Genomic DNA, 284,963 nt, shown 5'->3' with positions numbered 1-284,963 from the left:
ACTAGGGGTAACATTTCCTGGAAAAAGCTGGGAATAGACACAATATAGAATATACAAACAAATCACCCTTGGGTCAGGGGGCACTTGAGTTCTCTAGAGGTTACTACCTATGATTGTATATTGAGAATGAAAAAGAAAAATAGTTTAGACACCTGGCTTGGCCACTACTAGGTTGGCCCTGGGCCCTAGTTGTTCTTTATTTTATTTCATTTTATTTTATTTTATTTTTTGTGGTACGCCGGCCTCTCACTGTTGTGGCCTCTCCCGTTGCGGAGCACAGGCTCCAGACGCGCAGGCTCAGCAACCATGGCTCACGGGCCCAGCCGCTCCGCGGCATGTGGGATCTTCCCGGACCGGGGCACGAATCCATGTCCCCTGCATCGGCAGGCGGACTCTCAACCACTGCGCCACCAGGGAAGCCCCCTAGTTGTTCTTGTTGAAATAAACAACTTCACACACTATCAGCATCAGACAAGGCCTCTCTGTGACCGTGATAAACACAAGCATGTTATGCAAAGGATGCGCGGATATCCTTTCCTTTCAGCGGACCAAGATGACTCCTCTTTCTTTACCACTGACAGCTCTGGCCTTGCTTTATTCCTGTTGTCTCCTAGATAAGAATGACGATGATATCCAACTGGCAAAATGCTCCTACTTCCTGACAGCACCCACTCAAGGACAACCCTTGTTTCCTCAACCCTCTCTAAAATCATGCAAAACAAACCCTACAACGGCCTCTTCCTGAGGCTGCTCCGCGGTTGCCCATGGCCCACGCTCTACCTCGTGTCAGCAAGTTCAGAAACCAAACTTTATTTGACTCTGTGAGGGATCCTGGTGATCTCTGGGCAACAGGCTTTATCAACGTATTTATCGGTATTGAAACATGAATGAGCAAAGTGGAGAAAGAAGTGTCAGGTGATGAGGCGGGAAGGGGGAGAAACACAAGAAAGCCAAACCCTGAGTCCTATGGAGAATCAGATGCTTTAAATGTGATGCGTGGCTCATTAAGGTGGGCCCTGCCGTGAGCAGTATTTCATTTTCTCCTCTTAATAACCCTGGTGGAATATTAACATTCCAGACCAGAATATGGAGGCTTCTAGCAGCCAGCAAGGAGACAAGGTCCTGGGCTGGGAACGCGCTGGTCTCAGGTGCCTGGATAGACAGAAGGGTCCCCAAAGCTTGTGTCTGGACGGGAGGAGGCTGGCCTCAGTCTCTGCTCTTCCCACCTGTGTTTGCCAGACCCAGGCAGTAGAGAGAAATCCCTTCCTGGATAATCAGATAAGTTGCTTTTCTGCATCTCCGTTTCCTCATTTATAAAATGGGCTCCTCTGGGGAATTTGGCGAGCTAGTATATGCATGCATGAAATACCAGACCCGAAGCAGTTTCTTGATAAGGGTTAATTGCTAACCGTGTGATGAAAATTATGACTGATTCCTACAAGACCACTGAGGGCGGGACAGGGACCTTTATGCCCCCTTCATGGGGGGCAGGGGAGGGGGTGTGGAACCCAGGCACAGGGAGAGGAAATGGTTTGCCCAGAGTTTCAGGAAGAGTGAGGCAGAGCCCAGGTCGTCTGGTTGAGGCCTCCCCTCCCCCACCCCTCCAATCAATCCCGGCCCTGGTCCTCATTTGTTTTCTCTGGTGTGTGGAGCTTCCGGTCTGTGTTTGTGAGTTTTCGGCATCTGTAAGTACACACAGCCGCACAGAACTCGCTGGCACAGACATTTGTCAGAGATGACAAGCCAGTCATCCATGGCACCGGAGACAGGGACAGATGTGCTCTCTGGTGCCGCTGTCCAGGAAGCCGAGGGTGGATGGGGTCCCGGCACCCGTTCAGTCCGCCTGTGCAGGGAGCCGCAGACCAGGCCAGCGACAAATTGCAGCCTGGTCGGCGGTTGGGCGAGGAGGTTCAGAGCCTGCCTCCCCTCTCTGCTCCGAGCCAGAAACCCTTCCGGGCCCTCCCTGCTCTCTCCCTGATCCTCCCGCACCGCACGCACACGCCTGTCAGACCTGACACGCACTTAGGACTTGTGTGGGGTCGTAGAGAAGGAGGAGGATGCTCATGAGATTTTGGTCCTTTTCATAATAATTATAATAGTAGCCTGCACTCATATATGCTGCACTGTCCTAAATCTGAACATTTGTCCTCAGCCATCCCCTAGTGCAGGTATAGGACACTGAGACCAGAAAGGTTAGGAGACTCCTCCAAGGTCACACAGCACATGGCAGAGGCAGGATATGAATCCAGATAGTCTGGCTCCACCGTCCCCTGCCCCTCGGGACTTCTATTTGAGGGTCTAGGGTGGAGGGGAACTCACTGTGGGCCCAGGACAGACAACAGGAAGAAGAGACAAAGGATCCAGCTGCCCCGCCAGGCTCACCGCTAACCTGCTGAGCAGTCAGGAACTACCATCCTGTCTCAGGTTTCCACCTGCAAAATAAGCAGCTGCTGCTGCTGCCCCTGCAGGGCCTTGTGGAGCCAGAGCAGCTTTGAGGCTGGCCCCTCTCTTCTTCTGGGAACCCCAGGCCCTGGTTCCTCTGCCTCCACACTCTTGCTACTGCCGCCCCATAACTTCAACCCCGATTCCCCCCGCAATACCATCTTACAGCTCTTTAAACTGTCACCTCTGTGTCCCTGAGGCAAGCTCACAGTCCCCTGAGATTTTATAGGGATATTTATGGCTAGTGACGGCAAAAGGGAACAGACCACATAAAACAAAAAGAAGAGAAACAGAAGAGAGCTCTAAACAACTGTCCAAGGTCTTGCTCTACATCTCCCCATGGGAATTTCATACACACAGGATGACCAGCTTCCTTCTCCTTCTGGATGACGTTTAGAAAGACCACAATCTGGGGTCTGGTTCAGACCATCCCTTGCTGTGGGGCCTTGCAGAAGCACCTTCCTTTCTCTGAGCCTTAGTTTCCTCATCTGTAAAATGGGGACAATGATAGCACCTATCTCATGAAAATGATTGCAAGGATTATAACCCCCAAAATACTGAGAACAAAGCCTGATACAGAGTGAGCGCTCAACAAATGCCAACTGTTGTTATTCCCCGGTTTTCAGTTTCCTCAATGGGAAAATGAGGGTGGTGGGTATCACGCTGGGTATGGACTTCCGGCTGGAACTTTCTGTGATTTAGTGACACACCTGTGATGCTTCCTTATCTCCTCCTACTCACAGTTCTACTTGGTATCTATTGAGCCCCAGGCAACTGCTTGACATAAATGAAAGGCATTACACTCTTATTCACGGTGGGAAATTGTTCCAACTGCAACTTTGCCATCAGATGAGCCACCTCCATGGGTTGACGCAGCTGGGGAATCTGAGCTATGTGGCCAGGTCCCTGCTGACCACACCCTGCAACGACGGACCACAGGACCTGTCCCAAAGCTGTGGGGAAAGAGTCCCCACCATCCCGCCTGTGTAGACCCGGCCCCATCAGCACAATGTTTGCAGAAATAAGTAGTTACAGTTTCCCTGGGATTCATGCAGAGGACACCCGAGCTGGGAGAGAATTTCTCTTGCTGTTCAAGCTCCGTAAAAACTTGAAGAGTCATTTTATTTTTCAATCTGTGGGCAGGATGCCACCAAACCAGGAAGCATCACTGAAGGATTTTTTTTCAACGTTTTTGGGGGGATGGGGTGGGGTTTGGTGATGGTTTTCTTTCTCGCTGATGCTTTTTGGATAACACATAAATCAGCATCATCTATATTTATTAGATAACGTGGCTTGTTCAATACGAAATTACCCCTGTTTTGCATGATTCCCCCCCACCTTGTGATTAATATAAATGACTTAAGTTAATTATGTTTCTCTTCACGGAAAAATGTATTTGTCAAAGTGCTGAAACATCAATAAAAAATAAGCAGTGTCGTTTGAAGAAGGGCAGGATTGCAAACGAGCAGTCAGGGTGTGGGGAAGGGAACGAACTCGCTGTCTGGGGAGTGTCATTCTGATTGAGTGGGCACACTTTATATTTACTAATAGTGACATAAGCATTTTTCTTAGTTAAGCACTTGGGGGTCTGATGAGGTAGATTGATGTCATCATTATTAACAATAATGACACTTCAGATGTAGAGAAAACGGCTTTCTCCAGGTTCCCAATGAATGCTGCATTGATTAAGCCTCACCTCTCATTACCAGGGACAGCTAAAGCTGGGTATCTTACCAGCCAGCCCCCCAAAACTGGCCCAGCATGCGGACTTAGAGAGAGAGAGACAGGGAGGCAAATGCAGATGATTAAAATGAATGAGGGGGAGAGAAATGAAGAAAAGCAAACCATGAGGCTGGAGTCCCAGAGCAAGAAGGAAGCTTCAGCCCAACCATTTCTTTGGGCCAGTGACCAGACTAAGGTCCAGAGAGGGAAAGGGACTTTGCCAAGGGCACACAGCATGTTAGTAGCAGATCTGAGACAGAGCCCAGGACCCTTGACACCCGGACTTTTGCCTTTTCCCTGCATTCTGCTGCTCCCTGCCCCACCCCCAACTCTACCTCCCCACCAGGGATCAAGGGCAATGGTGCCAGCAGATTGCTGGAGAGTCAGGACCACAGGAAAATCTCTGGGTTACCTACTTTTTCTATAGTATTGGAAATGCCTCTATCCCACCCTGCCTACCTTGGTTTTGGTTTCCTGAAAGCAGACCCAGAGACCAGATCGTGGGTGCTGGAGGTCTATTTGAGAGGTGATTCCAAGACACCAAGTGAGGCAGAGGGGAAATGAGATGAGGAGGGGAAGAAAACCCACCGTGGCTGGGGGCAGGGGCTGCTAATGAGGGGGTTACTGCTGCAGGTACCTGCGCTCATAGCTCATACCCACCAGGAGACACTGTAGAGAATTATGCCGCCCAGTGCTGAACAGGAAGGCAGAAAAATACGCATTCACTCACTCCCGGGGGCTTTCACCTCCAGCCCCGCCGGGTCACTCTGTACCCAGGCTGAGCGAGCTCCCATGGTACCTGAAAAACCCAGAGAAGTGGACTGGGCGTGTGAGAAGGGAGAGCCAGTGTGCACGGTCACTGTCTACCCCAAATGCAGGTGAAATGTATCTAACCAAAACAGCACCGGCAGGAGATAGTAACATTTACAAATTAAGGACACTTTGAACTTTCATGGGCCAGATAGTAACATTTTCAAATTAAGGACACTTTGAAGTTGCACAGCATTAACTCACAGCACAGGCCGTTTGGACATCAGAAGTTTCAAGTGGGGCTTCCCTGGTGGCGCAGTGGTTAAAAATCCACCTTCCAATGCAGGGGATACAGGTTTGAGCCCTGGTCCGGGAAGATCCCACATGCCGTGGAGCAACTAAGCCGGTGTACCACAACTACTGAGCCTGTGTGCCACAACTACTGAAGTCCATGCGCCTAGAGCCTGTGCTCCGCAACAAGAGAAGCCACCGCAATGAGAAGCCCAGGCACTGCAACGAAGAGTAGCCCCCGCTCGCCACAACTAGAGAAAGCCCGTGTGCAGCAACGGAGACCCAATGCAGCCAAAAATAAATAAATAAATTTTTTTAAAAAGAAGGTTCAAAGAGAGCTCTTAAAAACTTGTTTGTTTTAAATAGATGAGTTGTGCATGTACACACGCACAGACACACACACACACATACAGACACACACACACACACACCTGAGAGCGCTCGGCTCTCACACAGTCCTCTGCCTCTGGTGCTGACTCCTTTATCACCATCTGTCCTTTTCGGTGCCAGAAAGCCTTCGGATGCTGTTGCTGGGGCAACAGGAAATCTTGGGTACGAGCTGCATCGTTAGCCTGGCCCCAGCCTCCCCTCCTCCTGATTAACCCCAGCTGACAGAACATGCCCTTCTCCATCTTCCTCACCTTACTGGATTCCAACTCCCTTTTCACTTTCTAGCTCAGGTTACTTGCTGCCTGCCTCTGGCCATTTTCCAAGTGTGGGAACTCACTCTCCATCCAAATGCACTCCAAGCTCCCCACAGTGGGAGGGACCAGGTCTCTCATTTCTTGTGTCTGAGCCGCTTTCTTGTAGCTCTTCATTCCGTGGGTGAGCTCATCCAATCCCATGGGTTAAGTCCCACCTGTGTGAGGACAGTTCCCACATTTCCATCTGTAGCCAGAGCCTCTCTGCTGAGCTCTGTTATCACAGAGCCAGAGGCCTGGTTGGCTGACCACGTCTCTCTCAAGCTTCACATGGCCAGAATGCAGCTCTGGTCCTCCGTGTCCTGCTGTATCCCTCAGGTCTTAACTTAGGCATCACTTCCCCAGAATTTTATATATATTTTTATATATATTTTAAGTATCATATTTTATTTGTATAAAGGAGGGGTCCTTTTATATCTACATCAAGGAGTAGTATATATATACTCTCTTTTATAAACACCCCAGATTTTCCTTCACAAACCTTGTCACCCATCATCAGGGTATCTTTTCCATATGGATATTTCATTAACAGTTACCTGTCTTGCTGGAATTTAAGTCCCACGGGGCCTAGATCAGCCCCATTTGCTCACCACTGTCTCCTGAATGCTCAGCACTGGGCCCTGTATACAGTAGACCCTCAGTAAATATTTGCTAAGGGCAGGAATGGCTTCCCCCCAACCCATCCTGGTGCGGGGTCTGTCTGTGCGTACACTCGGCGTACAATGTACGGCAAGGGGGCTGCATGGTGACGAAAGCGTGAACACTTTCTTCATGTCAGGTTCTGAGTTAAGCCCTTTTCTCACATTACATCGTCTAATTCTTGCTACCACCTGGGAAGGTAGGTTTTATTGCTGCTCCTATTGAAAATTTGACCGGAGGGAAGCCACTTGTCCGAGATCACACACACATCCTGGGCCGGGGGGTGGGGGGCGGCGGGGAGGGAGGGCAAAATGCTAACCAGCCCCTCACTTCACAAAGGACACCCAGGGTGCTAATACTGAGGGACTCTCAGCAAAAGGCCCCTGGCCTGGTGTCAGAAAACCTGAGGTGAGTCTCAGCCCTGTGTTGCATACGTAGCTTTGGACCTTAAGCCACCTCCCGATTCCTCCAAGCCTCAGCTCCCTCGTTCTTGTCATTCTACTTCCACAACCAGGTGTGAGATGCTACAGGTAAAAGCCCCTGGAACTGCTTAAAGAAGAACAATTCTACAAACAGGGGCCGATGGCTGCTGCCCTGGGCTGCCTCATCTGAACTTGAACTACCTCCCTACCTTCTGGCAGAATCAGATAGTAGAGGCTGCAGACCGAATGGGGACACAGAGGTATTTTGTTTGACTTGCAGAGCGCTTACAACACGTTTTCCATTTGTTGTGTGAACATTACGAGGTTCCATCTAAGAGTCCAGATGTCTACCTTCTCTGGAAAAATCGGAAGCTCCTGCCGTGTTGGTCCCACGGTTCTGTGCAGTATCCGCTGGCATCAGTTGGCTGGAGCTGCCATACTCTCCAGGGTGCCAACCCTGCGAGGCTGGGAGCCAGGCGTCAGGTGTTGCCTTTGTTCTTCCAACAGTGAGGACACGTGTTTCTGTGTCGGTGTCTGTATCAGCACCAGGAACACCAAGCCTGGACCACAGGACAGCACAGTATGAGATCATATGAGTGAGTGCAGTTCTTGGTGGAAGAGAAGGATAATTGCAGGGGTTTAATAGGCTATATGTGTTTCAAAACAATACAGGCCAAATAAGGGTCAGCAAAAATACAACCCCTCCCCCAGCACTACCCTTTATGTTACCTCTCCGGCCCTTAGGAGATTTTGTGTTTCAAATGCCTGCTTTGGTTAAACAAGGAGTTTTCTGACCAAAAGTATGCACTTAGTCTGCAATACTCTGCCACGGCCTCTTCTCTCTCAACTGATCTATGTGTTCAAGACCTTGCCCAGTGACTACTAGTGGATGGTCCCAAGACCCTAAACATCTTGACAGAAAGCATCAGATCAATGAACCAGACCCAAGGTGTTCTGTACCCTCCCGTTTCTGAGCTACAGGAGACTCCCCGAAAGAAACTGAGAGAGGACAACTAGTAATAGATAATAATTCTGCCAGACTCCTGGGTTGCAGTTATCAGTTTGCAAAGCACTCTCATTCACTCAACATTTACTTGATAAATATATGTTAAAGCTCTGTTACAGACCAGGCACAGAGGTAGGCACCGCAGTCATGATGTTATACCAGGTAGTCGAGATCCTGCCCTGAGAAATCTTCCAGTCTGGCAAAGAAACATTTTTAGAACCAACATTTCCATAGCATTTTACCATGAACCAGTTGCTGTTCTAGGTGCTTTACCTAGAGTAACTCATTTACTCTTCAGAGTGATTCTATGAGGTAAGTACTGCTTTTGTCCCTATTTCACAGATGTGGAAACTGAGGCTACAGAACTTAAGTACCTTGTTCAAGGTTAGTGATGGAGCCAGCTGTCTGATTCACAGCAGCACGTTGGTAGAGGTAGCCTTTTGTGACCATAGATTGGGAAGCTGAGACCCTCACTAGTGGAGATTGCCAAGGCCAAGACCACAAGGCTGGATCACCCCACCCCATGGCCCTGGACACTCCTCCCACTCCACTGCAAAACTCCGAGACACCTATTCATAGGAGAAGAAATCACCACACTGGTTGGTCTGGTCTGAGAATGCCAGGGCTGTGCTAGCAGGATTTGTAGGTCCCGAAGCAATTTGCATCTCCTGTTGGAAGTTTTCCTCATCAAAGCAGCAGAAATCAGTGCAATAAATATAGTTAGAATGAAGTGGCCTTCTCACACTCCCCGCGTCTTCCTAAGGAAGAGAATCGTGAGAGACGCATATTGGCTCCCGCTCTATCACATCCTTCCCACCTCGCCCAGTCCTCCCACTGGGGATCTTCCTTGCTCCTGTCGACAGCATCTGAGATGTTGGGGGGCTTTTACTGGATGTTCTTTGTCACTGCATCTGTGAGGATTCAGCACAGCTAAGATTTAAGAGCCAGAAAGAGTTTAACTTCTTCCAAGCATCAAAAGGGAAAAAGTTCTGTCTCATAAGCAATCAGAGAAATGTAAAACAAAGCCGTGAGATTTTGGTTCTCATCCATAATATTAACTATGAGTTTGAAATATAATATTCAATGTTAGCAAGGGTGTGGTAAGATAGACACAAATGCATACTTCTTGTTGGAATAAAAGCTGGTGCATCTGTGGAATGCAGTTGAACAATATGCTCTTTAGCCCAGCCGTTCCACCCTCATGCTTAGAACAGAGCCTCAGACAGGTGTTTATGGTATAAAGTTGTCCATTTAACGTTTTTTGTATGCGCCAAAAATGGAAACAACTTCCAGGTCCTTGAAGAGGGGAATTGTTACATAAATTATGGTATAGCCATAGGCTAGAATACATTTTTTTTTTTTTTTTTTTTTTGCGGTACACAGGCCTCTCACTGCTGTGGCCTCTCCCGTTGCGGAGCACAGGCTCTGGACACACAGGCTTAGCGGCCATGGCTCACGGGTCCAGCCGCTCCGCCGCATGTGGGATCCTCCCGGACCGGGGCACGAACCCGTGTCCCCTGCAAGGGCAGGCGGACTCTCAACCACTGCGCCACCAGGGAAGCTCTAGAATACATTTTGAAATAGTTGACTGGTGTGGGAAAATGCTCACAATCTGTTACAATTAAAAATCAGAGTGCAACATCAAGATGTAGTTAGTTTCTAATTATATAGTCTTTACCAATTCATAGAAATATGGCTGGAAAGAAATACCACGAGTGCTGTCAGTAGTAGTTTCTAGACTAGGCTGGCCAGTAATGTATGTTTCCTTCTTTATTCTTTCCTAGAATTTCCAAATTTCCTCAAATGGTCACGGATTGGGTTTTTTTTTCTTTTTGCAGTATGATTATAAAAAAAGAAAGCAGTCAAAGACATTAAGTCACCCTGAATCCTGTTTATTACCAGCCAAGTTTTCAGAGGCTTGGTTTGTAAAATGAGGACAACTGTACCTAAACGGCTTCACAGAATTGCTGTGAAGATAAAATAAGAAAACATATGTGACATGCTTTGTAAATTGTAAAGCGCTGTACAAATGTTAGCTGTTGTTAACACAAAATTAACTCCAACAATGTAAGAGAAAAGAAATCCATAATAAGATACCTCGGGCTTTGACAGAGGAACGAGGAAAATACAAGAATGAGCTAAGAATGGAAAGAAGGAAAAGGCCACAGGAATCCTGAATAATGTTCACCAACATCTCTCGGGAAGCCCAGGGAAAAAGTTTAACAAGAAGCCAAAAAAAAACCCTTACAAGGCAACCAAATGCTAACAGCACTGCTTGACTAGCAAGCCACATAAGATGTTCTTTCTGTCTTCATTTAAAAAAAAAAAAAAATGAAAACAGAGAAATGTTCCAATCAGGAGAATTGGGGAGCTCACTCATTGTGACAGGCAGGTGAAAATCAGAATTGACTCAGGTCACAATGTATTGGAAAAGTGTCTTGCAGGATCTGACTTAACTTCAAAAGTAAAAATAAGCACCCCAAGGGAGAAAACTGGAGAGAGGGAGAGGAGACTTAATTATCACAGGGCCAGGGCTGGATGCAGAAATGACAAGGACCCAGAGAAAGGACTCAAATTCTTTACCTTGTGAAGGAAGACACTTGGGGTCTGCCACTACCGGCCATTCCCTCCTGTTTGAAACACTCTCCTCTTCTAGTTTCTGAGCCCCTTGACATGTCCTGTAGCTCCTTCTCCGACTTTCCTTCCTCTTCCCGACCTCCACACAGCGCCTGCTCCAAGGGTCCCTTATTTCTCTCTGCTCTTTCCTACCCACACTTTCTCCCCATTCCCAGCTAACACCTACAAAGTTCCACCTCCACAGGGGGTCTTTCCTCAACTCTCACTCCATCTCTCCCACTGCCTCGTGGACGCACCTCTGAGTAGAAGCCCTTCCTACCAAGATGGCCTAAAGCCAAATGCAGCTTCTTAAAAACCAAACAAACAAACATTGTTTCGGTGGATCCTCATCTGCTGTTCCTGATAATATATCTGAATATATCTGCTAGAAACACTGGCTTCCTCTTGTGCTTCTTCCTCTCTTCCCAAACTAATTCATCATGTCTCAAATCCTACTGACACACCCTTTCATATTTTTCTTTTATCCAACCGTTCCCCTGCCCCCACCCAGTCCAGATCTTTATAGGCTACTCCAGCAGCCTCCTGACTGTTCTTGTCATCCTTGTATCTCCTCTCCCCAATCCCTTCTAAATGCCACTGTCAAAGAGAGCTTCCCAAGACCACACCCCCTCCTGACTTGGATTCTCCCAACTGAGGTTCTCAATGACTACCTTGTGTCTATTACATAAAGAGCAAATGCTTTGCCTGAAATTCAAAGCTCTTGAGCCCTCGCGAAGGGCTGGATGAACGGCTGGGCCAAGTCCAGTTGAACGGTTGGGCCAAGATGGTGGCCAAGATAGATTTCAAGCGTGAAGTTAGGTTACCAGTTGCCAAGAGGTAACTGAGTGTGGGCAGGGTTTTCAATGGTCAAAAAATGTTGAGACTGAGGAAGGAATGTAATTGCCAACATCTGAGCACAAGGGGCAACATCCCAAAGTGGGTCAAGACAACAAAATTATTCTAGAGATAGAAAGTAGTACCGAGAGGAGACAAGAGACTGGGTCCCAGAAACAAGGACCACATGGGCAGAAGTGCTGGAGTTGGAGCCCAAAAGGCCCTTTGGCATGAGCTGTGAGAAGCGTGTTTACTCCGAGCCCAAGAGGCTGATGCTGGGCAACACGACGTATCTGAAGCCAGCTTTGCTGGGCACTTGCTCCCCACGCAGTGCTTACTCTTCTCCATGCGTGTAAGGCAAGCTGCAGCCTCTGACAAAGGCAAGAGTGCAGCTCCTTGAAAATTAACCAAAATTAGTTCTTTTGGTATGTTCTCCTCTACATGAGCCCACCATTCCATGCTCACTGCCCTTCAAAACAACTATGTATCCCCATCTCTAGTCCTTTCCGTCATTTCCCCAGCCTAGAATGTCCTTGACCCAACCATGTTTAATTCTCATCCAACCTTTCTGGCACAGCTCAAGTCCCACGTCTACACCCAGTTCACGAGAAATTTCTTTCTTTCTGAATTCCATGTAAAAAAGAAACCAGGGGAATAAAGGATTTGCTGGATCTGGGTCTGTGCTACTCCTTTGTCAGTGAAACTGCCTTAGGTTGTCAGTGACCTTTGAATGTTTTTGGCTTCCCTTCTGAGGCAGATGCTGTCAGCTGGCTAACTACCACCCATTTCCAACCTTGTCTACCTCCACCACAGAGGCCAGAAAGCCTAAACATTCATGTTCCCAGCCTCTTTTAATGCTAGGATGTCCATGTGACCCTGTTGTAGCCAATGATAGATAATCTCAAGTCTTACACCATGGGGTTGGTGGGAGTGGGATAGGTAGGGGTAAGGGGTGCTTCTGAAAAGCATTTTTCCCAATGAAAGAGACAGGAAAATTTGGTATCCTACCTTTCCTTTCTGTTCTTGCCTCAAACATTGGCATGATGCTTGGGGCTGCAGCAGCAATTTTGTGACCATGAGGAAACAAGCACAAGGATGAGAAGCCAGTTGCTACAAATGGACCTATAGGGCCTGGTCCCTAAGGACATTGGTAAGCAGCTAAACCAACATCAACATTCACTCACCTTCAGACTACTTATTATAAAAAAAAAAATTTTAGGGGCTTCCTTGGTGGCGCAGTGGTTGAGAGTCCTCCTGCCATTGCAGGGGACGTGGGTTCGTGCCCCGGTCCGGGAAGATCCCACATGCCGCGGAGCGGCTGGGCCCGTGAGCCATGGCCGCTGAGCCTGCGCGTCTGGAGCCTGTGCTCCGCAACAGGAGAGGCCACAGCAGTGAGAGGCCTGCGTACCACACAAAAAAAAAGAAAAACAATTTAATCTTACTTGTTTAATCTACTTTTAGTTAATTTTTCTGTTACTTGCATCTAAAAAGCATTCCTAACTCAAATCATCTTCCTTACCAGACTGAGAGCTTTCTAGTGGCAGGGGCCATATCTTCTACATCTTTGCTTCCTCCAGCATGTAATATAGGGCGTAGCCTATAATCAACCTTAATAACCATCTGCTAGCAGTTGGGAAAGGACCGAGGGAGTTTTCTACCCCTCAAAGTGTCTATTGAAGCAGACAAGACATGGGATGAAATAGATGAAATAGTGGTAAACTAATGAGATGCTCTAGACCTAACTGAAAATTTTGATGTAAATAAATCCTGCCTACCAGATGGCATCCACCCAAGAGCTCTGAAGGATGTAATTGCAGAAATGTTGGCCAGAATGTGTGACCTATTAATATAAAAGGCCTCAGGTCCCAGAAGCCTGGAGGATGGTTAAAGTCCTTCCCACCTACAGAACTGCCTGCAGAGAAGCCTGAGAACCAGAGAGCAATGGGTCTGCATTCTATTCCAAACATGCTGATAGAATCTGTAAGCGAGATCACAGGACACCTATAGAACATGAACTTGGTGGAAAGCTGGCAGGGTTCTTCCTAAAGGAGACTCAGAAAAGGCTAATCTGCAAATTCTCTTTTCAAAGGGAGCAGTTAGAGAGGCCTGACGGGAGGGAGAAGGAGGGGACCAGTGGACAGGTCATATGTGGAATCCCAAAAAATCTGTGGTGTGGTTTTAAAACACAGGCTCATAAACATGGGATTGGTGAGACTGTGGCCTCAAAACTGGAGGTAAGATTAAATACGCACATGACTTAATAGAGACTTGCTGATGGTGGGCTCCCTCAGTAATGTCACTGAGACCAACAGGAAGTGAACAGTTCGGGCACTATTTAGAAGAGGAGGTATTCACAGCAGCAACCCTTCATCTACATACGACCCCAGCCCAAAGCTCAGAAAACAGGGATAGGGTTGCCAGAGAAAACACAGGACTGCCAGTTATATCTGCATTTCAGAGAGACAACAGACCGTTGTGTCGTATAAGTAGATCTCAAGTATAAGTATGCCCCATGCAACAGTGGGGACATACTTACACTACAGAAGTATTCACTGGTTCTCTGAAATGGAACTGATACTGGGTGTTCTGGTTTTCTGTGGGTTTTGTTTGTTTGCTTTGATGTTTTTTTGTGTATCTTTAATTTTGTTTTTTGCTAAGTCTTATAACCTGAGACAGGGAGATACAGAGGGAAGCTGGAAGAGCCATGTGAGAAGGCCGAGGGGCGGCAGAGAGGGACACTGGAGGAGGAGGAATCTCACCCAAATCTATGAGACAACGTGCCCTGGGTCCTCAAGACTTTGGGGGGTGGGGCGGGGGCGGTGGGCAGAGAGCAGGGAACAACAGTGAAGAGACAACAGTACAGCCTAGCAGCGAAAAGCACCAACTCTGGAACCAGACTGTCTAGGTTCCAATTCCTCGCTCTGGCATTTACCAGCCAGGTATTTTGGAGCAGTTGCTTAACCACCCTGTGCCTCAGTATCCTCGTCTGCAAACTAGCATGAAAAGAGAATCCACCTCGTATGTTACTGAGGATTAAATGGATGGACACACGTAAGGTGCCTAGCAGAGTGCCTGGCACCTACGAATGTCAGTTCCCATCTTGTGCAGCAGTGAGCCAGATGGGGTCCGCATGTTGGTGTTTACCTTTATCTAGTGGCTTCTCAAAGGCCAGGCTGGCCGGAGCCACGGGGTTTGCCACTTCTCTGTCAGTCGGTGTCCTATTGGAGAGCCACATAGCACGCCTGGGGGCTGATTGCCTGGGGCGGAGGTGCGGGAATGTGGCATGGGGTCTCTTGGGGACAAGCATTCTCCCCAGCAGTCACACTTCTCCATCCCCAGCACCCCAGGTCCCCTCCCTCTGCCCCTGCCAGTAGCAACAAGAGGCTTTCTTCCCAACATCTGCATCCCCAAACCCAGCAGCCCACAGCTGGGTGTTTAATCAAGTCGGGCTCCAGGGCCAGCAGCCTCTGTGAAGTACTCTGCTGGGGCGGCACGGGCCTGCCCGACCTCCCCGGTGTAGACCATGGCCTGACCTTGCTCTTTCCTGGCTCCAGGTTTCTGGCTTGCTGCTGACCACAGGGCAGCACATCCTTTGGCCCCTCCAGACACTGCCTGGCCTCCATGTCTGTCCTGGCTTGACCTTGAATGATTACGATGTCCTCAACCTTCTGCTTGCCTGCCCAGTTCACCCTCTCCTGCCCACTGGACTCACCCAGAGTGGACTCTGTCTACCATTGAGCAAGAAGAAACTAGTCACTCCTCTGGGGTCAAAGAGGAAGCTCAGTGCAGCTACTGAACAGCCCCCACCTCCCTTTCTCTGCTTTCTAAGATCTTTCCTTCTGCTCTCCAGAAGTGAGTACGGGCGTGGTGGCCTGTGGCTGACACATTTAAAGTTTAAAAATAGACACATTTTAAGAATTCTGTCCAGGCCCGCTACCGGACAAGTAGCAGCTGAGGCCTGGGTGACTTCAGGAGGATCACAAGTCCACGGGCAGCAGAGTGATGAGCTAAGTGGGTGATTCCAGGATGAGCATCTTGGGGGGAAAGTCTAATTTTAAAAGCAGGAAGATGAGAAATTGAAGCCCTCGTACACTGCTGGTAGGATTGTCAAATGGTGCAGTCACTGTGGAAAACGATTTGGTGGTTCCTTAATAAGTTAAATATAGAATTAGCATATGACTCAGCAAGTCCACTCCCAGGTAGATACCCAAAGGAATTAAAGACAAGTTTTCAAACAAAATCCCGTACATGAATGTTTGCAGCAGCTCTGTTCACAATAGTCAAAACATGGAAACCACCCAAATGTCATCAACGGATGAATGGATAAGCAAAATGTGGTGTATCCACACAATGGAATATTATCTGGCCATAAAAAGAGAGGAAGTACTGATCTGTGTTACAACATGGATAAACCTTGAAAACATCATGTGGAATGAAAGGAGCCATACGCAAAAGGTCACATATTGTATGATTCCATTTAAATGAAATGTTTGGAATAGACAAATCTATAGAGACAGAAAGTAGATTAGTCACTGCCAGGGGCTAAGAGGATGGGGACATTGGTGAGTGGCAACTAAGAGGTGTGAAGTTTCCCTCTGGGATAATGAAAATGTTCTAAAATTGATTATGATGTTAATGCACAACTCTATGAATATACGAAAAGATATTGAACTGTACACTTTAAATGGTGAATTGTGTGGTATGTGAATTATATCTCAATAAAGCTCTTTTTTTAAAAAAGTTGGCAGATTGTCCAATATGGACTTCGAATCTTTGAGACCAGGCTAATAGAAAGAATCAAAAAATAACTCACTAAGGAAGAAGTGAATTCTATAATACCCCCATCCTCGTGGGTGTGGACTGCTAAAAAGGTGGCTTATGGACCCTTTTTTGTCTCCACTGCTAGGTTATCTCCTTCTCTCCACCCCTTGGTGTTACCGCCGCACCCCACACATATCTCTATTTCTCCTTTAATAAAACCAGATTATAACTGCTGGCCCACCTGGCTGCTCCCCTGCTAGACCGTGGGATCTCAGAGAGCTGAGACCATGCCCATTGGTTTTCCTATCCCCAGCGCTTGGCATCTAACTGATGCTCAATAAAGAACTGTTGAATTGATATACATTTTATAACTCCTGGTCCCGTTTATGTAAAGATTTTACTATTGCCTAAGAAACTGGTAGCGCTAATTGTCTGGGGGAGAAAAACCAGGTGGTTGGGGAAAGGGATGGCAGAGACATTTTTCACATGCCCTTTAGTACCTTTTTGTTTTTTGAATGTTACACATGCCAACACATCACCCATTCCTAACAGCTATAATTTGAAAAGAAATTAATTTGATTTTTAAACCTTGTTTTAAATTGCAACATCTTTTAGCAAAGACACAGAATTCAAGCATTTGACAAAATGGGGAAGAGTAGAATATGACAGAGGTCTCAGGTGAGCAGGATCAGGCAGCAAACCCCTTAGTGGGAGGTTCAGGGGAGGGGCTCAAAGCCCCTGGGAGAGAGTAGTGTGAGATTTCTGGTTCCCTTCCCATAACTCTAAGGAGGCCATCGTATCTCTTCATTTCCTCTTGGAAATGACATAAGGTCTCCCTGGGCACTGCCAGTCTCAGCCAGCAGACCACTGTCAGTCCCAGTGTCAGCAAAGGTTTACTAGGATCGTGTGGCGTTCACAGACTCACCATCACACCCTCCTGCCCACTTGGGAGACCCACCAGAGCTGCAGTGGCCAGAAACCAGGAGAGAAGACCTCACCACTGCGCCTATTATTACCCAACCAGTACAGGATGTGAGGTCCAGCCCTCATCACCCCAGGGGACCTTGGGACAGAAGCAAACCTCATCTCTCATGCCCTCCCCACCTTCCCTTGTAGGTTTTGCCCCTCTCTCAGGCCCCCTCCCACACAAAGCTCCTGGACCCTCATGCTACACCCCCTTAGACCTGGGCAGTGACCCCTGTGGCTGTGGGAAATTAAGAAACAATGAGACTCTGATATCCCGAAGGACCCCAGTCCTCACGGTGCGCCAGCACCTGGTCAAGGGATGCTTTGAAGGGGCCTGTCAATGTCCCAGCCTCCCTGCCTTCCCAATAAGTGCTCTTGAGGCGGGTGGGTGTCTCTGAATCATCCGTCACCAGCACAGACCTGTGTTAAAAGACAAACTGATATGAAAACTTCAGAAATGTATTTGAGCAAAAATCGATTCAAGTAGGGCAACGCCAAGCTGGAAGTAGTTAGAAGTACTCTGTTGGGGGAAGCTGGGGGAAAACTTAATTTAGAGAAAAGGTGGGAGAAAAGTAGGAAATTACTGATAGCCTAGAGCTTAAATCCTAGCTGGCTATTTGTGATTGGCTCTGCCTGGGTTTCAGTTTCATAGCCCTAAGGTATTGACAGGCTTAGATTTTTGGTTTGCTTATGTAGATGCCAGGGCATCGGAGCCACCTCAGTCCAAGGGCCTCCTTGTTTGATTAACAATTCCCCCCTTTTGGTCATCCTCTCGTACATGAAAGATTGACCAAAAATGTGGTATTTATGCCACTCTCGGTCACTATGAGAGTCAAATGCTCTCGTTTCATTGTGAAACTCATAGGTTATGATGTCAGACCTGTGGAAGAATTGCTTGCGCTGTTTATCCCATTGTTCATCTTCTTTCTGTTTCTCCAAGTGCAGTGAGACCATCTGATGTGCTGCTGATGGCCACAAACGTGCATTTAGGATCTTTGAGAGAACACAGCACACCAGGGAGACTCTAATGATGACTATTAGAAGGATAAAACCAAGAAACAGAAGTATACTCCTTAGCCAGGCCCCCATGAACCAAATCAGCTGGTATCAAAGAAATCAAAGGGTGCCCCTGATGAGGTATCAACCTGTTTTAGCCAAGTAGCTTGTGTGTTAGTTTCTTGTATTTGAGTGTCTGCAATACCAAGGTGCTGATCCAGGTAGAGCAGGGAGTCTTTGCTATGGCAAGACTCTTCCTTGTTCAGCCAACAAGGAATCTAAAGCACTTCTGTGATCTACAGCCATCTTAGCAGGAGAGCTTAGGGACTTTTGTTGTGCAGCCATGGCCTTAGCAGTAGATTCAGCAATGGTTGCCAGAGTTAAGGATAAGTTTCCAGTCATACGTTCATCTGTACTAACTCCAAGCCAGGGAAGAAGGGATGGTCCAAATGACACCCATCCAGAGATGTTATCATCTGCTGGTAAACTTCTTATTAATTGATAGTGTACATTCAAGGGATTGGACTAATGTTGAGTTTCTGAGGTAGTGTGAAGGGACAACGGAACAGTAAATACAGCAAGAGCACATTGTCCTTTCATCCTCTAGCTGTCAAGACAATGAGTTGCCCAAGCGTAGGAACCATTGCCAAACCCTCCGCATAGAAAGGAGTAGCCAGGAGGTGTACAGAGGGCTCCCTCATAAATATTACATTCATGGACCCATCCATTGGTATAGAATTCTTAGCATCATTCAATCCAAACTTAAATACTGTGTTGTTACATATTGAAAAACCACCTAAATATATGAGCCTGACAGCAAGCCTACGAATGGTCTGATCTGCACTGCCTGCTCTACAGTGTCTTTTATATATATATTCAGTGGATCTCGTTTTCCCATCCCAGGGGTGGGTTAAATTGAGGCAAGGAACGGGGATATGAGGGTTTAGTATTTGAACTTTACAAAAGGAAACTATGGAACAATTTAGGCATACTAAATGGCATTTGGTATTCCAGTGAAATTGGAATTACTTATAGGGTGAACCATGAGGTCTCTCCATTCACATACTGACTTTGGTCTAGCATGACAAATCCAGCAGTTAAGTTTCCTGCAGCAGCTATTGTTTGTAAAATCCTAATTATAGCGTGGTCTTCCTATGCAGTAACAGAGAGAAAAAGCAGCTAGCAAATAGGCTAAAGAGGTAAAGATTTCATATTAGAGATGATCTCGATTCATCGTCTTGGGAGAACTGTTCACCTCAAGATGTTGCCTGCTTCTGGGGCGGAATCTCCCTGGTCAGTCTTAACTTTAGATCTCCAGCAGGTGTGCAATTCCAAGAATTTAGAGGAACCCTTTCAATTGGAAGATATGGACCCAAAGTTCAGGTCCTTAAAGTTTTGCTGCCTCCTGGGTAGTGAGGAGAGCATGGTATGGTCCCTTCCAAAGAGATTTCAGGGATAGCCTTTCTTAAGTGTCATTTCAGAAGACTCACTCTCCAGGTTCTAAGTTGTGGAAGGTTCGACCATCTGCAGGAGGGTCACAGAAAGATTCCTTTACCTGGTGGAAATACACTTTGGCATAATGCATTAAAGCTTTACAAAACTTTGCAATGAGTACAGGAGACACATGTGACTCTATCGTCAAAGGCATAGGTCTTCCTGTTACTATTTCATAAGGTGTTAATTTATGCTTTCTCATAAACGTTGATCTACGCTTTCCCCTAAGTGGTGATCTGTCATCAAAACCAAAGGTAGAACTTTTGGCCTTCGCAGTCCAGTTGATTCTTTTAATTTAGATAGCTTTAGTTTTAAGTTACCATTTGTCCATTTGACTTTACCAGATGACTGAGGATGGTAAAGACAATGGTAATGCCATTGTGTCAGCAGCACCTTATTTAATTGCTTAATTATTTGTCCAGTGAAATGAGTTCCCTTATCACTGGAGATTTCTCTGGGGATGTCCCATAAAGGAAATATATTTTCTAAAAGTTCTTTAGCCATGACTGTGGCGTCAGTCTTTCCACACGGGAAGGCTTCAATCCATCCTGAGAACACACAATTACAAGAACGTATCGGTAACCCATTGCAGGAGGAAATTGAATGAAATCTGTTTGTAAGTGTTCAAATGACCCAGTAGGTGGTGGGAATGCTCCATCGAACACCTTACTGGTCTTTCCAGGGTTATGGGCTTGACAAATCGGACATTGGTCATAAACCAATTCTGCAACCTTGAAGCAGTCACTGCACCAATACTTTTTCATAATTTGGATGATTTTATCTGTGCCGTGATGCACTGCAGAAGAGAGAGCTTTTAGTAGTCGCATTTTTAAGGACTCAGGAAGAACCAGGTGGCTGTCTGGGCCTTCGGTGTCTCCATTTAATATTAAATTTCCACCCTCACTGGTCTCAATATTGTTGCTCCAGCTAGGCTGCCTGATTTTGTCTTTTATATAAAAGACCATAAATAATTTGATTAGAATCAGTCTTATGGAATTCACTCAAGTTGCATATTGGAACAGTTTAAGTGCTGGCTGATTTAGCATGAAAGTCTGCTACAGCATCTCCCTGATGCTCGGGTTTTGTCTTTCTAGTATGAGCTTCCATTTTAATAATTGCAATTCAGTTAGGCAATAGAGTGGCAGAGGGCTATTCATTTATTTGTGGCCCATTTTTGATTTGGGTCCTGTCAGAAGTGAGGAGCCCTCTCTGTTTCCACAGCATACCAAAGTCATGGACCCACCCAAAGGCAGATCTGCTATCGGTATAAATGTTTACTGAGTTTGCTTTGGATAGCTGACAAGCCCAAGTGAGGGCATGTAGTTCCGCGGGTTGAACAGTCTTAAACTGGGGAAGGAGTCCCCTTTCCAATAGTTCATATTGAGCTGTAACCTCACATCCTGTCTGATATTTCCCTTCTGCATTCCTAGCATCAACTAAGAGTATCACATCTGGGTTTTCTAATAGTGTCTCCTATAAGTCAATGCTGGGGGTCAATAGCCATGACACCACGTCTATAAAGTTACAGTGATCCGTACCATCATCAGGCTAGGGCAGCAGGGTTGAGCACGTTGCAGCGCTTAAGATGAAGGTTAACTGGTGAAAGAAGGATCTCATAAGATGTTGGTCTGTTTGCTGAAAAATGTTGGGTCTGATCAGAATTTAATGGACTCAACAGTATGAGGTACGTGTAAATATAAGTCATATCCTAATAACCAATTCAGCTGAGGCGTCCACCAGTTTAGCTGTTGCAGCTACTGCTTTCAAACAGTTTGGATGTGCTCTGGCTACTGGGTCTAACTGTAAGCTACACGAATAAGCAATAGGTCTATGCTTTCCTCCACGCTCCTCTGGTACAATTCCTAGAGCCTGGTTACCACGCATGTGGACAAATAAGGTGAAAGGCTGAGTGTATTTTGGGAGCCCTAGGGCTGGAGTTTGTTGCAGGGCAGCTGAAGGCTGGCCTATGATTATCTTCCCAGGGTAAAGGCTCTGGAATTGAGTTCCTTGTAAGTTCATACAGGGGAGTTACAATCAGAGAACAATTTGGAACTCACGATCTACAACGTCTTGCAAGTCCAAGATAACTCCTTAGTTATTATCTAGTTGTAGGTCTGTGGAAGTTTTGGATTGTCTTTCTTCTTTCAGGTGAGAGGGAAATGCCTTCTGCAGTCAAATCATGTCCTAAGCATTCTTTTTTGAAAATTAAAGTGTTTCCTTGGAGGCCTTATGGCCTTTACAAGCTAATAGCTAGAATAGATAAATCACATCTACTTCTGAGTCCTACCCTGTAGGGGAACATAGAAATAAGTCATCTACATATTGAATGAGTAGAGAGTCCTTAGGGAACTGTAAGTTTGCCAAGTCTTGATGTAAAATCTGTGAAGAATAGGATGGGGCTTCAGTGAACCCTTGTGGCTTTGGAGCCAGGTATATTGTTGGTTTTTCCAAGTGGAAGTGAATAAATATTGATTCTCCTTGTCAACTGGAATACTAAAGAAAGCAAAGATCCCCCACTGTGAGTCCTTTTGAGTCTGTAGGTACATCAGATAACAAAGTAGTGGGATTTGGACCTACAGGGAAACTTGGTATCACAATTTTCTTTTTTTCTTTCTTTCTTTCTTTTTTTTTTTTGGGGGGGGGCAGCCTTTCGTGGCACGTGGGATCTTAGTTCCCCAGCCAGGGATGGAACCCAAACCCCCTGCAGTGGAAGCACAGCGTCTTAAACACTGGACCACCAGGGAAGTTCCAGTATCACAATTTTCTTAATTGTGCTTAGATCGTGGACAAATCTACAACCTCATTCATTTGGTTTTATCATGGGTAAGATCAGAGTGTTATAGGGACTAGTGCATGGGATTATAAGTCCTTGCTTAATTAAGTCAACTAAGTCTTCTACAGTTGGTAGCTTCTGGAGAGTGGATTGGTAACTTCTAGTGTAGCTTATGGTCTTAGTGGATATTAAGGCAATTTAGGCTGGAGTTTGCAATGATCTATTTGGATTTTTATGCATTCAGCACTCATACTTTCCTATGTCAGATGAGGAAGAAGCCCATAGGCATTCAGGACCCTTGGAGAGATTAGGGCTTTCATGCATTAGAGCCTCAATTTCATCAAGTCCTGTTTGCTGAGAGCAGAGCAGCTCAGGTTCGGGAGGGTCAGGAAATTCTACTCCTGACCTGTTGACACAGTGGTTGAGAATCCTCCTGCCAATTCAGGGGACCCGGGTTCGAGCCCTGGTCTGGGAAGATCCCACATGCTGCAGAGCAGCTAAGCTCATGTACCACAACTACTGAGCCTGTGCTCTAGAGCCTGTGAGCCACAACTACTGAGCCCGTGTACCACAACTACTGAAGCCCGCGTGCCTAGAGCCCGTGCTCTGCAACAAGAGAAGCCACTGCAATAAGAAGCCCTCACACCGCAACGGAGTAGCCCCCGCTCGCTGCAACTAGAGAAAAAGCCCACGCGCAGCAACGAAGACCCAACACAGCCAAAAATAAATAAATAAATTTACTTATTACAAAAAAAATACAGGAAATTTAACTCAGATAATTTTCCCTCTGAGTTAAATTTTATATGACTCCTCAATTTAGAAAGCAAACCTCATCCTCACAGGTTTACTGGGGCAGGGTCACACAGAAGGAAAGTACAGTTTCCCCAAAATGGCCCTCGTGTCATCCTGACTGGTTTAGACACAGGTACACTCAAAATGCCGTTAGAGACCCGCCCCCCCACTACAGAAACATTCTCTTTACTCTTAGGGATTTGCTATTTTATGAAAATGGGGCTTAAAGTAGATAAATTGGCTCCAGTATTCACCAATACGGTACAGGATCCCCTATGGGTTGTTTTTTTGTTTGTTTGTTTTTGCGGTACGCGGGCCTCTCACTGTTGTGGCCTCTCCCGTTGCGGGGCACAGGCTCCGGACGCGCAGGCTCAGCGGCCATGGCTCACGGGCCCAGCCGCTCCGCGGCATGTGGGATCTTCCCGGACCAGGGCACGAACCTGTGTCCCCTGCATCGGCAGGCGGACTCTCAACCACTGTGCCACCAGGGAAGCCCCCCTATGGTTTTTTTTTAAGTATTCTTTTTATATTTATTTATTTATTTATTTATTCGTTCATTCATTCATTTATTTATTTTTGGCTGTGTTGGGTCTTCGTTGTGGTGCGCGGGCCTCTCGCTGCGGTGGCCTCTCTCATTGCAGAGCAGGGGCTCCAGGAACGCAGGCTCAGTATTTGTGGCGCACGGGCTTAGTTACACCACGGCGTGTGGGATCCTCCCGGACCAGGGCCCGAACCCACGTCCCCTGAATTGGCAGGCAGATTCTCAACCACTGCGCCACCAGGGAAGTCCCCCTATTATTTTTTATTGTAGTTTCCCTCTGCTCCTTTAGAGATATCATGAGGAGCAATTTACCAGAGGATCCCTGAGTCCCAGCAATGCTTCTTATCATTTCAGTAATCAAATTTTTTAAGACTTCCCCCCAGAGACAAACAGTCTGGATTAGTAGGTGGAAGTCTAGTAATGTCCCATTCAGCAGGGGGCGTTCCTTTTTTCCAGTGCCCTAGTTGTTTACAGTGAAGGCAGACATTTCAGGGTGCAGGATTCCTGATTGGAGGACCTCTGTGTTCTGGGTGGAAAAGTGTACCTGAAGGTCCTCCCAGCTCTTAGAGCTGCTAGAACTGCAGAGCCATATGTTTGTTGGCTTTTGAATTTTATCTTGCTCCAAAGTTTTTTCAACATGCTCAGCTAGGGCTATTAATTCAGCAAGAGGGGTGGCTTCCCAGCCCTGCGTTTCACTTTATCAGGCTCCTTATTTTGGTCCAGAGGCCACTCATGAATAAGGACTTCAGGGCATTTTCTGCGCCCGCACCTAATAAAGAAAGCCTAGAATGTTTCACAAAAAGGGTTTCCGACCTCGTCTTACAGTCTGACTGGTTGGTCCTTTTTCTGTTTGCAAGATTGAAGGATAGACCAGTCAGTCTTTTGAGGAAATGCCTTATCAATACTTTCAAGTAGATGTTGGGCTACTTTTTCTAGTGCACTTTGGGCCATCCTCGGCAGAGCGATTATTATGTGGGTCGTTAATATCATTCCCTGGATCTTCCCATTTGGCTTCAGCCATCGGTGTACAGGCATCACCAGATCCTAACGCCGTATGAATACATTGGGAAAGATCCAGGAGCCCCGGATCACAAGCTCCAATTAGAATTCTAAATTCCTCATAAAATCTTTGAGGATTCTCTTTAGGGTTTGAAAAATATCAGATTGAACCTAAGATCAGCCTTTGACCATGGAGAAGAGATGGTTACATCTGACATTCCAGGCTCATCGAAGGGCCTCACTTTAAAAGCCATTTGTTTAACATCTGGCTCATCTTCAGCATGAAAGGCAGTGAGTAAAGGGGTTAGTAGATTCTGAATATTTTAGGGAGAGGAAAGGAAGGAGCAGTCGTCGGAGTGAAGTTGGTCTGTGTACATGTCTTTTTAGATTCACCATGGTAAGCTTTTCATTTGCCTTTTGTAAAGAATCTTTAAAGAGGCAATTTTTAATTCATTTGGTTTCTTAGAAGCTTTTGCATACCAATAAAAAATGCATCCCGGGCTTCCCTGGTGGCGCAGTGGTTGAGAGTCTGCCTGCCGATGCAGGGGACACGGGTTCGTGCCCCGGTCCGGGAAGATCCTACATGCCGCAGAGCGGCTGTGCCCGTGAGCCATGGCCGCTGAACCTGTGCGTCTGGAGCCTGTTGCTCCGCAACAGGAGAGGCCACAACAGTGAGAGGCCCCCGTACTGCAAAACAAAAAAAGGATCCCATTGTTTTGGGGAAATTCAGGATGGTTTTCTTTTCTAGAACACCTCATAAATAGATAAGCTTATCTAGGTTAAAAACTTCCCCACTGTGGCCACTGTAATTCAAGGTTATCTTTGGTGAAGGTGGGCAGGGGTAGAAGAAAGATAGAGAAAGAGGAAGAAAAAAATGGAAGGAGGGATGGAAGGTGGAGGGAATACAGAAGGTCCCTAGGTCCCAGGCATTGCTCTCCACTTGGAAAGGCAGCAGCTCTATCTGGTCAGTGCCTTAGAGGTCAGAGGTCTGAGACTGACCCAGGCTGTGTAAACTCTCAACAGACTGATGAATAAGTCAGAACATCATTTCATTAGTTCCAGAGAAAACCATAACTTCTGAGAAAACCAGAACCTCGTGTCCACTGGTGGGAGGCCAACGTACAAGAGAAATGAATTATTCTCATCAGAAGTCTGCATGGTAAGCAAGGACTTCACGCCTAACGGCAGTGAGATGATCTTAATGGCTCGTGTCTGTGAGTTATGATTGCCTGATGCTCCCGGCATCTCTCGGGCCCGCCTGTCAAGCAGAGTGGATGTTTCTGTCAGCCAGACGGGCACCCTTGCTCTGAACCACGCTGGAAAAACACTGACAAATCACTGTTCCTTAGGGTCCTCTTCCTCGAGACAATGCACAGACCACCCCCCCTTTAGTTAACACATTTGTTTCCCAGACAAGGCACATTGTGATCGATTATATTTCACAGTTGGTTAGGTTTCACAATCACACATGCTAAACTCTATTATGCGTGGATTCTTCTTACTAGTTTTTCACTCAGAGGACAACCAAGTTCTGAGAGAGAAAAAAAAGAGAGAGAGGAAAAAAAAAAAGAGAAAAAAAAAAAACACTACTCTGACCTATGGGTTGATTATACCTTATTCTCAGTCCTGTCACTGCTTTTGGCCCCCAAGTAAGCTGTGACTCCCCGTCCCAGAAAAAGGTCTCATTTGTGTCCTCACAGTGTGAATATACTAGCCCTGGTTGGAAGTGGAGTGTAATGGGATGGGGTCGAAACCGTGCCCGGAGTGAACAGGCAGGTGCTGATTCCAGTGCAAAAGAATGAACTGTAATTTAAAATATATAAATGACTCCACTTAAGCAAGTCTGATTTAATCTCGGCTGCACATGAAGGCCATTGATCGTCTGCCTAGCTTAGAGATTTTCTATGTATAGGACAAGACCCCCTTACCAATGGCAGAATTTTCCGATACCACTGCTAAGAGTAATATTTAAATTTACTGAGCATCTTCTATATTCTAGATGCCGTGTCAAGCTGTGCATGCATGTGTTTGTTATCCATTTCCGTGTAACAAATTACCCAAGGACTTAGCAACTTAAAACAAAACACATTTATTGTCTCACAGTTTCTGTGGGTCCAGGCACAATTTCGCTGGGTCCACTAGCTCTCATAAGCCTGCAGTCTCATCTCAAGCCTCGACTGGATGGACCTACTGCCAAGCTCACTCACGTGGTTGTCATCAAGACTTTACTTCTTCTTGAGCTGTTGGATCCCGTTCCTCCTGGAGCTCTCACAGCTGGGATCCCCACAGTTCTTTACCATGTGGACCTCTCCATAAAACATCTCATAACATGGCAGCTTGTTTCATCAGAACAAGCAAGTGAGAGGGCAGGAGAGAGCCCTAGCATGATGGAAGTCACAGCCTTTTATAATCGGATCATGGAAGTGAGGTCCTATCACTTTGCCATATTCTATTGGTTAGAATCATGTCACACGCTCAAAAGGAGGGGATACACAAAGATGAACACCCAGAGGCAGGGATAATTGGGAGCTCTGTCAGAAGCACATGATCTCTTAAAGACATGGTCTCAATACATGATCTCCTATGGTAACCCTATGAGATAAATGCTATTGTTACTCGCTGCATTTCACAGATGGCAGAAGCTGAAACTCAGAAAGGTTAAGGAAGTTGTCCAAAGTTATACAGCTCATTGACGGTGGAAGCAGAATTCAAACACAAGCATATTTCTAGAACCATTCACTGGAATTCAGCACAGTCAGGGAGGTTTCTGGAGTGAAGTGATTTGCTTATAGTGGTCCCAAGATCCTGCCCTGCAAGAAGACCAGCCATTCTATCATTGGGTAAAGTTGGTTGCCTCTAATTTGAAGGGAACACAAATATTAGTGGCTATAGCATCAAGACCATCTGAACCTTTCCCATTCTAGGCTTTTTACCCCAGGCTTGCTGCAGAGACAGCTCATGCTCTTTCACCCCAGCTTTGTCGGCACAAGGCAACACCTCAGTTTTGGTCACCGCCTGGTTCCCCTAGCCTGTCATTATAGCTTGTGATTGTTTATCAGTTTATTGTCGTTGGCAACCTGTCCAATGACCTGACTTAGCTCAATAATATTTCATAAACATTTATTAAACACTACTCTGTGCCAAGTATTGAGTGACGCAGAGAAAAATCAGACACTGTGCGATGCATATCCTCCAGAAGTTCACAGAATCTCTTGAACCTAGCGCCGCGCTGTTCAGGACAGTAGCTACTGGCCACATATAGCAACTGAGCACTTGAGTTGTGATTAGTCTAAAATAAGATGTGCTCTTACTATAAAATAACAGTGGGTTTCAAATGCTTATATGAAAAAAATAAAAATAGCTCATTAATAATTTGTATATTGATTAAATGTTAGAAGATATTTGGAGTATATTGAATTAAATAGAACATACTATTGAAATTAACTTCACTTCTTTTTACCTTTTTAATGTGGCCATAAGAAAATTAAAAATGGCATCTGCGGCTCACTTTTGTGGCTTGTGTTCTGTTTCCATTGGGCAGTGCTGGTCTAGAGATAGCAAGTCAGATGATAATAACTACCACGCGTGTAGCATGCTCTACGCATGGTCTACGCTGGACACACATCATTTCATTCAATCCTCATAATAAACTCACGCAGTGGGTATCATTATCCCTTTTACAGCTAAGGCGGTGACCCACAGGACTGAAGCAACCTGCCCGAAGTCTCACGGTAAGTGAGTGAGCAAAGTCCCGGAGAGAGAGGAATACATATCTGTACCATTGGTGATGGGGGCTGTAAGGGCAGAACAGGACCAGGTGAGGACGCCCAAGAGAAAGCACTCACTCCACCCTGGAAGGCCGAGGAGACCCTCCAGATGGAGATGAGCTCTTAGGCTGAGTGAGCCTGGAATAAAGACATCCAAGTAACCAACAAGCAGAAGGGGCTTCCCGAGCACAGCAAGAGCGGGTGTGAAGTCGTAGAAGCATGAAACTGCATGGAGTGTTCAGGGATTGGCAGAGGAGGAGACGGCTTGAGCTCCGGGAGCAAGCAGGGGGAGATAAGTCAGGTGAGATAAACAGGAGCTTTGCAGGGAGAGAGGCCTGCACTCCATGCGCAAGAGTTTGGACTTCATCCTGTGGGTCGGCAGTCTCAACTCTGGCCACACACCGGAAGCGTGTTTTAAAGATAACCAATGCTCTCCTGGGTCCGGAAGGAGAGTTCAAACAAGTGGTTCCCTGATGCCTCTTAATCTCATCCCATTCTTCACCCTGCCTCTGACTTATACGTCCCTGTACTATCCCTGGGCAGTCTACACACTCTTCCTGTTTCCTGGCCTACAAGGTTTTCTCCACCCCATTTGTTGTTTTTGCCCCTTTAGCCTTTAACCCATATTCCTCATCGGGCCTGGAATGCACTCTTCCAGCCCTCTCTACTCCTGGGGAAACCCTGTCCCTCCCTCAGGCCCATGTGAAATGACACGACTTTGGAGGAACTTTGGAGGATTCTCTCTCAGCTGGACAGACGCTGTGCCTCCTTTCAACCCCACAGGGGCTGTGAACCTCTCTTCCAGTTCTCATCTTTCTGGCCTTCTGTTACCGTTCTCCCAGGCTTGTCTGGTCCCTGCTACTAGAATAAAAGCTCACAAAAGCAGGGACCACCTGAGACTCCCTTTTGTCTCCCTTTCAGACCCGAGCTCTGTTACTCTCTGTAACCATCATGATGGTTTTCCGCCCCCTAAATGTATTTGAACATCCCGGACTGCTTTTTCCAGGCCAAGGAAGATGAGCTGGCCCTGCTGTGAACTGCACCACCACCCAGCTATTCCATTTTGTTGCTATCTTAGATGCCAGAAGAAGAATGAGGTTTTCATGTCACTGGAACGGATGTCATTTGTTGAATCAGCCAAAGGGCAGATAGGCAACACACAACTCTACCGGGAGCACATGTTTGATTGGGAGTGTGCAAAATCCTGTAGTCCTTTGCAGAACCTCCAAAGCAGAGTTCTGAGGATGGATTTCAGCTTTGCCTGGATACCTTGGTCCATGGGGTAGTTAGGTTGGTGCCTGGATCAGGCTGGAGCTCTCGACCCTAACGGGCAGTACAAATATCATTTTCTATGTATTCACAACAATAAAGGGCTGAAATGCCCTGCTTTAGGGATGTCAAATTCCTAGACCCCTAAGGTCTAGTGTCTTGAGACTTTGATCCTATAAAGGCTTAGACTGTCATAGGGATGAGCGCCTAATAAAGAGATTTGTGAACGAAATGAGAGAGGATGAAAAGGAGTCGAGATGGGAATGGGCTGGTTGAAAATTGGGATGAAAGGTTGTGCTGGATTGGGACTCGGTGGCATGGATGAGAGGGGATGAGCATGGAGGCAGGTCCAGCATGAATTGTGCCGAGAACAGGGGGCGATGGGTTAGAGAGAGTGTGGATGGGATTCGTGTGTGCTAAGAACAGGGTGGATGGGGTAGGGAAGCCAGGCTCTTTCCAAAAGCCCCTGTGGCTTCCTCGGTGTTTCCTTTCCTCCATCCTCCCAGCATCCATCTGTGGCCAAGCACAAATGAGCCTTATTCCAGGTCAATGTTTAAACAACATGACAAAATCAGTCCTGGCCGGTTGACTCTGTTTAAGGCCATGTTTGTGACGGAGCCAGCTCTGGGAAAGCCCATTTATCATGAAGAGTCAATGCTTCATGGCCTACTCTCTATTTTCTTTTTTTTTTTTTTGCTTTATTCCCCAGCACTAAATATGACTCCAGGCTCCCTCTGCTTTGAAATGCCCAATGTCCTGTTATATTTCCACACACTGAGTTTGTCCCTGCTCTCTCAGCCTTCCTAGGCTGCAGGGAGCCACGTGGCTCTTTTTGTCAGTTCTTTTTTTTTTTTTTTTTTTTGGGTTTTTTTTTTTTTTTGCGATACGCGGGCCTCTCACCGCGTGGCCTCTCCCGTTGCGGAGCACAGGCTCCGGACGCGCAGGCCCAGCGGCCACGGCTCACGGGCCCAGCCACCCCGCGGCACGCGGGATCCTCCCAGACCGGGGCACGAACCCGCGCCCCCCGCATCGGCAGGCGGACCCCCAACCACTGCGCCACCAGGGAAGCCCTGTCAGTTCTTTTTTTGTTCCTGTTACCATGGGCCCTTCTGCCTTCCCATCTCCCTCTCTCAGCAGCTCAACGTCCTTTCCAATTTAAGCTGAAATCAGACTCCTTCTCCCCTGCCTTTGCTTCCCCACCTCCAGTGGCCTCTCTTGTCATTTATTATTTAACTCAATCACCTTATTATATATGCACAGAAGCCATTTCTGAATACGGCTGCTATGAAAAAAATTAGGATCCAAACCGGAAGCAAACTCACCTCTTTTCTCAACCTTCCTCCTAATTCCACTGTCATTCTGCACCAGTCCTGGGCCAAGGCCCCGAGAGGGGGCAACCAGTGAGCATGGACCTGGCAGATAAACCTTCACGCCCAGTTAACAACTACTCAGATTGGACACAATGGAAAATTTCCACACGGCTACTTAACAGATATCCCTCAGTTTATGTAAGTGATGTCTTCCTGAAGGTGGTTATTTGAATGAAATTTCATACATAATTCCAAATATAATAAGGTAAGTGAAAAGCACACAGGATGATTGGCTCAGGGGCCCAGGTTCTATTCTTTAGTTAATGTCCATCATTATATTACTCCTGGACCTTTAGCCTCTCTAAACCTCAGTTTCCCTAGCTGTAAAACAAGGGAGTTAGACCAAGGTTCCTCAAGTTTCCATCAGTGTGAAAATTCTAACGATCATGTCTACCCAGTGACTCACATGATTCAATTGGAGATCCATTCCTATAATTAAAATTCAGCTCACTCAGAATCAATAGATAACAAGGAGCACTTGCTCTGCTGCTGCTCCTCATGAGAAGGGACTTTAGAGTCACCTGGAGAACCCTTCCCAGTGTATAGATGAAGAAGCCAGAGCACAGAGAGGAGAAGCAGCTAACCCAAGGTCATACAGCAAGTGAGGGGCAGAGTCAGACAAGAAGTTAGAAATCTTAGCTCCTTGTATGGTGATTTCAGCATGACTGCAAATATTTTGACCCTCTTTCCCTTGAGAGGTGGGTCTATGTCCCCTACTCTTCATCGGGTGGGTCCTTGATGCAGAGGGTGTTTGGAAGTGATGCTATGTGACTCCCAAGGCGAGGGCAAAGAAGGCCATGCAGTTTCTGCCTCGCCCTCAGAGACCATCTACTTGCTCTTAGAGCCCTGAGCCTCCAATCCAACAATCCTGAGAACTCCATGCTGAAGAGGCCACATGGAGACATTAGCCCAGTCCAGTCCAGCTGCCAGATGTATGAGTGAAGAAACTAGATTCGAAGTGGTCCAGCCCCCGCAGTTGAAGGTACCCCCCAACCATTCAAGTCCTCACCCGAGGCTCCAGACACCATGGAGCAAAGAAGAGCCTCCGCCTGCACTCTTCCGACTGCTGACCCACAGAATCCAAGAGCACGATGAAATGGCGGGATTTTATACCCTTAAGCTTTGGGGTGGTTTTTTTACAGAGCCATAGGCAACGCCAAGAGTCAGTCGGCCCTCACACCAGCTAATAACTGAGCTTGGGGCTTCCTGCCCCTGAGCGGCCAATGCCAGGAGTTTGGGAGTTCGGGACTCACAGCACACTTGCTGCAGGTGGAGAGAGGTAGCCCCCGTCTCCTCACCCTCCCCACCCCCCATCCTGCCTCCAGTGCAGTCACTCACGTGGGCTTTCACCCCACTCCCAGGCCAAGTTCTCTTCTGTCCTCCAGGAGTCCTTGTTTATATCGTGAATGTCAGACTGAGCACACTGGATGGTAAGTGATTTATTGATGTCTCTTCACTAGACTGTGAGCTCTACAGGGCACGGCTGTGTTCTGTGCATTTCTCCAGCCAGTGCCTCACAAATACTGGGCACGAAATCAATGTGTGTGGAGTGAAACTGGAGAAGACCACGTGATCAGTCGCGCTAGGGACCTCCTCCACCTTGTCCTCCTCCAGGGAGGGCATGGTCGTTTCCTCTCCAGGCAGTCTCCATCTGCTTCACATCAGCCCAGGAGCAGAAATGGGGAAATGCCTTGCACTGCAGCAGAGGATAAAGAGAACTCAGCCAGCTGGGACTGGGACCAGGGGAGACGTTCCGGAGAGCCCGACGTGTGTTTCGTCAGTTGTCGCCTTAAGGAACGTACATGTCCTGAAACCCCGGTTAATTTTCTTGTTCAAACATTGGTTTAACATAGTTGGCTCTGGGAGAGATACTGTCCTTCAGCAGGTTCTGCTATAAACTTTGCAACTCCAAGGTCTGATTCAGGGGCGAGCTGGAAAAGTTCCTGGTTGCTAAGAGACCAGAGAACAAATTACCAGCTCACAAAAGACCCAGCTAAGGCCGGTAAGACAAGACAAAACAAAGTAGGAAATAGACCTCCTCAAATCAAACATAAGGTAAATATACTGGCTGGGGAAATGTCTGATTGGAAAAGACAATTATAAATATTCTTCACGCTGAAATGTAACGGGGCACTGTTGGTTATGCTTTTTGTGTTTTGTCACTTCAAGGAAACAGCAGGGGAGCCCCTTTCCAGTCCTGAAATTCTGAATCTTTGAGTCAGAGGGAAAAACAAACTCTCCCAGCTGATAAGGAGGCAAAGAAAAACATGAATAAGACTGTCTTTTTCATGAGCTCTCCCAACTAGGTGGGTGAACGGGCTGCCTGTGGCCGTGGTCCAGAAACAGCTCTGCAAGAAAACAAAACCTTCCCCCCGGGAGAGCTTTCTGGTCACTGCTGGTGAAGGGTCCCAGAGTCACGACACAGGCTGGCCCCTCGGGAGTAGGACAGACACTTGAGGATTCAATCTGGGCGGACATCCAGGGTGGGCGTTAGATGGGACTGGCCCAAAGAACAGTGACGAAACACCAAACGGGTCCCAGGTATTTCTTTCCTTAAGGTGCTTTGACAACTATGATTTTTAGTCATTGCTTTTCTGACCAGATGATTTAATAAAATATTAAAATTGTTGGTAATGATGATGAAGAGCAAAAAGCATGCTAATCTCTCTCAGTGAATCACGTCTATAGTGGAAATTCAGCTCCTCAGACAGAAAGACTTCCTAAGACTCCACTGCTCTGCTGGACAAATAGTAGGAAAATCCCGTAAGTGGAAATTACCAGCCTCTTGAGAGAGGAGTTTGAAAATCTTAGGTGATCTCAGAGGAGTCACAGTCATCTAGGTTTTGGAGCTCAGAGAAGACATAAAGTGGGCCAAAAAGGTAGGGGATCAGGGAGATAGAAATTTCAGCCAGCCAGTAAATGTATGTCAGGGAGTTCTGGAGAGATATGGCTAATAGCTGTGTGACCAAACAGTTTCTACTTATCAATGCTTGTTGGACGACAAAAGAATTTCAGAATATGATGGATCCAACAAGCATGAAATAATCTTTAGGGAGAAAAAATACAATTCCCCACATGGCAGCCTCCTTCAGATCTTTTCTGACAATCTTTTTTGTCAGATTTCAAACGGCATGCAACTGCTGTTTTAGGCAGAATTGATAGCCTCCCATGAAAGACTGTATTATTCTCCCAAATACTCAGTGCCCCACCCTGTGGGAGAAACATACACCTCCACTCTGTTGTACATAGACGTGACCATATGACTTGTAGCCCAGGAAGTGTGAGCAGAAGTCCCATGTGTCAATTTTGGGTACGTTTTAAGAGCTAGCATGTGGCCATCTGTCTTTGCTTTGCTTTCCCCTGCTATCATGATGACCATTAATATTCTAGAAAGGGCCTTATCCAAAAGCCATGGTCCCCAAGAGGAGAAAACATGGAACAGAGCTGCAACTGGATTGCAGTGGACATGTAGTACTGGTGAGAAAATAAGGCTCCATCGTAAGCCACAGAGTTGTGGTTATTTGTGCTGTGATTCCAGCAATACTTAGTCTATCTGACTAATGCGTCTTCCATGGGACTAACATGTGGCAGAGTCTTCCTTACCCAGACTTTCTCACTACAGGGACGCAGTCTTACCAGGAGGAGAAAGTCATTGGGAATTCCCCAGTGGTCCAGTGGTTAGGACTCAGCTTTCATTGCCGAGGGCGTGGGTTTGATGCCTAAGATCCCGCAAGCTGCGTGGTGTGACCAAAAAAAAAAAAGTCATCACACTCCTGATAGCCCACTTAGAGTTCAGACATGGTAACCCAGCTGATTCTCTTTTTCTAGGGAGTCAGGGCTGGAGGCTTTGAGACCCTAATGCTTAACGTGATTCAGAAACCACACTGTGCCCAGAAAACGGCACGGTGTCTGGAGCCAAGCGGGAAGAACATGAACTTCATGTCTCAAAATGCCACATTGGAGCAGGCTCTCTAGTTCCAGTTTAACCCAAAACTAAACGAAACAACAAAATTAGACCTTCTTGTTCATCTACCTTTAGGACTCTAGAGGTTCCTGATTTAAAAAAAAAAAAAAGTCTGGCTCCCAAAGACATAGGAAATAACAAAAGGTTTTATTGAAGAAACTTGGATTCTTCCCCGAAAGCCTCTTCATCCCTCCATAGCCCACAACATCCCACTCATCAGGGCTGCTCTCCTTGCCCAAGCTCTCTCTTCTCTCTCTTTCCCCAGAACTCCATCCTATGTCTCAAACCCCCAGCATCTATTTTCCCAGCTCGTTTCATGTCATTCTCTCCCGTAAGATACTACATTCACCTTCTTCCCATCCTCCTCACCTATCCTCCCAATCAGCAGGTGAGGTCGCAGGAACTGGGCTGTTCCAACATACATCCCCCTTAGAGGGCACCAGAGAGGATAAGCTCTGAACTCTTCTAGAATTTTGCTCCTAACAAACTTGGTAGGCACAGGAAAATGGGGAAACCCAGGTAGGAAATTTTCCTTAATAGCAGCAGAGAGGGAGTGATGAGAGACGCTTCCTGAGAAACTGTGGAAAGGCAGGGTCTGGAGCAATCCTTAACCCCGGGAGCAGCCGTGGCCACAGCTCTTTATCTGGTTCCTGTGGCCACTGGAGAGGGCTGTCCTGAGCCAGGGGTTGGCCTTGGCCTTGTTATGGTTATGCCTTGGCAAGCAGGTCCTGGGTTCCCCCAGCCAAAGAGGAAGTTTGAACACTTAGTGGGGTGTTGAATGGGAATTTTCCCACACTAGGAATTTCTGCTAACACCCCAGCGAGGAGTTAGCAGAAGGCAAAAGTGCTCCCACATTCTAAAGAGGAAGTGATCTGAACATACCTGAGGGGTTTTTTCAAGGGTGCATCAGGCAGCCCTGTCACCTCCACCTCCAGCACCCCAAGAAGAGTTGAGGAGTGTAGGGAGAGTCCCCTGAACTAGGGGCATTTCTAAGAGTAGGGAGTCATCAGCCTAGCAGTGAGAAAGGCTGGGATGTTTCCCCATCCCTCCCCTCCCCATGAGGCTTCTGCCAGCCTTCAGGAGAGGAAAGGGGGTCCAGGAGAGCAGCTCGGATGCTGGGACGCCTTCAAAGCAGAGAGAGTGAGTCCAACACCGAAGTGGATGCTGGTTGAGCCACAGAAACCATTAGTCTGACACAGTGTTCCCACTGGACAGGACTTGGGGAGCATCCTTGTCCTTGCCCTCCAGGCTCTGGAACAGGGAGGCTGGCAGCCGCTTTGTGCCCAGAGAGCTATGAAGGGATTGGGGGGCGGGGGGGGGGGCTGGCCAGAGTGACCTGCGGTGGCAGAGATGCAGAGAGGACATGGGGGCGGCTCTCCTCTGATCATTTGTTGTGACACCTGGGCCACGTGGCCTCTGCAGAATGTATCCCTCCTCCGGGAGTGTGATGCGTCCTCCACCCAAAGGGGAAGCCCAGAAGGTGGGGAACAGGGTGGTAAAAAGCAGACTATCCTGCCTCTCCAAGGCAGGTCCCCAGCTCGGGCACGAGCTGAAGGATGGGGAGGGGAGAAGCCTTGAGCTGGGTGTGAGACTGAAGTTTTTATTTAGCCTGGGCTGAAACTTTCAATGCCTGAGAGAAAGTTGAAACAGCCAAAATAAGGCTAGTTATTATAACTGAAGGTGGCCAAAAAGTTGTAGCCTCTGCCTGAGACTATATCAAGGGCTGAGGAAGGGAACTGCAACAGAAAGCTTGAAAACAGGAGGTGGGGAAGAAAAACAAACAAACAAAAAATGAAGCCATTTCCTAATTGTACCTCATTGAGTCAAACTGGTAAAAAAAAAAAAAAAAAAAAAACAGGGCTTCCCTGGTGGCACAGTGGTTGAGAGTCCGCCTGCCGATGCAGGGGACGCGGGTTCGTGCCCCAGTCCAGGAAGATCTCACATGCCGCAGAGCGGCTGGGCCCATGAGCCATGGCCGCTGAGCCTGCGCATCCGGAGCCTGTGCTCCGCAACGGGAGAGGCAACAACAGTGAGAGGGCTGCGTACCGAAAAAAAAAAAACACCACCAGGAGGGGAAATGCACCTAAGAGAAACACCTTGAGCAATTATTACTGAGGAGAACTGCCATAGGGCATGCCATCCTCCATCCCATTAGAGCACGCATTCTCAGGAACAGTAGAACACCCCCAAGAGGGTGAAAATTGGCTCTTAGAGGGGGACACCAAAAAAACTTAGATATTTAAAAGTTTTATGATTCTCCAAAGGTCAATTCTACCCAGCAAAAAGTTTTTGAAACATTGAATTTGAGAGATAGACTGCATCCCACCCCAATTCAGAGTTGGCGCTTAGACATTTTTCTGACCCCGAGTAGAATTGCTTTCACTGAATTTGCTTTGATACCCTGGCTTTTTGAGGTCTTCATCCCCTGCTTCATAAGGCGTTCTTTTCGTAAGCACCCAGGGGAGAACTTTCTTTCAGGTTTCGTTATAAAGAAAAGCAGTGCTTCTACTGGATAAATGGTTTCTATGTCCTTTACGTATACTAAAAAATCTCAAATTAGATCAAGTTTCCCTGTTTGCTTCAGCCACAAGGGAGCTCAGGGGCCCTCTTGTGACATCTGCGGAACTGGGTGATACACATGTTTCGGATTTCATCCTAACTGTGCTGTAAGTATTTTTCTACTTTTAATTCTGCCTCAATTCTCTCAGCTATGTTTTAACTCTTTTCCACTTCACGAAATTTTATAATCCCCCTGAAATCCTTTGTGGAATAAGTGAGGTATAAATATAGAAGGAGGAATACTTTTTCCGTCTTCTTCCAAAGTGTTTTCTCCACCCACTGGCATTTTTTTCTTAACTCAAGGTAGAACTGATGTATTTCAATAAGTTTTATTTTCATCCTAGTTTTCCAGGATATCAAGATCCTCTTGCAAACTGATTCTGTGACCTGATGCATTTTCCAGCCCTCTCAGCTTTGTGTTTTCCACAGCGTCAAGAAGCACACCTTCTATGTTTTCGTCCAAGTCATTGATAACAATGTTGAGTGGACAGAGCTAACGCAGATCCCTGTGGTATGCCACTAGAGTCACCTTTTTCCTTTGATGTGGTCGAATCCGTGGAGAGTCCATCACATTCCTGACATCTGTCCACTGGAATAGCCAAGAGACTTGATCAAATGCCTCTCTGGACTCCAAAGAATCTCTGCCCACAACATTCCTCAGACCTGTCACTCTTAATGCCTTCCCACAAAAGGAAATAGATGGGTACTGAACGCCAGGAACCCAACTCTCCTGCAGCTGTGTTATTGCCACCTATGCCTTAAGAATTTGACATTGTACCCCAAAAGCGAGAAGCCTAGGCTGCCAGCAACACCAGTAAAGCAATGCCCCCCCCCGCAGAGCTTTGTGTTTGTTTCTCAGTGGAAGTCTCGTGTAGGTTCTCCTGACTGGTGCAGCCTGAGTCGCATGCCTGGCCCCAGCTACAAGGGATGCTAGAATTCCCAGTTCTCTGGGTTCTGCCTTGGGAATTCCAGCAAGCATTAGAACAGTATTCGATAGGTGCCACGTGGTCAGACAACATGACAAATGTCCCTGGAGCCCAAATAGTGGAGCATGGCTGTCGCACAGAGCCTAGGCTCCACCCTGCAGATCTCAGGCTCTGCTCCAAGTTCCCAGGAGAGGGAAGCTGATTGGCTGAACCTGGCTGACCTTGGATGGGTGCTCTCCCCAGGCTCGGCTCGTCCAGCCAGGGCTGTGGGGTCAGGCAGTGTGTGAAGGCTGTCGGCGCCCCACCCACGTCCCCTCAGAACCCTTGTCCAGCTCCTGGCATGCAGCCACCTGAGTCAGCCAGCACCTGAGTCTCAGTCAGGGGCTGATCTCAAGCCGCCTCATGCCTGGGAATTTACATCCTCCTGGGGCATCCCTTCATCACTAAGTGACGATATGAGGAGTAAGCATACTGCTGCCTCCTTCCCAATAAAGACAACTCCAAAGTGAGACTTTCACTGTCCAAAGTTACCCTTGGGACTTGCTGTATACTGCCTTCTCTTCCCCGTCCCCTTCCCCACACCTTTACTGATTTTTCCTGGGGACACTTCCTGACACTTTTACACAAACCCTCATCTCAGGGTCTGCTTCTGGGGAACCCAGACTGAGACAGACAAACATGGCTGCCAGAGGTCCACAGTGGTAAGTCAGGCATCACTAAAGAAGGAGCAGTGAGAAAACCTCAAAGCATCCACCTCCCCCCTGGTTTGACCCTTTCCAGACCATCCTGGTCCTGTTCTTTTTTTTTTTTTTGGTCCATGCTGCGCGGTTTGCAGGATCTTAGTTCCCAACAAGGGATTGAACCTGCACCCTCGGCAGTGAAAGCATGGAGTCCTAACCACTGGACCGCCAGGGAATTCCCCCATCCTCGTCCTAAACGTGGGGATATAACCTCCAAATTTCTTCCCCAGCCCTGCCCTAGGCCAGAAGCAGAGCTGGAACTCAAAACCAACTCTCTGGAAGGCACACACATCTTCTCATAACCCTGAGGTGAGAACGTCCCAGCCCACGTGCTATGACTTCCAGAATCCACTCTTTTCCACTTCTCGAATGTCAAGAGCACATATGCCCATCTCTTGTCTTTGAGCACAAATCTCCTCCTCTATAATTTATCAAAGATTAATGACAGTGGCTCTGAAATTGCTTGTCAAGTCCCTCCAGGACCGCAGGACATAATTCACCAGGCTCAGAGCCCCGAGTTCATCACAGCTGCTGTGCCCGGCTTTCCAGCCTCCTCACCTATCCTTGATTTCAATCCCCTCTTTGCAATGTTTTTCCCACCCTTTCCGATTGGAAGACTTCTTTCCCCCCTGGAGAAAGAGGAGGTCAAATAGGAAGTCAGCAGCACAGCACTCACTTTGTCTTCAGCCCCAAACATTACATCATTTTCTCTAAGCAACGCCTGCCCTTAATCTTTGCATGCTCAACAGAGATAAATAGGATTCTTCATAGAGTTCATAACTCTTAGCTCATTCAAGGCATCAGAATTCCCACCTTGGTTCTTACAGATGGGGATGCACTGCTGGATTCAGCCCTCCCCCTGTGTCATCAGGGGACCCTGTGGACCCTTTTCCACAAACCTAACCTCCATGGCCACTTCTGAATCCCAGGCCAACTGTTTTGGGACCCAGACTGCTGCTGCTTTTGCTGACAGCTGTTCCTCCTCCTTTATTCCTTGTCATCTCCCTCCTTAAGAGCCTGACTAAAAAGTTCTCAGTCATCTTCCTTGGCCCATACTTCCAATCTTTTTCTTTTATTCCTGAGGGCAGAGCTCATGACATTGCCCCCTTCTATCACTTTGAGAGGAGACCCATGTGACCTGCCCTCAGGAAGCACGCACTTCTTGCAAGGCTGGCCCCCAGGCAATTGTCTTTAGGGTCCTCTGAATGTTTGAGATTCTCTAGCCCGAGTGACCCCCTGGTTCCCAGCTTCTGCCTTATGAGTTCCCCCATTTCCTACTACTATTTTTCCTTCCATTTTTGTACTATTCTCTTTTAACCTAGACACTAAGAGATTCACCTAGTTCTTTAGCTAAAGTCCCCTTTTCCTCTTCAGCTGGATCATTGCTATTTTAAAACAACGATGCCAGGAAGAGTAAATGAGAATCTAACGAAAACAGTTATCTCCAGGAAGTGGGTAGAAATGCAGTGGAACTGGTAAGGATGAGGCTTCACCACATTTACGCTTCTTTATGTATTTTTGAGTTTTCAATTAGTTAAATGTTTTACATGTTTCAAAAATAAAATTAAAAATCAACAACTAACTCTATATTAAGTCATATAGGAACAAAACATAATTCAAGTAATTTTGGACACAGTATTCTGACTATACATCCTTAGTGGGTTATATTCTAAAGAGAAAAAGAACTACACAGGAGCCTCAAACCTAGGCCGATTTGGTAGGTTTGTTGTTAATAGTATTTCTGTGGTAGTAATTCTAAAATGACTTTGTGGGTATTTTAGAATAGAGAAAATTAGTAAATAAATATATTGATATTGCTGAGAAGCAGGTTCTCACTGTGAGAGAAAGGAAACATCAATATGGAATGCAGGAAGCGGAGGAAGAGCCCGTGGTGTTGGATTTGATTGGAAATATCAAAGTTAATTCAAGATTTGTTTTAGAAAAACAAGAGTATTTCCTAGCACTGAAAAGGCCTAGAAATAACAATACCCCCAACAATAATGAGCATACCAAGTCCCCAGATCTTGGTTTTTAAATACCATTCTCCATTAAAAGAAAGCAGACAGGGCTCTTTGGAGAAATGACTAATTCAATTCTGCAGCAGAGTACAAGGTGAGCCTAGAATATCAGGTTATACTAGAAATCAAGAAAGTGCTTAAATTCTAATTTAAGACATGTCACAGGAACACAGGAACCAATCTGAAAGGGGCTCCCATTGGCCAAATTTGGGACAATTTGAGCTTTAATATTTGCAATGAATTATGACACACTGAATTTTTTTTTAAGTCCTTGAGTTCATGGTGATATTCAAAAGAGCGGAGAAACTCTACAGAAGAAAGTCTGTTAATGAAGTAGAAGGAATAATCAAATTAGGAAGATTACCATTCACCCTATCACAGTGTAGTAATCACTCCACTAGCGGTCATCAGTGTACTGTCTTACGACCGGGTAAGAGGTTGGTAGGATATTCAGACAATCTAAGTACAAGTCCCTCAGATTAATTATTAATTAGAAAGGTACAATGGAGAAATATGATGGATACCACTTGACCAAAGGATCATCTAAGCATGACTAAGGGCAGGACCAACTGACATGAAGCGGCCCCCAATGTGCTACAGTGGGAAGCACACCCCATCCTGGCAGTGTTCTTACCCAAGTTTTCACCTGAATTCAATCAGAGGAAACAATCAGAGAAACCCATACTGAGGGACACTCCACAATAGAAGTTACGTGGATTCTTCAAAAACGTCAATGTCAAGAAGGACCAGAAAGTTGGAGGAAACTATTCTCTATTCAAGAATAATAAAAAAAAAAATCCACGATCCTTGCTTTGGCAGGAAAAGGCTATAGAGGACACTCTGGGGACAATAGGGGAAACATGAATATGGATGATATATTAAATAATGTTATATCAATATTACATTTCTTGGGTGTAATAGGGTATTGTGGTTTAGAGTATCTTTAGGAGACATGCTGAAGTATTTAAGAGGAAGTATTATGATGTCTACAACTTATACTCAACGATTCCGATTTTTTTCAGTACATATATAGGAAGTATATATGTAGATATATGTATATAAAAATATATGTGCATATAAGTGAAAGGTACTAAGTGTTCATTGTACTCATCTTTCAACTTATCTACAGATTTGAAGTTTTTGAAAGTTACAAGTTGAAGTAGGGGTTGCCTGGGTCCCACCTCAAACCGTTTAAATCACAATCTAGTTCTGCAGAAGCTTTTACTGTGTGGCCATGGTTGAGGACCTGCTGACCTACATGATTCCTGATGGCATCTTTCACCCCCACCATCTGCCCTCAGCCTCCAAGGACTCTAGAAATAAGGTCACAGGGGCATCTTAAGGACCTTAAAGTTCACAGGGGCATCTCAGTCTCCAGCTGGCCTCGGCAGCTCTGACTCAGAAGCTCAGTCGGAAGAGGAGAGAGTGAAGAAGTAGAACTTCCTTCAATTTTGTTGAAGTTTCCACTTAACACAGGAACCCTGACCACTTTTAGGTCCTTCTGGTTCCCTCTAGCAGGACGGCCTATCCCGTCTAGGGCCCCCTGCCCAGCACCTCTGCCCTCTGAGGCACAGGCTCACCCTGCCCTTCAGCTCTGCCTTCGAGAACCCCTAGGCCAGAGGCCATGTCTTCCGACGCTGTGCTCCCGTGGCCTCCAGCAAGGGCTTTGCCTCCTGGTTACAGCTTCTGCCAACATCTGCCAGGTGGGCTCACTCACACTGCGTCCCCCACAGTCACCCTCAGTGGGAGAGATGAAAAAGCACATGATCTCAAAGAAAGGATTTCCCTTTGCCGAGAAAAGCCCAGAGGCAGAAGATCAAAGAAGAAAAGAGAGGAAGCGGGAAGGAAGACGGTCTTTCACAGAGAGCAGGGTCACACTCGCTCACACTGGGCCTTTCTAGGGGCAGGCGCTGCAGTCGTGCTGCACCCACTGTATCTCATGAAATCCACCCAACAGCCCAGCCTCGTGAGGCAGGTGCTACCGTTGTCCTCATTTTATGCCATGACATATGAGGCCCAGAAAGGTTGATTAACTTGTCCAGTATCACACAGCTTGAACCCTAGTAATCTGGGATCAAAGCCCACAGTCTTAACCACTGTGCTGTACCTTACTGCCTACTTGGGGGCTCGAAGGAAAGGGAAGGGAAGCAAGAGCTAATATTTATCAAGTACCTACAAAGATGTTATCTTGTTGAATTCTTTCTGCAGCCCCATGAAGTAGATCTTATCTTCTCCTCTAGACGAAGCTCAGCAAATGGACTCTGAGATAAAGTGATTCTGTTCCGTCATGTTGTCCAAGGCTCAAAGGCACACCATCTGCCTTGTGTTCTGTGTGAATGGCGCCCAGAGTCTGTTGAGACCGAGACCCCCCACACACAGAGTTATGCAATATAGGACCCGGAGTGACGTGCCCAGGGTTATACTGCCAGGACGTGATGGCCCCAGGATTTGAAACCGGAGACTCTCAGACCAGAGCCCCTTTCCACTGCACTGCCTCCCCGGGAAAGCCCTGCTGCCCCCCAGCCTCCAAGGAGGCCAGACATCTCCTGGCAAGAAACAGAGCCTCCCTTTGTGCAAGGAGAACAGTACGCGCCCCCCAGGGTGGTGTCAGCGGCCCGAGGTCTTCTACACAGATCTCTGCTGCAGAGGCAGAGGCTTCCTGAACTAACACCTGACTGTGTCAGTAGCCTCTCAGACAAGCTTCTCACAGTGGCAGCTGCTCAGTGTGATTTAGGAGGACAGAAAACACACACACACACACACACAGAATCACAAAACGACCTCTCCCCAACCCACTGGCTCATCTCAGTACCTGAAATTCCCCAGGCTTAAGTCCAGTGGAGACCTATGCCGTTGTTATTATTTGTATCAATAGAAACATGGCCCCTCTGGGAAGCTGGGGGCTGGGACAAAGAAGAGATCAATTGTGCTGGAAAAGGGAGAGGGAGGTGGGAAGCTGAGTCTTGCCAGAGAAGAGGCAGCCTTGGGGAGGGTGGAGTGTCTCTTGAAAAGATGGAAACTAAGCATGGAAGAGGGGAAGATTCCGAAAGGTCATCCTCTGCTCTCCTGCGTTGTGCTTTGGGGCAGTGATTGAGAGTGAAATCAAACAACCAGGGCTCAAACCCCAGCGGTGTCATTGCTAACTATGTGGTCTTGGGAAACGTACTCAATCCCGTTTTCTCCATTTAGTTATCCTTAAAACAGGGATGATGACAGTACCGTCTTGCAGTGTTATCTGGAGGCTTCAACGAGGTAATCCATGTAAGGTGTTTCGCACAGTTCCCAGCCCTGAATTAAGGCACAGTAAATGTTTAATATTATTATTAATATTTAAATTAAGCCTGTAGCCTACCTCCACCACCAGCGTCTCTAGCCGTGAGCTTCCTTTGGAGTTGGCCAAGGGTCTTAGGGTTCACTGATACTCTGGGTGTGAATCGCTTGTAAACTGCAACTGTAGAAAAATAAGAAGAAATTTCTATAAATTGATTGCGAAAAGGTCTCAAGATCCATTGTCAAGTGAAAAAGAAAAGCGGAGTATGGAAGAATATGGGAAAAGTGAGAAAAAGTAATATACTCCCATATCTAGTTAACATGCTTAGAATAACTCTGGAAGAAAACTCAAGAAATGCTAATATTTTCTCTGAGGAAGCAAACCAAGGGTCCAAAAGACAAGACAGTCACTGAGTTCCCTTTTACACATTTTGAATTTTAAACTGTTAAAAATATATAGACTTTTGCTTAAGAGCACTGGACTTGGAGTCAGACAGACCTGCGTTCAGACAAACCCAAATCCACTGGTTGTGTGATGTTGGGCAGGTCGCTTCAATCTCTGAGCCTTGGTTTCCCCATATGTAAAGCAAGGGTGAGAATAATACCTATATGGCAGGGTTATTGTTAGCACTCACTGAGAATGTGTTAAAAAAAAAAAAACAGTGTGGAAGTGGCTACAACAAAGGCGGTTTTCAATCATGTACGGTGAATCTGAATGTATTTCTTCCTGTGTGCCTAGGAGAGCATTGCAGGTGAGGTTAGGGACAGGAGATAGAATAAAAGCGTTGTAAAAGTAGGGAGTGTCTCTCCTACAAGTAGTGGAGGATGGCAGGTCCCTTCACGCATGCATCCTGTTCACTGTGCCATGGTTTGCTGTGGGCTGTTCCCAACACCTGTCATTGGATCCTCACTTAGGGTCCTGTGACATAAACAAGACAGAGACGCATAGCACCATTTCACAGACGTCACTTTCCAAGGAAGCTGCGTGAGGAGTTTCACATTATTAATCAAGCAGACATGGAGGGAGAGGCAGCCTGTCAAAGTGGAGAGTGCATCGGTTCTGGGGAGAAAACAGAACAAGCTCTGGCTGGTCATTGAATCATGCTGAGCCTCAGTTTCTGCATCCACAGAATGGAGATCATCCCCATACCTACTTTGCAGGATGTTAAATGAATTAGAACTTTAAGCACCATGACAAGGACGTAGTAGGGGTTCAATCAATGGAAGCTACCGTTATTTGTGTGGGATTATTATTTGGGAGGTTAGTGTTCATGGGCGCCTGATATGTGCCTGAAGAACTCAAAGAATCTTTGCCTTCAAAGAGCTCACATCCTAATGAGAGTGAGAGAGAGAGAGAGAGAGAGAGAGAGATCCATATGGGTATAGTAATCTCTCTCCAGCCAAGTTCCCCTTAAATAAAATCCTGGTTTGCATATGTGTATTTCTATATGTGATGTCTCATAAATACAATGTAAGTTGCTCCCATTGGCCGTGATTTAAAAATCAGGAGGTGAGGGTAAGGATGGGGGAAAAGGTAGTAAGGCAGATGCAAAGCAGAGGAGAGGTTTTGCAAAGATACTTGGAAAGATAAAGGAAGATGGGGGAGAGTCAAACAGGGCTTCTGAGGAGCTTCCCTTATGAGGCATCTGTGAGGAGGGGGTAGAGTGGGATGTGTGACAGTGAGGCTGATGCCAGGGACCCTGGCATAGGGTTGTCACAGGCAAGAGTCTTAAGGAGGGGATTTGAGAAGTGTAGCCCCAGTGGGCTCAATATGTCACGTGCAGCTTTAATTTTCTTTTTTTTTTTTTTTTGTCTTATGAACTAAATTATTCTAGAAGCTGAGTCAACAGCCCTGCGTCATAAAGTCAAAAGACATTGACACCGGGATACTGATAATAGAAGAACATATACATGTGCTCTGCTGGGAATGATCTCATTTCATCTTTAAGACAATCCAGAGAGCAGGTACTATTTTTATTATCCCCATTCTACAGATGGGAAAACAGGCTCAGGAAGATTGAGTTACCACCCCTGCCCGAGGTCGCACAGCTGCCCAGTGGAGAAGCCAGGATTCGAAATCATGTCTGTCTGTTGACAAAACTCCTGCTGTTCCTCACTGCATTGTAGGTTTTTAACATACCTGTTGCTGCTATGAAGCAAAAGGTATTTAGATGTGGCGGTGGTGGTCTAGGAATCTATACATGTGATAAACTAACATAGAATTATGCCCAAAGACATACCCAAAACATGCGTACTTGCAAAAACTGGTGAAATCTGGGGAAGGTCTGTTATCTAATACATCTGTGGGTTGTACTGTGCCAATGTTAGTTTTCTAATTTTAATGATGCCCGATAATTAGTAACATGCCACCATTGGGGGGAGTGGGTGATGACTTTATTGGAGTTTTCTGGACTCTTTATGCAACTTCTGATAAGTCTATAATTTGTTAAAAGTGAAAGTCTAAAAACATGTATACATATATAGAAACATCCTCTTGAAGATATAGGGCCAGGGTGGGGGTGGGGAAATTCTAAATAGCTCCTAGCAAGTAAAAAACAGCCCAAGAATATTAAGAGTGCAGTACTGGCCCTCATTCTAAACACAAGTATAAAACATGATAGCTTCCCCTTTACTTAGCAGACTCTTTCATTTTAGGGTAATTTTATTTTAGGGTAACCCAAGTTTTCCAGTCTTACCTGTCTACCCAGGGACTCACAATTATGTATGTTGCCTGTGTTTCACCAGTTTTTGCCCCTACTTACTATTACAGAGCTTCTACCCCAAGCCAGATCTCACCCGGTCATTGCTGGGAATCTCTGGAGGTTCTCCCACGAGCCCACTAGTCTTCCACCGTCTTCTGCTTCTCACTCCCATCCCATCTGCAGCTGTGCCTCATTGGGGCCCCTCTAGCAGGCATAGAGGTCACCAGGGCCTGGGTTCAAGAAGCTACCTCCTGATATCAGCAAACCCAGCTAAGTTCACTGGACTCCCCTTGCCTGAAGCCTCTCAATGTTCCACGTGGTATGAAGGAAGATGCCACTCCAGGCCACATTTGGTCACCTGGGCACTAGCGCAGGGCAGCCAGGTCCAGCAGAGCCCTTGTGAAAACCACTCCTGAATTCTCCACTCAGAGACTCAGAGATGAATGCAAAGTTCTAAAACTCAAATAGCGTCACAGGCAGAGCTAACATTTACTATGTTCCGGGCCCCATGCCAAGCATTTCATGTGGGTAAACACATTTAATTCTGACAGATAGGTAGGCTGCTGTAACAAAGAGATCCAACGATAACCCAGTGGCTTAAAAAAGTTAGACGTTCATTTCTCTTTCACGTAACATCTGAGGGAGTCTTCCTGGTCAGCGGGATGTTCTGCTTCAGTCAGAGAGTCAGTGACCCTGGCCCTTTCCGACTCGTTTCTCTGACATCCCTCAAGACATGGTCATCCTCCCAGTGGAAGCTGGCTCATTGCCAGGTCTGTCTGCAGCCAGTGGGGAGGAGAAAGGGGGCACGGAAGAGGCATGCTGATTGCCCCAAGGACCCGGGTCTGGGAGTCTCATGCCCCACCCCACTCACATTCTGCTGGTGAGAACTTTGTCACCCAGCCTCACCTAATTGCAGGGAGGCTGGGAAGTGTGTGCCCAGGGCAATTCTTTTACAGTGAAGAAGAGGGAGACGTGTTCTGAGAGACAGCTGTCAGCCTCCACTCAGTTACGCTCAGAGATGCTTATATGGATAAATGTTCACTCTAGGTAACAGCTATCCAATCTGACAAACTAATTTTAGCCATCGAGGTAGAGCTGGGTCCCCTTCAGATAAAATGTGTGTTTGCATGTTTTACTAACATGGTTCTAATGCAGGTGCAAGACTTAATCCAGAAGTATAGCTCTAACGGGGGTGGGGATTTGGGCAGACCTTTCTGAGCAGCATTATAATCCAGGTTTTAGCATGAGGAGGCTTGGGTTTGAGTCCAGGGCCTTCACTTAGGAAAAATCACTAAACCCCTCAGCCTTCAGTTCTCTGTAGAAGACAATCCAGGAAGACAGTGGGTGTCACATGGCCTCTTAAGCTGAGAGTTGCTGTCACATGTCTGGGATTATTTTTGGTCTGAGGGGACCTGTGCATTCTACCACCAAAGCTGCCTGTGGAAACCCTGCCCAGGGTCTGGGCTTCAGATGAGTAGATTTCCAAAGGTGAGCCTGGAGGAGCACGGCAGGAACACCTCTGCCTCTGTGTGTGGGTGTGGGCGTGCGTGTGTGTTGGTGCAGGTGCGCATGTGCGCTGCTTCAGCCAGCTGGACAGCTAGTCATTTATCCACATGGATGACTTGATTTTTGATTGAGTTAACAAGTACTTATTGAACACAGTTTCCTGAAAGCCTGCAGTAAATTGGATGCTATACAGGAACCCTATAAATTTTTACAACGCCGCATTCTTCAAATATTGGAATAGTACAAAAGATAACCGAGGAGGAAGGGGAAGAAAGAGCAAACACTAGAGAAGGGAGAGGCTTCTTGTTCCAAGCGTCAGTGAGTGTGTTCACAGGGAGACGAACCAATCCACTGTGCAAGTCACTAAAATATATAATCTATCTAGATGAAGCTGATACTCGTTACAGCAGCTCACGTTTGGTGAGGGCTTACTGAGTGCCAGGCACAAAGCTGAGTGTTTCCTATATGCTATCTCATTTAACCCTGAAAACCCTGCACACTGGCGCTATTACTGTGGCACTGCTGTTAGTCCCATTTCACAGATGAGACAATGGAATCAGATGGATGTTAATCGACTCACTCCAGGTCACACAGCTAGTAAACAGCAGAGTCAGGCCACATTTCCAGTCTTCCAAGACTTGGCCTCAAGGGAATGGAACCACATTATGCTTTGATAAAAATCGAATAACATTAAAAGTTCATTAAGGGAGAGAAACAAAGGCTGAAGTAAAAAAGGTCACCTGGTCTTCTCCCCAGGATGGAATGTACCTTCTGACCATATCTGACCAGCTTGGCCCAGAAAGCAGAGGGTAGTCATCGGCAGAAAGGACAGCACAGACACAAAAAGAAGGAGAGTTTCCAGAAATTGAAACTTCCCAAGGTCTCAGGTTGTGTGCACTGAAAGCGGTCCGCTTCTGCCACCTAGCCACAGATGGCCTCCTCAGCCAGAGCTCAAGAGCCCCAACTTTGGGGAAGCCCCGTGGATGGGCACAAGCAAGATGTGAAGGTTTTCCTGATCGATCTCCAAGATGACCAATGCCACTGGGTCCCCTTCTCTGTCACACACTCTCCTTATGTTTTTCTGGGATTCCCAGGGGCAGGATGGCCAGCTCCTCCCTGGATCAAGTGTTAGACTCTTCCCCATTCCCATCTCTACTCTCTACCCAACTAAGGAATTTTCTACAATCCCATCTTCACCCACTTCAGCATTTCATAAATATTATTCTAATTTTTGGAGTGCATCTTTCCTAGTTTATTTGGAAAACAAATCCATTCCCACCTGAGGGTTGATAGCTAGTATGAAGCATATTCCTGTCCTCAGGCTAATGTCTATATGACATGACACTAACCAGCTAGTACGGATGATAGCTTTTTGCTGGCCAGGAGCCATAACATCTCCACCAATAAGAAACTAGCATAGATTAGAACAAAGCCAGTGCCAGAAAGATTACCTGAAGATAAGGAAATAAATGAGGGATTCTAAGCACATAATAAATAGTCAAAAATGTGCTGAGTAGATGAAGAAACATACCTGTGTAAGGCTTTAAAAAGGGTGAATAAGGATGACAGTTCTCATAAAGGAATATTCCCAGGCTTTTGAATTTCAAAGACCAATAAATTTATTTGTTTTGTTTTTTAACTTGGGAAGAGCAAAATAAACATAGGATCACTACCTTCTTATTTTGACAAGTAAGGGCATTTTAATAAAACTACCATCTCCATTACTATTCTTTCATAAGCTAATAGGCCCTTTTACACCAGCAAAGAAGAAAGAGTATGATCACAGAACAAAGGACAGTCTTTCCAGAGAAAGACTCATGGGCACATTGGATAGGGGTCTTAGCTGTACATGATAGATTCTCCCTCAAGCTGGTTTAAGCAGAAAGCAATATATTATGGAGTCTAGATAGTTCACAGAATCATTGGAAGGGCTAAAGGAATAGACTCTAAGTAGGTCTTCCAGTATTGAGTCCCCAAATCACACCACAGAACCACGCCACCGAGAAAGCTGCCACGTCAGGAAGGTGTAGCCACAGCTGCTGGTTCCTGGACCACTTCCATCCACTCCTCAAAACAGGCACCAGCCTCTTGCCCTGTTCAACTCCCCCCATTATTCAATGCCAAGTCAGAGTCCGACCTGAGTTCAGCTGACTGGAAGAATCTAAACACATCTAGGTCCCCATCTGCCAGGGAGTCTGGGAAATGTAGGTTTAGTTTTCAGCCTCTGCGGTACAGGAAGGCGAGTGGGGCTGGAGAAGGCAATGAGTAAATCAGTTCACTACTGCTGGTGAGCTTTTGCTGTGTGCTCATGAAACGTGTCCAAGTCTGATCCTGGATTGTGCAGGGATCGGAGGGGTGTGTGCAGTTGTGCTTTATTGAGAAGATTCTGCAAGTCAGGGAATAGGGCCGACACCTGCTGAGGGCATTTTGCTCCCTGGAACCACAGCATTAACCACACCTTGGCTATGGTGGAGATCTATCATATTCACAGCTGTCCATCACCTTTTGAGTAGTTTTTTCCATATTTGGGGATATCTGCAGGTAATGAGTCCCATCTTCCCAGTATTAAAGTCAGAATTCAAATTTCCAGACTCCCTTGCAGCTAGGATTCACCATATGATCTGGGCTCTGACTCTCTGATGTTCTCCCCCTCCACTTGAGGTTTGATTCAGAAATGGGTAGTATGAAAATGTGGGCAGTGCCTGGAGCTTCCGTTTCGGCCGACATGGATGACAGCAGAGGCCTCAGCTTTCAGAGGTGGTGGTGAGGTCCGGTTCCCAACTCAGAAGTGGTAGAGGTGGTGGCAGGAGGGGCTGCAGTAAAGTTGAGGTCCTGTTCTCCAGAGCCTGGTAGCAGCAGCCACAGTAATACCAGTTTCCCCCCTTGGGATGATGCTACCACACAGTTTAGGGCATCATTCTGGAAACTTTACCTCAGTCCTGTTTCTCAGCCCTCCAAATGATTCTTTATTCTTCAGGGTAAGATCTCCTGTCTGTAATCCCCAGCAAGAGTGGATTCTATTGTCAGCAACTGAGAACCCACCTGATGTGCTGGGTGAACCAGGAACACCTGACTCTAAATCCATGCCTCAGTACCACGCTGCCGTCTGAGCCATTTCTGCAACACAGAGTGTCTGCCTGGGCCTCATCCCCTATTTCCTTCTTAAGTCAGGTGCAGAGAGGGATGGAAGGCAAGTGCTCTTCTCTGACTCCCACCATCCCAGGAGCTTCTAACAGAACAAGAATGCTCTTCTTCATTGAAGTTTTATAACCAACACTTTGTGCAGGGCAGGTGTTCAGTAAATGTTTGATGAATGAATAGGCGAGTATACTATAAAGTTATACCCAACTGGGTCCATAATCCAGACTTGCACTGTCTATCACGGTACCCACTAGCCAGACATGCCTACTGACCACTTAAAATGTGGCTAGTGCCACTGAGGGACTGAATTTTTATTTTATTTCAATTCATTTAAATTTTTTAATTCATACCTCATTTCATTTTTGGAAAACTTTCAGCTTGCTTAATTTGTGTTTGTAAATGTACTTTTTCAGCTATAAATTTTATGAAGGCTAAGTACAGATCAAATATTTCCAATGAAAATTTAGCACATTTTTGATACAAATCAAGATGTGCTGTAATTGTAAAATACACACCAGATTCCAAATACCTTATGAAAAAAGAATGTAAAATATGCTATTAATAAGTTTTACATTGGTTACATGTGGAAATTATAATATTCTGGATATATTAGGTTAAGCAAAATATATCATAACCTGACTTCACCTGTTTCTTTTTACATTTTTTGATGTGACTACTAGAAACTGTAGGCTTCACTATGTGGCTTTCACTGTATTCTGATGGACAGCTTGGATCTGACATTGGCATGAATGTCAGTCGCAGGCAGATGAGGTCCCAAGGACATGTGTTACCTATGGGCACTGGAGCCTCTAACCTTGCAGACCTGGACACAACCTTTACTGTTCATTCTCCTCCCGGCTCTAAACACAACAGGTGGAAGTTTAGGCATGGGCTTCTGCAACATGCATAAGAGAAGTCACAAATTTGGTGTCTTTAGGGACCAGGGAGGTAACCTACTGGGGAAAGGGCTGGAGGTAAGGCCACAAGCAGTGACCAATTGCTCTATTTAAAGGCAATACACAAAGAAAACTCCCTAAGTGGATCATCTGTGTGCCATCTCTGCACAGGCCCATAAGACCAAAAGAGGCCCTTGGAGAGCCTTGAACATGGTCCCTTCATCCCAAAGTAGAGACTGAAGCCAGAAGGGAAGAGCCAGGCTAATTAGCACTACAGTCAGGGCTGACCACTAAGTGTCCCGATGCCCCCGGAACATGCCATCTCTTGGCTTTAGGTGCTGGCAAATGTGTGCCAATCAGGTTTGATTTGAGAAAGGAAAGATCCACCTTACAGGCATCAGGGAGCTTGCCACCTACCTCAAGATATCCAAGACTTCCTTTCCCTGCACTGTGAGCCCATTCTGATGGATTAAGGTGGGGGGGACAGAAGGTAGTCCCTCCCATCCTAGAACCCCCCTTCCTCCATGGCTTTTTTTGGCCGCGTTGGGTCTTCATTGCTGCGTGCGGGCTTTCTCTAGTTGCAGCGAGCAGGGGCTACTCTTCGTTGCGGTGGGCAGTTTTCTCACTGCGGTGGCTTCTCTTGTTGCAGAGCACGGGCTCTAGGCGCACGGGCTTCAGAAGTTGTGGCATGCGGGCTCAGTAGTTGTGGCGCACAGGCTAGTTGCTCCGCGGCATGTGGGATCTTCCCAGACCGGGGATCGAACTCATGTCCCCTACGTGGGCAGGCAGATTCTTAACCACTGCGCCACCAGGGAAGTCCCTCCTTCATGGCTTTTATTTACAATTGCAAAAGACTTGAAACTCTTAAAGTGATTTGTTCCAGGGTAGGGAGTAACACAAAATAAAGATGACTCTCGCTGGCATGGAAAGCAAGGAAGAGACAATAGGAGAAAAGGGGAAAACTGTACCAGACTCCAGGGGAGAACGATGCTCTTAGTAGTTCAATCTTGAGCCAAATGAAGAGGGAGAAGGCCAAGGTACCAGCCTGGAGGGACTGGCAGCCCCCAATGCGGTGGGAGGACTAACAGAGAATGGATGGGGTTAGGGGAAGAGGGGAGGGTGAGAGGGCCCCACCCCGAAGGCTTGCTTCTAACAGAAAGGGAAGAGAACCTCCCTGATTTACCACGCTGGAAGCACAATCTACAAAATGCTTCTCTCCAGCCGGCCCCCATCGGTACAATTTTACCACATAAAACCATTCATACCCACATTCAAATTTATCCGTCTGAGCAAAATACAGCTAGTAACAAAGAAAGGCAGTTTTCATATTTTATTATACAATGTTGTCCATCATAGAAAAAGCTTTAATATTTTTAATTAAATACAGAAGAAATTGTTAGTGTTGCCAGAGAGATCATTTGTCTGCCCTTGAAAAAATTAACAACACCTGTTTGCAAACAAAAGGATTGCTTAAATTGAGTCAAATCCTTTGTTCTCTTTTCAGGACCCAGCCTACTGATTTATTTTCTATACAGTGTCTAACAGGCAGTAGGTGCTGAATGAAGAGTTGGGATGTTCTTTAATCCCTATCCTCTATTTCCTGACCCTAAAGTGGATCTTGACTCATGGGGTAAAATCCCCACCCATCCATTCCTAGGGGAGACGGGTGTCTTTCAATAGCCTTTGATACTTAACCGTGGTTTAGAGACACTTACCTGAGGGAAATGACTGAGGATTTCAGAGAAAGAAAGAAACACACAAGGGCAGGTACAGCAAGTAGGTAGAGACAAAAAGATGCTAAGACAAAAAGATGCTAAGACATCTCATCTAAAAGAGAGACAGATTCAGGGATGGAGCCACTGCAGGGGCCAGCGACAGCAAAATGAAGTCAGAGAGACTTAAAACTCACACAGTTCAAGATAAAGAGATTAAAAGGTTGGACAACAATAATAATCTTGAAGTTTCTTTTCAGCTTTGATGTTTTATGACAGAGATAATGGCACAGAGAGCGGAAGACAAGGCAAGGATGGGAGGATAAAGAGACAAAGGAAGTCAAAGGAGACAGGTGGACAGCCAGCTATGACTGTCCATCTTTAGATCTGGCCTTGAACCCCTGTCCTGCTCTCACCTCACACCCAGCACCCTGGGCTCCTTGATGACTCAGCACCCCATGCTCACCGGGCTCCTACTGTAAGTCCAGTCACATCCCCGCCTTCCCCCACCTTAAGATCTCACTCTCTGTAAATCATTTCTCCTACATCCTCCATGATGGTTTCTCACTGCTCCAGCCCGTACTCAGCTCCCTCCCTTCCCAACTCCTAATGCAGGTGCAATTCATACCACATCCACATCCCCTAACCACAGGGCACGTGCTGCTGGTTTAGCGTTTGTCCTCAGCTCCTACGAGGGCATCTTGGTTCCCACAGGAGAACTGTGGTTTCCACAAGGCTCCAAACCCGACCTCACATATTCCAGGAGTCCCCATGATACCCAGTCCAGTGCCAGGTATCACTAAGTGCTCAGTGAATACTTGTGGACTAACCAGTCCCCAAGGAGTGCCAACAGGGCAGCCTAACAGTCCATTGGTCTATTAAATAGCTTCCCGGAGGCTGGCCACGCTGGGGCCATCTCCTGGGCTCCTGCGCCCCCTGCCGGCCAGGAAGGGATCTGCACGCAGGACGACGCGGGCCGAAAGGGTGGTCCTGACCCGAGGAGGCGTCTGGACTCGCGGTGGCCCTAGGCACCGTCCAAGGGTCCTGATGAGGTCGGTGGGCACAGCCAGGAACTGCAGCTGTTTTCTTCCTAGGTGTAGGGGTACATCCCGGTAGACAGAGCTCCACCCTGCCCCATAGCGGGGCTCTCAGAGCTTCTCATCCAGCTCCAGGCCCTGGTTCTCCTGGGCGACCCAGCAGACCCGGGGTGGGCTGCCGCTCTGCGTCCCCTTCAGGTAGTTCTGGATGACGGAGGCGCAGTCCAGCCGCTCCATGGTGGTCATGAGGTAGTGCAGCTCCTGTAGGCTGCCGTTCTGCTCCTCAAACAGCTCCAGGATGGCTGCCGCGGGGCTGCGCTGGCAGGACAGGAACCTGGCCGGTAGCGTGCGGGGAGGAGGTGAGGGGGAGGAGGGGCTCTGCAGGGAGATCCACCCCCTCCCCCAGCTCTGGTCCTCATCCTGCTCTTAACTGCCTTCCAGGACACTCTGGGATGGTGGGAGGGCCCAGGACTTGAAATCGGAGATAGCCCTGGCTCAAAGCCTACTCCCCTCTAGGCCTCAGTTTGCTCTTCTTACACGAGGGCTTGGGTGAGAGGACCTCTAAGCTCGCTTCCAGCTCTGATGTTCTGTGTTTGCCTTCTCAACCCCCCACCCCCAGCCCAAACACACTCTCCCCTTCCCCCCATCTCAGGCCCCATCCTGCCCACCACTAAGGAAACAGTTGCTCCCAGGCAGGACCCTCCCCTGCTCAAAAACCTTCCAGAGTCTCTTTCACCTACTAACCAAGCCCCCTCCCCTGACTTTCTGGCTTACCCACCACTTGGCCTTGCCCTGTTTTTTCTGACCTCTTCTCTCTGCTCCCATCGTGCAGCTTCCTTCTCACCTTAAACACACCAGGCCCACCACCTCCTCTGCTCCTCCCCCAAAACAGGAAGGTGGATCCCCAGGTGCTTCCCCAGCACCTGTTTCTGAAGCCCTCCTTCCCACCTCCCAGGTGGAGGAGCCCATTCTGCATCCCTCAGTTCAGATTTCTGGTCATAGCTCCCACAAGTCTTTATTATTCTTTTTTATTTAATTGAGATATATAGTTGACCCTTGAACAACACCACTTTGAACTATGTGGGTCCACTTATATGTAGAGTTTTTCAACAGTAAATACTACACTGCTACATGGTCCCTGGCTGGTTGAATCTGTGGAGGCACAACCGTGGATATGGAGGGCCGACTATAAGTTATACTACGATTTTCGACTGCATGGAGGGTCACACCTCTAACTCCCACATTGTTCAGGGGTCAACTGTAATTGACATAAGTCTTCATTATTCTTGCTTCAGCCATTTCGCGTCTCTGTTTTCAACTTGCTATGCAATATGGGATACATACAGTAAGGTCAAAGGAGCACTTGCCTTGATTTTTTTTAAGCTCTCTGTATCCCTTACTAGAGGGTGACCTCCTTGGTTCTGGGACCATGTCTCATTCATCCCGTGTCCCAATGCTTAGCATAGTTTTTCCAGGACTTAGAAGGTGATTTTAAAGTCTACCCTATTTTCCAGATCCAACTCTAGTCCCATCTCCTGGGCGAAGTCTTCCCTGACCACCCGTCATCCTCCGGGTGCTGAGGCTTGGCTCAGAATTGGTCTACTGATCTCTCTTGAGACCATGGCTGCGCTGTCCCCACTAGTGCCAGGCACTCAGCTACATGCTTTATACACATTATCCTATAGTCCGCCATTCTGCCCCTCAGGGCACAGCATGTCAAGCACTCAGTATGTACCAATGACTTACATGTCAACCGATCCATTTTTGAATATTTATTGAACCAATATTTATGTATTGAACACCAGCCATGAGCCAGGCATCATTCTAGGTACCAAGAACAGTGATAAAATAGAAAGATGTCCAAAGCCTTCCTGTGGAGTCCCTTTCACTTCCCCTGCTCCTCTCCCCTGGCCTTTTCCTCTCTCACCTGCCGTTTCCTCTCCTCTTTGTAGCCATGAGAACGAGGACTGCTCGGCCCAAACCAATGAGATCATTGTCAATGAAATCAACCCTGTTCTGAGAAATAGGGTGGGGAGTAGCCGCTCCCTGACTTTTAAGTCACTCTTTTGTGAATGGTCCAGTCTCCAAGGGGTCCTGAGAACACCTATCCCAGTCCACCCTCCCCCACCCACCCATGCACACCTCATCCCTCTTACCGGATTTTCATACCACAGAGCCCCAGGTGGGAGGCCAGTCGTCGCCAGTCATTGCCAGTGACGCTATTTGGCTCCAACAACATCTGCAGCCGCTCGAAGAGCTCTGGGGGCAGCCTGAGGCAGGGGGAAAGGGTGGCCTTGGAGGGGAGGATCAAGAGACCCAGCCTGGTTCCACAGACACCTCAATGCCATGCTCGCCCTGCAAGCCCAGGGGCAGGAATCCCAAACATGCCCCGGGCAGCAGCTCAAGCGACCACCACTTCACCTGTTGCATGGGGGTGGCTGGGTCACAGCGGGTGGCGCTGTCCAGGATTCTTCCTCCGATGCCTGGAATCTGAGGATTTCCATGTACTTGGTCTCCAAGCCCTGAGCCAACAGAGGGGCAGGGAACACACTTAGGGATCATGAGACACCCCTCTGAACAAGAAGCTGGGGCACCCATCTCCATGCCTTGTGTCTCTCCTTCAGCCTGTCACCGGAGACACTTAACCAGGAGACACAGTCCCACCCCAATCAACACCCTCTACCCTCTGCTTCCCCAACCTCACAGCCTTCAGCCTTAAGTTTGTTCAGAGCTCTTTGGGACCTGGGACATGAAGACCAAACAAGGTACATCCTAAGACACGAGGAGAAGTCCTGGGTGGGGTCAAGGGCAGGGGAGGTCATCTAATAATAGAGACACTGAACTTGGGCATACGTGCCCCCTTCCTCCATTCCTCCTCTCCTTGGTTCCTCCTCCCCAAGTGATACCCCGAGGGGTATCTGCCTACTCTCCAGTAAGATGCCACATGGTTCCCCAAAGACTCTCCAATCCTGATTTCTTCATGTCTTCCCTCGGGAGAGTGGGAGCTCTAACTCCCATCCCACCTACTCAAGGCCCCCTTCCTGGGTCACTCTCCACCGGAAGATACACAGCACCATCTCTCAGATGTAGACAATCTGTCCAGAAAGAAACCACTTCTCTTTGATGCCCAAGTTCCTCCAGGTTGGAAGAAAGGGTTCATGTAGGGTTTGGTTCTTTTGCCCTCCTGCTAGATTCATCCAGCGATAGACAGGAGAGTCAAAGACGGAGGGTAACTTGGAGGCCAGGCAGTCCCTGCCCCTGGAAGAATGCCCTCCTCACCTGCTTGGTTATGTGATTAGAGCCATACTTCCTAGGCCCCAGACCCTCGCCCACTTTGCCCAGGACTCCCCCAGGGCCTGCCCTTCCTCTGCCCCTCAGCTCCAACTCACATCCTGGAAGGTGTGCATGGTGACAATGATCTCATTGGTCAGTGCTGAGCAGTCCTTGTTCTCATTGGCTACAAAGAGGAGACGTAGCAGGTGAGAGAGGAAAAGGCCCAGGAGAAGACAGCAGGAGAGCAAAAGGGACTCCAATGTAAGGCTTTGGAAATCTGAAGCAGCTGCGTAGCCCCACATCTTTCTCTCTGCAGAGATCTGCTGCGGCCCCTAACCTTTAAGATAGGGTCTGCAGGCATGGCCGAATGAGGAGCTGTAGGGCTCCAGGGTGACCAGGAGGGGAGAGGAGAGGGCAGGAGGTAGACACGGGGCTCCTGGGCTACCTGCTTTTCTCCGGAAGCAGAAGGAGCGGAAGGGGCACTTTCCATGCCAGATGTGCAGATGGGGAACCAGCTGGCAACTGCTGTCGTCCACGTTCTCCCAACCTGGGGAGGGGGCAGAGAGACAGAGGGCCTCAAGAGGGGAGACTTCCACAAGGGCTTAAGGAGGTCACCCTGTGGCAGGCACTGTGCAGGGCGCTGAGGGGAGGGATGGGGAGGGAGCAAAGGCAGGAGGGTGACTCAAGTGGATGGGAGGCCCCAGAGCCTGGGTGGGGACCCTGGGAGCGGTCCTACTTCTACCGGCACACAGACTCCTCCCCCCACCTCTCCACCCTCCCCTTCACCCCCCTCCCTCCCATCCACTAGCCCAGATGCAGCCACGCATGCACCCCTGTCCGACACCCCACAAACACCCTTAGCCCCACTGTCAATTCCCGCAGCCGACCCACAAAGGAACGAGGGAAGAGAAGACTGGGCCTCCCCCTCCGACACCGGCTCCATCCAGGTGGGACAAGAGAAGCCCCTCGCTCTCTCCCTGCCCCTGCTGGTGCAACGCCTCTCCTCTCACCACCCACCTGACTCGGCTGGCCTCCCACGGAAGGACCGGGGCTCCGTGGGCAGCAGAGGGAGGAAGTGGGAAAACCGGGGTCTCCAAGAGGCAGCAGCAAGAGCCAGAGGGCCCCCTTGAAGCTGCTGCCTGCCCAGGAATCTCAAAAAGAAACTCAACGCCCCAGGTTTCCACCACAGGGGAGGCGCAGACCCTTCCCTCCAACGGGCTCCCCGACGCGCCATGCCTGGCCCTGTCCCCCTCACCCTCGGAGATGTATTTGAGTTTCAGGCACTGGTCCCCTCGGGCCCCGGTGAAGTCGAAGAGCTGGCAGGGCCCACGCAGGCGCCCGCCATGCGGCTGCTCATTGGTCACAGCCCACCGCAGGGCACAGGGCGTGTTGTTGAGGAAGTAGACGCGCAGCTGCAGGTGAGACTGCCCGGCGGCCAGCGGCGAGCAGAACACGGCCAGCTGCAGCCACTTCCGGGCTTCCCGGTGCACAGCTGCCTCCAGCACACAGGTGTAGAGGCTGCGGGGAGAGACGGTGGCAGGGACCGTGCACAGTGGGGCAAGGGAGGCTGGGAGACCAGCCCACCTTCCCCCGGGCTCCCACCGCACCAGGGGCCTCTGTGTGGGCTCCCAGGCGAGGAGAACATTCCAGGGCATGTAGGGAAGAACTGGGGTGGAGGGGTGAGCTAGGGGGAAGGAACGTGAGTCATGGCACAGCGACTGTCACTGGGTCTGGAGAAGAGCCAGCGTGGGAAAGAAGGACGCTGGGCTCAGGGCCACCATGCATCGCCCTGCTCTGGTCAGTGGGTGGCAAGGAGACTGGGAGGCAGAGGGACCTAAGACCCTAGAGAGACATAGCTAAGGACAGGCGTGCCATGGGCTAGAGTCTCAGAGAACTGGAGAGGCAAAGTGCCCTAGACAGCTTGGGTACAGTCCTGAACTGGGGCACAGGGAAGAGACAGACAATTTTAGAGACAGAGGTGGAGATGGGACAGGCCCCATCTAGACACAGGACCAGGGTTGGGCCAGACCCTTCTAGACAGGCAGAGGGACCACGGTGGGACACACGGTCCTGGATGGGGTTGGAGCAAGATAAGCTGCCACAGGCACCAGGACAGAGGGACTGGGGAAGGACAGGGGGACACGGGGTTTGCAGGCCTTCTTGGACAGATAAAGGGGCAGTCCCCTACAGAGAGGTGAGGGTCAGGCAGACAGAGAAAGGGGGCAGGAAGTACAGGCTGATGGGCTGCTGCCTACCTGAAGTGGGAGAGGTGGATGCGACATTCATCCCGGGAGATGTGGTCTCCCGGCCGCCCCAGCGGCTTCCAGGCCTTGGCATCCAGCAGGGTCGTGTTGCTGCTGTAGGTACGGGCCTGACTGGGCTGCTGGGCACAGTGCTTGAAGGTGAGGGTGCAGGGCTTCAGGAAGGAGGCCCCATGGGGGCCACACGCCACCACGGGGCTCACCAGCCCCTGGGCTCGGGACAGCGACGGGGCGTCTGACAGATCCCACACCAGGATCAGTGCCACCCGCTCCTGGCGGCCCACAGACACAGCACCTGGGGAGGGGGAGAGCTGAGATGGGCCCAGCAGGCAGGCACAGCCCTGCGGCAGAGGAGGCCAGGCCAGAGTGGGAGGGGAGGTGGGGCGGGAGCCCAGGAGCAGGCGTGCAGCAGGGCACGTGGAGAGGCAGTGCGGAAGGAGAACAAGGTGACTGTGACTGACTTGGGACGTGACCCTGAGCAAGTCGCCCCCTCCTCCAAGGGCTGCTGCCAGCTCACTCAGGGCCTTGTGTGAATTTGCAAAAGGTGCTCTTCCTCCAGACATCTTACTTCCCTTTATGGGAGAATCGTCATAACACACTGTTCACTAAAACAAGGCCCTGTACCTCCACCTGCCACAAAACTGTCATAAAAAATATGTAATGTATCCATCTTTGGAGTCAAAAACGTCATACTAAACATAGAAGCAATTTTCAAAATTATGAAGGTGTCTCTGAATGGCGCTCCCTTGGAGTTGGTGCCCTTGTCCAATGTACAATGTGAACAACTGTACGCTAAGAAGGAAGCCGGGTGCCGTTACCTGGCGGGATGAGCAGGGAAATGCCCGTATCCTGGAGTATCAGGCAGCCACCGCGGTGGTCCACCTCTCGAGCCGAAAACACCAACAGCTTGTGCATCAGCTGTCGGATGACAGTCTGGCCTTTGGTGGGCGTGTGCAGTTCCTGGTAGAAGGCGGCCATCTCCTGCAGCGAGGCTGGGGGCGCCTCCCCGGAGGACTCACTTTCAGGTAGGGGAGTGGGATGGGACGCTGGCTCCTCTTGGCTTTCCAGCTTCCAGCAGGCGCCCAGCAGCCGGCGGGGACAGCGCCATTGAAGGCACTGGGCCAGAAGGACAGCACTTGCCACTGGAACCCCCACCAGCAGTAGGAACTGGGCGAGTTGGAAGGAGCCCTCATAGGAGCACATCCGCCTGGTCACTTGATGCTGCCGGTTCCCCTGCACCCCTGTGCCAGCGGAGGCCAAGGGCCTGGGGGAAAAGGAGGTCAGTGTCAGGTAAGCCTTTTCAAGGTCGTGGAGGCTAAGACTTGACTTCTAAGCGGCTGCAATGAGGGATCAAATTGTCTTCATCCCAGTGCACCCATGCACCTCGGTCAGATCAATTTCTTTAACAGAAATTAATTTCTTTATTAATTTCTCTCCCTCTCTCTCTTCCTTAAGAAACTGCCAGGCTCCCCATGACCTAGTACATCAAATTTCTCTCTCATGAGACAGAAAGAGCTTGGGTTTGGAGTTAGAGAATGTGAGTCACCTTGGTCACTGCCTGAGTGAGCTTGTCCTATTGTTTAATGTGCTTCAGTTTCCTCATCTGTCAAAACAGCTCCTTGATCTACATGGGCTGACATAGGAAAATCTTAAAGTAGAAAAGCAAGTCACAAAGAGCTAGAGATCCTCTGATCTCATTAATGTAAACAACAAGACTATATACAGCTGTAGCTACCTATTTATGGGTGTATAGATGTCAATGATAGAGAAAGGTCTGGAGCAGTGCTCTGTAATAAAAATATAACGTGAGCCACAGATGTGGCTTTCTTTTTAAACTTTCTAGGGGCCACATTAAAAAAGTAAAAAGAGGAGCTTCCCTGGTGGCGCAGTGGTTGAGAGTCCGCCTGCCGATGCAGGGGACATGGGTTCGTGCCCCGGTCCGGGAAGATCCCAAATGCTGCGGAGCGGCTGGGCCCGTGAGCCATGGCCGCTGAGCCTGAGCGTCTGGAGCCTGTGCTCCGCGGGAGAGGCCGCAACAGTGAGAGGGCCGCGTACCGCAAAAAATAAAAAGAAAAAGTAAAAAGAAACAGGAGAAATTCATTTTGGTAATATATTTTATGTTACCCAATATATTCAAAATATTATCATGTCAACAGGTAATCAATATAAAATTACTGGGATATTTCACATTCTGTTTTCTTACTAAGTCTTCGAAATCCGTGTGTATTTTACACTCACAGCACATCGCAATTGGGATTCTCTTTACTTCAAGGACTCAGTAGCCACGTGTACTAGTGATTCCCGCCTTGGACGTGCAGGTCCGGGAGGACACACCCCAAACTATTCCCATCGGTCATTACTGAAAGATGAAAAATTAGGGGACTGGAAGGTGTGAAAGAGGACATTCTATTTTCTTAAACTCTTTTTTCTGTACTCTTTGAATCCCCCCACCAAGCGTGTCTGTATATTAACTTTGTAATTCTTTTTAAAAACAAATAAAAGTGAAAAAAAAAAAAAACCCCAGCCTCTCAGAGTGATGGTGAAGATGGCATGAGATCATGTGGAAATCATTCTGTAGATGATAAAACCCTGTCCAAATATGTTTGTTTATTTATGCCCCTCCTTTTGCCAGAAAAGTTGGAGCGTAGTTCACAGGGATATGTGAAATACAAGAGTAACAAAAGTTAAAAGTGGAAGCAAAAAGAGGAAGAAAACCAAAGGTGGGGGCCTCCAGTGAGGCTCACCCGGTTCCCAGCATCAGACTGGGGCCTTCCAGCAACTTTCCCGTGAAGATGTCAGCTCTTCCCCAGGCCCTCTGTGATCCACTGCCTCCCCCTCCTACTTTCCCTCTTCCTCCCTTAATTTCCAACCTCCCCACCCTCCGGCAAGACCAGACTCCTCACAGCTCATTAATTCTAGCCTCTGGCCTTTGGTCCTGCTGTTCTCTGTTTCATGCTCTCCTCACCTGCCTCATCTACCTGCCTGGACCCCTCCTGCTCAGGAGTAACTGCCACCCACCTTCCCGGCCCCCATTCACCAGCCCTTGACAGTCTCGCCCTCTGAAATCTCTCACTGCTGCCTCCCACCATACTAAGTAACTCTTTTTTTTTTTTTTTTTTTTTTTTTTGCGGTACGCAGGCCTCTCACTGCTGTGGCCTCTCCCGTTGCGGAGCACAGGCTCCGGACGCTCAGGCTCAGCGGCCATGGCTCACAGGCCCAGCCGCTCCGCTGCATGTGGGATCTTCCCGGACCGGGGCACGAACCCACATCCCCTGCATCAGCAGGCGGACTCTCAACCACTGCACCACCAGGGAAGCCCCTAAGTAACTCTTGACCATATGCTGTCACGTGTGGCTTTCCCACTCAAATGAACAATTTCTGAGCACCAGCTGTGGACCAGGAACTGTGGGAAGTTCAGTCCTGCCAACAATGATGTCTTATTCGGCTCTCACGGAGCTTCTGAGGGCATGGGGTTCATTTACTCCGAGGCTGAGTTCTGTGAGACACCATATCCTCCTTCAAAGTCCCCAGGGTCCCCATGGTTGATTCACTAGGATCTGCACTAGTGAATCATCCCTTCACTTATGCCACCCACCAGGAGCTGAGGCTTTGCCCCACACCCCTTGGTCCTTCCTTGCCCAACTTCTTCCTTCCTTCTCAGGACCCATGAAACCTAAGCCCCCTTCCCATCTCCCCCGCCAATCCCCAACAGGGGTCACAGCTCCTCTGTATCGTCAGGATGGAGCACTGAGGCGGGATCTGTTTCCCCCATGTCCTCATTGAAAATGTAGACAAGAAGGGAAGGCGTGGCATTGCTCCCTTGGCCTTAGCATGCAACCCTGCAGACCGTGACCCTGGCTGGGGACACAAGTGAAGTAAGTGAGCCGGTGACGCCTGAATCTGGTGGGGATGGGGGTCGGAGCCGCAGACTTCCCTTTACGTCCCATCCAATCCTTTCGGTCCTTCCATAGTAAAGACAATTGGAATTATAACTGTAGTAATAATAGCTAACGTTCACGGAGATTTGCTGAGCCAGTGTGTTAAAGCGCTCTGCGTGGCCTAGCTCATTTGATCCTCACAGCAACTTTATGAGCTAGCTTTTATTTTTATCTCCATTTCCCAGATAAGGAAACCAAGTTTTCTCCCCCAGGGAGGACAGAGGGTAGATTATTAAGCTACAACTGAAAGCAGAAGGGAAGGACGAGCAAAGATGACAAGAGCTTCCAGAAACACTCCCTTTCTCTCCCTGCCCCTTCTTTTTCCCCAGGGTCTCTTCGTTTCCACTTCTAGAGGAAATGAAGTTGGAAGAGAAAGAAACAAAAATAAATACAAGGAAAAATAAACATAAGGAACTAAAGGCACATCCTTGGTGCTACAACGAGTGATGCTTCCCCCCACCCCCTGCCCACCAAGGCACCAGCCGCAGGGGACGGGCTACCTATTGGGAAAGAAAGGAGGGACTTGCCCTATTTCTACAGCAACAACCTTTCCAGGGCTTCCAAAGACCAGAGTCCAAATCCCCTCCACCCCACTGGGTGGCCCAGAAGAGTTCCCTTGCCCAACCTTCCAATCTGGAGGGCCTCTCACAGGGGTCCATTCATTACCTAGCCAGAAGCAGGTTAACTCCTCCCCCAGCTCAGCCCCCTTCTCCCAGGCTGACAGCTCTCCAGGCTGCGTTGGCCCTCACTCCATTCTCCCCTTTGCCCCAGGAAGGGGAAAGGTCCCAAATCTATTAGCACAGCAACTAGGTAAATGCCGACGGAAGCCTCCCAACCCCGTGGCTGACCCTTTATTACCCAGGCCTCTGGTTTGTCTTGCCCCAGACACTTGATCATGCTGGGTAGCACTTCCCCAAGATGAGGGTCTTTTAGGATGCTGCCACTTGTCCCTAGGGAGTTGCCTCCTCCGGCACAAGGATCCAGGCTCCTGCTGCAAAGCTCTGCTCATATCCTTTAAGGAAACTCTCAACCCTTCTCCCACGTCACTGGTTCTTATTGTGTCTACTCCTTGAAAGATCTCCAGTTACTGAAGCACATAAAAGGTACCAGGATGCATGCGTCCGAACCTAAGTCATGGGCAGCATTCATGAGCATAGTTTATATTTCCATAGTGCCTCCCCTTGGTTCTCACACCCACTGGGCAGTGGCCCTCTCCCAAGCCCCTTCCGCCTCTCCTCCTCCAGCACAGGGTCTCCACACTCCTCCAGGCCCAGCTGAGCTGGGCCTGGCTCCTCCCCTGAGCCCCAGGTGGCCCCATCGCAACACTCACCCCACCCCCAGCTGCCCCAGAGGGTGTTCACATTACCGTGTAGGTGCTCCCAGAGGCTGCCGGCTCGTCCAGGAACAGTAGTTCCTTCTCTGAGAAACAGAGAGGTCAGCCAGACCCCGTCGCCAAGCCAGCAGGCAAGTGCAGGTGGGCGGGGAGTCCAGGCAGGAGTGACCTGGCACTTCCGTTTCCCGGCAAAGCCCAGCCTCTCAGCTGCCCTAAGGAGGGGTGGGGAGTCTGTCCCTGTCTATTGGCAAAGTCCAGCCAAGGTGAGGGAGGATCGCAGGAGTCAGTGGACTAGGTGTAGGACTAGTAGTCTAGGTCTGGAAGGGAGGGGACAGAGGGAGACAACCTGGGTACAGGTGAGACCTCTCTAGAGTGCCCTCTGCTGGTCAGCGGCTGTCCCCCACCAGAGACTTAAAACGGAACAAGGTAAGAGGAACCCTAACCAGGGCTCCTCAAACTGTAACGTGCACGAACCGCCTGAGCGACCTTGTTAGAATGCAGGTTCTGATCCCGTTGGTCTGGGGCGGGGCCTAAGGTTCTACATCTTAGAAGCCCCCAGGTGATGCCATCGCGGCCTGTCCAGGGGGCTTAGACAATACCTAGTTCTACACCCTTCCTGCACAGATATGACCCACAGCTGCTGGCGGCACTGGGGCACAGCCATATCTGCTCCCTACCCGGTGCCCTTTCCACTGCCCACAGGGATGCTGCCACTTGGGGGAGAGTTGAACTTCAGGCCGTTTGCCAGCCTGGTCCTTCCTTTGACACTCTGTCCCTGGAATGAAAGCTCCCTGTGCAGAAGGATGATTTTTCAGCCATTTGCTCTGTATCCTTAGCTCTCAGTACAGCCCGATCCAAAGTAGGTGTTCAATATAGACTCGAATGAATGAATGGGCCAGCTGAGAGAAAAGGGGAGGCATTTTGAATCCAGACTGCCAACACTGAAACCAGTGACCCACCTGCTGGCTGTGTAATCATAGGCTAGTTTCTCAACCCCTCTGAGCCTCACTCCCCTTGTCTATCAAATGCACATAATAATATTTACTTTGCGAGGGATAATGATGGTCATTACTGGGCTAATAAATACAAAGTGCTCACCGCGAAATGGTTACTCAGCAAGTGGTAACTTGTCCCTGTGCTCTGGCCTCCTGCAGCGGAGGTCACTCCCCCAGGCCCGAAGTGATCGCCTACCATGGAAAATAAGTAACTGCTGCTGCTTTCGTCTTAGTTAATGATTCTCTAGCCTCTTGCCCCGGACTGCACCCCCTTCCCCTGGGCTGCCTTCCCCAGGAGGAGGGGATAAACACCTCCCAGGGGTGCCCAGGTCTGCAACGTGGAAAGATGGGGCAAAGGAGTGGTGGAGAGCAGCCAGCCTGGGGAGAGGACCTCATGTCTAAAGGACAAGCAAGGAAGAGGTGCTCAGAACTTTGACAGGAATGAAGAGCAGACGTGTTGGACTTTGCTGGACAAAGCTCTGTCTGAGTCACACAGGAGGTTGGCTGCCTTTTCCCCTGAGTCATGAGGTTCTAGGGGTTTGTGAAACTGTCAAGCTCAGCTCCAAGCCAACTAGCAGACAATAGCTAGGGGCTGTGTCCATGTCTCATGAGATCATTTCTGAAGCTGGTGCTTGCCTCACTGGGGACAGCCCCAGTTACAGCCCCAGTTCCGGGGAAATCTGAGGGTCCCCACCACCGCCACGGACACAAAGCTGGTTCATGGGATGCAGTGACTACAGGCATGAGTAGCCTGGCAGCCTGGGGCTCAGTCGTCGCAAGAGGTCCGGGTCTCACAGCACCAACACCTCAACAGTTCTATCAAGGGGACTTCTCCAGAGGCCAGGTCTAGCAGACCAGGGCCTGCCCTGCTGAGACGAACGCTTCCGGGCCATGCAGGCAGCAGCCTGGACTCCCCAGCCAGTGTCACCACCCTTGTCACTGGAGAAGGGCAGGCCAGCTAGGAGCCCCCCTCCACCCTCCTCCCATCCCCAAGCCTCCTCTGCCCTCCACACATCTTACATCCCCGGCACTCCGTCTGCGAGGTATGCTGCCTGAGGTAAGGAGAACACAGGCCTGGGAATAAATAAAGGGGCGCCAGGAGTGGGGAGGACAGGAAAAAGGGAAGGGGGGTCGGGGGGACCTCCAACACTGGGTAGAAAAGTAGAAAACACAGACATAGAGACACAGGAAGGCAGAAGGTGAAGAAATGGACGGTGAAAAGCAGAGAAAGAGAAATAGAAAGACGCAGAGGCAGACAGGGTGGTTCTCCCTGTCTCCAGAACCTCCAGGACATGTTCATGGACCCTTGACAGGAAAGGATAGAGTAGGCACTCACTCCGGACACTGAGAATAACCACATTTTTTTTCCTTCTAATCCTGTCAATCATGGGGTGGAGGCTGAAATATCACGGGCAAATGAGAAGCATGGTATTGGGTGGGGGCCTTGGTTGGAGGAGGGTCTGTGCATCATCCCACATGCAAAGGACATGCAAAGCTACATGCAAATGAGTATGGCAGTGTTTTAATCAAAGACCAAGCGGTGGTTTCCTTGAGAAGTCAGGCCACAAAAAAATCTGGGTGGTTGTGTTTGTGGCCCCGACCCTCTGGAAGCAGAGGGATGGAGGGGGAACCTCCCCCAGCTCCTGAGGGGAAGATGAGAACTTTGGAGAAAGGAATCTACAGTGTCACTCGGCTGAGTTTGCATTTGGGCGGGAGCTCGGGCAGGGTGGGCCCCTGGGGTTTGCTGGTCTGGTATAGCGAGATAAGCCCGGGGCAGTTGGGCAGGCCAGTTCTGGACTAGAAAAGACCCCCAAGGATCTCTGGCTCCTGCCTTCCAAATGTGGTTCTTCCAGGTTGGTTATGTCAGCTTGGTTGAGTTCAGTCTGAGACACTGTCCCCATCGAGGGACTGCTCTGTACCTGGCCAAGTGCCACCCACTGAGAGAGGCAGAAAAGACGGGCCTACCTGGACCTGAGATCAGGAGCCAGACACACGCTGGGGGAGAGGAGTCCTTCACTGAGAAGCAGTTATCAATACTAGACAGTACACTCTCAGTGCCAAATAAGCAGTGTGGAGAAAGGAAGTCCATGGAGGGTGGAAAAGGGGGAAGGCAGTGTGGGCTCAGAGGAGGAGGGTGTTTGCTCACCCAGTGGGGCTTCTATGAAACATAAAGAGAAAGACACACAGGCAGACAGGGTGGTCCTCCCTGTCTCCAGCACCTCCAGGACATGTTCATGGACACTTGACAGGAAAGGATGGTGTAGGCAGTCACTCCGGACACTGAGAATAACCACATTTTTTTTCCCTTCTAATCCTGTCAATCATAGGGAGGAGGCCCAGGACAGGCCTATGAGGGGCCCAGGCCAGGGAAGAGTGGCAGGTAGGAGGAGACAGACGGGCAGACACGGGGAAAGGACTAGGAGAAGGCCACCGTCAGTGTGTTCTCTCCCTCCCCAGGCTGTACCTCCTCAAGGAGAATGTGGCCTCAAGGGGCCGCCTTTGTGGCCCTGCCCCTCCTGGGGCCCACCCTGGTCTGGCTGCTCACCCATCATTGGATGTCTGGTTGGTGTGACAGCCCGAGAAAGCTGCCCTGGTGCCCATCCCACAGAGTCTTGTTGCTGGTGTGGACAGCCATCTACTCTATCACGGGGTGAGTGTCTGTTTCCCATGCCCTGGGGTGGGAACAAGTCTCCTATCCCTGAACTGCTGCCGTACACTGACCTCTAAAGGGATGGTACCTCATCTTGCCTCTTCTGGGGTGTCCCCTCTGTGCCTGCCTCGGGTTCCAACCCCTCCCTCTTCCTCTACCCTCTCCCAGTATCCCCATCCCTTCCCCCACCTCTCCACCCCCGGCCCTCAAATGATGCCTAGACCCACTTACCACGATTTCAGCCCATAAGGATTCCCTCTTGGTAACCAAAAGGCCCTAAGCCAGAGGGCTTTCTCCTTTTACCACAGAACACCCTCCTCTGAGCGTTTCTGCCACCATCTCTTCACAGATATGCCTCCTACCTTGTGTGGAAGGACCTGGGAGGGGGCTTTGGGCGACCCCTGGCCCTGCCCCTCGGCCTCTATGCTGTGCAGCTCGCCATCAGCTGGACTGTCCTGATTCTCTTGTTCACAGCCCACACCCCCGGTCTGGTAAGGCGCCAGTGCTCAGCAGTGGAATAGGGTAGGGGAAGATGAGGCCACCAGGCCCCAGAAGCTGATAGCACAGCAGGTCAATCAGGTGCGGGCAGGTAACGGTTGGGCAGACTTCTCTGAGCTTCCGTGGCATGCACAGAGCGCTGGGAACTTGGCTCGCTAGGTCCAGGGTGCTGCAGAAAGGTCGAGGGCCGGTTCCCAGGGCAGCCTGCCTGACCGCCCTGCCCCTGCCCAGGCCCTGCTGCACCTGCTGCTGCTCTTCGGGCTGGTGGTGAGCACGGCACTGATCTGGCACCCCATCAACAAGCTGGCTTCCCTGCTCCTGCTGCCCTACCTGGCCTGGCTCACCGTGGTTTCTTCCATCACCTATCGCCTGTGGAGGGACAGCCTTTGTCCAGAACACCAGCCCCAGCCCACATGGGAGAAGAGTGACTGAGGCAGGGGAGAGGAGAGAGGGCCAGGGTGGGGATAGAGGAGACCTCAGGCAGGGCTGTGGAGCTAGGGTGGGGACGGGGGAGGGGGGAGGGGGGAGGGCTTGATGAGTTCCTGAAGGTGACTCGCTCCAATGTGGCCACTGTCCTGGGTCCCCTGGTGCCACTTTCCGTTAGGATTCAGAGACATGGGAAAGGAGGGAAACTTATTTCACACTTAATATAAAATAATAAATTCTGTATGAATAAGAATTAATTTAGTAGTATCAATAAATAAAATCCTAACTATCTTTGAGGGTATGATGTGAAATGTATACTTGAGTGTATGAGGTCCAGGGCTGCAGGGTGGGAATAGACGTGTCTGTACATCTGTGTGCATGTGCACATGTGAATGAAGGTGTGAGCGCATGTGTGGGAAGAGTGGGCACACCATTTCCGCTCACATGCCCTCACATACCTGACCCCAAAATTTAGGACTCGGATTTTTTTTAACAGATTTTTTTTTTGGTCACACTGCAAGGCTTGTGGGATCTTAGCTCCCCAACCAGGGATCGAACCCTAGGCCCCTGGCACAGAAAGTGGCAAGTCCTAACCACTAGACCTCCAGGGAATTCCCAGGGCTTAAATTTTTAATTACCTGAAAAGTAAAGTGTTTTTGAAAAGTTACAGAAAATCAAAACCAAAAAGTAGATAAAGTAAAAAGGATACCAATTATACTTGTCAAGCTATATATTATATTGATTATATATTTTGTATTATGTATCATATATAAATATAAATATATATTATGTATCACATATAAAATATTATATAGTCTACAGTATATTAATTTTATTTAATTAATTTATTTTAATTACTATATTATATTAATTTCACTAATAACAGTATCATAGTATATATTATGGTTCTATGATATATTGTACATTATATTTGTCGTATTAAGACCTTCTGTCATTATCTCTGATAAGATTATAGATCTTTTTTATTTTTGTTTTCATATACTCATACTATTAGTTTTTTACATCAATTAATTATTATTGTAATAAGAAAAAATGTTGAAAAAGGAGAGCTGTAAGCCTCGGTGCTGGCTGGTGAATTCAGAAGGAGCTTCTCGTCCAGCCTTCTCTCTTACTTCTCTTTCTAAACTTTCTTATTGGCTTTTTTAATTTTCCTCGCTTCCCTCCTCTTGTTTTCCTCTCCTGTTGTCTGAAAGCCCTGATGGCGGCAAGAAGTGACTGCCCCGGGGCTGGCTCCCCAAATCTTAAACAAGGCCAGCTGGAAGACCCAGGCGCCTTGCGGAAGGAGCTTTTAAAAATACCAGCCAGACTCTCTAGGGAGGGGCTTGGGCATCAGTGTTTTTAAAACTGCCAGGAACCCCTCATGCGCAACCCACTTGAGAAACACTGCTGAGGGCGTCCCAGAGCCATCTGGGAGCTTATTAAAAATGCGTATTCCTCGGGCCTCACCCGAGACCTAGGAATCAGAACTTCGGGGGTGGGCTCCAGGCATTTTTAGATTTAACAAGCTCCCAGCACTTCAGTCAGCTGCTCGCTGAAATCTCAGAGCTCCAGGCATGGATGGTCTTTCAGGGCCTTTTTTGCTTTGACAACCTTTGGTTCTGTGAGCTGAGCTCTGGGTCTGGAACCAAGGACCACACAGCGGGAACAGACAGAGGACATCATCATTTGAGAAGGAGACTGGCTGTTCCTGGAGCTCACCAAGCGAGGACAAGCGAGAAGGAATCTGCAATCTCCCCGCCTCCACTAAGGGTGTGTTCTGCCCAACTGGGCACATCGGTCCCCGGCGTTCCTGGAGGGCACACACAGTGTCCCACCCACCTCTGTGTCCCCAGCTCCAGAGCAGCACAGAGAAGGTGTTCATACATCTATGTTGATTGGTTGATTGAATAAATGAACACATGATCCCATTAAAAGACAATGCTGACCAGCACCCCACCAACACCTACACCCCACTCTGGACCAATTGAAAAAGCCTCTCTCTTGGGGGAGGGAAAGGCATTGATAGTTGTTGAAATTTCTCAGGTGGTTCTAATGTGCGGGCAGATTGAGAACAGCTGCCGTGGGGCGTTGCTTCTCAAAGTGCGGCCCAGTGATCTCCTGGGGCTCTTGTTGATGGCCTGGACTCCAGCCTGGCTCCAGACTCCCAGAATCAGATCAACTTGAGGAATGCGGGCCATAAGGTACGGTGGTTTGCAGTTCCAGCCTTGGAGACAGAGCGACTTGGGCTCGGATATTGACCCTGTCAGTAACTGGTAACTGGGTACAACTTACTTCACTGTGCTTCATTTTCCTCGTCTGTAAAATGGGGACCTCAGAGAATTTGGGGTAAGAGTAAACGTGTCTGGCACAGAGGAGGTGCTCAATAAATGTTAGCTGTCCTAGGAGGGGACCCCGGGAGGCCACCAGTTTAATGAGCACCCATGGTTCTGATTCACACTGCAATGGGGACCCACCCTGCTCTGAGACCCCGGAAGTACTTCCCAGACTTCCTAAGGGCCAGGACAGTAAGTGACTTTCCCCGCAAGTCTGTGGGCCAGCCTGACCAGTGTTACACACACAAAATGATGGGCTCTTTTTCTTACACATTCACGTGGATTTTGACTTCCCCTCAATCAGATTTTTTAAAGCTTTCAGTTAAATTGATAACTCCATTGATCCAGGTAACTGTTTTAAATTTATACATGTAATCTGTAAATACTGATCGAGGACAGGCTCGGGAGCCACACTGCATGGGTCCTTATCCTAGTTCCACTTACACAAGTCTACACCCAGAAGTATTTGCATTGTCATTACCATCACCATCTCACGTAGGCATTGCAGATACTTGCTACCACATTTTATTCATGTTGCCAACTAATTCTAGAAATTAAACTGGCCCTCTGAGAGGATGCACCATGCCTGTCACGTGACTGTGACCTCCGCAGGGCAAGCTGATACCACAAGTCCAGGGGTCCAGATGCCTCTAGTTTTGGATATTGGCCCTAGAAGGAAGCTTGATTTGGGCAGTGTCCCAAGCCCTGAGATAGCATGACTGCCCGGTACAGCTTCCTGGCTTTGTGCAAAAACAGCTGGAAAGGGCAGCATCTCCAACCCCAAACTCATAACCTCTGACCCCAAAGTCATCCTTAAAATCCCCCTCAGCCCCAGCTCCTTGGTTCCTGAGTGGGAGCCTCTAATCCTCCAGCCTCCCCACCTGCCTGGCCTCTTGCCCTTCCTCTACCCCGCCTCCCAGTTCTGAGCCCAGTCTGGAGCACACACTGCCCTCGGCCCCTCCTCTCTTGTTACCTAGAGTTGTGCCCAAATCGAATGGGAGCTGCCTTCTCTCTTTGCCAGATGTGTCCCGGGATTCCACCATCCAAATCACGTGTGTGTGCTTCTGTGTCCTTGGGCAGTGTTTTTCCATTTGCCTCTGAGTGGGCACCTGGTGTCTGAATATGATTCACTCGGTGGGTAGGGGAGAGGCAAGGCCTTCACCAGTGTCTGGAGAGGTGGGGAGCAGCTCCAGGTGAAAAAACAACCCCAGGAGGCAGTGTGATGTCTCATTCTACTGTATCCTAGTTCCCTCTCTTCTCCCCTGATCCCTTCATTCTTCTTCCTTTTGCCAATGTCTGCAGAATGGGGATACATAGGGGCAGGTGAGGTGGGGCAGAACGGTAGGTGTATGTCCAGTGGATAAACGTCGGTCGGCTGGGCTGGGAGGCGGGCAGAGTGCAGGAAGTGTTTTCTCTGTGCATCTCTGGTCCCTCCTACCTACGGGCAGGTAGAGGTGATGCCCTAGTGGAGGCGTAACTGTCAGGCCCGGGCCAGGGCTACAAAGTCTTGCTTCCCTTGTGGTGGCCACCATCCATTCTATTTCCTGGGGTTTCCCTGCACTCCAAACCCAGTTTGAGAGTCTTCCCAGAGATCCCTTTTCCCGTTGTTCCAGAAAACAAGCACAAGACCCTTTTGTTTTAAAGATTTATTGCTGATCTTCGTCAGTGACGAACTAGTTACCCATCCAAACAAAGCCTGACTTTGGGGGGATCCACTCAGATCTGGCACCCCTGCCACTTCCATCCTCAAGCAGAGTCCACCGAGGCCCCTCCCCCCATCTAGATTTCAAGGACCCTTCATAACAGAGGTCCCCTCTTCTGGCGTGGGAGTTAAGAGAAGCCCTCTTTGTCACGCCAGGAGCCTCAGTGGTATGTAATCAACCCCATTTGTCCCTCTAGTGTCTATACCTCTGAGGTCCCTCAGCCTGCCCAGAAATGATCTGTTCAGAGGAGCACCCGAAAAAGCCCCTCCCCCCTCCACCTTCACCTACCCCAACACATTTCTAAGGGCTGAAAGTCTCCTCTCAAAAGTTGACTGTTAAGTTTATCGCTTTCTCCCAGTAGGTTCTTCAAACACCCTTTCAAAGGGGGACACTATTAGTCACCTTAATGGGCATGATTCTTATCAGATCGCTCTCCTCAGAGACTCAAAGCGCCAGCCGCGGGAACCAGGCAGTGCCAGGAGTGGCCACTGCAATGGAAGACCGCGCGGTGACCAGGAATAAAGTCCCAGGTGTCACCATTTTCCCCAGGGCGGTGTGTCCTGCATGGCCAGCCAACCGTGATGTCCTGCCCAGGAGGAGATTGGAAACTCCCGCCGGCCCTGTGACCCTAGAGCCTCCTCCCTTCCTGGCCTCAGACTCTGGAGGCCCTTGGCCCCCATCCCACACCCTGCCAAGGCTCTTGGACACCCCTGTGTTTATGTCAACAGAGCGGTTGCTAGCGGCGTCAGGCTCCTGCCCGCCAGGGCTGTGCCTGGTGTCCGTGGCCCGTTGTTGTGTTCCTCGTCTTGGCAGTGACCGAGGGGCGGGCACGCCAGGGCTGGGTCTCTGGGGCAACGCATTGTTGGGGTCCCAGCTGTCCCTGCACATAAAGCACGCACTCTGTCAACGGGCTCACAAGGTATCTTCCTTCGCAGAGTGAGAATGTAAACCTTCCCCTGGTGAGGCCGCTATTTTCCTCCAGCCCACCACCCCACCCCGGCCTCTCTACCCCCTTCCCCGTGACGGCAGCTCGGCAGCCCGCCGAGACCCAAGGAATAGCCGTGCCTGACCCTGTCTCCTCCTCTCAGCCACCTCCTAGAACCTTGGAATATTTTCTGAAATGACCGTGGGAAATGGGGCAGGGAGAGGCAGGCCGCAGCCTACCCTGGGCCTAACCCATCTCCTCCCAGACACAGAGAGGGGCTGGGGCCTACGGAGGCAGATTGGGAGAATTCCCTTTTGGGTTTCCATCCCCACTCACCCGCTGTCTGGTGTCTCTATACCTATACCCCCTACACACACACACACACACACACACCCCTCATATACTAATTGCTTCCAGAGCCCAATCTCCCTGCAAGAACTCCTTCTGCCCCTAGTCCCCTTCTTGCCCCTCCTCCCTCAGAGCCTGGCCTCAGGGGTCCTGGTAGCAGTAGGGACTCAATGGTAAGGGAGTTAAGACTCTGGAACCACAAAGCTCTGCTCTCACTAGCTATGTGACTTTGGGGGCAAGTCACTTAACCTCTCTGATCTCAATTTCTTCACCAATAAAATGAGGATAATAATAGTACCTACTCCAACATCCTTATGAGGAGAAAATGAGTTCATTTACGTGACCTGCTTAGAGCCACGTCAAGCCCCAGGGAGGGTTGGGCCCGTGTCAGCTCTCATGTTACTGAATTCCAGGCAGCATAACCCAGTGGGAAAAGCATGGAACTCGGAGGCTGACAGACTTGGGTTCAAATCCCAGCACTCCACTGACCCCACTGAAATAAATAGATACCTTATTTCCCAGTTTCCTCTTCTGCAAAAGGGGTGTATTGATAGAAACGTACCCAGCAGTGTTAACACGGGGCGGTGGGGGGGAAATGCCTGCACTAAAAAGAGTATAGTGGCAGCTGCAGGAGCAGGAATCCGGCTCCTGGCACCTGATCCCACAGATTAGCTACTGCGCTCTGGGGCCAGCAGGGGAGACTGGACTGACTTGGAAAGGAGAGCCACGGACCAGGCAGGAATTTGTGCCCCCAAGAGATGCCATAAATAGTCAGAGGGAGTCAGAGGGCCTCCAGGGAAGGAGGGTTGGAAAGGAGCAGTGGAAAAGGAAACTGTCAGTCATCAGTCCAGGGAGCGTCCAGGGCACTCTCCCAAATGTCAAAGGTAAAAGTGTATGGATGTGGTAGGAGTAAGTGGTCACATCTTCAGAGAGGACCAGCTTGCGGACCATCTTCCAACATCACTCAGAGTCAGAAAATTTCCACACTGTTCATCTCCACCCTGCAGGTCTTCAGGAGCCAGCCCTGATTCCTCATTTTCATCCCTTTACCATCCTGGAATAGAGAGCAATAACTCAGCCTGCATCGCAGGTGGGAACACTGAGGCCCACCCAGAGATGCTAAGTGATTTGGCCAAGATCACACAGTGAATCAAGGATTGAGATGTGGATATGAACATGGATTTTTTTTTTTTTTTTTTTTTTACTCCCAATCTAGGGTATACACTACAGCCAAAATATAAGAACCTGTCCTCAGGGAGGAAGTCTTCCCCACGAGGGAACAGTGAGCTGAAAGGATCCCTTCTCCCCACTTTCCTCCCTGCAAGACATTTTACTCTTCCTCAGTTGATCCAAGCATATCACTGTAGCTGCAACCGGGATGCTTTAAAGATGTATTCATCAGAACTAGCTGGGTGCAGCCCTGGAAATAAGAAGGTAGGCTCAGAAGACCTGGACTTAAATCTTTGTGTGATCTTATACAAATCACCTTTCTGAGCTGCAGGGCCCTGACCTGCAAAATGAACACAATAATACACACCCGCGTGAGACTGGCATGAGGACCAAAGGCGATAATGAGAGGCTGAGTGCCTGAATGACCCCAAATGCTATAAAAGCTGGGAGCTGCTCCTGGGGAGGCAGCACCTTATTCCTCTCTGGATTCTTGGTGTTTACTACAGTAGTGCCTGGCATGTAGGAGCCCTAGATAAATGTTGATTAAAAAAAAGAACAAAGTAAACTCTTTGCATTTAAATCATGTATGTTTGTGTGATGATAATAATAATGTGTGTTTGCTATTTATCAGTTATCACTGCCTTTCTTTGTGGACACAGGCACTACTACGGCTACCCTGTGCTTTACATCACTGGAAAAATGACTGAACTAAAAAAAATAACTTCTGGATAAGAATGCTTTTAGTAATAAGCCTAATAGGTAGGGTGACCATATAGTTCACCTATACTGGGGCACTTTGGGAGTGAAAGGGAAGGCAGTAGTAATTATGCCTGGACAACAGATATAAACTATGATTATCCTGGGCAATCCAAAATGCTTGGACATCTTACTCATAGGACGCAAAGCTGCTCAGAACTCTCCGGAGGGGAGAGCCCCAAATCCTCCAAATCATCCTAACTCCTATTCTCTACCCCGACCATGGAAGGGGTCCCCTACCTTCTCATTCCCACCACCCACCTGCACTGGGAGCTGTGTTCAGATCAGGTCCCCAGCATTCTTAGGTTCCTCATTTTCAGCATCTAGGTGACTCTGACCCACACTTCTGCTGCCCTGAGAATGTCCTAGAATGTTTGCACTGCCCCAGACACGAAAACCCATGGCCCCGGCTAAGCACCCACCGTGTCAACTGCAAAAATCATCCAGCCCCTCCCGATGCTGTCCCAGCTCAGGGATTATTCCAGGGGCAACAGTCATCTCTCATTAGTTTCAATAGTCTTAAAACCAGTTCTTCTGCTTCTGCTCTTTCTCACCTTTGCTCTGTTCTCAACAAAGCAGCCTGGGTGATCCTACAGAAATATGTCAGACCATGTGTCCCATCTTTTCAAAGATAATGGCTTCCTATCTCACTCAGAGAAAAAGCCAAGGTCCTTATAACAGTCCCTAAGGCCCCAGCCTACTTAGCCTTTGTTTATCTCTCTGACCTCATCTCCTAGGACTCTCCAGCCATGTGTATGTCCTTACTTGTTCCTCAAACACACCAGGAAAGCTTCCACCTCAGGACCTTTGCACCTGCTTTGCCCCTCCCTTGGAACACTTTCCCCTTAGATAAGCTTATGACTATTTCCTTCACCTTCTTCAGATCTTTTCTCAATTATTTCCTTCTTCAAAGTTCTTCTCTGGCCACCCTATAAAAACATGTCACTCTGTCCCCCTTCCCTGCCTTTTCTCCTTAGCACCACCAAATAGACCATATATATTGCTTATCCTGTATATTATTCAACCCCCTCAAGCTCTGTGAGAGCAAGGATTTTCATTTGTTTTGTTCTTTGCCATACCCCAGTACCTGAAACAGCCCCTAGCATATAGTAGATGCTCAATAAATATTTGTTAAATGAATAAAGGACCAACTGAGAGGGAACACACATGGCAGTTGGACATTTGGCCTCAGGAGTGAAAAGGCCTGGTTTTAATCCTGGCCCTGCCATTTTGGGGCTTATGACCGTAAAAAGGCCCTTAACCCTTCTGTGCATCTTAGTTTCCTCATGTGTAACATGGGATAATCCACATTGCCTCCCAGGACTATTGAGAGCATTAAGTCCAATTTCACATATAAAACACTAAACTCACTGCCTGGCCTCTTTCCAAAACTAAGCTTAGTAAGTGGCAATAGTGTTACTTCTGGAGGCGCCCAGTCGATGTGACGTTGCTTATGCATCATAACAGGTAAATCAGCAACCACTCCCTTTGAGTAACAACTCACAGTTTCTTTCCCAATTTGCACTACTCATCGCCCCCTGTCTCAGGACCCTCTTTCCCTGAACCCAAGTCTCCCCAACCAAGCTGGCCTGGGTCTCTTTGCAAATGCCCCTTTCAACACAAGCCTTGTCCTGCTTAAACCTCTGAGAGAGCTTCCCTCCGAAAACTCACCCACCCTAGGTCCCTTCCACGATCTCCCCAGGCGACCTGGGTGGGAAAGAAAGGTGAGGGATACATGGTGAGGGAGGGTGAGAACAAAGAGAATATGCATACATGTGTGACCTGGTGCGGGGAGGGAGAGCAGGCCAAGCCATCCCCACCTGCCAGCTTCCTGTCTGCTGCTGATAAATAGGGGATACTGATGGCCAGATTTTCCATTCCCCCCATCCCGGCACCCGCCGTCACTCAATTAAAAAAAGACAGAGCGAGAGAGCCTGGGGGAGGGGCCTCTGGTTATAAAGCCTGTGGGCCAGCGGGTGAGCACACTCCCGGACGGCCAGATCCTTTTCCTGTCACCCCCAGGCAGATTTAGCTGCTGACAGCTGCTTGGGACTCTGCCTCCAGGCCTTGGCCCAGACCCACCGTCTCTCCTCTCTCTCAGAGACTCCCAAGCCTCAGCCCCTCCATGGCCCAGAAAGAAGAGACCGCCGCGGCCACGGCGCCTACCTCGCAGGATGGCGAGGATCTGGAGAACCTGGAGGACCCCAAGAAGCTGAAGGAACTGGAGGAGCTGCCGCCCTTTGAGATCGTCACAGGGTGAGAGCTGGGTGTGCACTGGGTTCCTCCTCCCTAGAAGAGCACTGGCTGGGGACAGGCTGGGGGGACTTAGGATGGTAAGAGTAGGGATTGGGGTCACCATGCTGCAGCCATGAGAGTGCACGGGTGTGCACAGCAGGGGCTGCAGGGGACGCAGCAGCAAATCTCTCTTGGCTTCTCAGACACCTCCAGTCAGGGGAGGTGGGGAAACTCCGTGGAGGCCAGGGCCCAGAGGAGGAAACTACCCCGGAGGCATCACTTGCCTCTCTGGGTAGAGGTTGTTTAGTCCCAGGGAATTTGGTAAAAACATGGGATGCCACCGGTACATTTCAATATGGTCCTGAAGTAGCCCCTCCCTCAACGTCTCTCTCTGCTTCTGAGTGGGCCTCTCCTCTACCTGTATGTCTCTCACTCTTTCTTTAGAGCTTCTCCCTGGAGTAGAAGATCCTAAGACAGGAAAGACAGATCCATCCTTTCCCAAGCTAGAGTGAGAAGCGTTTCTTTTTTTTTTTTTTTTTTGCTTGCTGAATCATTTCTGAGTCTCCCCAGGGGCTGCCTACATCCGCCCCCCAGGGAAACAGAGAAGTAATAGGCCAGGCCCAGAGCTTCTGGGCAGAGGAGGGGTTCCAACACCCTCAGCCACAGCCTGCAGGAAGCAGGATCTAGAGCAAAGAGTGCTGAGGCTCCAAAGAGGGGGCTGCACACAGGGTCCCCCTGTCTTCTCCAGATTATGCCACTTCCAGGAATGAAACCAAGCTGTCTTCCTCCTCTTCCCTCTCTGTCCCTTTGGCAGAAGATTCTGCTAAGTTCCTAATCAAAAAATAAGGGAGTACGTGGGGCCACTAGGATTCCTTCACGGGAGTCTCCAACAATGCCCACAGCAGACGAAGGGCCACAGGAAAAGAAACTTCAGGAAGAACGGAGGCCTGATGCCTTCAAGGGGCAGAAGGGGCCCTGGGAGGCCATTTGGACTTGCTGTTTGAAGCTGGGCAAGTGCTTTTCCAGTCCTGGCTGCAGTTTTTTCATTCGTAACATGAGGAAGTTATGCTAGTTGATTCCCAAGGTCCCTTCCAACTCAGATATTCTCCGATTTCTAACAGAACCTGAGGGAAATGCATCCTAGTTCCTGAGGCAACGCTTAAGGAAAGAGCCCCGGAACTTGCACTCACCCATGGCCAACCAAGTAATGTCCCCTTCAACCCAGGATTATAGGAGCAACGGGGCACAGATTAATACATTCACAGGGAGAGCCTAGGGCCACCGGGACAGGAGAATCCTTGATTCCAGTGGCTCTCTGTGGAAGGAGATCCTTCTTCTAACACCTCAACATGCTGGTCCATGCTGGCCTTGGTCACATACACACACACACAGGCACATGCACACCCACTCTGCACAGTGTCGTGATCTTGTGATCTCCCCGGCACAGGGGCAGGGTTGCTTCAGAACAGAATTAGAGTATGTTTGTTGAGTTGAACATGCGTTGAGGTCTCAGCATGGTTGGTTTTGAAAGGTTCAATCCTCTGATGTCACTTGCACGTGTCTGGAGCATTATAATCTCGGCACACTTCCATAGGCCTGAGTGCCTTCAAGCCTCGGCACAAGGCCAGGAGAGGAGCTGTATCGTTGCCACTCTACAGATGGAGAAGCTGAGAGTAGGGGAGATCCAGTCACTGCTCCAAGACCACAGAACCAGGAAGTGGCAAGTCTTCTGACTCCACCCTAGCATCCTTTCCACTGATCTCCCAAACAGAGCTCCAGCTCTCTCCATCCTCGAGATGGTGAGGCTCAGAGGCTTCCCTGACCCAAGGCTCAGAAAAAAAGGCACAGGAGGGCAGCTTTCTGGGTGCTCTGAGAGCAGTTCAGGAGGGAGGTGGAGCCCTTCGTGTTTCCCAGCCACAAGGAACAGCTGTGGAGATCTGTCTCCTGGGCCCCTCCAAGTAAACAGACAGCTTAAAATAGCCTAGAGGTGTGGCTGTCTGTGCCGGGACAGGAAGAGGGAACAGCTCTCCTCTCTCGCTCTCCAGGCGCCCTGGCATCAAAGGACCAGCAGAACCTGGACTTCCACGGGGGAGAGGTCTAGCCACACTGACCCTTAGAACAGGGCCCCAGACTAGAACCGCAGATGGCTTTTCAGGAAACAGTCTGAGGGGAGGAAGGGGTACTGGGTAGGAATAAGGAGAGACATGCCCACTTATCGTGATTCTTGTTTGAATAGGGCACTCGGGATAGAAAGCAGATCTAAAGGAATTCCCTGGTGGTCTAGTGGTTAGGACTTGGAGCTTTCACTGCCGAGGGCCCAGGTTCAAACCCTAGTCGGGGAACTAAGATCCCACAAGCCTCGTGGCATGGCCAAAAAAAAAAAAATAGAAAGCAGACCTAAGAACATTAAAAATAATGTGGTAGGGCTTCCCTGGTGGCGCAGTGGTTGAGAGTCTGCCTGCCGATGCAGGGGGACACGGGTTCGTGTCCCAGTCCGGGAAGATCCCACATGCCGTGGAGCGGCTGGGCCCGTGAGCCATGGCCGCTGAGCCTGTGCATCCGGGGCCTGTGCTCCACAACAGGAGAGGCCACAACAGTGAGAGGCCCGCGTACCGCAAAAAAAAAAAACAAAACACACACACACACACACACACACACACACACACAAATAATGTGGTAGAAAGTGCTAGAGAAAGGTCTATAACTGTGGCAGTGTGCCCAGGCCCGCTCATGCCTCTCAACTGAGAGTCAATCGGGTGCATCTCTTACCAAGTCTGTGTTCACTACATCCCGTTGGTTTCCTGAAATCTCCATAATGGGTGTGTTTACAGGAATCAGCAAATGTTAGAAATCAAGGCTTTTAAAAAAAATTTTCTTTCAGAGAGCTGTTAAACCAGCACAGCACTGAAAGAGAGAACCCTCTGAACAGGAGGAGAGCAGAGGAGGGATGTGCCTAAGGGGTAAGATCTGAGGCCCGGAGAAGGTACCATCCATCGGTACCAGGTTTAATTTCTCGTGTGTCGACTGCTGTCCAAAATCTGAGAGGTTGGATTACTCAACCTATCTTTCAGATGAGGAAACCAATCCTCAGAGGGAGAAATAATTTGCCCAAAGCTAGTGGATGGAGTAGGGTGTGAACCCCAAGACTCTCTGATTTGCATCAGACAGTGATGCAAGTGCATCTAAAAAGGCCATAAAGAAGAGTCTTTTATATTCAACAAATATTTTCTGAATAGGAGACATTTGTTTACTGCCTGTTTCCCCCAGAAATATTTAACCTCCATGAGGACGGGGACTCTGCCTTTTAGGTGCTTTCCCTAGCACCAAGAATGGTACCCAGCTCCTAACTGGTACTCAATAAACATTTGCTGAATAAGTGAGTGAACTCATGATCGAGCACCTATTGTGTGGTAGGCTCTCTGCCAGACATTCGGGTAGAGAATTAATTGCAGGGAGGGCTTCTTGAGGAGAGAAGTTCAGGAAATATATACGAAGATCCAGCAGCGCTAGGCTCACAAGAGAATTCCACTGGATCATGCCTGCCTCTTAACTCAGCATGCTTGAGGGGAGCTCTGGGGCACCGGAACGGGTTGGCTCCCCATGTCTCCACCCGAGCTGCAGCCCTGCCTGGCAGCTCCCCTTGCTGTGTGTTTGTCTTTATCTCTAGTTATGTTGTGTACGATTTTACATAAGCTGAACCTGCTATCAAAGGGATTATTCTAGAATAGAGATAAATGGCACAGGCGACGAGTCTCCTTCCAACCACTTCTCTAGCCCCCAGTAGTTTACTCCACCCATGTGAGGAACGGAGAGGAGAAGCAGGGTTCAGAGAAGGGCCAGGCAAAGAGTGAGGGGCCTTTGACACCACTGTTAATGCCATGGCCCCTCACCCCTCACCTGGAGTCTGGAGCAGGCTGGGAAAGTTTGTTCTATAAAGAACAGAAGACGGCCACTGACTCTGGCCACCCTGGCCTCCACTGAGGGTTGGGGGAAGGTGGAAGCTCATGTGCAGAGATGGTGTTTCCCCGGGAAACAGGGCGGGCCCAGGGCTTTGGGAATCCCGTCCAGAACTGTCAGTCAGGAGCCAGCAGCTCCTCAAACCCCTTCTTAGCTCTAGGAAGTCGGGCTGTTAGAACTCTCTGCTTCCCTACACTCCTCCTCTGACGATGCCCACTCCTAGCATCTTCTTTGAAAAGTGGTCTGGAAAAGGGAAAAGGAAACTGAAACTGGCAATTCTGCCTCTTTCAAGTAGGTCACGAAAGGTCTCGTGAGCAAAGCGGAAACGAGTCAACACTCAATTACCTGTGAGTAGATTTTCTACCCCATGGATTATTTGGGGGCAAATGTTTAAACTTGGAGTAGCTTCCACTGCCCTCCAGGTTGCTTCCTTTCACTGTCTAGATTTATGCTTAAGAAATGCAAATGTTTTTTAATGTGAAAGTGAGAATATATATATATATATATATATATATATATATATATATATATATTGCATTGACTCACATCTCTTCTCCCTCCATCAAGCAGACCTTTGTCCCACTTTTTTCTAGATATAAGGATCCTCCACTTCCTGCCTAGAGAATTGCCCAGAAACCGGGGTCTAAGCAGATGAAGTATGAATGGCCTTGTCTGCAGAAAGTATGAGGAAGTGGTGCCGAAAGAGGTGCTGAAGTTGGCAGGAGGGGGTAGGAATCATGCTGTTGGTTTCTGTGCTTGAACAAGGGACTGAGTCCAGGTGAAGGAATCTACCATCAGCATCTCTCTCCTGACTACCACTCCAACACACACACACACACACACACACACACTCTTTAGCAGTAAAATATCTGCTGGGGTTGACAGCAACGGGCTATAATATAAGTAAGTGTGGTACTTGGGCATATCATGCTACTAGAAAATAAAAGATGTTTGTGATTATCTACGAAATCACTGTCACTATTTCCTTCCTTCCACTAGTGGGCATAATAGTTTTATGTGATTCTATAATATAACCCAAGATGGCCATGTTGGCTAGCTCTCTGGAGAAATTTCAGACCTCTGCTGCCTCTATTCTCCTGGTAGCCCTCCAGGGCCGAGCTGTTTCAGTCTGTGGGAAGCCCAAAGAACCTCATTCAACCTTTACGCTCCTTCTGGAAGACCAAGAATCCCACTGGGAAGCCAAGCACGGTCAGTCTCTGAGCGAGCCCAAGGAAAGACGGGGAGCCAGGACCTTCCGTGACTTTCCCTTTTGCCTCTTGGATGCACTTCCGTTCCTGAGGTCCCTAGTCCAGAAGGCCCTGCTGAGGGACAGGGTAGACCATGGGGCTGTTGGCCCACGGCGGTGGAAAGTGATATTTACAGAGAGGTGAACATTCTTCCTCTCCGTTGGGTTTCCGGTTTCTCTGGGTCCTCTCCTCTTGCCTAAAGAAGAGGAGGATGGGCTGAGAGAAGCATCAGTTGTAGACCATCCAGCCAACCTGCAACTGCACACTGGGCCACACATGTCCTCTCGGCTGGGCTGTACTTGGCAGAGTTGGAGCAATACTTCGGGGTTTCCAGAAGGAAACCTGAGGGACCAACAGGCAGCTATTGTGGAAGCCCCCAAGCCAACCAAGCAGCCATGAATCCTTCCAAAAGTTTTACCTGAGATTCCATCCTACAGGTAGCTCTGGATTGGACTTGGGGAAATGGTCTGGCAAAAGGCCTTGAAGAAAGGAAATCCAAAAAAGAGGGGATATATGTATACCTATAGCTAATTCACCTTGCTGTACAGCAGAAACTAACACAACATTGTAAAGCAACTATACTCCAATTAAAAAACAAACAAACAAAAACAGTTTCAGCAAGGAAGGTAAGCTCTGTGCTTCTCGGGAGAAAAAAAAAGCCACTCTAGGAAGTGAAGGGATCATTTAGCAACTGGCTGAGTTCAGGAGTGGTCTGGTGGGGTGGGTTTAATGGGGGAAAGCCCAGTGTAAGTGAATTCCCAGCAGGGATTGAAAGAGGACAGGGGAATCATCTGGCCGTCCATCCTCCCCAAATGTTAAGTAAATATAAACACATTCAACCAGGGACAGAGGGACTTAGAGAGCTAAAGATAGTACCCGAAGGAATCCCAGGGCTGGGTCCCCAAACACATCCATCTCCACAATGGAAACTTAACCTGACAGCAGGGGACATGGAAAGCTGGCTGGAGAAAATGTGGTGATGGGGGACGGAAGGACTGCAGGAAAATAGCTCAAGTTTCCTCAGCTCTTTGGCACCTGCTACTAACCCCTAAGAAGCCAAGACCCTGGGATACCAGGGATCCCTCTGCAGCCCAGGGAGTTGGGTGACCTCTCTGGGGGAAGGGAAGGGGTGTAGAGAAGCAAGAGCAGAGTTAATGGTTGCCATAGGGTATCTTCTGGGGCAACCACAGAGATTACATTTTTTTAAAAGAAAACATCCACTCCTCTCCTTCTGACCTTTGCAATCTCTCCTGTTGCAGCCTCTTCATTCTCCTTGGACTTCGAACCTGCACAAATCTTCCCTATTTTAGAAAAACATGCACATACACGTAAAGATGAAAACAATCTTCGCCTCTGATGCTTTCTTTAGGCCCTCTCCTTTTTTCTCCCCTTATTACTACTAAACTTTTCAAAACACCTGGGCTTTTTATGCTGCTTTCATTTCCTAATCATCCATCTCCCCTTGGACATATTCATTACCAAGTCTGGTGCTCTAAGACACCAAATGGGCTTTCTACATTTCAGGCTTTTCCCCCAGCTTCCCTCTCTCTGCCTAATGCCATCCCGGTACTCTTCCATGGACCTCACTTTCATTATACCTTTCTTTCCTCAGGAACCTGTAACAATTCTCTATTGGCTACTGAGTCAAGGCTAAACTCTCAAGAACCTTCATCACATGTCCTCCACTCTACCTCTTCATTTTACTAGTCCTCTACTGTTCTCAGCTGTCTTCTTTACATCTTTTCTTTCCAGCTATAATCTAGCTGCTAGATTACAAGCATCTGGAAGGCAGAGGCCAAGTCTTTTATGGTTTTGAAATGTGTCAATACTATACAAGTTAATTCATATCAAGGTACCCTTAGGTAGTCTGGCCTCAAAGATAAACATTCTTGGACACTTACATGACAACCCTTCTTTCACCTGAGGGAAAAGACAGACTTGAGAAAAACGGTCCTTGGGAGAGCCTGGGACTGCAAGTTTTAGGCCATCCTGTACCTAAGATGCAATATCCGTGACTGACAAGGAGAGATATGAAAGCATGAAATGTTCTTGCTCTGTCATGAGATATTTTACAGGCTTGCTACTTTGTAAAATAACTATTTGAACACTGCTTTTCAAACCTGGCCACATAGAATCATCTGGAGCACTTTTTTTTTTTTTTTTTTTTTGGCGGTATGCGGGCCTCTCACTGCTGTGGCCTCTCCCATTGCGGAGCACAGGCTCCAGACACGCAGGCTCAGCGGCCATGGCTCACGGGCCCAGCCACTCCACAGCATGTGGGATCTTCCCGAACCAGGGCACGAACCCGTGTCCCCCTGCATCGACAGGCGGGCTCCCACCCACTGCGCCACCAGGGAAGCCCTGGAGCACTTAAAAAATACTGATGCCTGGGCCTCCTCCAAATGTTCTCATTTAATTGGCTTGGCGTGGGGCCTGGGCATGGGCATTTGTAGCTCCTCAAGTGGATTCTAACGTACAGCCAGGTTAAAGAGTCACTGATTTAGAAATGTGAGCGTGTGCTGTGTGCTGGGAGTGAAGGTGGAGTGTTTGGAGACCTGTGCTAATGAGGTGTCCAGGATGCACACCTCACTCCAAAATTCTCTCCTCTCCTTTAGATAAACATTTGAATTCCTTCGTGTCTTTTTGTCACTGCTGTCAGCGTAGGCAAGTCCTGTTTCGGTATTGAGAGTGAATGCGTCTCAGAGGTACTTATCTTGGAGAGCCATCCACTCCATGCTAGTCCTAGAACAAGAACTCATCATTCTCTCTCCTTCCCTGTGCCTTTGCCTCCTTGACCCACAGGGAGCGGCTGCCTGCCAACTTCTTTAAGTTTCAGTTCCGGAATGTGGAGTACAGCTCCGGGCGGAACAAGACCTTCCTCTGCTATGTGGTTGAAGCGCAGAGCAAGGGAGGCCAAGTGCAGGCCTCGAAGGGATACCTAGAGGACGAGCATGTCGCCGCCCACGCGGAAGAAGCCTTCTTCAACACCATCATGCCAGCCTTCGACCCGGCCCTGCGCTACCTGGTCACCTGGTACGTGTCCTCCAGCCCCTGCGCGGCTTGCGCTGACCGCATCGTCAGGACCCTCAACAAGACCAAGAACCTGCGTCTGCTCCTCCTGGTGGGGCGGCTCTTCATGTGGGAGGAGCCTGAGATCCAGGCGGCCCTCAGGAAGCTGAAGGAGGCTGGCTGCAAACTGCGCATCATGAAGCCCCAAGACTTCGAGTACGTCTGGCAGAATTTCGTGGAGCAAGAGGGTGAATCCAAGGCCTTTGAGCCCTGGGAGGACATTCAGGAGAACTTCCTGTACTATGACGAGAAGTTGGCCGACATCCTGAAGTAGGCGAGTGGGCTCAGCCTCACGTGAGTCTTTTCAATGTTAACTTGGGTAGAAGGTCAGGCGGAACGAGTGGTCTCTTTGATTTTCCTTTGATAGGATTTCATCTCTGTTTTTGGTTGGTTGTAAAAACATTCTTAGAAGATCCCTCCTTCTTTTCTCTTTCTTCTCAATTCCTCTCCCTAAATCCTTTTCTCTCCTACTCTTTTATATCAAACTGATTTTCCCCATAACTTGGAGTGCTCAAGGGTGACAGGAATCCAGAAGCTTTGATGAGACAGAATGACTTTCATAGTAAGATTTAGACGGTGCAAGGACCTGTTACTGAACAGCAAAGATATTTCAGCCCCCTAAGCATGTCCCCATGTCCACCTGTTCAGACTTACTAACTCTGGACACCTTCTAGACGCCCTGCCGCCACCCCATTTGCAATCTTACCATTCCATTTTTCTCTAATGTAGGTTCTGCATTCCTACAGGGGCATTTTTTTTTTTCATTTTTGGTACTTTTGAAAGTCCCCGAATGGATCTGTATTCAACTTTTTGGGGGCCAGAGAAGCTTTCATGTTTTCAGACGAATGGTTCTGCTTTGAAGGAGACCAATAATTGCTGTTTGAATGTACAATGCAAAAACATTTCCCTAATGTTGAGAAGACCTCATCAGAACTCGCAGAAAAATGAATGCGGGGAATGAGGATAATATAGCAACAAGTTCTGCTATACAGCAATGTTTAAAGGTTTAAAAGATGTTTGTAAATTAGGCAGCAGCTCAGAAGTAGCCTCCTACAGATATCAAGATGTGATAGGAGAACTGGAAGTAAAGATTAGCTATTTAAGCAAATAATTAGGACACGATTAAGGCAAATTTGGCCTCTTGCTGAGGGTAAATTAGACTCTTAGAGAAACAGGCCGATTGCCCTCAGGAAAGAGGGTAAAGGATCCTTTACTACCTCCTTTTGAATTTCATCTGATCTAGTTTGCTCCCATAGAAGTGCAATGACTAAGTCTCTTTACAAGACCTGAGTTACCGATCAAAATTTTCCCGTAACAGAGAAAGGGTCTTCACCACCCTCTTATCCAACTTTAATTCTGGAACACCTCACTTACTAATAAAACATGAAAGCGGCATGCTTCCATGAAGATATTAAACTTATTTTTGGTGTCTCACACTCGTAATAGTCTAAAGAGATGTTGCTTCATGGACACGTTTTGGAAACGTAAGTGTTCAGGGCTTGATGTTGGCAGGTGTTTGCTATTAGACATGCACACAGGGTGCCTGATCATTCTCCAGCTGAGCGTTCCCCAATCCATGAAGACACAGTTTTTGGCCATTTCTTACAAAAAGCAGGACCCATTCACTGAATTCAGTGAGACTATGGTCAGGTAACGCCACATGGTACTTTGCTCACACAAAATAAGACCCCTCTGAGTGGTGGTGAGTAGTAATACAAACAGATTTCTAAGGATGGCCTCTGAAAATACAAAATTAACTTAAATTCCTCGAAGATTTTATTAGTATAGGGACTGTCACTCGTAATTATAAACCCTACATAGATTATGTAGAATGATGACTGGTAGCCTAATTTTAACTCGTGTACTTTCTTCTTACGCATCTTTCAGAGTCACAGGCCACTTCTTCCAGCTGCCCAACTAACCAGACGTCAGAGATGGATGTGTGTGTGTGTGTGTGTGTGTGTGTGTGTTGTCCATTAAGTCAAATAATTAAATAGCTAGGGCTTTCCTGGTGGCGCAGTGGTTGAGAGCCCGCCTGCCGGTGCAGGGGACACGGGTTTGTGCCCCGGTCCGGGAGGATCCCACATGCCGTAGAGCAGCTGGGCCCATGAGCCACGGCCACTGAGCCTGCGCGTCCGGAGCCTGTGCTCCGCGACAGGAGAGGCCACAACAGTGAGAGGCCCGTGTGCTGCAAAAAATAATAATAATAATAATAATTAAATAGCTAAACCTGCTATAAAAATTAAACATTTCAAGGAGGATTAAAAAGAGCCTTTAATTTTGGATAACTGAGAGTTATATCTTTTGCTAATCTAAATAAACAAGTAAAATAGATAAATCAGTTTGAGGGAAAAGTCCATTTCTAAGTCAAATTATTTTTAAATAAAATATTATTGGACATGTTCCACATTATAAGCCTCCTTCCATTAGTGTACATAACCGTATTATTGGACCCATTAACATGCTTCCCTGTACTCTATTTTAGTTGCTCATATTCCTGAAGGGAAAGGTTAAAATGTACCAAGTTAAAAAAAAAAAATTGGCATGAAATCAAGTTGTCATCTAAAAGCAAAGAACTCTGCTTAATTAAAATACTCTCAAGAAATGAGCATTTGTTAAAGAAAATTTGTCTCATATTTCTTATTCCGTCTTTTTGAAAAATGACAGAATAGGATTTAACCATATATTTAACTCAAGATAACATATTTAAAGCAGATCTCTTCTGGGGCTTTCTCTGTGCGAACCACACCAAAACATGAATGAAACAAATCCAGTCCTGAGTAAACCGGAAATCACAGGAGACTATGGAGAAATTCAGGCACTTGCTGGCGAGGGCACAAAGAATCCCTAACTCAAAAAGAAAACCCTTCACTGCTTAGGGCCAGCAAGGCTTTCAGTAACATGCTTTCTGTTTTCTCACTAAGGTCTGTCTGCTGCCACCAAGAGACAGCAATGACACATGTGGCCATCTGGGACATGCCTGACTTCCCAATGCCACTTGGAGCTGGACAACATTTGACACGAACCAATCCTACTGCACAACGCCCTCCGAGGACTCAAAATACACTTATGCTGTAAATCATTTAAGCTGTGCCTCTCTCTCTAAGGCTGCTCTTGGGAAAGAGGAAAATGAGCTGCGAAGAGAGAAACGGCAACCATATACGGGCACCAGGCATCCACGGGGCTGCAGGTCCGCATTTCCCTCAACTGGGCTGCTTAGGTCGAAGAGCCTCAGACCCAAAGTCTGCACAGATCTTTGAAATATGTCCAGAAATGCATCTTAAGTTGGGTTCTTTTTTTTAAGAAAAACAGCAACATTAATAAAAGAGGTGGTGTGGTCTTTCTGTGACCAAGTTTTTTAAGGAACTTGGACATTTAGAAGTTATTATGGACAGTAAGCAAGTCCCAGGAATAGGGATGTCCCAGGCTATGAACCAAGCCATGACAATATATAAAGTGGGAGGAAGGCTTAAACCAGAACTTGCCTAGGCAACACGGGATGTACTAACTCTCCCATGCAGACTTCACACCTCGGTCTTGACCTTCATGAAATATTTTCTTCTGAGATTAGCTGTAAATGAGTACCTTTTCCCTCCTCTGAAGACAAGGAGTATGGCAGAGGATGAAACAAAAGGCACAAGAAATCTGTTTCTAAGGTATATAAACATCCCAAGTGCCAATTCATAGGCAATTAGCACCTTGATTAAAGAGGAAAGGACAAGAAGTAGGATTTCAATGTTCAGATACACATAATGTAAGAATAGTCAGTATGTGGTACTTGATGGCAATGGCAGGATGGTGTCAAAAGTCTCATTTCTTAAAAGGCTTGTTTGAGTCCTATGTAGAAGCAAAATTTCACATGTGAATTTCTGGGTGTTTCCCAAACTCTAACTAGGTTTCCAGGAATAATGTGTCCATTCTGAGTATCAGGCCATGCCTCCTTTCCCCAGGCTTCAAGTGTGGTAAGTCATTGGAATTTGACCCCAAGACTATCTGCAAATGACAAAGCACTTTATCACATCCCTGCTGAATTCCACTCACAGCCAGACCTCCACAAGACTAGTTTTGTTAAAGAAATATGAACGAGGCTCATACTCCATGAAAAACATTAACCCTAATCCCTTAAAATGTAGAAGCAGCCTAGAAAATCAATGTTTTGACCCAGTGTTAAGATTTATTTGCATAGTTAGGCAAAATACTTGAATTCTAAGTTTCCTCTTACCACTCCACTCTCATTTTGTTTTGTATAGACATTCTCTCCCTTTTTTTTTCCCCTTCAATTTTACTGTGTGTATGTGGACAGAAACAAAGCTCCAAAAAAGTCTTAGTCTAAAAGTTTGACAATGAACTTGCCCCCGGCACTGCCCCTACCCCCAACAACATGGAGAACTTGTCTGTTACACATAGATACAAAAGAAGTGAAATACTTTTTGAAACTGCTGCCTCATTCAGGCTGAGATGCAATAAAAACACAAGTCTAAGGTACAAAGATTATATTTAACCAGTGCTTTCCTGGTGTTTAACAAGCCGCTTCTAAAATCCAGTTCTTTTACACTTGGGAAAGCAGCGAGTCCTATGACAGACCCAGAATTCACTCTAGGGAGAAAATCAATAGGAGGTCCGTCTCTTTGAACTCAACACCACAGTAAGGGGGTGGAGGGTTGAAATACTCTACTAGTTTTCCCCATACCTCTGATACTGAACCACTGGCTAAATCCATGAACCTTATTCTTCCACCATCGAAATCAAGAGTGGACAAAGCACTGCTCTCTTAGCTTAGAAGAAAAGGGGACTAATATTTACTGTTTTCGATCCCAGGTGGCTACACATCAGAATCCTCTGGAGCTTAAAAATACAAAGAAACCTGGCCACTCTCCCCCGCCCCCCCCCCCACTACCAAATTAGAATTCTTTTTGGAGGAAGTGGACCTTTATTTTTTTTTAAGGAGATTCATATGGGTTTTGTTGAGAACTATTGATTTGACTCATTACTCCACACTAAGAACTTTGCCACATATTTCATAGTATTTTATTTGTTTCATGACTGAATTCAAACAGGTTCAATCACAGAACCTATGTGGTGGACAAAAGAGAGCAGGAGTTCACCACGGGGAGATTCTAAAAGCCTGCCTTTCCAGTGTGCTGACCCACAGTTCTTGCCCATTCTGATGTCTTATTTCTCACCTTGCTGCTCTTTGTACTGGAACCTCTTTCTGACTCCTCCGGATTAAGTTACAGGTGAATCCTCCATTACCCAAGTCCAGAACAACACAGACATGTGCACAGAACCTCACTGCCCGCCCCCCCGCCCAAGAATTTATTTTTCCATTCTTGTCACCACAAATTCCTTGTTAACAACATAAAACTCTTTCTTGTAATTTAAACAAAACTGAACCCATAATTCTCTCCTAGGATGAATATTATGACATAAGGATAATACCAGGTAAGTGCACAAATGACAAAAGATGCAAAATTAACTGAAATGTTCATCCTTCCTGAAATTTCTCTTAAACAGCAGAAGTAGAAGCAATGCTGACACCTAGTGGCAACCCAAACAAATCAAGTAGCATCCCTAGCAAAACAGGGGTCATAGGCCCAACATTTGGCTTCCCCACCTAGTATCAGGCCATCTAGGCCTTACCTTCCTGGAAAAAAAAAAAATTCCCAGCAACACTTCCCAAGCAATCCCTCCTCCAAATTCCCAGCCCAATCGTGAGAATACAGCAACCAAAGTCTGGCCTGTGAAACAGACTACTTCACATGAAACTTTCCTCTGACCATTTTAAGATCAGTTTGCTCAGTCCTAAGGCCCAGATGACACAGAAGGTAGACGTATCCAAAATGCTCATCTGATCAGAGTGTGTACACAGTAATTCTGATGTCTGTTGCCTCAAAGATCTCCTCAATCATCGCAGATACATTTTCCCATTGCAGACGATCAAGACCACATCCAATCCTGAAAAAGACAAAACATCCCCACTGGTTGTGACGAAGGTATCTGGGAAAACACTCCTTCCCTCTTCCTCTAGGCTGCATCCACCCAAAGCCTAAGGTATCATCTGGTCTCACACCTATAGGCAGCCATGGTGGGAGCTGGGAAGTTAACTCCTATTGTGAGTCACCTAAGGCTGTTTCCTAGAGCGCCCTAACATCCAACAGCTGTCACTTCTCTTTTGCCTAATAAAGTACCACTTCTCAGTTACTTCAGGCTACGTTTAGAAATGTATAACTGCCGTGAGATGGAAGAACTTACTATCCTTCTATTTCTACTGATGAAAACTAGCTGTTGGTGGATGGCAAAAGGTTGGTATTTTTAAAATACACTTATGATAATGAAATGTTAGGAAGATAAAAAGGAGAATGACAAAGGACAGGATCTCTGCACACAGGAAGTCAAGAGGGAATGTTGGGAAATGCCAAGCTGATTGTAATTCAGATCTTTGCAGCACTCTGGTGAGAAACCCCAATCGGCCCACAAAACTCTTACTACCTGGCACCTTTCTTCCAAGATGTTACTTAACTGATCCTCAATATCCCTAGGGAAGAGAGATGCTTAAAATTGATAATTTTCTATAAATGTGGTTAAGTACCTGAAAAAATTGTGATTAAAAAAAAGTTTCTGGTACATAAGCGATGAACATATTAAAGACCAGCGTAACATAAGGGACCATGTAGCCATGCTCGTAAGTAACTTGGACCTTGGAATAAACCTGCATGCATGCTCAGCACTGACAAAACTAGTCTGACAAGAAGAGAAGAAGGGACCCCAAGCCTATTTCCTGAAAAGGAAACAAAGGGGATACTGAACCCCTAACGTCAGTCCCTTAAGTTCCCAATATCTAGGGTCTAAGACATTACATAAGGGACCTATCCTCTGGCTATTGTCCACACTGAACACAAACAAGCATGCAGTTTAAAAAGCAGTGGTAACTTACAACTTTCTTCACACAGAATTAACAGGTTTGGGACACCTGAAGTGGCCCAGAGAGAAATCACAATTGATCAGTCTTTGTTCTTTAGCTGTATTGCTTCAGAAATAGAGCCCAAGCTTCAGGTAGAGGATGCCCAGAATTCAACTAATGTCTGTGAACAATGGTTCCTCCCTACTAAGTAGGCTGAGGCAGGTCTGTGGTTTAATCATCCTGATTCATTCAGCCCAGGCTAAAAGATGAGCACACCTTAGGCTAAGATCTGACAACTTGTTTACTGATGATTTTTAAATGTTTTGAAATTTTTCCACCTTTAAGTCTGTATTTTAGGTTACATTAAGCTTTTAAGTCACTTGTCTTTGGGTAAGACAGTAAACCCCACTAATCAAGTCTTCATTTAGGGCCCTGGATTTCCTTGCCTTGGCATGGAGAGGTCGGTGACTCCATTCTTCAGACAGTGGGACTTCATGGCCTCTAAACTCTTCTGTAAGTTTTCATAAGTTGGCTTGTGTGAAGCCCTTTTCTTTGTAATCTAAGTACAAAGAACGAATTCAAATTTCCATTAGTCCAAAATGAGAGCCAAAGAAAAGTCATCATATTCTCCCAACATCCCGATAATTAAAATAATAAGTATATTTTTATAGAATAGTCTAAATGACAAATGTCATACTGTCCCTTCCAGTTACGGGAGCTCCTCAGGAATCCACTACATAGAGCCTGAGAAACCCAGACACTGCCATATAATAAGCTTTCCTTTTCCCAAGAAAACCAGATTAGCAGGTATGCCTATTGTCTACTGTTTTTAAGCAAAGTAGGTGAAAGTTTCTGTGCCACTTCCAAGAGATAAGCCGCATATCTGTAACAAGGAAGAATCTATAACAGCTAAAAATTTCCTGTTAGGTTTATTTATTTAAAAACTGTGCTTGAAAAAAAAAAAAAAAAAAAAAACTGTGCTTGCCTTTTATTTCCCTATAAAAGAACAGAGACAAACTGGTAGCATTCCAAACAAGACTGGAAGTCACAGTAGCATTAAGGACATTCAAAGAGGCTAGGACATGTCCCCACTCAGTGTGCTGTCCAAATCAGGCTTGTCGTGACTTGGCTATAAGTCATCCAGCACCATCGCCAAAAAGCTGCACTCTTTCTGAGGCCAAAGACCCTTTGGATAGTGGAAGAATCCCACACTGAGGAAGCAGGCAGGAAAGGAGATGAGTATTACTTGGCACTGCATTTGATTGGGAAGACTGAGAGAAAAACTCCTTTGGGCAATCTATCTCTTGAGACTTTATTGTCTCTATCTTACTATGATTAGGAAGGAATTAAACTATGGGAGGCATCCCTAACTTTTCCAAGTCTCACAGCACAGGTCTTTGGTGAATGTCACTACTCTTTCCCATGGAGCTGGGACGCAGCCTCATGTTCCTTTCTAATCCAGTGCACCAAATGGCCACCACTTCCGGATCTGAGTTGGCATGAGGTCAGCTTTTTGACATCTCTGGTTGTCTGGAATGAAACACTGTGATCGACATAAATGCAGTACAGCCCATTGGTTTACCAGTCCTTAGAACTTACTGAGAATTGGCCCCATCTTACCAGGTAATATATATATCGCCCATCTCTCTTCAGAACAGCCACTTCTCCAGACTTTTTTTCTAAGAAAAACAGTTATTTAATAGTAAAAAAGAAAAAGAAAACCGAAACACTGATCTCCATTCTTAGATTTTTAAAAAATCTTTATAAATTTGAGTCTACTTCAGAACTAGAATTAATTTTCAACCCTGAAGAACACTTTGATCCTCATCAGCCTTCCTAAATACTGTATTCCTTAACTTCCAGCTTTCTTCTTAATGTTTTCTGAATCATGTTTTCCTCACACCCCATCTTTGGTCCTGCTGCATTTTCAAATATACCCTTACTTGTTCACTTAAAAAACTTTAATGTCTATTGCCGTGAAATGTTTTGGAATGCACAGCACTTTTTACTTGCCAAATGTGTTTAATAATAATCCTTTTACATACAAAAACAGCTAATGCGTTAAGCATTAAGGGGAACACAGATGTATTTAAAAGTTCTTAATTATTAAAGAGATTTCAATCAGGAAAACATGTCATGTTTAGAAATAAATATAATACAAAGCAGTAAGAAGTTGCTTTCTTAAAGGCTGGGATTAGAATCACCAGTGGAAACTTTGGTTCAGTAAGCCTGGACTGTGGTCTGAGCAACTGTTTCAGAAGCCCACGTGTGATTCTGATACACATCTCTGGTTTAAAATCACTGGTAGAAAGTGATGGGAGGAGTCTGTAAGGAAAAGGTTCTAAACTCTTTGAAGCACAGCACAATATGGGTAAACAGAGGATCTTGAATGTCAAGCTAAAATCTGTGGACTTTGCTAAGCACTTCTGAGTTATTAAAGGTTTCAGAGAAACGGAGTAAAATTATCAAGAAAGATTTATAAAAGACGGGGAAGAAATTTAAAACTTTTACAAGAATTCAGGTTTCTTGTGATAAGGACCCAAACTAGAGGCCATTTTTGTAGAGGAAAAACTTAATCTGCAGAGTTAAAAGGACTCAGTAGTTAGGAACCCCATCTGTGCATGTATATCTTGTTTAATCATTAAGTATAACAAGAGCATCAAAAGATGCTCTAGCCAGGGCAGATAAGTTCAGCTGTTTTCAAAACTCACGTTGATTTAACAGTTCCTGCACCCCTCCAAATTTCTTCTTGAAGTGGACAGCTATCCCAGCGCCCATTCGACAGTCCTCACTGATACAGTGGGCTAAGGAGTCTGTTTTGGGGCATGCAAAAAGGTCTCCTTTCACATAAGTAATCTAAAATGTGCAAAGGGAAAGAAAAGTTTCATTAGTGACAGAAAAACACTAAGCTATTTCTTTTCCTTTACTGTGCCCACCACCACTTCTCCGTCCCTCCTTCATTTAAAGACAAATCCTCAGAATTTAATTTAAGGGGTTATCTAAAGCGAATTAAAGCATGTGCATAAGAAAGTGATAGGTGGTTTCTGCCTAGGACTGTATCAGCCTTTCTAAAGTAAATCAGCAGGAGAGAGAAAGACAATTCAATTATTGGTTTAATTAAAAAGTGTTTACGCTTTTGACCTCAATTATTCTGAATTTCAGTTCACCAGTAAATTAATAGTTGTTACGCACTCTGCTTCCTTCTGAATCTTCATTAGGGCTGCCAGCCATGATACTGAGTCGCTATTTCCAGAATTTAAGTGTTTTCTTCAACTATAAAAAGGGGAAAGGAAGTAAAAATACTTAGGCAACCCGAATATATTACGTTCAGACTGCCCTGACCACCCACGTACAAACATTTCCCCCCCACCGTTTATCGCTGAAAGTAAGTTCGCCTCTAGGAAGTAATGCAAAACTCTTCTGGGGTTAAGGAAAAGAAAGAATGCCTGGTTTCGGAGGCGGACGGGCCCCGCTCGCATTTCGCGCTTTCCTGGAGCGGAAGAAAGGCGGTCCTAGGACCCGCCTCCTCCTTTCCCCGCGCCCGCGCCGAGTAAGGCTGATTCAAGACAGTCTCCTTTTCCCTGCAAGATGCAAAAGTATTTCCCCATTGGATTTGGCCCAGAAGCAAAAAGGTGGGACTTGGCCACAGTCCCATTAAGCCGCATCTAGGGAGTATACAGGCCTGGGGGAGTGTACTGCCGAGGCGTGGGCAGGTGGAAAGGGAAGGCGGCCTCTCAAGGAAGGCTCACCCCCATCTTTTGGGGGGAGCTGCGGGAAGAAGTCTAGAGAGGCCTCCCATTCTCTGTTTCCTACCCTAGGGCGGATCAGCGAGGGCGTGGGGCCTGTCCCGGGGTCCCGTGGTAGGGAGCGGGGAGGCTCGTGCAAAGCCCCAACGTACCGGGGTTACCCTTCACCTGGAAAGGAGTCGGCCGTTAGGAGGTCCCGCCCCGCGGGGAAAGGCTCTGGTAGGTGGGGAGCAGGAGAAGAGCCCAGATGTGGAGCCAATCCCGCCAAAGCTCTTAATTGCACGCACCTAAGATGGCCGCCCACCACCTGGGAGCGGGGCGGAAACGAGCCCTTCTAGCTAGCTAGCCGAACCTGCACTCTTTGGTGATGGCCGCCGAACTTCCGTTGGTAAATTCCATAGAGTACCCCGCCGCCGCCCGGGCATGCGTAACGAGACAGCGAGTTGGGTAGAACGGCGCTTGCGCATTAGCCCCAGGAGCGTGTCTCCAGGGGCCGCATAGACGGGGGAGGGCAGTTGGCAAAGGAGTAACTTAGCGCCTGCGTGGTACTATGCTCAGGGCGGTGTTTGAAGGTTGAAGGGTTGAAGGGTCTGGCGTGTCTAGAAGGCGCCTGCGTATTCCTTCGGCCGGGGGGTGTGATCCAATCAGGGAAGTGGGCGTGGCTTCAGGGGACGCCTGAGCAGTGCTCCTTCAACTGGGGGTGGGGCGAGCCCGAGCTCGGGTTAGGGGGCGTGATCTCAGAGGCGCCTGCGCGGAGGCAGTTGGAGGGAGGCCCGATTCCCCTTTGTTCGGCTTCGCCATTTTGCTAGGCAGCGGCAGTGGCGGCGGCAGCGGCGGCTGGAGCCTCTGATTGGGTTTCGGGGTCCGGTACTGGAGCCAATCAGCGCGGGCAGCGAACCGGGGGAGCGAGGCACGGTGAGTGTGAGGAGCCAATATCCAGCGGCCCAGAGCCGGCCCCAGCGCCCCGATTGGCGGGTCTCGCTGACCACTCAGGAGAGGCCCAGGCGCCCGTCGAGCCCGGGGAGTCAAGCTGAGCCTAGCCGAGCTGGGCTCCCGACGGCCCAGGCTGGAGCCTGCGAGCGCCCCAGGGCACTCCCGGCCGAGGCCTGCAGGGGGCCGCCCCGCGCGGGGATGGCGCCCTCGGGAGCAGGCATCTCGGGGTCCAGGGCCTCGCAGGGTGCCAGAGCCAGTTGGGGATGCGATGCGTCCCCGTCCCCCCGACCCTTAGGCACAGCTTCTCAGGCCCCAGGCCGGGGGGTGTTGGGTTTGCCTGCCACCAAGGCCCCTAAGCTCAGGTATACACACACACGTGGGCCCGGGGCCTTGGCGGTTTCCTCCTGGTCCTTCCGGCCTCCCAGTTAAGCCCGCCCTTGCACTCAACACGCTCTGGCCCTCGGGACGGGAAGTCTCCCCCCGCGGGGCCCGCGCACCCCACCCCTCCGTGAGCGGGTCTGTCTGTCTGCAGCCTTCTGGGTCGGGAGGCAGGCCCGGGGAAGACGCGCGCCGCAGCCATCGGGCCCGCGTGCAGCGCGGAGAGGGGTGGGCCGAAAGGGGGGCCCCGGCCACCCCGCCGTCCCCGCTGTCCCCCTGATCGGTGGAGGGGATCCATTAGTGCACCCACTCCCCGGCCCCGCTGCGCCCCACCTCCCAGCACGCTCGTCCCGGGTCTCCGGCCCGGCGCCGTTACCACCCCCTTTTGGCTCGTCATTTCCTCTCTTCCCCGCCCCGATCGCCGGGCAGAACTGCACACCTCCGTCTTGGAGCGCAACCAGGCGGTCACCCGTCCTTGCCCGGGCTGTAAGGCCTGTCCATTCGGTGCCTGGAACCTCACTATAGAAGGTGGCGAGCCCTGTGCATTCCTTTTCCCGGAGGCTGCACAATTTGCTTTCATTAGTCTTATCTGTTGTTTTTCATCTTGTGAACTCTCGCTCCCTTGGGAACGCACAATTATTTTCTTTTAACCTTTCTGTGTCACTTTGAACGTGTCAGGTTTCACTCATTAGCTCAGTCCACAGCCATCTCTTGGTTTGTTTTTTTCCAGTATGTTGATGTTTTCTCAGCAGGTATTTATAGAAACGTAACAGTCTTGTGGGGTTTTGGTTAGGGTGAAAGGAAATCTCCGTTGACAACCAAGTATCGAACAGTTAGTATGTACCAGGCGTCCATCTGTGTGCTGGGGAGGGAGTGGTTAGAGGTCGATAAGAACCTTCCCAGCCTGGTGGAGACTGACAGGTGAACAGTAATTAATATCTCACGGTTAGTGTTGTAACGGGGCCAAGTTCAGTTCTGTGGTGCACTGATGTGTGAGCTACCAACAGCCCCGGTGGAAGGCCAGCATTGCCACACTTTTGATTGGCCTTGAAGGATAATGGGATTTCTTCGGACAAGAAAGAATGGAAGAGCATTGCTCACAAAGAGAAAAGCAAGTGCAGAGGCACCAAGCTTTGCTGTGTGTTCAAGGGGGAAGAAAGTACAGGGCAGTGGGCAGTTGCCGTGAGAGTTTAGGCTGGAAAGCCCAGTTGGTAAAAACACTTGTATATCTTGCTAAGGAATTTTTCGGAAGCAGTTATTTTGTGGAAATTCGGATAGGAGAAATCTAGAAACACACTTTTTCTAAGATTGGAAAAATAAGTTTCTGGCTTATGGGGTTCTGCTCCACAATAGCAGCTGACTTTGGGGGGAAAAGGAAGACTTTTCTCCTAGGACTTTAAAAGTTTTTACTTATGTGAAGCACCGAGTGCAGCAGTCCTTGCCACATAGAGTAGGCCTTTAGTATAATCACAGTTACTAAGGTCATACAATTGGTAGGTTGCAGAAAACTACTCCTGAGGAGTAGTGCTCTTTCCACTACTAAAAATTTGAGGACAGTTTTTGTTTTCACTTTTTGTAATGAGTTTTTCATTGTTTAAGTCATTTTTAAATTTTATTAAATTCTTAAAATATCTAACAGATGGAGCACTGTGGTTTAGATATTTTTTAGAATGTTTACATTTGCCTTTGGACTGGATGAATACCTTGGTACTTAAAAATGGTTATATCTAGTCACTAAAACACCAGCAAACATTTTTGCTAGACTTCTTTCTAAGCGACAGTTATAGTCTGGTCACTTTTTTGCTAAACCCTTCTAGAGACTCCACCTATCTGCAGAAAAATTTAGCCTGGAATGTTGAGATACAGTAATCTGGCCTTAGCTTTCTCTTGACATGTGGCCTTGTATATACTGTTCATATGTGGAAATTTTTCTCTCCTTGTTTTTATGCTCTATCCTCATTTGGAGCACTCCATTCCCTCCCACTTCATCACATATATAAATCCTGCTCATGCTTAAGACCAGGTCAGATGCCACATTTTTCTAAAGCCTTTTTATCGATTCCCAATAGGAAGAACTCTGTGTCCTCCCTACTCCCATATTTGTTTTTCTCTTAGGGGTTCAGTACAGATTTTTACTCCTTTACTAAATTTAAAGACTCTTTGAAGTTAAAATCTTAGTCACAGTTTTACTTTTATTTCTAAAACCTTCAGGACGGTGTCTGACAGGTGGTACATCATAAGTGGAGATTAAGAAGCAAGTTAGGAACTGCAATCCAGAACCTTTTGGATGATGGGGAAGCTGGACAGCCCTTTATTCTCTAGTCTTTTATCAAACACAGATCAGAACCTGTTTGTTGAGTTGTGAAGTCAATTTAGTGGGCCAATGCTGGTAATTTTTTACAATAGAATAGAAACTATCACAGTTCATCTTATGTTATGAAGGTAAGTATTCATGAAACTTTTGTTTTAGTTACTTTTTTAATATGTTGCATGTGCATTTGTGATGTGAAATGTTTTTCTTACTGTGAGTTGTCAGCAAAGTTTGAAAGCTGCCGTTCTAGTTTTTACCTGGTAGTGATTGTCAAATATGATAATTCTATGGGGTTTTTCACTTGCTTGTAGTTGAGTTTCTGGAAGTTTTAGCTTTAAAATAAAAATGTGTGTGGTTCCACAATGAATGGATTCCACAATGAAGTAATTAGCTGCATTTCAGGTTCTGCAGCTTGAAGTGAAGAGGAAGGGAAATTTTCTTGCTAACCGGAATAAACATACTCACTTTCTCTCTTTGAGGAAAAAACATTCAAACTTTGAGTTAGGAGTGAGAGCTAGACAGACTAAAGCTGGCTGGCTTAATTCTGTCAGAATGTGGCCGAAAGGCACTTGAGGAAAGACGACGATGTTTGCAGTTCTGCTGATTGAAGCTCACAGTAATGGGAACACATGGCTTCATAGAAGCCAGTTGCGTCCAGCCTTCACCATTAGCAGTCTCAGTATCATGCTCCACGCTGAATCGCTCCCTCGTTAATATGACAGAGAATTGCTGTTAGACTTGAAGCTGCTTCCTTTTGACCCTTCAAAGTATAGTGGATTTAAGTGTTTTTAAATTGCAGCATTTGTATTACCAGGATAAACTAGTTAAGAAGAAAATCTGCATGACGTTTTATTAGTCATTTCCCTGCACTTCCAGTGCGATGTAAACTTCTGGAAATGAGCGGTCAAGGAAAAAATCTTATACAGGAAGGGGATTTGGGGTGGGGTGGGTTGTTAAAATATAGAGGACATTCCTTCCTGATCCTTATTTTTTTTAATCAACTCTTTTGAGATATAGTTTAGACTTAAAGGATAATCATTTTAAGTGTACATTTTGATGAATTTTGACAAATTTACACACCTATGCAACCACCAGCACAGTGAAAATATAAAACATTTTATCTCCCCAGAAAAGTTCCAAATGTTCTATTCCAGTCAACTTCCCACCTTCCCCTCTTCCCCCTTTTCCATTTCCAGGAAACCACTGATCTGCTCTCTGTCTCTAGATTACTGTTACCTATTCAGGGTTTCATATAAATGCAATCACACCACTGTTTTGTATCATGACCCTTAATTTTTAATTTTATTAGTTTAGAAATATAAATGTATTGTGTGTATTGCAGTTAGAGACAAGATAGAGTTCAGGGAAGACCATTCGCTTCCCTGGAAGAGCCACTTCGTCTGGCTGCAAATCTGATTTTCTGTGCTGTTCCCAGAATCTCTCAGGAGCCAACTGAGTCACCCAATTCAGAAGAGACATAAAAATCAGAAAGCCAGTTTTTCAGTATGCAATGAGAAATAACTATCAAGTTTACTTGTGTTTCTGATCATATCTGCTCCCTGTCGGCTACTGTATATGTAAATCCAAATTATAGCTAGATGTGTGCTTGGTGAGTATTCCATTAGAGCAAGGGTAGTGAGTTGAAGAACCACATGGCCACACACCATCATGCTGTGATGACATAGTCATCCTGTCACTTGTTTATAACTCCTACACTCTTATACTACATACCAATTTGGTTATGAGTAGTAGGCTCATTCGATTTTCTTTTTTTTTTTTTTTTTTTTTTGCGGTACGCGGGCCTCTCACTGTTGTGGCCTCTCCTGTTGCGGAGCAACAGGCTCCGGACGCGCAGGCTCAGCGGCCATGGCTCAGGGGCACAGCAGCTCCGCGGCATGTGGGATCTTCCTGGACCGGGGCACGAACCCGTGTCCCCTGCATCGGCAGGCGGACTCTCAATCGCTGCGCCACCAGGGAAGCCCCTCATTCGATTTTTATTAGATTTTCCTCCCAACATTTTAGTATAAAAATTTTCAAACATACAGTAAAGTTGAAAGTGTTTTACAATAAACACCTGTATACCCTTCATCTAGAGTCTACTGTTAATGTACTATACTTGCCTTTTCAGAGAGATACCTGTATATATATCTCTCTCCATCTATTCATCCATCGATATACTTCTTCTTAATATTTGGGCACGCACTTGAATATATTTTGATTTCTTCACATCACATTGAGACACTTTACAATCATGCTGGGTGATTCATATCCTCCACCATGTGTGGATTTGTGGAGAGTGGTGCACTGCTTTGCTGCTGTGATGTGCAGATCATGTAACCCACATAACTTTGTCATTCAAATTTTAGAATTCATGAAGGCCTGGAGAAAAGTTTGGGGAAAGATTTATCTACATTTTGCTTATATACAGCTGTACCTCCCCCATGTTTCCAAGGTGAATTACCCTTTGATAATTTATATAATTTAAAATTTTTGAATCATATCTTTATTCAAGGTTCTCAAATATCACTTCGGTTTATCTAATTGTGTGCTTATTTCAAAAAGGAGCTTTCAGCTGTTAAAGTGTATGAGAATAGTAAATTTGGGCACTGACTGCATATTTGATACTAAGAGCTTACAAATTTTTTAACGTTTTGAAGTAATTGTAGAGGCACAATGTCATTGTGATAAAACGATAAAGAAAAGAATCTACTCTTTGGAGATAGATACTGACGTATTTTTGGAGTTTGGAATAATAAAGTGTCTGGGATTTGCTTCAGAATAATGCAGGGGTGGGTGGAAAGTGGATAAGATATATGTGGAATAAGATTGACCATGGGTTGAAAATTGTTGAAGTTGGGTAATGGCCATAGGGGTTCATTATAATGTTCTCACTATTTTGATACATTTTTGAAAATTATCATAGTAAAAGTTAAAATTATACAATAAAGGGTGGGGTATTATTAGGCATTCAGATTCATGACTGAGGAAAACTTAAACTCTTTTCAGAGAAAATCATAGCCTGCTGTTTCTGTAATTCCTTTTTATTCCTTGCTCTGGATTAAAACACAAACTCCTAAACCTTTGCTCGGTCTTTCTTACTTAACACTACTTAATGGAAATTTTGATAAGCAACGTGTTTGACTTCAGGTCTGGGTAATTACTTACTAAATAATAAACCCTGAAATTTTAAATTGCTTGCCATGTGTAGTGCAAATGTGTTACAAATTAAAGAAACTGTTCTCTAAAGTACATGTGCAGACCTGAAAATCAGTGTTAAATAGGCCTTGTAACAAAGTGATGTTGTAGCTTAATGAGAATTTCTTAAGTGTTGCTCTAGTAGTTTTGAAAGGAAAGTTTGCTGATGAGAAATGACAGAGCATTTTTTACATATGTTAAATAGCGTTATCAAGGTTAAGCATCTGGTGAAGCCTTTATTAACAATCTCACTTTACTTTTCCTACCTTTCTAATAGGAGTGCATCCTGAAGTCTTCTAGGATCTCCAGAGTGAAAATCACTGTGGTCAAGACTCTAACTTGGACGGACCATGGAACAGTATACAGCAAACAGCAATAGTTCAACAGAGCAGATTGTTGTACAGGCTGGACAGATTCAGCAGCAGGTATGGAAGTAAAACTGCTTTAAACATCACAGCAAAAGAGCTGATAATAGCACTGCTCAGTAGCGGAATCGAGAGGTCTCAGATCTTATAAGAGTGGGTCTGGTGACTTGTGCCGAAGTGCTTTTCAAAGATTGGATTTTTTGCAGTTTCTCTCATTTTCTCTGTTCAGAAGTCTATATCCAGTCCATAACCACTTAGAATTTGATTTCATGGGAGCCTGGTTTAATAGAAAATTGCCCCCTTTTATCGTATTAGAAATCAAACACCTAGTCTGTTTTCAGATGGAATTATGGAGGGGTTTTTTTTGTTCTTCCTGGATTCAATTTGGTTGTTTCTCTTATTGATTAAGCTACCTTGTGGTCTAGTAAGGCTTTGGCCACAATAAACAAACCAAGATAGCTTCTAAGAAATCCACTGTCCTTTGATTTGATCCATCACAGTGCTTATTTTGAAAAGCTCTAGTTTAACATGAGGATAATATTTAGATAGCCACACTTATGGGTAGCATATATTAGAAAGGAATTCCCTGCTGCTGGTTTATCCTAATTAATATAGGTTGCCTTCTTGAATTTATACACAGATTACATTTTCTGATGATTTATACCTGGCTTTATTTTAGGAAAACTTCACTGGTTTTTTCTCCCTGGAAGAAAAGAAATTTATTATGCATTGATTTAACCTTAGGCCAAGATTGGGAATGTTTTATTTCCAAAATGGAACTTAGATAATATAGAAAAGTAGTTAGTAGGGACAGCAGAGGATGTTTTGATGGTGAGTTGTTCCATCTAATGATCAAAGAAAGGAGCTACCCTTGATTAAAAGAGATTAATTATCGAAATTCCTTTGCTGGCTTTTCCTTCCACGTAACTGCAGCTTCCTTCAACTGCCTTGGTAGAAAAGGGGATTCCACAGAGGACCCTCCATTCATACCAATGCCCTGGTGGGTGAATTCTTGTTCTGTCAGAACTTACTATTAGGAGTAATAAAAATTAGGTTAAATCTGTGAAAACATTGCTTCTAAGGTAGTCCAGCTGAGTAGGAGTAATCCTAGTTTGGGGACACAAGAGCAGTGACCTCTTGAAGATGATTTTGGCTCTAGTGATTACCTTCATTCTTCCTTTCTGGGGATTGCATTTCAGTTCCAGAAATTCTTCATTGTAGCTTCAAAGCTGCTAAAACCTGATTAACTTTTTTGTTCTTGTGAATTCAATGGAGGAAATAAAAAGAGCTTTAAAATAACTTCACGAAGAAGGATCAAATACCTATTTTTGGAGGGAAGGACTGTGTTAAAAATGTTTTTGTTAATGATGTCAGCTATATTGGGTTTTTTGAGTCATGGAAGTGTGTTTTGAGTTCCACTCTGGGGACAAAGGGCTAATATCTGTAATCTGTTACTTCAACAAAACAGCTTCAGTATAGGGAGTCTACAGTTTGAAAGTCCTGTGTAGGGTGGGGCTATTGAAAGAAGACCCTCCCTCTCCCATAAGAGGTAAGGTGACCTCATGTCTTGAACTATACATTTCCTTCCTGACACATTTCAAGCTCTTCCTGTTCCTGTTCTCAGCAGCAGGGTGGTGTTACTGCTGTCCAGTTGCAGACTGAGGCCCAGGTGGCATCCGCCTCAGGCCAGCAAGTCCAGACCCTCCAGGTAGTGGTGCCCTCTCTGATTCTCTGTAAGCACTGCATGAACTTCTCCTCTCCTCATGTTTGGTGCTGTTTGTGGTAGGATCTCATGGAGAAATGGCAAAGTCAGTTGCATGTCTTTGATGCTGCTAACTTGTCTTTGAGGCTTAGAAGATGCCAGTTTCCTAATGTTTCATGCTAAATCATGTAGTGACCCCAGTATCAATTTTCTGAAAAGTGCCGTTTGGCTAATGTTTCTTTGGGAATGTCTGGGAAAGAATCAGTATAAGGGACAGGAAGAAATTCTTACAAGTGGCTTTAGAACCTATTTAGAGATCAAACTGTAATAAGATTGCATGGTAACTTTTCTTGAGTTTGTATTATGATAGTGGAGAAGAAAATATATACATTTTACTAGGGTAGATTGTGCTTTATTTTTATTAAAAGGACAACTTGGCTGTCCTGTCCTGCAATAATGATTGCACTTGACAAGATTGATCTAATCTCTGAATCTTGTTAATCTCTTAACTGCTATCTTTTCATTACCTTTCTTGGGGAAATAATGACTTGTCTTATTGTTAGATCTGCAGAGATTGCCCCATAGCTCTTGGACAGAGGTGGAATATGCTTTCTGTAAGTCTTAAGTATTATAGCCACCATTAGAATTCCTACTTAAACAATGCAGTTTCCTAACGTTATGTGTGACCAAGTTAAATATGTAAATTGGGGTTATATTTTGGCCGGTTCCTATATAAAGATAAGTGAAGAAGCATAAGTCTTTTCTGAGTTTATAGGTTACTTTAACTAAAATGACCATATTTTTGAGAAATTGACAAGATTTGAGTACCCTGCCTTTTTCCCTCCATTGAATGGAAATGATTCAGAGTAGGACCGAGAATGTAAAACTGGCATCTCACTTTATTATTAGTGCTGCTTAGCAAGTATCCTGCAGTGAACTACCCCTTATTGTACTCATTTCACTTTACCCTTTCAGCCCCACTCCCAAACCTGCCACTCATAGTGTTTGATGATGATGTACAGCCAATTCCGCACATAAATTAAGCTGAAATAAGCTGAGCTCATAGGTACTCCCAAACTATATTCAAATCTCAGTTCAGCAGTTTGTTATTCATGTTTCTCATGCTTGCTTCATCTTATTGAAATATAAAACAGTACTGTCATTAACCACTTGTGGAATGGGAATGTAACCTGCTCTTAACTGTATGGCTTCTTGTCTGATGCATGTATGCTTGTATTCATTCACATGTTGTAAAAACAGTGGGTTCCTTGGAGTCTCAAATAGTTCATCGTGTGCATATATAGGGAAAAGTGTGTCAATGAAGGGAAAAGTTAAGATGATGGATAGCCAGAAAATTACTAATAGCTGTGCCTTAAAACTTGTGTTTCCTACTTAGGCAGATTTTATTTAAAGAAAGGGAGGTACTTTATGAAAATAATGGAAACCTTTCCTCTAGCGCTCTCACTATTTTGGAGAATTTTAAATACTTCTTTCAGTTAGTCATGCAATAAATATTCTGGAAAGTCTTTCCTCATAGAACATATGCAAGTCTTTAAAAAGTAAAGTGGAATTTCTCAATGAACAGTTTAACAAAACACAGGATTTGAATGTTCCTGAAGATTATGATATGCTTGGGGGTCGGGGGAGGCTTAATATCTAATCTACTAATCTAGGACAGATCGGTCTTTTAACTAATTCCTCTTATTTGAACATACTTTCACTAGCATTAATAATGATTATTTCAGATATACGGATTTTCTTTTGATCTGTTACAAATAATTCCTCAAAACAAAGATAGAAAGTTTGGACTTTTAGCTATTCTATTGAACTAAAGTGGCTTATTTTTTGGCTTTCAGAATGCAGTTGGCTAGATATTTTTATATTGAGACTCAAGATGTCACAGAGCACTTACAATGCCCCAGCTTCTAGAGTAATCCATTTACTCATTGGAGCTTGAAAGTTGGGAGTTTTTGGTGCACTTGAGCGCTTTGTATAATTTTCATATTTGTTAAAGCTAAAATAACTATGCAGGTATTGCAGGGTCCAGTGTGAGAAGTTCCACCACAGAGATTGCAAACTGACCAGCAATATATTTCTAGGCGTTTTTGCTAGTGGGCTCCTTGAACAACCACAGGATTAGAATTCTTAGTGAGGTGAAGAGGGTAAAAGATATATGTTTCATTTATGCTTGAGAAACTGTAGGGAGGAAGGGCATTCTATAAAAGCTCCCAGAGCTGCTCACTACCTAACCTGGAGTGGTTGCTAGGTTCAGTTTGATTTACTCCTTACAAGTTACTTAGAATTTATTTGCAGTCAACCACCATCCCCACCATCAGCCCTCCCTCTCATTGCCTCCTCTCCAGCCTTCACTAGAGAGTATTCCTGGATATTGGTCTAAAAACAAAAATAATAGCCTTGATGATTTGATTAAATACTTCTCATGGGTTTAGCCTGTATTTGATGATAAATGCCTTGTATCTATTGAGACTTCCCAAAGACTGCTTATTCTCCATTATATCTGACCTTAAAGTATTCAGCTTGGCATTTAGTCAAAGATACTGTATTTTCAAAGAAGACTACTTGAGGATGAGGACTTGAGACTTATTTTCTTAGTGTCTCTCCTACCTTCTCCTCCTCTAGCAAGGCAGCAGAGTAGATGCAGTGATTGTCTTTTGGTAAAAACCATTTTGTGTCTTATGTTATTTCATTGTTCTTATTTTACTTTATTTTAGGTCCAGGGGCAGCCATTAATGGTACAAGTCAGTGGAGGCCAGTTAATCACATCAACTGGCCAACCCATCATGGTCCAGGCTGTTCCTGGTGGACAAGGTCAAACCATCATGCAAGTACCTGTATCTGGGACACAGGGTTTGCAGCAGGTGAGTGGTATTGTTAAAAATGTTTAGACAGAATAATAGGATACAGGTTTTAAGAAATAGGTTGTTGCAAACTGAAAATTGATATTGCACTTAATTGTTTCTTACTTTCTGTTCACATTTAGTCGATTTCCCACCTTTGTAGTGTCAGTGATATAAAGCAGAGCTATACAGAAATTGGACATCTCTGGTAAGGACTAAGATATTAGACGTGATCTCAAATCAATGTAAAGAATATAAAAAGAATCTAGTTTAATAAAAGTAATTCATTGGTGTGATCTCAGTTGGCACTTCTGGGCACTGGGGGAGGGAATTTTATAGTCTTCATTTCCTTCCATGTAATTTATAACTTGAGTTATCTAGGAAGTGATGGAAATATTTCAGTTCAGACCTGTCGCACACACCTCAAGCTGTACTTAGAGCAAAATTTATAAACTTAAATATTTTAAAAGAACTGCAAATAAACAATGGTATTTCTCTTAGAAAGTTAGGAAAAGAACAAAATGAGCAAAAGATTGGTTAAAATTAATGAAGTAGAAAACCAACAAATGTAGAAAAGTAAATAAAAGCTGATTCCTTAAACAGACATATAGTTAGGTAAATCCACTGGAAAGACTGATTTGGAAACAGAAAACAAAAGTAAACAGGACACACAACTCTGTGGCATCAAATTTTTAGAGGGATTTTTATCTTGTTGGCAAAAATTTTAAACAGTAATTATATCCAGTGCTAGAATGGGTGTGAAGAAAATGAAACACTCATTATTTTTGGTAATTTTCAAATTCTAAAGTCATTTTGGAAAGGTATCTCACTCTTAAATACATAAGCCTTTTGATCTACCTGTCCTGCTTCAGAGAATCTATTCTATAGGAACAAAAGCATCAATATGTAGGGAAAAATATACAAAGACATTTGTACATGCAGCATTCTACTAGCAAAAAAATAAATAAAAAATGGTAGCCTGAGTGTCTGTTAATAAGGATAAAGAAATGGTTGAATACATCATACTGTATTCATATGGAGTGTTATGTCCTTGTTAAAAAGGATGAGCTGTTGGCTTTGGGTGAGGGGTTAATACTGAAGTATTGTTAGTGAGAAATAATTTTCAGAGAGGTATATACTTAAGTAATCTCACCTTTGTAATTAATAGCTAAATCCCAATGAGTATATATGTTTATGAACTTTTTACTAAAATTTTCTCAAGCTGTTTACATCTTTAATTTGTTTTAAGTTACAATTATTTCATTAATGTCTTCATTTTTCTGGAGGAATGTAATATAAGTTGAAAAATTTTGGCTATGCTTGATAAATCAAACTTTTAAGTTTTGCATATTCCCTTGTAGTCTTGTGCACACCTTTCAGACATAGTTATACACATGCATATAGTTTTCATTGTTGTGTGTTTGGTGTTTTTGTTTGTTTTACTTTGCTTTTTTTTATCCCTTACATGATTTTCTTATCATTTTTAATTCCTTCATAACGGTCAATTTGATGAATCAGAATTTCTGATTTACAAAGTGTATTTAGGGATTTTTGTTTTATTTTTCTTTTTTTGCTTTTATAGGTAAGATTACTATAAATGTATTTGAATTTTATAGCTTTATTTTTTCAGTTGAATTTAATCTTATGGTAATTTCTTTGGATTGGAAGAATTGGTTGGGCAAAGGGTAAGATCATTTTTAATGCTATTGGCATATTTTTGCCAAGATAGAGTTTTAGTTAGGATTAAAAATAGTTTCCATGTTTCTCCATGCATAAATGTGTGAGCCTTTAAATATATTTTAGTGTGTGTACTTGCCTCAGTTTCACACTACTGTTTCATTTCTGTCCTTGCTGTCATTGCCTCGTCTCCAACCCCCCCCTTGCCACTCCCTCTTCTCTGTTGAATAGAAATAGTGTGATTCAGTGCTAGGAACATTGTACCACGAGTGCAATGACCTGACTTCATTCACAGGTCTGCCATTAAACAAACTTTCTGATCTTGGCCAAGTCATTTGAGTGTCAGTTTTCTCATTTGAAAATGCAGTTTATATCAGGTGATTGCTAAGGTTCATTTCAGCTCTAAATTCTGTGATTTTTCAGCTCTAAATTTTGGGATTTTCTTTTTTGGCCTTTAAGAGACATTGAAATGGTTATTTTATTCCCCTCCCTCCAAGCAGGACTGTAACTAATCAAACCATCTTGGAAAATTTATTTTCTGTTAATGTTATATAATATGGCTCTAGGTGAGATCCCATAGCCTCCCTTAGAATGCTTAAAATTTCGATCCATTTTTATTAGAGGTCGCTTTAGTGTTTTTTGAATAACTGTGTCTTTTAGAAGTGTACTTAACCTCTTTTTTGGATTGCATCTTCTGTTTTAGAATTCCAGTGAAATCTATGCTCTCAGATTAATATCCCTGGCTTGATATAGACAATGGAACTAAAGTAGAGAGCCAAAAAATAGATGCAAGAATATTGGAAATTGGTATATAACAAAAATAGTATAAAGTATCAGTGAAGAAATGGTTTAAGAATGATATCAAAAAAGAAAATTATTCTCTACCTCATGCTATATCAAAAATACTTGCTAGATAGATTACAAATCTAAATGGAAAAAAGCATACTTGGAAACATTTATATTCTCTTTACAGGAATATTTTCTTTATGCTGTGGGGTAGAGAAGGATTTCTTAAAGACAAAAAAAAATTGATTTGACTACTTTAAAATAAAAACTTGTATACATCAAAATATGTCATAAAACAAAGGTAGAAGACAAAATTTGGAGAAGGTATTTTTAACACTTAACTGGATTCGTATCCAGAATACATTAAAAAAAAATTTTATGTATTGATGAAAATAACAATCCAGTAGAAAAATGGGCAAAGAATATGAATAGATAGAAGAGGAAACCCTATTGACCAGTAATACGTATTCCTTGCTATCCAAAACAGGTAGAAAAAGATCCAGATAACCAGATAAATTTCTTTACTTGTTTATTTACCAACACTTTCTAATTTAATTTGTTAAATCTCAGTGTTGACTGCAGGGATGTCTGATATGATAGTCTCAAACTTTCTATACAAAATCTTTTAAGGATTTTGTATATGCATATTTATAGAATCCCAGTTGGAAAAATTAGAAATTACTTAATTTTTTTTCAATATGTTATTATAAAAAACTTCAAACAGACAAAAACAAAGAGAATGGTATGGTGAATCCTCATCACCCATTTTAACACACAAACTAGTATTATGTTTAAGTAAATCCATTTTCATCTGTATTCCCCTACTCAAGGGTTATTTTGAATATATGTAGTACCATTTCATCTATTAAAAATATGGTATATTAGGTATATTTAGGGTATATTTTTAAATGAACATGCTTTTAAAAATATATACACATGCCAGCCTATCATCGTTTTAAAAACTGACGTTGATTCCTTAATATCATCCAGTATCTAGACAGTGTTCAAAATTCCCCCATTGTTTCATAAATGGAAAACAAGTTATCTCTAATTCATAATAGAGCAAAACAGGACTTCTTTTTTTTCCTCTTTAGGGCATTCCCTGCCTTCTAGAGGAATTTGGGTAACTAACACTCCAGAACCATAGGAGGCCAGTGTCAGCAGGATACTAATCTTTTATGTTCTGTTCCGCAGATACAGTTGGTCCCACCTGGACAGATCCAGATCCAGGGTGGGCAGGCTGTGCAGGTACAGGGCCAGCAGGGCCAGACCCAGCAGATCATCATCCAGCAGCCCCAGACAGCCGTCACTGCTGGCCAGACGCAGGTAATTCCACTGTCCACTGTGTCAACACAGGAGCACAGCTGCTTTGGGAGGGTTAGACAACTGAGTCAGATATTTCACATGTAGTAGAAATGGGGAAGAAAAATTTCTTTTTCTTAAAAAGGACTACATAGTCCTTTTCTTTGTGGTGTCTTTGGAATGCGTTCAATTGTGGCATTATTTATTTCCTACAGACGCAACAGCAGATTGCTGTCCAGGGGCAGCAAGTGGCACAGACTGCCGAGGGGCAGACCATCGTCTATCAGCCAGTTAACGCAGATGGCACCATTCTCCAGCAAGGTACGTGTGCCCGTCATTTCTGTGGCACTTTGGGGGCATCCTTCTTATCCTGAGCAAATGACTGCTTTCGAAATTTTGTGGCGACCTCTATATGACATATTTTTGAAAAACAACAAAATTTCCTCTAAGTCTCCGTTGATTGTTAGTTCCTTGTCACCAATATGCGACCGTTGTTGATTCCATTTGTAGAACTACAGTGGTTGTTAAAGACAACCACTAGGACCCTACGGATTGTATAAGCTTTTTATTCTTTCTGGGGAGAAATGTTTTCTAAATAGAAGATTAGAAATATGGAGTTTCTTTAGTGGTAGAGACATACATCATAAGCCAAGTTGGCATTTATTGCTATTGCTGCTTTTTTTTTTTTCTGGGCCACTCTTCATTATTAATTTATTCCAAGAAGACTTATATGCCCACTGTGTATATGTAGCACATTACTAAAGTAGTTTTCTTCTCAAAGACCCTCTAGTCTAGTAAGTGAGACATGCATGTGACCAAATAAACACAGTGCATAGCCCTTATTAGAGGTATGTATTCTATGACTAAAGGTTTGACCTGTGATTAAAATTTGGCAGTATACAAGATCCAGTGAGTGCAGTAAGCGTGCTCTCCCATGACTCGGGCCTGAACTGGCAGGAGCTCAGAGAATGATGAACAAATTCTCAAGTGCTGCTGTTGATAGCTTGGGGGCTTGGAGTACCTGGTTTAATTGGAAGTTTTAGTCCTGCAGCTGTTTGACTCATTGTCAATTTAGGGTAGACAAATTAAAAGTTTATAAAAATCTTCATCCTGAAGCAGGTTATTCATATATATAAGAACGGTTGATATAGCTGGAGTCATACTGACCCATAGAAAGGGAAGCCTCCAAACTTTCTGGTCACCCATTGAAAACTATTATTGGAATACCCAGTGAAGTATCCACTTCAAGGGTAGTTTTATTCAGAACTGGAACCCAGATAGTTGATAGAATTTCTAAGATTGTGATTACTTGGATTACATACAGCAAACCAGGGAGAGAATGGAAGAGAGCTTCTTTTCCCCTTGTGCTATTGAGTATGTTTTTCCAGGGTGCATAAGTGTGGGCCACATAGAAGAGGGACTAACTGTGTTCCCTCCTTTCTGTGTACCTGTTTTTTGTTTGTTTTATGTTTTATTTTCTTAAAGTTACAGTCCCTGTTTCAGGCATGATCACCATCCCTGCAGCCAGTTTGGCAGGAGCACAGATTGTTCAGACCGGAGCCAATACCAACACAACCAGCAGTGGGCAAGGGACTGTCACTGTGACACTACCAGTGGCAGGCAATGTGGTCAACTCAGGAGGGATGGTCATGGTAAGAAAATTGATTTTTCATTTCACTGTTCACACCTGTAATTTGTTTTTCCATGTATCTTTGTCTTTGAAAATTTCTTCAACTTGCAATTTGATATCTCTCATAAAGCTTGTTTATAATGCTGACCTCTTGGGATTGCAATTAATCCCATAAGACACTTACAGAGATCTACTTTTACAATAAGCATTACAACAAACCATAATTCATTCTGGGCACCTACTATGTGCCAGAGACTATTCTAGGTGCTAGAGATATAGCAGAAGATAAACAGATGTATTTGCTTTTCTGTAATCTTATTCATAATTCAAATAATGAAGGGAGATACAAACTACTGATCTTCGGGAAGTGGAAAGTATATTGCCCAGCGTGGGTAAAACAAGAAGTAAGTTCAAAATTAGAAAGATTGTAATCAATAGAGAAACCAAAAACTGTGATGTAGATATATTGGGAAAATAGGGAAGGAGAGTTGGGTGGTGTGAGTGAAAGCTAAATCCTCATATATGTCAAAATAGGGTGTCAGTATACAGTACCTAAAATGGATAAATTAAGAATGAGTAGTAGAAACCTGCACAGAAGTAGAGGAACTACCAGAAAAAACAATACAACCATTCAAAGTTGTTATAGTTGGGAAGATAGTGGGGCACGGGAGCCCGTTACTTGTTTCCTCATACATTTAGTACAGTGTTTTGTTTTTGTTTGTTTAGGAAAATATGGGTTGAATTATATAGTAAGTTAACAATTTAATTAAATTATTTATATAACTAAAAGCATTTAGTAGCACTTGGTCAATCTGAACCTATGTTCCTTTGTGTTTTCCTTGTGCTCTTTTATTGCCTTACGATTACCATTCATGACCATTAGATGGCAGCAGACATTCCTAGAAAATGGAGCAGTTGTGTGGACAAAAATTTGGACATGGTTGTGTCATTTCTCAGTATGGCTCCTTGGCCCCTATTACAGAATCATCTGGAATCTTTGTTAAAAATGTAGGCCTTCATCATCAAAAAATCTACAAACTAAATGCTGGATGGGGAGAAAAGGGAACCCTCTTGCACTATTGGTGGGAATGTAAATTGGTACAGCCACTATGGAGAATAGTATGGAGGTTCCTTAAAAAACTAAAAATAGAACTACCATACCACCCAGCAGTCCCACTACTGGGCATATACCCTGAGAAAACCATAATTCAAAAAAGAGTCATGTACCACAATGTTGATTGCAGCTCTATTTATAATAGCTAGGACATGGAAGCAACCTAACTGTCCATCAACAGATGAATGGATAAAGAAGATGTGGCACATATATACAATGGAATATTACTCCGCCATAAAAGGAAACGAAATTGAGTTATTTGTAGTGAGGTGGATGGACCTAGAGTCTGTCATACAGAGTGAAGTAAGTCAGAAAGAGAAAAACAAATACCGTATGCTAACACATATATATGGAATCTAAGAGAGAAAGAAAAAGGTCATGAAGAACCTAGGGGTAAGACGGGAATAAAGACACAGACCTACTAAAGCATGGACTTGAGGATGTGGGAGGGGGAAGGGTAAGCGGTGACAAAGTGAGAGAGTGGCACGGACATATATACACTACCAAACGTAAAATAGATAGCTAGTGGGAAGTAGCCGCATAGCACAGGGAGATCACCTAGGTGGTTTGTGACCACCTAGATGGGTGGGAGGGAGGGACACGCAAGAGGGAAGAGATAGGGGAACATGTATATGTATAACTGATTCACTTTGTTATAAAGCAGAAACTGACACACCATTGTAAAGCAATTATACTCCAATAAAGATGTTAAAAAAAAATACCATATGTTAACACATATATATGGAATCTAAAAAATAAGGTCATGAACCTAGGGGCAGGATGGGAATAAAGATGCAGACCTACTAGAGAATGGACTTGCGGACGTGGGGAGGGGGAAGGGTAAGCTGAGACGAAGTGAGAGAGTGGCATGTACATACATACACTACCAAATGTAAACCGATAGCCAGTGGGAAGCAGCTGCATAGCACAGGGAAATCAGCTCGGTGCTTTGTGACCATCTAGAGGGGTGGGATAGGGAGGGTGGGAGGGAGACGCAAGAGGGAGGGGACATGGGGATATATGTATATGTATAGCTGATTCACTTTGTTATAAAGCAGAAACTAACACCATTATAAAGCAATTTTACTCCAATAAAGATGTTAAAAAAATAAAATGCAGGCCTTTGGTGTAAATGTTCTCCAAAAATCTGCATTTAACTAAGTGTCCTATAAAAGCTGCTTTTTGTAGCATTCAGAAGAAAACTAACAGGGACCAATAAACTGTCTCCCATGTCCATACTTCATGTCACTAGTTAATAAGCTCTGATTTTCTTTTCACACAGATGGTACCTGGTGCTGGCTCTGTGCCTGCTATCCAGAGAATCCCTCTCCCTGGGGCAGAGATGCTTGAAGAAGAGCCTCTCTATGTGAATGCCAAACAGTACCACCGTATACTTAAGAGGAGGCAAGCCCGGGCTAAATTAGAGGCAGAAGGGAAAATTCCAAAGGAGAGAAGGGTATGTATAACATTGGGAAGGATACAGGATGAGAACGGCAGGGTTCTACTTTTGAAATTACCTTTTATGTAGTTTGTTTCCTTGAGTACCTTCCAAACATTGAAGTTAGATAGCTGTTACCTTTTGTAAAAGCATTTATTATTGCTATATGGAGCTGCAACTGCAATATTTAAAAAATATGACATAAATAGGGTGTTTTTTTTATCTTACGTAAAAGAAGTCCAGAGATAAATTGTCTTGGGCTGTGGTAGCACATTGCCAGTCCTCAAGACCCATTCTCCTCCTTTCTTACTGTCCTGATATTCTTAGTGTGCTGTCCATAGTCCAAGATGACTGTCTGGGCTCTAGCCTCGGAGCAAAGGGAATAAGAAAGGCATTCTTTCACGGAAACATTCAAGAAGTTCCATACATCTCACTAGCCAAAATTTAATTACATGGCCACACCTAACTGCAAATAAGTATAGGAAATGCAGTCTTTTTACTGAGCAGCCAACTAAAATTTGGTTTGTTATTAAAGTGAAAGAGAGGATATATATTGGGAGGTAGGTAGTGATCTCTCTCATATCTTTGGGGAATCTTTATTTAGTTATTACTCTTTTGGCATTTACATTCTTATGATAGTTAGATATGGTTAGCTGCTGTTTATGTTTTCTCCAAAGATTTCTCCATAATACAAGGTCATAATTGCCCCCGGTGGCTTTGATCACAGCTGTCCTAAACTTTTGAGCATTAGACAGCTATGCTAGTTTCAGCTAGTAGTTTTATTTTTCTTATTTTAGAAATACCTGCATGAGTCTCGGCACCGTCACGCCATGGCACGGAAGCGTGGTGAAGGTGGACGATTTTTCTCTCCAAAGGAAAAAGATAGTCCCCATATGCAGGTAAGAAGATTTATACCATTTATTCTTGTCTTTACTGCCTTGTATTTTCTTGGGTGGAAGCCTTCGCATTGTCCTCCTGACATTTTCAAACTAGGTACTAATCAATCTCTAAACTAGATGCAACATTGTGTGTCTTAGAGCCCTCTTCACCTTAAAAGAACTAAGGTCTTTAATCAGTGGCCTTTTTTCCCTCCAGTCTTTGCCAGTTATTACTATTAATTCCTTCTTGAAATTCTCACTTTTCTTGATTTTCAAAGAACAGGTTTGTTTCTTAGTGTTGTAGTAGTAGCAGCAGCAGCAGCTAACACTTAACTGCTATGTGCCAGCCATTATGTTGAGCACTTTTCTTTTGTAAGCATTTTTTCATTGAATCTTTACAACAAGCTCAAGCCCCATGAGGTAAGAATTATAGTTTCCATTTTACATTTGAATCTGAGGTTTAGAGGGATTAAGTCATTTGCCTAAGGTAAAATATTTAATAAAATGGTGCAACTGAAATTCATACCTAGGCAGTGTAATTCCAGAACTTAGTCTGTAACCATACTGGTTCTTACATCTAATTTCACTGATTATATCGTATTGGCATTTCTAGTCAGTGTGTCCAAAATAGAACTGTTGGTTTTTATTTTATTTTTTTATGACTAAACCAAACACTCATCTCAACAAGTGACATGTCCATTCACCCAGTTATTAAAGCTACAATTGTCCAATTCTTGAAGTCCTCTTGGTTTTAACTCTAAAATATACTCTGAATCAGCTTACTTTTTTCCCTCGTAACTGCTGTCAGCCTGGTCTAACCTGCTCTTCTTTGCTTCAGTTACAGCAGCTGCCTCGTCTCCCTTCTTCCCCTCTTGTGCCCCTCTAGTTCACTCTCCACATCTTAGTGTGATCTTTCTAAACGTGTATCATATCACCTCGCCATCCTGCTTAAATCCCTTCTACTCCCACCCTTTTCCATTTGCACTTAGACTAAAATACAGAGTTCTTACCATGGCCAGCAAGGCCCTGCATGATCTCGCTCCTGCCCACTTCTGGCTTTATTTCCTCCTGCTGCTTGGTCTTTATGCTCTTGCTATAGTGTTCAGGAACCTTTGACTTCAAAATAGTAGCTGGTCTGTAAAGCTTTTCACGCCATCCTTTTGCTTGGCTATCTCCTTCTTTTAGGTCTTGGTTTAAATCTGAGAGGCCATATCCAGAGGTCTCTTCTACCCCATTATTTTCTCACATCTTCCTTTTCTTTTGAGTGCAATATTGATAATAATCATATTGTTTTATCTGTGTGATCATGCAGTAGTTATCTCCTTCACTAGACTGTAAGCTGTGTAGAAAGTCGAGGATTGTTGTTCTCGATTGTACTTAGCATGATGCCCACTTAAGAACAAGCACTCAGTAAATGTTTGTTGAATTAATGCGTTCCTCCCATTTACTGATGCTTTATTCTGTATACCCATCACATCCCACCTGCACTACTGTCAAATCTGTCTTTATAAGATGGTGCTTTCTTAATCATGTCAGTCCCGTGCTCAAGGATGCATGCTAGTTGCTCATTGCTTTCTGCAGCAGATCTCAAACTATTTCTGTAAGTTACTTAGCCTCACTTTCTTCGCCAGTAAAGTGGGGTGCTGTTGATACTTTATAGGAATGTTGGGATTTCATGCAGTAAGTCACATTAGGCACCTGTTTAGCACAGTGCTTAGCGCATGGTGAGAGCTCAGTAGAGGCTGGTTATTGTTCATGCTCACTGATCAAGACCCAGCCTCTGTTCCTACCACCTCCAGAAATGTTTCAGCTTTTTCTTGGATCACACCAGTTGAGGCTTCAGAGTGTTGGAGGAACTGAAGGTGGTTATTGTGGAGTGTTCCAAAAAGCTTCCAAGGACTGATCCTCTCCCCCCTTTTTTTTCCACACTGCACGGCTTACAGGATCTTAGTTCCCCGACCAGGGATTGAACCCAGGCCATGGCAGTAAAAGCGCCAGATCCTAGCCACTGGACCGCCAGGGAACTCCCAAGGGCTGTTCCTTGTCTGAACACTGCAGGTGTTTTGTAAAAGGCAGGCAGTAGGCAGAGTTTAATGGAAAGAAGATTAAATCGGAGCCAAGAGATTTGGGAGTTAGTGCTTGCTGGGCTCCTCCGTAACTTTTTGACTCTAGTCCAGGCAAATCACTTCACCCATCCAGGCTTCAGGTCTATCTACAAAATGAGTGCATTAAAGTAAATTAATTCCAGCGTCCTCTCCAGCCCTGCTAAGTGCTCAGTATTTAAATATGATGATCAGAAAATATACAACATGACTTGGTTTCTCTGGGTCTTTTTCTTAGCCGCCTAAGGACCCTTAATCCTTAAGCATAGAGCACAGCACAGGTGCCTAGAAAAGAGAGATACTCTCAACTCTGGAGTGTTTATTAATGGAATGCCAGGCGAGACTTGGAATCTTTTTAAGAATAAGGTGTATTGTCTCTTCTTTGCTAATGGAGCTGCGTTTCAATCCGTGTGTGCAGACTTAGATACATCACAAGCCTTTGGTTTACTTAGTTTGTGTATTTCCCTTGGTGATAAGTAGTGAGAGCCATGAGTTCCCAGTTCTTTTGCAAAGGACTTTAATTGTTATGCTTTCTTTGTAGGATCCAAATCAAGCAGATGAAGAGGCTATGACACAGATCATCCGAGTGTCCTAACCCCAGGCCATGTGATGGAACTGATCACGGTCATGTTCCTCGCACTGTTTCCCACTGTTCCAAGGAAACTGATCACCTCTTCCAATGGGACACTGACGATTACATTCTGCCCTTTTCTACAGGACAGAAACCACTTAGTTTTTAATAAGTGGCTTAGTATTATAATTGCAAGGATGTCTGGCAAATTGAAGTTGCAAGCCTTTGACTCACCCTTTCAGTCAGGACTTATTTCAGACTGTTGGTGACATTGACATTTCATGGATTGGGATGATGCAGGGGACCCATGCCAGCCCAGCAGTACCACACCTAGCACTTAATGTTGACTGGTAATGCCAGCCAGCCATCTCAGCAGAGGAGAACGACCTTCTCAACCTAAACTGCAGTCAGGGAAGCTGCAGCCCACTCCTTCCCATGGATTCCAAACAGCGCCCATCCCTCTGATGGGGGATCTCAGGCTGACTAATGGACACTTTGTATTCAGAGATGGTTTCCAGGCAAGGAAGCTTCATCTCATGATATGGAAACAATAAATTCTCTGAGATACATGCATCTAATCTGTGGTAATAATAAGAATCCCTTCTACCCAGATGATAGGTTGGTATTTTTGGACTCCAGCCAAGAAGAAGCTAACTCTGGGGATAGACTGATAAAAGACTCAAGCACTAAAAATATAGCTGAATCTCTTAGCTTTGACAAGTTGTGGTCTGCTTGTCTGTCGACAGGTCATATGGACTGTAGTTCTTGCTGTGGTTACTTTTAAGACAACTTAGAGTGTGCTGGGCCTTGACACTGCCTTTCCTAAGTAGAGAACAAAATTATAGAACTTCTGTGCCGAAGTGCTGAGGACATTTGTAGTAACTCCTTAACAGAGCAGAACTAGAGATTTTCAATCACAGGCTTTGTGACAGCATTTGGGGAATAGAAAGGTTCATGTTTGTTTCCGTCTAGAAGGACAAAGGGTAATATATATACTCTGATGTTGTCATAGCACGATTCACCAGTGGATGGATACCTGGGATGGATCATTAAGATGAAGAGAATAATTTACATTTATACTATAACCTTTTAACAAGCACGGAAAGGGAAAAGTCTGAGATTTGGTCCTTGACAATTTCTGGAAAGCACTGTTCAATCAAGCTATCCTGGACATAGTCCAGGTTTGCCTACTAGAGCTTGAGATGTATGTTGGCTTCACTCCTGCGCTTTGTGCTGGCCCTGGAGAGCGAACATTCTCATTCTTCCCATGGCAGCTGATTCTTTGGTGCCAGTTTCTGTTTGTTTCCCCTTTTCTCCGTAGGCATTGTGCGGAAAGGTTTTCACATTGCATCCATGTTCTGGGGATAAACTGCGGACTGGAAATAGAGATTCCTGCAGGGTCAGGAACAGGACCACAACTCCCAGAGTGGATTGTGCCTCAGTAATCTGTTTCTTTTCTAAACGTGGAACCCTGGGAGAACTAAGATGATATTTCAGAAGAGTTGCTGTTTTCTTGGAAACAAAGAAGGAAAACAATCCTTTTGAAGAACATTTGGGTTTGATTTAAATACCAAGAGTAGAGATTGGCTCTTTCTTTGATTTCACTCTAGCTGTATTAAGAAGGAAAAGAAATTAAACCCTCTAAAGAAAACATCACAAAGGGAAATCACTGTAGTGGTACAAAATAGAGGTACAGAGCTATGCAAAGAAAGCAGGAAGTGAAGTATCTCCCAAGTCCCTTGAATCTAGCCATCTGTCCTGGCTTGCGGATGTTAGGCAGGGTTGACCTGTGGGCTCACTAGAAACTTCTGGCTCTTTATGTGAGTTTCAGGTGTTAACTTTATTCAGTAAGCCCCAAGTTCTTCAGATGATAGATTACTAAAAACAATGAAGAGTTTATATCCTTTGGTTTGTTTAGGAACCTTCAAGATGCAGAGTTCAGAAAGAAATTCCTCAGACCTAATTTCTAGTACTTAAGCCAACAACAGTTCTAAAATGCTATTTATTTGTGTCTGTAAGTTTGTACATAGTAATACCAACCTCATATTGTTGCGGATTTTTGTTTTCACGAGTTTGAGTTTGGTTTTATTTGAAATGCTTCAGTTGTCATTTTGTCATTGCCATTTCAGGTAGCTCATGGCCCTTTTATTGTGGTCATTTTAGCACATAATAACCCACAAAGTGGGGGTGAGGTTTGGATTCTTTTGTTACTAGAAGTTCTTTTATTCATTTGTCCTTGTGACTAGTGATGGCTTCATAGATGCAAAAAGAGTGAATGGATGAGTGAATAACTGGTTTAATGCATAGTTCACTTCTTGAGTGCTTTTTTTCGCAGGATAATTGTAAATATATATTTTAATTGCACTGGTACATTGAACATGTCAGTGTCTATACCACTGGACCAACAGCATTTTTCTGGCTAATGGGTGCCTGGTAATAATGTCTTGATTTTCCTTTGGGACTCAACTATACGGAAGGTTTTTTCCCTCAGCTGTAGGGGGAGCACAGGTGATTGATCATTGATGTCATTTCAATTGTTATTTTTTAAAATAAATTTATAAAATGCTTTAAAAGTGTCTTGAATTTTGAGGAGTCTACATCCCCTGGGTTCTGGGTTGTGTTTATAATGCTGATATTGTGAACTCTGTAAACACGCATGTAAGCTCTGTGGACAGTGTGTCAAACTTGAGAGTGTCCAGCCTTTCAGCTGTGTCTCCCCTTCATCTCTTTTCCTTCCCTTTCGGCCCTCCCACCCTACTGAGGAAATATTTTCTGTCGCCTGTGGACTGATCATACATTTGGTCTTCCCACTGTAAGTGTTCATGAAAACACGATGAATTAATTCCATGAGTAAAATTAGCCCTTCAGTTACCAACAAAACAGCATTGTTATATGATATATTGTAGAACTAAGAATAGTAAAGATGTAATTTTTAGATTTATTTATGCAGAAAAACATAGATGCATTTCTGATTGTTAAAAATCCACAACACGCTCGTCCTTTTATTGCTTTGTGTTCACCAATCTGAGCCACAGACCGGCAGCCTCAAATGGGCCATTACCACACGAAGTGTGAGAAAAAGCGCGCAGGGGGAGTACTCCCGTGAGACCAAATGACCTGTCCTGGCAGACAACAGAAGTGGAATAAGTTCCCTAACAAGGAAAAAGACTTCCTGTGTTAAACGGCCTTAGTCTAACGGTGTTAAATTTAAAAACCATCCTGAGTTTGCTTTAGTCAGATGCCAATGGAACTTGTCCTTAGAAAATAATACGAGGAAAAGACCACCCTATTGATATTTATCCCAGGTAATCAGTTTTATCGTAAAAGCAGCTTCACGTTTGAAAGAGATTTTAAAACGTCAGGCTTTGCTCCTTCGAACGCGCCGCCCTGCCCTCCTTCCGCCCCTCCGCCCCCGGAATCCAGAGCAAGCGCAAAAGCTTTGAAAACAGGTGGGCGGGGCCCCAAGGAAGCCCGCACTGATTGGTTGGCGGGAGGGACCCGTCAGGGCCGTCGTTGCGGATTGGCTACTACGCGAAGAAACGCTGTTAACAGGTCGTTCGGCGAAAAATTTCGCCGCTGCCGTCGCCGCTATGGCGACGGGTAAGGGGGTGGCGACGCCGCCTCTGTGGCCAGTAGAGGCCCGGCTGGCGGCGCTGCTTCCAGACCTGCTGGTCTTCAGAAAGCCCCGGGGATCGGAACACGAGCTTGCCACGGCCCAGGGCGTCCTCCTTGGCGTCCACGTGACGGGTGAGGGCGAGGGGAGGTGCGTCGCTCTCCCGACCTGCCGGAGGGGCGGCCGTTGGGCCACAGCTGGTAGAGTCCGCGGCGGTTACGGGCCTGGCCCCGGGGCGAGCTAAAGGCACGGTTTCATTGCACTTTCGCCGCTGCCGCCGCCGGAACCTGAGGGTCATTTTCCGAGCAGGAGGACGCCTTTTCGGACGACCTGTCGTAGCCCTGGAGTTCACTTCAGCGATGATGAAATTGAGACTCAGAAAGGGGAAAGGGCTTTTTCGGGGCCATATGTCAGGCTTTGGACCCAAGTTTTTCCCCAGTCCCGAGCATTTTCCAATAAGCATTCTGCTTCATCCAATGATTTTGTTTAGTTATTTCCTTCTTTGGGCCCATAAGTAGGTGCCCGCCGTTGTTCTAGGAGTTGAGACCTAGCAGCTACTTTGAGAGTCGTTCCTTTAACAGGTATTTGTGGAGTTTATGTGTCACGGATATGAAGATGAGTGATTCGGGTGCCTGTCCTCGGAGGAGCTCACCATATGAGTTCTCCACAAAGCTTTCATCCATTCTCCTTGTCAGTGGTTTCTCTATCCCTCACGTGGGTGGGGAGAGGGGAACCCTACAGGTTCCCTTGGCCAGGGAGCCTTAAGAGAGTATGATGGGAAAGCAGTAGTAGCTGGATTCCAATGAAAAGGGCACTTGTGGGTGAATCTTCACCATCTGCAGCTTCTAGAAACATGGGGAAGGTAGCCCTCTGGACTCCCAGAGGCAGCAGCAGCCAGCCTGGCCCTGAGTACTTGCTAAGTAACACCACGTTAAAGGATAATGAAATTACTCATCTTGAAGAGATCTGCTTCTGTTCCACTGGCCTGATGTGTGGAGGGAATAGAGCCTAAAAGTTTAGGATTTGCAGCTAACATAGTAATTTTTTCTTTGTTGGTCAGGGTTTACAGCATTAATGGACAGGTTCAGCCTGAGCTGCAAGTCGGAACGTGACATGGACACATTGGCCCACATCTTCAGTTATTACATTAGTGACATCGTGGAGCGTGAGTGACCGTTGTAGGGGAGCAAGGAGGTGTGGTGATGGGCTCTTGAGGGTTTGTAGCAGAAGGGGGCTCGGGGGCACTTTAAAACATACTAAAGTGACATCCCTTTAGTGTCACTCATCCTTTATTTCTTCAGGTTGCCTCTGACGAGCTAGATCTTTGCCTGTATCTGCCATTCTACGCAGTCGCACATCCTGTTGACTCGGTGTTCAGAAAGGGGGAAAATGCTGATTTTTACTTTGCATGTTTGTGTTTTATTTCAAAATAAAGTATTCCTCAGGTTGTGTCTTCTAACAGTAATATAATGTGCCTCGTGTGTATATCAGATATAATTTACAGAACACCTTCCCATTGTATTACTGCATTTTGATCCTGTGAAGTAGGACTGAGTTTTATTTTCTGCCATGTATCAATACTAAGCTGTGGATATTTGCCTAATCTGAGGAGAAAAAAGAAAACCTTTTCATTTGTACAGTAAACATGTTTTGAGTACCTACTCTGTGACATAACAGTGTAATAGGTGCAGGGAGTGCAAAAACCCATTCTTCGAGGAGTTTTCAGTCTAGTTAGGTCTACCTAACAGAAATTACTCTGGCCCTATACCCTTTAGTACTAATATAACATTCCCTTCATGTACTGACAGTATCCTGTTGAGTTATGTCCATCATTCTGAGATTCACCAGAATGATTACTTTGTGGCATCTTCTTTAGCCACATAAAGTGGCTATGTGACTCACCCCTTACCCCTGAGGAACAAGTATAAAAAATATTTTGGGAATTGCCTGACGTTCCTGTGGTTAGGACTCTGCGCTTCCAATGCCGGGGCCGGGGTTTAATCCCTGGGCCAGGGTTCAAACTAAGATCCTGTAAGCCAAACGGCACTGCCAAAACTTTTTTTTTAATTTAAAAATAAAAAGTCTTTCAATTGATCAAGTTTAGATGAAAGAAATAGAAATTATGTATCATGTGTGTATGATACATAATCATGTGTATGATAACACCAGGAGTCGCTGGGTACTAGAAATACATGGAAAAATAAGAAAGACACAGTGTCTGCCCTCATGGAGATTGTATTATTGTGATCTGATGGAGGGTAGGTGGTAAGAATGAAAGCTGGAAGAGGCATTTGGAGCAGCTGTGGAGAGATGATGGAAATTTCATCTAGGTTAGTGATTCTCAACCTTGGCAGGACATTAGATAACCACTCAGGAAGCTTTTAAAAATCCTGAGGTCTAGGCTTCACCCTAGTTAAATCAGAATGTCTTGGGTTTCCCCCAGGAATAAGGATGTTTAAAGTTTCATAGGTGATTTCAGTGTGCAGTAAAAGTTGAAACCATTGGTCTAGATACATGCTATGAAGGGAGCTATATAGAGATGAATTGATTTGAAATATATTTTGCAGTTCAGCAGACAGGATTTTCTAATGTGTTGGATTTCAGTGGGAAGTGGTGAGGAAAGGGACCCTCAAGTTTTTTGCCTTTCATAACTGAATTTATGGTGATGTCACTTATCAAGATGGGAAAGATGGCTTTGAGAGAAAATCAAGGGTTCTGTTTTAAGTATATTGAGTTTAAGATGTTAATAAGTCAGTCAACTGGAGAAATGAAGTTAGTGGGTATGATTGAGCCTGGAGCTCAGAGAATAGATCTGTTAGAGATGAAAAGTGAATTGATGGCATAAAGAGGTTACTTAAAGAACTGATTGAGTCCACGTGGAGAGAGTGTGAATGAAGAAAAAGAACCTAAGACTGAGGAACTCCAGGGGAAGATTAGGAAGAAAGAACCTACAAAAGAGACTATAAAGCAGCCAGTCAGGTAGGATTCTGTGGTATTCCTGAAGCCAAAGGGGAGATAGTGTCTCTAGAAGAAGAGGGCCATTCTAGCTGGGTTGAAAATGAAAAGTGTCAAAAATAGTGATGTCTGAAAAACACTGAATTTAGCAAAATGAATGCTGTGTTGATTTTGATCATTTTAGTGAAGTGGTGGAAATGGAAGTCAGATTGGAATAAACTGAGAAGAGAATGGTAGAGGGAAAAAAATAAGCATGAATTTGATAGGAGGAGAAACTTGTATATCGCCAGCTCTTTTGAGAATTGTTTTGCTGGGAATGTAACAAAAATTGAGCTAGTAACTAGAGAAGAAGGCAGAGTCAAGACTAGGTGGGTTAATTTTGATGTGTTTTGTTTTCTTTTTTAAAAAAAAAGATATTAATGGGAATGATGGAGTAGAGAGAAGATAAGGAAAGGAGTGAAGTTCTTGGGAGGGTGAGAGGGACTAAGATGCAGAGCACCAATAGGGGGATGGCTTTGAAGATAACAGGAGGACTTCTCTTCCATTTTAGAGAAGATGGATAAAGGAACAGACAGATTTGAGGAGAAGCTAGGGGAAAGGAAGAAGGAGTCTAAGCCTTGGAGTGAATAAATTGACCAGAAAAGATATGAGGAAAAACTCTGTAGGCCATTCTTTTCATCATATATTATTCTGCCATGATCTGGCATGTCTCTGATTTCGACTCATTTTCCTCTCTCTCCCTTACTTGATTTCAGATGTGCTCTGTTTTGGAGGGGATATCCTAAATATCACAGGTATTTTTCTTTTTTTCCTGAATATTTAAAGCACTGTAAGCAAGGAAGCCTATAGGTGGAATTTGGCATGTTTGTTTATTCAGCATTGTTTGATTATTTAGTATGTGCTGGGCCCTGGGGAAACACAGATGAGGAAGACACAGTCTCTGCCTCACATGATCTCCCAGTCTAATGGAAAAGCCTTGTCCATATTAAGCTCCCACGTACTTTACATTTTGTTCACATTGAATGACAGGAAAATAAGTGCCTATAAAGCATTCATGAGAAAACTAATGAGAAACTTGGTCATTAATAGCAGAAGCTAAGTAGGGAAGAAGTCTAGCTTGTTTCCTATCTGGAAAACTCTTAGGATTCTTAACAGCTATATGCCATAGAGTTGGCCTGTCTTTTCATTTAAACTTAAACAAACCACTTAAAATCTTAAAATTCAACTTGAATGTAAACCTACACTTCGTGAACCTCTTAGATCTGTTAGTATACTGATGGAGAGAAGAGTACCAAAAATAGCCCTAGGTTTTAGGAACATTTCAGCTTCTACTTAGTCATGTTTTTATATGCTGAATAGTTTTAAGGATCTAAGGCCGTATTGTAACCTAGTATGATGTATAGGGCCAAGAAACCTTGTCTGACACCTTGCATGATATCTTCTGCATTATTGGGGGCTTTGCTCTGGCAAGTGAATCCAGATGTTTGATCTCTGTCAGCCTATCTTGTGTCTCTACAGGGAATGTGCTCCTGGCACTCTGGACAGTGGAACAGGATCAACTGAGTGACATCATTACCCTGGTGGCAAAATGCAGTCTGGAGATACAGGAGAAATTTGGGATCTACCATACCAGAGAAGGCCAGGACCTGCAGCTAAAGATAGGTATTAGCTACCAAAAGAGTGATCAGTTGGAAAACAAAACAAAACAAAACAAAACAGTATAAACAATTCAAAAGATAAATGACAACCTGGAAAAAAATATTTGCAACTTATATCACATAGACAACAGGTGAATTTTCCTAACGTAGAAAAAACACCTAGAAATCAAGAAAAGACTAACATTCTAACAGAAAAGTGAGCAAAGAACATGAATAAATAACACATAAACAAAGAAATCATCCCTTGTAACTTGGGAAAAACTGGTCAACTTCATAATAAGAAAAATGCCAATTGAAAGTACCAATTGAGATCATTTCTTACCTAGAGCTATGGAAAAATTCAGATGCTGAACACACTGTTAATAAGGTTGTGAGGAATAAGCCTTCTCACACAGTGCTGGTGGGAGTCAACAGTGGTACAACTTCCCTGGAGGGTGATTCAGTAATCTCTACCAAGATTACAAATGCATTTTTTCTTCAACCCAGCAATCAACATTTATCCTTCAACCCCAACGTTTATCCTATAGGTATACCTGAGTATTTATAAACTATCATATGTATAAGACTATTGATTGCAATATAGATTGTGATAAAAGGTTGAAAATTATCTATAGGAGACTGGTTAAATAAACAATAATAGGTCTACCCAATGAGATTCTCTGCCACTTTACAAAAAGTTGTTTTGATATAGCAATATCTCCAAAATATAGATGAGAAAAACCAAGATGCAGAGCACTGTGTTTAGTATGCTACCTTTTGAGTAAGGAGGAAAAATAAGAATTTTTCTTATTTGTTTATATTTGTATAAAGAAACACTGGAAAGATATGTAAGAAACTAATAAAAGTTACCTGTTGGGGGAAAATAGTGTAGATAGGTATATAGGTGGAATCAAGACTTTTCAATGTATATCCTTTATATAGTTTGGTTTTTTAATTATGTTACTGTATTACATTATCAAAAATATAATGCCATAGAAATTTAAAAGCTGTACACAGAGGCCATAGTTTCAACAGGGTCAGGATTGAAGGCGAAGCTCTATACGAAAAACTGCTTCACAGGAGTCCAGAAACCTCAAGGGGTTTCTGAAGTTAGGGCAAAAGTTGGCTCCAGCTATTCATTTGTATTTTGAGGAACAGAAGTGAAGAATCATATTGTGAGTTATATGGCATCTCTCCTATCCTACCATCTTTTTTTTGTTCTGGTTTTTGTTTTATTGATAGGTAATTCATAATTGATACTGTACATAGACATATTTATATACTTTTGAAACCATCACCACAATCAAGATAACGAACATATTCAACACTCACTAAAGTTTCCTGTGCCCCTTTATAAACTCTCCATCCCACTACTCCCCTCCCCATCCCCAAGCAACCACAGATCTTTCTATCATTGCTTTTTTTTTTTTTGGCCAGCTTGCGGGATCTTAGTTCTCTGACTAGGGTTATTTGTACACTTTTTGATCTACAATAGGATTATTGTCAATTTTTGGCTATTACAAATAAGGCTGCTATGAACATCTGTATACAAGTCTTTGTGTAGACTTATGCATTTATTTCTCTTGGTTAAATACCTAGGAGTGAAAGGGCTGAGTCATAACGGTAGATGCATGTTTAACTTTTTGAGAAATTGCTTATCTTTTTTCCAAAGTGGTTGTACCATTTTACATTTCCACCAGCAGTGTGTAAAGGTCCCACTTTCTCCATGTCCTAGTCAACATTTATTATTGTCTGTTTGTAGAACTTCCTTTGACGTTTCTCATAGTGTGGGTTTGCAGGAGATGGGTTAGTTTAGCTTTTGTGTGTCTGAAAAAAACCTTTATTTCACCTCTGGTTTTGAAAGGTATTTTCCCTGGGTATAGAATTCTAGATTGACAGGAATTTTTTCCTCTTACATGAAAGCTGTTGTTCTGCTGTCTTCTAGCCTGCAGTATGTCCAACAGGAAATCTGCTTTCATCTATATTTTTGTTTCCTTGTATATAATGTCACTCCCCTTCCACCCCAGCTGCTTTTTGATTTGGTTTTAGGTAATCGGATTGTGATGTACCTTGGTACAGTTTTCTTCATTTTTCTTCTACTTGGGACTCATTGAGATTCTTGTATCTCTAGGTTTCTAGTTTTTATAAAATTTAGAAAATGTTCTGCCATTATTTCTTCAAATAATTTTTTCTCTCTTCCTCCTCCTCTGTGTAGTTACACACATATTAAGCTGCTTGAAATTGTCCCACGACTCACTGATGCTGTGTTCATTGTTTTTCTATCTTTTTTCTCCCTGTGTTTCATTTCGGATGGTTTCTGTTGCTATGTTTTAAAGATTACAGATCTTTTATTTTGAAAAGTCTAATTTGCCTTTGATCTAATATATTTTCTTGTGTATTTTTGTAGTGTATTTTTCATCTCAGGCCTTGTGGTTTTCATCCATATGAAGATACCATATCCTCCATGTCCCTGCTTGTTTAGTATCTCTCTAGTTCTTGAATATATGGAATATAGTTATAACTTTTAATGTCCTGTCTGCTAATTCTTTCGTCTATGTTATTCTACATTGGGCTTGATTGATTGATTTTTCTTCTCATTGTGGGTATATTTTCCTTTTTCTTGGCATACCTGGTAATTTCTGGCGGGTGCCAGGTGTGAATTTAACCTTGTTGAGTGCTGGATTTTTAAATATTTCTGTAAATATTCTTGAACTTAGTTCTGAGATGTGGTTAGCTTAATAGGTTTTGCTTTCAAATTTTGTTGGATAGGACCAGAGCAGTGTTTAGTCCAGAGCTAGTTTTGCCCAATTGTTGAGGCAGACCACTTCGAGTACTGTACCTAATGTCCTGTGAAGTATGAAGTTTAATACTCTGGCTAGTGGAAATGGGAACTATTCCCAGCCCTGTGTGATACTAAGATTGTTCCCTCTAATCTTTTCCGGGGGCTCTTTCCCTAGCCTCAGGTTGTTTCCTCACACTGATGCACTTAAAGACCTGAGGGGGACTCAGTTCTCTGGAGTTCTGTGCCGTTTTCTCTCTACACACTCTCCTCTCCAGCACTCACAGTGCCCTGTGAGCTCTAGCTAGCTTGGCCTTCTCAGACTCCTACCTCTGTCTCCTCAACTCAGGGAGTCCTCCGGGCTGCACCTGGGCTCGCCCTCCCTGAGATGTGTACTGGAAACTCTCTCTAGGCGGTGAGCTGGGGTACCAGAGGGTTTGCCTTGTTTCTCATCTCTCAAGCATACTGTCCTTAATTACCTAATGTCCAATATCTTGAAAACTGTTGTTTCTGTTGTTTCGTGTATTTTTCCAGTTCCTTGGTTGTTCCAGGCATTAAAGTAAATTCACTGCCTGTTGCTGCACATTGGCCAAAAGTATATGTCTCTGCCATTCTTTTAAAACTGCTTTTTCCCTTCTTTTTAGTGTGGATTGGGTGACTTACCTAAGGGCATACTTCTCCTGGTTATAGTAATTTCTTCCCTGGCAAGCAAACCCATTTTTCAGCTGTTATTAGCAGTAAGAAATCCCCCAGGACAAGAAAAACAGGAGGCAGAAATAAAGGGTATGGCGAAGCCCGTGTGTGGTAAAGTACTGATTGTCTACTCACTGAGCCCTGGTTACATGTGAGGAGAGCTGGTGTGGTCATGGTGGCAGCAGCTTCTGAGCATAATCATTTGGTCTCTGCCATCAGGACCTAGCTGTCCATTAGAAGAGCAATTTAGAGACAAAACTCTTGGATGCCTAGGATCCAAGAGTTTCTTCCCTCATACAACTCAGGCTTGTCTGAATGTCTGTCTCTAGGTGTGTTTAAGACAGAAGGAAATCTGGGGCAAGGTATTCTTTTTGAGGGGGAGCTCACCTAATATTTCTGCAACTGTGGGTAATAACGAGATACGGCGTGATGCATAAAGCAGTGTGAGGATTCCAGACCCCAACCTTTGCGTAGTTTTCCAGCTGAGTTTGTCTATTCACCACTTGTCTCCTTTTCTCTGGATAGGTCTGTCTGCAGGTCGGATTTCCCAGGTTATTGTTGGAGACGAGCAGCGACAGTACCTCTTGGTGATTGGGCGTGATGTAGATGGTGTCCAGTTAGCTCAGCGGTTGGCTCAGGCAAATGAGATTGTCTTGTCCTGGAACTGCTGGAAGCTCTGTGAGCAGTACATGTTTGAAGTGGAAATCATGAGGGAGGATGAAGCTGTGAAGGTAGGAGGTTGGTCACATCCATTGAACGTCCTGAAAAGGCCTTCCTACTGCATAGGGCAGTGCTCTGGTGGTGCTCAACACCAGACCAGACCAACCACTGGAACTTTATTTTGGAGGGAGGTGAGGGATCTTCTCCCAGGAGGACAGACGAGGCAGAATAGTAAGGCTAAAAAGATAAGTGATAAACAAGGGAGATGGCATCCTTAGCCCCTCTATTAAGGAACCAAAGGTAATCCAGTTGGTGGGTGGGCATAGAATTGAGCAGTTTCCTTTCTATAGTTAAGAGATATGCGGATCATTGACCCATTTGATTTTGATGAGCATTTTTACAAGTGCCTCGATTACCTGCCACATTACCGGACAAGTGCTGGTAAGTTATTTTGTCCTTTATTATACCCATGCCCAAAATTTCAAAGATTAATTTTCCACATGGCTGGAGACATTTTGTTTGCTTTCCTTCTCTCAGACATTCTAAGAGCTGCCCTGGAGTTGGATCCAGACTCTGCACTTGAGCAAACCCTGCGGAAGCACATAATGAAAAACCTTTTGAAGAAGGTTATTTCCTAGCTCTTGAGTCATTGTGTGTAGACTGTGTGTGTGTTTGTGTAAACAAGTGTACATGTACAAATGTGACAACCATTTGATTGATCCAGTTCATCTCCCGCTTCCCATTGTAATACCAGCAGATTTTCCCATCTGCACCAGTTACTGTGATGACATGTCCTATAAGTTTAGATTTCTCAGTCCTAGAAAATAGAAACCATATTTGATTTTTGTTTGTTTGTCCCTCTAGAAACTAGTACACTGTAAACAGGGTATAGAGTATGTGCTTGGTAATTAAGTGTTGACTGATTGTTTGTATGTGAATCCCTTAGTAAGTGATATAATGACTAATAGAACTGGACATATCAAACTGTGTCTTAGAGAGGAAATATAAAAGCTTGGCAAATTTCATCAGTGAATTAGGTTTAAAGTCAAACGATTTTAACTCCAAGTGCACTGGTTGTATATCTTCTATACCTCTTGAACCTGAATTTTAAGTTTTTTGTCTGGCATCTATAAGTCATTTTCTCATATTTACCATGGAATATAGAATTTAAATGCCTAAACATGATACTAAAAGTTGAAGTTACAGTCAAGGTAACTCACTGTGTCTTTGTAGATTGATGAAGGCCAACCTATGGAGTATATATCCGAATTCCGTACTGTGACTATGGTTTTGGTCAGCCTAGAATTCCACAAGACAGCATGGATGTTGCATTTGTGTCATCTTATCCAGGAGGCTGCCTTATACATCTCCACAGTGATAGAGAAAGGGGGTGGCCAGCTGAGCCGGATCTTTATGTCTGAGACAGTAAGTACAAGGGAACTTGACATATCAACATTAAAGGTGAGTGAGGAATAATAGTCTTAAGACAATTATAATAGTCTTATGTTATTATTATAACGTCTTATGTTATCTCTCACATAACACAGGCATAAGTCAGACTCTCTGCTTCTTATTTTGTAATAAGCTATGTTACATTAAAACTTCAAGTAATAATATTTAAGGAACGGGATGTTCTAGGTAGTTTAATTTTCAGGGTAACTGAGTGTTATCTTCCATATCTTTTTTATTCTCTTCTTGTTGAAAAATCCTTATGAAAGCATGAAGAATGTTTTTCTGGCTCTATTAGTAAAGTAAGTATAATCAGATCCTTCTGAGGTAATTTAGGAGCTTGAAAAAGAGCAGTATCATACTTGACATTATAGGTAAACAAAATATAGGCAGATGGACTTAGCTGAAGGTAGACACTAGAAATTGAATTTTTGAAAAGTTCTTAACATCGATTTTTCTTACGTTTTAGATTTCAGTTCTTTAAATAGTTAAATCAAGATTTTTTTTCTTTTTTTTTAAAATGTCCATGTTGATGTGGCCTAGAACGTCCATTTCATGAATCTTATAGAATCCTCCATTCCTAATAGAAAACCAGCCAGGAAGGGGTCTGGCTTCATTTAGGGAAGTTGGTTCAGTTGAGGCGAGCCATATTTCTTTCCCAGGTCAATTTCCCTTTTCTTTCTTTGTCACCTATCTCAGAGCTGCATGTTCCTCTGTGTTTTCGGCCTTCCTGGGGATAAGAAGCCAGATGAGTGTGCACATGCCCTGGAGAGCTCCTTCAGCATATTCAGCTTCTGCTGGGAGAATCTTGCTGAGACCAAGTGAGGAGGAAGGTGGGGCAGAGAGGAGCTTCTCAGGCCCAGGGGGCTTTTCAGGCAGGGTAGGAAGCAGTAACAAGTAGCAGGGGTTGAGGGCGTCCAGAGTCTGCCTGTAGGGGTGGGAACATGCTGAGGGAAGTCAGAAAACAAGATATATTAAGAAATTACTAGGTACAGAACTATGTACTAGATACCCAGGGGAAATGGATATAAGTTTCTGTCCAGTGGGGTGGGAGAGGGGGAAGTATAGAATACGCATAGCAAGATTCAAGCAACAAGCAAACATATAAATTAATATGCACATAATACATCTGTATGTGAAGAGACGGCTGCCTGTCTATGGGGAGGGTAGGCGTGGGAAGAGATGTTGTGGGACAGTTGCCTAGATAGGAAGGGACCACAGCTGGTTAGTGCTCCCCTTGGCTTTCACTCTTGGTCTTTCCCAGTCCTGTTGATTTTTTTGGAATTCACACTGAACTGATCTCCTGCCTCCATATTCACCCCACCCTCCCACCTACAAAAGCCTAGCCCTAATGAAGTTATAGAAAATTCCATTTTCTGTAGTGCAACTATGACATGATTTGGTTGGAATTTTTCAAATGCCCTTTTTTCTTTTTTCACTAGAAAACTATGAGGAAAGCATGTACATGAACAGATTTGAAAAATGCTCATTCCTCATGTCAACACTGAGTCAAAGATTTGTTTGCTTGCCATACTTATTCAAGATGAATACAAATTATATCACATATTTACATAATGCTTTAACATTTTTAGAATACTTTAGTATATGCTACCAGTGTGAACAGTTATTTGTATCTGTTACACATGAGGAAACTAAGACCACAGAAGAGTAGTTAGTAGCATACTGTAGCAAAGCTGGTAATGAAACCCAGAACTTCTGTCCTCAAATCCTGTGTTATTTTCATTACCTCACAGCTGCCTCTTTTAAAATACAAATATTCCCCAAAAGGGATAGCATATATTACTATTGTGATACCATTGTAGAGGCATACTCATAGGACATTAGTACTGAAAAGGAACTTAGAGATTATCTGATCCAACTCCTTATTTTATAGATAATAAAGATGCTACAGTTGCTTCATAGATACTCAAACTCTTAGTCCAAAGCAGATACGTGGTGGCACTTCTTTCAGGCTCAGTGAGATCTGCAGATACTCCTACAGCCTACTTTCCAGTCGTATCTCCAGTGTGAGTGTGGCTAAGCCATTCCTTTCAGTGCTGGTCTATTCTGTTTTCAAATTTTGCCTTGACCTCTGGTCTTCAAGAGTCCTGCTGTTAGCCCTTACTCCTGAATAAGATAGTCATTTCTTGGTCATTAGAGGCTATCTTACAGTGCCTTTAAGGATGCCTTCTGTGACTCTTAGACCATAACTTGGTCTTTTTTAGTTGAGAATATAGTAGATGTTAGGCACTAGATAGGATCTTAAGAGTTCATCTCATTTGGCCTCCTTAACTTAAGGAAAGTAAGATCCAGAGGTTACGTTGGAAAGCCAAATAGTTTGACAGTGTTAGATCCTAAAAGCTAGTTTCCAGGTCAGTGTTTTTTTCCTTGAAGATAATGACTAATTTAGTAATTTCCCGAAGTGTGTTTGGTAGAACATTAGTCCCTTAAAAAATCCTGAAAAAAATATTTTCATGGCCAAATATGTTTGGGAATTGATGCAACTATATTTCCTTCTTAAAGATTCACAATATACATTAACATCAAAGTTTCTGAGCAGTCTTACAGTAAAGAAATTTGTTATATTTGGTTTTATTCAACATTTCCCAAATTTACTTGATCACCAAACACCAAGACCTGTAAACACCCAGAAGAATGAATGTTCTAAGGAGCATATTTTGGGAAATGCTGCACTAACCAGATGCTGAAGCTTGCCTTCTTCACCTGTAATTCAAGTTTAGAGACAGAGTCTCAGAGGTGCCTGTGTGGCGTCGGTAGCAGATACTGTTGCATCAGCCTCACCCAGACCCAAAACCACATCCATGTCTCCTTTCTCAATGACCCTGTTCACCTTGGGTCATCTTCTAAGTTCCTCTTTCTAGTCTAGGAAATAACCTTCAGTTTTCAGTTCATTCACAGAAGAAAGATGATTCCCTGTGTCCAGTGATTGATCAGGCTTTTCTGGTTTGTGACTATTTCTCCAGGATATTTTTGAGACCCAGGGAGTGCAGTCTCCATATCTCATCATAACAGTTTGGCAGCACCAGAACTACTTTACATATATGAGTAAATAATATATATTTCCTCAATGAAGAACCCTTTTTAAAATATTTTTTGGAAAGGATAGAACATGGACCACCAGGAAGAGCAAGGGGGAATTATAAAGTACAACAGAAAGAAATAAGAAATAACCAAGTGGAAAAAAGTATTACTTGTTTCATTATCTTAGTCTTGCTAACAGCTGAGTTTCTGGCATGCATAAATGCATTCATTCAACAAGCATTCATTGAATAAGCCTCAAGCCAGGCACTGTGCTAGGTGTGGTGGACATAAAGAGAAATAAGACACTACCTCCTCAGCTCTGTAAACAACTAATTTTAATACAGTGAAACTTAAATGTAGGAATAAAACACCATAGGAGCTACAAAAAAGTGCTATGGGAAGAAATAGTTCTCCCCAGAGGTACTAGAGAAGTCTTGACTATAGAGATGATTTTTTAGCCAGTTGTGAAGGAAAGGCGCTCAGCAGGTGGAGAAAGTGGGGAAGAGTATTTTAGACAAGGAAACATTGTGAAACATTAGCAGATTTTCAGTCATTCTTGGGGTGGTATCAGGACCAACTGCCTAGTTCTTGTCTTGAGTGTCTCTGATTCACCCTGGGCAGTGGGCCCAGTGAGTGAATATAAGAGTCCTCAATCCTGTCCTTAGAGGAAGACAGGAAAATTTGGATGGTCTGGGAGACGTCAGTGTTAGGATTGCTGCCACTTTTTGTGCTCTCCGTGAACAACTGAAAGTCGTTCATTTGTAAATTTAACTTGAAATTAATTATGCTTCATTGCACCTTCTCTCTCCAGATGTATATCTTGTTACCTGTCACATGAAATTTTCACGTCAGTCAAGTAAATCTGCTTATTCTGTTATGCATGAATTGTTCATTGCCACCTTTGAGCCTTTGCCTCACCTGGAATAGTATATGCCCTTTTTAAAAATAATTTATATTTCTAGTGCTTTTCCATCCATGGCCTAGGTAGGACCACTTTTCCTTCCGCCTCTTCCTATTTCAAACACCTTCTGTGTTCTAGCCATCTTGAACTACTTAGTTTTGCACAAATACACCAGGATTGCTAAAGCCTGTGCCTTTTCCCACTGGACAAAATGCTGTTGCCTCACTTTGGCAGTACTCCAGGTTTCAAGGTCTGATCATATGTCCTCTCCTTTATGAATACTTTATTTCTAATCTCCAGTATCAGTTAATGCATCCCTTTCTTTGCTCTGTTAATTGTTGTATTGATCTCTAATATGTAGTATTTTCTTGCTAACTTATGAATATATCTCTTCTCCTCCCTCAATCTCCACCACCAGCCCAGACTGAACTTCTCCAGGACAGGGTATTATAAACATCTAGCCCAGTACTTGGTACTGTACATGCTTCTCAGAGCTTATTAAGTGAGTGAATGTATGCATGTGTGAATGGATGAATGAAAAAATATTACTCCTTTTAAAAAATTTATTTCAAAGACTAATTTGCTTCAGCAAGCCTTCCATCAGCAGCCTGACATTCTGAGTATTCCTTTACTCTCACACTCTGGCATTATTTGATCCATTAACCCTGTATAGATCTGTTGATCTACTTTTCATTTTGGGGTTTCATGTGAAGCAGCATGGTGTGGTGGAAATAACATTGGTCTGGGAGTCAGGAGGCCTGGATTCTCATTCTGGCACTAATATTAACTCTTGTATAACTCTGGGAAAGTTAATTAACTCCTTCAGTTTTTTTTTCTTTTGTTAAATGGGTTTTAAATATTTGCCCTACGTACCTCACATGTTTGTTGTTAATTATCCCTCAGAGAATCAGATGAGGTAATGAATTTGAAAATACTTCAAAAAGCACATAAAGAGTATCTGACAGATATAAGGTGTTTTTACTAATAATAGCTCCTCAACTAAAATTCCTAGAGTAGGGGGACCATTTTGTTCCTTTTGACTATTTCCCTAATATTCAGTACTTTGTACCCACCATGTGATGCAAACTGACAGCAGCCTCTGGCCTTTTGCATTCTGAGCTCTAAAACTAGACTTCTGGATCTAGGGAGTGGCAGATCTCGTGCTGGACTTGGTGGCTTCTGAGTGCATATTTACCCACTGTTGCTTTTCTGATCCCCAGGCTTGTTTCCATCAGTATCACCAGTGGACCAGTATTCTGTGGCATGGTTGGGGCAGTAGCAAGACACGAATATGCAGGTAGAATAGGACATTGGACTGTTCGCTCTGTGACTTAGGGGGTGATGGTAAAGGAGGTGATCTAAAAATTCTCCATCCTTTTCTTCTCTGTCTCCCTGATACAGTTATTGGCCCAAAAGTAAGCCTTGTGGCAAGAATGATAACTGCTTATCCAGGTTTGGTGTCCTGTGATGAGGTAACATATCTAAGATCTATGCTACCTGCTTACAACTTTAAGAAACTCCCAGAGAAAATGATGAAAAACATCTCCAACCCAGGGAAGATGTATGAATACCTTGGCCATAGAAGATGTATGTGAGTGTCATTATGTGATAGTTCAGTCCCATCTCTTTTATAGAATCAGGGCATGGGAATAATGAATCCTTGATTATATGAAATTAGAAAGAAAGATGCTTCTAGTACTGGCCTGCTGGAATAAGAGACATAAGAGGAGGGTTTCATATCTGAGATCTTTAGCTTTTATGTTTAGCTTTTAGCTAGTTCCTCAGGGAACAACTTCTGTCCTACAGGAAGAGAATAGCAATAGGTCACTAGTCTAGATGTTCTTTTTTCTATGTGTACTTCACAATTTATTTACTTCCCTGAGCCTGGAACAATAAATAGTTTGTCTCCCCTTCCAAAATTTTTTAGTTTTTTTAAAACTCTTTGATACAGAACTCTGGACCTCTTTAGTTGTCTGAAAGTACTTATTTATAAGGACAAATCCTCTATCTATTTAAAAACATATTATCTGTCTATCCCAATCTATTTTTAATTAACACATTTCCCTTTGTCCTTTTTCCCAGAATGTTTGGGAAGAGACATCTGGCCAGAGAGAGAAATAAAAATCACTCTTTGCTAGGTAAGTTTTCTTTTTTACCTTAAATCATATCGTTTTCAGCTGTAGATGGTTAAATGTGATTTAAAAAGCAATATTTGAGACTAAATGCTTCTAAGCTTGTATTAAAAAATAGAGAGCAACCTTCTTAGTGAATGTGTGTTAATTTTGAAGAGGACTTGCCATTTCTTTTCCATGTTGAATGTTTAAATTTCAGGTTCCAACATTTAGTAAGAATCTTTGTAAGGGTTCTCATCTTTAGAGGGAAATTCCTCATCCTGAGATAGTGACAGTAGCACCGAGACTGTTCCACCCACACTATATGTTCCCTATCTTTATATTTGTTTTATCTAGATCCATTAGTCCATTATTTTCACAGAGCAGTGACAGACTTTGAACACTAAATTGTTATAATGGAAATTTTTACAAAAAGCTAAGAAGATGTAGTAGCCCCCATGTCCATGTGGTGCCTAGTTGTTCTAAATGTTATTATGTAGGCTCTGGAGCAAGCCCCCAAGCCCAGCATACATTTCTTTATAGTCCGGAGTTGATTTTCTGGAAAAAGACGTGAAGGCTTATCAAATAATGGAATTCTGTCAAGGATTCTGGGGAAAAAGCCGTTCTGAGAATTACCTTTACAAATTAATTCAAATAAATAAGTGTCTGCTAAAAAGCACAGGAGTGTTAGGTTCTCCTTGTCTCTTCACAGACCGGGAGAAAGAACTGGAAGCCTTCCGAATGGCACAGCAGGGAAGTTTGCAACAAAAGAAGGGCCAGGCAGTTCTGTATGAAGGTGGAAAAGGCTGTGGGAAAAGTCAGCTGTTGGCTGAAATAAACTTCCTGGCCCAGAAAGAAGGGCACAGGTAAAGACTCCTGCTTTCTGACTTGGCGTCTGTTTCTCTTGGGGCTCCTTTCCCTTGTTGGTGAGACTCTTGTATCGTTAGATTCAGCATCCTTGGGCTGGCGGACTGAGTAACCTCTCTGGATCAGGGGACTCCCAGTGACCATAGTAACGTTTACCAGGGTGTTGCCATTGAAGCTGAAGGAAGCAGATTCCAAGCAGTGCTTCTATGCCATCCAGACCCTCATGGCCATCTTCTTTGAGATTGATATGTGCCCAGCCTATTACCGGCAAGAGCGCCTCCACAAACAGCTCCATGGGATGGTGGAGGAATCGCTTCACTGCCTGTTTAATGACCTCTTCTTTGTGAAGGTAACAAAGGCAGTGGCTTTCTGAACTGGATTACTGATATTTTTGGTGGCTAGTTGGACCCAGGATTGTCTTCGAATCTAAAACACACACACACATATACATATACATATACGTATACATATATGGCCTAAGAATACACAGTCAGCAGTGGCAGGATTGAGATTTGAAAAGTCTTTGACACCAGACCCCAGGCTTTCTCCTATTTGAGGAGAGTGGATTCTAGGACTGACTCTGAAACTTGCTAGTTGTATATCTTGGTATAAATCACTTGGCCGCTCTGAGCCTCAATTTTTTTCACCTGTGAAATGACAGTAGTAGTACTTTATATGGGTTTTGCATGGATTTTAGAGGATGTAGTATATAAGAGACTGCATCGTAAATGTGAAGGTACTAAAATCTGTCACTGTGATATTGACCAGATGTGCATATCCAGCAATTATATGCATGTGTTCTTGAGTTGGTTGCAGCATTTTATTCTTTAACCTTACCTTTCTATTCCTGGGTCATGGAGTATGTCACTTGAACCAGCATCTGAATCTCAGACGCTTCCAGTGGTCTAGGATTTATGTGGTACCCAATAGCGAGTAGGCTAAGAATTCCCTGGTCCACAGCTCCATTTGTCCATCCTCCATCACTTCTCCTAATCTACCCAGCATGCAGGGCATTGTATCTAATGAAAAATAGAGAAAACAAAAATCTGTCCAGTCCCTCAGCATAGCCCTGTCTTAAGACAGGCCTTACCTGGGGCCCTGGACAAAGTGGTCAAGGAGTAGCCTCACTTTGGCTCTCAGGTCCATCGTAGCTCATGTGCCTTGGCCTAGCACAGTGTTGCAGATGTCCATTGCAGTTCTTTCTCACAAGTCTCATGCACACATTCATTCTGGTATATTTGGAATAACTGGGGTACTGGAGTTGTCCAAAGTGACATTGCTAACTCTGACCTGTCACTTTATTCCTTAGTCATGATCCTTTAAGAGTTTGCCAGAGTCCAGTATGGAAAGGAGCTATCTCTCTCTAACCACCAGTGGACTTTCAGTCTCACCCTCTGAACTGTATATTGACGTTGGATTGGTATTTGTAACCCTATGCCTAATCCTGTAGAAATCCATTCTCACTCAAAATAGAATAATTTTCTGTTCCCTTTTGAGAACCTGTATATTTTTATTAGATTGTCATTTTGAATGATAATATATGAATAATTTTCCCGGTCAGTTTCCCTTATCCTTCGAAGTTTCGCACATGGATGACCTGACCAGACAAAAGAAGGTTAAAGCATGTTTTTTTCAAGTGCTGCAGAAGGTGGGTACTTTTGCTACATACCATTAACTCTTAATATGTGGAGATGGTTTATGCTCATTTCAATCTATCCACATCTTACCTTCACTTGGGCATTTCTCGGCCTGCCTATTTATTGATATCTTCATTGTTTCTATCTACCTTTAACCTTGAATCCATCCTACAGCACAGCATACAAGGAAAGGTCTTTGCTCCTTCCTGATCCTGTTTCTTAATGAAATTTTAGTAACTTAGAACAGTAGCTTCTGGATGCAGGTTGATAGCTACTTTACCTCCTATTTATTAAAAATACAGATACTCAGGCCCCAACCTAGGATTACAGAGTCAATAATCTGTACGAGGAGATGCTGATGTAGCCATTCGGGAAAGCTATCTTGAAGTAACTAGTCAAATTTTAATAACATTCATCCTCTATACCTAGCACTTCCACTCCTAGATATATATTGCAGGGAGTCTGTTCATTGCAGCGTTTGTTTGTGGAGGTTAGGGAGGTATTGGCATGAATTCATAGATGAACACTATGGAGTGTTTATAGTGCAGAAGTTAGAAGTAAGGCAGTAGATGAAAACATAGCAACATGTAGTAATCTGAAAACAATCCTGAATATTTTATCTTTTCTTGTGGCTCAGTAATATTCCATTGTGTATATATATACACCACATCTTCTTTATCCATTCATCCATCAACTGGCACTTAGGTTGTTTCCGTATCTTGGCTCTCCTAAGTAACGCTGCAATGAACACAAGGGTGCGTATATCTTCCTGAATTAGGGTTTTTATATTCTTCCAATGAATATCCAGTAGTGGAATAGCTGGATAAAAAAAAGATGAAATCTTGCCATTTGTGACAACATGGATGGACCTTGAGGGTACCATGCTAAGTGAAATAAATCAGATGGAGAAAGACAAATACCATATAATTTCACTCATATGTGGAATATTAGTAAATAAATAATCAAACAGGGACTTCCCTGGTGGTCCAGTGGTTAAGACTTCACCTTCCAATGCAGGGGGTACAGGTTTCCCTGGTCAGGGAGCTAAGATCCCACATGCCTCATGGCCAAAAAACAAAAACATAAACTTAAAGAAAAAAATAGTCCACATCAAAAAAAAAAATTCAAACAAACCAAACAAAAACAAACACATAGTTACAGAGAACTAAGTATTGGTTACCAGAGGGGATGGGGCAAAATGGGTAAAGGGGGTCAACTGTATGGTGATGGATGGAAACTATACCTTTTGTGGTATAATGTAATGTATACAGAAGTTGAAATATAATATTGTACACATAAAAAGTATATAATGTTATAAACCAATTTTTTAAATCCTGAGTAAAAAGAGAAATAATGAGACCTGTTATACAGTACCATTTACATAAAAACAATTTACATGACAAACCAGCAATGCACATTTTATAAGAACATAATACAGGCAGAAGGTAATATGATAAACACATTGGCATGGTTACCTGTGGCAGTGAGGAATGGAATGGGAGTAGGGAATGTGGATAAAAGAGAATACATTTTTTTTAAAGTCTACATGAGCAGGCATTATAACTGGTAGCCTTAGCTATAGCACTCCCAGGTATTTCTGATGTGCAGCCTGGTTTGGAAATTACTGGTTTAAAAACACTGTGAATTCCCACACAGTTTGAATCTTTTGCTAAAATGAAATATTTGCAAGCTTCAAGTTTGATTTGGAGAATATTTTGATGCTTATTTCATATTTCAGTTAGTATTTTCTTGTTCAAAGAAACTCAGTACATTTCTTTAGGAATTAGATATATAAGCTGTGTTTTATATTTATAAAGTAAAATATTACCTGGACTAAGAATACATTTTACTCTGAAAATCCCAGCCTTTGTTGACATTTTATTTAAATTGTTGATGGGAAATTCATGGTAGATTTGAAAATCAGATGACTTCATTTCTAATCAGAGCTTGTCATTGTTTCTTTACTGTTATTTCCAGGCAATGAGGGAAACACCACTGATTTTCCTCATTGATGAGGCCCAGTATATGGATGCAGACTCCTGGGAGTTTTTGGGAACTTTGCTCTCCAGTGTGCCCATCATCATGGTGATGACATTGACCCCTACCTTCACCCTTTGTGGCTGGGCCCAGCACTTCCTGCAGAGCCCTCAGGCTATCTTTGTGCCCATTTCGAAGTTGGCAGCGACCTCACTGTTGAGAATGGCATGTTGGGAACTGGGGGTGGTGAGCATCCCCCAAGAGCTGCAGATGTGAGTGGCTAGGACTAGCTGGGCACTTCATTAAGGGAGGAGCCAGTGCCATAGTATAAGAGAAGGCTCAGGTCTCACACCGGAGTTGGGGGAGAGTATGGCATTAGAAACCATGAGGAGGCCCAAAACTAGGATTTAAGAGTAGACAGTCTCCTAGTAACGCAGTAAAGGGCTGTCTCCCCTGGGCTCTTCACCCAGGTTTTCACAGGACAGTTAGGACTTGGATGGCTTTCTTAATAGGTCCAGTATGTGCGGTCAACTTCTGCCGGACCCTTTAGCAAGGGGATGCTAGTTCCTTTTAACATCAACAGAAGCAAAATAGTTGAGAGAAAAGTTACTGCCAAAACCAATCAGAAACTTTTTTTTACATTTCTGTGCTGCTGCTTCCCTCTGTTAGTGTATATCATCAAGAACTGACTTTAACAAAAGAAGAAATATTCCTCAGTATGAAATACCTTTATGCTTGGCTCTCTTCAAGTGGGCATCTTTAGTCAGCAATCCCCTGCTTACCTCTCCACAGCTACCTTCTCCGCAGGTGCTTTGGAAACCCCCTTTACTGTGAGATCTTATGCCAGGACCTTCTCTCTAAGAACATATTGCTCTTTCATGACCTCCAAAAGGAGGAGGGGGAGAACAGCAAGTGGGAGACCCTGTCAGGTAAGCTGAGCTTCCCAGGGTTCTACCCTGATCCCACTGCTGGAGTTCATTCTTGAACATGGCATCACCTGGTCCTAATTAGGCATGTGCCTCTTCCCTGCTGCCATCATAAGCAAGATTCGGCCTTCCTGGCTAAGTGTACTATACAAATAATACGCAACTGTGTTGAAAACACTAAATACCTGCCTCAGATAAAGTAATTGAGTCAATCTACTTTAGTTCCTTTTTGAGCAGCCTAGGAGGCGGGGATAGGAAAATAGGATTTATAAACATCAGAGAGGATTGATAAACATGACAGTCTAATAGAGAATTGCACATTACTGATGAGAAAGATGACTTGAGGGTTTGAATGGGGGAGGGGAGAAGGGAGGAGGAAAGAGATAGAAGTATGTGTAAATCCAGAAAGGCATCCTAGAGCTGTGATGTAATAGAAGAGAGGGCTATTGAAAGGTAAACAGGAAGAGTGAGAATGTTAGGTACCGTGTGGTACAGGAAATGTTCGTTCCTAAGAGAAAATGAGAGGACAGGCAGGATGGGTGGGGTAAACCACTTTAAACGTGTATGCTCCATTTATCTTAATCCTTTCAGTTTCTTGACTAAATGTGTTTTTGTGCCTTTAAAACTACAGTCACTGAGCATGGTGTTTTCCTCAGTCATAGTCTTCTTTCTCTACAGCCAATGCCATGAAATCCACAATGTATAGTATTTCTCCTGCCAGCTCTGAAGACCAGGAACTTTATGTCTGCACAGTCAAGGATGATGTGAACTTGGATACAGTGCTTCTTCCACCGTTATTAAAAGGCAGGTCCCTTGAAGACCTCAAGTGAATCAATTACAGGTGTCATTGCACTTAGTAATTTGGTGGATGATTGCGTATAGATCCCTCATTATCATGCTAGCTTCATTTCTTCAAAAAAGAAATCTGCCTTCCAGAAATAAATTCTGGCACTGCCCGAAGAGTTCTTAAAGACTTGTAATGCTACTTGAGTAATGTTTTATGTAAGTGAGCCCACTGTTCTCTTTGAGGCTGACTGATAACCTGGGAAAGTTTTCTCGCTGTTTAATAAAAACTATGACCTGAGTTTCCCTTTGTGCATATCCCTGTGCTGGAGGAGACAGTAAGCAAGGGAGATAATGCTGCTGAGATTTAGGAAAATCCATGGTGCTGGTGAAGAGACAGTATTAGGGACATAGCAGGGGTTTAATAAAAAGAGTGCAAAGTAAGCTTATAATGACTGATGAGATAGAGAATAAAGTCGTCAGAATTGGGTAGGCATAATTAGACAGGCGGTGTTCTTTTTAGAGATGAGGATGGTTTTTTTAACGTTCTGTTCAAATGTTTGGTGGCCAGGGTACTTTATTAACCCTTCTTGAGGAATGTTATGATGGATAAGCATGCCTTCAAGTCAAGCATGGTCTTACTGAGAATATAAGACATGCATGTGAAACAGCAGTACAGAACACATTGGTAATTAAGAGCCAGGGCTCTGGCATCAGAAAAATCTGGGTACCATTGCTTCCTCCACTTAGTAGCTGTGAAACGTTAGATAAACTTATCTAAGCCTTAGTCTTCTCATACTCAGATGAGGATAATGATAGCCCCTACCTCATGGGGGTAGTTGAAGATTAAATGAAATAAATCATGGTATATAATTAATAGTCAATGACTGTTAGCTATTATAAGCTGTCCACTCTGGTGGTTTTAGGTCCACCTGGACAGTTCATATTCCTACAACTGTGATAGGCCACACTTGGCATTGGCTTTACTAACTTAGAAGCGTACAGGTCAGGAAACACAGCACTGTAGCAGTACAGGAGCAAGTGGTTTTCTTCAGTGGGGGTCCTCACGGCAGTTCCCACTGCTATTCTCTGGAGCCTCAAGGAATAGCTTACATGTGATGGGATGAGACCATGATGGATGGGTGCTTAGATGCCCCATTTCCCAACAAGGAACTGGTATCTCTTAGAATAGTCCTGGAGGCATAGTTTCTAGGCACTGTGACCTGTTACAAGAATTACTACACTGAAGGAACCCCAAAGCTGTGGCTTACCACCAGGTATTTGTAGCTTATTCACAGTTTTCCTAGTCCAAATTCAGTTTCCAATCAGGGATCACTCTTTGCATAAGCAGTGTTACCTGGTAACTCAGCTGATATTCTAATTTTATAAGGATCCTAGGAAACAGCTAGAAAGTTAACCCAAGATCAGTATTGTCCACAGGGAAGGAAAAAGGATTTAACTCATAAGCTAAAATGAACAGTCCAGTCAGCAAGGCCTTGGTCTAAATGAAAGGCCAAAGCTACATGGTAAAAGGCCATGTAAGTTATACAAGTATTTAAGAAGGGGGCTGACATGACTATATTTGTACTTTAGGTGTACAGTTCTACCACTAGTTAATGTGTTATTGAGATAAGAATGAGAGGAAATTGGAGATGTTCAGAACAGGGTAGCATAGTGATCCAGGTGAAAATGACTACTTATACTAAAATTGTTTAGGAGGAAATATATTCAAGAACATTTAGAAAGAGAATGAGTGGGTGACAAGGTGGTTGTGAGGGAGAGGGAAAAGTTTAGAATTATTCCTAGATTTGGGGCTTGGTGACTTACTGGTTCAATACCAACTGCTTTAATACATGGGTCAGAATATGGAGAGATTTACTAAAATGCTTGGAGTTAAGATCTTTATAGTAATTAGAGTTCGGGGACCAGGAAGCCCAGCCTCCATGTTTAGTTGAAAGTAAGAAGAAAATGGATCTACCAGCAAAAGGTTTTGGTGACCATGAGGAACAGTTTCAGTGTTGTGCTGAAAACCTGATTGTTGGTTGAATAATGAATGGGGAATGGGGACAAAAGAGGACATGGAGATAAGGCTCTTTCAAGAGATTTGGCTGAGTGGAGAACAGATGGACAAAAAAGCAAACGCTTTTTTTTTTTTTTTTGAATGAACGGATTGTTAACACAGTGTATTCTATGTTAGTAGAAAGCCTGTTCATTACAGATTTTTTTTTTTCTTCAGAAATAGCAGTGAACCAACTGGATCAACTGAGCCCAGAGGAACAGTTGCTGGTTAAGTGTGCTGCAGTCATTGGTCACTCCTTCCACATAGATCTGCTGCAGCACCTCCTGCCTGGCTGGGGTAAAAATAAGCTACTTCAGGTACTGAGGGCTCTTGTGGATATACATGTGCTCCACTGGTGCAACAAGAGCCAAGAGCTTCCTACTGAGCCAATATTAATGCCTTCCTCTATCGAGATTATTGAACAAACCAAAGAGGAGAGAAAGTCAGGTGAGGCAGAGCTGCTCCCTTGTTCTCAGGACTGAATAGAGAGCTTTGGGTGAGGGTATCTGTGTTCAGAAAGAGTATCAATATCATATATCATGGGCCTCAGTCTCTTAAAGCTTATGTCTAAGAGATGGGGGAAATTAATTATTTTAACCATGGAAGACCCATGGTTATAGTGAATGAATAGCCTGTATTTTTCAGAATTGTCTTAATTTCAAGAATTCTAGCTCCATGTTAACCCCATGTGTTAAGTATTTGTATTTTGATTTTTGGTTCAGAAAATATTGCCGTAGTCTTTTTTTTTTTTTTTTTTTTTTTTTTTTTTTGCGGTACGCGGGCCTCTCACTGTTGTGGCCTCTCCCGTTGCGGAGTTGCCGTAGTCTTTTATTGGCTTCTTAGGATAAATAATAAGAAAATAGGATAAACTGTTTCTAATTTTAGAAATTCACAAGGACGTTAAACACACATGATATTTAAACATATGAACAAAGCAAGATATAAATTAAATAGCTGCAATCTCATATTCTCCACAAAAAAGAATAAAATTGTGACATAAGCTACCCAAAGCATATATAATCCACAAATAATTTGACTTTGAAATATATTTGGACCTTATATTTGAGCAGAGCCTTTCTGTTATTTTATGTTTATAATAATTTGCAGTAAAAAAAGCTCAATTTAGGAGGAAGAACTAAGAAGTCTATCCAGTGTAGTTCTCTACCACTAGACATTTCTTCCCTGTTGTACTTTATACTAGATACAGTCAATATCACTCTCAGATTGGTATAAAATTTTTTATACAAAGGAAGCCATAATACCAAATAGGAATTATAAATAAAATTTTCTTATACACTAGCAGCATGTGCTTGGGAGTTTGCTACCTGGTAGCGTAAAAGGACTTTAAGGGAGACTCTCATTTAGGTTTTCCTATATTTCAGATGCTGGCTCTCCTCTCAGGCTACAAGAGAAACTATCCCTACCTCAAACCGAGGTGCTAGAATTTGGAGTGCCTCTATTGCAGGAAGCGGCTTGGGAGCTGTGGCCCAAGGCACAACAGACAGCCCTACACCTTGAATGTGCCTGGTTTCTTCGAGATTTGGCCTGCCGCTGTGGGAGCTGTCATGGGGGGGACTTTGTCCCCTTCCACCGTTTTGCCATCTGTTCTACTAAGAGCTCCAGTGGGACCTCCCGATTCTGTAGCTACAAAGATACTGGCTCGATACTAACACAAGTGATCCCAGACAAATTGCAGCTGCCTTCTCCCCAAGGTAAATCCAGGGGGCAGAAAGAAGACACGTGGGCAGCACTTCTCTTTATTCGTGTACTTGGAGCTCTTTATTCAAAAGGTGAAATCAGATTAAAAGAGAAAAATAGGTGGAGAGAGCCATTTCTCACTGAAGTACCAGAAATAAGAAAAGTGTGATCTCAGAGTTAAAAGGAACTTTAGAGATTATTCTTGGTTTGGTTGGCAATCTTGGGCAAGTTACATAACCTCAGTTAATTGAGGAAAATAACAATACACACTTCATAGGTTGTTGTGAGGATTAAATGAGTTAAAATAAATATATAATGTGCTTTGAATAGTGCCAGGCACGTGGTTAGTGCTCAATACGTTTTAGTTATTGTTTTTATTATTATAATTATTCAGCTCAGTAATTATTCAGCTCAGTACACATATATGGAGCCCTTATGTGTATCAGATGCTGCAGTTAGGTGTTAATAATACAAAATGAAATTATCAGTTTTGGGGGGGTGATACAGACATATAAATAGAGAATTCCAATATGGCATGATAAAGGTGATGAAAACGGACTACATAGGAGTTGGGGTACCTAGAGAAGGGGCCATTAGCCCAGCCTGAGAAAGGAGTAAGATAAGACTCCCTTGAGTGAGATTTGAGGGATAAGTAGGAGTTAGCTACTTAAAGAAGTTTGGATTAGTGGATAGATGTTCCCCAAAGCCTATAGCCCTCTACCACATCCCAGATAAAGAGTTCACCCTCGGGAATTCCCTGTGGTCCAGTGGTTAGGACTCCATGATTTCACTGCTGAGGGCCAAGAGTTCACCCTCTTAGTTTTAACATTTTCAGTTAGCTTACCTTGTAGGGCATCCCATTTCATTCTCAGTAGCTGTTAGAAAGATTCTTTCATCAAGGTGAACTCTACCTTCCTGCAACTTTTTCACTCATTTTTCAGAGTTGTGCCTTCTTTCATATTTGAAGACAGCTGTCAAGACCCAGGCAAATCTTCTCTTTTTCTACTTTGATAAAAGAGAAGTTGGTGTTGATGTTAGCAGGGGAGAGGGATATGGGAGAGATGGTGAATCGGTGGTGGTAAAAGACTAAAATGAAGATGTTGATCTATGATCCTGCTTCTTCTGGCCAGAACATTCTTATGACTCTATGAAGGTGGACCAGTGACTTGGAGAAATTGGTCACTGGCTGATGAGCTCTACAGTCATTTGCACTGTTGTACTTTCTGAGGGGAAAGAGGAAAGTAGTAGTGAATGTCCTGGTTGGTATTATGAAGAAATCACACTATCATTCATATTTCCTATATGGCCTTTCGTTTTTGAGAGGTCACTGTCAGCTGTAGATTCGACAGCCTGGTCAGTCTAGCTGTGAGAGAGGCCCAAGACCTTTCCAGCACATCCGAACCCTGAGTAGGCTTCTCAGACCCAGGGCCGTTGTGCATGACCATGTAGAACAGAGGGTGTTATTCACACGGGCTATGCTATGATGATGCCCTGAGAATTGTGCATTGCAGTAGTGCTGCCAAATTCCAGTTTCCTTAGTTACCTTAGCCTTGCTTTACCTTACCTCAGGTGACGTAATTAAATAATCAATAATAAACTTGTGTTTACTTAACAAACACAAGTCCTCCCTATAATTATTCTCTTAGACTTCTTTTCAATCCCACCACCTGTGCTCCTGAGCCCAAATAGGTAACATCCCCACATCCTTCCCAGTCTTTTCTTTTTGGTCAGAAGACAGCTGCAGAGAAAAAGGCAAATCTAGAGGATAAAGGTTATTTAAGGCCAGCTAGGTAAAGCTGAAAATCTCTGCTGGTCGTTGTGACTCTGGTGGGATGTGACATCTTGTGCCCTCATGATTTTCTTCACTAGGTCTTAGGATCTGTGGTTCGCTCCCATCTAGTCGTAAATCTGATCTAGATATATTCTTGGATTTTTACTATTAGAATTAGTCATCAAACCAGATGGACACATTCTTTATTCATTTCTTTTGCAAACAGAATTAGGAATTGGTTTGGGAAGTTTGAGAACGAAAGGAGTTACTATTTGAATCACAAATAGTTGCATTTAAGGAAAAAATTAGCACCCTAATCTTGTGTGTAAGGCTAATTTTAAACCTAAACTTATCATTTTTATAATGGGGGAGGCAATTAGGTCATGAACTAAGCTGCAGTGGAAAGGTAGTCAGGAATTTTAAATATTCTCAGTTAATACAAATATGGGCAATTAAAGATAATCATCTCTTTCTCCCTACAGACAGTTTTCAGTTCCAGACAAAATCACCCAGAAGTCAGGAGGCCTTCACAAGGGAACACTGCAGGTAGGTGGAGATGCTGAGAGTGGGCATGGAGGAGGCCAGGAAGTGAGACACAGATAACCATTAAACTAGGGCACTCACCTTACCTGCAGACAAGGAAGGCATCTGGCCACCCAGGAGCAGTGACTCTTGTACTCAGCCCAAAATTCAAGTTAACAGAGAATCAGAAAGGCAATTTTTGATTGTTTGTAGGGAAATTATTTTTTAGTGATTAAGAAAAACTTTATTTAATAGCTCTCAAATGTATTGTACATGTAGCAGATTGTTTTCAGCTATAAATTTGCCTTCTCAATTACTTTTGAGCCCAGATGATATTAAAATGATTTTACATTTCATAACTATGTACCTCCTGGCTTTCTAATGCCTGTCTTAACAACTTTACATGTTCATACCTTGAATTCATCAGCCACTCTCGTTTCCTATTATACTTATCCAACCTGATTTCCTTCATTTTTCAAACAAAAATCTATGTTCTACATGAATCACCCCCATACTTATTGTGTCTCTGCTCACATAGTTCTCCCTTTTAAACATACTCAGTGGCATCCACATCCTTCCAGTTAACAGAATGGTCACCATCCTTCAAAGCCCTCCTCAGTTCCCACTTTTTTCAATCATTCTATCTCAGAGAGATCAGACCTCTTTTGAACTCGTGGTGCCTGTAGAAAGTGCATTGGACTAGTAGTCAGAAAGGTGAACTCTAGTTTTGGTTCTACTCAGTAGCTGTGAGGTCATACGTAAGTCACTTAACCTCTCTGAGCTTCAGTTTCCTCATCTGTAAGAGGGAGGTAATTTTTGCCTACCTGAATGGCAGGGTTATTGTAGGATAAGGTGGTGGTATTGTATAAAATAATATTCAAATATGCCATGATGGAGTTCAAATGTGCTAATAGATAAAGGTATTATTACTTACTGCTTTGTATCATTTTTATGTTTGCATGTAACAGTGTTAGTTCACTCTTCAGGTGTGGTCGTTTCCTTTAGTTTGTGAGGTACTTTGGCTTTAGGTTTTTAAAACTCCCTAATAGGGCTTTGCCATTATAGACCAGGTCCCTGACTTTCAAAACCTATGGAGCAATGGAGGAGAAAGATAGACATAGAATTAATGAATTATAAAGGAAAGCTTCCTGGATAAAGTGGCTTTGAGAACTGGTAATGCCTCAGCAAGAGTGGCTACTGGGTGGCCACTCTCAGCTCTTCATCTTCTCTCCACAAAGAACAGAGGAAGAGTTCCTGGATCAAGTGAACAGGAAACTGGCTCAGACCAGCCCTGAGAAAGACATGTTAACCATGAAGCCCTGCCACTGTAAGGAAGTCCTGAAGTTAGTGCTGTCACCTCTCACCCAGCACTGCCTGGTCATTGGAGAAACCACTTGTGCGTTTTATTACCTGCTGGAGGCTGCCGCTGCCTCCTTGGACCTGTCAGATAATTACATGGTGAGCAAGCTCTGCTCTCTGCCCCTGAGCTGAGCCCTATGACTAGGGGAATTTTATAGGGATTTCTTACCATCAGGTAACTTGCAATGAAAAGTGGAGGAAAGTGGGAGAGAGAGGAGCTGTAAGGGGTCTAGGAGAAAATATGAAGTGAGAGTGAAGGAGCACCATGTGCTGCCAGCCCTGCCCCAACTCCTGCACACACACAGTCCAGCTCCCCATTTCTAACTAAATCCTGCCCCAGTTCAAATTCATCATAACCTTGATCTAGCCCTCGCCCCAGTCACACGCTTAGCAACATCTAAATCCTAATCCAGTTTCTCCATCCCTTGTCTTGTTTGGAGGCCTTCCTTTATCTGAGGAAGGCAAGCAGCCTTCTGGGCCAGCCCTCAGCATTCTCGTTTTATAAACAGCGCAAGGTGAAGATCTGTCAGTTTGAGGAGGCCACTTTCTGCTGTCTTCGGTCAGAGGTGAGGGCAGGGGGTAACCTTGAAGTCTGGGTTGTTTCTCCTTGAGGAATATCCTGTTATTTCCTTTAAAATCTCTTTTTTTGTCTGCAATTATAAATGTGATTCAAATTCAAAACAGAAATACATGTAGGAGGTGAAAGAGCGCTTACTAATCCCATGTCACGCCCAGCATAGTTAATAATTGGTGTGAATTCCACCAGCTATACACACATAGTCATATCATTATTTTTATCCATTATTTTTAAAATAGAATCATAATTCTACATTGTCTTTTTTCTGCATCTGGTTTTTATTCTTAAAAATACAGATTGAACATATTTGCATATTGACATACATCCAATCATAGTTACAGGTGCCAAGTACTACGTTATATCCATATATCAAATTAGCCATTTCCTTCTTCATGTACATTTAGGTTGTCTCTAAGTTGGGGTTATTATAAACATTTCTACAGTGAATATTTTTGTAAATATCTCTTTACTCCCTTGTGAGAGTGTTTCTGTAAGAGAAATTTTCAGAGGTGGAAATGCTAAGGCAGACAATATGAATGATTTTACAATTAATAAATATAATGCCAAATTGTCCACTACAGTATTATGTGAACTTGAGTTCTTCTCACTTCTTCACATCCTTACCAACATCAGATATTATAAGTCTTCTTTAAATGTTTATTGGTCATTTATTTCTGTGAATTGCCTGTCATGTCCTTTGCTCACTGGAGTGTATATAAACTAATTCAGGGGGATGCGGGGGTGAACAAAATGGGTGAAGGTAGTCAAAAGGTATAAGTTCTGAGGATGTGATGCACAGCATGGGACGGTAGTTAACAATACTGTGTTGTATATTTGAAATTTACTAAGAGAGTAGACCTTAAAAGTTCTCGTCACAAGAAAAAAAATTGTAACTATATGTGGTGATGGATGTTAATCAAACTTACTGTAGTGATCATTTTCCAGTATATACATATATTGAATCATTATGTTATACACCTAAAACTAACACAATGTTGTATGTCAGTTATCCCTCAATTAAAAAAATCATCCCATTGTACACCTTAAAGTTACACAATGTTATATGTCAAATATATCTCAATAAAGCTAGAAGGAAGAAAAGAACATACATTTCAAAGTCTCTCCCCACAATCCTACCACTGAGCCACTGTGTCCTCTCTTTATGTATTCTAGCAGAGGGGCTCAGCACACATAAATGTATATAATCTTTCCCCTTCCTTTGTTATATACAAATAGGAGCTCACTATACTCCATTCCACATCTTGTTTTAAAATAAATAAATAAATATACCTTGTAGATCACTCTATATCATTTATAACAAATTTCCCCAGGGAATGAGATTTGTATATCAAATAGGAACTCTGGGGAAAGCATGCCATGAGACATTCCATTTTCAAGGGACAAATAGGGGTAAACTTACTTATTCTGGATGAATAACTCATAACAGCAACTTCTCCCGGCCTCATTACTGTTAAATCGAACAGAACAAAGTATGTTGGAATGATTATTTATCAAGTTATAAATGATGACTTCATAAAACCATGGGGGATGTTTTGTTAGAGAGCCGAGCTTTCAAATAAAATACATAAATAAAAACTAGTTTCAGTGTGAACCTTAAGATACCTTGATTAGGAGAGTAAACCTAATGTGTATAAATGCCTTTGAATACCAAAGGGAATATTAGAGTTGTCCAAGGTATTGCATTATTTGTGTTTCAACCAAAAGGTCTTTGGAGCAAAGTTAAATAATTATTTCTTTCCCTTTAAAAGAAAGAATTATTGTGCAGTCTTCCTAAGCTTGTTCAGAAATTACCGTAGACTTTATCATTTTCTTGGAGGATTTAGCCATAGAACAGGCAGGTATATGATAACCTCGAGGTAGTTCCTCAGATCCTACCCTCAAATGCACTATGGTGGTACAACTTGTTTATGAAGAGGGATACGGGATTTGGTGATATCTCAGATGCTTTCCATGGCATCTGAAGCATCTCAGTTTCTGCCCAAATGATAATCCCATCTGAGTCTAGCAGCATCACTTTCTAAATCACAGCCTTCCTCTACTACTCACTGGCAAATGTCTGGGAGATGAGAAAGGAGAGTGCTTTCTCCGTAATTCTGTTTTCTCACTCCTTTACTTGGCTCGTGGCCCTACTGGTGCCTGGTAGTGTGGCCAGGCTCTGCTCCAACTCAGCTCACTCTAGTACCTCAAGGGCCCCAAGTACACATTCCAAAATAAAAGCCAGTGTGTTATATGCAGAACCTTGTCCTTAATAATCTTCCCACATTTACATTACTGTTTCTCATTTTACCGTCTCCAGGTCTGTTTCAACATGGGACAGATCACCTTGGCCAAAAAATTGGCTAGGCAAGCCCTTCGTCTGCTGAAAAGGAATTTCCCTTGGACCTGGTTTGGTGTCATTTTCCAAACATTCCTAGAGAAATGCTGGCGTTCCTGTTCCCTGAGCCAGCCCCCAGACAATCCTAGTGAGAAGTGAGAAGCCTAGCCAACTTGTCCTGTTTCCATTTAGGGCCACAGAGAAGTAAACTAGGACCCAGCCTGGGGTTTTGCCTATTTGACTATAAAGACTGCTCTTTTTACAGCCAATTCAGTGGAGCTGAATGAGGACTTCTTTCGTTTTTGGAGTATGGTATTATCCTGTCTCTTTCAAATAAAGATACATATATGTGTATTGTGTGTACACATACACATATGTGGCAATTTAATATCAATATTATTTCTCTGATATATATACACATAATACTAAGTTGCTACCTGGTTATTGAGCTATAATAATTTATAGGAAATGTATTCAACCAAAAGAGCAATTCAAAGAATGAAACCTTTTTTAAAAAACGTCTCTGAAAACTTTTTTTTCTGGTTGAGAGGGATGAATTTAAAAGGCATATTGGGTTAGAAGTAGTGGGATCCCAGGAACCTTTCTGAGTCTGAAAGTCTGGGTGAGTAGACTCAGATTTCTTGTGGGGAAGGATAGCGGACACTGGTGAAGAATAAGGGCATGCTAACCACCCTTTGCTTCACACCAGTAAGAAGAAGCTGGCAATCCTGCAGCAGCAGGTGCAATGCCTCTCCCTGCTCTGGCAGCTCTACAACCTGGAGGCCACGGCCAGCAGCCGCAGGTTTGCCTGCCTGGCCACTCTTATGCAGGAGAATTCAGCCAAGGAGTCTGCCAGTGAAGCCCAGGTAAGCCACCCTTGGTTTACCTATGTCCTCACTCAGAAACTTAAAATGCTAGGGGGAGAGACCCTGCCAAGTCCCTGGTTAAGTGTGGTTCCACGGTAACCCAGACTTAACGGGACACCACTGATCTTGTGTTTGAGCAGGGTTCTCAATTTGCAGTTTATAGATGGGCTTCCAGGTACGAAGCTATCTGTGAACTCTCTGAACTGAATGTTGACTTTTGTGTGTATGTTCAAAAGAGCATTTGGGGAGTGATAGGAAGTAGGGAAGGGATCATAGCTTTCATCAGATTCTCAAAGCCAGTGGTCTAAAAAAAGGATCAGAATTGCTGACTTAGGAAAAAAGAAGAAAGGCTTCCTAATTTTAGTGTCCATCTGTCTATATCTCTCTTTTATCCATCTGCTCAACAAATATTTGACGAACACCTATTCTGTGCTAGGCACTGATCTTGGTTCCAGGGAAACAGATAAGTGAAATATGTCGTATGTTAGGTGATAATAAATACAATGAAGAAAAATTACATGAAGACCAGAGGACATGGAGTTTTGGGAACTGGGTGCGGGGTGGGGCGGGGGGGGGATGCAATTTTAATAAGATGGTAGGGAAAGCCTTACTGAGCAGTTGGCTTGTGGGCAACTATCTGAAGGAGATGAGAAAGTAAGCCACATGGCTATCTGGGAGAAGAGTGGAGAGGAAGAGGGCATAGCGAATGCACAACGCATGCCCTCTGTGTTTGAGGAACAGTGTGACTAGAGGGGAGGGAGGAGAGGTGGAAGAACCAGGAGATGAGTCAGAGAGTCTAGGGAGGGGGATGGGAGGTGGTGCCGGCCTTGTAGGCCACTGTAGGGGTTTTGGCTTTTACCCCAAAGAAGGTGGGAAGCTGTTAGTGGCTTCTTAGAAGTGGAGTAACCGAGTCTGCTTATATTTTAATAAGATTATTCTATTGGAAACCTAACGAACACGGTGTTTCAAGAGTGTCATCAATGATGTCAGATGTGCACGCAACTGATAACAGAGATCTAGGCAGCAGTTCTGAAGAGTTCTAAGGGGCAAGAATCAGAGGACTTAATTAGAGAAAACATAGAAGAGGTGCAGTTTGGCCAGTGTTTTGAAGGGGAAAGTCTCGGATTGGGGAGAAACAAGAGGTGCAGATGGAGAAAGTGGTTTGTTTCAAGAACAGGCAGTAAGAATGACCAAATTAGAAGTGTAGGGGTGAGAAGGAGTGTGTTTTCCTAGCTGGAGTTGAGGTGAGTGGTGGGGCCCCCAGGAGTGCTGACTGAGTGAGCAGCAAAGCATGCAGGGGGCTCTTATGCAGGAAAAGGACGAGATGGAGATGCATGCAGCCTGGCTGTACAGCCAGAATATTTACCCCATGTTTGTTGCCCTGCAGGTTGTCTCTACCTACGTGGCCCTCTCCCAGTTCTCCCAGAACATGGGTGACAAGGAGAAGTGGCTGCATTGTGAGCAGATGGCCATTCAGAAAAACAGCCTGTGTTGGTTCTCCAGGGAGGGATTGTTGGCCACAGCCCAGCTCATGCAGGCCTTGGCCTACACCAAGCTCTGCCTCGGCCATCTTGACTTCTCCATCAGGCTGGGTAATGGGGCCTGACGCTGGTGGGCCTAGGGCTTTTAGAGAGGCCAGGTTCACCTCTAGACCTCACATGATGCTCTTTAACCTCCTTAGGTTTTCAAGCTCGTGAGATATGCAGACACCTCAAGAAACCAGCTCTGGAGAATCTGGTTCTCTCAGTTCTCTTCAGATCTGCATTTCTGAAGAAAAAGTATTAAGATCATTTTCTGTCCTTTGTATTTGTTGCCTTAGAAGGGAGGGTATGATCTTCCAGAGAAGCTTAGAGTGGAGAGGGAGAAACTGTTCCCTCTCCACAGCCAGGACTGTCCCTTCTCTAGTCACTCCAGGAAGCATTGTCTTAAGTTTGAGGGGTCAGGAGTAGAAATGCAGAGTCTGAGCTACCAAATATTCCTTTTTTCCCCCATTTTTCTGCAGGGAGGTAGGTAATTGATCAAGACCCTGGAAATTGTCTCAGAGTCATTTTCCCACTTCCTTTGCCTTAGAGACAGGTCTGATCCCAGGCACAGATGCTCTCTCTATAAACAGAGTTATGGAGAGGAGATTTAGGGGATATTAGGCTGCTTTGAAGGTGTAAGATCCCCTCCTCTCCTATACCGTCCTCCCCATTCTCTAGCTGGTCCCAGTGGCTCTGTCTCTCGGCAGATTTGATCTGTGTGTCCATGTGCTGGAGAGTCAGTGGGTGCTCATTTCCCAGGGTCATGATGTCCTTGGCCTGGCCTGCTTCTATTCTGCTTGCTTAGATCTGCTGCTCTATGGAAAAGGTAAATTTGTGCCGGGCTCTGCTGTACTCCTGAGGGATTCAGACCTCAGGTGGGGCCCTGGGTTTGGAACATAGGCAGTCATGAGCCCGTCCCTTAGGCATGGCCTCTGCTCCTGGCCTCTGGTTCCTTAAGGTCTAGGAACCACGTTGTGATTCAGGGATGTCTGCCTTTCAGGTGCTGTCTCCTCCCCTGTACCACACACCTTCTATACCACTTCCTACGTGGACAACTTATACTAACCTGGTTACTTTCTCTCTCCACAGGATGGCTGTGTCGGCCCTTTGGGGAATGTCTGCATTTCATTCAACATTACGAGCACAGCTGCATTCTAAATTCTCAGAGCAATGTCATGCTGGGGGTCCACTCCTCTCTGGCCATGTGGTAATGTGGGGTACCAGCATGTTACTCAGGGCTGTGGGAAAGGGTAGAAGTTTGAAGACACCATGAACTCATTGAAACTATTGCCTTTTGCCCTTCCAGGCAGGACTGTTCCACATCTCCAACCCACTTCTTTGTTTTTGTTTTTTTTTAATACATTTATTTTTTTGTTGTTGTTGTTTTTGGCTGTGTTGGGTCTTCGTTGCTGCACGCGGGCTTTCTCTAGTTGCACCGAGCGGGGCTACTCTTCATTGCAGTGTGTGGGCTTCTCATTGTGGCGGCTTCTCTCATCCAACCCACTTCTAAAGACCACCTCCCATTTACCCCCCATCTTATTTGTAGGGTTCTTCTTGTCCCTTAACAGGTTTGGGCTTATAGATTAAGGGTTCGGTTTAGAGTTACATTCAAGTGCAAGATAACCCATGGCAAGACTGAATGTCATTGGTTTCCTTTTAAGTCTCCTTACATATGAGTTAGTAGCCTTGGCCACTTACCAGAATCACAATTCTGACTGTCCAGGAGATCTTAGAGCCTTAAAAAGTGACAGTTCTATGAGAGAGCCATGGTTGGTAAGCAGGGGAGAGAGCTGAGAGCTGTGATTCTTCCCTTTCAGGTTTGCCCAGGACTCACAGTGGAAGCTATTTGAGCACCACTTCTCCAAGGCTCACCAGTTGGTGAAAAGAACCAATGCCTCACTGTTTGGTTCACATGGCTTTGTCCGATTCCTAGAGTGCCATGTGCTAATGTTACAGAAGATGCCAGAGGGTGTCTTCGCACATACTGCCTCAGAGACTCCCCGCCAAACCCTCAAGGTACCTGTCTCCATTACCCCTCAACTAACACCTAAGTTATGGTACTCTTTCTGCCACCTGCATCTCTCCCTTAGTCTTCTCCTTTCCGCCTCTGTCTCTTTTTCCCCCTTGAACCCTTTTTTTACTCTGCCTAGAAAGTCTTTCCACCTACCTCATGTATCCTCCCAGATATTCTTGCATGGTCAGGACTGGATTCCTTAACTTTCTGGATTTGCACAGCTACTACCCAGTACCATTAAAATGTTAACACTTAGCCCTTCTCAGTGGACCACTCTGGCTCAGTCTATACTGTCCTCCCTGCATCCCTGCCTTCTGAGTTTGACACATCTCCCTGCATCCCTGCCTTCTGAGTCTAAAACATTCCAGTCCCTCTGTATCTCAAAACAGACTTTCTGGGCCTACTTTGCCATCTGGGCCTACTTTACTCCTTTCTGTTACCCCAGCCCTGAGTGAGTATGCTGAGTGGGGACTGCTGTAAGTTCTGATGGAGTGGAGTGGAGGAAAGAAGGTACTAATCCCTGAGCTAATGGACCTTCGCTTCCTTTCAGTACTTTAAGGAGTTCTTCTCTCGATGTGTGACCTGCCCTGTCTATCACCAGTGGGTCTCTGAGCTTAAAGCCTCTGTAATGAGATGTGGAAAGAGAGAGTCCATGTCCTTGACTAACGTCATCAGACCTTTTGACACCTGCTTGACCAGGATTTGGATAGAGGGAGAATTCCTGGAGGAAAATAACTCCTTTGAAGGAAATTTGCAGAGTAAGCATTCCTTCCTGGAACCCTTGTCTGAGAGACATAAAGAACAGTCTCAGATTCTTACTCACAAGCAGTCAAAGACTGTACCTCCAAGTAAGAAGGGACATGCAGATAATTAGGATTAGTCCTTGCTCCAGAGGTAATTGTCCTTCTCTCACAGTGCCGGACCCACCCTAGACAGAGACCCCTTATATTGTTGAACAGTGTAAGAGCCTCTCTTGGCCCTTTGTTTCAGCATCTATAACCCTTAGGCATAGGAAGTTCCTCCCTGGTCCCAGCTTAAACAAATAGATTGTTCCCTTGGAGTAGCTGGATGGTTACTAAGGGAGAAAGAAGGCCTTAGAAACCACAATGTAATGTCTGTGAAGGTAAATGATAAGATATGGGCAAGTAAAAGAGAGGAAAGAATATAGTTTCTTGCTTTAGGGCCCAGCAAATCTCCTCCTCCAGGCCATGAGTTAAATTTGTAATTGCTGAGGAAGTTCTTTGTGTTTGTATTATTCTTTATGTTCCTATTTTCAGGATTTGTCAGAGTGGCGGATGTCAAGGAGAATAAAGATGAAGAAGAAATTCAAGAATGTATATGTTAAAACAAACAAACAAAAATCATCTGAAGGGACCATGATTCTTTCATTACATGTAATACAAAGATATGCCCCCAAGTCTCCTTTTTAAGATACTGTATAGTATACATATTAAATATGCTAGCCTTTATCTATATCTTTGTCAAAATAAAAGCCTGTGTTTCTAAAGCATGAAACTTAGATCTTTCTTAACTCTTAACAGTCGGTAATGCAACTATGGCAGAAATTAGAATCAGAGCTAGACCGGAGGCCAGGGAGGCTTTGAGATGAACTGATTCCATCTTATATAATAAGGTAAGATCCATTAACATAATCTTTTCAAGTTTCTTCCATGTTGTAGAATTCCTTTTTGTGGCTGAATAACATTCCTTTTTATGTATATGCCACAGTTTATCCATTTATGAGCTAATGGATATTTGGGTTGTTTCCACTTTTTGGTTATTATGAATAATGCTATGATAAACATTTGTGTACAGGTTTTTGTATGAACATATGTTTTCAGTTCTCTTCAGTATATACCTAGGAATGGTATACCCATTTCTGTATGACAATGGGTCATACAGAAACTCTCTGTTTAGCTCTTTAAGGAACTGTCAAATTGTTCTCCAAAGTTGCTGTACCATTTACATTCCCACCAGCAATGTGTAAGCATTCCAGTTTTTCACAAACAATTGTTATTATTTGTTTTTTTGATTATAGCCATTCTAGTGATTGTGAAGTGGTATCTCATTGTGGTGTTGATTAGCATTTCCTTAATGACTAATGATGTTGATCATTTTTTTATGAGCTTATTGGCCACTTGTATATCTTCTTGGAGAAATGTCTATTCAAATCCTCTGTCCATTTGTTGTTGGAATATTTGCATTTTTGTTGAGCTTGAAGAGTTTCTTATATATTCTGGATACTAGACCCTTATCAGATTTGATTTACAAATATTTTCTCTCATTCTATAAATTGTCTTTTCACATTCATGATGGTACTGTTTTGCAGCACAAAAGTGTTTTGTTTTGATGAAGTCCAGTTTATCTGTTTTGTTTTTGTTTTTTGGTTGCTTGTGCTTTGGTATCATATCTTAGAAACCATTGCCAATCTTAGGCCACAAAGATGTTTTTTCTCTGTTCTCTTCTAAGCGTTTTATAGTTTTAGCTTTTATTTAGGTCTTTGATTATTTTGAGTTAATTTTTGCATATATTGAATGGTAAGTTTCCAAAGTCATTCTTTTGCATGTGGATATACACTTTCTCAGCACCACTTATTGAAAAGACTATTCTTTCCCCCATTTAAATGACTGAACACTCCTGTTGATTTATGGTTTTATGAGATGTATGGGTTTATTTCTGAACTCTCAGTTTTATTCCGTTGGCCTGTATGTCTATCCTTATGCCAATACACACAGTCCTGATTATTGCAGCTTTGTAAGTTTTAAAATGAGGAGGTGTGAGTCTTCCAACTTTATTATTCATTTTCAAGATCGTTTTGGCTATTCTGGGTCCCTTGCATTTCCATATGACTTTTAGATCAGCTTGTCAGTTTCCACAGTTTCCACAAAAAGGAGAGCTGTAATTTTGATAGAGATTATGTTGAATCTATAAATCAATTTGCAGAGAATTGCTGTCTTAGCAATATTAAGTTTTCTGATCCATGAAAGTGGCATATCTTTTCCATATATGTAGGTCTTTTTTAATTTCTTTCAGTGATGTTTGTAGTTTTTAATGCACAAGTCCTACACCTCTTCTGTTAAGTTTATACCTAAATAATTTTATTATTCTTGGTACTATTATAAATGGAATTGTTTTCTTAATTTCATTTTGGGTTGTTCATTGCTGGGGTATAGAAATAAAACTGATTTTTGCATATTGGTTTTGTATCCTGAAACTTTGCTGAATTCATTTGTTAGCTCTAAGTTTTTTTGGTTTGGGTGCACTCCTTAGTATTTTCTATATACAAGATCATGTTATCTGCGAATAGAGATAATTTTACTTCTTCCTTTCCAATCTGGATGCCTTTTATTTCTTTTTCTTGCCTAATTGCACTTGCTAGATCCTACAGTACAATGTTGAATAAAAGTGACAAGAGTGGACATGCTTTTCTTGTTCTCAACTGTAGGGGAAAAGTTTTTAGTTTTTTACCTTTAAGTATGATGTTAGCTGTGAATTTTTTATAGATGCTCTTTATCAGGTTGACGAAATCCCGTACTATTCCTAGTTTGTTGAGTGTTTTATCATGATAGAGTGTTGGGTTTTGTCAAATGCTTTTTCTGTCACCTGTTGAAGTGATCATGTGGTTTGGGGGGGGGGTTTCTGTTAATATGGTGTATCATATTGATTTTCAAATGTAGAACCAACCTTGCATACCTAGAATAAATCACGTTTTGTCATGGTGTATAATCCTTTCTGTTTGTTCCTAGGTTCTATTTGCTAGTGTTTTGTTGAAGATTTTTGCATCTACATTCATAAGGAATGTTGATCTGCAGTTTTCTTGTGATCTCTTTGTCTGGTTTTTGTATCAAAGTAAAACTGGCCTCATAGAATGAGTTGGGAAGTATTCCTTCCTCTTCTGTTTTTTGGAAGAGTTTGTGAAGGATTGGTTTTAAAATTCTTTCAGCATTTGGTAGAACTCACCAGTGAAGCCATCTGGGCATGGGCTTCTCTTTTGGGAAGTTTTTTGATTACTAATTAAACCTCTTTACTTGGCATTCGTCTATTCAGATTTTCTATTTCTTCCTAAGTCAGTGTCAGTAGTTTGTGTCTTTCTAGGAATTTGTCCATTTCATCTGAGTTATCTAATTTGTTGGTATACAGTTGTTCATAATATTTCTTATAATCCTTTTCATTTCATAAGGTCAGTAGTTCTCCTTCCACTTTCATTATTCCTGATTTAGTAATTTGAGTCGTCTTCTCTTTGTTTCTTGTCCAGTCTAGCTAAGGTTTGTAAATTTTGTTGATCTGGTCAAAGAACAACTCTTGGTTTTGCTGATTTTTTTCTATTGTTTTTCTTTTCTCTATTTCATTTATTTCTGCTCTAATTTTTATTATTTCCTTCCTTCTACTTGCTTTGAGTTTAGTTTGCTCTTCTCTTCCCAGTTTCTTCAGGTGGAAAGTTAGGTTATTAATTTGAGATCGATCTTTCTTCTTTTTTTTTTTAAAATACAGGTATTTACTACTATAAATTTCCCTCTAAGCACTGACTTTGCTGAATCACCTAAGTTTTGGTATGTTGTGTAATTATATTCATTCATTTCAAAGTATTTCTAATTTCTCTTGAGATTCCTTTTTCCTGTTTGTTATTTAGGAGTGAGTTGTTTAATTTCCACATATTTGTGAGTTTCCAAATTTTACTTCTGTTATTGACTTCTAATTTCATACTGTTATGGTCAGAAAACATACTTTGTATGATTTCAATCCTTTTAAATTTATTTAGACTTGATTATGGTCAAATATATGGTCTGTCCTGGAGACTGTTACATGTATGCTTGAGAAGAATGTGTATTCTGCTGTTGTTGGGTGGAGTGTTCTATAGGTATCTGTGAGGTCTAGTTGGTTTATAGTGTTGTTCATGTCTACTCTTTCCTTGCTAATCTTCCACCTACTTGTCCTATCATTTTTGAAAGTGGAATATTGAAGTCTACAACCGTTACTCTTTGTTTATTTCTCCTTCAGTTCTATCAGTTTTTGCTGTATTTTGAAACTCCGTTGTTAGGTACCCATATGTTTATCATCATTATATCTTCTTAATGGGTTGAGTCTTTTATCATTATAGAATGTCCTTTCTTTATCACTAGTAACAATCTTTGTCCTAAAGTCTATTTTGTCTGATATTAGTATAGCTACTCCAGTGTTTTGTAGCTAGTTTGCATGATTTATGTTTTCCCATTCTTTTACTTTCAGCCAACTTGTGTTTTTCAATCCAAAGTTTGTCTCTTAGAGACAGCATATAGTTGGATCATGTGTTTTTTAATCATTCTGCCAATCTCTGCCTTTTAATTGGAATGTTTAATCTGTTTACATTCAGTATAATTACTGGTAAGGTAAGATTTATGTCTTCCATCTTGTTATTTGTCTTCTACTTGTCTTATGTCTTTTTTTCTCCTCTATTCCTTCACTGTCTTTTGTTATATTAAATGAGTTAAGTTTAATTCCCTTGTCATCTCTTTTACTATATAATTTGTGTTATTTTCTTGTTGTTGGGATTACAGTTAACAATATAGTTCAGATTAATACCAACTTAATTTCAATAATATACAAAAACTGATTCTATATAGCCCCATTCCCTCCCGCCTTCTTCATATTGTTATTGTCATAGAAGTTACATCTTAATAAATGGTGTACCTGTCAACACAGGCATATAATTATTGCTTAATGAAGTTGTCTTCTAAATCAAATAGGGGCAGGGGAAAGCCATTTTTCTTGAGTAAATACTCCTTGGATTGATGCAAGCCATTGGTTAATTTCCAGAGTTCTGAAAAAGTTGATTCTATTTTTGCCAGTTTTCTTGTTTCTTTTATGGAGGAGAGAATTTTCAGAGTTCTCTAACCACTTTCTTTTAAAATCACTCTCAATGTACTTTTAACTTGTATTTCCCTTAGATGAAGTTAAACATCTTTATTATGTTTATATTTCTTTTTGTGTGGGCTATAGGTATGTATTCTGTGACTGTATTCTATTAAGTATTTGTTTTCTAGTTGATTTGTAGGGGTTTGGGAAATGAGCCATCTGCCTTTGTATGAGCTGCAAAATTTTTCTTCATTCTGTGTTTTGACTTTTGTTTATGGTGTTTTTGTCATAAAGGGAAAAGTATCAGTCTTTTCTTAATTTATCCTAATGTGTCAGTTTTAATGTATCTATGAATTCTTTTATGGCTGCTGAGTTTTGTGTAATACTTTAAAGATTTTTTTCCTCTAAGATTATTTTAACTATTCCCCAATGACCTTTCAAGTATTTTTTAAAATAAATTTTATCAAAATATAATTTACATGCAGTAAAGTACACCTATTTAAATGATGAGTTTTGACAAATGTAACCCATGTAACCACTACCACAAACATGATAGAGAACATTGAATCACCCCCAAAAGTTCTTTCAGGCCCCTTTAGAGTCATTCCCACTCTACCACCACCACCCGCGCAAAATACTCTTGTTATTTTTTTTCCTTGTGTTTATATCTGTGATGATTTTCCCCTTGTCATTTATTTCATCCATCTTCTTGAGTAAAGTTAGCTAACACTTTATTTCATTTTACTTCAGAGAATAAGCTCTTTTATTTATGTATTAGTTACGTCATTTTTCTCCTTTAAAATTAGCTATTTGAGTTAGATGCTTAATTCTTGTTAAGGGTGTGAATTTTCCTCTGAGAACTTCTTTAACTGAATTCCAAAGGTTCTGATATGAAGCAGTCACCTCACCATGTCACCTGCATTTTCTTTGCTTTGTTTTTGTGTTTCTTATAATGAAATTTAGTTTAGTATTTTCATCTTAGCAGTTACTTTTATACCTATGACTCTGGTTGGAAGTCTATGAATACCAACCAAAGCAATGATGGAATTAATATATTTCTCCTTCCCTCTTCTCTTCCAGCCAATTGATTATCTTAGTATTTTCTTTTGTATTGTTAAATATACCTTTACTTCTCTCACGTTCTAAAAAGTTCAAACTACATTCAGACCAGGTTAAGTTTCTCCCAGAGGGGTGCTTTTTAGACCTAGTCTGCCCTTCCCCCACATTCTCCTGCCCTCCCCCCCCCCCCAACCTTGCCTTCCCACCAGGCAAGTCCCCAGTCATCTTAGCCAGGGGAAATGAGGGCTTAGTTGATTGGTGGGCAGCTCCTGCCTCCCTAAGGGACAGAGTAAATTTAGGTTCTGTCACAGGCTGAGACTCTATCAGAGGAAGCTCAAAACATCCTGCCAGAGCTTCCTGAAAATAGCATCGCTAGACTTACACAGTCCCTGCCTGTTCCTTCTCCTCAGATATCTAGACCAAGCTTAGGGCCCTTCCAGATGGTCCAGATGGCCAAAATCTCTTTTTGCTTAGTTCTCCGTGATTATAAAAGACTGGGTTCCTGAGCACCTCATCTTCTCCATTTAAGTCTCTCATCTCAGTATGGGCAAATATTTTCAAACTGAACAGTTGAGAAGAAATCATGGCAGAAACCTTAAAGGGCCTCCTATCCCCAGGCTGGACTAGCTTTCATTTACACTTAACCATGGCCATACCCTTACCATTTATTCCTCCTCCCCTCACCCCCATGCCCTTTTTCCACTGGACTCGTCCCAGGCTCAGAGTTCAGGCCAAAGGGAACAGAACTACCAGATGATCACCCAGTTGAGAAAGAGCCAGCTCTGGTAAAACTGATGTCTGCAAAGTTCTTTCATTTCCTGGTGCTTGAAAATCCTTTGTCCTGCCAAGGATTAAGCTTGGTATTTATTTCAGTTTCTGACCTTACTCCTGTTTCTTTTCAACTTCATCTCTCATACCCCATCTTTCCTGAATCTCCTTTAACTAATTATTATCCCCCTTCTCCCACCATATGTTGTTACATCATAAGATGTCACTTGTTTACAAGGTAGAGAGCAGAAAGCAGAAGAGATTTCTAGACTCGAGCAAATGACTCTATACTTTCAGGTATCCTGATAAAGGCAGGAAATACTTTTGAAGAAGTCTTCTTGATGCCCCTTAATTCAAACTGTGTGCAGTATTCTGACCAGGGAGGGAAACCACTTCCCCGCTAGCAGAACAGGCAGGAGATCATACAACACAAACTCTGGACGAGTGTTTTCAGTTCTTGGGCCATGTGAAGTCAAACTTGGGCCCTTTCCTTCCCCCTCAAGCATCAAGAGCTCATATATTATCATGTAGAGTTTATTTAGCCCTGTGGTGTAATGGCAGAGGAACTAGCATGGGGGGGGGGGCTTCCCCAGACACCTCAATCATTCCAAGTATCACTTACCAGGTGAGAAAAGTCAAGATACTAGATCAGATCCTAAAGACCCTAGTTGCTCTGATATCCTAAGGATCTAGGGCACAGACTGCGTGGATGGCTGCACAGAACCCTGGGGATGATCTCTGTGAGTTTACAGGATGGTGAACAGCTTAGCTGGGTGGAATCTCACTATTAGGTGGATCCTGGGCTGGCTCGAAGGAGGCTCCTCCACTCTTGTCCCCTCCAGGGAAGGTGACTGTGGCGTATGTCACAGGCTTGGAGCAGATCTCAGCCTTAGCAGGCAGAGGGGGCAAACAGGATGGGGCTGGGGGTGGGTGTTTCCCTGACAGGGAATCAAGAGGAAGGTTGGTGTAGGTGTTATTGTCAAAGGAAGGTGGCGAGTCAAGCCTAACATATGGTACATCCGATGGCAAGTCAGCAGCCAGTCCAGAGTCACTGATGTGGTGGACCACTGAGGAGGGGGCCTGTAACAAAAGCAGGCAAATCAGGCAAAGAGAAAATGCCTCCCTCTGCCCCAGTTCCCTTAGATGGGAAGCCTAGGACCAGACTGGATCTGTCTCTTCAATCCTGAGTATGTCAGTGGGCAAGAAGGCTTCACTTTGAAGATTTTCATGCCCCGAGTTTCTCTACAAATCTGGGAAGGTGGATAGCAAGGTGGGAAGGTAGGAGACCATTGTTGCCAAGTTTACAGCGTTTGGGAAGAGGGTTTGGACCTCTACTGGGTCACAGTCTTTTCTCCACCTCATCATCCTGGGACTTCTCAGTGATTGTGGCAGAGGGAGGGTCTGGGGAATTTGGCTGGGGGCCTGCGGAGATCTCTTACCGAGCCTGAGACTCCACTGCTCTGAAATCGTCCACAGGCAGAAAGCCTGTTCCCTGGCAGGACAGAGGACAGAAGCACAGTCTGCTTCTTGTGCTGACTCAGTGCCCGCCTCACGCCCTTCAGAAACTTTGGAAACCTCTGTCCTAGCCTCCACCTTCCCCACTCCCACCAGCAAAGTTTTCCCCTTCCATCTCCCCAGCCCCCACCCCCAGCCAGCCCTAACTCTCCCCCCACCCACTTACTGCTTCCACAGCTCCCCTCAACCTGCCTCAACACTCAATCCATCTCCCGAAATCCCCCACCTCCTCCAGTCACCTGTCCCCAATCCCACTGTCTCACCCTCTCCAATTCCTGTTTCTCCCCAGGCCGCCTCCCACTGAATCTCTTTGCTCTCCTCTACCCCTCAGCCATGGGAATTCTAGGGTCTGGGGACCCTTACTGAAGCACATCTGTAGGGGGAGCAGACCTAGATTCTCAGCCTTGAATTCAAGACTGGCTGATACAGGACCAGGGGGCCATTCTGAGATAGGCAGGTGGACAGCTACGTACCTTTCCTTTTGGCCATCACAGCAAACAGCACCACCGCCAGCACCAGCAGGCCCAGCAGGAGCACAGCACCCCAAATCAAGGGTCTGCTGAGAGACACAAAGGAGTAGGTGAGCTTAGCCCTGAGCCTGGCACGGAGCTGCTTGCCAGGAATCCTAGAGAAGTGGCACAGAGGTGCAGTTCTTGGTGAGCCACGGTTGGAGAAAGATTTTTGGAATGGAATGAGGAGGACAGACTCAGGCAGGGCAGAGAGAGACACTATCAGGGTATCCTGGCTGGAGATCTGGGATGAAGGGGTCAGTGCTGAACTGGGAGGGAAGTCTGTCTGTCTGTCTGCCTGGTCAGAAATTCCCCAGGAGTGGAAAGAATCATAAAGTTTCTTTTCAGTTTAGTCTGGGGCTCTAAACAAGCCGTATCTTCACCACCACCCCTTCCCAGCTACCCAAATAACAGTTCTTGTCAGTACCTCTTCTTATCTCGGCTGGGATCCAAAGGGCTGGCACTGCCTACAGGATCTGAAGAGGAGATGTCAGCCAGACTCCCGACCTGATGGGTCTCCTCGTCCTTCTCTTTCAGGCCAGGAGCTGAGTCAGAAGGAAATACTTAATGAGAACATACCCATTGTGGGCAGGGTTCAAGGGCCTATTGAGATCTGAGGGACTGGGGGAGTAGAGCTGAGGAAGGAGAAGTCCCAAGTAAGGAACACAAAGAAGCGGTGCTTGGGATATTCCTTAGGGGCCTCTCATTCTGGAGGTCAGGGAATGGCCTCTTTATGTCTTTATCTGGTTGTGAATATGCTCACTTTCCCCTTTACCACCAGCTCCCAACCCTCCCCCCCTGCATTTCTTCTCCACCTGCTCCCCCTGTACCCAGGCTGCTCAGACTATGCAGAAACCCTACTGGGTAATCTGTGCCCACCTCCCTACCCAACCTCACTCATCTCATTGGAGACCTTGCTCCTGGCTCTCATCACTTGTTCTCCAAAGGGGCCTCAGCCCAGCCTGCTAGACCTCTCCACATACCTGCAACCCTGTGACCGCCCCTGCAGGCTGGCTGAGCCCCACCCCAAGCTCTGCGCTCAGGAGCTAAGGAACTTAGGGTCAGCCCTGATGTGACACAATGCCAACTGATCCTTGCTGAGAGCCTTGCTTGGACCCTGAGACTTAGTTTTGTGACAAGGTTTCTGTCATCCCAACAACATGCTTAACTTCTGTCTGTGGGACTCAGGGTTGGTTTCTCTGGGCCTGAGGATCTGCCTTGGGAACCCGGGCAGTCCTTCTAGACCCTCTGAGAGGAGAGGCTTGCCATGTTCTCAGAGATTCACCATTCCCACTACCCAACCCATTCCAATCCAGGAACTGGAGACGCTATGGCCCCAATCTTGCTGCATATGTCCTGATCTCCTGGAGTTTTTTAAATCACCCACATCCTCCCTAGATACTGTGCTCTACCTGCCTGCCTGAACATCCATTCTCTACAGCTGTTGGGGTCCTCAGCACCTGCCCCACTTCAGGCACCTGTCTCCCTGCCACGTATTCCCAGTGCATTGTCTTGTCACAGCTTGCCATTTAGGGAGTTGTAATCTTGAGTTACTAAACCTTAGTGTCAAGGAAGAAGGAGAACAAAGGATGACTAGGGTTAACAGAAGTATATTTATAATATAAATAATAATTGTGGACTCAAGAGGGATTCTAATGAGAGCTTAGTCCATCCTCGTAATTAAAAGATGGAGAAAAAACTGAGAGAAGGAAAAATGCCTTTCTTAATTTCATTATTTTGGGCATTTGGCACAAATTACTTGAAAAAGGAAGACCTGAAAATGAAAACAATGTCAGCATCCACAAGTGCAAGGTAGGACAGTTTCTGCTTCCTCAGGTAGCTGACCGCGTTCCCGACAGAGCACTTCTTTTTTTACAATATCCTATGTTTATGGGAAAAATTTACTACTTTAAAATGTACTTTCAATAAATACTTAGACATGAGAAAGTTATAGCTTGTGAAAATGAAACCTGGGAACATAGTTTCTATACTGAAAATAGGGTTGAGAATATTAACTGTTCTCAACCCTATAATATTAACTGTTGCTGACACTATTTTCTGTTTGTAAAACTGAATGAGTTGAAGGAATTCAGGCATTGAATGTACCCTGCCTGTAGGTGAGGCACATACTAGATGCTCAGTGAAGACCTATAAAATTAAATAAGATATAAATTCAATAGTTTTTAAGCCATCAGACTTGTTATTACAGCAATAAAAACCTGGAAGATGTAAAAAACTTAATTCCAGTTGATATGTCTGAATTAAAACTTTGTTTAAAACATTTCTAAGCAAAATAATAGCATCAAGTATGTTGAAAATGCTGGACAAGGAGGCCAAGGCCCTGAGTGGGGAAAGAGAATTTGCCTTCCTGTGGGGAGACCCACTTGTGCGGGAGGGGAAAGGGGACTGCTGTGTGGCTGGTTTATCTCAGACTTCTCACCCAGTTTGGTTTCCGTTTCCTGCAGAGCTGTCAAAAGGATATCTGCTCCCAGTTCCTCCCCCACAAGGGCCCCTACCCACCAATGACCCAAGAGCAGCTGGTGGGGCAGGAAGGCAGGTTAGAGCAGTGGTGGCCAGGCTGAGATAACTCACCTGCAGGGAGCACATCCAGACTGATTCTGTGCACAGTCTGGGGCCCTGAGATTCCCTCTACCACGCAGCCGTACTCTCCGGCATCCTCCTCCTGTAGGGTAACCATCTCCACCTGGAGCAGGCCACCCCCCAGGTCAGTGAGAAATATGCGGCTGCTGGCTGGGGCCCTGCGATCCACAGCTGACGACACCAAGGGCTGGCATCCCTCTGGCAGGAACCGGCACCACACCTTTCGAGCCTTGACATCCTGGAGTCGGTAGTGGCACTGCACCAGGATGGAGCTCCCCACAGGCGCCTGCAGCACCTCAGGGAGGCTGCCAGCCGAGCCCTGGCCTAGGGAAGGAAAGTTGCAGGGATGTTGGACAGGGCACCTCCTGGCCCACCCACTGCATAGGGGCACAGGGATCTAGAGGTCCACCTTGTGGGCCTACATGTTATTGTTGCCATGGTAATGCCCGTTATTCCTGGGCGTGGAGCGGGGTATGTGGGGACCCAGAGTGCAGCTCCTTCTGAAGCTTACCTGCTAGTCCCAGGAACAGCAGCAGGAGCAGGTTGGGGCCCATGGCTGGGCAGGGAGATGTCAGCTCTGGGGCTTGCCTGGGCACTGACACAGCATTTCCCTGGGGGCAGGAAACTTTTGCCTCAGACGGTCACGTGGGGTTCTCAGTGACCATGGGCTGGGAAGCAGGCACTGGTGGGCCCCTCCATGGGTGGGGAGAAGGAGCTCTTCCAAGCCCTGGTTGGTTCAGTGCTCAGGAACAATCCCTGAGGGTAAGAATGGGCAAGGTAGGGTGAGAAGACCCAAGGAAAAACAGAAGGCTGGGAGCCTGCCCACCCCTAAGGAATGAAGAGCGGGGGGAGGATTGTGACAACCAGAGAGCATTAGAGAAAGGGTGAAGATGGTCCTCAGGGTATTCCAAATATAGAATCCGATGAGGCAGAGCTGTGAAGGAGGGAAGTATAGTGTCCTTCTCATGGCCCGAGGCCATCTTGATTTTAAATTCTGTGTGAGTGCCCCACCCAAGTTCTCAGGAGATCGTCCAGGAAGCCCCACCTTGACCGTGCGCCCTGGGCTGGCCTGTCTTCATTCCCTCAGATGCGCGCTCCCTAGACACTTTGAGTGTGGACCACGTGCTCCAGTTCTAGGATTTGCGTTATTGCTTTGATAATTAGTTGGATATTGAACCTCATGTATTCATCTCATCTTCATAGCTTTTCTCTCTCAGTTTCCATCTTTTTGTTCTGATTCCTAGAAGATATCTTCATCTTTTTCTTCCATCCCTTCTCTCCTTGTCCTTCAGATTTTTATCCCTTAGTGCTTTTAATTTACAAGACTTGTTATTCTCCAAGCATTTCTTATTTATAGCATATTATTTTTGTTTCATGAATGCATTATCCTCTTTGTTAGGAGACAGTTCTCTATGAACATTTTCGGGCCTTCCCAGGAAAGGGCACTCACCAAGCTTTGTTCCAGGGCGATTGAAGAGCAAACATGCCTTGGGAGTTAGAGACAGTGTGTCAGCTCCAGAGAGATTTGCTTCCATCCTTCCCCTCCCTCCCTGGAGAAGATTAGTTCATGTTCCAGAGTGAAGACCTCTCTGTCTCTCTCTCTGTCTCTCTCTCTGTCTCTGTCTCTGTCTCTCTCTCTCTCTCTCTCTCCAGAGAGGAAGAAGGGCCAACATGCAGATGTTCTATATAAGCTCCAAGTCTCATAATTTGGGGTTCCTGTCCTATGACACAAACCCACTCCCTGCACAGGGACCATCTGGCCCTCATTCACGTCACCTTGTGCAGAACTGGGGTTTGGGGATCCTACATGGAATGTGAGTAATAAACCTGCTGACACCGGGGGAGCACCAGTGCTCAGAGAGACAGGAGCAGTCAAGGTGGGGATGGCTGGGAGGACACACTGCTCTGACCTAGATGGTCACACCTGGAAAGGGGCATGAAAAAGCCAGCCTCCCTCCCTCCTCTGTCCTCTTTTCTCTCCTCCTCCCCTCTCTCTTCCTCTCTCCTTTCTCCAGGAGCAAGGGAGTTGAGAATGGGAAACTGGGAGCAGGAGCCCGAGAAAGCCGGCTTCTGCGTTAAGCTGAGCCTCATGGACATGGTGATGGGGTGACCAGCTGTCCCTGTTTACCTGACACTGGGGGTCTTTCCAGGAGACAGGACCTTCAGTGCTAACACTGGCAGAGTCTCCGGCTAACTGGACAGATGGGTCTCCCCAGTGAGTGATATGGAAGTACGTATATCTGTCCTGCCAGCATGTATCAAGCTTTCTTTGATTTCCTTACAAGAAAATTATTTTCACACTAACAAGCCATGTGGGAGCATTGTGTGAGGAGGAGACCTCTCTTCAATATTTACTGAGTGCCTAAAACAGATATGGTAGGTGCTGGGTGCCTAGGACAGAGGTGGCCAGGATCCAGGGAGGTGTCCTATCATTGGGCATTAGAGAAGAGGAAGGAAGCCAGCGCTTATCCAGGACCTACTATGTGCCAGACATCTGGCCAGGACTTTAATGTTATTCCTTTCAATCGCATAAAAACCCACCAAAGTAGAGTTGTTTTGTTTTGGTTTGCTGTTGGGTTTTTTGTTTGTTTTTACATGCAAGGACCCTGAGGCTCAGAGGAGTTAAGGAATTTGCTTAAGTTTTCTTAGTAGGAGGCAAACTTGAAATTGGAAAACCCCTTCTGTTCAGTGTGCACTCCAGAGAGTCCAAGGCAGGGGATCCCGGTGGCGATCTGAATCCCAGGGTAGATGTCTCTGACATGGCAGAGCAGGCAGGAGAAAAGGCTGAGTTCCCAAGGGGAGGAAAGTTCCGGCGGCACTCCACCACCAGGCACATCCTGGAGCCTCCCCTTCCATCTCATCACTCTCGGTTCCCAGACCGGGCGGGAGCGAGGGAGGTGCAGGGGGCTCAGTTTGGGCTCTTCTCAGCCTTGGCTCCTAGACTGTGCCTGTGTCTGCAGGAAGGAGACGACTGCCCCAGGACCCGATGGGGAAGTTTCATGTGCCGCTGAGTCAGGGACACCAGGGAAACACAGACTGGACCAGAGTCCTGGAGCTGGGGACAGAGACGGCAGAGCAGCCTAAGCAGGGAGTGGGTGAGGCAGGGCTGGGGCAGGACTGCAATTAGGGGAGTGATGTGTTGACATGAGGCTGGAACACAGGACTGCATCAGGGGCTCCTTCCCAGTGATTCAAAACCCCAGGTACCCACACCCAGCTTAGGGGGCAACGCAGCCCAGTGTGGCCATGGCCACAGGGGCTCCTGGGCTTCCACCTCCCTGAGGCCCAGGACAGAGAACCTGAGGATGTGGCCAACTTGCTTCCTCCTCTTCGGGGCAACCCACTCTCAGGGTAGTGTCCATCCCATTCTCCTCACTCCACCTCAGGTGGCGTGTGTGTGTTGAAGAGAGAGAGAAGGTTCCCTGAGCTGCCTGGCACTCTTCCCCCCTTGCTTCCTCAAAGCGTTTCTCAAACGGTTCCTTCTGACTGCTCTTCAGAATTGCATCATCCCCCGCGCCTTCTGCACTCCCCGTACTCCTAACCATCTGACTGACTGACTTACTCTGTTTGTCTGCTCTCTTCCCACTAGAACATGGCTCTGTGTGGGCAGAAATCTTTGCTTGTTTTGTTCACTGTTATGTCCCCAATGCCTAGACTAGTACCTGGCACGGAAAATATTTATTGAATAAATATACAAATAAATGAGTAGGATTGAGCTAGAGGGAAGGACATCTTGAACGCCAAGTGAAAGTAGGATTTCCAGGCTCTACGAGGGACTTTGGGTAAATCCTTTCCCTTTTGAGTCGCAGTTTCCCTTCCACAGGATAAGGGGCTTGCACCAGTAGTCCCCAGCTCTGGTTCGCTGCACTCTGCAACCCAGTCCCTTGCCATTTCTCCGGAGGCGGAGTAACATGATAAAAGCAAACCTCTAGGTTTGCTAGAGGTTTGAGTCAGCTGGGAATTGGATGGACTTGAGGGGGGTGGAGGGAGGAAGGGGGCCTGGGGCAGGGGGCCCAGCAGTAATCCTAGGAAACTGATGGACAGGAGGCAGGAGGAGGAGAGGAGAGGATGCTAGAGAAATTCCACAGGAGGAGGCAGGGCTTGGTAATCAGATCTCTGGGAGGGAGAGAGAAGAATAAAAAGATTGGCCAGTTTGGAGCCTGTGGGAATGGAGGGACATGATATCCTAAAACCCTAGGCCCCAAGGAGCCAGACCTTTTATCTTTTCCTCATCTGAATTCACTCTCCTAGCCCTGTAGCAAAAGAGACCTTCATGACGCCCTAAACCATCAGTTAAGCATGAAGTCTTGGATTTATTTGTGAGAGTGTTTAATGTCCAATGTCCAGAGTTGGTAGATGTCCTTCCCACCTCCCATGCACACACGCACACACACACACACACACGTGCACACACGCACAAATCCCTGCTTCCAGGGGCCAAGAGAAGCAGGGTACAGGCAGAGTGGCCTTTTGCGAAAGCAGAACCAGGAGACTTGGTGGCCAAGGGGCGGGTGTGCAGCAGGCTGGGGTGGTCCGTGCAGACCTCTCCTGGGCCTCTCCTCCACCGTGGGTCCTCCTGTCACGTGTCTCTCAGCTCTGCAACAGACAGAGTACTCACTTGGCCCCTCTCAGCACCACCTCACCAGCCCCCAGCGGCCACCGTGCTCTCCAAGCTCACCTGTCAAGGTTTGGGGCTGGTAACCTGGGTCATGGCCACAGTCCAGCCCACTGGCATGGGGTGTCCTCCGTTTCTGCCCATGCCAGGCTGCAGCCCAGAGAGCGCTGGCTGCCAGAAGCTTGCTGAGAAAGATGCAGGCCAGGAGGAAAAGGATGGAAATGGGTGGGAAGGGGCTCTCCTCTTCAGAAAGTTTCCTTGGAGAAAAAAAAGAGGACATGTGGGAGGCCATGAGGGGACCCACAGACTGGAATCTGCCCTCATAGAAGGAATGGGGAGACACGAGGAGCTCCGGGGGTTGAGGATATCTCCCCATCCAGCACCATCCCTGGATGAGGCTTTGCGGGGCTTGGGGGAACCTGTAGTCAGGAGACCTGAGTTCCAGGCATGGATCTGCCTGCTGACTGCTTTTAAACAGTTACCTCCCTTGCTGAGCAGTTTTCTGCATGATGGTGTGGTATGGTGTGTGTGTGTCTGCATGCACATGTGCACTTCATGGTTATACTCACAGTGTTTAAACACCAATCAAGAACCAGTCGGAACTGATTCTGGTCCCATCAGGGAAGCAGGGGTCTGAGGGTACCAGTTTTGTACTAAAATACTCAAAGTTTCATTGTTGCTGAATTGTGGAGATGTCTGAGGGCTGCCAGGGAAGGGGGTGGGAGGCCGACCACTCAGCAGTCTTGGAGCAGCAGCTACTTACAAACTGTTAGGGAAGTTTTGCAATATTTTAACAACTGGCACAGTCATACCAACACACACTGGCTGGTTGGAGGGGTGTTTAGACAAGATCACATGCAGACACTTTAGTGTCTCATTGCCTTGGAATTTGTACTTCTGGCACGTGCCACCCCCCAGCTGCCACCCCATGCCTTGGCTCTGCAGGGTGGAGGTCTGCCCAGGGATTTTAGGAAAGACCTGTCACTATACCTGGAGATGCTGTGCTCCACCTGGGCATCCTCAAAGCGCTCGGACTCCTCAGGGATCCAGAGATCTCCAGGGTCCTGGTAATCAAGGGGGTCTGTGGGAGACAGAGCCTGTGAGCTTCTAGCCCCCCTCCTTGATGCCACAGTGGGGAGAACCTCTCTGGGTGGGGGGAGGCTCTCTGGGACATGGCCCTGGGTGGATCAAGTTGTTAACCTCTCTGAGCCTCAATCTCCTCACCTGTAAAGTGGGGCAGTTAGGAACACCTTCTTAATAATAGTGTTGCAGGATACAGTGAAAGCATCCTGTGTAATGCCATCCCCTCACAGGAGCTCAGTAACTGCAGCTCCCACCCTCCCATCACACAGGGTCTTTAGGAGGATCAAACGAAATAATGGGCGTTTCCGAAAGTCCTGTGTAAACAGTCGAGCCGCCTGCGCCAGCTATGGATTATTGTTATTGTTGTTGTTGTTGTCCTTTTCCTGCTGTTCTCTTGGGAGTCAGCTGAGCCTTAGACCCTGATAGGGCTGAAAATCTGTGTGTCCTCGCACCCTACTCTCATGGTGGTAGAGTTTGGGGTCTAAGGCAGGCGGTGTCCCCCACCCTCCCCACCTTAGACAAATGTTACTTTCAACCTTCATTTCCATGATAAGGGGCCATGTTGGAGAGAGGAGTTGGACAAGGGGAGAGTCAGAAGAGGGACCCGTGACCTCAGATTTGTTCTCCTTTGGGACACAATCACGTTCCGGAGACACAGACAGAAAGCTTTCCTGAAGGGCATCCCCTGTGCAAACTCAGGGATGAGAAGGACCCCACCACTGCGCATCTCACCTAGTCAAGCCTGAAATGAGGATCCCGAGCAGTTAGCAGCAGGAGGCTGGGGCAACGACTGTCACTGACCCCCAAGCAATTTTAACTCTGTCATGTCATTTGTGTCTCATGGGAGCCCTGTGGGGTCAGCAGCACAGGCACCACGACCTCCATTTCAAGATGGGGAAATGGAGGCCCAGAGAGGAGAAGCACGTTGCCCAGGGTCACAGCAGTGTTCCTTTCTAGGGTTGTTTCTCTGTACCAGGTTGGTGCTTAATCTATGTTGGTAGGTCCGTTGGGTGGTTGGGTGAAGGAATAGGTGAATGTCCTCCTACTCCTTTAGGACCACCTCAGTGCTCACATCCTAACCAGATGCCAAATGGATAAAGCTGTTTGGGGGAAGCAGGACCACAGCTAGCTCATAAGGTGCCTTGGGCAAATTAGAGAACTGTACCCTTCCTGCAAGTGATGCAGTCCTCCACCAGGGAGCACAGCCTGGAGAGAGACAGCAGGGCTGGATGTGACCCCCTTGTGCAGTTAGCAACCTGCACAACTATCCACAGCGACCCTGAGTTGACCCTGAGTTGTGGGGTGGGGAGGGACAATATCCACACTGTGGGATTTCCCAGGGTCCCCAAAAGCCCTGAGGGTCGTCCTGTGCTCAGATACTAAAGACGACCCCAGGCCCAAGAGCAGGCCAGGGTGCAGTCAGCTGCCCACTTACCAGCCAGCACCTCCACCAGGACCTTCCTGAGGGTGTCGGCCTCGCTACCATGGAGACTCTGGCACTGATAGAGGCCAGCGTCGTGGGCTTGAAGATTCCGCAGAGTAATGGTGAGTGTGCCACCCAGGGCATCATCCGTGATGGCCGTGCTCCCATTGCTCCTCTTCAGGAAGGACAGCAGCCACGAGGGGTGAGTGCTGACCACCTGCTGGCACAGGCCCTCTTCACCCAGCTGGCGGCACCAGGCTTTGCGTCTCCCCCAGTGCTTCAAGGAGTTGTAGGGGCAGGAGACCCTCAGGGACCGGCCTGCCATGCCCTGGAACACCGTGGTGTTGTGGGCTCGGGATAGCTCTGGGGAGGAGACATTCATTCACTTACCAAATGTTTATTGAACACCTACTATGTTCAATGAACAGAAGAGACAGAAATCCCACACTTAAGGAACTCAGGCCTTTACACAGGTTGGGAGAAGGTGGTATAACCCAGGTATGTGTTTATAGGAAGCTGGAAACCAGGAAACCCGGGTCCTGGATCTGGCTTTATCACCATTGGACTTGCTGGACGTCTTTAGAGAAATAACTGACCCTCTCTGGGCCTATTTCCAGAGACATTTGGTCTTGAAGTTCCCTCCAGTCCTAGTCCACTCATGTTCTTCCTGTCACATGAAATCAAGCCCTCCCCTCTCCCACTCCATCTCAAGAGAGCAGGGCCAGTGACCCTCTCAGGCCTGGGGCTGGTCCCACGTGGGGCTGGGCACCCCCACCCCACGCCCTCCATCCTTGCTTCCTTTGCAGCTGCCCACGCTCATACCAGCACTGCATTCTCCTCTTTCTGACCTTTAGCTTCCAGCTTCCCTATTTCTGTGCCTTTGTTCCCCTTTCAGGAGGGATGCGTCTCAGAACTATTTTGGGAGAGACATGAGGCTGCTATTTTAGGGACCCTCCTTGGGGTGGGCTTAGAGTGCCAGTCTATTGCCAGGGCAGGGGCTATAAGAGAACCACCCAGTGCCCTCTGCCTCAGCCTCCCCTCTCTTCAACCACATGGTGACAGAAACTTGTAAAAAGGATTGGGGAGCTGGTGGCCTGTCTTTTGGAACCAGAAAGACCTGGTGAGCAGTGCCCCCTCCATACTACCCAGTCCATCCCTCTGCCTTTGGGCAGGCCAACGCATCCCCCTCCCTTACTCCACCTCCAGCCAAGAAGCTCCAGCTCCATTGGAACAGTCTCTCCTCTCACCCAGGTATGCCTATTGCTCTGGGGGAGCAAGAGGCACCCTTCCCCAACGAGAAAAGGCCATCATGTGCAAGAATCTGGGATGCCAGTCTCCCCAGCTCAATCACAAAATCTTCAGCCCCTTCACCTCCCATCCAGGGCTGAGGACAAGAGGACCTTCAGAGCACAGGAGGGGCACCCCAAAGATGCAGATTGCCAGTACCAGGTTCTTTTCTCCCTCCCACGCTGCTACTCTTCTGGGGCTAGTTAAGTGGTTCATAATTTTAGGGGCTCTTACCAGTGCCCCCCAAAACTTCCCCCAACTACTAGCTAGTGCCTGAGATGCCACCATCAGAACTCCTTCCCTTTCTAGGTGTCCGAATCCACCAGCCTCTGACACTTCCACGTACATGAAGAATCTGATGCTGGGGAGAGAGGGAGATGATGAAGAATATGGGACACAGTGAGAAGAGGGGGTGCGGGACATGCCGAGAATTTCAGCCATCTTCACACTTTGGCTCAGTGCTCCCTACCCACCCACCCACTTGCCATATACTCAAGGAAGGAGAGGGAAAGAAGGCAGCGGAGGGAGGGAATCCTACCTGTGACAAAGAGCAAGATGAGCAGCCCAAGAGACTCCATGTCACCCTTCCCTTGTGGAGGACAGACGCAGGGTGCCTTGTGCAAGATCTCGTCTTTCCCTTGAACTGCAGGAAGGAGAGGGTCAGGCTCGTCAGGCGCTGCCCACAGGAACCGGCTCCTGGAGGTTGAGTAATCATCAGAACTGGGATCTGGCTTTATGATTCAAGGAGGGGGAGTGGGGTGGGGGAGGGGAGGAGAGGAGGAGCCACCACTGCAGCCCAGCAGCGCGGTGCTGAGGATCCCAGACCTCCAAGAGGACAGCCCACTGTCCTGCCTGTACCAGCCTTCTCATGGTTTAGAAGACTACCCTTTCTCCATTCAGCTGCCTTAGTATCTTCATTGAAAATCCCTTGACATGTAGGTCTACTTCTTGACTGTCTGCTCTGTTCCATTGATCTACGTGTCTATCCTTTTACCAATATCACCCCATCTTGACCACTCTCTGTGGCTATATAACAAGTCTTGAAATCAGGTGATGTGAGTAATCCAACTACACTGTTCCTTTCCAAAATGGTTTTAGCTGTTCTAGTAATTTTGTTATGTAAATTTTAGACACTGTGTGTCAATTTCTCCCCCCTACACTCTCCCCAAAGCCTACTAGTCTTTTGATGGGATTACACTGAATCTGTAGCTCGATGTGGAGGGAACTAGACATCTGAACACTATCGAGTCTTCCAATCCGTGGACATATTTCTTCTATGGTTTCTCTCACCAGTGTTTTATAGTTTTCAGCCTACAAATCTTGCACATATTTTGTTAAATTTCTATCTAAGTATTTCATGATTTGGGTGCTATTTTAAATGTTTCTAGCTTTCTGTATCTTAGGCAGAAGCAGAACTCAGAAATCCCATGAATCTTTATCTTACTTTCTGTCCCACTTATGCCCCATTCTGACCTCTTCTTCTCACATCCTTCCTACCTGAGAAAAGCATATTTTTTATTCCTCTAAGCCTCATAGCAAAGGGCAGGTACCAAGAAATCTTTGCCAATTCATGCATATGAATTCACAGCGTGTGCACATCAAACTCTCTCTTCTCTTAGCTTGTGCTAATTTGTAGTTCAATCCCCTAATTCTCATGTCTGAGCATAGGAACATTTCTGCACCACCCCACTCCCAAGCACAGGGTCCTTCCTTTCCTTTTGCTAAATCTGAATTCAAAGATACCTGCCACTTCACACTTGGGCACAGAGATCTTTTCCCCTCTATTACATCATTCCAGCTGAATGCCATCATTCACGTATGCATGCATTATTCAACTACCATGTACGTGCTGGAGAACTCAGGTCTCTTGGTGCCTCAGTGTTCCTGGATACAGTGGTGACCATTGCTGAGGGAAGCCCTAGAACCAGAGGCATGACTGGAAACATGACATACTCCTGATGTCTAACTTTGGCTAAGACTTCACAGCTGCTGCATAATCCCTTCAGAATGTCTGGAAGTTTCCTAGTAAACTGCCTATAGCAGCTCTTCCAAATCGTCACTATCCTCAAATACACAGCTCTACTCCCCCTCCTTCCCTAGAAATAAACCAACATATGTGAACATCCTCACCCTCTTTCAGATTCTGTTATCCTCCTATCCCCACTCTCGCCCACCTGGGCGGCCAGAGAAGTACAAGAGTCCGGTCAGGACCATGGCCAGCACCCAGACAGGCCCTGGGATGGGAAAGGGTGTGGCTGCCAACAACTGGCAGGGAAATAAGCTTCTCGAAACTGAAACAACTCAAACTCTATCCAGGCACACCATCAGCCCAACCTGGGAAATCCCTTGCCCAGCCCTGCCTGAGAAGTGGGCTTGAGAGAGTGACTTTCAGTACCCACTCCACCCTTAGCTGGCACCACCAACCACAGACATTAGAGCCTACAAACATCATCTGCTGCTAAGCGGCCACTTAAGATTTCCTTTTCCCACTTCCCTCTTTGGTCCCGTCCTGCTTTTGCTCGATCTCATCTTCCTGGATCCAAACCCCTGCCTTCCACCCCCAAACTCTCTCTCACTTCTGATCCCTCACAGACTTGACGTGCTCCCACCTCTCTCTTTGTATTTGCATTGTCACTCTCCGCCACTTCCAGCTGAGGCCATTCTCCCATTATTAAGATATATTTTCTAAGCTAAAGATCTCAACCCCTGTCCAGGGGCCATAGTGAGGCAGGATGTCCAGCCAAAGGGAAGATCTGGTTGAGAACACCAGAGCTTAGAAGAAGGGACCCAGGCACTGAACCTGGTGAAAGGCATCATAGGTGTAGGGAATCTCACCTGCCACTTGATTGGATCAGGAGTCATCCAGATCTGGCAGGGGCAGGGGAAGATGTCTAGCCTGAGCATGGGGCAGAGTGTAGGATTGGTAGGCTGAGTGGGACAGAAATTGAAACTACAGAGTAGGGGTTAAGCACACAGGCTCTGCTTCTTATGGTGAGTAAGCCCAGCTCTGTTATTTACTAGCTATTGGGCAGGTTTCCTAACTCTCCAGTTGGCTTCACTATCTGGGTATGTAAATGTGTATGCCACATTGTCAAGTGCTCAAAAAAAGTAGCTGGCATTATTTTCCTCCCTCTTCAATATATTTTTCTCTAAATTCTTTCTTTCTTCCTCCTGTCTATGTCCATCCCAGATTTCCATTTTCCTTTCCCAAGATGACTGCTCTCTCTCTCTCTCTCTCTCTCTCTCTCTCTCTCTCTCTCTCTCTCTCTCTCTCTCTCTCTCCCCTCTCTCTCTCTCTCTCTCTCTCTTTCTGTCTCTCTCTCCCCCCTCCCTGCCTTTGACAATCCCCAGGAACTTGCTTTCTCACCTATGTCCTCTCTCTTCCAGTATCTTTAAGTTCTACCGCCCTCCCACCCCTAGAGCCATTTTTTCCTCCATGTTCACATGGGCACAGTCTCACCTGTCCTGAAAACCCCTCGTTTGTCTCTGCTGCCCCTTCAATTGGTGTTCTTTTATTATCTTGTATTTTTTTTTGAATTTTATTTTATTTATTTTTTTACAGTAGGTTCTTATTAGTCATCCACTTTATACACATCAGTGTATACATGTCAATCCCAATCTCCCAGTTCATCCCACCACCATGCCCCGCCGCTTCCCCCCGTTAGTGTCCATACATTTGTTCTCTACATCTATGTCTCTGTTTCTGCCCTGCAGACCAGTTCATCTGTACCATTTTTCTAGTTTCCGCATATAGGGAATTTGTTTTTCTCTTTCTGACTTACTTCACTCTGTATGACAGTCTCTGGATCCATCCACATCTCCACAAATGACCCAGTTTCGTTCCTTCTTATGGCTGAGTAATATTCCATTGTATATATGTACCACATCTTCTTTATCCATTCGTCTGTCGATGGGCATTTAGGTGGCTTCCATGACCTGGCTATTGTAAATAGTGCTGCAATGAACACTGAGGTGCATGTGTCTTTTTGAATTATGGTTTTCACTGGGTGTATGCCCAGTAGTGGGATTGCTGTGTCATATGGTAATTCTATTTTTAGTTTTTTAAGGAACCTCCATACTGTTCTCCATAGTGGCTGTATCAATTTACATTCCTACCTACAGTGCAAGAGAATTCCCTTTTCTCCACACTCTATCCAGCATTTATTGTTTGTAGATTTTCTGATGATGCCCATTCTAACTGGTGTGAGGTGATACCTCATTGTAGTTTTGATTTGCATTTCTCTAATAATTAGTGATGTTGAGCAGCTTTTCATGTGCTTTTTGGCAATCTGTATGTCTTCTTTGGAGAAATGTCTATTTAGGTCTTCCGCCCATTTTTTGACTGGGTTGTTTGTTTTTTGATATTGAGCTCCATGAACTGCTTGTATATTTTGGAGATTAATCCTTTGTCCATTGCTTCATTTGCAAATATTTTCTCCCCTTCTGAGGGTTGTCTTTTTGTCTTGTTTATGGTTTCCTTTGCTGTGCAAAAGCTTTTAAGTTTTATTAGGTCCCATTCGTTTATTTTTGTTTTTATTTCCATTACTCTAGGAAGTGGATCAAAAAAGATCTTGCTGTGATTTATGTCAAGGAATGTTCTTCCTATGTTTTCCTCTAAGAGTTTTATAGTGTCCAGTCTTACATTTAGTTCTCTAATCCATTTGGAGTTTATTTTTGTGTATGATGTTAGGGCGTGTTCTGATTTCATTCTTTTACATGTAGCTGTCCAGTTTCCCAGCACCACTTATTGAAGAGACTGTCTTTTCTGCATTGTATATCCTTGCCTCCTTTGTCATAGATTAGTTGACCATAGGTACATGGGTTTATCTCTGGGCTTTCTATCCTGTTCCATTGATCTATATTTCTGTTTTTGTGCTAGTAGCATATAGTCTTATTACTGTAGTTCTGTAGTATAGTCTGAAGTCAGGGAGTCTGATTCCTCCAGCTCTGTTCTTTTCCCTCAAGACTGCTTTGGCTATTCGGGATCTTTTGTGTCTCCATACAAATTTTAAGACTTTTTGTTTGAGTTCTGTAAAAAATGCCATTGGTAATTTGATAGGGATTGCAGTGAATCTATAGATTGCTTTGGGTAGTATAGTCATTTTCACAATATTGATTCTTCCAATCCAAGAACATGGTATATCTCTCCATCTGTTGGTATCATCTTTAATTTCTTTCATCAGTGTCTTATAATTTTCTGCATACAGGTCTTTTGTCTCCCTAGGTAGGTTTATTCCTAGGTATTTTATTCTTTTTGTTGCCATGGTAAATGGGAATGTTTCCTTAATTTCTCTTTCATATTTTTCATCATTAGTGTATAGGAATGCAAGAAATATCTGTGCATTAATTTTGTATCCTGAAACTTTACCAGATTCATTGATTAGCTCTAGTAGTTTTCTGGTGGCATCTTTAGGTTTCTCTATGTATAGGATCATGTCATCTGCAAACAGTGACAGTTTTATTTCTTCTTTTCCAATTTGTATTCCTTTTGTTTCTTTTTCTTCTCTGATTGCTGTGGCTAAAACTTCCAGAACTATGTTGAATAATAGTGGCAAGAGTGGACACCCTTGTCTTGTTCCTGATCTGAGAGGAAATGCTTTCAGTTTTTCACCGTTGAGAATGATGTTTGCTGTGGGTTTGTCCTATATGGCCTTTATTATGTTGAGGTAGGTTCCCTCTATGCCCACTTTCTGGAGAGTTTTTCATCAAAAATGGGTGTTGAATTTTGTCAAAAGCTTTTTCTGTATCTATTGAGATAATCATATGGTTTTTCTTCTTCAATTTGTTAATATGGTGTATCACATTGATTGATTTGCGTATATTAAAGAATCCTTGCATCCCTGGGATAAATCCCACTTGATCATGGTGTATGATCCTTTTAATGTGTTGTTGGATTTCTGTTTGCTAGTATTTTGTTGAGGAGTTTTGCATCTATATTCATCAGTGATATTGGTCTGTAATTTTCTTTTTTTGTAGTATCTTTGTCTGGTTTTGGTATCAGGGTGATGGTGGCCTCATAGAATGAGTTTGGGAGTGTTCCTTCCTCTGCAATTTTTTGGAAGAGTTTGAGAAGGATGGGTGTTAGCTCTTCTCTAAATGTTTGATAGAATTCACCTGTGAAGCCATCTGGTCCTGGACTTTTGTTTGTTGGAAGATTTTTAATCACAGTTTCAATTTCATTATTTGTGATTGGTCTGTTCATATTTTCTATTTCTTCCTTGTTCAGTCTTGGAGGGTTATACCTTTCTAAGAATTTGTCCATTTCTTCCAGGTTGTCCATTTTATTGGCATAGAGTTCCTTATAGTAGTCTCTTAGGATGCTTTGTATTTCTGCCGTGTCTGTTGTAACTTCTCCTTTTTCATTTCTAATTTTATTGATTTGAGTCCTCTCCCTCTTTTTCTTGATGCATCTGGCTAAAAGTTTATCAATTTTGTTTTTCTTCTCAAAGAACCAGCTTTTAGTTTTATTGATCTTTGCTATTGTTTTCTTTGTTTCTATTTGATTTATTTCTGCTCTGATCTTTATGATTTCTTTCCTTTTACTAACTTTGGGGTTTGTTTGTTCTTCTTTGTCTAGTTCCTTTAGGTGTAAGTTTAGATTGTTTCTTTGAGATTTTTCTTATTTCTTAGGTAGGCTTATATTCCTATAAACTTCCCTCTTAGAACTGCTCTTGCTGCATCCCATAGGTTTTGGATCGTCGTGTTTTCATTGTAATTTGTCTCTAGGTAATTTTTGATATCCTCTGATTTCTTCAGTTATCTCTTGGTTGTTTAGTAACATATTGTTTAGCCTCCATGTGTTTGTGTTTTTTACCTTTTTTTCCCGGTGATTGATTTCCAATCTCATAGCGTTGTGGTCAGAAAAGATGCTTGATATGATTTCAGTTTTCTTAAATTTACCGAGGCTTGATTTGTGACCCAAGATGTGATCTATCCTGGAGAATATTCCGTGCGCACTTGAGAGGAAAGTGTAATCTGCTGGTTTTGGATGGAATGTCCTATAAATACCAATTAAATCTATCTGGTCTATTGTGTCATTTAAAGCTTGTGTTTCCTCATTAATTTTCTGTCTGGATGATCTGTCCATTGGTGTAAGTGAGATATTAAAGTCCCCCACTATTATTGTGTTACTGTTGATTTCCTCTTTTATAGCTATTAGCAGTTGCCTTATGTATTGAGGTGCTCCTATGTTGGGTGCATATATATTTATAATTTTTATATCTTCTTGGATTGATCCCTTGATAATTATGTAGTGTCCTTTCTTGTCTCTTGTAACATTCTTTATTTTAAAGCCTATTTTATCTGATATGAATATTGCTACTCCAGCTTTCTTTTGATTTCCATTTGCATGGAATATCTTTTTCCATCCCCTCACTTTCAGTCTGTATGTGTCCCTAGGTCTGAAGTGGGTCTCTTGTAGACAGCATATATATGGGTCTTGTTTTTGTATCCATTCAGAGAGCCTGTGTCTTTTGGTTGGAGCATTTAATCCATTCACATTTAAGGTGATTATCGATATGTATGTTCCTATTACCATTTTCTTAATTGTTATGGGTTTGTTTTTGTAGGTCCTTTCCTTCTCTGTTTCCCACTTAGAGAAGTTCCTTTAGCATTTGTTGTAGAGCTGGTTTGGTGGTGCTGAATTCTCTTAGCTTTTGCTTGTCTCTAAAGCTTTTGATTTCTCTGTCGAATCTGAATGAGATCCTTGCCAGGTAATCTTTGTTGTAGATTCTTCCCTTTCATCACTTTAAAAATATCATGCGACTCCTTTCTGGCTTGTAGAGTTTCTGCTGAGAAATCAACTGTTAACCATATGGGAGTTCCCTTGTATATTATTTGTCATTTTTCCCTTGTTGCTTTTAATAATTTTTCTTTGTCTTTAATTTTTGTCAGTTTGATTACTATGTGTCTTGGCATGTTTCTCCTTGGGTTTATCCTGCCTGGAACTCTCTGTGCTTCCTGGACTTGGGTGGCTATTTCCTTTCCCATGTTAGGGAAGTTTTCGACTATAATCACTTCAATATTTTCTCGGGTCCTTTCTCTCTCTCTTCTCCTTCTGGGACCCCTTATAATGCGAATGTTGTAGGGTTTAATGTTGTCCCAGAGGTCTTTAGGCTGTCTTCAATTCTTTTCATTCTTTTTTCTTTATTCTTTTCCATGGCAGTGAATTCCACCATTCTGTCTTCCAGGTCATTTATCTGTTCTTCTGCCTCAGTTATTCTGCTATTGATTCCTTCTAGTGTATTTTTCATTTCGGTTATCGTGTTGTTCATCTCTGTTTGTTTGTTCTTTAATTCTTCTAGGTGTTTGTTCTTTAATTCTTCTAGGTCTTCATTGAACATTTCTTGCATCTTCTTTTTTTTTTTTTTTTTCTTTTTTGTGGTACATGAGCCTCTCACTGTTGTGGCCTCTCCTGTTGTGGAGCACAGGCTCTGGACGCGCAAGCTCAGCGGCCATGGCTCACGGGCCCAGCCACTCCGCGGCATGCGGGATCTTCCCGGACTGGGGCAAGAACCCATGTCCCCTGCATCGGCAGGCGGACTCTCAACCACTGTGCCACCAGGAAAGCCCTCTTGCGTCTTCTTGATCTTTGCCTCTATTCTTTTTCCGAGGTCCTGGATCACCTTCACTATCATTATTCTGAATTCTTTTCTGGAAGGTTGCCTATCTCCACTTCATTTAATTGTTTTTCTGGGGTTTTATCTTGTTCCTTCATCTGGTACAAAGTCCTCTGCCTTTTCATTTTGTCTCTCTTTCTGTGAATGTGATTCTTCTTCCACAGGCTGCAGAATTATAGTCCTTCTTGCTTCTCTATCTTGTATTTCTGTTATTTAAAAAAAATTTTAGAGATGGCTTTGCTGTTCATGCCTTTGAATCTGATCCTTAGAAGTCACAAGTGGCCTCCTCCCAGTCCTCCCCTTCTTGGCTTTTCTGCTGCCTTTGACATCCTTGACCACTGTGCTGGTTATTCTCCTCTCCTGCCCCCTCCACCAACCCATGTTCTTTCTGCTTAGTCCTGCTCTGTCCCAAGGAGACTGACCCCCTCTGGACTGCATCACCCAGGCTCCCAGCTTACTGGCTTACTGATGGGTCGAGTCAAGGGAAGATATTGGCAAGGGTTTGGAGGCCAGGAGGAGAAATAAGTTGGGGTCTTTACTTCCTCCTACTCCCTCCTCATCTGCCGTGGTTTAAACAGGGGCTGCTTTCCTCTGTAGCTACAGCTCTTATTGGTGGTCCCTCTTCCATGGCTCTGGTGCTCACTCAGTTCCAATAACACAGTTCTTTCTCCTTGCTCTTTCAAGTGTGGGGGTGTTAACAGCTCCCGGTCTTTGGATGCATCACGATCCCTTCCCTTACTGGTTCCCTTATCCTTGCCCACTCCTCTGTAAAGAACCCTGTTAAAATGATTGATAATTCAGCCCTTTTGTGTAAGCCATTTGTTCCTGGAAGGAAACTTGGCCTTCAAATGCCCCCTCCTCTTGACATTCCTTTCCCTCTTATAGAAGGGAATGGGAGAGGCTGGAGCACTCTTCTCAGGGGCACATTCATTTATTCTACAAATATTTTCCAAGCACCTACCATATGCCAAGCACCATGCCAGTTGCTAGGGAGATGCAATAAACAAGAGGCAGTTCCTCTTTGTTGCTAGATGTGGAAGTGATGTTGATATTGTAAAATCTGTAGTGGCTGGATTCTAGAAGGTTCATACCTGGGTTTGGGGAGTGAAGTAAGGCCCTCAAATGAGTCATCAGAGAAAGTCTGGGACATATCTGGCCATCTCATCCAGAAAGGCACATGGGCTTCTGGTCCAAGATCGAGTTGAGAAGTCAGAATGCCCATCAGGGTAGAAATCAGGCCAGGCTTTGACCACAGAGATCTGCCGGCTGAAATTGGTATTGCCATAGTCGGATGCATAATGCCTTAACAATGAAAGAGAATTATTAGAGAATTGCAGCCTTTCTGAAAAGAAGGAAAATATTTCTCCAGGGAGGGGCTGATTTCCACCTCTAGCACAGACTGGACCCCACACGGTGGCACTATTTCCCTGTGATGCCCTGGTCTAAGCTAGGTCACAAGTCCTTCCCTCTACACCCAGAGTGTGTTGGGCAATCAGGGATCAACAAGGAAATAAATCTTGAGACCAATGTGCATCTAGCATCAGCCCTTCCTAACATTATCTGGCCATGAGACCCTTTTAAAATTACTCTAAATTTCGAGACATTCACAGGAGTTCTAGAGCAATAATTTGTGCCTTAATTAGAGTAGAAAGCAAAAATAGTCCTAAAGACAAATTAGTTGCTGTGAAATTTGCTTGTTTCGAAAAAAAATTTTTAGCAGAATTTTTAAAGTCTCAATTTAGAAAAATTAGATAATTTTTAAAGACCTAGTATTGAAATTATAAGACTCAAGATTTAATCGTGCTTACTAAGTAGATGACATAGAGCAAATGATATCAACAGTTACTTGGTAAATACTTCTTGTGCAGTTGAAACATCATACCTTCAAACCACAAGCAATTTCCTCCAGGATCAGCTGCCACACTTAGGTGGTGCCCAGCTTTAAAGGGAGATTATGGCTATTACAAGAATAACTATGTAAAATGTATTCAGCATTTATAAAATCTTTTAAAAACTATATTCAGTTAATCTTTATCAGAAAAATATATGAAAATTCACTCTAAAAAGGTAAAAGTTGTCCATAATCCCACCACTTAAAACACACTAACAGTTATTGAGTGCTTACTATGTGCTAGGCAAACACATACTTTACATGTGTTACCTTATTACCCATCAGGTAGGTAATATTATTGTTCCAGGTAACTGGGATCCAGAGAAATTAAATAACTTACCCAGGATCACACAGCTCATATAAGGTAGAAGTTAGATTTAGATCCACGTAATCTGGCTCCAGAGCCAGTCCTTCATTTTATTGAGTGGAATTTTCCTTCCCTCCTCTAATCCCATTGCCCAGAGATAATCGTAGTGATATTTTGATGTATGTTCACCTATTCTTTTTTCTATGGTCACACACAGAGACAGAAGTGCCCCCAAGGAATGACTCAGAACTCTGGGAACTCCAGGCCATGTGGGCAGAAGGGTGATGTCCTGCCACATCATGGGAAAGATTACTTGGAACTGCAGATTCATCACTTCTCCAGGGTGATATAAAAGGTCATCGAATCCAGCTGCCAACCAGATGCTAGAGCCCCCTGGGCAAAATCCCAGTGAGTCACGCAGCCTCTGCTGCGATCTCACTGCCTCCTGCTCAGACAGCTCGTTTGGGAATGTTTTTGTTAGACAGGACCTTGCTTGCCCTCAGCCATAATGAGATGTCAGCCTTGCTCATAGGACCTGTGTCATGGCCAGAAATGGAGTGAGGGGTTGGAGAGGAGAAGGGAGGGTGGTCTGAGGTCCGGTGGGCAGGTGTGTAAGGATGAGACCTTCCTCCAGGAGGAAGGCGGGGTGAGTGGCTCTCACTTGTGCCACCTCCGCTGTCATCCTCCACCTGGAAACCATCAGGCGGGGTTAGAGAAGAAATCCGGCCATGGGTGGTAGTAACCACAGAGTGTGCCCTTTCCCTAGACCCCTGCAGATCCGGGATAGCTCCCCTGCTTGTATTGAAAGATAGAGAAGGGCTGGAATGGGAAGGAGGAGAAAGAAGCAGCCCTGATCCCATGCCTGGCACTGGGCCCTCTGAGTCCATGATCTCATTTAATCTTCACAACAACCCTGTAAAATGGTGGTTCCCAGCTGGGGGAGGTTGTGTCCCACAAGACGAACTTGCCAATGTCTGGAGACATTTTTGGTTGCCACAACTGTGCAGTCTGGGGGTATTTGTGCTATTGCTGTCGAACGGGTAGAGGCCAGGGATGCTGCTAAATATCCCACAATGTACAGGATGCGCCCTCACAACAAAGAACTGTTCAGAATAATATCCAACTGTCACAGTGCCAAAGGTAAGAACCCAGATGAAAGTGGGAATGTTATTGGTCCCATTTTGCAGGTGAGAAAACTGAGGCTCAAAGAGGTGAAGTGACCGGAAGTGAACTGTCTGACTCCATTTCATCCCAAGAGCCAGGTATCTGTGGGAATGTGGTAGTTGGAGGCATTTGGCAGTCAGCAGTGTGTGGGAGGAAATGAAGGGCTGAGAGGACAGGGGTGAGGGGACAGTGCCTGTCAATGACAGGGCTGATGGCAGCAGTGGTCCTCCTGGTGCTCCTGGTGGTGAGCAGTGTTGAAGCTGGAGGAGGTGACAGGGAGGGGAGCACTCCTATCTATTTGCCCCACACTCCAGGGCTCCCCACTTCTAGCCCCCAGGCCTGGGTAAGCAGAGGCCACACATGGCCCTGCAGATGAATGGAGGTATCATGCTCAGTAGTGTTGGATTTCCTTCACTGTGACGTGCCACAATTTTAGATTAGGCATCACACTGTCACTTGTATATTGAATGTGTTCTATAGTCTCTTCTGTTTTCATTTGAACATGTCATACACTTTCAACGTTTAATGGCTCCCTCCACCCTCCCAACCTGTGTTGTCTCCCCTGGATAAATTCCTGCTCAACCAACAAGGCCCAGGTGGTGTCACCTTCTCTGGGGAGTCCCCCAGGAGAGTCCAAACCGTGGCTTTCTCCATCAACCTGTTCCTCTCTTCACTGGACCTCCACCCAACATGCTTCTATGATGTTACCTACCACCCTGCATCATAGTCCTTAATTTACTTGTCTGTCTCCCTGGCTGGGCTGTGGGCTCCTCCAGCTGAGGATGGGGTCTCAAGGTTTTTGATTCCCCTCCCGGAGCCTAGCCCCATGCCCTACATGGAGAAGGGAACGAGCCAAGGCTTGGGCAGTGAATGACTCAGCCACCGATCTGGGTCCTCAGGCATCCAAACCGCTGGACAGGCTCCCATAGGGCAGGAGTCTGGGAAGGTGTCACTCAAGCCCTGACCATTGCAGAGAATGCAGGGGATGCTTTGCAACTCTGAAGTTTGCAAGAGGAATACTGAGGGCCTTGGTTAGGGATGACCCCAAAGTTCCCACTCTGACAGGTAAGGTCTCTTACTATCAGGGGCAAGTTCAGGCCCTCTGAGGCCTCGGCTGCTATGCCTCTCAGCTCCACCCCCAGGGCCTCATGTCTGCCTCGCTACCTGGCTGTCTCCTGTGTCCACATTTCTTGACCCTCACCCAGTTACCTGTGACCCATCTCGAGCACAGCCCTTTGAGAGAAAGGTGGGGGTCAGGGTCGGGGTAGGGATGCCTGGGAATGGACCAGTAAGCCAGTCTTGTTCAAGCTTGAGGAAGCTCTGCAGTCATCACACGTCAATGGAGGAGTCCTGCTGGCAGCAACAAAAAGGGTCAGAGAAATGCGTGTGACGGGAAAGCTAGCAGGCCTGAGTTCTATGCTGGTTCTGCCCCTGACCAACCAAAGACCTTGGGGAAGGGGCCCTAGTGTTCAGCTATGAAACGGTTGAAGGAAGTGATTTTTAGGGTCCTTTCCAGCCCTAACATCTTGTGATTCAGGAAGTCTGAGAGGCACACAAAAGGAGGAAAGGAACTCACCCTGGGATATACCAGACAGATGGTTCTGAGACCAGAGTTCCTGGAAGACTCGTAGATTCCACACCAATAGAACCCTCTGAGTTCAGCCATGATGAAGAAGCCCAAGCTGAGGTCATCCTGGCTAGAGAATCAAAGCTACTGGGGCTTGTCCAGAGCCTGGAACGTGGTTAATACAGTACAACTATGTGCTGATATTTCCCTGTGTGGGTTTTCATCTTTAAGCCTTGCTGGGGTGGATACCAGCATTGCACGGAGTTGTCCTGTCCTCTAGTTTACACAGCAACTCTGGCCTCTGTTCCCTCAGGTCAGGGAGCCCCGCCAACCACCACTGCAGGGCTGTGAGATGAGGGCTTCCCCCCTGCAGGGAGCCACCCTCTTTGTGTCTACACTCAGAATGAGCCCCAGAGCCGGCCTCTGGCCACAATGCCACCCTGTCCCTGCCCTCTCCTCCCCAGAGCCCCCTTCATACCTATCTCATTTAGCCATCTCCCCCTCCTCTTGCCCTGATCCCTCTGCCCTCCTTGCCTGCCCCTCATCTGAGGCCAAGAGCACCAGCAGGACAGGTGGCAGCAGGTATGTGGCCTCCCAGGCCACGGGCCCTCTTCTTGAGTTGGGTTGGGGGAAGGAAAGCAAGGGAGCAGCGAAGCCCCTGAGGGGAAAAACCCAGAGCCAGGGGATTCAGCCCATCCACTGAAGCCTGCCTGGAGAAGAGGGGGAGACCTTGGCCTATAGGTGGGACCCTCAGCTGCAGGTGCTACATCTGAGACTAGATAGAGACTCCAGGGGACTCTGGCTCTCTTGTGCCCAGCCTCTTCCCCGTCAGCCTGTCTCACTCCCTCTGGGGTGGAGGAAGCCATAAAAGCCCAGGAGGAAACCATGGTGAAATTGTAATACTGAAGAGCAAATCTGACCCCATATCGGATCTGTTTCTTTTAGTTTCACCCTTGGATTCTATTGCTTTTGCTTGGAGTTAAGAATGTTGTTTATAGCCTGAAATATACATAATAGCCCATTCTCAAGGCTCTGACCTTTAAAGGTATAACACTTTTCCATTCATATAGAGATCAAAGTTGCACAACAGAGAACCACATTTGTCTTGTTGGAGATTTACAGGAACATGGTGACCTGACCTGCGTAGACAGCTACAGGAACAAAGGATTATCACATCCCCTCCAGGGTCTGGCTGGCACCAAGAAGTTTGCAGCCACCAGCCACATCCCCTCCCCTTTTAGTATAAAGCAAGCCTGAATTCTAACTGGGCTAGGATGGTTCTTCGAGTCACTAGTCCACCATCTTCTCTGTCTGCTGGCTTTCCAAATGAAATCGCTATTCCTTGTCCCAGCAGCTTGTCTCTCCATGGATTGGCCTGTCGTGTGGCAAGAAGTACGAGCTTGGACTTGGTAACAAATTAAGAACCTATCTTTCCTCCTTCCTTCTCCCTTCTCTCCTACCACTTCCTCTCAAGCCTCAACTTTCTCCTCCCCACCGAAGAAAAGCAGGGGCTGAAGGTGAATGACAGAGTTAGGGGACACTTGCAAGGTCTCCAGGGGTCAGAGACTTCCCGCCCAGGCCTGCCTGGGAATTGGGAAGTTCCGCGGGGACTGAGGGAAGAGGGGAAGGGAGATGGAGAGTCATTTCCAGGAATGGAGGTGCAGGGAGGGTCCCTGGCAAGGGTGGGAGAGAACAAAGCTGGGGGCAGGAACATCAGAGGGGAGGGGAAGGGGGAGATGGGTGCAGAAGGAGGGGGAGGGAGAGGAGGAGAAAGGATCTCTGCCCCTCAGGTCATCCCTGTGCCCCAGCTCCCAGCCTGCCGTAGTCACTCCATAGTGTTTGCTGAAAGGCCACACTAATCAAACACATTTTTTAAAATTGTCTTTATATGAGCTACAGAGAAACGATTGTCACAGGCCGTTTATGGTTAATAGAGAAACAACAAAGAAAAGAATCAACCCTGTAAACAAGCAGAGGGGCAGATTGGGCTTGTGGGTAGCAGACTCCGAGGCAGCGATTAGTACCAGGAAGTTTAAAGTGCTCGGGGACCAGGCTGGGGAAGAGAAGGGCAGGGGAAGCAGGACAGACAGGAGAAGTCAGGCTGCCTTGGGCCACAGGAAGCTCAGGTCACTTTGGGAGCCATTCTGGAGATGGGATACTTTTCAGAACTTGCCAAGGTGGCAGGGGGTGCCGGGGCTTCAGACCACCTGCGTCAATCAGTGGGGGTCGGGGGGCTGCCCTGGGAAGGGTCTGCCCCAGGCGTGAGGCTGCCTTCCGCCTTCACTACTCCCAGCACAGGGGCAAGAAGCCCATCAGCCCGAAGGAGGAGCCGGGCTGCACAGAGCGGCGTCCACCCACGCAGGGTGATGCAGAGTGAAAAGCACATTTGCAGCCATTGGGACTGTGAACCTCAGGCTTGCCTGCTGGCCTCACAGCAAGAACACGTGTGTCCTGTGGGATCAGATCAGGGCTCACAGAGTGAACATCCCATGGGTGCTGGGCTTCCTGTATTTGTTCCTTCCCTTGGCCACAACAGGAAGCCCTTCGCAGGTATGTCCCGTAGTCTCAGTCCATTGCTCAGGAAGACTCCTCGTCTTGTCCACCAAAGGCAATAGCAGCTCTGGCCTGACGCCCACCCCTGCCCTGCACCTGCCTGCCCTGGATCTGCCGGGGGTCTGGATACCCCTGGAGCTCCGGGGAGAAGGGCAAACAGAAGGAGCATGTGAGGGGCCAGGGTTTGAGTAAAATGTCCTGGAGCCTGGAGGTCCAAAGAGGCCACCCTGGCCCATAAGAGCTAGGAAGCTGGGTACGGAGTCTGCACCTCCTTCTCAGCACCCTGTGTCCTTCCTTACCATGGATTCACATGGGAGCAGGCTCCACGGGTGGGAGGTGTGCCTGGTTCCAGGAGCCCCTCATCCTGGGCAAATAAGGATGGTCGGTCCACCTAACAGCTACCCGGCATGACATCAGGTAACAAAGGCCTCTGCCTGGGCCCAGACCATGTCCCCCTACACCCTCCCTAGCCCCTTCCCGTCAAGTACAAAACAGAGAAATAGGATCCGATGGTTTTAAAAGTAGAATGTGACAAGCATCAGACCTGGAAAAGAACTGGAGGACCAAGCAGCACGAGGCTTTTACTCAGTGTATGAGGTTCATGTTAATTCATTTTATCCTGAAAACAGTCTTGAGAGGTAGGAATTAGTGTCCCCTTTCACAAGAGAGGAAAAATGAGGCCCAATACGGTTAGTGACTTGCACAGGGTCCCACAGTGACAGGTGGCATCCCTGGGTCCCGGTCCTGAGCCTCTGCACCCACCAACATCCCGCCTCAGCCGGCGCAGGGCTGCCAGCGTGTGGTTTTAGGGTGGAGAATAAACACCGTCCTAGTTACACACCAGGGTCAGGAGGACGGTTATCACTGTGTGTGTGTGTGTGTGTGTGTGCGCGCGTGCACGTCCTGGCACCAGGTCTGTCAGTTCCTCAGTCTGAGTCTCCCCTCTAGTGCCTTCTCCTGGACATAGGAAAGAGGGGCTGCCTCCCTGCTGTCCCCCAGGATTGCCCCCTGCCCCTTCCTCCCTCCCCACTTCCATCCTGGAGTGGCACCTGCAGGCTGGCTGCCCACCAAGGCCCCAGCTGTGTCACTCCCCTGACTATGACATTTGATCTCCCACCTGGGAGGGCTGTGTCCCAAGGCCAAGGGTGGGCAGGCCACATCTCCCCGCAGTCTCTCATTCCAGTGGCTCCAGGCTGGTGGATACCCCTCCCTAGGGGAGGAATGCAGTCCATATTCTTCAGCCTTCGCTGCAGAAGAAGCCAACTCTGAGGCACGAGCCAGTGAGGCAGGGGAAGATGCCCCCGGCCATTGGGCCCCTGGCCCAGGCTCCTTAGCTCCATCCTCCCTGCCCCTCCCAGCCCAGGCAGTCCTCCAGGCTCTGGTCAGCTCTGAGTTGTCTTTGCTGTGTCACCAGTGGGTCCTCTCTTCTCAGGAGACAATGAGTCCCCAGAGGGAAGGTGACACCCCCCCTTCTCTGAGCCATGGCCTCCCCTCCAGTGGACTCTCAAGGGCCCCCTGTTCTCTTCAGGAGCCCAGACCCGGAGCCTGGGTGTGGGAACTGGGGGAGAGAGCCCTGATCAGCCTCTGCATGCAAGTCGAGGGACAGGCTGGTCCTGCGGGTGAGGGGTTCTCAGCTGCGCGGTCACAGCTCTCCCTGGAGGGGCCGGCCAGCAGGCAGCAGCAGCGGGAGTGTGGGCTCTGCTGGCTCCCAGGACTCGACGGACAAGCAGCCACAGTCAGATCAGGGCCCATCTAGAGGCCCCATAGAGGACACTTGGCCCAGGGGGTGGGGGGCTTGGACAGCTCTGGGATCCCCAACACCTTTGGTGACCCCCAACTCTTAGTCACTGTTACTTCTCTTCCAGGGTGGGACCCTTGGGACACGGGCTGTTTCTGGACTCTTTCTTCCCCCAAGGGCATGGGGACGCTTGAAAAGAGCAGAGGGAAACTGAGGACAGAGCCCCGGGTGGGGAGAGGCAGCCCTAGCTGTCCACCGCTCCCCCCATCAACTTGATAGTAAGAGGTTCCAAGGCCGATGGGAGCTGAGGTCTCTGTCTGCAAACAGCACACCTGGGGCTTCTCTGCCATCCAGCCAGGGCCCAGGAGTCTGTGGCTCTCAGCAGAATCACCTCAGTGGCTCCCCCCCTACCCCCAGGGACTTCCCACCTGGTGCCCCCTGCTCTGCCCCCTGTCCCCCGCCAGGTTCCGGGCAGCCCAGGGGAACTGAGAGGATGCAGTGCAGCCTCCGGTTCTGGGAAGGCCTGAGTCCAGCATTGCACAGTCCTCATCCCCAGCCTGGCTCCAATCCAGACAGGTCCCCATCTTCACTCCTCCTCTGGTCTCCCGGGACCCCTCTGGGAGAAGCTCCCCCCACCATACAGTTAAGTGGCTTCAGACCAAGCAGGCTTCCACGGAGGCTCTGGTCTTGTGGGCGGGTCCCTCCAGGATCTGGCAGGATCACGGCACATGCTGTAGCCTGCGAGGATGGGGACAGAGATGAAGAGGGCGGTCCTCCTGCCCACCACGCACAGCTCCTGGACCAGCCCAGCCCCTCTGCCTCTGCCCTCCGCTTGCTGTTGGCCCAGCCCCAGAAGGCTACGCTGAGCTGTCGCCGCCTGCCCACCCACCTCCCTCACCTGGGTGCTGTATGGTCCTCCTGACTGGACACAGGTGAGGACACACCATCTGGGGACCGAGGGGAGTCGGGAACTTTGGAAAGGGTGTCAAACCCCCCAGCGCTCTGTCCTCGGGGGGCCAGGAGGGTGGGCTCTACTCACTTCCCATGTGTCTCTTCTTCCAGAACCCATAGACCACGATCAGCATCACAGGCACTGGGAGCAAGGCCAGCACCGCCACGAGCACAGCAGGATAGAAGTCCTGGTGCCTGTGGAGACAGGACAGAGTGCGGAGGAGGTGAGTACCAGGGTGCCCCACCCTGGCCCACGTCTTTCTGCACACCACGGGAGAGGAGTGGGACGAGGGGAAACCTGCCAGTCCCCGTGGGGAGTGATGGCCTCTCTTCCTTGGGGACCCAGCTGTGGGAGAAGGAAGTGAGGTGCTCAGAGGTCAGGGGATGAAGCCCCCTGCCCCCAGCGAAGGGAAGCGTCTCTCCACTTTAGAGCCTCTCCTCCATTATTCCCCCAAATCTGCTGAGGACAAGGCTCTAAGAGACCCGCATTTGTGACAGGAGAGACCAACGTTCGTACTGTCCTCGTGGTGACTGAGGATGGTACTTGCCACCTTTGTCCTCTGGAACAGATGCTGTGGGCACTCTGCCTATATTCCAATAACCAACAGAGTGGGTGTATAAATACCCCAGCTCCCTTGCCCTCCAGCTGGCTGCTAGACATTGGACCCTAGAGTCTCCCCAATGGGATTGAGCTCTTGCTGCCCACAGTGATAACCAGCCTCAGTAAGCTCTCTATCTGCTGCCTTCCCTTCCCTGTCTCACTTCCCCATGCTCTTTCCAGTGTTCCAAATACAATGTGAATCCTGGTCTCAGAGTCCACTCCTCAGGGAACCCAAATTAAAGTGTCCCCATTTCCCACTTCCTACTGCCCAGGCTGCTCCCCTTGTCTGGTCCCTACGCTCTCCTCTTCATCCACAGACTCCTTTGCTGACCCAGCCCCTGCCCTCCTTTCCCACTGCCATCATTTCTGTCCCATGTCCATCCCAGCTTCCCTCTCCCACCTCCCATTCAGCAACAGGCCAAACTGAGTTCCCAGTGGGTGAAAGGGGCTGGTCTGCTGCAACATTTCGCCTTGGGGTCTGTCCAGGCACCAAGAACTGTTGCCATGTCTGGGAAAATGGCATTCAACCCAGGCCCCCCGGGTACCTGCTGGGGGATAATAGGTTGAGGAGAGACCTGCCAGTGGGGCACATTCCCGTGGTGGGCGATCCCATGGTGCACAGGTGCCCAGCCTCAGTGGGGGTGGAGGCTGGGCCAGCAGCGGAGGCTCCGGCATTGCTGGGAGAGGCAGTCACTGTCTGGGACCCCATGGTCCTACTGGGCCCCGTGGTGGAGGGGCTGGTGCCAGTGAAGCCGTAGCCCGTCACAGAGGTCAGTCTGATGCTCCCTGAGGCAGGGAAGGGCAAGAGTCTAGCCAAGGTGAGAAGTCCAGGTGTGAACACCGTCGTGCTGGTGGTGAAAGGGGCATCAGGGCCTGAGGTGAGGGCTGGGCCTGCTGTGACGACAGTTCCACTCTGGAGGATGGTGGGCAGCTTCGTAAGAGGAGTGTTTCTCTTGGTTGTGGAGGCTGAGGGACCAGAGAGGGAGGAAGGTGAGACTGAGTCGGGGGCCTTGGTGCTGGAAGCAGCTCCCGGCAGCCCACACACTTGTCTGGGTCGGACCTGTCCTTGTCTTTTGCTCCTTGACCTTGGACCTAAGATTCTGCTCTGCTGAGGGACCAGGTGCGTGCTTGTTCAGAGGGTGAGGTCAGGGAGGAGGAAGTAGGCACAGGAAAGAAGGAAGAGCCTTTCACAAAATTTTTAGTGTCCCCTGTCAGGCCACCTGGGCCAAGAGGATACTTCCCTCCCCACCCCCATCTCTCTTGTCACTTCCTGGACCTTCCTCATTCCTGTAAGTCAGAGATTTCTCTGCTCTGATGTTGAACATGAACTTTCCCAGTTGCTCCATGATTGGTGACTGGGATCCAGAGATGAAGACAAGGAAGCATCAAAGGCCCAGACCCCAAAGAACACCATGAGCAGCGGGGCCAGGTGCCTTCCTTGGGGGCTTATTAAGAGACACAGGAACTGGTCCTGCCACCTTCCTGCATCAGTTCAGGCCTTTATCATCCCATTTTCTAGAAGAAGGTTGGACTTTGGATGGTGGAAGAGGAGGGAGTGGTAGGAGCTGTGAGGGCTCAGTCTAGAAGGCAGTGTTGACTCTTTCTCATCAGGGAACAGGAAAATAGAGAGGGGTGGTGAGGGGGAGAGGGATGGTGAAGGGGAGAGGGATGGTGAGGGGGAGAGGGATGGTGAGGGGGAGAGGGATGGTGAAGGGGAGAGGGCTGCTGCTGGCTGCTGCTGCATCCCACTACTGTGCATGCAAGGATGCACTCCTGAGAGCCAGATGGTCACCGTGGAAGGCGCCCATTTTTCTGGGCGAGGGAACCAGAACAAGTGGCATTGGTGAGGGTGGGGATGGGGGAAGGGGCTGATCTGGAGCCAGATCTCCCACATCATCCTACTCAGCAGTGTGAAGAGACCCCCAAAGGACCTTTCAAAGAACTCATACACAGGTGCCTTGGGAGAGCCAGCATTTGGCCACAGAGGATCCAAGAGTGGGCAGAAAAGGAGTGACATCCAACAGAGAGAGACCTCCTACAAGGGTCAGTGAAGTCACACAACCGTTTCCCTCTCCTTCATCCCTGCTTCAATATACCAAGGGGTTGGGAGGGGCAGGGCCAGGAGGAGGTGATGGAGAGGGGTACCCCTTCCCTACCTCCTGAGATCAAGGAGGGGGAGCTGGACAGCAGCAGTCCCCCTTCTCCACTTCAAGTGCCTGGGGCCATAAACCTGGTTTTCAAGGGGGACTGGAAGAGCATATATTGCTAGAAGATTCGCCTTTTTAATTGCCTGTGCATTTTTTATTTCCTAATAATTGAAAAGGTCTGCAAAGTTGGAATCTCCCCAAACTGTGGTTAAGCGGTGGAAAGTGAGATCTGACATAGTACAACAGAGGGATACACTAAGGGAAAAATAAAACCATTTCATGTTTGTATCCCTGCAAATTAAGACTTCAATAAATTGGTTTCGACTACTTCCCTAGGGCTAAATCAGAACCCGGAGAGGGAAGGAATGAGATTTGCTCCATATCTTAGAGACAGCAGTTACCCTAGCTCAGACCCAACAGAAGAAGGGGATGCAGTTGGGTTAGGGGAACAGGGAAGGGTGGATAATAAGTATCACAGTCACTGGCTGCTCTTTGTCTGGCTCCTCACCCTTTCCCATCTTATAAATGTGGAAGGAGCACAGGGCTACATTCTTGGCCCTCCTCTCTTTTTCTACACTCAAGGGAGAGTTTTGATAACCTTAAAGACAAGGCACCATATCACCTCCTCTAAACTCTCCCATAGCTTCCTGTTCTACCTAGGATAAAACTCAAACCCCAAATCAGGGACTGTAGGGCTGCTGTTTGCCTGTCCAACCTCATCTTCTATCACTCTGCCCCACCCTCAATATGGACCAGCTTCTTCTCACCTCAGGGACTTTGCACATGCAGTTCTGCCCGCCTGGAAAGCCCTTTGAATCACCCACTTTCAACAGGGCTAGAAAGCTCTCATTACACGCAGGCTCTGCTTGATGTCATCTGCTCAGGGAGGTCTTCTCTGATTCCCCACTAATTCAGTAGCTCCCCCCACCACTGAACTTTCTAGTTCATCACATTGTTTTATTTTCTTAAGAACATTTATTGTTATCTGCAACTGTTTATCTGACAATGTGCTATTGCCTGTCACCTCCCATAGGGTAGGAATGGGTCCGGTTTTGCTCACCACTGTATCCTCAGAGCCTAGAATAGTGCCTGGCACAGAATCAGGGCTCAGTGAATATATATGGAACAGATGATTGAATAAAACAAGCACAGAGAGTCCTGAGTTCTAATCTCATCTCGTCCACTTGCTAGTTCTGTGACCCTGGACAAAGTCAGAGCCGCAGGGACTTTTTAGATCTCATTTCCTTCATCTGTAAAAGGGCGACAAGCATGCCCATGAAGCTGTCTGTAAAGGAACGGTGAAAACCCCACTGTACATCATGCCTATTGCTGGATTATTATTATTGTTATATTTGATGCCAGTGGAGTACAGGGCGGGGAGGACACCCCCCCAGCATCCCAGTGCCCCCGCAGGCCTGCTCACCTGGAGACACTTCCAGCAGGAAGCCCATCAGAGGGTAGAGGACGCCAGAGCTGTTGCGCATGCACCAGTACCGGCCCGAGTCCTGGCGCCTCAGGGCCGCCATGGTGATACTGACCACCTTGGCCTGGGTATCGTCCTGCAGCAAATAGCGCGGCCCCTGCACCCCAACACGGGTGAACACAGTCTCGCACTTCTTCCTCCTGATTTTGCACCAAACCTTACCCTCTGTGTGGTTTTTGCGGCTCTTGTAGGAGCACTGCACAGACAGAGTCTCCCCTTCAAAGTGCCGCACTTTGGAGTACACGCTCTCGACAGGGGCACCTGGGGAGACACGACTTGTTGAGAAAGGAGGAAGGAAGCATCTTGAAACTCAAAGCTCATGGTGAAGGGAGAGGAGGTGGATATTGCTCTGCTGTCATGGAACTCAAGAGTGTGAAGAAGAAATACAGCCCAACTCCAATGGAGGGGGACACAGGCTCCTCCCCCAGGGAGCTCTTGGTCTGCTGGAGGAGACACTAGCCCTGCCCTGTAGTTCCCAGACTGATGGGGGAGACAGTAGTCCTGTGCCCTTGGGGAATCCTAAAATGATGAGGAAGATACAGGGCTAGCGCTACGGGGACACCCAGTCTGATGGTGGAGACACAGGCCTAGCCCACAGGGAGCCCCTAGTCTAATGAAGGAAACTCAGTCCTTACACTCAGGGAACTTCAGCAGACGCAGCCGTTTTCTTTGCGGCATTTTCTAGTCTGATGGGAGAGTAATAAGCCCTGTCTTCAGGGTCTTGTGGGAAAGAGTCAGGTCCTGCCCTCAATAAGACAGAGACACAGACACAAACGCAAGTCATCATTCTGAAATTCCAGAGCACAACGAACTTAGGTAGATAAGAAAATTCAATCTTTGAAAATATTAAGAGTAATTATTTGTTTCAAAAACAGGTTTACTCTAGTCACCTTTTAAATAGCAAGTTGTCTGAGTTCATTCTAGGTGATGTTTAATTTTAAAATATTCTATGGGCTTCCCTAGTGGCGCAGTGGTTGAGAGTCCACCTGCCGATGCAGGGGACACAGGTTCGTGCCCTGGTCCGGGAAGATCCCACATGCCGTGTAGCGGCTGGGCCCGTGAGCCATGGCCGCTGAACCTGCGCGTCTGGAGCTTGTGCTCCGCAATGGGAGAGGCCACAACAGTGAGAGGCCTGCGTACCACAAAAAAAAGAAAAAATAAAATAAAATATTCTAGTTACCTAAAACCCATAGATCCGATATGCCCAGACATTTGTATACACTCCCAATGGAGTGTAAACCAAAGAATTCTACAGTGATTCACTGTTCATATGTTGCCTTCTATGCCTAGGAAGAAGATGTGGTCAGTGAGCTTCATAACCCGTGGTCTGAGGGGAGGGGGTAAAACTAAGGCTGGCGTGGTGAATCAGGGGACAGGGAGAGAGAGAAAGCTGCAGTGAGGGGCCTCCAGCCCTCCACCCACCCTCAGCTTGGCACTTCCTCCTCTAACACCCTCCGAGCCTTCTGCAAACACGCACACAGTTCTCCCCAGTAGGACAGAGTGGACAGCATTTTGGAGTCTAAATAAACATAGGTTAAAACTCGGGTTCTACCACTGACTAACCATGTGGGCAGATCACTTAACGTCTCTGTTTCTTATCTGTCTCTGGCTGGCTCTGAGAACTGTGCCCCAGGACAGTGCCTTGAATGTAGTCCATGCTCAGTGCACGTCTCCTTCTCCCAAATGCAGGTTGCTCCAGACTTTCCCAATGGAACCCAGAGCTGTGACAGCCAAGGGCCCAGCACCCCAGACATCCACCTTAGCTTCCAACCCAGCTGCCGCTAGAGTTGAGGCTTGGAGTAAGGTAACGCCCTCTCTCGTATCACTTTGTCCCATGCAAGTTAAACAGAATGATCCAACTCAATTATTTGGCAGGTGGCAGGTTTGGGGGACCCCAGGGGACACTCTTCTGCCCTGGAAAAGCGGGTCTCTCTGGGAGAGGCGTACAGATAGGGTGACCTTGGAATGGGTCTCCAGGGCACTGTGTTTACATGTGCCCACCTTCCACCCCTCACACAGGAGGTGCCCTGCAAGCAAGGCAGGATTGGGTGAGGCCCCCTCAAGGAGCATTTAGTAGATGTGGGGTGGGAGAGATTGCTTCAGGGATTGCTTCCCTACCCCCACCCCAGGACAGGGGGTAAGGACAGAGGGCGTGGCATCAACGTTCCAAGAAAAAGCAAATTCAAAGCGCACACACGTAAGGTAATGATTCCCATAGGCACCAAACAGGGCTCTCCCGACAGAGGCCAAGGGATGAGGGCTTGTTGTGTGTGAGGAAGTGGGGTGGCCCTGGTCAGAGGTCCTGAGGAAGACAGGCAGATAAAGGGGCCCATGCAGAGAGGGTCCAGAGCTTTATCTTAGTTTGTGAGGCCTGGGTTAGCTTTGCCCGGGGCCAGATACTAGGAGGGCACCTTCTCACCGGTCTCTGCTGGGGAGCTACGAGGTCAGCCAGACCGTCTCCTCCTCCTCCAACCCCACAAGATGACTGAGCAAAGGAAAAGCAGGAAGGGGGTCCAGGAGCAGACCATTCCCTCCCCCGTAAGCCACCCGCCCACCCTCTCACCTGCGACAGGGCCCTGGAGCCACAGCAGCAGCAGCAAGGCGGGAGCCATGGCTCCGAGCAGTGGGGACGGGCACAAGTCCAGCAGGGGGCAGGGATCCGAGGTCAGGGCCCCAGGCCTATGCTGGACGTACCACTTGGGGCTGCCAGGGAAGACCTGGGGTTCTAAATATGAAGTTGCCCATTTAGGGAAGTGAGGAAGTTGTGGGACCCACTGTGACCGGCAGACCGCAGGGGCCCGCAGGGCCTGCGAGAGGGCGGTGCTGGTGCAGTTTCCACCCCCTCTTACTCAAAACTTCAGGCAGGTGTGGCTGCTCCACCCGGCTGGGGCCTCCCAGTCCAGGGAGGGCTCTCGGGGTCAGAAGACTGCTCACCCTCTTTGGATTCCCTCCTGGAATCTGGTCCATTAGGAATGCTGTCCTTTGAAGCCAGTTATTCATCTAGTGGGCTAGTGTGAGGTTTCTAGAACCTCAGGCACAGACGTCCCTGGAATTCTCTGTGCTCAGAGACCCAGAGATATAGGCTATGGGGCTTGGGTGGGGCATCTCAGACCCAACGTTTTTCACGAACCCACATTCACGGGGAGCTTCTTGTAAACGCCCATTTGCTTATTCATGCACTCATTCGTGCATATGTGTGTTCGTTCTGGCACTCTGCCTCTCTCTCTCCCAGGCTCCTGGCTGGTCAGAACAGTCACTCATGCTCACACTTGCAAATAACCCCTTACATGCTCAGATGCAACCTTATTTTTGTCATGGTTAGAGTGACAGGAGAAAAGAAGATGCGAATTGTAAGACTTGGAGCATAAAGTTTGGGTTCAGGGAGGAGCCCCTGTGCTCTCACGTATGCCTGCGCACGCACACACACACACACACATACACACACTCTCATACTCACACACATACACTCACACACTCTCTCATACACACACACACACACACACTCATGCACTGTCTCATACTTACACAGCGGCAGCTGCCTCTCCTTTTCAATGCTCACATCTCCTTACCTTTATCCCTCTCTCTGCCTCTCCTACCAACACCTCTAATCACCCATCAGCTCTGTCCAGACTCCGGCTCCCTGCTGCAGCCTTCCTAAAGCAGCCCCAATGTTCCCCTCCCCCACCTCTTCTCCAGAAACCACGCCCCCTGCCCCTTCTTCCCCTGCTCCAGCCCCCAGCCAGCACACAGGCATGCGCACTCAACTTCCTCTCAACCAACCCTATCTCTCCTATACAGCCGCCCAGCTCCAGCTAAAATGACCCAGCATTTGGCCCAAGACCCCACCCTTCACTCAGTCCCCAGGGCCGAGAATCAGAAGGATAGACTTCTGACATCCAGGAGTTGTGTCGTAGGCTCCTATGCGCGTGGGGACCCAGGTGGACCCTCATGACTATGTGCCCTCCCCCTACTCACCTATGCTGACTTTCTTCTCCTTAGATAGGACTCAACTCAGAGTAAAACGTCCTCAAGTTTGCATGGCCACAGTCTTAAACTGAGCTTGAACCCCCAATTCCCAAAGCAAGGAAGTTTTATCTTTGCTGATCCCAAATTTTAGTCTCAACATTCATTCATTCGCTCATCAGTTTGTTTGTTCTTACAGCCTTATGTGCTATGCCTGGTGCTGGGCACCAGCATATAGAAATGAGATACAGTTGTCACTTCAGACCTCTCAGCCCCCATAAGACAGTATGCTTTCCTTATTCACCCTTCCTTTTTCATATTCTCCCCCAGTTTAACACTGCTCCTCAGACCCCTGAGTTCAGAGGCTGTCTCTCCTCCCAACACACATGGTATCTTCCTTCCTTTCTTTCCTCCATCAGAACAGTAAATGGCTTCAGGACTCAGGGAAAATCTCATTTATCTCTTGTGGGGACTTCATGTGCTTGGGATAAATGTTTCTATTAAATCCCTGCTGTGTCCCTAGCCCTGAGTGAGGCCTTGTGAAAAGTGCAATCACTGATAGTTGTGCTGACAAGGATATAAAAACCCAAATGCTCTCATTCCATTGACAGACAGGTATAAACTGGATCCAATGTTTCTGAGGGAAATTTGGAAGGATTTATCAAAATCTCTAAAAATGGGTATACGTTAATTAGGCTTTTATGTACAAAATAATTTAACATAGCAAGATATTTTTGTGTCTTTCTATTTTGGATTTTAAAAAATTAAGTTCTAATTTACATAGAGTAAAATTCACCCTTTTCAGTAGAAAGTTCTGGGAGTTTGAGAAACCCATGGGAACTTGTAACCACCACCATAATCAAGATATAGAAGTGTTTCATTACCCGCCAAAGTTTCCTCGTGTCCTTTCTTAGTTCTCCCCTTGCTCCACCCTCAGTTCCTAGGAAACTGATCTGGTTTTTTTTTTTCCCTCTATAGTTTTGCCCTTTCCAGAATGTTATAAAAATGGACTGGTACAGTGTGTAGCATATATTTTTATTGAAGTATAGTTGATTTACAATGTTGTGTTAATTTCTGCTGTATAGCAAAGTGATTCAGTTATACATATGTACATTTTTTATATTCTTTTCCATTATGGTTTATCACAGGATATTAAATATAGTTCCCTGTGCTATACAGTAAGACCTTGTTGTTTATCCATTCTATATATAATAGCTTACATCTGCTAATCCCCAACTCCCAATCCATCCCTCCCCCAACCCCCTCTCCCTTGGCAACCACAAGTCTGTTCTCTGTCTGTGAGTCTGTTTCTGTTTGGTTGATAAGTTCATTTGTGTCATATTTTAGATTCCACATATAAGTGATATATGATATTTGTCTTTCTGACTTACTTTATTTTAGTATGATAATCTCTAGTTCCATCCATGTTGCTACAAATGGCATTATTTCATTCTTTTTTATGGCTGAGTAATATTCTATTGTATATATGTACCACACCTTCTTTATCCTTTCATCTGTCAATGGACATTTAGGTTGTTTCCATGTCCTGGCTATTGTAAATAGTGCTACTATGAACATAGGGGTGCATGTATCTTTTTGAATTACAGTTTTGTCCAGATATATGCCCAGGAGTGGGATTGCTGGATCATGTAGCAACTCTAGTTTTCTGAGGACCCTCCATACTGTTTTCCATAATGGCTGCACCAACTTACATTCCCACCAACAGTGTAGGAGGGTTCCCTTTTCTCCAGCCAAGCATATTAAGTTGGCTTCTTTCACTTAGTATGAGGCATTTGAGATGTTGTGTGTTGAGTATATCAGTACTTTGTTTCTTTTTACTTCAAAGCAGGACCCCATTGTATGGATGTATCACAATTGTTTATACATATCCCTCCCAGGTCAGGGACAATCAGATTTGGTTTCCAGTTTGGGGTTATTCCAAATAAGTTAGAAAGAGAAAAATAAATATCATATATTAACGCATATATGTGGAATCTAGAAAAATGGTACAGATGAACTGGTTTGCAAGGCAGAAGTAGAGACACAGATGTAGAGAACAAACGTATGGACACCAAGTGGGGGAAGCAGGTGGAGACTGGGATTGACACTAACATGTATAAAATAGATAACTAATAAGAACCTGCTGTGTAATAAATAAATAAATAAATAATTTTTTTTAACTACTACAAATATTTATACACAGGTTTTTGTGTGAACATAGGTTTACATTTCACTTGGGTAAATACCTACAGTGAAATTGCTGCGTTGTATGGTAAGATTATGTTTAATTTTAAAGAAACTGACTAATTGTTTTTCAAAGTGGCTGCACCGTTTTGCATTTGCATTGATGTTCCTGTTGCTCCCTATCCTTCCTAGCATTTTACTGTTGCCAGGTATTTTTTCTCCCATTCTAATAGTGTGCAGTAGTATTCATTGTGATTTTAGTTTGCATTTCTCCAATAACTAACGATACTGAGTATATTTTATTGTATCTATTTGCCATCAACATATCTTCTTTGAGATGGGTCTCTTCAGATTTTTTTCATTTTTATTTGTTTGTTTTCTTCTTAATGAGTTTGAGGGCTCTTTAGTCTAATATGTCTTTTTTAAATAAATTTATTTATTTTATTTATTTATTTATTTTTGGCTGCATTGGGTCTCCGTTGCTGCACGCAGGCTTTCTCTAGTTGCGGTGCGTGGGCGTCTCATTGCGGTGGCTTCTCTTGTAAAGCACAGGCTCTAGGCTCACGAGCTTCAGCAGTTATGGCACACAGGCTCAGTAGTTGTGGCTCACGGGCTCTAGAGCGCAGGCTCAGTAGTTGTGGCACACAGGCTTAGTTGCTCTGCGGCATGTGGGATCTTATCGGACCAGGGACCGAACCCGTGTCCCCTGAATTGGCAGGCGAATTCTTAACCCCTGCACCACCAGGGGAGTCCCCACAAACATCGTATATCAGCCTTATTGAGATATAATTCACATAATATAAAATTGACCCATTTAAAGTATACACTTCAGTGTATCACAGTCCAATTTTAGAACATTTCGTCACCACAGTCCAGTTTTAGAACATTTCGTCACCCCAAAATGAAGCCCCATGCCCATTAGCAGTCACATCCTGCATTAGTTTCCTATTACTGCAGATGTGGTGGCTTAAGACAATAGAAATGTATTCTCTCACAGTTCTGGAGGCCAGAAGTCTGAAGTCAGTATCACTGACCCAAGATCAAGGTATTGGAGAGGCTGTGATCCCTTCAGAGACTCTAGGGAAGAATCTAGCCCTTGCTTCCTCCAGCTTCCAGTGGGTGCCAACATTCTTTGGCTTGTGACTATATCACTCCAGTCTTCAAAGCCAGCATCTTCAAATCTCTCTGTTCCATCTCCGCATCACCTTCTCTTCTGTGTGTGTTCAGACCTCCCTCTGTCTCCTGTTATAAGGATACATGTGAATGCGTTTAGTGCCAGCCACATAATCCAGGATAATCTCCCCATCTCAAAATCCTTAACTTACCACATCTGCAAAGCCCCTTGGTTTGCCATATGAGGTAACATTCACAGGTTCTGGGGATTAGGATGTGGATATCCTTGGGGAGGCCACTTTCCAGCTTATCACTCTCCCTTTTCCTGCCTCTCCCCACACTGCAGCCCCAGGTGACCACTACTTTCTATCTTTATAGATTTGCCTCTTCTGGACAATTCAAGAAAACGAAATCATACAGTATTGGTGCTTTGTGATCGGCTCCTTTAAGGTAGTGTTTTTGAGATTTGGCCATGTTGTAGCAGTACTTTCTGCAACGTTATATCAGTACTTCACTGCTTTAAATAGCTGAATAATATTCCATTGTATGGATATACATTTTGTTTATCCACTCATCAGTCAATAGACATTTTATTTGTTGAAATTAACAATATGATCCTAAAATTTAGCCAGAGATGCAAAGGTTATGGAATAGCCAAAACAATCTTAAAAAAGAAAAACAGGTTGAAATACTTACATTATCTGATGTAAATATTTGCTACAGTAATCAAGACAGCGTGGTATTCGTGTAAGGACAAATAGATCAATAGAATAAAATAGAGGATCCAGAAATAGGCCCACATATACAGTAAATCAGTGTTTGCTAAAGGTAATTAAATAAGAAAAAAAGTCTTTTTAAAAAATTGATGCTTAAACAACTGGATCAAGGACAAAAGTGAACCTCAAGTCTTGCCTCATATAATATATGAAAATTAGTTTAAAATGGACCATAAACCTAAATGTAAAGACTAAAACGATAAAGCTTCTAGAATGTCATTGTAGAGGAAAATAAGAGGCTGTTCCTCTTTTAAAAAATTTAAAAAAAGAAAAAAGCCTCACATTAGAGAGTATCTTCATGACTTTGGGCTAGTCAAATGTTTTCTAGATAGGACACAAAAAACGCTAAGCACAAAATTTCAAATTTTGATTAACTAGACTTAATGAGAAATGAAAATTTTGCCCATCAAACACCTATTTAAGGAAACAAAAAGGCCAGCTATGGATTGGGAGAAAGAACTTGAATCCAGCATATATAAATAACTTTGCTGTATACCTGAAACTAACACAACATTGTAAATCAACTATACTTCAAAAAAAATATGCTTTTGAAGCATAAAGCTGGGCCCTCCCTGGGGGTCCAGAGGTTAAGACTCCATGCTTCCACTGCAGGGAGTGCAGGTTCAATCCCTGGTCGGGGAGCCAAGATCTCACATGCCACATGGCGTGACCAAAAAATTTAAAAAAAAGAAAAGAGCCTCACTTGCTCCCTGTGGCCCAACTCCTCCCCATCTCCACAGCTCACACCTTCCACCCCGTCACACTCCTTCACTGTTGCTGGGGGAGCCTGAGGATGCCCAAAATGAAACCGTGGTGAACTAAGAGGCTGTTCCTCTTTTCTTTCACTTTGTGTTCTGCCTGTGAGTGGTCAGGGGGCCCTTGGTGGCCTGAGCTGGGTCCTGAGTTCCAGGCATGGGGGAGGTCAATGATGTGTTTCCACCCTGGGAGGTTTGGGGGGGGCAAGGTTTTAATTCAAGGAACTATAAAGATGGTTCCTAGGAAATGATTGAATAAATAAATAAATGGGGGAGAACAGACAAATCTCCCATGCAGAAGAATTCCAAATAATTTATGTAGATACTCTGCCCTCAAGGAGGGAAAGCATAACTCCCCACCCCCAAGTGTGGGCCATCCATAGTGTCCAAAGAGGACAGCATGGAGAAGGGGGGAAGAGTAACTTTATGGTAGACGAGACTGACGGTCATCACCTCAGCCTGGTGATCAAGGTTAAGATCAAGAGTGATAATCACATTGATAGCATGAACCCTTGATCAGATGTGATGAGAACAGCATTTTACCCCTGCAGTCTTCCTCCCCCAAACCCCTAACCCCATGAGAAAAAACATCAAACAACTCTCAAATGAAAGACTTTATGAAATACCTGGCCAGTACTCCTCAAAACTGTCAAAACCATCAAAAATAAGGAAATTTTAAGAAATGGTCACAGACAAGAAGAATCTAAGGAGACATGCAGATGAGGTGTCCTGGGTGGGACCCTGGAGCAGAAAAAGGACATTAGGTAAAAGCTAAGGAAATAATGAATGAAGTACGAACTTTAGTCAATAATAATATATCATTATTGGTTCAGTAATTATGACAAATGTACCATATTAATGTAAGATATTAGCAATAAGGGAAACTGGGTGTGGGATATATGGGAACTCTGTGTAATATCCTCATTTTTCTGAACCCTAAAACTACTCTAAAACAAAAAATTTCACTTAAAAAGGGAGAGAGACTATTTGCACAAAATATTTATAAGTACTTGATAACTAACAAAGAAAACGTTTTTAAAACACTTAGTTTGATTAGGCTTAAAGAACACCGAGTAGGGTCATTTTAAGTGACTAGTTTGCCTGAGGTGGGTTTGCTGCACTGCACACCGGTCAGGCATACATTCCAGTGGGTGTTGAATTCACTGTTTTTCCCAGTTGGTTATAACCCAGCCCTCCCTGGGTGTGTTTGGTATTCACAGTGTCCTGTTCAGGTAACGTAATTATCTCAGCTCCCTAAAATGAGCAGAAGTCTCCCTGCCCTGGTCCTGCTGCGGAGCTGGGCCTCCAGGAGCCCCAGGGAGAAGGGTGACAACAGGAGAGAGGAGTTGGGAAGCTGGAGTTTCTGAGGAAAGTAACGAAGAGACCTGGAGGCCAAGTGGTCACTAGGCACCCAGAGAAGAGGGGACAAATTGGGGAGGGATCTACAGCTACTTGTCCCTGACTGTGTGTCTTGCTTACTGAGCTCACGAGAGTGCTCAGCTCCCCTACATTAACTGGACTTCACTGCTCAGTTAGAGGCCTGGGTCTGCGTTAAGACCCCATTATCTGTGCCCACCCTGTCTCTAGCCCCCAGGGTGTCCAGTCGCCTTATGGTACCACTCCATGCTGGTCGTGCCTCAGGCTGCTGGAGCTCGTCCCCTTCTCCAGCCCCTGGAATGCCTCTGAGGGCTACTCCCCAACTAGCCTCACTTGTGTTGGGCCACAAGGGGGCCCTCTTGCAAGAAGCTGGTGCAGACGACTCCAGCCTGCAGCCACCATCCGACCCTGCCCTGAGCACGTAGCGTCTGGCTGCACTCTGGCCCTGATTCTGTGCTGTGTTCTGTCACCACCCTGTTGTGGACATTCTTCCATCCTCTCTAGACAGCCTGCGAGTCCCCCGAGGGCCAAGGGGGCTTAACTTAACCGCGTGAGCCCTGCTTTGCTCAACTCTGCATCGCTGTTCATGCATGTGCCTTGATCGCGTGCAGAGGGGACCCCAGAGCGGGTCTCCAGCCTTTTTTCTTTTGGAGGCTGAGCTGAAGAGCAGGCCAGTGACTTGCCCACGTTTCACAGACTTCACAGACAGATATCAAAGCCGAGCTGGTCACTTGGACCCTGTCCTCCAACACCCGGCCCCCCAGTGCTTTGCCCACTGCCGAGCAGCCCCCATGCACCCTGGCTTCCGGCAGTGTATCCCCCTCATCCATCCAAATGGGCCACACTTGCACTTGCTTTGTGCGAGGGCAAGAAGGCTTTGGAGGAGACTTGAGGGGAATAGGGCAAAAGGACTGAAGCACCAAAATAATATAAACCCTTTCTCCGAGAATGGAAAGTACAAAATCAGAAGTGTGATTCTCTAAGAGGAAAATCTGCTTTAGTTAAATGGAAATGCTAAAGCAAACCACCCAGGTGTGAAAGTACAGTGTGCTATAAAAAGTTTTCATCTGTATTAGTAAGACACTAAATCTATAACAAGGAACTGAAAGCTTTGTTAGCCGGCCAGTTCTGTCGAAACAGAAATACAGAAAGCAGTGCTGTCTGACACAATTTCCTGCAATAATGGAGGTGTTCTGTACCTGCCCATCCAGCACAGTAGCCGCTCGCCACGTGTGGTTGTTCAGCTCTGACGTGAGGCAAGTGCAACTGAGGAGCTGATTTCTTATTTTTCGTTGAATTTTAATTAACTTAAATGCAAACAGGCACATGAGGTTAATGGCTAGAGTACTAGCACAGCTCTGAACGACGGAGGTGGACTTTAACAAGACCCTGCCACCATCCTAAGGGGCAGATTTCTTTGTTGTGTCCTGTTTGTGTCAAAACTGTAAAGCTAATAGAAGATAATGTGTGAGAATATACATTGTCTAAAAGACAATATTCAGAATATGATTGTGCTTCAGATTGGGAAGGACATCTTAAATAAGATCCCAAAGCATAAGTCATAAGGGGGAAATGGATGGATTTAATTACATTGTCCAGTGCTGGCTTCTCAAATATCCCCAGCACAACGTGTTAATAAGAGAAAGCTGAGCTTATTGGAGGCCAAGGAGAACTCAGCCTCAACAGAGCTCTGAGAGCGGCTTAGATAAGGCAAGGTCCGAATGTACTGGGAAGTTTGGTTCAAGGCAAGTCTTTCAAAGACGGGGCTGGATTAAGATTGAGGAAGGATCCCAATATAATAGCCCCAATTGGTAGAAACAGCAACCCCTACCCCAAAAGACCTGCACTTGGTTCCTAAAGTACTCGTTTCTGATTTTATGAAGTTCTGAAAACTCTCAATTTACAGGATGCTAAAGTGGAACTATTTTTACTTTCGTGACTGCCGTGGAAGGTGAATTTTCCAAATGTCACTGCACAATGAGTGATCATGTCAGTATCCCAGGAATAGAATAAAGTAGATGGATGGGAAATAGGATTCATTTTTTAGAACACACTGAAGTTTCCAAGAAAAGTACCATAAATTTTGGAATTTGTTCTCTGGGTCTGTATCTTTTTATGGCTTGAGGGTGATATATAGCATATAATAATATCCAAAATATTATTTTTGGTGAATAGGAACGTGCTGTTATAACATAACTCTATAATAGATCAAAGAATGTATTTGCCATAACACAACAAAGAGTGGGTGTTTGTTTTCCACTCAATTTGTCTTTCACTGATAGCAAGGAAGAAAATCTTTAAAATTTGAACTATTTTCATCTCCGTTTTCGCTGAGATTGTTTGGGCAGATGCTGTGGAATGAAATTCCACTCCCACCTCCTTCTCGTGGGCCTCTTTATTGTGAAAGGTCTGCACAATCATTTCTCAGGTTTTTGGCAGCTACAACTCCAGAGATAATTTAGGCTTTACCAATCAAAGGCATTTGTATGAAACAAATTTGGAACTGAGTTAAGTAGGAAAAAAGGCATCCACTTTGATGGTATAGAGTGTGGCCGACATGGGGTGGGTCTGGAGAAACTATGCCAGTAGCTTCCTGATTTGCAAAGTTTGCTGATTCTTCAGAGTCCTGACTGTGGGAAGAGCAGTGGCCCCTTAATCTCCCCACCCTGTAGTGTGGCTTTGACAGTCATTCCCAGAAGCTCAGAGTAGGATCTGATTCCGTAAACCATTTAATATTCTATTTTTAAAGGATCTCTTTCTACTTAACATAGGTACATTGGATTTTGTTGTCTGCAACTGAACCTTGACTAATGCAAGTCCCAAGGAAATAGATGCCCCATTCCAGAGTGAGCTGGGAGACCAGTGTAACACACGCAAAAAGGTATCTAAACCTTACCCATATCAAGGATATAAAATTGTGGGGATTTTGAAGATTAGGAGAGGATTTTTGGAGACAGTTTTGGTGTCCTGTGACCCTGGGCGCAGAAGGGAGTGGACACTTGCCCCTTACCACAAGCTTAGGGAGAGGGGCTTCAGGGTCACAACTTGGAGAGCTTGTTAAGCGTCCCCTGGAGTTTGGGAGACACAGCAGACTGGAGTCTGACTCAAACCTGAGAACTACAATGGGCAGAGACTGCCAATGACTAGCTGTCCCCACGGTAGAGTGAAGAAAAGATGGCTGTATGGGGATCCACCAGGGCTCCATGAGTTTGCTGGGGTGAATGAAATGGGTACGTCCCATGGACCAGATGTGGGCTGCACATATGTGAAACCACCAGCATAGGTTTCATAGATCTGGTCCAAAAAGGCTGCCTGAAGTTGGAGAGACCTCAGTGGAGGAAGGAAGCTAGAGGTTGACAGATGTAGGGGAGGAAAAATCATTTTCCCTCTACCCTCTGAGTTCTCAGCTGAGATCCCTGTAATAAAAGAAGATTAATAAGAGAAAAGCAAACAAGCTTTTAAACGTGTATACCTCATGTATATGTGGGAAATACCCAGGGTAAAATGAGGAGCTCCCCAAGAAGTTTAGAACTCTGGCTTAAATACCATATTCAGATACAGACAGAAGAAAAGCGCGGGGAGTCTACCTGAACAGGTCCGCTGGCACTAATCCCTTTCTCCTCTCAACCCTCAATACCACTGATCACCCTACACCTGGGTACATCATCGTTGTCCACTATAACTTTTACTGGGCACCTACTGTGCTGTAAATCCTGAGCCAGTAGTTTCCATCAGTCTGCTTCTAAACTCTCAGGACACCCTCTGAAGTAGGTACCATTTACAAATGAATATTTCTGAGTAGGTACTCTTTACAAATGACGAAAATGAAGTTCAAAGAGGAGAGAGGACTTCCTAAGGTCACAGAGGTAGAAAATGGCAGAGATAGGATTTGAACCCAGCTCTGTCTGCCCTTACCTTCTTTCCACATCCCCTCTCTGTGGCTTGCTAGAGTGACCTCCACCGTAGTTTTGCCTTCACGTTGCTGCTTGACCCTTTTGTCGTCATTTGCCTTTTCCTCTATTAAGGCTCCTATGCCTTAGTGCCTGGTTCCTTTAGGGGGAGACTGCCTTACACTTCTTAACATCTCCCAGGATATCAGCACAGCAAGGAGAGATTGTTTGTTTGACTTCACATAATTTTCTCAACCTCAAGATGCTCTAGAAGAACCTCCACCTTCTATTTCATCATCCAATCCCTGATGGGACGGGGTCAACCAGCACAGTCCGCATTCATGACCTTCCTTTCTTGCTTTCCTGTCTCTAACATGTACGTACCCTGATCTCATTCCAGTCCCTCCTTAAGAAATGAGAGAAAACCCCTCTTAGTAGGTACCTCCCCTTGGCCATCTACATCCCTCTCCCTGCCTCTCCTTACCTGAGACCTAGAGCAGCAGCGGTAGCCACGGCCACCCCCAGAGCCCTTCCCCTCACTCCATCCTGCTCCCTGGACCCACTGTGTGCCAGTCGCTTCAGTGCCTTTTCCATTTACTGGAGGATGTTGCCCCACTTGGGTGTTTTCCATCTTCCCTGAGAGGCTTGGTTGTCAGTTTGCAGTTGAGAAACCCTGAGGAAAATGTGATGAGAGGGGGCAGCTCAGGAAAATGCAGAAGAAGAAGGAGAAAAGAGAGATCACTGCCCTTGTGACATCTTCCTTCCTGCTTTCATTTTGTCGCAGCCCAATTGGGCAACACTCAGTAGCTCCCCATTCTCCACCGGAGCAAGTCTAGACCCCCCCATCTGATGTCCCACCTCTGCTCCACTCACTTCCTCAGGCCACCAAGACATTCTCATCATTGACCACTGACCGCTACATTCCACAACCCCTCCCACCATTATCCCTGCCTGCCTGACACTGTGCATCCAGATGTGACTTGCCTTTTGAGGCCCGAGTCAAGCCTTCCTGATGACCCACCATCTTTCACGTTATGCCACACCACAGTTCTCAAGGATGGGCATGTGGCTGAATCACTCGGGGAGCTTAGCAAACATACACGTGCCTGGGCTCCACCCCAGACATACTGATTTGGTAAGTCTGGAGAGGGCCCAGGAGCCTGCACTTTAACAAGCAGCCCAGGTGATTCTGAAGCAAGTGGTTCAAACAGAGGATACCTGTAAAGGCTGTGTATGAGTCAGGTGGGCCCCAAAGCATTCCTCAGGTGCTCTCCCTATGTCTGAGGTGTGTGCTTCCCTGAGCTCCTAGTCTAGGCATGAGCTTGGAGACCACAATTATAACAGCACTAGGAGTGACCTCCATGGATTGAAGTGCTACTGTGTGCCAGGTGCTTTACGCAGGTTATCTCGTTTAATTCTGTCAGCTTTGGGATTGTGTAATGAATACTTGTCATCTTTTGGCTCTCCAGCACCCAATAGCTTTCCCGTTTGGGGGATATGCCCCAGTGTTTGGGTCTCACGAGGCCCCCTTCCCTTGAGCATGGAGGCAGATACTTCTTCTGCCCCTTCTCCCTGGCACCTATGGTACAGACATGTGACTTGACCTAAGTATGGGCAAATGCATGATTCTGCCCAGGATTCTGGATCCTAGGGGTGCGATACAAGATGCAGGGCCAGTTGTAAGTGACTTAGAGGCACTTGAAGCACTGAGAGTCCAGGAATAGTATGGTGGCAAGTACTTGGTGGCTTCAAGTGTACAGGGGCAGTGACAACGGCAACACCACTGGACTGTCTCAAGTTATAACTTGGTTTCTGCCATTTTCTAAAACGGGTCCTTCAGCCTTCTCATCGACTCTGTGAGCTACCAATATCTTTCTAAACTCCTTTGCTAGCCAGGATTGGATTCAGTTGGTAGCATCAAGAATCATGACTCGTATTGGTTATTATGACCTTTTTTTTTTTTTGTGGTACGCGGGCCTCTCACTGTCGTGGCCTCTCCCGTTGCGGAGCACAGGCTCCGGACATGCAGGCTCAGCGGCCATGGCTCACGGGCCCAGCCGCTCCGCGGCATGTGGGATCTTCCCGGACCGGGGCACGAACCCATGTCCCCTGCATCGGCAGGCAGACTCTCAACCACCACGCCACCAGGGAAGCCCTGGTTATTATGCCCTTTGAGGCAGTGAGGAATATCTTCAGGCTGAGGCCTAGCAAGATTAACTGAGTTACTCAAGATCAGACATTCATCAAGGACGTGACAGAGCTGAGATTCAAACCTGGGTCCTGTTTAATTCCAGGCCTGTGTAATTAACCACATAACACTGTTGTGTAGGTCAAGGTCCCAGCAAGAAAGAGGTGGCTCGCTGAAACAGGTGACTGAGAAGTGTTTAATGAAAGTGTGGGTAGAATTCGGGGAAACCACTAAGGGAGGCTGCAGTACCCTGGGGCTGGAGCAGTAGTGAGTGACTACTTGCCGTGGCCTAAAATCAAGGGACTGGAGCAGTTGCCCAAACTTGAAGATAACAGCTGTTTGATGCAAGGCTTGAAGGGGCCTTGAGGGCCCCTCGTGCCTCTCCACGGAGAAGGAACCCAGAGGATAAAAACTCTGACCTCATTCTCTTTCCATCCCCTGCCCTTCTTTCTTGCTGCCTACTGGCCAAACCCAGCCAGAAGCTGGTGGGAAAGGGAGCCTGGTCAGTTCCCAGGAACAGACGAGGGAGGAAAAGGATGGAGAGTGGGCCTGATGGTGCAAGTGGGAGAGCGTCCAGTACAACCATTTGCCTTCCAATCTAGTGTGTGTAATTCCTCAGGCGAGTTTAATATATTGAACTGAAGTATTATTTCATCTATAATTAAATTAATCACACAAGCACACAAATCATGCAGTTGGTTAACTCAGGATGAATATATAAATGTGTCGTGGTGTTTGGAAAGGAGCACGATGACTCCTTAGAACCCTATCTCCCAAACAAGCTTGAGAACCACCAAGAGACAGCCCGTGCTATGATTCAGTGGGTGTCTGGCGGGGGGGGACCCCAGGCATCTGCATTTTAAACAAATGCTCCAGGAGTATCTGATGCGGGTGGCCTAAGGACTACAGTTTGAAAGAGACTGCCCTAAAGTGCTCTGCCTCTCCTAGAGAGCATTTAACGGTGGTTCCTCCCTTGCCCTCGCCTTTTTTGTCAACTTCACAAACAGAGGAAACATTGAAACTGCTGAAATGCAGGTCCCAAACAAGCCACCTGAGAAAGCAAACACTGCATGCCATGCACTTACAGCCTCCGTGTGGCTGGGTTCTCTTGGCCAGGAAAATACCAATAGATGTGCTGAGCAGAACAGCTTCTGGATCCAGTGCCTCTCAGAAGACTCTCACCACGGCACCAGGATGACATGAATTCCCTTCATCACCTTCTAATGGACTCAGCTGGATGATCAGAGATAATCTGTATGGGGTCAGTGCCATCCTCTTGGAGGGTTCAGGCCCCAGGTTGGTGAGGAAGTCCTCATATGACGGCAGTGGGGCCAGGGAGGGGAAGACTGTACCTTAGCTCACAGGAGTAGGGGAAGGGCAACCTGATGGTAAGGATGTGTTTTCCTAACACGAGGTGGATTGTGGGTGATAGAGTGTGTTTTTTCTTGGGGAATTTAGGATGACATTGGCCTTGGCCGTTCCTGAATGGGAATGGAAGGACCTATCATCTCTTCCCCACTAATGAGACCCCTTCCCCTTTAGAGTCAGAAGAAGTAGAAAATCAGAAACTAGTGATTTAAATCTGTTGGTGGCCCTGGATGCCTATTTTATGGAAGAGCTTGGGAGTGAAAGGGGAGTTAAAGGAACAGAGAGAGAGGAGGGGGAAAGTGCACATGGGGGACAGCCTTCAGGAGCCTAACTGGTGAGAGCCGGTCACCCACCATCCCTGCCCCTCGTGTGGTACAAGGAAGAAGCATTTAGATAGAGCAGGCTCCCGGTTATTCCATTCTACATGGCTTTTAGGTGCGTGGTCTTCAGTAAAGGAGCTCTAGTTTTTGTTCCTGCCAGTAAGAGGAGATTTACTTCCCACGTGGTCTCCTTCCAGCCACGTACTTCTCTGCCTTCATGGGGCTGTTCTGAGGATCCAGTGGCAAAGTGCATCCCTGATGATGCACACAATAAACGCACGCAGTAGTCAAATGATGATATCCTCCTTTCCGTCCTGTGCCCTGGATCCCAGCTCATCCTCCCAAATGTGGAATCCTCACCGTGGAGCTCATCTTCTCTTCGTTCCGTGGTTTTCAACAGTCTTTTCTGGGAGTGTTGGAAAGGACCATAAATTAAGGGGAGAAACGTAAACATCTGATTGTAGAGGAGAGGACGGCCTTGGCAGTCGGGCGAATAGGATGCTCTCTAGTGGGAATTCTGTCCAATTCAGGCCAAAATGTTGTGGTCCAGGGCAAGGACCAGGGCAGAGTGAGCAGCTGTGCCCCCTGTGCCTCACGACCCCCATAAGACATTGACAGTGAAAAGCACTGACAGTGTATTTAATGCACACCCTGAGCTGCTGGTGGAATGGCACGTTTGGGGCAGTAGCTTCTTTTGTGAGGGGGCAAAGCACACACCCAAGGTTATCAGTGAAGCGAGGGGAGTTAGCGGGGCCAAGAAGGTGGGATCCTGAGCCTTAGAAAGTACCTGTGCTACAGCTTCAATTCATGTCATTGGCCCCCTACCCCATCCGCTGCCCCTCACACTCCTCTTTGGACACAACTGCCAGATGGACGTGGATGGAGGTCAGAGTTCATTCTCGTGGGTTCCAGCGCCTAGGATGCAAATGACCTCTGCGTGACAGCAAACAGAGCAATGAAGACCAGGCTCTTACTCAGGAGTCCACGTGCCACGGGAATGACAGTGCTGGGCCCAGGGGCCCTGGGGAAGAGAGGAGATTCAGTGCTGCTGTTGGCACGCATGCTGTTGCAGACTTGAGCGTGTGCAAAAGTCCTTCACGCCCCTTAGTTCATCTGCTCTCATCCTTCCTTTCCCCATACTAACTGGGATTGTCCTGTGCATTTAGCTTGTTCCATTGCTTAAAACTACTGATTAGAAATATACTTAGTAGAGAGCATAGGGTCCATGTCCAGAGAGGCATCAGGGAGAAAGGGCAGGCTGACGAGGCTCCTTCCTGCTGTGATGCAGCAGAGAGAGCGAGGGCTCCCAGAGCAAGGAAATCTGGTTTCCATTCTCAGCATCAGGACCTACTTCCTAGGAGAGTCACCTCACCTCTTTGGCCTCAGTCTCCTCATCTATAAGCTGAGAAAAATCCCATCATGAATTTTTATAGACTTTAGCAACGTGATTCTAAAAGTCCTGGGTAAACGTCAGTAGGTACCATAAGAAAGAGATGCAAATGAGTGAGGAAACTTGGCCTATCTAGACTCAGCAGATGTGGAAATAGGTTCGAGCACAATTAATCTATAGAGACACAGGGTCCAAAAGAGAAATCGGCAGCAGGGCAACAAATAGAAGTCCAGATATAGATCTAAGGGTATCTAAGAATTTAGCATCTAAGGAAATTGGTAGCCCAGTAAGTAAGCAAGAATTGTCTAGTAAATAGTCTTGTGGTATCTGGATAACAAGATGAAGAAAAAGGTATTTGTTCTGTAATTTGTACCATAAAGTAAAGTAACACCCCCCCCTCCATGGATTAAGATTAAAATAAGTGGAAAAAATAGAGAAGTAACCAGGAAATAGAATCAAGCACAATTAAGGAATAAAAGCAATTCAAAATATCAACACAAAATAATTCAGAAATCAACACATTTGCCTATGCAAAACTTAAAACTGAATGTGCAAACCAGCAAAGGGAGAAATGACAGAATGGCGATAGAAAGCAGCAAAGGTCCTTTTGCGCTAAAATCCACCCCCAGCCTGCGGCATTGCCTTGCATCTCCGGGAACTAGATGTCTGAGGCAGCCCAGCCAAGTTCAGCCGCTGGCAGCGCTGGCTGGGGACTGGGGCACGGCCTGGAAGGCAGCGCCTCTCGGGACCCTCAAGCTTGCAGCTGTGCCCTCTGCGTTGCCAGCCTGTGCCCGGTTCCAGCCCTGCTGCCTGAAGGTCCCAGCCCCGCTAACTCCATCCTCTCCAAGTCTCTCCTGCCGGTGCCCTGCCTTATCCCCTCCCAGCCCTTGAACATTTTCTTGCACGGAGCTCCTACAACGTGTCCACTCTCAAGGGCCAGAACTGCATCCCTTTCTGAGGTTGCACGCAGGTGGCCAGACACCCGCACTCCATCCCACCCCATCCCACCTCTACCCCAGCCACAGTGCCTGGGAATTCCTGTGCCTCTGGGATGGCCCCTCACTGAGTTCTGGGAGTACAAACACTCCAGCTCCCCAGCCCCCCACATACAAACAACTCCCGTGGTCCCCAGAACCCCCTGCAGGACTGAACAAAGGTTCTTCCTGTGTGACTCGCCTTGGTTATGACACCGTTTGCTAGGTTTCCTTCCCTCCCCGGTCCCACTTCCCGAACGGCTTTACCTGAGATCACTTCCTAAACCATTTGCACAAGAATTTCCCCATGGCCTGCCTCAGCAGAACCCTCCTAAGACAGGGAGACAGTGGCTTCCTCAGGGGCACCACACCCTCCATCCCCTGATTGGTGTCTCAGCTCTTCCATCACCTGGACAAACGGCTCCCTCCACTAAATTCTCTCTTTTTCAAACAGCTCAGTGGCTTCTGCTTCCCTGACTGGAATATGACTCATAGAATAGTTCCTGTTAATTAACAGATAAATAGATGAAGGAGATGCAGCCTTTAGTAGGAATGTGGGCGAAGGTTTGCGCTCTCAATTTACATGCTGGAAAATTAGTGAAAAAAGAAAAACATTGACTCTCACTAGATCATTTATTTTCAAGATTTAATGAGCACCTTCTAGGTAGCAGGCACTTAGGCACAACATAAGGAGGAAAGGGTGCTGCCTCTACGCTATGGAGCTCAGAGTCCACAGTAATAGAGAAATTAAAGCAGGTCCCAGCTCACATCTATTTTGACAGGTATATTTTTTAAATACCAAATCCGTGTAGACAAGCCTGCAGTGATGCTGCTTCCCTTATGCATTAGGGATCCCACTGCAAATTGTTTCCAATCTTTGGAAAACCATTTGGCAATATGTATACAGAACAATATAAATGTTCAAATTCTCTTAAGGGAATTTCTTTTGAATAAACAATTTAAAAGAAGAAGAAGAGGGGACTTCCCTGGTGGTCCAGTGGGTAAGACTCCGAGCTCCCAATGCAGGGGAACTAGATCCTGCATGCTTGCCGCAACAAAGAGTTTGCATACTGTAGCTGAGAAGTCCTCATACCGCAACTAAAGATCCCACGTGCTGCAACTAAAGATCCCACATGTCGCAACGAAGACACGGTGCAGCCAAAATAAATAAATAAATATTTTTAAAAAGAAAAAAGAAAAAGACATCTGCAAATATATGTTCATCTCAGAGTTATCAGTGCTACAAAAAATGAAAATAATCTCAATGTCTAAAATAATCTAATGTCTAAGGCAAATGATTATATATGGCTTTCTATTGATAAAAAAGTATGCTGAAGTTCTAATTACAAAGACTAGGTAGCAACATTGGAGAACAGTTTTAGCACAGAAAAGTAATGAAAATGTGTATAATTAGAATTATTGCTATGTTAAAATATGTATAAGCATGAATAAAAACTAGAAGACGGAGAAAAAAAGACATGATAGATTAGTGGGACTATGGAAGAATATTTCTTTCTCTGTTCATTCAATATTTAATGATAAATGTGTTCTAACATAAATCAACATTTAATAATAAGCTGTATGGAGGGGTGTGCATGCAAAGGTAGTGATTCTTAGCTTTGCCTGCACATTAAAAATGTCTCCTGAAGATCTCAGAAAAAATACTAAGACCAGCCCCACCTCCAGAAATTCTAATTCTGTTGGTCTGCAGTAGGTCACATGCATCAGTATTGAAAAAAAAAAAAAAGCCAAAGCTAACAGTCCAGGAAATCTTAACATGTAGCAGCTGCTCAGAGCTGTTTGGCTAGATTGTCACTTCCAGCTCTGGTTTTTCGAGCTCCACCCCACCCTACTGCAGAGACAAGGAAACTGAAGCCAGAGAGGGCTCCTGACTGGCCCAGAGTTACACTTTCACTCGGTCTGACTGACATTAGAATCCAGGATCTCTTTTTCCACTACACCATCAGGGGTTGGCTGAGCCACTGGAATTCAGCAAAGATGCCATTTTCCTCTCTTACTCCTCTGGTGTGCAAGAAGCAAAACAGAGGGGAACCATGGGGAGAGTGGCAGCCTCACCATCGCCTCCTCACTCCAGCCCGACCTCCTTCCTCCCCTGGGAAGGTCCACCCAACTGAGGTGACGCAAGTCCACCCCTGCCTTGCTGCACCCTTCCCATCCCTCACTCTCAGCACATGGACTGGGAATCAAAGGGCTTGGTGTCCAAACCAGGGGCCCAGAGACCTGGAAACCATGCCTGGTGACATCTGTCACATTTGTGGGGGGGTGACTTCGAGGCCAGGAGAGGAGACGCTGGTAGCTGACGTGGGGAGGGGTTGGGTCACAGTCCTGGGGCTGGGATGGAGTTTGCTTCAGTAGTTGGTGGTGATAGGAGGAAGGGTGGGAATCTGAGCAAAGTTCTGGGTAGGATTCTCACCTGAGGCAGGGGTACCCGAAGGATCTGTAAGAAGGCACATTGGGTGGTTGGACAAATGGATGGATGAGTGGTAGGGTAAATGGAACTCAGGAGGGAAATGAACATGGCCATTCATGAAGCAAGGTTTCCTTTTGCTAAAATTAAAGAAATAGTGTGGCATCTGTCTGGGTCAGAGACAATGAAAAGGAAAGAAGGAAGAGAGGGAGAGAAGGAGAGAGGGAAGAAGGGAAGAAGAGTGGGAAAGATGGAGGGAGGGGGATAGGGAACAAGGAAGGAATTTCCAAGCTATTCATGTCCTTAGAAATGCACTTGCCTACTATTCTTCACCAATCCATATGCCCCCACCTTCTTCAAGAATAATTCCCTGATTACTTTATACCATTCTCTCTGCCTTGCACTCACCTGTACCTGTGGCATATTGCTTTACAAGTTATCTTTATTAATATATTGCATATGTATCTTGTCTTCCTTCGGCTTAGAATTCCACAGGTGCTAGGAATTTGAACCTGCCTCCCTCTAATCTGCTTTCCTTAATTCATCCGATCAACATGTACGGAGGCCCTACTGTGTGCCAGGCACTTCATTAGTTGCTAGGGATATAGAGCCGAACAAGGCTCAGGTCTTGCCCTCAAGGTTCTCAGATATGAATAGGGGAGACAGATAAGGAAACTGGCCACTACTTAATCCAGTGAAATAGTGCTGTCTATCAAAGAGATCAGAAGTGCAGAATCTAGGTCCCACCCAAGACCTATTGCATCGGGGTCTGCATTTGAAATAAGATCCCCAGGTGATTCATGCCCACAGTAAGGTCTGGGGAGAACTGCTTTGGAAGCACACAGGAGGGCCCTCAGATGCATCCCTAGGAGGGGGAGGGGACTCACAGAGGCTTCCCAAGGAATTGACTACTACATGAAGACCTGAAGAATGAGACTAAATTGTCCCAAGTCCACCGCTCACCTTTCACCCACTTCCTACAACAGCATAGCACGTTAGGCTCTACTCCCCAAGAAGAATCCCATACAAAGAAGCCCCTTCTTACTGTTGGACCAAATGTCTCTGAAGGACCTCAAATGAGAGACAAGGAGCTTCTGGGGGAGCACAGGCTTCTAGGAATCCTGAGCCACAGCCCCGTTCGTGCTACCACCACTGCTCCACCCCCACCCGTCCTGGCTCTCCCCACCCTCAACCCCCCACCCCCAGGTTACTCACTCTTAGTCCACCAGGTGGACAGGGTAGAACAGGATGATGGGGTCCTTGGGAGGCTGGTAGATCACACATTGGTACAGTCCTGTGTCCTCCACTCGAAGGTTGGTCATTCGGACGTGCAGCATGCTCTCACTGGGGACGTCTTTTAGGAAGTACCTCCCCACCTGGACTTGACTAAACTCCCCCGAGACTCTCTCTGTGATTGCCAGCGTCTGGACCTCCCCTTTATCTTTCAGACTCTGCCAAGCCTTCCGGCTGTTGGAGTCCGTGTCGTGGGTGATGGGACCGTCCACTTTCAAGGTCTGCTCCTCTGCTAGGGTACACTTTTCCTCGGGCAGTTCAGATGCAGTTTGGATTTCTGTAAGTAGAGAATTAGAGTTAGGCTCTGTGAGGAATAGCTTTTCTCTCTTTGGAAAAAAGAAAGAGGAGCCACCTCTTTTACTTGTTCAATCATCCAATTTTCAGACAAGATCCTCAAGGTGTCCGGAGAAGATGCAACTTTCCCTGCAAGTTAGCACCAGACCCCAGATCTTATCACTGTGAGTAGTTTTATGGAGTTTTTTTTTTTTCTACTACAAGAGCTAGACCGCATGTGGTTTGTGCAAATCAACTTTTATAAATGTTTGTTTTTGAGAGGAAGAAATTGCCTGAATAAAGGCAGAGCTTGGGTTGCATGCTAAGACCATGAGTAACAGGGGCTTGATGGGAGGGAAAGATTATAGAGAAGGATGTGCAGGGTGCAGAGTGGATGTGAAGACATGCTACTAGCAGAGAGTGATTCCACTGAACAGTTAGAGGAACTTCATCTAAGTCAGGGGAGAGAGATCAGTTCAAGAGACTATTGGAAAAATGGTGAGGAAGCCATCTCAAGGACATGGTGGACATTGATGTCTGGCTGTGTGGTTCTCCCCTCTCCCTTCCTTGGGTAGCAGAGCACCTCTTTCTCAGTGTGCTCATCCTTCTCATCCTATGTAGCTTTACTGATGGGGCTGACCCTATTCTCCAGGATGGACACACAGACACAGGTTTAGCCAATCAAAGAAGTTCATCATCCTGGCCATGCTGATTGGCCTAGAAATGAGCACATGACTGAGGCTGGGCCAATCAGAATCCTCCCTGAGACTGCTGCAGCTATTGAGAAGAAAGCTCTTTCTGGCTGTGTTGATTGGTCAGTGGGATGTGAAACTTCAATTGCTACATTTCCACTGTGAGGAAATAGTCTGCCTGAGAATGAGGCCAAGCAGAGGCAAAGAAAGAAAGGGAAAAAGAGAGAGAGAAAGACAGAGAGAGACCTGGCAACATTATCTGAGGCAGGAATTCAGCTGTGCTCCAAACCAGCACCCCTCATACTTCCCAGTTGCCTGAGCCAAGAAATCCCCCCTCCTATTTTTACTTTAGTGGGGTTTATGTTGCTTGCATCCAAAAGAGTTCTAAATATTATGGGATGTCAAGGAGTCACAGCAGTGGTCCTCTACTGGGGACAATTTTCCCCCTGCGGACATTGGGCAATGCTTGGAGACATTTTCTGTTGTTATAACTGGGAGCAGGGGGGTGCTAATGGCATCGAATGGGTAGAGGCCAGGGATGCTGGTAAACATCCTCCAATGCACAGGACGGCCGCCATGACAAAAATTTATCCCACCCAAAATGTCAATAGTGCCGAGGCTGAGAACCCTTGGATTACAGGGACAAAAGTTTTAATCACGCTCTTGGATGTTGAACCTAGAATTGGAATGACTTTCTGGTCTGGTCCAATGGAGCCTTGCTGATGGGAGGACCAAGTAGAATGGAAGTAAGAAGATCCAGGTCTGTGTTTTCAGCAGGACACAGCAGAGCTCTATAACTTTACTGAGAGACTACAGTATATCCACCCAGGCCTGGGATACCTTCCTCCATGGAATACCAAATAATGGGCTAGACAGTAATGCTGGGTCAAACTACCTACCACTACCAAGGTCAGGCTACCACTACCTACAACTATTGCTACTATTATTAACCTGAATATTTGTGTCCCCCCAAAATCCATATGTTGAAATCCTAACCTCCAAGGTGATGGTATTAGGAGGTGGGGGGTCTTTGGGAGATGATTAGGTCATGAGGGCTCTGCCCTCAGGAATGGGATTAGTGCCTTTTTTTTTTTTTTGACTGCTCATGAATTTTATTTTATTTATTTTTCTATACAGCAGGTTCTTATTAGTTATCCATTTTATACATGTTAGTGTATTCATGTCAATCCCAATCTCCCAATTCATCACACCCCCACCCCCCGCTGCTTTCCCCCCTTGATGTCCATACGTTTGTTCTCTACATCTGTGTCTCAGTTTCTGCCCTGCAAACTGGTTCATCTGTACCATCTTTCTAGGTTCCACGTATATGCGTTAATATACGATATTTGTTTTTCTCTTTCTGACTTACTTCACTCTGTATGACAGTCTCTAGATTCATCCACGTCTCTACAAATGACCCAATTTCGTTTCTTTTTATGGCTGAGTAATATTCCATTGTATATATGTGCCACATCTTCTTTATCCATTCATCTGTCAATGGACATTTAGGTTGGTTCCATGTCCTGACTGGTAAATAGTGCTGCAATGAACATTGTGGTACATGTCTCTTTTTGAATTACGGTTTTCTCAGGGTATATGCCCAGTAGTGGGATTGCTGGGTCATATGGTAGTTCTATTTGTAGTTTTTTAAGGAACCTCCCTACTGTTGTCCATAGTGGCTGTATCAATTTACATTCCCACCAACAGTGCAGGAGGGTTCCCTCTTCGCCACACCCTTTCCAGCCTTTATTTTTTCTAGATATTTTGATAATGGCCATTCTGACCAGCATGAGGTGATACCTCATTGTAGTTTTGATTTGCATTTCTCTAATAATTAGTGATGTTGAGCATCTTTTCATGTGCCTTTTGGCCATCTGTATGTCTTCCTTGGTGAAATGTCTATTTAGGTCTTCTGCCCATTTTTTAACTGGACTGTTTGTTTTTTTGATATTGAGCTCCATGGGCTGTTTGTATATTTTGGAAATAATCCTTTGTCTGTTGTTTCATTTGCAAATATTTTCTCACATTCTGAGGGTTGTCTTTTTGTCTTGTTGGTAGTTATCTTTGCTTTGCAAAAGCTTTTAAGTTTCATTAGGTCTCATTTGTTTTTGTTTTTTTTGTTTTTTTTTTTTTTTGTTTTTTTGCGGTACGCGGGCCTCTCACTGTTGTGGCCTCTCCCGTTGCGGAGCACAGGTTCTGGACGCGCTGGCTCAGCGGCCATGGCTCACGGGCCCAGCCACTCCGCAGCATGTGGGATCTTCCCGGACCGGGGCACGAACCCGTGTCCCCTGCCTCGGCAGGCGGACTCCCAACCACTGCGCCACCAGGGAAGCCCCTCATTTGTTTATTTTTGAGCAGGGGAAGGAGGGGGAAATTCAGGATGTGAAGTTCATTCACTCCCTGTTCCATGCCTTCTCCTCCATCAGACCCTCTTCCTGGCCCAGGTCCCTTTTCATTCCTTGAAGTCTCTCCTTCCCACTGGAGTCTGTCATCTTCCTCAGCAGCAGGGTTGTCCGAGATAAAATATGGAGAGTTCTGAGCCATTCCTGGGGCCTGGAGCTGGTGACTAACCTGGAACAATGACCTGGAACCACTTCTTTACCCCGGTTTTTGTTCTTATACTCACCTTCCTGGGAAGAGAACTGGTATTTCACAACTATCTGGCCTAGGAAACAAGCCCTCAGCTCAGGCTAACTAATGATTTCATGTGTCTTTACATCACAGGTTTATTTACATCATAGGTGGTAGGAGTGCATAGTTGAGTAATTTGAGTTCAGATTGTTAGGAAAATCTACATTTTCCATTTCGAGAGGTTATGCAGTAGCTATGAAGATAAAAAGAGAAGATGGAATTTGAATTTTATGAAAATAAGGTAGTAAAAAAAGGGACCTTAGGAGAATGAGTTAAAAACAAACTTTCAACTTAGAGTTTCCAAAGCCTGGTCACCTGAGTATCTAACTCTGGAATTCCCAAACTTACCTTCACCTTAGAATCACCTGGGCGGTGTGAGAAGATGCCAATGCCCACACCAGACCCAGACTAATGAAATGATCCCAGTGGGGTGGGAACCAGACATCAGTGTTTTTTGTTTTTCTTTCTGTTCTGTTTTGTTTTTCATTTTTTTAAACATCTCTATTGGAGTATAATTGCTTTACAATGGTGTGTTAGTAGTTTCTGCTTTATAACAAAGTGAATCAGTTATACATATACATATGTCCCCATATTTCTTCCCTCTTGCATCTCCCTCCCTCCCACCCTCCCTATCCCACCCCTCTAGGTGGTCACAAAGCACCGAGCTGATCTCCCTGTGCTATTCGGCTGCTTCCCACTAGCTATCTATTTTACCACTGATCTAATCTGATTTCCACAAAATCCTTGTGAAGCGGTTGTCACTATCCCCTTTCACGGTGAGGAAACTGAGGCACGAGGAGTCTCGTTGATTCTCTTAAGGTTTCCCAGAGAATTAGTGGCATCACCAGGGCCCAGTCCTCCGAGCTCAGAGCTCCTTCTGATGCCGGTACCTCCCCGGGCCGGACAGGGAGCTCAGCCAGGGCTGGTCTGCAGCAGAGCAGGGGAGCGCCAGGGAGCCTGGGGTGCGCTTGGCGTGATGGACGGGCTGCCCCGCCCCCTGCTGGCCAAAGCGCGCGACGACAGCCATCGTGTGTGTGTGTGTGTGTGTGTGTGTGTGTGTGTGTGTGTGTGTGTGTGTGTGTGTGTGTGTGTGTGTGTGTGTGTGTGTCACACAGCGCCGCAGCTTCCCACCGATCCCTCCTTTCCCTCCTCCCAGCAGGGTCCCAAGATCACCTTCTCCCCACACCCTACTCCCTGTGGCCCTCTGTCCTTCCGACTTGCTCTTTGCTGTGTGACAAGGGGTCCTCCCTCCACCACAGACAATGAGCGCTTGGAAGGTGGAGTCACCATTTCTCTGAGCTGTGGTCTCCCCACCGATATGAATGGGGTGAGCATCCTTCATGCAGAGCCGAGGTCTCAGAGCCCCCATGGGTGCAGACTCTGCTGAATATCTGGGCCTTTGTTGGAAGCTCAGTGTGATCTCTGCGAATGGAGGCTGCAGAGAGAGAATGGCCCAAATCAGTCTCTGTCCCCAGTCCTGAGGTCCATCTCCTCTTCACAGGTGCAGCTCCCCCAGGAGGAGCTGGGGGCAGGTGGCTCTGTGGGAACTGGGTTCTGGGAGGTGCCTGGGAAATGGGGCACTCAGGGTCACTGCCAGCAGTGGCATAGTCTGTGGCCCTGTTAGAGGAAACAGCCCAGGATGGCCCCCATACCCACTCTGTTCACCTAGGGAGTACCTGTAACCTCTTCCTCCAACCCCAAGATTCAGGACACAAGAGGAATCTGGGAGAAGCTGAGACCACAGCAGTCCCAGGAGGGCTGAGGAAAGGCAGCTCCACCTGCCGCTCCTCCCTCTTAGTGAGGCTGCAGGGACAGAGGGGACTCAATTTCCCTGTCTGTAAAATAGGAATATTACACTTTCTCTCCTCAAGTCTGTGAGGTCCATAGCTCTGGCTAGACTTCCAGTGGCCTTCCCTTAGAGGTTTTTTTCCTGGAGTCTTCCTGCCTGGGGCCCTCTGCTCTGGTCCCCCACAGAGGAGTGGGCTCAGGACCAGATCTTCTCAATACCTCTCCACGCACGCGCGCGCGCGCGCACACACACACACACACACACACACACACACACACACACACACGATCAGACTGAGAGCCAGGGCTCTTTCCACTCCTCCATGCTCCTTCTAAAGCTCACCATTAGTTCTGTGACCTCCAGAGACCAGGTACAGGAGGTACAGCCCACACTGCAGGGAGGGAGTCCAGTTGGGTGACTCTTGCTGTCAACCAGGTGGAAGGAGATAAGACCTGGGCAACGCAGCAAGGATTCTAGAAACTGGGAAGACCGGAAAAAGGATTCTAGAAACTGAAAAAGATTTCCTTAAGGAAACTGAGTATTTGAAAGCAGTTTTGAAGTTTGACACAAATTGGGACAGACCTGAAGCTCTAACACAATTGATTCAAATTGCATATTTATCAAAGTTTTCCAATATTCTACGACAGAGGAACATACAAGTACTTGAAGGGTTTTTTTCTTTAATTAGATAATTTTATTTGGTTTTTTAAAAATTTTTCCATCTTGACCATTGCAAGGGTTTAAACCATTTGCATGGGGAACCCTGAGCAGTCATTTAGAAAACCAAAATTGCCCGTGACTTTGACTCCGAAAAGCACGTGAGTTCCTTGTCTGTGAAACCACCAAGACAAGCCTGGCACAGGCAGAATAAGGGACTGTCACTCTGGCATGGTTAGCTTAACACCAGCTCAGGCTTTCACTCCTCACTCTTCCCTCTCTCTCTCTCTCAGGCTGCCATCTGCTGAGGGGCACTGTCCCCTCTGGTCCCAGATTGTGGACCTTGTGCCCCCCATGCCCCCGCTGTCACCTCCTCTCACTCAGGATACCTGGACAGCACAGGACGCACCTGAGGACTCGGGACAAGGCCAGGCTCAAGTCAGAGGCTCTTCAAGGTACTTGGAAAGATTCCCCAGGGCCTGGGGCAGGGCCTATAGGTTCTTTTTGGCAGATCTAATAATTAAATTGACAGAAGCCAGATCAACAAGAGAAAACAATCAAATTTGATTTCATACGTATGGGAACTCCAAAGACATGAGGTTCAAAGAAGCGACCAAAGCAGGCAGCTTTTATACCTTTTAGACAAAGAAACAATTAGTTGTGAAGGTTTGACAAAACAAAGGGGTTTGGGCTTGAGGTTGCAAATAATGAAGGAGTAACAAAGTTTGTTTCTACAGCTTTCTCAGCCTTGAACTCCCTGTCTCTAGCAATAAGCATGCTTCCTATCCTCCTGCTACAGGGAGGGTACCTTCACATGGGAGATTAATTTCCTGCTTTCAGGGAGACAAAGGCCAGTCAGAGTGTTCTTGTACCAGCTGTTTCCCAAGTAACTTTCATTCAAAATGATCATACCAAAGTGGCATATTTTGGGGTGGCCTGCCCTGAACCCCATCACTACTGACCATGCCCTTCACCAGCCCCTCTTCTGGTCATCAAGGGCTCCAGTCTCCATGACACTTCCTGGTCTCAAGTTTGTCTAAAGCCCCTCTCTGCTGGCTATCTCCTGAGCACTGTGTTCTCACTGGTTCTCCTGTGCTTTTGTTCAATTTATACCTTCTTCTTGGACTTTCAGACAAGCCTCTCACCTCGGCGGGGTGTCCTGCCCTGGGGCTGTCACCACCCACCCCTCCTGCACTGGCCTCCGGGAGCACAGGCTCCTGGGTCCTCTGCAAATGCCCATTTTCCCCATCCCACTTCCTTTACCATTTAAAATATAACACAATATAACATGTAAAACATTATCTTCATTACACAGCGACCTATGAAATTATGTACATAAAGGTCCCTTTTTTTTTTTTTTTGGCTGCGTTGGGTCTTCTTTGCCGCGCGTGGGCTTTCTCTAGTTGCAGCCAGCGGGGGCTACTCTTCATTGCAGTGCACGGGCTTCTCATTGCAGTGGCTTCTCTTGTTGCAGAGCGTGGGCTCTAGGTGCGCGGGCTTCAGTCGTTGCAGCACGCTGGCTCTGTAGTTGTGGCTCACAGGCTCTAGAGCACAGACTCTAGAGCGCAGGCTCAGTAGTTGTGGTGCCTGGGCTTACTTGCTCCGTGGCATGTGGGATCTTCCTGGACCAGGGATCGCACCTATGTCCCCTGCATTGGCAGGTGGATCCTCAACCACTGCACCACCAGGGAAGTCCCCATGTACATAAAGATTCTTTCTTAAAAACAAGCACCACAGTAGTAAACAGATAAAGTTCCCTTCTCCACTCCTTCCCCAACACTAACCAAGCTCCTTCCCTCAAAAGGTACCCCCATTGTTTGATGAATGTGTAGCTTTCCAGACAATTTCTGAGTTTCTACAGCTACAGGCTTGCATGAGCAAATAAATATAGAGTCTGAGTTGATTCTACTTTACAGATACGGGATTATACTCTCCATGCCATTCTGCAACAACCGTTAAATCCAACACGAGGTTTAGAGATGGAGCTACGTTCACATCTAAGGTGAACCCCATTCTTTTTGAACTGCTCCGTGGTACCAAATGGAAGAGGTGCACCACAGGTTATCTTATTACTGCCTCATGGGGCTGCTGTGACTTTGTTAAATTAACAATTGTTAAGGATGCTGGATAGTGAGTTAGTGTTCAACAAAAGGCCACAAGGGAAATTGAAATAGAGAAGTTATCACTCACAGGTGCCTCGAGGGGCCACACAGGGAGGTCAAGGCAGAGCACAGACCTTGGGGCCCAAGCCTTTATTAGGGTCTGTGGATGGAGTGCTTCGGGGCACCCAGGCTGAGCCCGAACCAAAATGAGTGGGGTTTTGGTAAAGGGAAGGCCCAGGGCTGCAGGGAGGCTCTTGACCACAGGGCTATTAGGGAAGTCAGATGGGGAACTTAGGTTTGTTTGTGACTCTGTGGACTGCTTTCTAGGAGGGGCTGGCATCAGTTTAAGGCCCCTACAGGCCTCCTGGCCAAACAACATGGGTGTCCAGGCAGCAAGACCACCAGGGAGTTTAGATAAACCCTCGACAGGGGCTCACAATTACTAAAAGCAATGTGTGATGAACATCTTTGTCCAGGTCCTTCTGTGTGTGTGTGTGTGTGTGTGTGTATTTCTCAGGGATGAAGACCCAGAAGTAGAATGGGCAAGCCAAAGAATATGCACATTAAACTTCATAGATCCTTCCTATTCACCTTCAAAAATGCTGAACAACTTATATGCCACTATAAACATAGATAATAGGTTCTTCCCCACACCCTCGCCGACACTGGGTGTGAGAATCTTTTTTTTTTTTTTTTTTTTTTTTTTTTTGCGGTACTCGGGCCTCTCACTGTTGGGGCCTCTCCCATTGCGGAGCACAGGCTCCGGACGCGCAGGCTCAGCAGCCATGGCTTACGGGCCCAGCTGCTCCGCGGCACGTGGGATCTTCCCGGACTGGGGCACGAACCCATGTCCCCTGCATCGGCAAGCGGACTCTCAACCACTGCGCCACCAGGGAAGCCCCATAACTATGATTTTTTTTTAGATTCCGTATATATGTGTTAGCATATGGTATTTGTTTTTCTCTTTCTGACTTACTTCACTCTGTATGACAGACTCTAGGTCCTTCCACCTCACTACAAATAACTCAATTCTGTTTCTTTTTATGGCTGAGTAATATTCCATTGTATATATGTGCCACATCTTCTTTATCCACTCATCTGCTGATGGACACTTAGTTGCTTCCATGTCCTGGTTATTGTAAATAGAGCTGCAATGAACATTTTGGTACATGACTCTTTTTGAATTATGGTTTTCTCAGGGTATATGCCCAGTAGTGGGATTGCTGGATCATATGGTAGTTCTATTTGTAGTTTTTTAAGGAACCTCCCTACTGTTCTCCATAGTGGCTGTATCAATTTACATTCGCACCAACAGTGCAGGAGGGTTCCCTTTTCTCCACACCCTCTCCAGCATTTATTGTTTGTAGATTTTTTGATGATGGCCATTCTGACTGGTGTGAGGTGATACCTCATTGTGATTTTGATTTGCATTTCTCTAATGATTAGTGATGTTGAGCATTCTTTCATGTGTTTGTTGGCAATCTGTATATCTTCACAAAGGCCTTTTTAAATGTTATGCTCCCTCGTGCCTTTCAGTCCAAGCTGGCAGTGTTCTGTGAATGTTATTCTCCTAAAAAAAAAAAAAAGTGTGGGTCGCCTGTGTATCTTACTGGGATTCACTCAATTAGACAAAAGCCACCCCCACAAATCTCTTCAAGATAAGACCTCTTCTGTACCTTGGGCTTCTGCTGCTGAGGAATAGTGCTTTTCTTTCTTTTTTTAATTGAAGTATAGTTGATGAACAATATTATATAAGTTACAGGTGTACAATATAGTGATTCACAATATTTAAAGGTTATACTCCATTTATAGTTATTGTAAAATATTGGCTATATTCCCTATGTTGGGCAATATCCTTGTAGCTTATTTTGTGCAGAATAATTTGTACCTCTTACTCCCCTACCCCTATGTTGCCCCTCCTCCCTTCCCTCTCCCCTCTGGTAACCACTAGTTTGTTCTCTATATCTGTGACTTTGCTTTTTTGTCATATTCACTAGTTTGTTGTGTTTTTCAGATTCCACATATAAGTGATGTTATACAGTATTTGTCTTTCTCTGTCTGACTTATTTCACTTAGCCTAATGCCCTCCAAGTCCATCCATGTTGCAAATGGTAAAATTCATTCTTTTTTATGGCTGAGTAGTATCCCATTGTATGTATGTGTATATATATGTATATATCTGTCCATTTGTTGATGGACACTTAGGTTGCTTCCATATCTTGGCAATTCTAAATACTGCTGCTATGAACATTGGGGTGCATGTATCTTTTCGAATTAGTGTTTTTGTTTTTTTCAGATATATACCCAGGAGTGGAATTGCTGGGTCATAGGGCAGTTTTATTTTTAGTTTTTTAGAAACCTCCATACTGTCTTTAAGCTTCTTAGAAGACCTCATGTTTGATTGAAAGAATCTGTGAGGCACATGCCCTTAAACTCATTAAGGGCCTTCGGTCTGAGGCACTACCTTTGATCTTTCTGAGGTCTTCACAAAGGATTTTACAATCATACCCTTGGTTTCATCTTTAGACCATATTTTCCCGAGAGTGCTCTGGATTTGATTTTAGCAACATTTACTGTCTGGAGAGGCTGAGAATTTTCGAAGCCATCAAGTCCCAGCTCCCTTCACATTTAATAGCCCTGCCTGTAGTTTCTCTCTCTCCTCTCACATTTCATAATAAGCCACAAGAAAAACGAGGCAGCGCCCTCATCACTTTGCCTGGAGATCTCAGCTATACCACCCAGTTCATCAGGTACATTTTCCACTTTCCACATTACTGCAGGTGGCAGTGCTGCCAAACTTTTTGCCACCACGTGACAGGGACCCCTTTCCTCCTCACCTACTGGCTAAGTGAACCTGGTCTACGTTCTTACGGTCTCTACCTCCAATCTCCTCATTGCTTAGAAACAGAACTGAAAATAGCCACATTGCCAAGCTACTTGGATTACTAAGTAGGATCATCTATTCATGAAGCATCAGAACAAATGCGGAGCTTTAGAGAGAGTGAGGTATAGCAGAGAGAGGACTGGCCTGTGACACAGCAGAGACAAAAGAGCTGATCTCAGCTGGAGGGACAGGTAATGTGTGGGCAGACGGTGAACTTGCAGACCTACAGGAAGTCAGCTCCTCTTCTCTGTGGATAGCAGAGGGGACATAGGAAAGAATCAGGGCGAGAAACTGACCAACCTGGGCCCAGAGCACACGCATCCTCACCGATACCCCTTTCTGGTCAGCAGCAGCCAGGGGCAGCCTTCCTCCTCACCAGGAGGCTGGGGCCACCAACCTGATATACGATTGGATGGGGACGGGGTTGCCTCTGCGTTTGTGTGCCATTCTGCAGCAGCCCGTGAGCCCCTCCTGGCTTCCTGTTCTGACTGCAGGGGGAGCCGCAATGGAAAATCCTGATGGAACTCAGGAGTCTCGGAGGCCAATAAAGCCACCTGCCACTTTCAGCAGGTCACTGACCTTCTCTGGACCTGTTTCCTCACCCGTAGGGAGATGCATATTACCTCCACACTGTTGTGAGGATTAAGATAAACGGTGCAAATGAACAAGCCTTGTAGATTATAAAATTACGTGAATATATATTTTTTCCTACATTTCCTTCAAGCTCTAAAACTCTGCCCTGTATGCCCACCTTTGATCTCTAGGGGGCCACCTTCTCCACTTTGCCCTCTGTTTTTTCATCATCACCCTTTCAGATCCTCAGTTCTCTTGTGGGCCAACCGGAAGCCTGGGAGCCCCTTGGGTGCTGTTGGAAGCGGGGAAGGGCTCTGCACATAAGCCCAGTGAGTGGAGGGGTCCAGGGTAAACAAGGCTTGGAACCAAGACCCGGGTTAGTTTCTCCCTGTGTGGGCTTGGGTAGGTCACTGCCCCTCTCTGAACCTCTGTTTCTTTCTCTAGAAAATGGAGGGGATGAGGATGAATCAGAATAGCCATGACTTCACATGAGCTCTGTTAAAACAAGACAACAGACCCAAAATGGAGTCACTTATGCTAAGCCCCACGTCACCAAACCAAAACTTAATCTACGGTTTCAGCTCTCCCAGAAATGAAATCTTAAGCCAGTCCATCAGGAATCACCTGATCACCCCTAGTTAAGCTATCTGCCTGATAGACCCCTGCCATCCCCTAAAGGAAAGCAACTTTGCAATAACCAACCTGCTTTTTTGCCAGTATAACTTCTTTGTTTCCACTCCCCTATAAAAGTCTTTCATTTTATGAAAAGCTCAGAGCTCTTCTTTATCTGCTAGATTGGATGCTGCCCAATTCAAATTTGTTTTTGTTCAAATGAACTCTTAAACATTGTAATATGTCTTTTTCTTTTAACAGTTTCCTGTTGGCACCCAGGAAAGTGCCAAAGCCCCCATTCCATTGACACTCACCTCTAAGAGTCTGGCAATATGCTGGTGTCCTTGGGCTCCCAGGTTTGGGGTCTTTTCCTCAGAAACCCCAGTCTTTCACTTCCTCTTTCCAGTTCTCTGCCTTCTTTCTGGGCTCCTCTGGGGACCAGGTTCTGCTCCAGGTCCCAGGCAGGGGATTCTGGAGAAGCCAGAGGTCTCAGGCAGATGGGTTCCTGCTCAAAGTTAAAGTGCTGAATTTACTGGAGAAATCTGAATATGGACTAGTGAACGCAGGCTATTAAGAAGTGATTTTTAATTGCATCGGCTGTGATAATATTAATTTCCTATGTAGCAAGAAGCTCTTTTTTTAGAGATGCCTACTGAATTATTTAAAGGTGAAATGTCAGGATATCTGCAATTTATTTTTAAATACTTCCTCATAAAAAATACAGTGAGTTAAAAATAAAGAAACAGAGTGGCATATCTGGGCCCTGAGCTCCGATGACAGTGCCAACGGCAGGCACATCGTGCTCCTCTCTGGAAATAAGACAAATGGTCCCCCCTTCCTGTGGGGAGGTTACAAAAAGGCACCTCTCTGGGCCTGCTGATTAGAAAACTGCATCCCCTTCTTAGGGGGTTACTCAGGCAGCACCTCGTGGGATTCCAGCCTCATCTGTGCCTCCTGGACAGGCCCGATGACTGGCACAGCTGGGGAGTCCCACCTGGTATCAACATGATGACAGTAAATGCTGCCACCATCACAGCCACAGTCCTAGCAACGTGCCCTGTTTCAGTGAAGCCCTGAACTCGGCACTGGTCGGCTGCTGTCTGCAATGGCCACACCTCGAATTGCACCTACCTCACTAGGTTTTTTGGTTTTTTGCTCTTTTCTTTGTAAATTACATATAAACACCAATGTTTTCCTGATTCTAAAAATCCTCAGATTCGTTAAAGGAAAGTAGGTTAGATTCTTTCGTCTACTTATTTTTTCAAGCAGCATTTCACCAACCTCATGTCCTCTGGCGGGGTAGCTGAGGTTCAGTGGTACCCCCAGCACCCAGGCTGCCTCTCCCCTCCTCCCAGCCTTCCTCCTGAGCCAGCCCCAGCCCCCCTGGGGACCCCTGCTCAGCACGCCCCCCCTCCTTTGCTCCCAGCTCTTTTCTTTTCTCCCCTCCAGTACCCACAAAACCTCCCAGGGTGGAAACACATCACTGACCCACCAGTTAGACCTGAGCGTGAGGCCTCTGAGGTCCAAGCTAGGTAAGGAGAGCCAAGAGCACAACAGTTTCCTGTGGCTGCCATGGGGTGGGGTAGGGCGGGCAGAGCTGAGGTCTCTAAGGGCCCAGAGATGTTCTGTGCACCTGGGGGACAGGGGCTTCTCCTGGCTCTGTTTCCTTTCTCTCCTGGGCCCTTAGAGCCCATCACCCCAGGCCTCCCCCTTTCTTAAGGAGGCCTTTATCCTTCTCAATTCTTTCTTCTCAAAGGTGCTGGGGGAGCCCTGATGAATCAGGCCCCTTCCCCAGGGACCACATCATTCCTCAGACCCTCCAACCCCACCCAAGGGCTCAAGGCAGGGGGCGGATTGGCTGGGAGGACCCCTTCTGCTACCACCACCTCCACCTGGCCTGCACGTGCCCTTGACTTCAGATGAGGGGTTGAGGGGGAGGGCGGGGGAGATGGTAGGAGATGGAAGGGGTGGGCCAGAGAGACGAGGCCCTGCGGCCGGCGGGCCAGCCAGGAGGCGTGTTTCAGTGTGGCACATGGGAGACCACTCCCCTCCCCCAGTCTGAGGGCCCTCTGGACCTGAGGCCATGTAGCTATCCCAGGCTCCTGGGGAGAGACACCCAAGCCCGAGGGAATGGGAAGGGTTTCTCTGGGCAGGGCCATGCCTACCCCCAGAAGAAGGGCTGTTGAACTTAAAGAAAAACACACAACATAAGAGTCGTGAGTTTAAGTTTTATTCAGGGACACTTACTGAGGACTATAGCCCGAGAGACAGCTGCTCAGCAGCCCTGAGGCAAGTGCTCCGAAGAAGGAAGAGGAGAAGCCAGTTTATATGTGAGTTTTTGGGCCAGGGTGTATGTGCAGTCAAGCTCACATCTTGGTGAAACATCGCTGCTTATCACAGAGAACGGATATTTTGAGTTAACGATTTTAGTGCTTTCCTGTGAACGGGAAGATGCAAGAATCTGGGGTGGTTGGAGTTCTTCCTGGGATACGCGTCTAACTCTCTAGGGGCCCGTTTGTCCACAGCTCATTGTGCCTTATGCTGCTTTGCACCCCGAATTCCTCTCAGGGTACAGTCATGGGCCACTGCAGTGGGTTATGACTTAACCCTTGCACAACTGGATGGTGAGCAAAGTTCTTTGTTCTTTGTTCACGGGGTAAAGGAGGGAGTCTCAGCAAATCACTGTGACCTGCCAGTCCCTGGGCCCAGGTATACAGCAAGACTATGTCCTCCCCACACTCAGCCCAGGTCTGGCTTCACTGTCACCCTAACTGGCTCCGAGAGGCGAGCTCAGGCGCACTGGTGGGAAACACAGGGCTCCCTGCAGCTGCTAAAATTTCACAATTGCCCACGGTGTCCCTAGTGAAGTCCTTCCCTGAGGAAATGGGTCTCCGCTTGCATCAGGCTTCCAGGAGGAATGCCCCTCACCCTTGCCACAGAGGACTGGCCCCTCTATGCAAACAGCTTCCCACACAGAAGCCAGGGAGGAAAAGCCTTACAGATTTTCTACTTAGAAAACCAATTCTTACGTATGACAAAAGATGCTATAAACACTGTCTTTAAAAAGTGACAGGATAGAAAAATAATATATGTTATACAAAAAATAAATATCTGGGGACTTCCCTGGTGGTCCAGTGGGTGAGACTCTGCACTCGCAATGCAGGAGGCCCGGGTTCGATCCCTGGTCGGGGAACTAGATCCCACATGCCTGCTGCAATTAAGAGTCTGCATGCCGCAACTAAAAGATTCCCGCATGCCATATCGAAGACCTGGCGCAGCCTAAATAAATAAATAAATAAATCTTAAAAAAAACAAAAACAAAAAATATACAGAATGTATAAGGAGCTCATAAAATCAGTAAGTAAAGGGTGTTAAAGAGAAAAACCACAGGCCCAAATCGGCACCACTTGTGCTAAAGGCCATGACAACTAACCTAGACGTAGTACCTAATTGCAGTCTCAACCTCCCCCAGGAACAGTCAGCCAGTCTGGAATGTTCTGGTCAGCACTAATGAGCTAATCCCTCAGAGGAAGAAGAGGCCGTCTGTATGATAAAACCCTTTCTCCCCTCCCCCCAAAAAAGATGTCCAGGACTTAAGATAATACTTTATTTTCTTTTGCTAACAGCTCCCTTGCCCCCCACCCTTCTTCCTATAACGACCTTCCATTCTGTGCAACTCCTTGGAGTGCCCTTCTAGATGGAATGCTGACAATTCATGAACCCCTGAATAAAGCCAGTTAGATCTGCAAATTTACTGGGCTGAATTACTTTATAAGTAGGGCAACAACTCTACAGAAGAAACAGAAAAGGACAGAAATTTAAAAAAAAAAAAGGACAGAAATTGCAATCCAAAAAACACCCATGGAAAAGTTATACAGAAGACAGGGTCCATTTTATTAGTAAATAGGAAAATGCAAATTAAAACAATTGAGAGAGGGGATCATTTTTGCACCCATTAAATTAATAAGAATTTGAAAGATTGGTCATTTCCAGTGGTGATAAGGTTGTGAGAAAATGGGCAGTCTCAAAAGCTGTTGGCGGACATATAAATTAGCGCATCCTTTTAGGAAATCAATTTGTCCAGATTTATCAACTATTAAACAGGCATCCCCTTCCTGCAAACAATTCAATCATTCCTGGGGTCTACATGAGAGAACACAGTCACATGTGCACAGCGAGGGAAATAAAAGGCTATGTGTCACAACATTTTACATAATAATGAAACTGAGAAACAAATCAACTGACCATGACAAGGAAAGGAGCTAAGTAAGTGATGTTTCCTCACTAGTACAGGGCACTGTGCAACAGGTTGGAAAGAATGAGGCAGATCTGTGTGTACTGATGTACATAGATCAGCTCACCAAAACATTTAGGTGCAAAAAAAAGTCAAGCTGCTGAGTGACACATATAGCCATAGTACCTCATTAATACGAGTTAAAATGAAGATAAATCTATATCCATAGATACAGTGTGTGTGTGTGTGTGTGTGTGTGTGTGTAAAAACGGGAGAGTGTGTAAGGATTGCCTCATGATGCTAACAGGAGCTAAGTCTGGGTAGGGGTGGGGGTGTGTGCGAAGGGGAACTTTCACATTTTACTCCGTGTTCTGCATTGTTGGAATATTTTTACAATAAAATGCACTTGGGTAAAATAAGATGGCAATATTTTCATGACTGTTGAAGTGAGTGGATTGTGAGGACGTCAGAGCTCCCAGCAGCCTTGCTCCCTCCACCCCTCCCCCTGCCCCAGGACAGCAGTGGAAGGCTGTGTGTGTCTGGTCCTGGCTTAGTCTCCTGGTGGCAGGAAGTCTCAGTGTCCTCTCTGGAGGCTCATCTTCCGTGTGGTATCAGCTCAGGGCTTTGTGACCACCTAGAGGGGTAGGATACGGAGGGTGGGAGGGAGATGCAAGAGGGAGGGGATATGGGGATATATATGTGCATATAGCTGATTCACTTTGTTATACAGCGGAAACTAACACAACATTGTAAAGCAATTGTACCCCAAAAAAGATGTTAAAAAAAAAAGTTAAAAGCTGGGACTTAGCTAGCGGTCCAGTGGTTAAGACTCCCCGCTTCCACTGCAGGGAGCACAGGTTCAATCCCTGGTCAGGGATCTAAGATCCCGCATGCCACACAGCGTGCCCCCCCCAAAAAAGAATTGTTTTAATAAATAAATAAAGTTAAAAGCTAAAAAAAATTAATAATAATAAAGATTGTAGGAGTCATTTGGGGTCTGTCTTCTCTGTTAAACTGTGAGCCCTGTGAGGGTAGTGCACCGTAGCCTCTTCTTAAACATTTGTTGGGGGTAATAATCCTGGTGTTATGTGGACACAGCTCGGGGATGTTGTGCAGACTAAGCTTCCCAGAAATTTCACATCTCTCTCCCAGCATACCTTTGGCTTCTGGGAAGGAGCCTTTGTTTGTCCAGGCAAGGAAGGTGAGAAGACGAGAAGGTTGTTCCGCTGGGTGGGCAGGAGGCTGGAGGCGGCAGCCATATCCTAGACCACCAGGGGGCAGCAGAGGATGGAGAACGGCGCCCACGTCCGCGCTGGAGCGGCAGCCTCTCTCTGCCCAGGCGTCCTCTCCCCACAGGTTGCAGGTGCAAAACCAGCCTGAGCAGTCCCAGGGCCTGATAAGAGGGACCCCCAATGCCAATCAGAGATCTCCCGACCTTGGGACTCAAGATAGAAAAGGAGCACTGCGTGGGCTCAGTGTGGTCAACCTCTGCCTTCCCTTCCATCGTGCTATCTAAGGTTCAAGAACTCCCCACTCAGTGCACCTTGCTCTTCCCCGCGAGGGACAAGGGTGCTCGACCAGCCTGAATCTCAGAGAGGGGACAGAGACCCTGACCACCACTCAGTCATGCAGCAAGCAAGACGGAGTTGTGCAGCTGTGCCTGAACTGATCTCAACCTGCAGACTATGGACCCATCTGAAATGGGCTCGGAGGGAGAAGGTGAAAAGACCTTGGGACATTCCCAGGGACGGATCTGGAAGCTCAGTGCACCTGCTAAAGACTTCTAGCTGATTCTACAAGGCCAAAGGGAGGGAGAGCTTCCTAGGATGGAGGCCAATATTTGCCTCTTCTCACACACCCTATGTGCACCAAGAGCCAGTGCAAAAGTGAGTAAATCACTCTGCCATTTACTAGCTATATGTTCTCAGACAAAGCACACTGCCTCTCTTGGCCTCAATTTCCTTAACTGTAGAGTGAGGGAAGTGCTAGGTCTCTCTCCCGGGGTTACTCTGATGGTTAAATAGAGTAAGCGAAGCGCCTTGCACAACACCTGGCACCTGGTAGGCCATCAGTAAGCCTGTTCCGGCGCCCCCTGCGGTCTCTGGTTACTGTTCTGCACCCTATACCGACGCCGGCTGCAGTACCCCTGTTCGCCACCCGGAGGCGGTGTGGGACCACGGTGCTGGCTGTGCGCAAAGGCGGACTCGCTCGCTCTGGGAGAAAGATTTCTGCAGCCGGAGCAGAGGAATTGGAGCGTCGCGGAGAGACCGGATCTTACCTTCTCGCGTCAGAGTGGCCCTCGCAGTCTCCACAGCCCGGAAAACGCCCAGGGTAGGCAGAGCAGAGGCAACAGGTGGGGTGGGGAGCCAGGAATCCTCAAGCCGGAGGCCCGGGAGTCCTCGCCCACAGCCCAGATTCCCGGGCTGGCAGATTTAGAGACCCTACCCACTGCCCCACTCTGGATACCTTCCTAAAAGTATGGGTGGGAGGAACGGAGTACCGTTCAAGATGTCTCCTGGGCTCCTTCTGGAGCAGTCTCGCCTAGGCATGCATCTCTGACATGTCGGACTGAGACAAAGCTGGAGGTCTGGGTTAAGAAACCCACAAACCTGGAAACCATGGACAAGGTAGTTAAATTCTGTCTTTGTTTATAATTTTATAAAACACAAGTTGTGTCAGTCCTTTTTTAAAAAACTTCTCAAGTGGCTTCCCAATCACACCAAGTATATATAATCCCAAACTCCCCTCCAAGACCTACAAAGCCAGGCCTGACCTTCCATCTCACTTCCTTCCTCTCCCCTCCCTGTCAGGCTGCACCCCAGGCACTTTCCAACTCTCCATCTCGGCACTGGCAGGTACCTCTGCCTGGACCCTCTCCCTCCAGAAGTTTGCATGGCTCATTTCCTGACTTCATTCAGGTCTCTGTCTTCTCCCCAGAGAGGCCCTCTCTAACCCACCTTAATCTTTGCTTCACAGCACACAGGGCTACCCAGCCTAATACCCAGTCGTATTATGTGTCCGAGTTTTTTACTGTCTTTCTGTCCCAGGAGAATGTAAGTGCCGGGAGGGCCAGGCTCTTGGCATTCTGTTTCTCTGTCACTTAGTAGGAGCTCACTAAATATTTGTTGAATGAATGCATGACTTAATGAATTAATCTACAAAATGTGGAAGCTCAGGAAGAATCATGATGGCTAACAGCTCTATGTAAATTTAATTCAATATATATTATTGTGTGCCGATTTTGTGCCTACCGTACAGGCTTTAGACATCATTGTTGTTATTTTCATAAAAAGAATGCAGTGGGAAATAAATCTGATGCAGGCCCAAAGCTCCGACTGTGGGTGCCGTCCAGTCCATCCTCCTTCTTGCTCTCTTCGCGTTCTTGGAGCGGCGGGTACCCATTGTGCCAGCGGAGAGCAAAGCGCTCCGGGGTCCACAGGGGCGCTTCGGGCTGCGGTCCTTCTGCACTGTGCCCTGCCCCACTTTCAGCCCTCTAGGCCTGGAGCTTGAAGAAAGAAGGGAGAGCTAACCCCCTCTCCCCCTCCCCCATACCGAACTGCCCCACACTGGTCCCCCTTTCCCTGAGAGCCAGGTTGCCCGGGACTTGTGCCTCGGTTCCGGCCCAGGACAGACCGAGGCTCCGGAGATTCCCGGTTGGGGTCACAGGACAGCGCGCAGGGAAACACCGGCCTGGAGCATCGCGCTCCCCCAGGGGCTGGTGGAAAGCGGAGAGCCAGAGGGGCTGGAGGACGGTGGTAGTGAGTGTCAGGGAGACCGGGGAGGCGGGCTGCGTGGAGAAAGGACACGGGGCTGGAGTCGCGCGGCACGAGGACAGCGGAGAGCAGCCCGCTCCGGGACGTTGGATTCCGATCCCCGCAGGGCGTCCCCGGGAGCCCCGGAGGTTGTGCGCGGGAGTAACAAGTGTGCGATTGCGAGTGCAATTGGCGTGTGCGCGGGAGCACTGATCTGCTCCTGAGGAGGCTGGGCGTAAGGCGCTTCACCGTCCACACAAAGGGCGCTTTGATGAGGACCATTTAAATTAGGGGGTTGGAGGAAAGGAGAGAGAGGTGTTGGGAGCCTGCGGAGGAGGATGCGGGGGTTAAAGGCACGATCTCGCCTGAGTCTGGGGCGCCGCTGCTCGGCGAAGGGACCCGCCGGGCGGGAAGCGCGGGGAGGGCGAGCGCCTGGGCCCGCTTCTTGCCCATTCTCCGCAGAACTTTTCCCCCTCCCGCTTCCCTCGCTCAGCCTCTCTCGGGGCGGTCTCCAGGGACTGTCTCTCACATCCATTCTCCTTTCCTCCTTGATTTATGCTGCAGAGTGGAACGACCTTCCCTGACCTCATTTTCATGACGGCGCGAGCACACCCGGAGCCGGCTACGCACATTCCGGAGCAGGCGCGCGCCACACACACACACACACACACACACACACACACACACACACATACACACACACACACACGAGCCCCGGGCTGCTGGACCCTGTCCATCTCTGAGTTCACACCAGCTCCGCCACTGTTCTGGGCACTGCCGGGGCTGTGGACGCTCAAAGCATAGATCCTCATTAGCATCTGTCTTGGAATATCATTTGCATTTTATTCATTTCATGTCAAAACGCTCAGAACTCTCCCTAGCCCGCACCTCTCCCGGGGCTTGAGAGCCGTGGGCCTCCAGCTCGAGCCTCTTCCCGGTGGGCCGCACATTTGCTGGCGGCCCCCACCCCACTCACCCTCGCGTGGCCAGAGAACCAACAACCATCCGCAGCCCCGACGAGAGGGGCTAACGTCTCCTGAGCTCCTGGCAAGTTCCAGGCCCAGCGCTAAGGGCTTATGTGAAGGAGCTCATTTAGTCCTTACAACAACGCGAAGAGCTAAGCACTACGTTATACCCATTTAAAAACTGAGGAAACTGAGGCACAAAGACGGCTTGCTCAAGGTCACGGAGGTTAAAAAAAAAAAGGAGGCAGCGGAATTGAAATCCAAGGCGGCGGGACGCCCAAGCCGGAAAGCTTAACCACTTCGCCGCCCCGCCTCGAGCAAGGTCAAAGCTAAGGTAACTGCGACAGGATAAAGTAGGTTTTCCTACATGGAAGAAAGTCGTTCTCTGCTCTACCGCGACCCTTCCCCCAATCCGGCCGCGAGGGCACCCGGGCGCACTCCCCGGGCGGGGGCTCGCAGAGCCCCCCTCGTCGGGCCGCCTGCGGTCCTGACCCCCTTCCCAGCGAGGGCTCGGCCGGGTCCGGCCGCCGTGCTTTCGGGGTCGTCTGTCGGCGCTGGCTAGTTAAGAAAAATAAACAACGTTCCAAATGGAGGCGATTCCTTTCAACCCAAGCTCCGCCGCCTGCCAGAGAAATGCAAACAGCGGGGGACGGCCCGAGTCCGCCCGGGCCCCCGCGCCCGAGCTGCGGGTGGGAGGGCCGGGCCGCGTAACCCGAGACGCAGCGCCGGCTCCCCGCGCGCTGCCCTCCGCCTGCCCCTTCGCCCCTGACCCCGCCGGCGGCGCGCCCCGCCCGCGCCCGCCTTCCCCGGCGCCCCCCACCGGGCCAGGACCCCGGCCCGCAGTCCTCGGCGCCCCGAACTAGCCCCCACCCCCAGAGCCATCGGCTTGATCCCCAGTGCCGACCCGCCACCCGGGGGAATCCCAGCCGAGTCCCCCGCCCTCGCAGCCACATGGCTCCCGTCAGCCACGCTCCCCTGCGGCGGCCGCGCGCCAGGCCTCTGTCGTATAGGATCACTGAACACCAAGAGAAAAAAAAAGGGGGGGGGCAGGGGTGTCAGAAACCTGCCTAGCAAAGTATTCACTAGTGAGTTGAGCAGGGTTGGGGGGCTGCTTCCAGATACGTCCCCTCTCCATCCTACGGTGCGCGGCGGGAGAAGCTAGGGTCGCCACAGCAGGGTAAGGCCCCCCCGGGCCCGACAAAGCCGAAGGGGCAGCATAAGCTGGGGCGGGTGCTCAGCCCGAACCAACCAGGTGAGCATCGCTTCTCTCTTTCTCGGGGGCCTGGTTCTCCCCAAGTCCTCCGCGGCCTCGGAAATCTGCGTCCCGGGCCGCCAGGGGGAGCTGTCTGGCGAGTGAGGGTGACCCCGCTTGCGTACAAACCGCACTTTAAGGATACGCAGCCAGGTGTGCTGTCCACGCAGGACACGACAGTGCCAACCTCATTTTTACTGCCGCGCGAATGACTCTAGGGAGTCGCTGTGGCTGATGTGCGACAAGGCGTCGCGAACAGTCCTCGGGGCCGGGCGCGAGGATCGGAGGGAATCCTGGGATCCCGGCCCCACGGCCTCATCAACTCGAGAAGGGGTCGCGGCGCCTCTGGGCCTACCGGCCCCGCCATCATAGTGGCCTAGGGATTCGCCGGAGCCTCACGCCTCGCGGCCACATGGCCGGCGTCCCCCCGGCCACTCTTCGAGGGGCCTGGAGTGTTGGGGAGAGGTGGTGGCGCACCCGCTTCCTCCGAATTCTTTCAGCGCAAAACTGGGCGGCGCCGAGATCGGCGGGAAACACCCAGGGTAAATCTCCCTTCTGCTTTGAGAGAGTCGCGGACAAGCGAAGACAGGGACCCCACGGGCTTCCGGTCCCCTTTAGCCCTGGCTCCTTTTCTCTGGACAGGCGTGTTAGTCTGTCGGTCTGTCTTTACTGCGTCCCTGCGTTCGATTTCCGGCTCCAACTATTGGCTGGGTTGGGAGCGGAGAGCTCTCCTGGAAGCAGTGCTCACCCACGTGCGCACTTGCTCGCACAGACGCTCGCCCACACGTCCAAGTCGGGGCCCCGGGTCGCTCGGCGCCGCTGTGCCGCTGAGCTCGTTGGCTGCCGCGGCTCAAACACCTCTCGCGCTTCTGGCATTGACTCTCCCCCGGTCTCTTGACCCGAACTGCAATCAATACTCTAACTGTGCTGGGCCGGTCGTTTGCCTCCTCCCCACACACCCGGCACACACGTATACACCGAATTAGAGATGTTCTTTCTCGCACTTTCTTGAAGGGTCGAGATGTGAAACCGAGAAAATCTCTCTTTCTTCAAGGATTTCCTATCTGGGCTTCAAATGAGTATTTTTCTCCCGTTATAGTAAAGGGGAGGAAAAAAGTTTGTTTAGAGTGTAGGAAAAAGGGAAAGGTAGGCATGAACAGCACCACTGCCATCTCTCCCCAGTTTCCGAATTCGGTTCCTTTCCGCCAGCTGAAACCGAGCAATTCTGCCAGGAAGGAATCTGTTCCTTTGGGGTCCTTCAGAAAGGGCTACTTTGGAGACGGGCGGTAGATAAATCTGAGCTTCCTGAATTACCACCACGACCAGCGCCCCGCCCAATCATTGCTGCACCGGAACCCTACAGTGTAAATGTGACCTTAAAGAGACCACTAAGGGAGCGGGTTTGACAGCCCAGCTCGCAGTTCCAGGGGCCAGCGTTTGACAGGTCAGCCCTCATTCTCCTTCCCCCTCCCCCTAGTCCGGTTTTCCTCTTCCATCCCACCCCCGATCCTCGCGTGGGACTCAGAGCCGATCCTGGGGTGAAGACGCGGCTGACAGTTAAATTGTAATGTAGGCCGAGGGGGGAAAAGGGACCGTGTCTCTTTAACGGGCCCTGCAGACAAAGCGTCTCCCCTCGGAGCGAGCGGAGTCGGGCGCAGCCGCGCGCAGACCTGTCAGTGCGTCTCCCGCGCTTGGGAGAGAGTTTGCAAAGTCATAATTATATCTCTTAACCTGTCTTGCTCTCTGCAGAAGAAGGTCCCATTATATTGAAATGAGATTATTAGCCATCAAATACTTTCTTTCTCGGGAGTTTTTTTTTTTTTAATTCAAATACCTTAACGACTTGGCAATTGCATTTTGATCAGATTTAGTTGGCGCCCCAGCCCGGCGCGGGAGCCAGGGAGGGAAGGCAGATGGGGAGGGAAGAGGGGACGCCAAAAGAGTTTGCACAGAGAAACAACCCCTCTCTTTTATCCTTCCCTTAGGTCTCATCTACCTGGTGGGGACCTCTGGATCTGGGAAGGAGGTATGAGATAAGAGAAGTTGGGGCAAGGTAGGGGGACGTCTTCTATTCCCTCCGGATGGTTGGCTTAAACTACTTTAATGAAAATGGAAAGTGAATTTCAGGCGGGGCGGATGTGGACCGTGGGGCGGGGACTTGGATGCGGAAGTCTGAGGGCTGCAGGAATAGGGGTGGGTTTGGGGCGCCAGGTAAGGACTGAGGCTGCAGCTGTTGGTCTCGTGGGCTTAGCCGTTTCCGCTGGAAGTTGGCTCAAGGCTCTGGTCAGGTTCCTAGTGGATGGAACTTCAGTACGTAATAAGTGGGGTTTTGCTCTATGCCCAGAGTCTGTCTGGCTTTTCCGAAGACTGTGAGCCCTTTGAGGGGGAAGCCCATCTTGTTTCCAGACCTTGGAACCCCTGCCCCTACTGCCAGCAGAGCCCTCCCCCACCCCATCCTCTCCCTGGACTGCGGAGGGGAGAGGGGAGAGGGGAGGAGGCTGTGAGGTGGAAGGCTCACAGGCTCTAATTGTAAAGCCCCTCACTTTGACTTCCCCTGGTGGGAGGAGCCGCCAGGCTTGTGTTTTCCTTGGCTTCAGCCCAGACTCAAGGAAAATGTAGGGGGCAAGACAAGTCCCCAGTCCCACCTCCCCACCCCCACCTCTCACGCATCACATATAATCCTGGTGGGTCCAATCCAGCATCTAGTTCCACCCCATCACCTTCCAGATGAGCAGTCTCTTCAAGTACTCAGGTAGCAAAATGAGGATCTAGAATCCAGAAACTTGGCTTCTAGACCAGGCTAGAGCCACACCACCTTGGACCAGTCAACCCTTGTCTCTGAGCCTCAGTTTTTCCCTGTGCATAATGAAAGCCTTGGACTTGAGATCTATATGGTCCCTTTCATCTCTGACATAATTTTCCTATAAAGAAAGTTCTTAGTACAGGCGTAGTCATCTGGAAGATTCCAGGGAGGTCGTCGTACTACTCCTCTCCTCCCATCTCTTCAGAAAAACACCCGGGGTGGGGGAAGGGCACATCAATTATGCTTTAAAAACCTCCAAATATAAAAAACTTTGAGAACCTTTCAGTATCTACTACAGCTGAAGCATGATGCATACCTATGGCCCAGCGCTTCCATAGGTAAGCTTTGCCCCAACAGAAATGCATACTGTGTTCACCAAAGGACACGTACACTAATGTCACATAGCGCTGTTCACAATAGCTCCAAACTGGAAACTTCCAAATGTCCATTAACAGTAAACAAACTGTGGTATAGTCACACATGGAACACTCTAGAGAAAAGAGAGAGAATGAAATATTGCTACATCAACACCATGGATGATTCTCAACAATGCTGGGCAAAACAAACCAGACACAAAGGGATACATGGTCCCACTCATTCAAAGTACAGAAAGAGGCAAAATGAACCTTTGTTATTAGAAGGCAAGATGGTGGATACTTCAGGAGCGGATGAATGGGAGGGAGTATGAGGGAGGAGTCTGAGCTGATGATGCTCTGATTCTTGATATGGTTCCACAATGTGTTTAGTTTGTGAAAATTCATTGAGATGTGCATCTCTGTTCAATGCATTTCGTGAATATATTTATTTAAGCCTAAAATTGAAAGTTTCTTCTTCCCAATCCTCAGTCTCATCCACATACTCATGCCTTTTTTTTTTTTTATCGGAGTACCGTTGCCTTTCAATGTTGTGTTAGTTTCTGCTGTACAACAAAGTGAATCAGCTATACGTATACATATATCACCTCTTTTTTGGATATCCTTCCCATTTAGGTCACAGAGCATTGAGTAGATTTCCCTGTGTTATATAGTAGGTTCTCATTAGTTATCTATTTTATACATAGTAGTGTATATATGTCAATCCCAATCTCCCAGTTCATCCCACCCCCCTTTCCCCCCTTGGTGTCTATACGTTTGTTCTCTACATCTGTGTCTCTATCACATACTCGTGCCTTCTAATGCGTCAAACTCCATACCGGCAGGAGATCAATCACTAAAGTTGTATTTGGCCCTCCTGCCCTGTGCTGAGCACAGCAGAAAATCCACAAATGTAGTTTAGTCCCTACCCTCAAAGCGTTTGTTGTTGGATTTGGAGGCAGATGAACACATAAGAAACAAATGAGGAATATCCAGTGGCATAAAGTGAGTGGTTTATGATCGTTGTGAGTCCGAATTTGAATCCCAGATCCACCACTCACCAGCTGTGTGACCTTGGACAAGTGACTTCACCTCTCTGGGCTCCAGTATCTGAAATATGGAGCGAACCATACATGTATTTACTCATGGGTCTGTTGTGAGGATTCCTTCAGATAGTCTGGGCAACAGCATGGGCTAAGTGCTCCATAGATGTTAGACACTGTTCTCACCTGGGGTGGTGGCAGCTCTGGCTTGGGCTGCTCAGAGTTCTGAGAAGAGGGGGATGAGTTTAAGTTGGGGGAGGCAGGAAAGGCCTACTGAGTAAGAGGCAGTTTGAACTGGGAGAGGCTGATGAAAGGGGGGCTTTACAAAGATCATCTGGGGCAGTGGTTCTCAGCAAGGGCCATTGGCATTGTCTGGAGACATTTTTAGTTGTCACAACTCACAGTGAGGTGGCGTGGGCAGTGCTCCTAGCATCTAGAAGGTAGAGGTCGGAGATACTGCTAAACATCCTCCCATACACAGGGCAGCCCTCACAACAAAGAATGATCTGGTCCACAATGTCAATGGCACCATTGTTGAGAAACCTTGATCTGGAGGATAGGATTTGGTGGCAATGGGAAAGCATTCCAGCAGGGAAAAGGAAGTCCTGATACAACTGCGGCCAAGCAGCATTGGGGAATGTCCAGAGGTGCCCTTGTTCCAACCTTCATCCCTCAGGCTGCAAGTGCTTGTCCACCTCCCTGAGTTCAGAACTTGCTGAGGGTTTAGAAGGCTCATCCTGGATCCGGTTTCTTTGCTGCTCTTAGGAGAGACTTGGATAAAGCAGAGCAGATTCTCAGGAAATTTGTGAGGCCACAAGCCTCGTTGGAACCACTATTGGAGGAAACCCCTAAGGTCTCAGGGGTCAGAGGGGGAGGGACTTGTCCACCATCATGCAGTGCAGCTGGGGATGCTGGGACTTGATCCTCAAGCTCTATTCTTTTTTGTTTTTGTTTTTGCAGTATGCGGGCCTCTCACTGTTGTGGCCTCTCCCGTTGTGGAGCACAGGCTCCGCACGCGCAGGCTCAGCGGCCGTGGCCTATGGGCCCAGCCCCCCCGCGGCATGTGGGATCTTCCCGGACCGGGGCACGAACCCGTGTCCCCGTGTCCCCTGCATCGGCAGGCGGACTCCCAACCACTGCGCCACCAGGGAAGCCCAAGCTCTTCTTGATATACAACAAGTTAAGGGAGAAGGGATTGCAGAAATTGATTAAATAATCTAGAAGCAGAAAATATGAACTTTTTAAAAGCCAGAAGGAGAGTTGGGACTGAACTTTGGAAATTCCCAAGAGAATTATGTGATTCTCTAAGGACAAATATAATTCTGGGCTCTAAAACCATGCTTTATAGCCATAGGCTTCCAGAAAAGAGGAAATAGACATTGGTTAATCAAAAATTTTCTTTCCTGAAGCAATTTCTATATGCCAGTCATTGTTCTCAACCCCAGGGATACAGCACTGAATAAGAGAGGCAAAGCAACACTTCATGGGGCATATGTATGGGATGGGGCGGGGGTGGGCAGGAGGATGATAAATAAAACAATATATAATGTAATGTTAGGTATTTAATTGAGCACCTACTATGGGTTGGGTGTTCTTCATAAATATTCTCAATTTCACAAGAATTTGTTTTTTTTTTTTTTTTTTTGCCACACCCACTGGCATGTGAGATCTTAGTTCCCCAACCAGGGATCAAACCCATGCCCCCTGCAGTGGAAGCATGGAGTCTTAACCACTGGACTGCAAGAAGCCCCACAAGAAGCTTCAAGATAGGAATTCCTTCCCCCAATTTAAGATGGAGAAACTGTGTCTCAGAGAAAGTCAGTGATTTCTTCAGAGTAGAATGACTAATAAGTGGAAGATTCAGGATTTGAAACCAGGTGACCAATCCATGATAAAAAAAAAAAAAACACTTAGTAAATGTATAGGGAACTTCCTTAATCTGATAAAGACTGTCTACAAACAAAACCTTACAGCAATCATCGTGTTTAAAGACAAAATAGTGAAAGTTTCCTCCTTTGGATCAGTATAAGATACAGGTGTCCATTCACAACAATGTTCTATTCAACATTGTATTAGATGTCCTAGCCAAGATGAGACAAGAAAAAGAAATAAAAGACTTAGAACTGAAAAGGGAAAGTTGAAATATTATTATTCATAGATGACATGTCATACATAGAAAATCCAAAACACTCTACAAACTACAAGAATTAATATTTGTACTTAGCCATCACTGAATACAAGTGATACACTTAGATAAATCTATACCAGCAACAAAAAATAGAAAATAATATTATAAAAAGAATACAGTTGGCAGGTAAATAGCTAAAGAGTATGAGGGGTTTTGTTTTGTTTTGCGGTACGCGGGCCTCTCACTGTTGTGGCCTCTCCCGTTGCGGAGCACAGGCTCCGGACGCGCAGGCTCAGCGGCCATAGCTCAGGGGCCCAGCCGCTCCGCGGCATGTGGGATCCTCCTGCACCGGGGCACGAACCCGCGTCCCCTGCATCGGCAGGCGGACTCTCAACCACTGCGCCACCAGGGAAGCCCATGAGGGGTTTTTTTAATATTTATTTTTATTTATTTGTTTGGCTGAGCCGGGTCTTAGTTGCAGCCTGTGGGATCTTCATTGCGGCACGTGGGATTTAATTCCCCGACCAGGGATTGAACCCAGGCCGCCTGCATTGGGAACGCAGAGTCTTAACCCCTGGACCACCAGGGAAGTCCTGAGGTTTCTTTTTGAAGTGATAAAATGTTTTAAAGTTGATTGTGATGGTTACACATATTTATGAATATACTAAAAACCATTGAATTGTATGCTTTAAATGGGTGAATGCAGTATATGAACTGTACCTCAGTAAAGCTATTCTTAAAAAAAATTAAGAGTAGGTATTACAGAGGCTCCCCTTCCTATACTACCCATCACCGATATTTAGAAAAATTCTGTATAAAGAATAAAATTTTCAACAGCAACAAAAACCATCCAATGCCTAGGAATAAATCTAATGCAAAATGTATAAGACCTCTACCCTGAAACTATAAGACATTATTGAGAGAATTTAAAGACCTAAATAAATGGAGAGATATACCCTGTTCATGAATGTGAAGATTCATAATTTAATGATATCAGTTCTCACCAACAGATCTATAGATTCAATACAGTTCCAATCAAAATCCCATCATCAGGTTTATGGAAATTGAACTCAGGTGGACCTGACTCCATGGCCCGCTGGAACTGGACACTATAGAATAAAATCCAAGGGTCACAGTGTCCCGCATACACAGGGTTACAGGCAGCCATAACTGAAAGACCATCAAGACCCTCAATCAGAAGATCAGGACCCTGGAAAACCCAATCGGGAGTAGAATGAGAAGATAAAATATATTTTCAGTTAAAACAGATCCTTACCATGCTTTCAGCAGACACAAGAGAAAGACCATAAGTGACTACATGTATTTTTATTTAAACCAGAATGGTAGAGAGAACTGGGGTTTGCCACCCTCCACAAGTGACATCACTGGGGCTATGGCTTCCTGGCTTGGGAAGTGGCTCCCTCCCGGTGGGATATAGGTGTGCAGGGGCTCCTCTGGCCAGCACTTGGAGAATGGGCTAAGAAATCCCTGAGGCCACACGCCCATGGGTACCGGCCTGCGTAGTGGCGTGGCACTGCAGGAAGCTCTTGACCTGTCCCGAGAGAGCAGCTGGGACTTAGCCTTGGCCTTGGGCTTTGGACAACTCCGGGAGAGTTGAGATTTGAATGAGACAATCCCCGGAGAAGGCAGCTGCTTCCTTCCTGATGACAAGTTGGGGAGCGCCTGAGAGGCTAGGGAGACTGGAGGGGGCCGGGGGTGTAACACGGCCTTGGTCCTCAGGCTGCACCCACAGAGGCAGGAGTCAGAGGCGTGGGGCACAGAGAAGCAGAGCCTATTCCCTGATGAGTGACAGGGCAGAGCCCCCGGGCTGCCCTCTGCCTCCCATCTCGACTCCTTGGGGTGCCAGGCTTTCCTAAAAGGGGGAAATTGCAGATCAGTTGAAAAGAGACTTAGAAGAATTTTTTTTTTTTAATGCGGGCACAGTGCTTCCCTACCTCAATACAGTACTCACTCTGCCTCTTTCTGAAGAAAGCTCTCTTCCTCCTGGATTGAGGACTTGACAGATTCTACAACAGAGTTTCTCTTCATTCTCTCTGAAAAGAGAGTGGAATTGAGAGCTGGCGGGGAGCGAACTGAGGGCTCAGAATAGCAGTGAGCCAGAGGAGCTTTCAGAGGAGGGATGGGGGGCAAAGGGCAAGGAGAAGCGTGGTACCTTCAGGGTGGAGGATTAGAACACCCCCAAACCCTCTGTCCCAACACACACCTCCAGTAGGGGAATCAGTCAGACTCACTGTTATATAGTCTGGAACTGAAAAGTGAGAGGGGAAGAGAGGAAAGATGTAACTGGGGACAGAGGGGGAATTCTCTTTTCCCACCTACTGAAGTGTCTTTTTGACTCCACAGAAGTCTACTTGGTATGCATCATAGTAGGGCCCCTGTCCCTACTATGATGTCACAGAAGGGTTCCAGCTGGTAAGAGCTGTGAACCCCAGGTTCTCCCTGGAGCCTGGAAGGTTCTGCCTCTTCCCCTGCTGGTACACTAGGAGCATCCTTTCCAGAAACACTCAGATGCATTACCGTGTGCCCGCACCATGGGACCTGACCCTAAGAACGTACCAGTCTCCCTGATCTCCTGGGACTTGCAGTCTAGCTGGAGAGAAGCTCACAAAGGACACTCTGTGGGTCCCACTGGTGTGTACGCTGGACCAAGAGTGTCGGCACCAAGAGCTAATAAGGTCCATTTCTGCGGGTTGGGGAGTCCAGAAATCTTCCTGCTGGAGGAGAAAGTGTGGAGCTGGGCTTAAGGGTGGATGAGATTGAGTGGAGGAACCCAGAAAAGGTAACCAGGACAACTGCAAAGCAGGGTCAGGAGCCGAAAGACCAGCTCAGCTGGGGCAGGGATGCACATTCGTGGGAACCAGGCAATAAGAGGGGAGGAAAAACAGCGTGGAACCCTACTGGGGAGGTTGGGTGCCAAGGTGAGGACTTGGGGCTTACTGAGGGTAATGGAAAGCCCCAGGGAAATGAGGTGAGCTAGAGGCAGGGTCCTCACAGGAAACAGATGGTACACTCAAGTTTGGAGAATTGAAAGAAAGTTTGATAAAGTGTGTACTTGTTTACTAGGGTTTCTGTAATGAATTACCACAAACTGGATGCTAAAACAACAGAAATTTCCTTCTCTCCCAGTTTTGGAAGCCAGATGTCTGAAACCAAGGTGTCGGCGAGGTTGGTTCTTTCTAGAGACTCAGAGAAAACTCTCACGTGCCTCTCCCAGCTTCTGGTGGTTGCGGGCAATCTTTGGCGTTCCGTAGCTTGCATCACTCCAAGCTCTGCCTCCGTCATCACATGGGCTTCTTCCCTAGTTGTCTTCACATGGCCTCTTATAAGGAAGGATACTACTCATTGGAGTTAGGGCCCACCCCAAATCAGTATGATCTTAACTAATTACATCTACAAAGACCCTCTTTCCAGATAAGGTCACATTCTGAGATTCTAGGTAGACATGAATTTGGGAGGGGGGAGACACAATTCAACTCAGCACAAAGGGACTAGTATTTACAAAGGTATAGATAGGCAGAGGGAAACCCCAAGGGATAGTGCAGCATCCAGGGCTATAAAAGGAGAGAGCAGTGAGCACCTCTTAAAGGCGAGAGGAAGGAAAGTCAGACAAAGAAGGCCACTCGGAGGAGAGCTGTGACCTTTGGTGGAAAGCAGCAGGGCAACACGTGTTCTGCCCTCTGCTCCCTCCCTCACACCTTCAGTCATGCTTCCCACCCAACAGGAAACCAGAGGCAAGGGGGCCATTGAGGCAGCCCATACAGATCACCATCCCAAGGTGGCCAAGAAGGGGTTCTGGAGAGGCGGACGGAAGTTAGCCAGCAAGGGGTTGACAGTCGGCAAGACTGAGAGGATACAGATGAAGGCCCTGGAAGGGCCTGTAAGATGAAGATCTGTACAGAGACTGTAGAGTGAGGGTGTCTCCCCAGACCCCGTGTCTGGTGTCCTTTAGACCTCAGTCGTGTGGGTGAGCTCTGGGTACCCATCTGTATCAGGGCAGGGAGCCTTGGGGTAGAAGGATGGACCCCAGATCCTGTAAAAGAAGTATGATGGGAGCACTTAAGGCGTCTGAGTCCACACACTGGCCCAGGATCAAACTTAGGCCTGGTTACGTTCGTTGGCGGACTCCAAGGTTTTGAAACTTGAATTTGAACACCTTCAGGTAGGGCCTTCATGCTCAGATTCACCCTCAGCCTCAACCACTCCCCCATTGTTCTGTCCAGGGCCCACCTTACTGCTGTCCATTACCTGCCCAGCCCCAGGAGGCATTTGAGTGCCCAGCCTCTACCTGAGGACCAAGAGTGGAGAATGGGAAACGGACCAGCCATTTAGGGCAAGGTTCCCATCCCTGTGCAACTCCTCCCCCACCAGGCAAAGATACCCGGAGGAGGGGAGAGGCCAGGTGAGAGTGCAGCCCAGGTGAGGGGCTGGGGAAAAGGTCTCTTTAAATGGAAGTGTCACCCAGGAAGGCCCTGGAGCCGTTTGGGTACAGGCAAAAGCTAGGGTTTTTTTTTTTCCCAACCCTCTCCAAGTTTATTTATCAGATCAACTACCACTTGGAAGTATGGGAATAGCTTGGATTTTTGTTTCTGAAGGTCTGGGTTTCTACACTTCCTGTCTGGCAGGGACCTTGGACAAATTCTCTGATACTGAGCCTTGGTTTCCCTTTCTATAAATAATGATGCACATCTCATAGCTTTGCTATAAGGATGAGATGAGAAAATTCTCTTTGCTGGCTATAAAATCAAGGGCAATGGTAGTTATTATCTACTTGCTACCTGCGATTCCTCCTCTCCCGTCCTCCAGTTCACATCAATCATTCCACCAAAACTGGGCAAGTCAAGGTCACCAGTGACCTCCTCATGGCCAAGTTCAATGACCAGTTCTCAGTCCTCATTGTTATCAGTGTATCTGGAGCATCTTGGGTTTTCTATCTTCTTGAAATACTTTCTCCACATTTGCTCTAGAACGTCATGCTCTCCTGCTCGACCTCCTGCCTCCCTGGCCGTGCCTCTTCAGTCTCTTGCAGGTTCACCTTCCTCTTCCTGACCTCATTTGAGTCAGTTTCGCAGGGCTCCATCCTTGGGAGTCCCTTGCCCGCAACCTACACACATATCCTTGGTGATTGTAGTAGTTTCCTGGGGCTGCAGTAACAAAGGACCTTAAACCGGGCGGCTTTAAACAACAGAGATGTATTTTCTCACAATTCTGGAGGCTAAAAGTCTGAAATCCAGGCACCATGCTCCCTCCAAGGGCTCTAGGGAAGACTCTTCCCTAGCCTCTCCTACTTTCTGGCTTTCACAGCAAAATTCCAATCTCTGCCTCCATCTTCACATGGAGTCTTCCCTCTATGTGTGTCTGTGTCCAGATTTTCCCCTTCTTAAAAGGACACCATCCTAATCCAGAATTACCTCATCTTAAATTGATTAAATCTTCGAAACCCTATTTCCAAATAAGATCACACCCCCAGTTCATGGTGGACATAAATGGGGTGAGAGATGCTATTCAACTCAGTACAGTGATCTGACGTGGTCTCATGGTTTTGAATACCATCTATACATTGACTCCCAAATACACATCTCCAGCCCACAGTTGGTTCCTGTTTTTCCTGCCTCATATCTGCTGCCCTCTTCACACCTCTGCTCACATGCCCAGCCATCCCTTCGGACGTACCATGTTCTGAATGAACTGTGCTCTGCAACCCTGGTCCTCCCCTTTCTCTGTAAGTGGACATTTAACAACAAGTTGTCCAGGCCAAAAACTCTGGAGGTATCCCTCACTCCCCTCTTGCTCTACCCATCAAATGCAGTTCACCAGCAAATTACATTGGCTCTAATTTCAAACTACATCCAAAATCCAGTCACATCTTGTGGCCTCCACCATGGACCATCCTAGTCCAAGCCACCATCAACTGTCATCAACTTCTGACCTCATCTTCCATCACTCTGCTCATTGCAATGTCTCCCACCAACTGACAATCTGAATTTACTCTCGCAAGGATGTGACTGCCTCTGCAGTCACGTTTAAGGGACATGCAAAGAGTCATGTCATTCGGCCCCAGCCTTAGGAGAATTCTCAACAGTCGAATAACTTCTCTCAGGGGTTTCTTCTGCTCCTGATACCATTTGTGATCTTGGAATTGCTTTATCTATTCACTATCGGTTGACACTTATTGAGAACCTCTTATGTGTCAGATGTCTTCCTAGGATCTAGAAAAATAAAAGTAAATAAGAAATAGCCTCTACTCTGCGTGTTCCTAATCAAGTAGGAAATGGACAGGTAAACATACGACCTATGCACAGGGGACATATCTTCTTGAGCCCCAAGGAAGGGGATGCCTAAATTAGCCCCTTGGGATATCAGAGAAGATGGCTCCGACCCCACGGAGTACTGTGCCGTCAGGTTCCCCCTCCTTCCCTCCTGCCACGCCATAGTCACCCAGAGCTTCTTTTTTTTTTTTTTTTTTTTTTGCGGTACGCGGGCCTCTCACTGTCGTGGCCTCTCCCGTTGCGGAGCACAGGCTCCGGACGCGCAGGCTCAGCGGCCATGGCTCACGGGCCCAGCCGCTCCGCGGCACGCGGGATCCTCCCAGACTGGGGCACAAACCGGTGTCCCCTGCTACGGCAGGCGGACTCTCAACCACTGCGCCACCAGGGAAGCCCACCCAGAGCTTCTTTCAACCCAAACACACCCCTGCTGAGATCCTGCTACCTCTGTGCATTTTACCCAGCGGTGAGGATTACTGCATGTTTCTTGAAATGTATCCATTCCAAAAAAAATTTTTTTTTATTCAACAAATACTTAGTGAGTGAAGTCCTGGGGATAAAACAGTGAACAAGCAAAAGTCCTACCTTCTGGGGACTTATGTTCTATTGGGAAAGACAGGTAATTAACAGATAAGCAAATGTGACTTTAGCATGGCCAATGATGAACAAAATTAAAGCCAGGTAAGGGGAGAGAGGATGACGCAAGGTACCTTTTTTTTTTTTTTTTTTTTTTTTGGCCACGCGGCTTGTGGGATCTTTGGCCAGGGATTGAACTCGTACTCTCAGCAGTGAGAGTGCACAGTCCAACCACTGGACCACCAGAGAATTCCTGAGAAGTACATTTTAGCTGGAGTCATCTGTGAAGCCCTCAGAGAAGGTGACATTTGAGTGGGGACCTGCATGAGGGGAGAGGGTACAGTTTCCTGGGAGAACGATTTTCCAGACAGAACGAATAGCAAGGAGACCAGTGGGGGAGTCGAGGGGGTGATGGGTGTGACAAGATCAGAGGGTGAGAAGGCTTTGAGAGCCCAAAGGAGGACTCACACTGTATTTTAAGTGTGAACAGATTTGAACAAGGGAGTGGCCTGCTCCAGCCTACCTTTTTTTTTTTTTTTGACGTGGACCACTTTTAAAGTCTTTATTGAATTTGTTACAATATTGCTTCTGTTTTATGTTTTGGTTTTTTGGCCCCGAGGCATGTGGGATCTTAGCTCCCCGACCAGGGATTGAACCCACGCCCCCTGCATTGGAAGATGAAGTCTTAACTACTGGACCGCCAGGGAAGTCCCCAGCCTATCTCTTACAGAGGCCTCTTTGCACTGTAGGGAGGTAAAAATAGAAACTGAGACCAGTTATTAAGCCCTACGGTGGTCTGCTCGTGCTCACGGTGGCTTAAATGCCACACTGGGGGATTTGGACTTCATCCTGAAGGTTTGGGGGCCACCGAAGTCTTTTGAGCAGGAATATGACATGACTCGGTATCTGTTTCAAAATAGTCACTCGGGCAGCATGGAAGGTGGATTAGGAGATCCACAATGGGCTGGACTGGCTACATAGTTTGCAGGGCCCAGTGCAAAATGAAAATAAGTTCAAATTTCAAGATGGTGACAGAAGAGCATGAAACCAAGTACAGGGCCCTTCTAAGCATGGGGCCTGTGGGAACTCGTCCATGAAGCCTGCTGTGACCTTGGAGGCAGGGAGGGATTCCAGGTTTCCCCCCTTCTCCTCTTGAATGTCACCCAAAATATAAAAGAAAGCAAGAAACAGAAACACAACTCCATCATCAGTAGACTTAGGAGACATCTAAATCCCCGAAGCACATAAGAAACAAAGCAAATGGCAGAATGGCCCAGGACCGAGCAAAGAGGAGGAGCGTCTAACTGAGTATCTGCGGGAGGCATCAAGAAGAGGAAAACCTATGGGTTACAGAAAACCTAGGAAACATTCAGAAATGGGAGACACCAGATACAGCAGAAAACCAAAGTGAGGCAGAGGGCTAGACATGGGGATTATTTGAAACCCTGTGTAAAGGAGTAGTGAGACCACTCCAGGGAACTCCCAAACCCTGCAGGAGACCTGACGTTTGTTCCGGAGTCAGGGAGTTATGAAATAAGTAAAGCAGGGAGACTCCAAAAATGAGAACGTCAGAAGGCCCAAGAAAATCAAACCAGAGTCCGCCTGGTAAAGAGCTCCCTAGACACTTCCCCACTGAGCTCCGGATGCCAGTGGCTGGGCTCCCACACAGGAGATGGAAGAAGTCTTCTCCAGTGAAACCAAATGACCCCACAGAAAAGACCAACAAATACTAGATTTGGAACTCCCAGTAAAAGCAGCCACCTGTCCACCTGATCAAGACATGCCAGTCCACAAGCCCACTGTGCTTCCAACAGAAACATCCAAGATTAATCGAGTATTTGAGAAAACATTAAAGAAAAAAAAGAGGGAGGGAGAAAGGAATTCATAAAGAAAAGAGGGAATGGTAGAAAGCAGAACAATTCAAAGAAATTATAATTTATAGCCTCAGAAAGATAACAGAAGATATTATTGATACATCCATGAGACGAAAACAGGATGCAGTATTAAAAAAAAAAAGAACAAATTAAAAACGGCAGTCAAAATGTAAAAGTCGGTGGTAGGGTTGATGAAAAAGTCAATGAAATCTCCTCGAAAGTAGAACAAAAAGATAAAGTAAAGGATAATAACAGAGAATAGATAAGAAAATTAAAGGATTAGTCCAGAGGATCAAAACTTACTATTAGGAGAAATCTAATGAAAGAAATAAAAGGAAGAGGAAATTGTAGCAGGTTGTATTTTCTAAAGACGGCTGCAATATTTCCTATCCTACACACTTTTCTAGAACTTTGCCCCCGTCAAGAGGTGGTGTCTAACTCTCTTACCCTTGAATCTTGAAAGGTTTTTGTGACTGTATTTACCAGTATAATGTAGTGGAGGGTAGCCTATGTGAAATCTAAAGCTAGGTCATCAAGGCAATTCTCCTCCTGCTTTGCTGCTGGAAGAATTGTCCTGGAGCCCTGAGCCACCAGGTAAGCCGTCCTATTGCCCCAAGGCACAATGCTGCCAGGAAGCCCAAGCAAGGCCATGTGGAGAGATCACATAGGCTACCCTGAGAAGAGAGAGGGGCGCCCAGTAAGGCTGCAGATGCTTCAGTCCCCACTGTTCCAGCTCCAGCTACCATAGGACTATAATCTCATGAGAGAGGACTACCTAGCTGAGCTTTTCCCAGATCTATCAGAGGTTATAAAATGATTGCTGTGGCTTTAGGTCACTAAGTTTTGGGAGTGATTTGTTACAAGGCTATAGCTAACCAGAACACTGACTAAGAGATAACGAAATTTCCCAGATTGAAAGATACAAGTTGCCACATTTAAAAAGGCCTGCTGAGGGGACTTCCCTGGTGGTCCAGTGGTTAAGACTCCATGCTTCCACTGCAGGGGGCACAGGTTTGATCCCCGGTCGGGGAGCTAAGATCCCACATGCTATGCAGTGCAGCCAAAAAAAATTTTTTAATAATAAAATAATTAAAAAAATAAAAAAGCCCACTGAGGGCCTGGCAAAATTAATGGAGCCACTCTAGGGAACAAGTGAAATTTCAGAACAAAAAGATTAAGTAAAAAATATTTTTTTAACAGTAGGAGTGAGGGTTACACCAAGCAGAGAAATGACACAGAAGAACAGATATCCATATGGCACTGAACTGCTCAAAAATAACAACAAAAGCTACAATGGACCGATGTCTTTGCTTGAGGTGGGATGTGCTCTGGTAATAACAAATCCCAAATTAACACAGCAGAAGTTTATTTTTTGCTCACATAATAGTTCTGGATGGATGTTCAGGTAATAGGCAGGCTTTCTTTCATGGGACCCAAGCTCCTTCCACATTGTGGCTCAGCCATACCACAGGCTCCCTCCCAAACTTTTTTGTGCCCTGGTCCCCTTTGGCTGTCTGGTGAAGCCTGTGGCCCCATTCTCAGAATATTTTTAAATCTGTAACACAAAACTCATAGTAGTAAAAAGCAAACCAATTATATGGACATATAGCTATCAAAATATAAAAAGACAATCTGTAATATAATAATACATGTGCTTCCATATTAATTCAATAGCTAACAAGACAGTACAATTAAAGCACAGGTGATTTAAAGTTGCATTTATTTTTTAAAAAACCTTATCAATGGGCAGGCTGACGACATTTGTGGTCTGCATACCTCTCAATATTAAGGAAAGTGAAGAATTCTTATTTGAATCATCCGGTTTTGCAAACCTTTAAAAAAACAGTGAAAACCACTCACCTACCTTCACATATTAACTGACCAACGATGGCAGGCAGGGACTACCGGAAGACTGCACAGATCTCTGCTTTACCAGTGAGAATATGTGACTTCCCCATTCGGTGGCTGAATGCCTCCTCTGCTCAGTACCGGCCATTTGTGTTACATGACTGTCTGTCAACAGGAAGGCTGCAATTATGTGCAATCTAGTGGCAGGTCTAATAAGCACCGTAATTTCCTAGTAGTGATGACTGTAATGATATTTTGAGATATCTGCAACAACTGTAACATGATATGAAATTATCTGTGATTTCTACTGGTGACAAAATCGCAGGTACTGATAATACTACTGTAGTTTGTCATCTGCATTCGTCATAGGAAGAAATGCTAAATTTCAGTTCAAAGACAGGGAAAATGAAGATCTACTTTTCCCATCCAAGTTCATAGAACCCCTTGACCTTTGGGTCCATGAACCCCAGGTTAGGACACTTGCTCTGGAGCCCTCTTGTCTGCAGCCAGCCGTGAGAAAGGGAGGAACATGCGACGTGGCACACGTTAAGTCTGCACAGGCCAAGCCTGAAACTGGCACACGTCATTTCCATTCATATTCCACTGGAGAGAATTTAGCTACATGGCTACACCTCCCAACAAGGGATACTGGGAAATATAAGCCCATCTGTGTACCCAGAGAGAAGAGAACAGATTTGGGTGCCCAGCTAGCAGTCTTCCATAGTCAGTGGCATGTGTGGCCTTCTTGCCTCCCATAGGACACACTCAGTCCCCTTCCAAGGGAGTCAAAGCAGAGCCCCATGCAGCCTCTGCATTCTGCTTCATGTCCAGGTCCTCGAGGTGACGTGCAGTCTTTTCTAACAAGTCTGATGGAATTTCTCTTGGTCCAAAGAGTTAGGAACTGTGCTCCACACTCCAACCCTGCACACACCCAATATATAGGATGATTGCAGTTAAGATTGGGAAACACAGACCGTCCCTGGTCCACAACAATGGTGGCACCCTGCTGGGATCCCCAGCCTTGCCAACGGAGGTGATTACTTCGTGGGAGCCTGTACCTTCTCTCTTGGAGGCACTGTCCGTTGTCTTCCATAGCCCCTGATCGTCCCTCTGGGAAATTCTCTGTTATCTCCTCTGTCCACACCTGAAGTGGGTATTGGGAGGATACCCCTTTCTGGGGTCCCACTGCTTTCACAGCCCACTTGTTGCTCATGGAAACTTGGGAGTCCAATGTTGTCGTAAAGTTTTTTTAGGCTATGTTTATGGTTTCCTTCGGAATGTAATTTCTTCCTTCAAATAGATTTCTGATCTATTTGCTTCCCATTGGTTACATATGCTGTAACCACATCCAAAGTTTCCTAGACATGGTTCTTAAATCTATTTGTTTGTTTTTTGCTGCTTTGTCCTTATGCCAATTTAGCTGTCAAATTAATACCAGCTACTGTAAAGCCATCTGTAGCAAGAGGCTTATTAGAGAGACAATGTCCTTAACTTTATCCCGCTGCAGGGATGAGTTCCCGTTTGTTTGTTTGTTTTTTATAAGTTTACTTATTTTATTTTATTTTTGGCTGCATTGGGTCTTTGCTGCTGCACGCAGGCTTTCTCTAGTTGCGGCGAGCGGGGGCTACTCTTTGTTGCGGGTGCGGGCTTTTCATTGTGGTGGCTTCTCTTGTTGCGGAGCACAGGCTCTAGGCATGCAGGCTTCAGTAGTTGCAGCACACGGGCTCAGTAGTTGTGGCTCGCGGGCTCTAGAGTGCAGGCTCAGTAGCTGTGGCACACAGGCTTAGTTGCTCCGTGGCATGTGGGATCTTCCCGGACCAGGGCTCAAACCCGTGTCCCCTGCATTGGCAGGCAGATTCTTAACCACTGCGCCACCAGGGAAGCCCGAGTTCCTTTGTTTAACTGAGATGACTTCATGGTCTTTGTGACTTAAAGACTTATTTAGTCTTATCAACTCCTTTGTTAGGTCCAGAAACTGTTTCTTCAAACTTTAGTCTCTACTTGCTTTCCTGAGCTCATCTCTGCCTGGTGACAACCTAAGTGAAGTAAGTAACTGACAACAAAGCCCGTCTGTCTTTTCTAACCTCTTCCACTGTAAGTACAGTCTCAGTAGGATATTAAATTATCTCTGGTATCAGTTTTACCAAATGCTCTTGTCCCAGCATAAGCGGTATCTCCTTCTCTCCATCCTGTTATGTGTTTCCTCACCACCTACCCCTAGACAAAGCCACTATTTTCGTTTTTCGAATGGCATCACCCCACTCCTAGAATCAATTTCTGTACTAATTAGAGTAGGTTAGACTGCTAAGGACTAACCTTAGCAGGTTAGAACAAATAGACCTTAAAATTTCACTGGCTTAATAGGTGTTTATTTTTAACACAATAGATATTTATTTTTAGCTCACGTAACATACCTGGGTGCACTGTTCAGGGCAGGACAGTTCTCTAGGTGGTTATTCAGGAACTGACATTCTTTTCAACTCATGGCTTTGCAAACCCATAGAATTTCATTTTCATCACCTCCATCCATCTTGCCAGGAAGGAGAAAAGCATGGAAGAGCATACACAGGAGAGTTTGAATGAGCCAGGTCTGGAATTTTAATTTCCATTAAAGGGAACTTAATCTCACGACCAAACCTTATTGCAAAGGAAGCTGGAAAACGCACTCAAACTGCGTGCCCAAGATTTTGGTGGATAGCTAGTAGTCTGTGCCGTGGTTATTTTCACCCTAGGCTTCTATACCCAGCCAATTTATACCCAGATCGTGTATGTGGATGGCAAAAAGACATTTCCAAACACACAAAATCTAAAAAATACATCTTCCAATGACCCTTTGTCAGAAAGCTACTGGAAAATGTGCTCCACCCAAAAGAGAAATTAAACCAGAAAAGAAGACAACATGGAATGCAGAATACAGGGAAGAACAATTGTATAGATCTCGAGAGCCTTCAGTCCATGTTACAGCAGAAGTTTGAAGCGCTCCAGGAGATCTCTCTCCAAGAAAAAAGAAGAATGGAACTGATCGATTACAGTGTGACAGAGTAGAAAAATGTAATAGGGTATATCTCATGCAAAGTTGTTGAAAATTGAAATGTCATTAGTAGGCTTTGGAGAAGGGGTAGAAGTGAGCTAAACTCATAAGGTATCTATTAGTCAGGTTGGATGAAGTTATTCTATAGTAACAACTCCAACATCTAAATGACATAACATAATAAAAGTTTATGTCTTCCTCACATTATTCTCACGTGGGCTGTCAGGGGTTCTGCTCCATTCGGTCATTCAGAGACTCAGTGAGTGGCTCTACCAATTTGCAGCTACCCCATCTGGCATACACAGCATCCTCAGTCCCACGGCAGGGCAGAGACTAAAGAAGCGCATTTGAGCTTTTCCCGTCTCAAAAGTGATACTTATCACTTCCTCTTACACTCTCATTGGCCAGAAACAACCACGTGTCCCTCTCTCACCGGAAGGCGTGTCAGAAGTGCACTCTTCCATGAGCTCTGAACCGTTCACCGGGTGAAGTTTACAAAACAATCTAAAAGGAATGAATCAAGAGACAGCATCATAGGCATGTTACTTTAAAATATAGAAGTAAATACCAGAACATGTTGAAAAGCTAAAAGAAAAAACGAAAAGGTTTGAGGATGGTGCCTCTAGTGAGCCTGGCAAGTAACCAGCATGGGGAGTGAAGCACAGGAGACCGCTGGGTTGTGTGGTGAGCTTTGGAGCATTGCTTGACTTTTTAAACTATCCACATGTATTATTTTTGTTAAACTATATATAACTTATTTTTTAAAGTTGCTTGAACAATTATGACAGAAGCCAGGGAGACTGTCACAAGCATGCCCTCAGGAACCCTATCTGGAATCATAACTGAGGTCAGTGTCAGACAACTGGTCAGTGGTTTGCGGAATCCCCATCCTCCCTGATCACTCCAAGGATACTGACGTGCCTTGGTCGAGCTCTTTCCCTGGGTCTCTCGCAGGAGACTTGAATTTGCTTAGAGAGCCCAAGTGCTGCCTCACAGCCTCTTAGCCCTTCTCAAGCTTCCGCTCTCTCTTACTACTGTTTACCTTCCACTCCTCGATCCAAAGATTCTTCTCCTTGTGAAGATGAGTGCAAGATACAGGTTGAAAGCTCTCACTCTTGCTCTTATCTATTAGCAAACCCCCATTAGTCCAAGGCTTTTCAACTCGTCCTGACACTTTCTTCTCTTTAACTTTGTTTTTGAAAATTTTAACTTAGGGCTCTAACCTACGAGGAATTTCTATGTCCCCCTTTTTGTTCTTGTTACCTGCTCTTCTTACCACCTTTGTGAATGTCCTGTTCACACCAGAGCATCCCCAGCGACACCCCCAAGCCAATCCTCTGGATGTCTCCTTGTTTCCCTCCACACAATGGCCAGAGAGAACATAAGTGAAGTGCATTTGATCATGGCATCCTTCATAACTCCCCTTTGCCTTAGCAAAATATCCTGGCCCTTTCCAATCTGTCCCCACCCCCCCTTTCCACCCTCATCCTTCCCTGCCCCCACGTTCAGGTGCTCCCGCCGCACCCACTCTACTTGCTGTTTCCAGAACCTGCCAGGATCTTGGGTCTCCATCTTGGTCCCTGCCGGGCCCCTTTACTAGAATGTCCTTCCCCTGCTGGGTGCAGCTCTCTCAGATTCCTGGCAGCAATAGAGGAAGGGAAAGAGGCCCATTAGAATGGGTGGTGTGAGTTCAACACCCACTTAGTAATGCTAACGTTGGGAAAGTCACTCAGCTTCTCAGAGCCTCAGTTTCTCAGCTGGTATTGGGTTTGTCTGGATTATCTTTAACATCTCCTTCTGGTCTAATACTAGACACCTCCCCTCCCTCGCCATGAAAATTATACTGAATTGTAATTTAGTTTTTTTTGTTTTTTGTTTTGCGGTACGCGGGCCTCTCACTGTTGTGGCCTCTCCCGTTGCGGAGCACAGGCTCCGGACGCGCAGGCTCAGCGGCCATGGCTCACGGGCCCAGCCGCTCCGCGGCATGTGGGATCTTCCCGGACCGGGGCATGAACCTGTGTCCCCTGCATCGGCAGGCGGACTCCCAACCACTGTGCCACAAGGAAAGCCCCTGTAATTTAGTTTTTAAGAGCACAAATTCTGGAGCTAGAGACAAACAGCCTGGGTTCAAATCCCAGCTCTACCACTTACTAGCTGTGTGACCTTGAATAAGTTCCAAAACCTCTCTGTGCCTCATTTTCTCACTATTCAATGGTAGACAGTAATAGTAGTGGTTTCATAGGGTTGTTGTGAGAATTAAATGATGCATATGTTACACATATTCATATGTTGTGATATGTATGAAGTGCTCTGTCACAGCTCTAATAAGCACGTAATTATTATCATTAGTTTCCTCCACCAAACTGAGCGATTTGAGAAACAGGGCTATATCCCCTTTCTCTGTAAATCCCCAATGCCTAGGATTTTGCCCAGCATGTATAAAGAGCTCAGTAATTTTTTGCCCAATGAAAGATGGAGAGAATTGGGATAAACTGTCTTTGCATCATTTGAGTTAGGTTTCAAGAGCTTTGCCTAACCTCCTCGAGCTGTCTTCCCTTTCAGAAAATCATTCCACCAAATCATGTCTGGCCTTTCACTCAGCATTTGGTAGACTTGAAGGTGGGGGTGGGGGAGTAACTGGGAGGAAGGGAGCTCGTTTTAAGCTTGCACGGGCCAGTTCCTGTCTCTGAGACCTCTGGAGGTGTAAAAGTCTATGAATTAAAGAGATTTTTAAAAATACATCCCTGGAGAGCTGGGAGTGGTTGAACATTTGGCATACCCAGGGGCTCCCAGGAGGCCACCCCCTCTTTGGGGAGACCCAGCCAGCACTGGCCCTTCCTGAAATGTACAAAAGGCAAGTGACTTCTTCACTCCAGGCTGCTACCCAGAGATGGAGGACACTGGGAAGGGAGAGGTAGGGAGAAGAGTCCCTGAACTCTCCCTGGGAGCCTCAAAGGCATCACACATGCAGAGGCACTGAAAGCTGCAGCTGCTTAAGGCCGTACCAGTCCAGGTCTGAACCAAAGAAATGAGTGACAAGGGGAAAGAGCAGAGCTGGGGAATTGATCAGAGAGGGCCCAGGAAGGCAGGGGGAGGGGACAGGTCTCCAGAAAGGCTGGTGGGGAGGTGAATAGTCCAAACTGAGCCTGGTACCTCTGCCCATCGTCTCTATTGCAGGTTATTTAATAAAGAGCCGCCAAAGTGACTGCAGTTTCATCGCTAATGTACCCATGCCTCACAGTTCTGCGTCTTAACCTCATTGCTGGGGCTCCGGAGGCCCCCTACCGACCCCCCGCCTCCCCAGCCCAATGTCCCACTGCAGCCACTGGGGCGGAGCATCTCATTTGGCTAGAATGTGATCCATTTATCAAAGGACAGGATTAGCCCCCCTCCTCCACATTCGGAAGGCAGAGCCTTCCTCTTTCTAATTTCAACTTGGCAACAGCTTAGGTTATTAACCTACTGAAACATCCTCCAGGGTCTCCCTCTCACACCACGCTGCTTCCCCCCATGTTTTCCCAGCATTCACTCTCTGATTCTCTTTTTCTCCAGGGCTGTGAAACTTAAACTTTTTCCATCTTCAGATCTGTATTTGTGGATGAAAGACATGCCTCTCCCCACTCCTTTCTGTTGCTGGTTAGGGGTGCGGGGCATCAGTGATGAGTGGAAGGGCTGAGAAGATGCTCCCTAGGAAAAGGGGAAGACTGGGGATGAGACATGGGGAAGTGAAGGGAGCTTTGAACTAGGAGTCAGGAAACCTGGGCTCAGGACCTAATTCTGTTACTCACTCAACCCTTGTCACTTCTCCCACGTTCTATTGGTTATGCAAATCACTAAGACCAACCCAGATTCAAGGAAAGAGATTAGACTCTACCTTTGAATGGGAGGGTTGCAAAGAGCATGTGGCCATCTTTCATCTACCACAGCATAAAAGAGAAACTGTGGTGTAGCAGAATGAGAAGATTCAAATCCAAACCCTACCTCTACTTCTTACTACATGTGTGCTTGCAGCAAGTCATTTAATGTACTTGAACTTCCTTTTCCTTGTGTCTTAAACAACAACAAGAAATAAGGAAAGAAAGAGAGAAAAAGGAGGGAGGGAGGAAGGAAGGAAGAAAAAAAAAGGAGTGGCAATAACCTTTATCCTGCCTACTTCTCAGAGTTATCACTGAGCAAGTAAGATCATTTGAATGTACCTACACATAATTTAATGCAATCTAGGTTCAAGGCTTTGTCGCAATTGTCTTTCATGTATGTGCTTTAACTAGGCTGACCACATAGTTCAAAGCAGAACACTGCAGAGTAAAAGGGAGTGCTATTAATAGTTGTGTAACAGGTGGGAATCAGGACTGAACTCAGCCACCAGCTTGCATGGTCACCTCGCTCTAATAAATAGGCCAGTTTTCAGAGAAGAAACTGAGTGATGTGAACTGGGCCAACTTACCCAGCGGTGAGCAATTAGTGGGGGAAAAATAAGGAAACATTCTGGGAAGAATTGAGGAAGTCAGAGGTCTAGCTGAGAACCTTTAATGGAATAAGGCAGACTATAAGAAGTAAATGAAAGGAGAAGAAATGTTCTTGCCTCTAGTTCAAACCATTTCTCCATTCCCAATGTCAAGTTGTCTATTCAGATTCCCCATTCAACTCCCAGTTGGTGTTCATACCTCCAGTCTCACCTCTATCCAGTCCTTTCTCCACAATGTTCCCCTCCCCCAGATAATTCTATCAAGAATGCACATTTCAAAAAAAAAAAAAAAAAGAATGCACATTTCTTGCCTCATTCCCTGGCATAAACCCTTGGATGGCTGTTCATCCCCTACAGAAGATACCTTCAACTCCAAGCATGGGACACGCGCACCATGGTCTGGTCCTTCTCCTACCTGTCTCCCCAGCCTCCTCCCCTGTGTGCTCTGACCTCACACTTTATTTACATTCTAGAAATTCCAAAAATGGTTTATCTCCTGACATGCGATACTGGACTTTATACTGTGATGCCTCTCTCTGCCATCCTTTCAGCCTGGAATGTTCTATCCCATTTCCTTTGTCTCTGCAGCCACCCAGGGGTCATCTCCTCAAAGAGACCTTTTGAGATGCCCAAGGACAGGGACAGTGCTATCCCCAGTGGTCATCAAGCATCCTGGGAACACCCCTGGCCTTGGGATACTGGCATGGTTAAGGGCACAGATGTGGAGCCCAGACTGTCTGAGTTCAAACCCCAGTTGACCTTGAGCAAGTTACTTAATCAATCTGTGCCTCAGTTTCACTATCTGTAAAATGGATTTAATGAGACTCAACTCTTGAGTTTAACTGTGTTAATGTAATACATATATCACTTAATACAGTACCTGGCACATAGAAAGTACTCAATAAATAGCAGTTATCCTCTTCTGACTCGGCCTGCGCCTGGCACCCAAGGACAAAGACAGGGTCTAATTCACGTCCCTATCCCTGAAGGATCCTAATAAATGTTGCTTGGAATGAACCAAGTTTGGGAGCTTTTGGAGAACTTCAGGGAGACTCTCTGCTCCAGGGGGAAAAGGTTAGAAGTCAGAGGGTAGCAAGAAGACTAGAAAAAAGGAAGACTAGGAGAAGAAGAAAACGTTGTCGGGGGTGGACTAATATGATAGGAAGACATTGAAACTTCAGTCTCAGCTGGGAATGGGGTGACTTTGCCATGAGGGCAATGACCTACCCTTTGCACAGAGCCATGCTCCTCCTCCTCCAAAACCCCTAGGAAAACTCAGCTCCAGCCTCCCTGGCTCTGCTGCCCTTGTCAGTTCTCTGTATGTTTCTCCTTCTCCCTGCCCTCTTCCTTAGATGACTCCCTCCTGAGATATGGGGGGCAGTCTCTGACCCCCAACCTCCAGCACCACACATGTGCCTAACCACACGAGGAGACAAACAAAATGTATAAAGAAACTTCTATTTGTTTTCTCACTCCATGTCAGAGGGTTGGAGGTTTTTCCTCAAATTTCAACTTTCCTTTCTCTGGCCTCATGTTTCTAAATACACCCAAATGAAGATTTTATGAGCAAACCAAGTTATACATAAAGCATTTTTACATTCCTAAACTGACAAAGTGATTTAACTTTGTTAAGGCACTTAAAGTCAAAGTATTACATATGCTTCAAAATTTCCTCAAATTTCCACTAAAAAAAAAAAAAAAAAAGACTCTGAATGGCTCCAGAATTCCCAGACATTTTTCTGCTCTGGGCTGACCCTTGAGTAGTAGTAAGCTGTGTCCATAAAACAGCTTTTCCCATGACGAGCCCTTGAGCTGAGAATACTAAAGTGTCACTGTGTCCTTGGTGTCCAGACACCAGTAGCTCCACCACCCTCCCCTCTCCCCACCCTGCGCTGACCTTCACGAGGAGAAGACGGCAGAAACAGCTGGAACTACCTCTGCAGTCAAGCTCCCAGAGGCCAAACATCTGGGCAGCTGCCCAGGGCTCCAGCTCCTCCAGCCCTTCTCCATCCTGGTGACACGAAAGCCCCTCTCTCTCCCCAGGCCTCTTGGCAAATGCCTAACTGCCTTCATTAGAAATTACACCCTGTAAAGTGCTTCTTTGGGTCCAGGAAGAATAAGAGAGAAGCCAGTCACCCCACCAGGATCCTATCCTAACAGAGCTCTTGAATCCCAGAGGTAGATCCAGGATGAGAGGATGATTGCTGGTCTTCGTCTCACACTAGATAACAGGAGATGGTCAGAACTCTACCAGCAGGAATTCAGGCTTAAAGTTCCTAAAATTCAGTTAGTGAGTGAAATGAAAACAAAGCGATTAGAGATAGATGTTTACGTAGTAGGCACCCACTGTGATCTTGGCAATAGAGGCAGTTTGACCTGAAGGCTCAGGCTCTAGACTCGTCCAGTGCCAGATTTGAATCCTGACTCTCCTACTTACTGGCGGGGTCCTCGGGTAAATTTCCTACCCTCTCTAAGCCTCAGCATCCTCATCTGTAAAATGGGCATAATAACGCTAGTGCCCACATCATGGGTTTAATTTGAGGATTAAATACAAAACGGCATATAGCAAGTGCTCAGTAAATATTGCAATCACTATTGTTGTTCCCAAGGCTTGTGATCCCTGGGAATAATGAGAAGATCAATCTCTAAGCCAGCACCTGCCTTAACCACCACATAACTTACCTGTATCACGAGGCAGGTGTCTGGTTCACTCCACCTGACAAATGCCTCAAGAAACTCATTCAGGCCCTCCAGCTAGCCACCCCCAGCCCCATCCAGGATGCCAAGTCTCACCAGTTACCTGTGTCTCCCTGTCTCCTCATCCCATCCCACCCCAGCTCAGAGAGCGAGAATTCTGACCGGGACCCCAAAGACCTATCTGCAACTCCCCACCTCCAAGAAAGGGGGCTCCAACAAGGCAGAGCAGTAATGAGATGGAAGATAGAGCTGATCCTGAGTCAAACGAGGGTCTAATTCGTGTTGTAAAAATCTGTCAGCTGCTAGTTAACAGTTCCGACCCTGAGCCTGGGGGGAGGGGAAGGCCTCAGCTCGCAGGAGCATTTGGGCCTGTACCTAAGGGTGTTGTTTTTCTCCCTGTTCCTTGTTTTTTCGTTTTTGGAATGTGAATATAAAGTTTATAGAGGGGCCTGGTCTCTGTTCACACCGGGTGCTAATAGCCCACAGCTGAAGGCAAAGATGCAGAGGAAAATGGGGACGTGGAGCCCCCAGAAGGCGAGGGGAACCAGGAGGGCCTGGTGGAGGGGCCCAGGAGGTGGTGGAAGGATATTTAATATTGAATTTTCTTTTCTTTCTTTTTCTTTTCTATTTTTTTTTTTAATGTGGAAACTTTTAGACACAAACCGGCCCTGTGTTTAAGTCATTAAAACATCTTTAAGCATTTTCTGGTTTGAGTTTGCTCCGCAGCCGTCCCAGTTCCTGGAATGTATTTTATTTTTCTTTTAAGTCGGTGAAAGCAGAGGAAAGGGGTGGGTGGAGTGGTGGGGGGGAAAAGTGCACTTCCAACAGATTTTTCTTTTTCTTGTTCCTGGGGTGGGAAAGAGGGCGGAGACAGAGAGAACAGGGCTCCCTGTGTCTGATCCTCAATCCCCAGGAACCCCGCTTGGCCTTTTAAAGCCGATGCACTTGCTGACTCGATATCCAGAGAAACACTCCCGGTCCTTGTCAGGGGCGTCGCCCGCCGTCGCGGAGGCCCAGGGAATCGCCACGCGCTGGGTTTAATGTCGCCCAGCTTTGGGGTCGGGCGCGCTGTGGCCGGGGTGTCCCACCCGGCACAGGGGCTCGGGCTCCTTTCCTCCCGGCGGCGCACGGCGGGATCTCACCCGCTTCCGCTTGGCACCCAGGCCCGGCCTCCTGGGCCGGGCGCCACACGAGGCGGGGACGGTGACTAATGCGGCTGCCCGACGGAACGCGCATGTGGCGGCGAGGGCCCGAGGGGACGCCGCCACGCCCCGGCTGCCCTGATCTCGGGGCAAAGCCCTGAAGGCTCGAGCGCCAACGACTCGACTCTGGCGGCTCCAAGTTGAAGGCCTAGAATCGGGATCCCTGGGCCGCCGGGTCTGAGCCGGACTCAGGAGAGTGGCCCCGGATACCCGCGCGGAAACTGTGCTTTCAGCCCAGACGCCCAGGCCAGGAGAGCCGCTGGGACTTCAATGGGGTCCCCAGGCCACGTCTCGGAAGTAGGGCAGTTACCCTGGCGCTACTCCATCCTCATGACTGGGCAGAGGATGGCCAGCCCAAGGACGGAACCCTACTCGAGCACGCAGGAGGTGCCCTTGATGTGCCGAGTTGGAGTTCTCCCATCAGTGGCGCCCTGCCCCTGCTGAATCCTCTGTTTTTCCGTTTGAACAGTGGGGAAGTCCAAACACCGTTGGGGGAGGGAGGAATGCTCGGTTTTCCAAAAAGGGTTCTTTTTCACAAGATCGGAAAATAGGATGGATGTGCATCTAAGAGACTGGGCTGGCAGTCCAGAGAGGGTAGTGGGAAGCTCAAGGGGCGTGTTGGGGACTCTGGGGGTTGGGGGGCACGCGCACTCTTCGCCTGGGAAGGTCCTCTTGTAAGGTGATCCGCCTCCTACCCCAGTGGCAAAGAGGCCGCTGGGCACGGATGGGGAGTCTTCCTACCCCTGAAGGCACCCCTCCCATCGCAGTCCTTGACTTTCAGGCAGGCCTGATGGTTGGCTGGCATGGGGCCCAGGGAGGGTCTGGGGGCAAAGAGGAGACATGTTAGACGGCCAGGCACCCCCTCTCACAGAGCCTAGTGCCTCCTAGCACTGTGTGTCTCAGGTGCACAGAGGGCAACCAGCCTTGGGCAGGCTGAGAGGCACTGATAGGCAGAGGGCTTACTTTGTCAAAGCGGGGGACTTAAAAGACCAGCCCTGAACTGGATTCATTTCTCCTTCACCACCCAGTAGTCTTCCGGAGTGCCTGGGACTGAGCAGAGGTGGGGGGACTGAGCAGAGGTGGGGGGACAAACAGGAATTTGCACCCCATAAGGGGGAGGTGGATGAAGTTGGAAGTAAACGGAGGGAAAGCATGTTGCCCTGATCATCTCAATGCTTGAAGTTCGAGGAATCCTGACCCAGACTTCCCTGTGGCCTTATCAGGAGGTAACTCCTGCTTTGGGGAATCCTAAAACTGGAAGGCCCTTACAGGTCAGAAAACTACAGCTCCACAGGTCCCTGACTGACCTACAGCATGACATGAACGCAGGCCTGTCCCTCCTCACACCCTCACCCTGCAGGCTGGGTTTGTGGCCTCTGCCGCCTGTAGCCGAGCCCCTCGGTGCATGGCTGACACTCCTGTGTGCCCAGCACAACAGCATGGTAAGCACTGCTTAATACCCGCCCTCCCTGCCACCCAAAAGAAAAGAAACTGTCCAGGACCAGCTTCCGATGGGGAGAGCTCCACTTCCTAAAAGACCCTCCTGCTCTCTCCTCCCTAGGGGATGCGGGATGAAGAGTGAGCCCTCACAGTGTAGACACACAGAGTGAAGCTGAGCGCCCCCTCCACGGTGCTCGGTGGGTTCCCTAAGTGGGGCGGCAGGGACCTGGCGGACGCTTCCCTCAGGACCCAGCACACCAGGCCCACTGCGCGCCCTCAGCCCTCCCGGGAAGGGCAGTTCCAGCCAAGCCCCGTGAGCCCTGCGCTGCTGCCGATTATGGGGACCCTGGAGGCGCGAATGCTTCTGCCTCCCAGAGGCAGGTCTGTGCTGCGAATGGGCGGGCCCTGGCAGTAATTTGGCTCTCAAAATTGGTGCCTCAGAAACAGCTGAGAGCTGGCAAGCTCGGTGCCCCCTAGGGTCAGCGTCTGTCAGTCCGCATTAAGAAATGCAAAGTCGAGGCTGCCGCACAGCCGCCATCGCCTCTCGGCCTGGTGCGTAATTGGTGTCAACTGTTTGATTGTGATAATTGCCCCTGTCTGGGGAAGTGGCTTCCAGGCCCCGGTGGGACAGAGCTCGGTTTGCTGCTGGCCTCTGAGCGCCTCCCGGACCCCTGGCTCCTCTGCCTACTGTTCCTAAAGGCCTGCAGGCCTGGGACACCTGTGGGACTCCCCATCCCTCCTTCCCTTTTCCTGAGAGGGAGGAGCAAGGTCTGTCCCCCTCCCCACCCACCACCAACACAAGCAGCAACTCCTGCAGGGATCAGGAACAGGCAGACTTAAGCCTGCAGGATTCACCCCAAGTCCCGCCCCATAATGGTCACAATAACAATTACCTTCCTAGCCATTATCTTGGTTGACCCTGACCAAAACCTGCTTTAGAGATGAGAAAACTGAGACCCAGGGGCTGGTCTGTGCATTACAGGCTGTTTAGCAGCATCCCTGGCCTCTACGCACTAGGTGCTGGCATCCCACACACACTCCTCTTCCCACAGATGCCTCCAGAAATTGCCAAATGTCCCCAAGGAGGAGGGAGACAAACCATCCCCAGCTGAGAACCACCGCTTCCAGTTGGACCCCCATGGTGTCAGGAACTGGGTGTCAGACTCACCTGGTTCAATTCATTCGAAGGAAAATTTCCATATCATCTGACACTATAGGAAGAAGACCTGAGGCCCAGGTTTGTCCAGTCTGCAGAAAAGACTAAGGAACACTTCCTACTCTCAAAGCTTACCTTGGTAGTTAAATACACAGTTTGCTGTCAGACTGCCTGGGTTTAAATCTCAACTGCTATTTAGTAAGTGAATATCTGTGCCTCAGTTTCCCCATCTGTAAAATGGAGGCAGTAATCGTAACTACCTCATAGTCTTATGATGAGGATTTAATAGCTGATGTTTGAAATTATCTAGAAGAGGCCTGGAACACAGTAAGCACTCAATAAGTGTTTGATAAATAAAATAAAATAGAAATAAAGCCCTTCTGTCTGTGTGGGGTGGGGGGCGGGAGGGATTGCTTGGTGTCTACAAGTGAGTGCAATGCTGGGCAGAATCAGGTAAGGGTTAACCAGAGGCAGGAGGGGTGGAGGAAGCGAGACTGACTGGGAGACAGAGGGGCGGGAGACTGAGTCTTCAGAGAG

At 46.3% G+C, this 284,963-nt stretch overlaps 10 protein-coding genes and 1 long non-coding RNA gene across 46 annotated transcripts; 5 read left to right on the top strand and 6 right to left on the bottom strand.

Annotated features, from left to right (window-relative positions):
* Positions 1 to 55,733: 55,733 nt before the first annotated feature.
* On the bottom strand, positions 55,734 to 62,359 carry UNC5CL (unc-5 family C-terminal like; the record flags this gene model as incomplete). The annotated part of the gene is made up of 8 exons (XM_079934581.1): positions 55,734 to 55,956; positions 57,779 to 57,892; positions 58,044 to 58,144; positions 59,012 to 59,079; positions 59,341 to 59,442; positions 60,151 to 60,413; positions 61,151 to 61,451; positions 61,975 to 62,359. The coding sequence occupies 8 exons, from the start codon at positions 62,357 to 62,359 to the stop codon at positions 55,734 to 55,736; spliced, it is 1,557 nt and encodes a 518-aa protein (XP_079790707.1).
* Positions 62,360 to 69,899: 7,540 nt separating this feature from the next.
* On the top strand, positions 69,900 to 71,002 carry TSPO2 (translocator protein 2; the record flags this gene model as incomplete). Its single annotated transcript, XM_079934009.1, has 3 exons — positions 69,900 to 70,072; positions 70,422 to 70,563; positions 70,802 to 71,002. 3 exons carry the CDS (start codon positions 69,900 to 69,902, stop codon positions 71,000 to 71,002), a joined length of 516 nt encoding a protein of 171 aa, XP_079790135.1.
* Positions 71,003 to 80,187: 9,185 nt separating this feature from the next.
* Positions 80,188 to 92,971, top strand: APOBEC2 (apolipoprotein B mRNA editing enzyme catalytic subunit 2). Its single transcript, XM_079934836.1, has 3 exons — positions 80,188 to 80,487; positions 88,473 to 89,033; positions 91,664 to 92,971. The coding sequence occupies exons 1-2, from the start codon at positions 80,357 to 80,359 to the stop codon at positions 89,011 to 89,013; spliced, it is 672 nt and encodes a 223-aa protein (XP_079790962.1). The 5' UTR covers positions 80,188 to 80,356; the 3' UTR covers positions 89,014 to 89,033; positions 91,664 to 92,971.
* Positions 92,972 to 93,110: 139 nt separating this feature from the next.
* On the bottom strand, positions 93,111 to 100,122 carry OARD1 (O-acyl-ADP-ribose deacylase 1). Of its 4 annotated transcripts, none has more exons than XM_079935737.1 (6): positions 99,539 to 100,122; positions 98,833 to 98,913; positions 98,352 to 98,496; positions 97,261 to 97,319; positions 96,087 to 96,199; positions 93,111 to 94,694 (listed from the first exon to the last, which is right to left on the bottom strand). In XM_079935737.1, exons 2-6 carry the CDS (start codon positions 98,869 to 98,871, stop codon positions 94,592 to 94,594), a joined length of 459 nt encoding a protein of 152 aa, XP_079791863.1. In that variant the 5' UTR covers positions 98,872 to 98,913; positions 99,539 to 100,122; the 3' UTR covers positions 93,111 to 94,591. The 4 variants fall into 4 exon arrangements, with proteins under 4 accessions (XP_079791863.1, XP_079791864.1, XP_079791865.1 ...); XM_079935738.1 differs by having other exon boundaries at positions 99,555 to 100,122; XM_079935739.1 differs by having other exon boundaries at positions 99,674 to 100,122.
* Positions 99,191 to 125,193, top strand: NFYA (nuclear transcription factor Y subunit alpha). 20 transcript variants are annotated; one of them, XM_079935715.1, is made up of 12 exons: positions 99,231 to 99,272; positions 100,196 to 100,681; positions 102,909 to 103,139; positions 105,375 to 105,460; positions 106,481 to 106,628; positions 108,193 to 108,279; positions 111,003 to 111,149; positions 114,786 to 114,917; positions 115,109 to 115,214; positions 116,379 to 116,545; positions 118,920 to 119,093; positions 119,873 to 120,271. In XM_079935715.1, exons 5-12 carry the CDS (start codon positions 106,554 to 106,556, stop codon positions 120,089 to 120,091), a joined length of 1,107 nt encoding a protein of 368 aa, XP_079791841.1. In that variant the 5' UTR covers positions 99,231 to 99,272; positions 100,196 to 100,681; positions 102,909 to 103,139; positions 105,375 to 105,460; positions 106,481 to 106,553; the 3' UTR covers positions 120,092 to 120,271. The 20 variants fall into 20 exon arrangements, with proteins under 20 accessions (XP_079791859.1, XP_079791856.1, XP_079791841.1 ...); XM_079935724.1 differs by lacking the exon at positions 99,231 to 99,272 and adding an exon at positions 122,597 to 125,193 and having other exon boundaries at positions 100,193 to 100,681; positions 108,196 to 108,276; positions 116,397 to 116,545; positions 119,873 to 119,974; XM_079935722.1 differs by lacking the exon at positions 99,231 to 99,272 and adding an exon at positions 122,597 to 125,193 and having other exon boundaries at positions 100,193 to 100,681; positions 108,196 to 108,279; positions 116,397 to 116,545; positions 119,873 to 119,974.
* Positions 125,194 to 126,157: 964 nt separating this feature from the next.
* On the top strand, positions 126,158 to 199,321 carry LOC307192486 (adenylate cyclase type 10-like). 14 transcript variants are annotated; one of them, XM_079933411.1, is made up of 35 exons: positions 126,158 to 126,373; positions 127,300 to 127,404; positions 129,950 to 129,988; positions 130,713 to 130,856; positions 134,829 to 135,034; positions 135,314 to 135,404; positions 135,501 to 135,589; positions 136,197 to 136,388; positions 137,112 to 137,233; positions 141,576 to 141,652; positions 141,757 to 141,946; positions 142,438 to 142,493; positions 143,179 to 143,332; positions 143,493 to 143,682; positions 144,895 to 144,981; positions 146,948 to 147,219; positions 147,740 to 147,876; positions 148,552 to 148,677; positions 150,893 to 151,162; positions 152,098 to 152,427; positions 154,667 to 154,730; positions 155,945 to 156,164; positions 156,506 to 156,631; positions 158,960 to 159,132; positions 159,687 to 159,843; positions 161,231 to 161,435; positions 161,525 to 161,621; positions 162,074 to 162,192; positions 162,456 to 162,573; positions 163,184 to 163,382; positions 163,931 to 164,138; positions 164,658 to 165,013; positions 195,105 to 195,295; positions 196,075 to 196,149; positions 198,973 to 199,321. In XM_079933411.1, the coding sequence occupies exons 1-32, from the start codon at positions 126,217 to 126,219 to the stop codon at positions 164,723 to 164,725; spliced, it is 4,788 nt and encodes a 1,595-aa protein (XP_079789537.1). In that variant the 5' UTR covers positions 126,158 to 126,216; the 3' UTR covers positions 164,726 to 165,013; positions 195,105 to 195,295; positions 196,075 to 196,149; positions 198,973 to 199,321. The 14 variants fall into 14 exon arrangements, with proteins under 14 accessions (XP_079789537.1, XP_079789539.1, XP_079789541.1 ...); XM_079933413.1 differs by lacking the exons at positions 162,074 to 162,192; positions 163,931 to 164,138; positions 164,658 to 165,013; ... (1 more) ...; positions 196,075 to 196,149; positions 198,973 to 199,321 and having other exon boundaries at positions 163,184 to 163,354; XM_079933415.1 differs by lacking the exons at positions 162,074 to 162,192; positions 163,931 to 164,138; positions 164,658 to 165,013; ... (1 more) ...; positions 196,075 to 196,149; positions 198,973 to 199,321 and having other exon boundaries at positions 135,314 to 135,589; positions 150,893 to 151,012; positions 163,184 to 163,354.
* TREML1 (triggering receptor expressed on myeloid cells like 1) lies at positions 171,261 to 176,218 on the bottom strand (the record flags this gene model as incomplete). The annotated part of the gene is made up of 6 exons (XM_079934272.1): positions 171,261 to 172,119; positions 172,479 to 172,531; positions 173,028 to 173,113; positions 173,491 to 173,593; positions 175,656 to 175,988; positions 176,176 to 176,218. The coding sequence occupies 6 exons, from the start codon at positions 176,216 to 176,218 to the stop codon at positions 171,805 to 171,807; spliced, it is 933 nt and encodes a 310-aa protein (XP_079790398.1). The 3' UTR covers positions 171,261 to 171,804.
* TREM2 (triggering receptor expressed on myeloid cells 2) lies at positions 180,287 to 184,697 on the bottom strand. The gene is made up of 4 exons (XM_079934076.1): positions 184,610 to 184,697; positions 182,797 to 183,147; positions 181,269 to 181,359; positions 180,287 to 180,535 (listed from the first exon to the last, which is right to left on the bottom strand). The coding sequence occupies exons 1-4, from the start codon at positions 184,647 to 184,649 to the stop codon at positions 180,292 to 180,294; spliced, it is 726 nt and encodes a 241-aa protein (XP_079790202.1). The 5' UTR covers positions 184,650 to 184,697; the 3' UTR covers positions 180,287 to 180,291.
* A 2,687-nt stretch (positions 199,322 to 202,008) lies between the features above and the next one.
* On the bottom strand, positions 202,009 to 209,703 carry LOC307192487 (trem-like transcript 2 protein; the record flags this gene model as incomplete). The annotated part of the gene is made up of 5 exons (XM_079933420.1): positions 202,009 to 202,647; positions 202,949 to 203,055; positions 204,007 to 204,427; positions 207,032 to 207,352; positions 209,655 to 209,703. 5 exons carry the CDS (start codon positions 209,701 to 209,703, stop codon positions 202,553 to 202,555), a joined length of 993 nt encoding a protein of 330 aa, XP_079789546.1. The 3' UTR covers positions 202,009 to 202,552.
* Positions 205,401 to 220,368, top strand: LOC307192489. The gene is made up of 3 exons (XR_013830076.1): positions 205,401 to 205,504; positions 208,781 to 208,895; positions 220,031 to 220,368. It is a non-coding gene; the product is annotated as an uncharacterized lncRNA (long non-coding RNA).
* Positions 220,369 to 225,940: 5,572 nt separating this feature from the next.
* Positions 225,941 to 251,762, bottom strand: TREM1 (triggering receptor expressed on myeloid cells 1; the record flags this gene model as incomplete). The annotated part of the gene is given in 6 exon segments (XM_079934312.1): positions 225,941 to 226,046; positions 231,029 to 231,040; positions 231,042 to 231,387; positions 249,667 to 249,785; positions 251,110 to 251,272; positions 251,675 to 251,762. Coding segments are annotated over 6 exon segments (834 nt in total).
* Positions 251,763 to 284,963: the final 33,201 nt, after the last annotated feature.

Source organism: Stenella coeruleoalba, assembly GCF_951394435.1.
Source record: "Stenella coeruleoalba genome assembly, chromosome: 10".
NCBI lineage: Eukaryota > Metazoa > Chordata > Mammalia > Artiodactyla > Delphinidae > Stenella > Stenella coeruleoalba.
This window is presented reverse-complemented; position numbering and strand designations above follow the sequence as displayed.

What these genes read in the sequence shown, in the direction of transcription:
- APOBEC2 (XM_079934836.1), top strand. Translation starts at nt 80,357, where the DNA reads ATGGCCCAGAAAGAAGAGACCGCCGCGGCCACGGCGCCTACCTCGCAG. An exon ending in CCCTTTGAGATCGTCACAGG is followed by an intron (nt 80,488 to 88,472) that starts GTGAGAGCTGGG and finishes CTTGACCCACAG; the next exon opens with GGAGCGGCTGCCTGCCAACT.
- OARD1 (XM_079935737.1), bottom strand. Translation starts at nt 98,871, where the DNA reads ATGGCTGGCAGCCCTAATGAAGATTCAGAAGGAAGCAGA. An exon ending in AAGATTCAGAAGGAAGCAGA is followed by an intron (nt 98,497 to 98,832) that starts GTGCGTAACAAC and finishes TGCACATTTTAG; the next exon opens with ATTACTTATGTGAAAGGAGA. An exon ending in GGCGATATATATATTACCTG is followed by an intron (nt 96,200 to 97,260) that starts GTAAGATGGGGC and finishes CTTTGTACTTAG; the next exon opens with ATTACAAAGAAAAGGGCTTC.
- NFYA (XM_079935733.1), top strand. Translation starts at nt 106,554, where the DNA reads ATGGAACAGTATACAGCAAACAGCAATAGTTCAACAGAGCAGATTGTT. An exon ending in AAGTCCAGACCCTCCAGGTA is followed by an intron (nt 108,280 to 111,002) that starts GTGGTGCCCTCT and finishes ACTTTATTTTAG; the next exon opens with GTCCAGGGGCAGCCATTAAT. An exon ending in TCACTGCTGGCCAGACGCAG is followed by an intron (nt 114,918 to 115,108) that starts GTAATTCCACTG and finishes TATTTCCTACAG; the next exon opens with ACGCAACAGCAGATTGCTGT.
- LOC307192486 (XM_079933411.1), top strand. Translation starts at nt 126,217, where the DNA reads ATGGCGACGGGTAAGGGGGTGGCGACGCCGCCTCTGTGGCCAGTAGAG. An exon ending in GCCCAGAAAGAAGGGCACAG is followed by an intron (nt 143,333 to 143,492) that starts GTAAAGACTCCT and finishes AACGTTTACCAG; the next exon opens with GGTGTTGCCATTGAAGCTGA. An exon ending in CCAGACAATCCTAGTGAGAA is followed by an intron (nt 159,133 to 159,686) that starts GTGAGAAGCCTA and finishes GCTTCACACCAG; the next exon opens with TAAGAAGAAGCTGGCAATCC.
- TREM2 (XM_079934076.1), bottom strand. Translation starts at nt 184,649, where the DNA reads ATGGAGTCTCTTGGGCTGCTCATCTTGCTCTTTGTCACAG. An exon ending in CATCTTGCTCTTTGTCACAG is followed by an intron (nt 183,148 to 184,609) that starts GTAGGATTCCCT and finishes TCTCCTCCCCAG; the next exon opens with AGCTATCCCGAGCCCACAAC. An exon ending in CCTGGTGGAGGTGCTGGCTG is followed by an intron (nt 181,360 to 182,796) that starts GTAAGTGGGCAG and finishes TGTCTCCCACAG; the next exon opens with ACCCCCTTGATTACCAGGAC.